The sequence below is a fragment of the Brienomyrus brachyistius genome, chromosome 2 (genome assembly GCF_023856365.1).
Source record: "Brienomyrus brachyistius isolate T26 chromosome 2, BBRACH_0.4, whole genome shotgun sequence".
NCBI lineage: Eukaryota > Metazoa > Chordata > Actinopteri > Osteoglossiformes > Mormyridae > Brienomyrus > Brienomyrus brachyistius.
This window is the reverse complement of record NC_064534.1, coordinates 15,326,921-15,615,278: the sequence shown is the minus strand read 5'-3', so window position 1 is coordinate 15,615,278 and position 288,358 is coordinate 15,326,921. Positions and strand designations below refer to the sequence as shown.

General features: G+C 39.3%; 3 protein-coding genes and 1 long non-coding RNA gene across 9 annotated transcripts; all 4 read left to right on the top strand.

Annotated features, from left to right (window-relative positions):
- The first annotated feature begins 52,024 nt into the window (after positions 1-52,024).
- LOC125717918 (uncharacterized) lies at positions 52,025-54,160 on the top strand. The gene is made up of 3 exons (XR_007384714.1): positions 52,025-52,069; positions 52,731-52,807; positions 53,971-54,160. It is a non-coding gene; the product is annotated as an uncharacterized LOC125717918 (long non-coding RNA).
- A 29,667-nt stretch (positions 54,161-83,827) lies between these two features.
- On the top strand, positions 83,828-247,357 carry unc5db (unc-5 netrin receptor Db). 3 transcript variants are annotated; one of them, XM_048990197.1, is made up of 18 exons: positions 83,828-84,636; positions 187,531-187,746; positions 202,659-202,802; positions 203,131-203,234; positions 211,046-211,226; positions 211,986-212,153; positions 213,251-213,415; positions 213,826-213,858; positions 220,776-220,961; positions 224,648-225,007; positions 228,694-228,778; positions 233,309-233,480; positions 236,037-236,264; positions 238,358-238,507; positions 241,273-241,437; positions 241,759-241,937; positions 242,461-242,574; positions 243,897-247,357. In XM_048990197.1, the coding sequence occupies exons 1-18, from the start codon at positions 84,552-84,554 to the stop codon at positions 244,075-244,077; spliced, it is 2,916 nt and encodes a 971-aa protein (XP_048846154.1). In that variant the 5' UTR covers positions 83,828-84,551; the 3' UTR covers positions 244,078-247,357. The 3 variants fall into 3 exon arrangements, with proteins under 3 accessions (XP_048846154.1, XP_048846156.1, XP_048846155.1); XM_048990199.1 differs by having other exon boundaries at positions 83,829-84,636; positions 242,520-242,574; positions 243,897-244,008; XM_048990198.1 differs by lacking the exon at positions 242,461-242,574 and having other exon boundaries at positions 83,868-84,636.
- Positions 247,358-250,768: 3,411 nt separating this feature from the next.
- hdr (hematopoietic death receptor) lies at positions 250,769-271,692 on the top strand. Of its 3 annotated transcripts, none has more exons than XM_048990786.1 (10): positions 250,769-250,875; positions 258,791-258,917; positions 258,996-259,124; positions 259,489-259,600; positions 262,922-263,025; positions 263,293-263,385; positions 268,931-268,971; positions 269,773-269,826; positions 270,097-270,133; positions 270,317-271,692. In XM_048990786.1, exons 2-10 carry the CDS (start codon positions 258,803-258,805, stop codon positions 270,607-270,609), a joined length of 978 nt encoding a protein of 325 aa, XP_048846743.1. In that variant the 5' UTR covers positions 250,769-250,875; positions 258,791-258,802; the 3' UTR covers positions 270,610-271,692. The 3 variants fall into 3 exon arrangements, with proteins under 3 accessions (XP_048846743.1, XP_048846734.1, XP_048846740.1); XM_048990777.1 differs by lacking the exon at positions 250,769-250,875 and adding an exon at positions 253,413-253,626; XM_048990783.1 differs by lacking the exon at positions 250,769-250,875 and adding an exon at positions 253,414-253,626 and having other exon boundaries at positions 262,922-263,010.
- A 6,668-nt stretch (positions 271,693-278,360) lies between these two features.
- LOC125717773 (lysosomal membrane ascorbate-dependent ferrireductase CYB561A3) lies at positions 278,361-285,712 on the top strand. 2 transcript variants are annotated; one of them, XM_048991029.1, is made up of 6 exons: positions 278,361-278,514; positions 282,873-283,063; positions 283,841-284,049; positions 284,354-284,508; positions 284,994-285,162; positions 285,357-285,712. In XM_048991029.1, exons 2-6 carry the CDS (start codon positions 282,877-282,879, stop codon positions 285,378-285,380), a joined length of 744 nt encoding a protein of 247 aa, XP_048846986.1. In that variant the 5' UTR covers positions 278,361-278,514; positions 282,873-282,876; the 3' UTR covers positions 285,381-285,712. The 2 variants fall into 2 exon arrangements, with proteins under 2 accessions (XP_048846986.1, XP_048846995.1); XM_048991038.1 differs by lacking the exon at positions 278,361-278,514 and adding an exon at positions 282,128-282,278.
- The last annotated feature ends 2,646 nt before the right edge of the window (positions 285,713-288,358 follow it).

Below are 288,358 nucleotides of genomic sequence, written 5' to 3'. Positions count from 1 at the left end.
AACGTCTTAGCCGGAGAATCAGCTTTAAACAACTGCTCAAAGTAGCCGGCCCAGTGGGTCACAACTGCAGCATCATCCGTAAGGACCGTTCCATCATCTGACCTGACTGCAAGTCTCTGAGGATTAATCACTTCCTTCTGGGAACACCAGCAACACTAACACAACCCTCAGCAACCTTCAGGGTCATTTCACAGAAGGTCTCCCACATCACATTAGAGTCGGCATTCGCACCAAAGTCTGCAAGTTCCTCCCACAATCTGCGTGCAAACTCATCAGAAACAGCTTGCTCTTGGAGCCTAAATCTCCATTCATTCTCCTAGATTGTAGACTACTAGATCTAAGCTGAATCTTCAGAGTAGCAACAAGTCTGTGGTCAGAATTCACAAACTGAGCACTTCTGACAACCCTGCAGTTCTGCAGGAGCCTCCAGTCTCTGCCCATTAGGATGTAATTGATCTCCTAAGCAGCACCATCAGTACTGGAACACCAAGTCCAATGATGTGGCTCAGGGCATTAGAACCAGGATCCAGCAACCCGCAACCCCTGACCTTTCGCAAAGTCAAGGAACATGAATCCACTCTCACCCTGTTTTCCAGATCCATGGGAACCAACAGAATCTCATTAGTCTCATAATACGCTAGCTACCACTCTCCAGCTAATGAAACCATTACCAAACAAATTTCCTCAAACAAGTAACACTACATCCCCCCTTAAAATCAAAGCAAAAACTTTAGCCTTTAATTTTGCTTTACGGTAAATATGTACTCTTATGCTTATACATATTCCCAAAAGATGACCATCATTTGCTTTTCTCTGCAATGAATTCTTTTCGAAACTCCAATCTTTGTGGTTTAATCAGCTCCTTTCCATTCCCTGATTGAACTGGAAGTTAATGTAGAGTTTGTTTAGCTCTCTTCATCTATGTTATGGCACTGCTTGTCTTACTGAGCCCTTCAGAATGTTTCATTGAAATAGTTCTGTTCCTCTTTCTGATTGCCATTTATCCGATTAGACAGGTGAGAATATGGTGAAGCATGTGCTGATATTACAGTCCATCGGGATCCCGTATCAGTGATCCACACTTCTGTCCTGATCAAAGAGAACTCAAACTCCATGGGTGGAGTTTCATGTTTCTCTTTCCTTTATCTTCTTCTCCCAAGCAGCCAGCACTGACAGATCGTGTAGTTATGAGAGCAAAGGCACTGGGGTATGAATTCTGTGTTCCATCAGTAGCTGCGCAGGACTGTACCTACTGGCCAGTGGTGTTACTCTGTAAGCTAGGAGTGCTAGGTCTTGTTCTTGTCTTGTTCTTTTTTGAGCATCCTTATGATTGTCTTGACATAGTGCATTGATTCTCCGTGGTGTTGTGGAAACTTTGGGGGTTTTGGACTATTAGCTATGTGTTGAAACCCATAGCTATATGCAAACTATCCTAAACTGCATTGTGAAAACTAAGGTCCATTGTCGGAGAAGAATGTTTCTGAAATGCCATGTCTGGTAAAGATAGATATAAATCTGGTCCAGGTCTTCTGATCTGGTGCAAATCAATTTGATAATTTCCACTAACTTAGAAAAAATGTCTGTCAATAGTTTATAGTCTAGAGATTTCAGTAAAAGGATGTAAATGGCTAGTGTGTGCCTAGCTCTCTTAGGCAGTTCACTAAGTATCAGTCACTCTGCAAATTCAACAAGTTCTTTTAAACAAATCTGTAGTTTTGTACTAGGTCATTTAACTACTGACTCAGCCCAGGCCACCAAATGGTCTCTCCAGACCACTCATGTATCTCACGACTCCCTGGTGTCCTTCACGCAGTTTTTTTAAGATAGTCTTCCGCATGGCAGATGGTACCACTAACCTGGAGCATTTTGGCAGGAGACCTTTGTAGACTGTAAAAGATGTTATTTCTGGCCAGTGTAGCTTCACAACACTATTCAGTCTGTTGTAGTCTGGCAAACTGGTCTGGCATATTGTCATTGCTTGAGAACATGTGCTGTATGTTTAGAGTTTCTCACAGAGATTGTCCAGATATGTTGGCCTGACAGGTTGGCTTAGATTAGCGCACGAGACAAGGTGTCCACCACTGCCAGAGTTTTGACAGAATCTTTGGGTTCCTGGTAAGATCTTGGTTAGGCTTTGAGTACCGAACGGACTCTGAAGGGGTTTGTGGTCTGCTGACCTATGGGTAAATCTTTGAACTGTTCACAAGTTATGCCCAGGGCTCCCTTCTCCTGAATGTACCATCATTCTGTCTGAGTCAATGTTCGCAATGCATATGCGTCCAGACTGCACTGACTGTGATCTTTTTGCAACAAAAGTGCCCTGAGGCCACATGCGGATACATCAGCTGACAGTTTCAGTTCCTTTTTTGGATCATGAAATGTCAGAAAGAAGACAGCACTTCTTTTAGCAGGTTAAATACATTCCCACTGTGCACTACCTCAACACCACTGACTGGGCAGCAGGTCTCTCAGCAGCTGGTCTTTCTCAGCTACACATGAGATAAATTTCCCCAGTTAGTTTACCATCGGCAAGAAGCTCCCTCATATTCTGAATGGTGACTGTCTTGTGTGGGTCTGGCCTCGCACCTTTTTCTGATTAAGCATGACTCGTAAATTTCCCTTCCTATCTGCCTGGCTCTCACTTTACCGTATTAGGTTAAGGCCTACCTTCTGGATCGTTTTGATCACTATGTATGACCTCTCATCATGCTCAGTCTCAGTTCCACCCCTAATGAGAACATCATTCCTGTGGCAGACTGTATCTGGAAGTCCTTCCACCACAAATGATGACCCTTTTTGAAATTGTTCTTCGGACAAGGCAAAGCCAAAGGGTAGCCTGTTAAAACAGAACCTGCCAAAGGCTGTGATAAAAGTGGTGTGTTTAGCTGACTCCTCCTACAGTGGAATTTTCCTTAAGCCCATATTACTGTAGCACCCAGGTTCCTAATTGTGTGCTCTGTAGAGGGTAGGGTCTACTTCTCCCTCAATCTAGCTTGGTTGAATCTGGTGAGGTAAAAAAAAATATGTACCTGTCAGTTGGATCTTGTACTTGAATAACCCCTTAACAAATCTGTACAGTAACAATGTACGTATAATTCCATACCGTACTTATTTTTATTTTCCAGATTTGTACTTGTACGTGAGTATTTTAATTTTGTTGTAACTTTTACTTTCATGTCACTACATTTCTGAGCCGAATAACTTTATACTCAGATACATTCCGCAGGAGACCACAGTATTCACTCATTTGAAAAAAAACCCCAAAAAACTCTTTCATGTAGTGCAGCTGATTTGGGCTGCAGGATTCTGGATAAAATGTAATCTTTCTAAATTAAAAGTGAAATCATGATTTTCTCCTCATGATTCTTGAGCAATATATTTCTCTGATTATTATTATTTCACATTACATATTGTCTTTATGGAGATTGAACAAATAATATTTAGAGTTGCACGATGTTTTGGTTAATATACTCATATTGCCGTCTGATATTTTTCAATATTAAATGTTAGCAGCATTTGAGTGACTGAAATAATGGTGTCGACTGCATTGGAACATCAGTCATTTAACATATGGAGAATGAGGATTTTAGTTGGTTCATTCACCACTTATATGAGCCATCTAAAAGCATCGGCCTACAATATATTTATAATTCATTATTAAATCTGGCCTGTAGATCAATCTTTCGTTTTCCACAGAATAAAAACACCATTCTGCTAATCTGCACAGTCAATCTTCACCGCTTTTTCTGAATAAACAGAAAATATCTGCTTACGAGAACAGAGTACCTTTTGATATTCGCGGAGCATTTTATGCTGTGACCAGTAAAATGGCTGAGGGGTGGGGTGGGGTGTTGGCGGATCGATTGACGATTTGATAAGTATGACCTTTTTTTTATGCAAACGGAGCATACGCACGAGAGGTCGTACAAAAAAAAAAGAAGTAAAACATAGAGTTTATTTTTGGCACTGAAAAAAACCTCCACAAAACCACCAGCAGACCAGTATTGAGAGTTGGGAAGCCATACAGTAGATGGGTTTGATGACGCATGGCTGATGTACCATCCCCAAGTCATTGCCCACCTCAGAGTAAGTTTTGCTAAGCATTTTTGTGACTTCATTGCTATCCTGCCTGAAAATTAATTTCATGTGAATTATCAATTTGTATTTCCAGTAAGGCAGTGTGTATGCCGTTATCTACACAATCATCCTTCTGAACTGGAAGATCGCCACTGCTGAGTGACTCCCTAGCCACCAAAAACCAGAAAGGAGAGGAGGGTTTGGTGTGATTTTTTTAAAAAACAGCTCAACTGACCATGGTTCATCTCCTGTGTTTCCAGTACAAAGAGGCCATCTGTGTTAGTTTCTATAGTGTGAACAGCTTTGATTGTTTCACCGGATTTACTATATCGCCCCTTTTCCTTGCCTTGCGTGACACAATGTATTCTTGGCTGGGCACTGCCATTTTTTTGGTGACCAGATTGCAGAATTTATTACACGCCTGCTGCTCTGGATGTCCCCAGAAAGTTTTTGACTTAGGCTTCTTTACGTTTTCTCTGTTTGATTTCTGGATCTTAAGGAAACAGTGTGCACCTGTGAGGCATTTTTAGCAAAGACTTGGTTGAGAGAATTGACGAAGACTGGCGCATGACAGCAGCGAAGAACTGCAGACAGCACACATAGGAAACCGTATAGAGAAGGTAAATCGATCTACATAAAAGATTATTGTTAAAAAAATTATTGGTCACATTTCAAAATAATAAAGGCATAGTATTAAATAATATTTTACCAATACAAAGAAGTAAGAAATTATGCATTCCAAATTGTATCCACTGCACACTTTTTAATTTGGGCCAACCAAATTGTGAACATTTTTGCCAGTGCACCAATGTAAATCGGTGAATCTTTCTATCCCTACTTTTTGCTAACTTCTGACTGCCTGCCTTATTCAATTCAGTTCAATTCAATTTCATTTACATAGCAGTTTTTCCACAACATTACATTATATTAAAGCACTTTACATTATCCCTTCCCAATGCTCCCAAGCGCAAACCAGAGGACAAAATAGTGGCAAGGAAAGACACCCTAGTACAGGAAGAAACTTTGAGAAGAACCCAAGGGGAACCCAACCTTCTTGGGCTAGCAGTGGAAGTCAAATGAACAAAATCTTGATTTATGCATGCACAAACTTTTAAAATCGCTAAAATCCGGATTTTAATGACAAGGTCCAGAGGAGATATGGATGCTAATGTCTGGCTATGGAGGTGATGTTGCATCTTCCAGTAGCAAAATGAGCAGTAGGTGCTACAGACAGGTGTGACATTACAGGGAAAGGGTGACACCACTGGCAGCAGGGCAAGCAGAGGAGACGTCGCATGTATGTTTTTTGATCCTTTTCACATCAGATACATTCTAAACCTTCAAAACAACCCCGCTTCATCCACTATACTCTATATTAACATATAAACTTGGTTAGAGTTTGAAGTGGTATACAAATTTCTTGGCATTTTAATTCTTTAAAATCTACCATATCGACTTTTCCGACTCAAGGCTTTGAAATGGGGAGCGGTTCCAGAGGCTGTGTACTCAACATTACACTTGGTGGTGCAGTAATTGGAAGCTGCAGTTACCTTGGCTGCCCTGCATATCCTGCCTTGCACCACTTCCTAGCTGCATTGTTAGAGGGTTCCTGCTCAGAAGCAGTGCCTCGATATTTAATTACATGTATATATATTTTTTCCCATGATAGCCAACTAATAAATGCTTTGGTTACAGGTCATCTACTACTATTGCAGACTCTTCTGACACGTGGTTCAATTATAAGGATAGATCTCTAAATATTCCAAAAGCTCTAACTGACAAGCAAATACATAGAAACAAAAAAACAGAAAATGAGTTCAAAGTTTCCAAGCAGCCTAGGGCAACGATCTGGGTACCATTCGTGCTAAAGAATAAGCCACCACAGAACTGGAGGTGACTGTAGCAGCTTTGAAACGATGCCAGAGGCAAGTCATTGGTTAACTAGGTGGCAAATGGGGGCTACAATATGAGACAGATATTTTAAGAAGTGTTTTGGGGGCGGCGTCAAATTGAGAAGAGCACGAGTTAGCTATCATAATTAACTCTGCAGTAGAGGAAGAGCTGGCAGGAATGACAACGGAAAGAGGGGGAACAGCAGGCATGGGAAGAAACAAAGTAGGGAGATGGAGGGGGTTTGGTAGATGGCGTCAGTTTTATTTTGACAATGAAGAAATGAATCATATAGCTCATCAGAGGCAAAGACAGCATTTACAATGGTTAGGAGGAACTTGTTAATAGCAGAAATCAGTGTCTTAGATCTACCGCTAGCATTTTGTATTAAGAGGGAATGGTGGGGATGAGTGGGTGGGATTAAAGCAGTAATGTGTGTCTTCAGGTGTTTAGTATAGGCCAAGGCAGGAACAGTAAGACTAGATTTCTTAATCAGTCTCTCAAGGCATCTTCCAGTAATTTTCATCTCAGATACAAGAATGGATGCAGAGACAGATGCAATATCAATAGACTATTAATTTCAACACATCAGAAGAAATATATATATTATATATATTGACCTTGGGGTGAGAAATGCCAATCTGAGAGACAAAGACATTTTGAGGACCAGAGGAGCACGTAAGTTCAAGACTATGAGCATGGGGTCAATTAGAAAATCAGCATCCTGTACAAAATGAAAGCTTTCTAGCATAGACAGGAATTCATTAGCAGTAGCACAGTTTGTATCAACATGTATATTAAAATCACAAAGCAACATAACAGCAGATGGTACATGGCACTGGCGAGAGTGAGTAAATCATTTAGCTCAGAGACTACACCAGCATGAAGCTTAGGAGGGTGGTTGAAAACTACAATAAGCAGTGAGAACTGGCTAACAATGCCATATATTTAAAAGATGTAATATCCTGCCTGCCAGTGACAATAATTTTTAAGTTATCATGACAGAGAACAGTTAGGCGACCCCCCCCCCCCCCCCCCCCCCCCCCCCCGAGTGTTCATAACTGCAGCCAGAGGGAGGGAGCAAGTTCCGTTGTAAAGAGTTACTGTATATATTCACCAGTTTTCAGTAATCAGAAGAATGCAAAGATTTTTCTGGTCAACTGAGACATTAAGGAATGTAGTTTTGTCCATTAATGAATGTCAACCCGGCTGGAAAGTCAATTAAAGTAGTCTGTGTCTTTAACCAGATATCTCAGGAATTTAAAGTTAACACCTTGGTTAGAAGGCAGATTAGTAGGTAGAGAACAGTAATAAACATTCAAGATGCCTTTGAGGGGAAACATGGCAGTGAACACATAGCAGGCTTCTTACAATTTCAAATATCTTAAACAATTCATGAGACACATGATCCAAGTGGAAATAAAAGTTCAAAGCTCAAAGTTGTAATGACAAATACTAACTGTACCAGATCGGTGCTGGATGACATGGAAAGGGTGAGTGGAAAGAGGCAGCAGGAATCAGCTAATCTGGCAGCAGGTATGGTGTTAAAGACAACCAACCACAGTAATGTTACATAGGATGTTTGGAAGACCAATGTCCAGTACACCAGGCAGACATTTGTAATGAATAAGCCAGCGAGATGTGTGGGCGCAAGGTGGCCCGTCCAACAGATGACGTCAGGCTGCAAAGCCCCAGACTCTAGCAGCAGGCCTGGAAACATAATAATGAAAATTCTCTGCTATAAGTCATAAAATAAGGGCTGTGCCAATCACATTAGAGACAGAAGCATTTTAAGAGCAAGAAAACAGTGTTGTTGAGAAACAGCAACAGCAACCAGCTGTGCACGGTGTTCCCCCCACGGAACAGAAAGTTATAAGCAGAAAAGCAGGACCAAAAACCCTCCAAAATACACAGGTCTGCTCTTTTCTGTTCTTGTTAATCTATATAAGTATACTTTATACTTTGAGAGTATTTATGGTGTTGATATTTAAAATAATTAACACCCCTGTCATCAGGTCTTGTTCCTCACTCTTAAATGGCTGTAAGTGAGTTGTAACAACACTGATTAAAATACCTTGCTGTCAGCTCTTAGCTTTTAAGGCTTCAACTTTTCTTTTGCAGAATCAGCTTTAAACTTAAGGGTCATTCGTTCTTTTATGTTAACTCCTAACCCAGGTTATACTCCCTCCAGGAAAGAAATGTTGCAAGACTAAGGCTATTTTCTCATTTTCTGATACAAAAAAAAATAATATATGCATTTATCTACAGCAGAATAGACTACTGCAATGCCCTCCTTTCACAGACCTCTCGCCTACTGTCTGCCCCGTGTCAAACTGAAAATGCTGCAGGAAAAATGATAAGCAGAGTACAAATATGTTTACATTACACCTCTGCTGTTGCCTCTTCTGTAGCGTCCGCTTAAGTTTAGGATGGACGTCAAAATTCTTCAGCTCAAACAGTAAAATTCAGGTTCCTGCTTATCTTGCAGAGCCTTATGTATGTAATCCAGTTTTCAGGATGCAGGCCTCCATGTAAATACTAAATAAACCAAATAAAGGAACCTCCGGAGGCAAAGCCATTAGCCATAAAGCCCTATAGCTTGTAGAAGAGGATTCCTCTTATTTTTACCATTTAGATTAAAGACCTTCTCCTTCATCCTATAGTTTAGCTTACATTTCATGATACTGCTGTTCTTAATGTCGTATGTATTCACATATATGTGGTATACCATGGTATCAGTCCTAACCCAATGTTTCTTTATTTTTCTGTATGCCGTTCTGTGCCCAAGGCAAGCATCAGCAATGTATGAGGTACAGGGGAGAGGATTCAACCTCAACTCATGGATACATGGACACCACAAGATTACATGCCGACCATCACTGACTGGCTCGACAAAGAGCAGAAGACCACTACAGTACCCCTGACAACATCTTTACACATTTCTGCATTTTTTTAAACTTACAGGACACGGAAGATATTTGGCTGCTAGTTGCCCCTGGACCAATATAGTTCTCAGAATTTCTCCTATTAATGACTGCCTTTGCTGTATTTAGACTTATATTAATGTGTAACATTACATGTACTTAAATTAGACTGAGATTATGTTCACCTCGAATCTCCTTTGCAAGAACTATGTTGGGAAAGATAGACAAAAACACTGAATGGAATTCATTTGAATTGAAGTGAATGAAAAACCTGAGGCAGAAACTAGCACTCAATAAAATCACAAAATTAAGCGTCTCTTATTGGTGGAAAGGAACATGGGAAATGTTATACTCTGTTTCCCCGCTTCAGTCTCTCAAAAGAGTAACTGAAATATCCATGTGTGATACAGAAAAAAAGTAAATTTACAAATGTGATACAGCTTTTGGTGAATTTATAAGCATAATTAATCATGGATTCCATTATGGATAGGGGACTGAATAATTTTTTATCACTTGACAGAAATAATTCTATAACTGCAAGTATGGCAGTAATTACAGTTGTGTAGCCTGTGATACCTAGCACTATTTATTTTGCATTTTTCTCCTGAAACTTTGATCCTTGACTATCTGTATATGATTTTTTGGCTTGGACTCAAGTTTCTTTTCCAAGTGGAGAGACTGGACAGGGTAAGGTGGAAAAACAGGTAGGGCTCAAGACACTGAGATAAATCAAGAACTAGAGAACATCGCACACATATTATGACTGGGAGTTATCTAACAAATCCCAGTCACATAACCAAACAAGTGAACAGAGAGATGAGACACCGAATGAGAAAACAGCCCCTACATGGAGACAGCCAGACAGACCTGAAATACACGGGGTGCAGGTGTGGCTGACTAAGGACTGAAAGATCTGCAGGTGGCTGTGAAGAACAACGCTCTGGTTTTTTATAAATTAAGTGATGAAATTTCAATACATATACAAACTCCTAATCACTGTGCTGTAAGGCTTTTTGGGTAGCCACTCAGCAGCAGAGTACACCTAGATGTGGGATTACTTGCTCATTCCTTTTTACAGACCCAAACAAGGTCAGTCAAACTTCAAGAAGACCACTGCTGGACTGTTGTCCTCCAGCAACTGCACAAGTTTTCCATCTTGTTGAAGTCAGGGCAGTGACTGGTCATTTCATTTGCTTTGGGTCAATGTAGTGCTAAAAGGGAAATCCTCTCTCAATTTAATTTTTCCGACAGAGGTTAACTTTTTTCCCAATAATCTGTCCATTGTCTCTTCTGGCTTTGTTGCCTTATGAAGGAAAAACTCTGTCATAAAAGGATGTTTCTTTCACTATTTTTAATACAGGGATGATATTCTTTTAACAATGAGCTGTGTTCAATTGCCAGAAATCTGTAGTCTTGGATTCATCAAAGCCGAAAAAAACATCCCCACATTTTGTGTATCCTGAGTTCTGTTTTACTTGCCTCCCGAGTCCAAATTGACCATTAGTTGACAAAAAATCCTGGTGCTCCATTGGAGAGACATTTAGATTCATAGTGGCATCTCTGATAAGTTTCCATCTTGGCAGATTGTTTGGGCAATCTAAGTAAGGTCTTGATAACGTGATATACCTTCAACTACTGAATTGTACCCTTGGTAGTGTTTCATGGAATATTTAAACTATCAGAATCTCCTGATCTTTATCTTAATTAATAGCTTCTGAGAGATTCTTGGTCATTGAACTAGTCTCTAGTTTCAAATTCAGTACCTTGCAAAGGCCTACTGCCTTTATTGTGGCCTGTCATAACCATCAATCCATCCATTCATCAGTCCATCTAACATTTAACTGTTTATCCTTGTCAGGGTTTGTAGGGACACCTTGAGCCTATTGCATGCAGCATAGGGCACGTGACTGGAGTACAGAGACCGATTCCAGCTATTCAGCAGAGTCACTTTTCTCCCATCTCCTCTCCAGAAGCTTCCATCAGAACCCATACTTCAAGACTCAGGAACAGCTTCTTCTCAACAGCAATATGAATGTTAAATACACATTGACAATTAGCAGTATAAATTGATATCTTGAAAGAAAATAATTCACCAACATCCATATCACCCATGTGACAAGGAAGTTGTCCGCCACTACTTTTTTGTACAAAATTGTTTTAATTCAGTCACATTGAAGGTTTTCAAATATGGACGGCCCATATAAGGTCCACCATAACATCTCACCAAGGTTAAAGTTAGAACTTTGACTAGATCACTCCAAAACATTAATTTTGTTTGCTCGTTTTTTTTCAGTCATTCAACCATCATTCTCTAACTCCAACTCCATTGTGCTGGAGCTTCAGATCACAGACTGATGAAGGTTGAAAACGAGTTGAGCAGGTACATTCTGGATCAGTTGCAGAGGACGAAAGGCGCTCAGAGGCAGACCTGCTAGGAGTGAGTTACCGTATTATAGTCTTGAGATGACAAGAGATTGAACAAGTATGTGAGTGGCTTGCGTGTAAAGAAATGGATAAACCCTTTTGATGTTGAAGAGAAGAAATTGACATGAGCGGGAAAGATTAGCAACATGAGAGGAAAAGGACCGGTGATTGTACATGGTTAGCCTGAGGTTGCAAGAGGTAACCGAAGGACAAATCAAAGAGTTTCCCAGGGAGTTCACAAGATCCTGGTTGGGTGATGATCAGCTGGACTGTGATGGATCACCATTAAAGTACCTCCTCCATGTTTGACTGTACACATGATGTTAATTCTGTGGAGATCTGTGTTAGCTTTAATCCAGATGTATTATGACCATTGTCATAAATTATAGATGGAGGGGTGAGAGGGTTTTAATCTCCCCAGTAATCAGAACTGGCCGATACCCCCCCCCCCCCCCCCCAATGTTCAATCCAAAGTTACACCCTTGAGCACGACCAAAGTCTTCCAAATGGTTCCACTTTTGAGTCATCAGTGTACATAGGAGTTTCCAAGAAGTGTTGGAGGTAATCAGGGTGTTTTCTGGCAAATGTTAGACAAATTTTCATGTTCCTCCTGTTTAGCAGAGTATGAATGCAGACATTAACTGACCTGAAAAGGCCTGCAGTACCTTAGATGTTTGTCTGGGATCTGCTGTGACTTCCCTGATGAGTTTTCTATGTGGAGTAATTCGGCTAGGCCAGCAGGGTTAAGGAAGCTACTGTTAAGCAGTAGGTTTTCAGGCAACAAGCTACTTATGATTAAAAGCAGCTAAGCTACTGTACAGCCAAGCTACTGTTTTAATACAGTAGTTAGCTACATTACAAGTTACACAGAATAAGTAGCTAACTATTTCAGAGCCAGTAATACTTAATATTTGTGCTATAGAATATTCTTAGGATATGTTTTCTCAGTGTAAGGTCAAACCATAACAAGGATTGAAAACTGTTTCTTTGGTTGGTGTATTCCAAGAGTACTTCACAATTACTGTGTGAAAATTAGAAGAATTACAACAAAAAAAAGATTTTGATAAGCTGTCCAAGAACCTATGCAGAAGTTCTCATATGCATTTTAATGAAAGTATCTAAAATATTGTTTGCTGTAAAGTATTTTTCAACCCTTTAACTAACGTTTTTTACCATCATTTTCATTATTGTTATAACTTTTATATCACCAGTTTGGCTGCTAAAACACAAACGGATACGAATGTACGCTGTACTGTGAGCACTGCGAACAGCAGCCTGACCATGACATGAATGAATGGGCATCTCGTGGGCATGATCGCGCTGCCGGCCGTTGGGGTGGAAACTGTCATACGCTCACATGGGGCGGGTCAGCGCGCGCTCTAATGGAAGGTCTTTTGATCAAGGCATTCCAAGTCCAGTTTCAGTCGACCCATTATCATTTAGATTTGGTTCATTGGTTGATTGAGTGATTACTTGTGAAGATGCAATTACCATGTGACAAGGGTGATATGGGTGTTAACTATGTGTTATGTTTACTTAGGTTGTCCTTTGTATTCTCCTAAATTTGTTTGGAAATCAAAGACAATTAACCAAAAACAGCAGAAAGTACTTTGTCACGTCAATGTATTACACACTGCCACTGTCCTTCTTATTATTTTATATTGCTTATATTCAGTATATATATATATATATATATATATATATATATATATATATATATATATATATATATATATATACATATTGTGTTTGCTATTGTTCACTATTCTGTTATTTGTTATTTATTGTTCTTTATCATCATATGTTGTTTGCAGGGAAGTACCCAAACAATTATTTAATTGTACTTTTAATTGCAGAAATAGCAATAAAGCTTTTGAATCCCTGAGTTTTAGAGATTCGCCTTGGACTTTTGGCATAGTAATAATAGCAAAAATATACAATGCTAAACATTATTGTCTTGTCAAGGCTTAACACGTTTTTTTTTTTTTTATACTGAAAATTTTCAAGTCAAATTAAAACTGTAAAACAGCTTAAAATGCTGGCATAATTCTGGTTTTCTTATTATTTTCATTGATTTTAACACCATTTAAACATTGCTGCTATCTGCATGGATTTCAAAAGTAGTCAACTGAAAGAGAAAGCAAGCTGCCAGTCACTGTGGGCAGTCAGTGGGACATGGGTAAACCAGGCTAATTACTTGTGAAAATGTATTTATTCCATCAGCACCCTACCATCACACTGCCTTTGTGTTAGCCTCTGTCAGAAAGCATGTTGTTTCCTCCAGAGAGTGTCTGTCTAATCCCATCAAAGGTTTGTTCCTTCCCTTTTGGGCTTACAAGCTGAAGCCACCTGTCAAGCATGTTTACCTCTCTCTGGGACTGTTGTCCAGGAATGCTCTGTTTGGCTGTTTCATCAATAATTACTCAAAGAACTGCAGTAATACCTTAGAGCATAACCATACCAATTACATTCACAGATAAATCTTATTGGTCACAGCAAAAACCAATAATGGAATGAGCTTATGAATACCTTATTTGCTTAATTATATATCATTCTAGGCTTTGCAGTACAGGTTGTGCTCTTCTACATCTTTATTAATGTGAGACACGGACCTGAGACTGGGTGTCAGTTCATATTATGCCTTATCCACTGATGACCTGCACGTAGTGTTAACTGGCTGATCTTGACTGATGACGTTATGGTTCATCTGGGCACCAGTGGAGCACATGTCATCATGATGTGACATAGTCATTTTCACCAGAGAGTCTTCCCAAATTCAAGAAATTCTTGTAAATACTAAAAAGAGGCGGTTTTGATTTGATTTTCAATATTATCCCTTTTCATATAAAGGTTTGTCCAAATATCCAGTTGCTGTCCAGTGTTCACACCAGAGTATATTATACAGAAAAGTGTGTGTGTGTGTGTGTGTGTGTGTGTGTGGGGGGGGGGGGGGAGGGGGGGGGGGGTTAAAAACCTAGATTATGGAAATGTGACAATGTATCATTTCTCCAAAGTACTTCAAAACATACATTTGTAAAAGTAAAATAGTATGACGCCCATACTGTACGCTTCATAAACAAAACAACAATATCAAATGTTAAAACATCTTAGTTAGCAGATCATAATGAATTTATTCAATATTTCTAATTTGTAGGTATATTGATTTATTGGTCTGAGCGTTCAGTAGCAGTTAATTGCAGTTTAGCAGTTATCAATTTCCTGACATTTATCTTGTAATTGAAAGGAAGTAGCTACAGTTGATGGTATTATGAGCCACGGTCATTACTATACAGATGTTTACAGGGACAAAGAAAGCGGGGGGGGGGGGGGGGGGGGGGGAATGTAACCCCCATATTAATTTGGCTTCATTCATCCCTGTCGTGTATAAAAAAGCCAAAGAACTCATGGGCAGGCGTCAGGAAAACAAAGTGGGTTTTATTGAACAAAACTGTAGCAGGGAAACAAGACCACGAGGGGTCAAAATGATAAGACACGTACAGGAAAGGGCACAGGCAAGCAAGTAACGTCAATGACCGGACCGGGGAATACAGGATTGGGGAGCACTTATATACAGGACTAATAATGGGGATAACATAATGCAGGTGAGGAGAGCTATCGTAATAGGGTACGGGGTAACAAGAACGGCACACCTGGGTAGAATCAGGAGGGTCCAGTGGACCAGCACTGACCCTGCTGGTCATACTGGGGGATAGACAGGGTGGGTTGTGACTGACTCCCCCCAAAAAGCGTGCACTCAAGGCATGGGAAGCACCACCATGACCAGGACAGATGAGACCAAAGACAGAACAGGGCACGGCCTGAGCAACAGAGGGATACGGAACAGACACAAGGATGGGGCCTGGAGCAGGACGGAGGGGACAGAGACCAAACCACAACAGAACAAAGATACAAGAAATGCAAGATGCAGGACCAGACCGGGAACATGGGGAAAAACTGACCAGAGAGCAGATACCAGGTAAGACACAAAAGGCAGAACTATAGGACAGGACACACAGCATGATTTGGGGCATAGGAAAAGCAGGAAGAGGACCAAGAGGGCAGCAGGAGAGATAAAAAAAAAACAACACACTCCAGGACAGGATGGACAGGTAGACGGCAACAAAGACAAGGACAGAAACATAGGAGGGAGCCACAGGGGACACAGGCAAGGAGAAAACAGAGGAAGGATAGGGTAATGGAGCAGGGATCAAGGTGGGACCGGAGGGAGCAGGGATCATCTGGGGAGTCCTCTGGACCCTTCTGGGCTCAATCACCGGCAGGGGCTTGAAGGGCCAAAGCAGCCAGAGGGCCCTGAGGGATGGCAAGGCTGGAGCAGGAGTGCGTCACAGATCCACTACTCTTGTCCTCACCAGATGTCATTCCTGGGATGGCAAGTGAAACAAAGCAGGCCAAGCAGCCCAGAGCAGTGTCCTGATCGAAGCAGTGGTCTCACCTGGGTCAGACGCAGGCGGTGCAGCGTGTACTAGACACAGGACCAAGTACAGGCGATGCCACCTCTCTTGGACCTGAAGCCTAAAGCGTGGCCTCTAGAGGTGCAGTGGAGGCAAGGACAACCTCTTGGGCCGCCAGAGAGGCGATAATTGTGGGCAGGTTTGGGCTCCATGGGGTCAGATGATACAGCAGCCACGGGCACAGCCAACTTCTGTCTCCTTTCCTAGATAGAGCCAGAAGGTGCGGCGAGCTGCAGGGAGGCAGCGGGCTGAGCTGCAGGGAGCAGCAGCGAGCTGTGGGGAGCCAGCAAGCAGAGTGGCTGCATGCTGCGGATTCACGGCGTGCGGAGCGGCCTCACGTCACAGGGAAGTGGCGAGCAGAGCGGCCTCATGTCGAAGACATGGGGCTCAGGAGGGATCAGCTTAGGCATGTCATCCCCGTCGTGGCAGTGTGCCCAGTGTGGCATCCATACGGGCAGGGTGCCCTGCACGACGGGAGACTCACCGGGCTCCTCATCCTCTTCGGGCTCCTCAAGGTTGCTATCACTCAGCAGGTCAATGAGTGGGTTGTCCACAAACCATCGCTGAGTGTGGACAAGAGGCTTGGACACCGGCATGAGCCTAAGTGCAGGGGAAAGCATGCAAGCAGAGATGCAGAGCAAAAGAGGCTCCTGGGGATAAACACTAGGCAATTGGTTGAGTCCGGTCATTCTGTTGTGACTAAAAACCGACGGATTTAAGGGCAAAGAAAAGGGTCTTTATTGAACTGTAGCAGGGAAGCAAACAAGACTGTAAGGGGTTGAAATGAGAAGACTAGTACAGGGAAGGGCACAGGCAAATAAATGACATCCAAGACCGGACTGGGGAATACAGGATTGGGAAGCACTTATATACAGAACTACAGGACTTAGAAGGGGCTGACACAATGCAGATGAGGATGGTTAGCAGAATAGGTTTGAGGATAACGAAAGAGACACACCTGGGGAGAATCAGAAGGGATCCAGAGGACTAGTAGCGACCCATACTGGTCATACCTGGGGATGGACAGAACGGGTCATGACAATCCCCCCTAGAAATATCCATTTACCTTTAAATTATTAAGCACCCCCCCCCCCCCCAATATCAAATCTGTCCTATACCCTTGTTTATATATTTGTTGTAATAGCATAGTGAAGTGTTCTGTGCAAGGTATCTCCAAAGTTCCTTCCACTAGGGCTAATCAGAGGAATATTTGCTATTTCTGCTAAGAACCAGCGTGGGGAAAAAATGTTAAATTGCTATCAACTCATGATAATACTTAGCAAGAGGCTTTCTTATCACTTCACCACAAAATAAAAATTAGTATAATGTAATAGATAGGTTTAAACCTAAGCACAGGCAATGATCTTTAATCCCTTGTTCTGCAATAATAAAATGTTTTTTTTTGTTGTCTTGGAGCTGGCAATTTTTGTCTGGGCAAAATAAAACAACGAAGACACATGTCATATATGTCCTATATGAAAGTGAGCAGGAGTTGAGAACCTTTCGTATGAGTCAGAAAAGTAAAAAAATTTCATTCACCGCGATAGAGATTATACTATAGCTGATGTGATTGAATGATATGAGGTTTGTGAAGATGCAGATGAATAGCTAAGGACAGATGTTAGCTTAGAAATTGAAACTGTTCCTGTATTCCATTAAGCATGTGCATCTGAATCTTCAACCGAGGGTGGCGTATTCTATAGGTTTTTTTTTTTTTTCTAGGAAGGCAAATGTGACAGAACTAAAAATGCAAACACACAAAAAAATACAAAAAAGTTACGAATGTTCTGATGCTACACACACACATACATACATTGTATATATATATATAAGTCCACATTCTGTCTGTATGAAGGATTACTGCATGTGTTGGAGATATCCACTGTAACTGTGACATCTTCTATGCAGAAGAATTCATAGTGAAGGATGGGTCTCCTTTTGCCTTTGTTATTGACAGCTTCATTAATAGCCTTCTAATTTTGGCCTTTCTACATCCCACCGGGCTTGGCCTCCTCCAACCCCTTGCTTGATTCATATGCTAAAATGAGCACTTTCAAGCTTGTTATTGTTTACATTTTCAAATTTCTCATGTTGATAAAAAAGCTCTTAATTACGCATCTTGACTCCCAGTGTTGCTGCAGGAAATGTTCTCTAATAAGTGTTTCCTTTCTGATTTTAAAAAGAGCTTGATAAAAGCCAGTCGTCTGCTCTTTAAGTATTCATTGCCCCTTAGAAGCTCGGGAGGTCATTGTGGCTTACATTAGTTGTCTTCTGAATCCTGTGGTACATTGTTTTGCCATTAGCGATCAAATTCTATGGCTGACGGCTGACATCACTTCTGACCCACAGGCAATTTTCAGCTAGTGTGTTCTTCACCTGCTCTCTTTGACTTTGTATGCCCATCCTGTGCAGCTTGGAAATTATCCATTGGATTGTAAAAAAAAAAGAAAAATCTTTATGAAGCTTGCAAAATATGAGCAGGAAAACACTGCCAAAAGACCCACGCACACACAGGCACCATCTCGCTATACTTCCCCTGGATCCCAGCATGAGCAAATCAAATGTACCGTGCAGTCGTCCTATTGTCTTGGGCCGGCAGAGATGATCTAAATGAACAGCAGGGGCTGTTCATGACTCCCTGTGGTTCAATTTTTCCCAGTCATCTGTGCGGATGCAGTGCTAAAGGTGAGTTCCTCTTATCCCCCCCCCCCCTCCCCAAGCACGATTTCATATCCTAGGTAACCACATTGTTGGATATAATTAACAGCAATGTAACATTTTTGTCTGTACTCTCAAGCTTCATTTATAATGCTTTCAGACAAATATCAGATACGTTATTGACTAAAGGGAAGGACTTGTTTTTTCCCGCATTTAATAAGGAAAAACAGAGCGTATTTTTTTCACTCTTTCTCTGGGCCGAGTAGCCAGTGCAATGATGCTACATTAAAAAAAATAATGATAATCAAACACAGATCAGAGAGCATAGTTGAGGATAGAGGTGATTTGGAGGAGATGCAGCTGGTGTAAAGATCCATCACAGGCCTGACAGAAATGAGGTCACAGAGAGGGCATGTTGGAGTATAAATGGCAAAACTTATAACTGGTAGAACACACAAACAATTCCATGCAAATACAGGACATCATAGAAAGCATGTGAGGATGAATAACACTCACAATAACGCCTCTATTTCATAGTGCTGCAGGCTGGGTTTCTTTCTCGAAGAAGTGGTTTATTTTGTATATTTGTATGAAGAACAGTTTATATCACTAGTATTAAATGCCAATTCTCAAAGGCTGCAGTACTTGCAGGCTCTTGCTACACCCAGGGACGGATTACGGACCGGGCCAGCAGGGCCGCTGCCCAGGGGCCCTTGGGGTGCAGGGGGCCCGTGGGGCCCCTAGCCCAAAACAATTTGCAACGCTTATCAACAATGTATTTTCGTTTGTCTATTTTAGAGGGTCTACATGCTTTGATCCTCTTGCTACAAGGGCCCCTGACCCTATAGGGAGGGCGTTTGGCTGCCAAGGGCCCTTGAATTATGGTGGTTGTGGTGGTGGTGCTGGTGGTGGTGGTGGTGGGGGGCCCTCGCGAATGTTTTGCCCAGGGGCCCACACAACCCATAATCCATCCCTGGCTACACCTGAGCTCTTCGTTTTATTTGTGATTGGATGAAGCAGTTATCTGGATAGTAAATCTTTAGCAGGTACTTTAGGTGTCAATCGAACACAAATCAGAATGTATTTTAAAGTCTGCAGCCCTCAATGGCTGGAATTTGTCATTCTTGATTTTGATGAATGGGTAAATAATATGCAAATGAGCAATTATTGTAGCATGTTTGAGGATTCCTCATTTGACGTAAATAGTCATACATAGATAATCTGTTGTTCTGTTATAGATTTTATGCAACGTGCATAGCATTTTCGAAGCAGAGTTTACTATATATCCTTACATTTTTCTTATTGAAGTACCAGTTTCACACCACTGTAAAGAACTGCATCACCTTCAATATGTCTTCTGGAGTAGCAAGGTATAGTGATAAATACGGTGACACCGATATTATCTGTGGATTTCCCAACTAGACCAAAGATAAGATTTACAGTTACAGAAGCAGAGCTGATACTGTATTTATCCATACAATCTTCTACATAAATCCTCAGTGATATGAGAGTAAAGTACATCCTAGCCACATATTATATAATATTAATCTGGCACAAATGTTTAATATATTTAGGGATTAATTTGATTGCGAGAGAAGCACCTTACAGCGAAGAACCATCTGTGACACGATACATTTACGTTAAATCATTAATGGCTGAAAATTACAGTTAAAATTGCCTGCTTTACATTGCACTCCATGCAGGAGAAGACGGAGCCTGCAAATGAAAAAGCAGAGAAGTGAACAGGTGCTCAGAACCATAAGGTACAGAAGTCAAGGGGCATGGTAAAGCGTAGCCAAGATTTGATTTACAGTGTTGGATTGAGTTTAGGCTGTAAGCTGCCAAGGTGCAGGTAATTGTGGGAACATAACCAGACCTTAGTGAGGATTAGGTTAAAGAAATTTTGTAATTCAAGCTTCTTGTGGAGATATTTGTCTTGCTGTACGTCCAGGAAGAAAAACCACATTGGATACTTGTTTACAGTATATGTCATTGATCTGGTATATAGAGTGAAAATGAAAGGTTTAAATTCCAGAAAATTACAGGTATAAACAGCAAATTAATAAAAGACTTATAATAACATGGTATATTAATCTGTGTCAAAATATTTTTTGTTAATTTTTAAAGTCTTTTATGAAGAAGGAGAAAAATAATCATGACACATCCATTTATTAATTTACTAATATTCTCATCCAAAGTATTACAATAATATGAAGCAAAACAATCAAACTAGTTTATTACTCATGTTTTGGAAATGAATTTATTTTGCAATATGGCATTAGATTTCATGCAAAAGGTGTAAATATACAGACGCTCCTCTACTTACGAACTTTCAACTTCCGAACTTTCAGACATACGAACGAAGAGGACGTAAAGTACAAATTGTGTTCCTTTGGCTCCCGCAACATCAAATTTTGTTGTGCGCACTAATTCTGCCTAGTACGAATTCTTGCAGCTACTCCCACCGCGCAGCAACGTAGTGTGCGAACTCCCAGCATCTCAGTTCTTTGTACTTACGTATCGGTAACACGTGCTTTCTTGAGATTATTTTTGTTTTATGTATCATTAGTAATGTGTTTTACGAAAAGACAACATGCATGACATTATATCATACTTTTTTTTTAATTGAGTACCCTTAAAATGATGCTGAATAACGACTTACGAACATTTCAAGTCACGAACGGCCATTCAGAAGGTATCTCGTTCTGTCTTTACAGCTGTAAATTCTGAAGGCCCGGACATTAGTTTGCTGATAGGAGAGATCCTATCAGTGCCAACATACAGTAAGCATCTTGGTTCATTCATTTGTGTGTGAATCAAAGAGATTAAAACTTTGGTCAGTTGGCCGGCATGAGATTTTCAATTCGAGACAAATCTGCACATGCATACACATGCGTTTACATGTATGTTACCTTTTTATTACCTTGTTAATATTCTGTAGGGTTTGCAAACTACCCTAACGCTTTTGATGTTGCCTATTTTAGGTTTATACCACTCCCTCATGCCCTTAGCAAGCCATGGGTCTCATAAGGTAGCAAAACAGCAACTAACTGCCTGAACTAGTTCAGCAACATTGCTACACAGGTCAGGTACACATACTAATCTCTACTATTCTGTTTCATTTGCCTTTTATAGTAGCAGATGGTATCTTGGCCCACTTAACTCCTGTGCCGAACCTGAGCAAATCAGATCCTTAACTTCTACAACTTCTACGCTTCTTTGTGTTACTTAGCTGCCAGAAACAGACTTTTTTTTACCTCTTCCTGTGTTCAAGCTGGAAAACATTTCCATTCTTGAACAGAAAACACTATATTTAATATGTGTTATTATCTTTACTTAAACTTAAGATGCTATTATATATCCTATTACCCATTTTTTTCCCTTTCCATCGACGTATTACAAGTTTTTATGGAAGTTTGTGGCATTGAAATTGCAGCATATTGTATTATCATGCACAGGGGCACCATTGCAGTGCAGTAGGGCATTAACTGAAACCATGCTTGAATACATGTGTCAAGGGTGTCGGCTGTGAATAAGTAATGAACTATAGCATCCAGCAACAACCTGAACATAATAAAACTGTGAATCAATGGCCCAAAATCAGACTGCACAAAACCTATTTTATATGTAGATCATTCAAAATACTGCAATGTATTTTACATTTTACTGTGGCATATGTATTTACACACACACATTGCAGTTGGTGAGAGGCAGGAATCATGCCAGCCCATTGCAGAGTGCACACTCACTCACACTGTCATAGTTGCATGTTTTATGGGGGAAAACCAGGGAATCAAGAATAAAATCATACACACATAGGGAGGATATGGGAATTTAACAAAGTCAGAGTGCTGGTGTTCAGCAACAGCAGCACTAGCCACTGTGCCACCGTGGCGCCCTTAATACTAGGCTTGCATGGTCTGTGATGTTAAAATCGACATTGCATTTCATGCACATGCAATTCTCACATCGCAAGGCGTGCTATTGTCAGCTGGGTTGAGACCATCAATAAGTTACTCTAAGTCATTTTTACTCTAACAAAACTTCGCAAGCTGTACAATTTTACAGATGCTTCCTATTCAACATTATCCAGTACGTGTAAAAAAAATCCGTGAAATTTCCCGCTGCTGTTTTGTCATGAGCCCTGCTCGCACTCCCCAAGCCAGTCATAATCATTCTTGTCCTTGCTTCTTTGAATCACTCATAGGCAGTGTGGCGCATTTGTGAGTAATTTAGCAAAAATGAGCGAGGGGGGGGGGAAGCACACAGTAACTGTTCACCAACATTCATCTTCCACTGTATGGAAATATTTTGGATTCCACAGAGACGACATTGAGTAAAAGCAAATTATTCATCAGCATTGGTATGAGTCTGATTGCATAACTCAAGGCAACTCAGCCAACTTATTTGACAGATAGTTAATTTTGGGTAAATTTTCAACTCATTGTTTTGTTTTATAAATATCACCATGTTTGTCAGGGGCTGCATGGTGGTGCAGTGGTTAGCACTGTTGCCTCACACCTCTGGGACCCGCGTTCAAGTCTCCGCCTGGGTTACATATGTGGAGTTTGCATGTTCTCCCCATGTCGTCGTGGGGTTTCCTCCGGGTACTCCGGTTTCCCCCCACAGTCCAAAAACATGCTGAGGCTAATTGGACTTGCTAAATTGCCTGTGTGTATGTGTATGTGAATGGTGTGTGAGTGTGCCCTGCGACGGGTTGGCCCCCCCATCCTGGGTTGTTCCCTGCTTCATGCCCATTGCTTCCGGGATAGGCTCCGGACCCCCGCGACCCAGTAGGATAAGCAGTTTGGAAAATGGATGGATGGGCTATTTTTATCAGAAAAATTAAGTATATCCCAATATGAACTTTTTCTAGTATTGTTCAGTCCTACTCAATCCATAAAATACTCTGCTAACAAATGAATGGTATATGGTATCTACAGTATGGACCATATTACACATTAGGTAAGGTTAGGCTAAGCAATGGGGCTAGCCTTTGTTTGTAGCTGTCATTATCATGAGATACAGGAATCTTAGAAAATAAATTAAACAATTTTAAGTAAAGTAATGACGTATGGCACAGACAAGCTAGGCTACTTGAAGAGGCTAATGAGCACATGTGCATTTAGGGCACATTATTGGGTGAATCCCTAAACACAAATGTCTGCACTTTCTTTCACTTTTAATGTAAAGTTCTTCCACACAACTTAGACTTTTGCTTTTTTATGTAGATGCTTAATTGATATACTCCATCTTCCATCCACCATGTCGCAAAGTAAACAAGAAGGCAAATTTTAATCAATGCTTTTTTTTAAAAAAAAAACTAATCAAGTTCAATGAAGTAAGTGTGACAGTTCTCCTGTACAGTATTGAGACATATACTGCACATTACTATTGCAATAAAAATCCAAATATTATCAACAATGGAACAGATGGCCTTTACAATAATTTTTGTTCAGTGTAGTAATTAAATTACATTATATCCTTCTTAATTCCTTAATCAGGATTTTTTTTTAATGTTTGGAAAGAAGGACAAAAGAGCAAATCATAAATGAAAAGAACTGGTCATGCAAAGCAGTGGTCCCTCAGAGTGTGGTTAATTGGGATTGGACTTCAAAGGATTGCATTATGCGTTCACTGCATCATTATTGGCATTTCAAATGATTAGTAATGGATTATAGTGAAGAAGAATTGCTTTAGTAATGGCAGCCTTTTGGTTTCTGTTCATCCGACCACATGGAGATGAATGATTGTGCACTAAAACAATGACAGGGAAGCTATATAAAAATGCTGGCAGTGCTATCATGTGAAATTGTACACTTACAGTGCCAAGCACAGGAGCTAATGGGCGGGGGGTGGGGGGGGCAGTGATAGTATTAGATCTGCCACTGGAAGAGGCACAACAGATAGCGTCCATGTTCTAGAGGAATAAGACGTCCAACAACTCTTTCTTAATTTCATCAAATCTCTGCTCAGTTTACATGACCTATGTGTTGCCCATTTTTTTACATTTTATATAATTTATCTTTTTGAATAATTATGTTCCTTGAAAACAAGATTGTATCTTAGAACATTTTTATATAGAAATGTTTCTTGATCAATGTCACATGCTTCTCTTATGGGTTCTGAATACTTTAGTTACTTCAATGCCAAAAATTACATGCTAAAATTATCCACTCTGGATACCCGTCAGGCAGCATGGCGAAATGTAAAAGGTTTATGTCGCTCTGTGTGTTTATCATGTATTGAGTTGTTATTGAGCTGTATTGTTGATGTCATGTCCAGTGTTAATGTTGACTGTTGTAAATAGTGGTTGTGCGTGTGCCTACTGTGTGTGGTATGAATAGTCAGGGTGGCCAACATGGTGGGCAGTGCGTGTGAGTTATCAAAGCAACTGGCTTACATGCAGTTAAACCGTCTTGTACGCTTTCCTGCACTTGGCTCCACATCATTTATTTGCTGGCAATCGCCATGTTCAGTACCCGTGCCACAATATCTATGGTTAACATGAACATAACGCGTACAATAAAGCAGTATTGCATAACATTGATTAAGGTGTACCTGTCTTGGTCAAGAATAAATGTTTGTAATCAAAGTCACATGCATTTCTTATCGGTTCCGAATTTTTTAGCTACTTTGACGCTAAAATTACTCGCTAAACTTAGCTACTCTAAGGCTAGTTTTTGTATCACATTAATATTTAATTTCATTCTGTATTTCCATTCTCTTAAGTTATAAATTCTTTTTGTGATTTTTTGGGCATTAAATTTCTGTTCCAGAGTCAACCTTTAATTTAAAAATACTATAGAAATAAAGATATATAATTTACTATAAATAACTGAATAGTTTGATGCATTGTTCACAATTATATCACAGTCCTTGTGAATTTCCGGAAATTATAAATTATTACTGTAGTCTTTGAGACTCCTTCAAGCATGAAAAGTGAATCAGATGAAAATACAGAATCTATTTTGGCATGTGATTTTCAGAAACAGTTTATTTGAACAATAAATCAGTCCATCATTGTTTCCCATTAGAAAAATTGACTGTTTTCATTTAACACATTTTCTCCTATAGGATCCAAATAAACACTGTCAGTTTTAAATGAGCACTCAGTGATAAATCAACACTGCCAACTTTGCTCTGCAAGTCGTGCACAGGTGGACACTGATTGCACAAGTAACAATCAATCAGTATGAAGAGGAATGACAGCCTGTTTTTACTCTTGGGCCTTTCTGAGACTTTTCTATTTGACCCACTACATACTGAAACAGGATGTTTTTTACGAGTGCTCCTTTCTCCAAGTGTCTAGGGAGAGTTTCACCAAGGTCGTCTTTTTTTCATGCACGCCGTGTGATTTTAGAAGCCGCATCTTGTTGTCTAACTAAATATCAGTGGTCCTTAATTATGTAAATGTAGATTTGGCAGCATGTTGGAATGAGCCTGACCACATTATTGGACTAGACACTGTGAAACCCCCATGGTAATTTTATGTTTCATTTTGGTTAGAGAAACACTGCTGTTACACCAGGTGGCCCAGAGGTTAGGAAATTAGCCTGTGACTGGAAGGTTATAGGTTTAATCCCAGGAGAGGTCCTGCTGCTGTGTTCTGGAGCACGGTACTTAACTAGAATGACTTTGGTAAGCTATCAATTTATACATGGGGGTAAAACTATGGAAATTGTAAGCAGCTTCACATTAAACTCCATTCCATGCAAGTCAACAACATAACATAAAAATCGAAGCGACGCTGTACTTTTTTCTTTTATCTAGATTATTAGTAAAAAGGAGCAGAAAAATGCCCAATGTAGTGAATAGACAGAGAGAAATGCATAGACTTACAATTTCAAATCTAATCGCGCCACCACTGTAACTCAGGAAGGCACAAACAAAGCAGCACGGCATACAGTGCATTCATAAATATTTACACTTCTGACAGTTAACCTAAACACTATGCTATGTGCAAAGTGTAGGAGGGAAAACTGCAACAAATGAATGATGACAGAAATCATCACACATTTTATCATGCGGAATGCAATAAATAGTATCCCACAATTTCTTTGGGATGAAATATAACAGTATGTAGCAATAATGTCTCCATCGGAGGTCTAGATTAACAAAAAAAAAATTTACAAGTTACAATATTTGCCCACGGAAGATTGTATGTTGTGATTAGGCACTTATTGAGTTTCTTGTAATTGCGACGGGCCAACAGCGTCGGGTCTGATAAGGGCGAGTAGGCTGTCGATAGCAGTAAGGGATAACACAGGTGGTCTTGGGGGGTGTAGTCACACCTCTGCACTTCTATAAAGATCTGTATCTAAACAGTCAAGATTCATTCAAGAGATGGGCACGGGAAGCCCAGAATTTCAAAAGGCAATATTATGGTGAGATATAGTTTGTTGTTAATGTCATGATCTGTGAGAACGTTTAGGTTGTGGTGAGTTTTCCCCATTTTTACTCCTGGGAGTGAAGTTCTCTTTTTTCCATATGACCAATTAATCACAGTAAACATAGAAGAGGTCATGCTGTTTCTCTAAAGATATGACTAATGGCGAAAATGTGGCGATGTATGCGAATGATTTTTTTACTTAATGGTTTATTGATAGCATTCCACTCTAATATTCCCCAGGCAGTTTTTAAAATATTTTTTCAGTTGCTGAATATTTATAAGATCATCAATGTCCTTCAAACAAAGGTTGTTAATAGCCTCACTAGATTATTCTCCTTTTTTGCCAATACTGTAGGCTTTTGGGGGGCAGCGGCTTCCGGATGTGCTGATTGACCAATGAGAACTAAGTGTGGAGCTTATTACAGGAAGCACACAGCACAAGACAAGGTTGTCATAGGATGCCAGTCCATCACAGTTCCATCGCATTCACACAGGCTATGGGCAATTTAGAGAATCCAATTGACCTACACACATTTTTGCAATATAGGAAATCTCTGGAGCACTCAGAGAAACCGGCTTGAACACAGAAAGGACATAAAAATCCCTTACATACACAGCAGACAGGGACCAAACCCCCAGCCTTTGAACACCATTACTGTATTGTGTTTAAATTTGATAATGGCAAATATTTGTCTAGGAAAGGCATTTCTGAACTTGATTTTTAAATTACAACATCATCCATCCATCCATTCATTTTCTGCAACTATTCAGGGTCATGGAGGGTCTGGAGCCTGTCCTGGAGGCTAAGGGTGCAAGGCAGGGAACAACCCAGGATGGGGCAACCCCGGACACATTCACACACCATTCCATCAACATCATACAACTGCTGTATCATTTCTAATGTATGAAATTTTATTTTTAAATTCAATACAACATGGTGTTTAAATTTTCTTCAAAGCAAACATCAGGTTGATGTTTTAACATGAAGGTTTTATTCTTTAAGGACTGACTACGCAAAATGTGTACCAGATTTTTAAACTGACGAATGCAAAAAACAAAAACTTAGCTGGTTATTTAAATCCTAACATCTAAAACACCATCCACCAAATTTATATTCTTTCCAACACAATGGAAGGAGGCGTAAATCAGTAATCAGTTGGCCCACTACTGTGATGACCACACCTCTCTGCCTACACTGTGTTATTTCAATGTTCAAGCAGTTAGAAAATTAATATACAGGTACATTCATGCACACATAAATCAGTGATTTTAACATGTGTGAATTGCATTCTTATACCTTTTACCAATACAAGTTTTTTGATTATATATTTCCACAAGTCATTATCACAGGTAAAAAAAAAGCCAGTACAGTAGATGCTGATGTTTGCAAGACCTTATTTGAACACAAATGAATATGTCATACAACATGTCTAGGTATTTCCTCCAAATTAAACCCCAAAATGAAGGTTTTTTTAAAAAAACATCTCTTGCTGCATATTGAAAGACATCCTATATGTGTATACAGAAATCGTCCAGGAGCAGTCTGGTCTTGTAAGGTCCTTAACAACTGTTTGAGGGACGTTGACTGGCTGTGAAAATACCTATAAACAGAAATGTTCATCTGCTTGGGAACCAAGTTACCCTTGGTTAGCTGTAGGAGCTGTTAAGCCATCCAAAAATAAATAAATAAAAGACAGAGGAATTGTTCTTAAATTAGAGTTGCATGCAGTTCTGCATTATACATTACATTAGAACAAAATAACCTACATTAGAACAAAATATTTTTACTCTCCCCCCCAGTCCTAATTTTTAAAGCCCTGAGTCCTTATTTTTCAAATCGTTTCTGTCTTCAGTGAAAACCCCTACTGTAAAGGATACAGCATCCCTTCTATGCCCACAGGACTGACTAGACCAAAGGTCAAGTGGGCAAACAGTAACTGCCCGCCTTAAGTGTCAAGTATTTCTTCTGAGATGCTTTAACTCAGAGGATTTTAAGGAAGGTCATAAACATTCCAGTTTAGTCTCCTTATCTTCATGATTTTTTTCTTTCAACAGGGTTTATGTCATTCAGTTGGATGTGGGTGAACAGTACATGTCTAGAAATGATACCGTCAACTCTATTTGAGGATAAGAAGATCACGGTGAAATATGATAATGTCTCAATGTCTAACAGGAGATGGATGGGTGATTTTCATTTCTCCTATGCTACGGTGAGACAATTCACGGTGCAGCAATGGACAAAGGGGGATTTTATTGCAAAACTGACCTACAGTAACACACCAGAAACACAAAGACTCACGTGAGATTAAACAAAAGGCAGATTCATAGAAACTAAACAGGCTATAACCCGCAATCCCAGACATGCAGACTCCTCGCTCAGTCTCTCGAAAGTCCCTATCAGAGCCTCCATTGATTCCGCTAAGATCACAGCATCGTCGGCAAAGTCAAGATCAGTAAACTCCACGACCCTGCCCAACACTCAGTCCATAGAACCATTGAACGGAGCAAGAACACACCCCTGCCGAACCCCAGAATCAACTATAAAGAACGCATGATGCATGAAAGAATCCAGAGGTTCTCCCTCCACTCTGCACAGCACTCACAGTACCATAGGCCAGCCAGTCATGATGTCCAGCAACTTTGGGGGGATCCTGCAAAGTCTCAGGATGTCAAGCTGAGTCGAACACTTTACGACAATGGCTGCAAAGAACATCTGCTGATATCCGCACTTACACTTGATGAGAACCTTCAGTGCAAGGATATGGCCGATGGTAGACTTCTTAGGCGTAAAACCAGACTGCTCCGGTCACTGACAGACAAGCAAGTGAACATGGATGCTGTTAAGGGTAACCCAAGTAAGGACCTTACCCAGCAGCCTTGTAGTTGCCACAATACAAGCGATCACCCTTCCCTTAACAGATAGGGACTACAAGTCCCGTTTTCCATTGAGTTTGGATGATGCCTGACTCCCAAATGGAAGCAAAGATTGCCTGCAATGCCAGGAGGACAGCCATAACACCAGCCTGGAGAAGTTCACCCCAGATACCACTGATCCCTGTGGACTTCCTTACCCTCAGCTGATTCACCACCTGTGCAATCTCAGTGAGATTGGGTGGTTCATAGCTAATTGGAGGGTCAACCATGGACCCAGAGATATCCAACATTCTAGCTGGAGGGTCAGCTTTAAACAGCTGCTCAAAGTAGCTGGCCCAGCGGGTCACAACTGCAGTGTCATTCGTATGGATCATTTCATCACTCACCCTGTCTCCGAAGAACAGATTCAGATGTGCGTAATGCCTCGATTCCTCTGTAAGCAGGTCGTGGGTCCTTAGACCACAAATGGTGTGTCACCTGCTCACAGATTCATCTAACAAATGCCTCCTAACCTGCCCTCAGAGCCCTTACAGCCATCCTTCTCAGTTCCCGGTACAGCCAGGAGTTGCCACCAAGTCGTGCACTGCGACTCCTCTTGATAATATCCAGGGTGCCCGGCGAGATGGAATGCCTCCTTCTGAAAACACCAGCAACGCCAAGACAACCCTTGGCAACCTCCAAGGTCTTATCAAGGAAGGTCCCTCACATCACATTAGAGTCAGCAGTTGCACCCAGGTCTACAAGTTCTTCACACAAATTGCATACAAACTCATCAGAAACAGCATGATTTTGGAGTCCAGCTTCGTTCTTCTAGTAGGTTGTAGCCTACTGGATCTAAGCTGAATCTTCAGAGTAGCAACAACAAGTCTGTGGTCAGAATTCACAAACTGGACACTTCTGTAGACCCTGCAGTTCTGCAAAGTCTCCAGCATCCGCCCATGATGATGTAATCGATCTCCTTCACTGCTCCACCAGTATTGGAGTACCAAGTCCAACAATGCAGCCCAGGGCACTGGAACCAGGATCCAGCGACCCGCAGTCCCTGACCTTTTGCAAAGTCAAGGAACATGGAGCTGCTTTCACCGCGAACTACAGATGCATAGGGACCAACACAATCCTCAAAGCCAGCCCTGTCAGTGCCAGTGATGGCACTGAAGTGGCCCATAACCAGAGGACTGTCACCTTGTGGGCACCCTTCAACCACAGGCAACACAGGCAAGGAAAACACAGGATATAACCGCACACAAGATACAACCACAAATGCAATGACCAACCGAAGAACAGAATAAGAAAGTCACTTAAATACAGATAAGATAACTAGAGGTGGAAAGTTCAGGTCCAGGAAGTAAAACTCCATATTAAGCTTTTATTCCAACCAAGCAGTCAAGTATTCTGTGACTGAGACTTAGACTTTAGATTCACCTAGTTAGTTCAGACAAAATCTTGGTCTTTTTTTACTTTCTGGACCTGAACTTTCCACCTCTTCACATAACAATGGCTAGAGACTCAGGGCAACAAGAAACAGGTGAGTGTAATTCACAGGCACGAAGGAGTGAAATACTAGAAATACAATGGAAAAAAAATTACCACAAAACCAGATACAGGCAGGAATAACCAGAAACAAAGATACGAAGACAAAGATCTATACAGAAATGCAAGATCAAAAAAACTAAAAATGGCCAACAAAATTGAGATAGGCTTATAGCACCGTTCTCAGCTGGATGTTCAACCTGTTAAGCCATACAGCAGCCTAGGGCATGGGGGAACACACTAGGGACTGAGACAGGTACTAAATATAGAAAACAGGATGGCCAGCAACACCTGACATGACAGACATTATGGGACAAGACCGGGAGTGATCCTGACATCCCTTAGTCAATAAATTCCACTCTATGATTTGCGCACATGGCAGGGAATAACCCAGCATTGGATGCCAACTCTTCACAGGACAGAGAGTCCTAATACCTAATAGTACCAATTACAAAGCACCTGATAGGTGCATCACGTTAAAAGCCTTTTAGACCCAGAGTTAATTATTTGTATGATTTAATAGCCATACATTTATTTGATGCTCAAGAAGGAATTCAAATATATATTATATATTATATGACATATTCATTTGAATTCAATATATATTAATAGGTTAAGGAAAATTAGTTTATGAGTTCTAAATATAATTATTCAAAGGAAACAGTCATAAAATGTGACACTAATGTTAAATAGGTATGTCACCAAATGACCTATTACTGTATACTACTGCTAGTGGTCAGGCATATGGTTGTTTATAAATATATTAGGTATTGTTAGTCTCACAGAAGAAAAAGGAATTAAATACTTCATTTAAATAGCAGCATCCCGTACTGCGAGGGCCGTGTACTGAAATGCACTCTGTTTCCTCATTGTGCATTACTGTCTGCTTGATTTTAAAACCCACATTTGTAGGAATAATACAACTGGGAATTGTTACGAATAAAACTGCCTATTTATATGCAGAGGTATTTGTTGGCATCATCTCTGATGATTAAGCCCACCAACAGAAGGGGAGTGATGATTTAAGCTAAGATTTTGCAATTAATTGAATTTTACATACAGCACTGCACAATGGAGATTTGCCAGAACACCAACTGTGATCTTCACAGCTGACAAACTAGCCATGCATATTGTGCTGCCCAGCTTTGATAATCCATTCTTGTGTTTTGGTCAAAAATAGAAATACAATTTTAAAAAATAACATTATCCTGCTGCACAACGAGTGATAATAAACTGTATAATTAGAGCCAGTTTCCAGAATAGCATCATATGGCATTTTTCAATCATGTGATTCTGGATTTTTTGGATTTTTTTGAAAAGTATTAAATCTATAGTTATAGACAAATAGCACGATGAATGGTAATATTACCAAATGCAAGCCCAGCTGCTATTGGGACTTCACCAAACCCCAAGACAAATTATTCACCCCATACAATCCCGTGGAGGAATAAACAATGAAAAATCCAAAGAATGGCAGCATACAGAAGGTTGGCGGCTGGTTCTTGACTGCAGGTTTCTTGTCTGTGCACACAAAATTAGAAGTAATGGAATCCATGCATCGGTGGACCCATACCTATATATAAAATACAGAGACAGTCTTGATAGGAATACACAGCAGGTTATACATTCACCTGTTTTCTTAAGTATTATGTGTATAAATATCTTACAGTACCATCCCTCTAACCAGAGTTGGGTAATTTATGTCCAGAGAGTAAAAGTCCACACCGGGAATTTGTTTCAACCAACCAGATGAGTACTCTGTGACTATGACTCTTTATGCTCAATTGTTTGGTTGAAACAAAATCTTGGCCTGAACCTGAATTACCCAAATCTGCCTCTAACCATCTTCTGACCATTTACTAGGATCAGGGGCGGGGGAAGTTGGATGGAGAGCCTGGACAGGATGCTAGTCAATCACAGGACACGCACACACAGTCATATGGCACAATATCGAAAAGTATAGAGTTGCCAATTAACTCGGCTACATGTCATTGGACTGTCACTGGCACAACCCAGTGAGAACATGCCAATAAACAAACATAGAACAGAAGTGGAGTTTGAATCCCCAGCCCAGGAGATGTGAGCCAGCAGGATCAGAAAATAATGTTTTGCGTAAAATTACCAAAGGAAGACAATGATTGACCTGATGTAAAGGACATGGATGACTGCTTTCAAAGTATGCATACGCATGTTGATTAAATGGCTACTGTCTGCTATCATGTATTCTATATAAAACTTATTATTCCAAGAGAGAGTCTCTAGATATGAGGCCTGGTTGGCTCAGCAAAAGACATTCGATTTTATCATTATAATTAACTTATATGTAACATATTACTCTCTAAAGGATAATAATAATGTTTCCCAGATCCACCATATCTCCAGTGACATTTACTAGCCATTAAAATCCATGACTTGATAGGATATTGGCTTTGCGATAGCTGGCAATTAACAACGAGGGTAAAGCAATCCCTGTTTTATTACACAAATGTGCGATTCAATTTAAATAACATTTTAGAATGGCAGAATTATAATGTCTGCAAATTTTTCTCTATGCAGAATCATATAACAATCTACAGGTGAATAATATGCCGAGTGAATCAAGCTGAAAGACTCTGTAAATCTCTGAAATATCATCCTGCCCCACAATGATAATTCTCCACTCTTCTGGAACTTATCAAATTCAGCAGAGGACAGAGTTCTGCCTTGAATGATAGTGTGAGCAGCAAGCAGATATAAATATAAAAAAAAAAACCTAATCATTTAAAATTTAAACCTTTTTCAATATTTTGTGTTGTGGGTATGTAATGCATTTTATTTAGAAAGAGGTGTAATAACCATCAAAATATGTTTATTTACTGTACTGTATGAAATGAAAAGGTATCACATTCTATCCAGTATTAAAGAAAAACATAATCATTTTAAAAGCAAGACCTCTTTTCAAGACAAACATCTATTGCAGCAGAGTAGTGAAACAGCATATAACTGTTATTGACGAATGAAACTGCTATTGTCATATTCTGTGGTACAATTATAATCATGATGACATCATTTCTGCACCAAAGACATTTGGTCCAATATCCTGTTGTAGGATTATCCTCCACGGTAGGTGATGGAGAAAGTCCCTTGGGTCACATCATGTACTTGCATCAATTCAAAAATGCCAAACAAGAAACCAGTCATCTCTGCATGCATACTACTGAAGCTGTATGCTAAATAATAAAGAACACCAAATGCCGCTCCCTAAATATAAACATAGCTGCGTTGTGTTGATGTATCTGTACATTTGCAATCCCAATTGCCTTTAAACAATGATGAAGAACAAGGAACACTCCCATGGCCTGATGAAGGTTGTGTCCCTTGTTGAAAGCGAGGTAACCTAGAGGTAATCTGCCAACAGCCTCTTTCCAAGCAATCTGTCAATTCACGCAGCACGAATGGGAGCACCCTCTGGATTATCGACACAGTTAAAGCCAAAAACAATCCCCCTTGAGATGTCTAATTAAGATAGGTATCATAATCCATCACACCCTAGTTATAAATCCGCTGAAAGGGTGAGGACAAAAAAAGTAATGCCTTTAGTCAAAATGACATATTTGTATTGTTCTTTTTTACTTGATTGTGTATTTTAAGAACTGGTCTCTTTGCTTTGTCAGTGTTAGTAATGCTGCACTGCGTAGCATTTTCTGTCATTTATTATTTCTGCTGCCTATTTCTACAAAGAATGAATAGGCTTCTATCACGTGACTCAAGGATCAGGAATCTGTCCATTATAAACAACGTCACAGGAAAACATTCACATATCAGAGTCAATTAAAGTCATGAGATGCTTACGTTTGCAAAGATTCATTTAGCAGGCACTGCCAATCAGAGTGGCACTCTTCTGCCATGTCTGGCATGACATCATGTAATTAATACCGTGTAAGATTTTTGTTCTTACAAGAATTCAGTAAAACCTTACATATGTAAGCTGAATGACTGGATCATAATATACCTTATATTTCATAGCCTAACATATCGCCTTCATCGCTCTAATCAGGAAATCGTTCCTGAATTTCACTTCATCTTCTCTTCATCTTTTCAGAAATCAATTGGACATGGAAAATGTTATGGTCCCCCTAAGCCAGACCGCATTTGTACACAGTGACATCATTATTCCACTTCTTAGCTCCTCAGCCAGGCACAGCATTAAATATTTTTAATGAGGCCATTTTGCAGACACTTACAGATGCTCAACAACAAATGCATAAATAAATATTCCAGTATAAAAAATACAGGCGTAATCGATTCCAGTGAAATGCGGTTACTGTACTTGGGCAGGTTGCTGGTCTTTCACTTATGATATTCAGCTGAGACCCGTTCCCGAATTTTGCAGTGGGTGCACAGGTAGACGCGGTTTACCCCTGTCGTCCCCCATCCTCTCATATGGCAAAATATTAACCTCTGCAATTTAATAATGCATCCATATTTTCTTTCTTATGTGGTAAACCAATGAAACATGGAGGAAGACCTTTTTAAGTTAAGCTCCAAAATATGGAAAAGTGTGTCTGCAACAATACAAATATGTTGAGGAAATATACATTCACTCCAGCAATTGCCATATATGCAGACCTACATTAATCAGACAACGCCATCCATATGAAAGTACCGCACCTGTAATGGATCTGTAGTGATCTTCCACAGAAGCACAAGTATTTTAACATCCATCCATCCATCCATTTTCCAAACCGCTTATCCTATTGGGTCGCGGGGGGTCCGGAGCCTATCCCGGAAGCAATGGGCACGAGGCAGGGAACAACCCAGGATGGGGGGCCAGCCCATCGCAGGGCACACTCACACACCAGTCACTCACACATGCACACCTATGGGCAATTTAGCGACTCCAATTAGCCTCAGCATGTTTTTGGACTGTGGGGGGAAACCGGAGTACCCGGAGGAAACCCCACGACGACATGGGGAGAACATGCAAACTCCACACACATGTGACCCAGGCGGAGACTCGAACCCGGGTCCCAGAGGTGTGAGGCAACAGTGCTAACCACTGCACCACCATGCCGCCCAGTATTTTAACATAAATTATTCAATTACTAAATTAATTTAAATTATTAAACTAAATTATTAAATTCAATTATTACTAACCATAATAAATAAAACAAAAACATATGCAATACAAGCCCTATTATGGAAATGTGTTTGGAAATGACTAGTTTGAATTAATTAAACAAAGCTAATGAAACAAAACAAATAATAGAAAAATGCTTATTTATTCATCACAGCATTATTTGACTATTTTTTGTATATAAGCAAGTATAAAGTTCAGAACTGCATGTTATTTAATTATGTAACTTAAATTTATTTGGTTTTGTTTTAATGAATACATAAATGTATTTTGACTTTTGGGTGAAAATTACATCATATAGACGACCTGGCACAGGGACTTAATGAAGCACAGCAGACAGTATACAATAAAATGGGTTCATTTCTGGCTTATTCATATTACTAAAATTGTTTTCTTTTTCTTTTATTATTTTATGTTATTCAAGATATTTTATTATTTTATGTTATTCATTCGGACCCTCTCCGCAGTTTTGTGAAATTATATGTATATATAATTTATATATATGCAGGTATTTTTGTAACATGCTTTATATCCATCCACAAATCCTTCCTTCCATTTTATTATTATTATTGTTATTATTATTATTGTTATTATTGTTGTTGTTATTATTATTATTATTATTATTATTGTTGTTGTTGTTGTTGTTGCTGTTGTTGTTGTCATTGTTATTATCATTAGTAGCAGTGGCAGTAGTCTGCAGATATGCTCCAGTTAATAACCATAATAACATTAATAATAAAGCAGTCGTTTTTCTGATTTCATCCTATGTGTATAAATGCTCAGAAAAAAAATACATGTTTTGCTGTGTCTGCAAGCATTTTTGAATATGTTATGCTTTACATCCTGTAAGCCATTCCACCCGGTGGACAGGTAATATAAAATATAAAACTTCTATTTGCAGTTTCTCTCCCAGCATCTCATATATAAATTTCGCAATTAATTTTTTATTTCATTTACTCTTCCAAACTCTCTCTGCTGATATGTTTAATGTTTCTATAAAAATGACCAGCAAACGTATTTGGAGGCAACCAAGGACAAGGAGACTTATTGAGGGTTTGCCAATAATCAGCACCTTGGAGCATATTGGAATCTACCAGCTGAGAAAGAGGCTGGAGTGCAGATTGGTCTCAATGCGTCAACCTACAACTTTGCATGGTCAGACATCCATACGCAGCTGTTACTAGGAAGTATGCATGGAAAAGGCTGTTCTTACGCCGACAACCTTGCAGGGATAATTTAGCACTATAACAATATGTGCTGCTCAGGTTTGTGACAGTATAACACCCAATCTACGTACTTTTGAAAATTTCAGGCATTTGAGGAAGAAGCATAAAATTTTCTTGGAAGGAGCTTTTCATGAAATGGAAGGGATGTTCTGTGTGAAACAGTCACTGATGAGAATGTGAATGGATATGGATTTGGTATGGGGCCGGACAGAAAATATTAGCTTTGTTTGGGCATTGATGGAACAAGCAGCACACAGCAAGTAAACAGAGGCAGGTAAGCTCTCTGGGTCATTGTTTTTTTTTATTTTGTTTTTTACTTTATCCAGGTTAGTAACAGATATAATGCAAAAGCAAATGAGCTAGGCAGCCTTTTCAACATTTACCAGTATGTTTCTGAGAAATACCTTTGGTCTCATTGGTCATCCCTGAATTTGGGACTTTGGTAATCATTTATTTGTAAGTAATAAAATTCTACACCTTGTTGCTGTTAATTTTAGAAACTAGTAATTTATCATTAATCCAGACTCTTCTATTTGGTTTATTATAGCATCCATATTATAACAGCCATGATTATTATTACTAATGAGTGCATATGGTAGCACTGGCTTGACAGGATGGAGGTGGAAATGATATTCTCAGTAGCGCTATATTAACAAATGCTCCGTAAGAGCAAATGGAACTTGGGCAAACCACACACACGCACACACACACACACACACACACACAGGCTTGTAATTATACCTTTGCGGAGACTCCATTCATTTCTATGAGGAAAACTCTAATCCCAACATGACAATCTTAACCCCTACCCAGCCCTAACCTTAACCATAAGTAGCTAAACAAAATACGAGACTTTTGGCATTTTTACTTTTTTGATTACAAAAAAATAAAAAATGGTCCCCACTACATAAAAAACAGGTTTTAAATACATTGTGGGGGACATTTTGTCATGCCCGGCTCGTCCGCTCCTCGTGTGTGCCACGCCCCCTGATTACCCACATGTACTTCCCCGATTGTACCCAGCTGTGTCTAGTTACTTTGATTAGTCCTGTGTATTTAAATCCTGGTCTCCCCGGTTTCCCTTGTCCGTCATTGATGTTAGTGAATGTTCGTGCTTCGTGTCTCCGAATAAACCCCAGTTTGACCCATTTTCCGCCTGCCTGCTCGTTCCTGATCGCTCGCGCTGCCTGAGCGATCTCCCGACCGGCAATTCGCGTGACACATTTGGTCACATGCACACATACAGACACACACACACACACACACACACACAGGAACACACACACATTCCATAACAGGTAACTCAAATTCTGGTACTGTACATCCCACTAGTAGAAGGTCATACGCAGGTTCAGAAACGCCTTACACGCCACTACAATTCTGCATAATTCATTGCACACCATTGGTCCTAGTACTTACAGCTATCCATTTTGGCGAGGCAGCTAAGTACACTGACTCGTCTTGCTGCACTATATGACACAAGCAAAAATAAGAACAACTGCATACCGTACAATACAACAGACACCTTGCCTTATTAGCCAGCAATTTACAGTGCATTTACAAGCTACCAAGCTGTCTTTATCACATTTAAAACATTTTAATTTGATTCTATAATCCTTTAGATTAGAGCTATGTTTTGTTTTGAAAATGTGCATATATTAATTTTAAATATGTTGTCCTCTGCACCTAGGATAGGCTTCCCTTACAACTCTGTACTAGGCAAGCAGTTATAAGATGGATGGATGGATGGATGGATGGATTCCTCAGTGCTTCTCTTACTGTTGAAGCTAGAGACGTACCAGCCGCGGCTCTCTCACAATTTCCTGAAACACTTCTGTTACAAAAGTAAACAGGAGCTATCTTTAGCTTTTATCATGACCTTATGCTAACAGGCCAGGTATCACGGTAGCAAAATGGCTGCGCTTTACAAACACATAACATGTGTCCATGTAACTTATAGTACTATGTACATAGTACATTTACTGGAACTCACTAAGAATTATTTATATATATATATATATATATATATATATATATATATATATATATATATATATATAGTTTCCTTGAGAAGCAATGTTTAGTTTCCCTGGGTAACAATAAGACAGGGGAAAATTCCTATATATTTTACATTTTCACAAGAAAAATAGCATATGCATATTCATATCCTTTATTATTCAAATAATGCGTAGAGGTTATATTATTGTACAATATATTACCATCAAATGTACAACAAAAATGCACAAAATGAGTTCAGATTTATTGTCATAGGCTATGCTGTTCATAATGTTATCCAGTGTTTAAAATGGGGAAAAAAGTGGCAAAACTGAAACAAATGTGTTTTGCTTGCTAAATGTTAAAAGAGTCTATTAAATTGTAAGGGGGGAATTGCAATCATTTAAATATCTCCATAAATCATGTGGACTGTAATACTTACAGTATGGAAGATTCTTGCTGGTCTCATACAGGAAGTGTTCCTCCCCTATTCTGACACACAATCACAGTGATGGCCTTGCCTGTGAGACAACATTTGCGAAAAAGAATGTCCTGTAATAGCTAAAAAATTATTCACAATTTGCTAAAAAATATCTTAAAATGCAATGCATACTATAGGAATATATATATATATATATTCTAAGGCAGAAAAAACTCATTTTAATTAAAATTTAAACTAGCTGTAGGTTTGTGATTCTATGTCAATTATAGCTAATTATTTAACGGAATCTAATCAAATTTTTATTATGTTTAAATATATATGGAGCTCTAGTATTTTTTGCATGAATTTTGAGAAGAATGGGATTTCTGAAAACATAACTAATAGATAATAGTTATTGCTGCTTCAAATTTGATCTCATTTGCAAAGATTTAAGGAGAGACACTTTCCCACTGAAGTCTGGAACAATGCCTGGTGATAAGAACGTGCTAATTAACTAAAGGATGGCCTTGATACGTACTGAGGGAGTCTTTAAACACTTTCATAGGGATGGGGTATGGATGTTTTCAATCTGTGTCCATCAGCCAAGCGAAACTTAGTCAAACGTATCCAAAGCCTTGTTATCAATTATATTATTAAAGGTGTTTGTTATTGTTTAAAGGATAAGTATAACAGGCAGAGTACAAAGAGCTTTTTTGTGATACACAATACATTCACATCATGCCGACAGGAATAACTGTAATGGTTTAGTTTTTCAATGAACATCTGAAGCATTTTACTTTTGATATTGTTACAAGAGAGTGAGTGCGTCACTTCGTTCGCTTTCACTATAGCTATCTCATCTAAAAGCCTGTCCTAGAACCATTCTCTCATTAATTAATACTTCTCACAAACTAACGTTTGAAGTATTTAGAATATTAATTAGAAAGGGGATCACGTTTTGGAAATCAGCTTCATGATAATTATGTTTAATAAAGGATTATGTAAGTGCCATACTAATTACCAGTCTAGCAGTAACCTATAGATGAAGCAATAAAGAAAACGAAGTAGGCAAGTTTGCTTGCTGTGTTTTGAAACAGGAATACCGTTTTCCTTCTGTGCCCGTTGAGAATGTACGTCTTATTAAATCAAACTCTTATTTAAGACATTTCTCCCTAGGCTACATTTTGGAGGCACTCCTGATTATTAACCAGCAGTTTTTGGGAACGTATCCTAGGTTACATCCTTTATATTTTACATTGGTAAAGGCCAGGCATTATTAAAGTCCCACATTTTCTTTTCTCTTCTTCCTAAATTAAAATTAATCTCCCTAATACTGTGGATTTTGTGGATCTAATAGCTTTCGCTTTAGCGTGAATAACTAAGGTCATTACTGCTGGCAGGGAAGTCTTGATGTCAGAAACCTTAACCCCAGGGAAGCATTTTGTGACTTAGTACATTCTGTCTGGATGATTGGGAGCTGCTGGGACAGGCCTCTCGCTAAAGACAGTGGGCAGAGTTAAGGCCCAGAGCAGAATCTCAAAGAGTCACTTAGTGTTAATGGGCTCATTCTGAACTGAATAGCAGATTGTTTGTACAGCATGCAAATGTCCTCTGACTCCGTGGGAACATTAATAATTTTATCATGTTTTAGGGAAGATCTTGACCGTACTTGCTGCAGGACGGACAGTGTTAGCGCAAAACACAATAAGATAGGATTTATGATTGGAGACAGTAGGCTGTACGTCTGGGGGGTTCAACTGAATAATAGCGCAAGACTCACCCCCAGTGCCACTCTATTAATTTCTATCATTCAGACTTCTGCACTCTTCCCTTTGGAGGACTAGTATGAGATAAATGTATATAAATGCTATACCTGCCGACCCATGTTGTACCTTCCTGAGATCCAGGATCACTTGTACAAGGTACATTGACTTCTCCTTTTTCTGCCCCTTTCCTCGAAGGAGTACGGTGAGGGCATACACTGAATACTGCGGTCTATGCTTATATTTTTACATTTATATATAATTAATTTGAAGAGCAGCATTTCCATATAAGAAACTTTTCTGTGGTCTACCAAAAAAAATGCAATGAAAACTGTACTTTTTATCATCAATACCCAAGCAAACCAAGCTAGACCCAACCATTTTTCAAAAAGCCAAATAATAAAATTCTGTGTAACAGTTATTGTATTTAATGTAGTGGTTGAATTCATCTACATATAGATTATCAAAAAAGTATGACTTTCCAGTAGCGTATTTAAAACTGAATTTCTAATCGTTGCAGAATATGTGAAAATGATCTTATCTGTACTAACAAAATCCAGGCTTTTTTCTAAACTGCAATTCCCCTCTTCGTTGTTAAAATGATTTGACTAAATTGCTCACTTGACGCTTTTTGACCTCCTCTTCTCATTCAATGAAATAAACCATAAATGGAATTGCTGACCAAATGCAAGTATACCCTAAAACCTGCAAGTGCACCCCAGCAACTTAAAATAAAGCAATCTGCTGTTATGAATGTAATAGCTACTTGACCAATGTTGACAAGTTAGTCAAAGCAACACAGGCTCAAAGAATAATATATAAAATATAAAAATGCTCTATGTAAGGCTAAATTGTGTTTTATCATGCTTACCACATAAAAAATAATGAATTAAAATTAATATCTGATTTTAAGCAGTACTGACATTTTGTAATGCAAAAATAGAAATCTACTATGTAAATCTTTCTTTACCTGGACTTTGTGGAGGGCCCAAAAAGGTCCATGAAATCATAGAAAATGCAGCCTTGTGCGCTTTAGGAAGAATTAACCTCAAGCAATCGCTAGTAACTGGGACTGGGAATATATGACCTTGTCCCACGTGTATACGAGCTTCCCTGGCAAAGGATGCTGACGCAAAATAATGTCAAACACACATCAAACAAATGTTGAAATGTCCTTTGATGGCAAATCAAGAAAGGAGGGTACTGCTTGATTGTTACGATCGTAATAAATAGGGCTGGTGGCACCCTGGGCGGGATTCACTTCCAGCTACTGGCAGTTCTAGACCATTTCAATTGGGGGTTTTGACCTTAATTTTCTCAGTGCTTTGCAGTCAAATTTTACAGTTTTTACAAATATGTAACACACCCTGATGTCAGTTTAGACTCTTTTGCTTCACAAGCTTGATACATTTTTTCTGTCGTTAACTTCGCTTTTCACCAACTGAAGCAACTCAACCACCCAGTGAACCCGCATTAAAAATCCGTCAACGAAAAATGTTTGTTTTGTGTTTCGCCTGTTTCCAGCACACAAAATTTGAGGCCACATATATTAATGGTAAATAATAACAGTAATGATAATACATCTATTTCAGACTCAATAAGCATATGCATTTAGTGGGGAGCATGCATGTTGTCATGGGGGCACTGCCCCGCCCCCCCCCCCCCCCCCCCCCCCCCCGCCCATCCGCAGTTGGCCCCCCAAATCACATAGCTTGTTCATCAATGGCTTGTGTGAAATTGGCTGGGTCAGTCGCAGCCCAACCTAAGGTGCCACCTACATTGCTATACTGTACATTGCCTAATGCTTTAACCTGATAAGAAACATCATGTTTTTGCCATTATAATTGCATGATTGTATGATACTTTTGACATTACATTGTTAATCATTTGGTAGATATGTACAGGTGATCACACATAAGTTCAATAAGTGCAGTAATGAAAAAGGTCACCCATTCAAATCATTGAACATAGTACTCCAAGTGAAAATGTTTCATTTGCATTTTGCAGATTTACAAAGGCACACACATCTTGCAACTTGAAAGGGTGGCATTTGAGTCTTTTCTTGATGAGAGCAAATTTGGTACTGAGAGAAAAAGCTACCTGTGAATTTACCATTAAGCCACAAAAGCAAAAAGGTGAAACTTGGTTCTTCAGGCATGCCGTAGTAAGGTTCGCTGGTAAGGCTGAAGATAGTGACCTTAATGGGGTGTAGCGGTAATATGATGTGCTTCCCCTGATAGAACTGTAAACTATTCATCCATTTTCCATAATTGCCTACTAAATGCACGGTTGCAGAGATGGTGGAGCAGGGGACGCATCGGATCCGATGGCAATACATCATAGGGCAGAGACACGTACAGTATGCCTGTATGCAAGTTTGAAGATTTCAACTTACGCCTGTTGGCAGTGGAGAAGAGACCAAAACGAGGGGAAAAAAAACCGTAACTGCATATTGTATGTAGATATTGAACAATATATGATATATTTTAGTTTTTCAGTTTATATAATTATTCCGCTGGTTTCTTAGATGCTCAACAGTATCAAGGTAACCTAGAAAGAACTAAACATCATACAAAGAACATCATTCAGATATCTGCAAGACTGCAGGAAATCCCCAACAGGGATATCCGAATAGAGGAAAATATTGACATCTCCTAAGATTACAGGTAAGTGCTGAGTGTTGGGTGACACCCATTGGTCAGAGAATCAATGGAATGGCTACAAAGCACCAGCCTTTGCTGCTGCATCAGGGAAGTAATGCATTGTTTTACTTACTTTGACAGCATGACAGTCAATCAATAGTGAATATGCTCAAGCAAAACTTTATCTTTAAATTATGCCATTTTTGCTAAGGAATGTGTTTCCCCCCTTTTTCCTTATGATTGTATGGAGTATCATGTGAAAAAAAGGTTTATGTTTACTTGGAAAAACAATATGTATGGCTTGTCTGATGTCTGAACAAACCATGTAAGAATTTGTCTGGTAGTGGAAAAATCAATGCAATCAGAGCTTTGTGAAGTCCTCCCCTGATGTCTCATGTTGTTTCCTTGAATGTCTGAAAAGCTTTGAATAAAAGAAAAAGATTTAAAAGATTTCAGCCATGAAAGTTTATATTAAAAACCTCTACAATCCCCTATGTCTAGAAAATACAATTAAGGACTTTGTAACCTCAGATGTCACTGAATGCTTTAAACAGAGGACAGTATTCATTGTCTGTTTATTTTCTTGTTATTTTTAGTTTTTTTTTACTTCTAAAAAACCACCCTTATAATCGTTATGACTTTCGAAACGAAGGAGTCGAGGGCAGGCATTTTTGACAAACAGAAGGGTTTTACTAAAGTAAAAGTAAACAAACAGAGACTGGAAAGAAACGTGAGGACGACAACTAGGAAGGACACGGGCTGACAAGAGGAGCGACATTAATGGCCAGACTAATGAAGACGAGAAAAATGTACTTTTATACGTAGACTACTAAGGGGCAACAAGCACCAGGTGTGGCCCATCAGGGCTACATGAGGGAGGGGACAGGAGGGTCAGGTGCATGTAGGGGGCAGGACGTGGCAATAATATTTTTAGTCATATGATTCCCAGTATTGAAAACCTCAGACTTAGCATCCTTTCCTTCCCTGCTCAAAGAAAAAACAGGCAGAAAATTCTCATGCCGATAACATTCTTTATTGAAAACATGTCACCAGAGGATTCCATTCATTGTGTCAGTGGTGCATGTTATAGTGCAGAAAGGAAAATTCCATGCGATCTCGATGTACTGTGGGTCCTCTGAAATTCTCTTTCATGCAGAGGCTGAGTCTCCGATCCTGTAAAACTGAAACCAGGTTCTTTTTACAGCAGATATAATACTCCCTCTCCCTGCACCCACAGCAGATAAACAGTCCAAAACCCCCCACAAAAAATTGATATATTTGATAGCTGTTGTAATGGAATGTCAAACCTCGTTACAACCTGGTCATGGGGTCGAGTGCAACAGAGAAGTACAGCATGACCACTCCTTTTATGTCTTTTAATTATTTTTAGCGATGTAGCAATAGAAACTGTAGAAACCGACCAAGCCAAAATAACAAATGAAAATCCCACTAACTGCATAGAGAGACCAACTTCTTGACCTAATCTAATTAAAATTTAAATAAAAAACACAAAACTTCACTAACTCCCTTTCTAGTCATTAGCAGGAAGAAAGAGAATCCAAAACAAAATGGGTCTCACTTCCTAATTTCCTGGTTGCTCACAATGTGTTCAGTATTTACAAATATATGCAAAGTATTTACAGAGACGATCTACTGTAACCAACCAAATCCAATAAGATTAGGTCTGCTCGAGCACAGGACAATCAAAGGGTGAAGTGCACTTATTGTCCATTACAGAGAAGTTTACAATCACAAAATTAGGAAGACAAGTCCAACTATAAGCGACTCCTGCTTGAGTACTTGGCAAGGCTTGCAGCAAACTGGGAATCATCCAGTTGGCACAAGGAATTAAAGGTGGGAGAAAAGACATAGACACACTTACCTAGAGAGGCAGATCACAACAACAAAACAATTATGAAAGGGCAACAACTTCATCATGCGGTTCCCATCATTTCCAAATGGAATGGATGGAACTTCAATTTGATCCCATAAAAGAAATCCAGCAAAAATCAACTATTTTATTATAATTTAGTCTGTTTTATTTAGCTCAGTTTACACTTCCTGTGTACAAGTCCTCAGTATTACACATCTGAAATTATATTTTTACACCTCTTCGAAAGCAACTATTCAAATATCAAATAAGTTTCAACAAGAAGATTTAGGTAATGCGCCTAGAAGGCTGCTGCATTTTACTGATAATATAAAACAGTGTTTCCCAACCCGGTTCTCGGGGACCCACAGACAGTTCACATTTTTGGGAGTTGGGAGGGAACAGAAATGTGGACTGTCTGGCAGACAGCTTGGATGGAGCAAAAACGTGAACCGGCTGTGGATCCCCAAGGATTGGATTGAGAAACACTGATATAAAAGAATATATATATATATATATATATATATATATATATATATATATATATATATATATATATATATATATATATATAGTGGTCCTATGCCTGTGTCAATAACTTTCTAAATATTTATAGTGTCCCCCAGTAGAAATATGGAGTTAGTATATTGTAAATTAGACCAGCTTACCTAACCTAGCATTACTGCTTGGATACTTTCTTGTCAAATCATTGCAATGAGAAGTAACGGGGAGTAAATTGCTGGTAATATTTTTTCAAACTCGTGAATTTGAGGAGTATATTTGTGAAGTACTTTTTACATTGACATCTGAATATTAATAGTTTAATGCTTATATTTTCATATTGCCAGCACATATATATTTTTTTTTCATCAAATGCTTTTAAACATACAAAGTGTATGCCCTTAATATTATTTACCCCCTTTAAAAAACATAAATCAATCAAAAGAATATCATCCAATTTAAAGTTTGCTTGAAATCTGGCTGGGGTTTTCCTTAACACAGGTCTCCCTTTATGCCAGTGTTGATGCGGGTTTTTCCAGTTCCCTCCTACATTTCAAACACTTGCTGTTTAGGTAAACTTGTGACTAAACTGAGCATGGTGATTGACAGTGTGAGGACATGTGTGTCGGTGTATTTGTGTGTATAAACAGATAGACATAGCAGGGTCGCACAATGGGGTCAACAGGATCTACAGTTGTTAACGATAGAGGATTGAAAATGATATTCCTGTAAAATACCATGATGTGTAAAGAGGCAAGTTGACTAAATTTCCAACCATATTTTTGTTTCCTAGGCTCCGGACCCCCCGCGACCCAGTAGGTTAAGCGGTTTGGAAAATGGATGGATGGATGGATGGATTTTTGTTTCCTATCTGATACAGGGTCTCCTTGAAGAGCACAAAATAGCCTTGATATGATGCCAGTTCATTACAGTTGTTGATTAACCAGTAAAGTAATCATAATGTATTATAACTGGACATTAATCATCAAATGAATCATCAATGACTGCTGATCTATAAATAGAGACACATTAATGAATGCAATATGAATATATTTCTCGATTGTGTGATTGAAGCAAACCCACCCAGTAACGGTGTGTGTGCTTTTTTGAAATTTATCAACTATATATACAGTAAACTATATTCATGTTTTTATTAGTAAACCAGGGAACATTTTGACCAAGACTAATTGGTTGTGAAGCACATACTACCTAGTCCAAATGAAATAATGCTGACATTTATAATACTAGACATTGTGAGCTATGGGCTAGTTTGACATACTTAAACACACTTGAAAAGGTAATGACAGTGTTTCCATGTAAAAATGAAAAAAACTGTAAGTGGTTTCAAAAATGTAGTGTTGGTTTGTACCGCACAATGCATTCTACTGTATTGCTCTAATGAAATAATGCAACAATGTATTCAGCTAGTTGCAGATATCACCCAGCCAGTATTCAGCCAATGTATTCATGCAGTAGGAAAGACATGTTTTTAGTGAAATAGCATTGACATCTTCTCTAAATTACTATTGGGCATTATTTAACCCCAATGTATGAAAGCCAGAAATGGGCTTCCATACCCCTGCCATTATATAATGTTATTTTCTTACTAAAGCAAAGTGAGGTAAAACATCTTAATTTTGAATCTATATGATAAACATATTCATCAACTGCTCAGTTCAGAGTATATATATATATATATATATATATATATAATATATATATGTGTGTGTGTGTGTGTGTGTATATATATATATATATATATATATAGAGAGAGAGAGAGAGAGAGAGAGATGCCCATATTCTAACTCAAGTACCAAACATATCTTGGTGACATTAATATATATTTATTATAAGCAATATTATTAAGTCTGAATTAATTTGTTACCCTGAATCGACATGGGACATCATTCTGGCCTCCTTGATGTTTACTTGATTAAGATAAAATGGATAGTTTTCTCTGTGTCTCTACTTTTAGTCAATGTTGACTTTAGCAATGAGACGAATGATACAGTCACTTAATGCTGCCAGTTGTGCCTGACAACTTGTCAATGGCTGCAACTTGATGTGCTGTGTAAATTACTTTCCCTCCCCACAGTTTGGTATCAGCAAGAGAGGCTGCACATCACATTGTGATTAATCTTACTTATTCATGCTATTACAGCACTGTCTGTGGAGTGCTATTGATTGGCTATGCTTATGTGTGGCACACCAAGTACTAGTATCCTGACAGCACCCAAGGTCATTCAACAAAGTCAAGAAAAGACTCACTCTCTGTCATTCTTGATTATATAATTTATGGAAAATAAATAACAGTTCAACAATTAACAGTGTAGCAATTAATGACCAGTAGATTAATCTTCCATCTTTGATATAATTATCTATGTTAATAATGTTCATCAGCAGTTCAAGAAAATTGTCATGTTCTTTTCATTTTTTGTTTTATTAATTCATTAAGTTCCATCCATCCATCCATTTTCCAAACCGCTTATCCTACTGGGTCACGGGGGGGGGGGGGGGGGGGGGGGGGGCGGAGCCTATCCCGGAAGCAATGGGCACGAGGCAGGGAACAACCCAGGATGGGGGACCAGCCCATCGCAGGGCACACTCACACACCATTCACTCTCACACGCACACCTATCGGCAATTTAGCAAGTCCAATTAGCCTCAGCATGTTTTTGGACTGTGGGGGGAAACCGGAGTACCCGGAGGAAACCCCACGACGACATGGGGAGAACATGCAAACTCCACACACATGTGACCCAGGCAGAGACTCGAACCTGGGTCCCAGAGGTGTGAGGCAACAGTGATAACCACTGCACCACCATGCCGCCCCCCTTCATTAAGTTCTTTAATATCAATTATTTTCCCTTAACTGTTTATCAGTTTTGTACATTTTAGGTGCTAGTTATTGACATTTGTAGATCCATCCATTTTCTGTAACCATTTACCCAATTTAGGGTCATGGGGGGGGGGGGGGGGGGGGGGTTGGAACAACCAAGGATGAGGCGCCAACGCATCACAGGACACACTCACACACCTTTCACTCACACATGCACACCTATAGGCAATTTACAGAGATGGAATGTTCAGGGGGGTGGCATGGTGGTGCAGTGGTTAGCACTGTTGCCTCACACCTCTGGGACCTGGGTTCAAATCTCCACCTGGGTCACATGTGTGTGGAGTTTGCATGTTCTCCCCATGTCGTCGTGGGGTTTCCTCCGGGTACTCCGGTTTCCCCCCACAGTCCAAAAACATGCTGAGGCTAATTGGAGTTACTAAATTGTCCGTAGGTGTGCATGTGTGAGTGAATGGTGTGTGAGTGTGCCCTGCGATGGGCTGGCCCCCCGTCCTGGGTTGTTCCCTGCCTCGTGCCCATTGCTTCCGGGATAGGCTCCAGACCCCCCGCAACCCAGTAGGATAAGCGGTTTGGAAAATGGATGGATGGATGGATGGAATGTTCAGGTCCAGAAAGTACAAATCCAGACCAAAATTGTGTTTTAACCAATCAATTGGTTACTCTTTGAATCTTACTACATTCAACTGAAATCTGAGATTTTTTGGACTGTGTGGGGAGACTGAGGTATCTTGAGGAAAACCCACAACATTATGGGGAGAACTAACAAACTCCACACACAGCACCATGGCAGAGACTTGAACCCATATCCCAGAGGTGTGTGACGCAAGAGTGCTAATGACCACCATGCTGCCCCTATTTATAAATGTATTATTTGATATTAATACTATTCAGTACACTGTAGATCAAGCATGGGATGGTTAAATGTAGGAACACACACTTTGTACATCACACACACACACACATTGTTCATCACACACATATACATCCACATACTTAGCCATCATGTAGCCCTATTACATGACATTGATGAGCCAGTATCTTTTAAGAATTTCTGAAAAATTTCCTCATGCTATTTAGGAACCACAGCCAAAGGAGGTTGAAGAAATAAAACAATAAAAAAGCTGGTATTCATGCTGTCAAGTAACATGTCAGCCAACGAGAGAATGAATGGCTCACACTGATGCTATGTAAGTGCTTAAATATTTCACATATTATTTAGATTTAGTAACACAGAGGACACATATGAAAAGAAGCCATTAATTGTGATTAATCTATATTAGGTATAAATTACTCACTTCTGCTTCAATATATCAGGTAACATCGATCCATAAAAAACATCGCTGATAGTTCTTTGTCTTCGTTGACCACACCAGTGCTTTCATCCCTCTGAAAACGAAGTGTTACTGCCTATAAGACTAGAGCAAGAACAGCCCCAGTTCTAGAGACAGCTTTGACTTTTCATTCGTAACCTCAAGCCTGTTGTCTGTGCCGCGCTCAATACGAATTCAGCCCAGAAGTGCAAGCATTAAGACAACCAAACATGTATGCTTTATGTGTGACGCAGTGCGCTATACAACAGCCCCATGCCAAGTCAAAAGGGAAAGAAAGAAATTATTTTATCATAAAAATAACACCGGGTGCAAAACAGCTCTGCTTCTTTTATCGGTGTGATCACTAGTCATGGTCACATGAGAGATTTAATGAATATGGGTGAAAAGAAACTCTTTGAAGAATTATTGCTTGTATTTTCTACATAAGGTCAGTTACTATCGGTACAGCAATAGAGCCAGGCATGTACTGTAATCACCATGACCCTGTACCGGGTAAGCGGTTAAAGAAGATGGATGTATGCACTATAATCAAGACAGCTAATACACACAGCTGCAAAATGATGACTGGGTGAATATATGCCACAATTATTAGAAAATTCCCTCCTTTTTATACAAAATAAAATTCACTTTATCCCCTGAATCTAAATACATCTTGGCAGATTGTAGGGTTGAAAATGGAATTGTGTCAAAACACTGGACCGTAATAAACAAGAGACTCGTACTAAAAATATTAAACAAGATTGAGGCAAAATCCCTTTAAAGCTCAAACATATAATACCTAAAAACAACCAATGATCCACTGGCCTCAAACTACCCTTGGGGCCCAACTGGCTGCAGACCACATACTGTACTACACTCTTCTTAAATCCACCAACCTGAACCTATTATAAAATCCTAATAAGATCAGCCACCTAATCAGGGTCAGCTGGGTTTCATTTCCCGAGCTGCAAGCTCACCATAGGCTGGTGATCAATTGCTATGGAGAACCTTGCCCTTGACATTGCTCTAACATGCTTATAATGTTTATAGATGCAAGTCATGGGAAAAATGCAAACCATGACTATAATAATATCAGCATATTGAATTTCTTGTCTCCACATATTTTAGTAAGTACTAATTTTCCTGCCGGTGTTACCTAACTCACTGTTGCATTAATTCAATTAGATATGCACTTTATCGGATGTGGTGGATTAAATCTTTCATCGACACTGCAGTTTTCCAATGTACAATACAGACTTTGAGGTATTATATCTACGTAGTTTTGATGGTGGAAGATTGTTGTAATAGGTAAAGTGGTGACATCTAAGGGCAAATATGATAAAAGTTTAAATGAGTGAGGCTATTGTATGATGTAAAATGCAGATTATCATTATACAAGCTAATGACGCTAAATTATAAACAGCTGCAATTTATCATTCATCTGTTAATTATCCAGCCAGCCATCCTGAGACCACATATCTTTGACAGGGTTGTGAGAATAGTTGTATAATTATAAGCTATGTGTTTAAATCAGTTAATTTATAGGAAAAATGGGGACATTTTACTTTCAGTGTTCACCCTGTGGTATATTATGTGTATGTTGATCTGTGTGTGTGGGGTGTGGGGGGTCCACCCCACCCTACCTCACCTCCATATCCTCCTGTAACCTCTGCACGTAATAATCATTGCTAAAGTCATTTCTACACAACAATTGGATGAAGCATACATAATATGAAAGCTTTGGGATTACCCAGTAGTATTTTATAAAAAACAGTTTCTGCTTTGCAGCAGAACGGCAACAATGTGGGTTCATGGCAATGGCAGCTGTTCATGAAAGGCAACACATTATGAGAAAACGCCAACAGGTATGTGTGTACTGTTAATATGGAATGCGGCAAACCGCAATTTCTAATTAGGAGAGAGAATGTAAATGAAGGATCGGGAACATCACAAAACAATCTCTTTATGTTGCATACCAGGGATCCTTTTGTTATATGTCCATACCTTGACAAAAATGGACTGCAAAGGCATGTGCTTGAATGTTCACAGCAAAATAGCCTAAAGAAATCATTCAAAATTTATTAAGGAGAAGCCTTTTAAATCAAGGTCGCGGGTGTTGCATGCAAGGATGTTTTTGTTGCGATTGGTGCATGGTCTTGATGTCGTCTGGAGAGATTGCACATGGCCGCTGGGGTGCGATTGTTTATTCACTCCATTAAAACATCATAAACTGGAAATAGAGTTGGAAACAGGGAGGAGGGGAGATACCAGGAGCAACTGATGGAGGCCCTTCATGCTCATGACATGAACTAGTTTGACTAGAGTGAATTGGTCGTGTATGAAAGGCCCAAAAGCATCTGAATTTATGCTGAAAATGCACCATAGATAGCAAGAGACTATACATAAATTTTCAAAATGGTGCCTGTCGATGATTATTACCTTGCAAACAAGCAGTGAAACAGGACGTGACACAAGGCTCATTGTGGAAATGCAAAGGTATTTGCACTTCTGCATTGGTGTGGGGTGCTATGGTATTTATTATACAGAGAAATGAACAACCCATCAAACTGGATATAAGTCAGCACCAGATCTGAGTACAAAAAGATCTGATTGTGAGGAAATGAAATTAGGTTTTAAAATCACAATAATGTGGCCTTAGCGGAAAAAGTCTTGTTTCGGGTCCACACCTTGTCATTGTAGTTCCATCCAGTTCCAACTGAGCGATAACGAAATATGACTTTGTGCTGTTTCCTTCTTTTGGATTTCCTTGGTCATTGTGAGCCAGTCCAGATTAGCCTATAATGCCTGCCTGTCTTGCTAGCGCTAATTTGTGCTGTAGTTATCCGTGAGATGGAAGATGTTCGGTGAGCAAGAATTTGCAAAGAGCTCACCCACGTGTGTATTTTCCTGCGAGCTTAGGAGCATTAGGCAGGCTATGGCTCGCATGACACTCCAGTGCATGGCAAGGAAGTCACAGACAAGAGATGTAGTTTGCATTTCACCTGAACAGCATGTCTTTGGATCGCAGGAGACCAGAGAAACCCACGCAGCCACGGGAAGAAAATTCAAACCCCATACAGATAGCTCTATCCAGATGCGATCCCACAACCCTGGAGCTCAGTTACGCTGCCCACTGAGCCTCTGTGATACCTACCTGAATAATATAATTGGAATTTTGTTTTTTTCTTCCCAGTATAAAAACTGGAAAAAACTGAAGAGTGTACAGATGGCGGACTGTTAAATAAATATTTCTCTGTACAACATCCAGCATATAATCTGTTTTAAAAATGATTTGCAAATTTCACAATCCATTTTTAAAAATGTTTTTGTAAAATGAAATGCTGTTATTACCACCCTAAGACAATTGAACTTTTTTATATATATATATATATATATATATATATATATATATATAAGGAGTCATTATTACATTTCAACCTAATATAAACATAACCCGGTGATTTAATTCAAAATCCCCCATTTCAATTTTTAAGACCCAGATACTTTATCATACCTGATACTCCTTTAAACGTAAAGGATGGGCTTATCTTTTCCTCTAAATGAGTTGTAATTTCTTCTTGCTTCGTATTATTTTTCTTATCATGGTAGCACTAACTATTGCCACTAGATTGGTTGGTATATAATGATATAACAGTATTATAATTTAGTATATGGGACAGAGAATATAAAATAATATTCTAGGTGCGGGAGTGTGTGGGGGATATGTCATAGATATAACATAGGGATTGTTTGTTGAAGTCCTGAGAGAGACCTTTAATATATTCTGTGCCTTACGAAACAGTTTCATCAAGAAATCCAACTGTGTAAATACACCAAAAAAAGTAGGCTGCTTTCGATCTAGTTGTGAAACTGAGGGTCATTCTATAATTGAGGATACATTTCATATCCCATATATACAGTATATAATACAGTAAATATACATATAGATTCATGCACATATGTTCACTGTATTCATATACATACACAGTACATCTAATATATTAGAGCTCCAGACTAACGTTTTACTGTACACTATTAGCACTGGTTTATTGAAAATGTGAAATATGAATTGAAAATTTTAGGAGCAGCAGCACAAAATATTGCTGCACCACTTAAATCGACATGTGACTAAACATATTCATATTTTTTCCAACTGTATTGCTGATAAATGCTTTGACAACAGACATACAATTTACAGAAATTACAACGTTTTATTTTAAAGGATAAAGGCAAAGAGTGAAGTAGTGCTAAAGTTAAATGGTGCTTTTTTTAAGATAAACACTAAAGTGCATTTCATTTTCTCCAAAGGGCCAAACAGCAGGCAGATGAACTACTGAGCAGAATTGTCCCCTACCTGTGTTATGATGATAGTCCCACAGTAACCGTAACCACACAGTAAGTATTCAAACAAAATATGAGACTTTTGGTATTTTTAGTTAAATACTACTTAATTCTGCTGTTTTTACCCATGTTTTACAGAGCCAACATTGAAAACTTTAATTTGTGCATGCAGAGTATCTTGGATGCTAAAGTAGGTCGTTACTTTCAGTTTAGTACAGCAGGCTACCTGATACTCAGCTCTGAGTAGATCCACATCACAAATACAGGGAACTGTGCAAAGCAGTTTGTCCTGAAGTCTGGAACTTGCGGACAATTATGTTAATGATGTTCATAATGAAGTAATCCTTAAGTAAATATAATGACGTACATATGTTGATTGATGGCTAGGCAATGTATGAAAATGTCATGCCTTTACTTGATGGGACACAGAATCATTAACTAAGTGATGAAGTACGTATATGTCATGATTGCATGCTGGCACGGAACGAGGAAACAGGAGCAGGAGTCCTGGGAGTCAGGGAAACGTAGGATTTATTCAGGGTAAACACAACCGGGAACCCAGAACAGGTCGAAGCGACGTCATGATGTTAATGACCAGACTGGGGAGACACTCATAGAAACTCACTTAAATACACCCCAGCAATTGTCATAACTAGAAACAGCTGATAACAAAAGGATTCCACATGAGGTAAACGAGGGGGTGTGGCACACAGGAGGATTGGAACAGACAGGGCATAACATATATAATATGGAGTGAGAAATTGTACCCAATCCAGATCATGCCTGTTTTCTGTGTGACAGTTGCAAAGAGTTGACTACAGTTTATTTGGCTTAAAGAAGAAATTTGTACAACTTAAACCATGGTTATTACACATTTGGCTTACACGTTTGTACATAATGACTGGCCTTTGGGTTTAGTCGAACACAAACAGGCCAGTTGGAGTCTCTGAGGAAACATCCATTGTGTTCTTCAAAACCCCCTTCTCGGTTTAGCAGCTGAATTAATGACTGGTTTACCATCCTAGCAATGGGTTATTTTCAAATTACAGATGGTGACTTGGGTCACATATACTCAAAGTATTTAATAGTAGTAGGCAATGTTTAATTTTTATACTGTCCAGGCAATTCACTCAGGTATACAGTTAAAAAAACAACACTATTCCAATGTTTTGTAATCTCCCAAGATACATTTTCGCCGAAAGTAAATACAGTGGTATGCTATGCTGCTGTTATACCGCCCAAGACTAAATAGTAGTTCTACTAATAAATGCGTTTGTGGTACATAAACATGAAAACATAAAAAATGAAAAGTACAAACATGTAAGCAGAATTGTCGTGCATTAACCATCACATAGTGTCATATGTACTAATTGATAATTGATTAGTGGAGCCACAATAAAAATACGAGTTCTTAAAAATTTAGAACGGTTTCTAATTTGGAACTGGTCCTCCATACATCACCCTACACACAAATTCCCACTCTATCCTGGTCTTTTGTGTAATATACAATGTTTTGTTTTTCTTTAAGACTGGTGGACCTAGTTATAAAATATAGTCACACTTTAGTCGCCAAAAATAAGCGAAAAAATTTAAATGCGGTGTGTCTAATAAGTATTCACTGTGAAATGGTTAGTTTCGTGTGTGTCTGAGGAATCCTTGTCAACTAAGGTACCAATGCAAAAACAAACCACTCCTAAGAAAGAAGGCAGTGCGCCAATGTCACGTGAATCTTTCCGTATTTAGATTTGTTAAGAACTTGAGTCTGGGTCAAGAGTACCTGAAGTAACACTGATAAAAATTGTAGGAAACTTATGTCTGGCTCTAGGCCTCTAGACATGTTCATGCGTCCACCATGTTATCTGTCACCTGCGTTACCCAGTCACGGTAACCTAGTTGATTAACAATAACATTGGTGACACTTACTGTATCGTGCATCCTTATAGATTATAGGAGTTGATTACGCACTTTCTATTTAAAGAATTAAGCAATAAGGGATCATTAATAGTGAGAAACTTATTTGTGTACAAGCGTTATCTCTTACCGATATTGGGCTCGTGAGATTCTGGCATTTTTGATAATCGACCACCAGAAACTGAGATTGTTGAGAGGGCAAAGGTAAATGAATACAGTAGATGACCTAACTGAAAGCCAAAAACATAGGCAACTGAACTACTAGAGAGGTCAATTGCTAGAGCAAGAAAGAAGCTGGTAGATGGTTTTGTTACCCCACCAGTCCTGTGACTAATTGAGAACCAGTTGCATATTACCGCATTGTCAATTATCCATCCATCCATTTTCCAAACCGCTTATCCTACTGGGTCGCGGGGGGGTACGGAGACTATCCCGTAATCAATGGGCACGAGGCAAGGAACAACCCAGGATGGGGGACCAGCCCATCGCAGGGCACACTCACACACCAGCCACACACACATGCACTCCTATGGACAATTTAGTAACTCCAATTAGCCTCAGCATGTCTTTGGACTGTGGGGGGAAACTGGAGTACCCAGAGGAAACCCCACGACGACATGGGGAGAACATGCAAACTCCACACACATGTAACCCAGGTAGAGACTTGAACCTGGGTCCCAGAGGTGTGAGGCAACAGTGCTAACCACTGCACCACCATGCCGCCCCTCTAAAATAAATTCATTCTAAATAAATTAATAAATATATTTCTGTTGATAAATCTTCAAAAAAGCCTGTTTTTGTCCAAAACACTTTTGACAAACACAGCAGTCAGTGTCACTGGTTTTCGGAATTGTATCCAAAACCATTCTCCTTTGTGACTGGCAAATAGTAAATATACTCCACTTCAGAGATGCTATGCATTTTGGGTGAAAATAATAACTTTTTTATAAGTGCCAAAATGTATCCCTAATTATACAATGACCCCTAAGCGTTCATCTTCTGATGAAGTATCCTGGACACGAGGGGTCTGATTCAGTATACAGCACAGAGTAGGAGTACAGTCTGGGATGCCAGTCCCTTTTATGCAATTCAGAACATCATTTAGCCTTATCTTATGTATAAGGACTATAAGAGGAAACCAAGGGTGCCAGACATTGGGAGCACATGCAGACTCCCCACACATAGGATAGACTCTCTTGGAGGTAGGAGGTAACAGTGATATTCCTTAAGTTGCTTGGTAAACATCAGAATTATATTATTTTGTTCAAAGAATAACTTTGATGGATGTTTTGTAATCATATAACATTAATGTGGAGCATTATTAAATGTTATCTGTGGGGAATGACAGAATGTGAAAAAAACGGACAAGACACATGGTTATCAGCAGAAATCCGGGGAGTTTCATTACAATGGATTGAGGAAGGAAATTAAAAAGGAAGCGAAAGTTCTTTCCAAAAATAAAAAAAGTGGATGCCGGTCAGAACTTTTTTTTTTTGCAAAATTAAACAAAAAATAAAGCAAAACAAAACAGAATAACCATAGAATGATAAGCCTGCATTTTCTGTCCGCCTGCATTCCCATTGTACGATGATGATTACTTACTGGTAGCGGAGTCTGGGTAATAGTTCACATGCTGACCTCATGTGGTGTCATCATTAATACATCATGATTTATCTTTTATCTCAAGTAACTGCTAAATTTCTTCATAATTTGCGGGCCAGCAGTAACCGAGTACTGACTACTACTCAGTGTTTGTGTCCCCTTGAGTAAAGTGTTACCTTTTTTGTATTCACCTTCTTAGTCCACAGGAGTTATCCTCCCAGCCCACAATAATAGCACATGAGCTCTAAATGGTGGAGCAGCACAAAATATTTTTATCCTCAAAATGCTATAAAAATGCTGTAGATATTGTAGAATCTCCAGGACTTTGTCTATTAGGTATTGTGGTATGGAATAGTTGTTTTTAACGTGGGAGACTGGGTATGAGTCTTACCTTACCCCGCCCTCATCAGACCTGCTACTTTAATGTGACTGGTTGGATAAGCTATATTTGGAAACCTAAGTCTGGCAAAAACATTGTTGTGTAACTCGTGCGATACGACAGGTCCTATTTTAGACCAGTGTAAAGGTGTTTCGTGGAGTGGTGTAATGATCCTGGAAGACTTGCAAAGTGCCCTTGACCTATCTGTGATGAGGTTCCAAGCAGCACCCTTTGATAGGAGAGACTTGTCTGCGTCTCACCTTAGGTTGTCACTCCAGTAGAGCTATTATAGGTTTATGGATTCTTTGTTGACCAGCACAGACAGTTTTCTCAGAGACCTGCTACTGGCATTCCATGAATTACAAGAAAGCAAACAAGCAACTTCAATATGAACTACAAATTCAGTAATAGAGCTGGAACTTCTGCTCCTCTGCATGCGTAAGTCAAAGAAGATTACGTAGACTAATAATGTAAAAGCCGTTCATTAAAGACCCCAGGCGTGGATATACTACTGTATGGCACTTATCCGGTATTCCTTTATCTGGATCTCATATAATATGTATGTATATACAGTACCAATCAAAAGTTTGGACACACCTATCCATAGGAATATCTTTTTGTACTATTGTCTACATTTGAGAATAAAAACTATAAAATAACATTTATGGAATTAAGCATTGATCAAATAAGTATTAAACAATAAAGCACTAACTTGTACATGCACACCTTAGTATTCATATCTTTGTGGGAACTCTCCATTCTTTTCTATGAGAAAAGCCATATTCCCAACAATGGATAACCCCCTCCCAGTCGCAAACTGAAGCATAAGTAACCAAACAAAGACTTCTGGCATTTTCAGCTTTTTCAGTTCAATTCCACATTTTTATAATCTTGTGGGGATCAAAAATCGAAACATCAAAACAAAAGGTTTTTATCACATGGTGAGGGACATTTGGTCCCCACAATGTAACAATATGCATGACCCCCTGCCCCCCCCCCCCCCCCACACACACACACACACTAGACATGGATAATTCCATCATCATGACACATACACCCATCAAGGGAAACTCACACACATATTAACACTATGATCAGATGTAATTCAGATGGAAAAGGTCCCCTGCAGTTTTCCTTCTGCTGACAACGTGATCCATTAGGGTACCATTGTTGGCCATCGATCTTCATTCCTATCCATACACAAAATAAAAGGTAGATCCCACAACCACAGAAATAATCTTTAAAAAGCATTAAGTAGCTATAGCGCCTCTTTTGAATATTCTCTTTGTGGAAGAGCCTGCGTCATGTAATCTATTTCATTGTCCCATTGTTGTTGTCCTGTTCAGGGATAAAACCTTAGGCTGCCCATGTTATCATAATAGACTGAATAATTATTGACTTGCAGTGTGACAAGTAGCCTCAGGCTGGCCGGCATGCTATCTTCCCTCAATCCTCTCTGGCTTTCTAAGTGATGCCTTTAAGACATTCCTATACAAGAGAGAACTCAAAAAAACTTTTCTCAAATTGCACTTTTTGACACCTCATTAGGGGGGCTGCAGTGAACTGGGCAGCCTCTTAGAATCATTCCGTCCAGATTTCCATAAGCATTTTGAACATCCATAAATAGCAACTAAATGACATTTGGGATAAAACATATTATGCATGCTGCACATGTGGTTGCCAAATCTTAGCAGCAACTTGTCAAACATTGCAGTGTTGTTTGTGGATCTTTAAGCCACCCATATTTTCATTACTACTAGTCTAATGCATATCAAAGGATACCATATGCCCCTTAATTTCTCTCTCCCTTTTTGGAGGCTTTAAACAGACTGTGCTGTCAGGCTTTAACTGGATTAGCAATGGAGGCAGTTCACCGGCTTAGTTCCATACCCAATGGTCAGAACGAAGGCTATGATGGGATATTTAATTGGTTGTATGAGCCTTCCATGGAAAAGCAATTAAATACTTGAGCAGTGTTAACTTTGCTGCCATCCCTCTCTCTCAACCAACCACTCCTTAAATACAACACAAATACATATTTAGCGTTATTCCATTTTGCAAATGATGGCTAAGATAACGAAAAGGATTCAAAAGGATTTAAAATATAGTTCAGATCTTTTGACCAATAAAACAAACAAACAAACATTTTTATTGGTGAAAAATAAAGAAATGGTTAAAGTCAGCTTACATCCTTGTCATGCAAGACAAAGGTATGGGATTTATTGATATCAATAAATGAATAATATGATATTGCAATCTGTGTAGCATAAATATTATAACTTGATAGACTCAGACTATACTATTTTATATAATACTTTTACCTTTCTAAGTTCATTAGCACATACATGTAGCCATACATGCAGTATATGTATAAATGCTACATAGCCATAGATCATGCATACCTGTACATAAAGTGTAGATCACAGAAATGTTTACAGCTACTATTCAATGTATAATTTTAAAAAATGATTAACGAATTAGCCATGTATTTGGGGAAAAAATACACACCCAGCTAGTAATGTCCGTCCATATTGTCTTAAGATCTCAAGGTTTCAATCTGGTAAACAGCATGTGGTACCCAGATGGAAGTCTGGATTCAGCACAGTGACACATAAAACTGTTAAATTTTTATGTTGTAAGAAGGACAGTTGTGGATTCTTTTTTAATTATGTGTATTATAATTGCATTTTTTAGTTATGTATTTTTTTTCAGTCCTGAAACATACTGTAGTGTCATTTTCATCATTATCCACTTTAAATATGTATGTAGCATACTGTGAGCACTTAGCAGACTCAGGCAATGCCTCGCTCTGGGATTGTCCCATTTCTCGCCGTAGAGGTTTTATTCATGCTGTGTAATCACATTACCAAAGAAGCCTGGTACAAGCATACTAGTAACATCTGAATCTATGGATCTCAAAATTTTATGCAATTAACCCACATTAGTCAATTCACCTTTGTCCGAGAATCCTCACCATTAATCCTTCACAGATGAATGGTTATTGGTGTAATTAATTCATCCACATCCACACAGCTTTTTTTAATAGAAATCACATTAGCCTGAAGTAGATACAAAACCATCTGACTGTATACCTTCTTCCAAATGAAGTCACGAATGTCTCCTGATGCAAAAGTATCTTAAGAAATTTGAACATTTACAGTAATTTATAAGCCATGTTTAGTATGTATTTTTATTAGCATTCATCAGTAGCAGTTTAGCATGAAATAGACGCTTGTTCAAGTTTATATAGATCTTATATTTTACAATATAGTGCAATGTTTTGATATGCTACAGTAGGTCTGTATTTTTCAGCTTTTCATGTGTGTGTTTTTTTTATATATATTACATGTACAACATAATTATTTGCCAATGTTAAGGGAAGAATGTTTTTGATGATATGAAGTGAACTTTGTGTAAGTAGTACTTAAGGGTTCATTGGAATATGCCAGCACAGTGTACAGGTGCATTGTGGACTTGGCATAGGCTTGTGACCTAGTGCCCCAGTACAGCATGTTACATGATTATAGGGTTCCAGGGCCACAAAGTGTTTTACATGAATGTAGTAAGAGTTTTGTGCACATACCCACCACAAAGGCAAGTAAAATGGGCGTTGTCCTCTGGTGAGGGTTTGACACTCTTCTTTATGATTTTCATGGGCAAGATATCAGGGTGCAGCATTTGCTTAAATGGAGTCATATATAGAGGGGTTTCAAATACTATCCCTGCTACTTGCAAATCACCTTGTTTTTCTGGCTTCATCCAACCAAGACCTGCAGTACACACTTGAGTAGTTTGATGCCGAGTATGAAGCAGCAGGGATGAGATTCAGCACCTCCAAATCCAAGGCTATGGGGCTGACAATAGAGCACTGCTCCGTACAGGTGAGGCGAATGAGTCTGCCCTTAATAAAGGAGATTAAGTACCTTGTTCGCAAGTGACAGTAAGAGGGAACCTGAAATTTACAGGCAGGTTGGTTCAGTGGCTACAGTTCTACTGGCAGTGGACAGATTCGTACCTGTGAAGATTAGCTAAATCGTCAGGTGAGGCTTGTGGTTTACCAATCCATGTCCCTGGACTCACTGTCCATGACGGTGAGGAGTTTGCAGAACCAAAGGGACCTTAAAATACAGCAGCTACCTCTTCATAATAAGAGGAGTCAGCTGAGGTGATTTGGGCATCTTATAAGGATGCCATCAGGTCAAGAGCTGTTCCAGACCTGCCCCACTGGGCAGAGGGTCCGGGAAAGACCCAGGACATGCTGGAAAGATTACATCTCCCATTTCACTGAGAATGTCTGAGGCCTTGGAAAGAAGGGTCTGTTGTGACCTACTGATATGCTGCCGCCATCACCCTTATCAGGAGAAAAATGAGGACGATAGAGAATCACAGGCTGAAGTTAGAAAATCTTTTTTATACAGTCAGCACAATGCAGGTTGCATGCATGAAGCCTAGAGGTCTTTCCGTGTGCAAAAGAAATGTTTGGGATCCAGCTGAACGAAGAATTATTTGGAGACTTAAATCTCGATGCACCAGTTGAGCAGCTGTGGATAGTTATTACTGAATGACCCATTGTGCCTGATAAAGTAATAAGATAGATCCCATTCCCCTAGGAGCTGTGGCAAATCACTCTTAAATTCATTAATAGCATCATCAATTTAATCTGCAATTATTACAGCAAATAATCATCCAGTTGAGAAAAGTAAAATATGAATGTAAAACACTATACATGTCTTTTATAAGGATACAGCAATATTGTAAAATATATATTTATTATCAAGGGAGTCTGTGACCCAGGATTCTGCAGGCTACATTACCCGCAACCTTTTTCTACAAACTTTTCCCCAGTTTAAGGTAGCTTTCAATATAATGTAAAAGAGCCATCTGTTCACAAAAGTTTGCAGGGTGAAAAAAAATGAAAAAAGCAAGTCGATTTTCAGGCATTTTTCTGGTCATTATTATTTGACTGGATTTTTTATAGAATGCATATTTTGTCATTTTTATAAGTTTCCTATATTAACTTGGATGGGCTGAAAATGGACTAATAGGAACTTCAACTGGTGCCTGTGAAGTCAGGTGCTTCTGTTCTTTCTCTTTTCACAGGGTTTAGGATTTATTGAGCAATATAACACATTTTATTGGATGGCTATTTGTCCATTTCCACCCACTGCCCTGTAAAGGCAGACCTGTCAGCACATGCCTGCTACCCTTCTTAAAGGTTCCCTCCAAGAACTTATGGGGCCCAATTTGACAATTTTCTCGATTTGCTTTGGATCTTTTCTCAAATGACAATTAGCATTTGCAGAACAGCATTTCCCACTGGCTCACACAAATTTCCAAATGTTTTAGTTCACAAAGATCTGGAAAAAATTAAGTGACCACTCTCAGATAAGTTAACGATCATCTTTGGCATCAGAGTGTCACTGCCAGGCTATGCCTGATCGGTTTCTGGTCAGTCTTTCCTGCTTCAGCCAGAGGTGGAAAGTTCAGGTCCAGAAAGCAATAATCCACACCAAGGTTTTGTTTCAACCAACCAGATGAGTACTCTGTGACTGTGACTCTTTATGCTCAACTGGTTGGTTGAAACAAATCCTTGGTCTGGATTTGTACTTTCTGGACCTGAACTTTCCACCTCTGGCTTCAGCTTGTTCTTGTACTGCTGTCTTAGAAATGTTAAACCTGGAAGCAGCCGGCTGCTCAGCGTATCCTCCTGCCAGAAGAACCACAATTAAACCAGAATTTTAAAATGTAGATTTGTTTAAAGGCATAGAGTGCTTTCTTACGTTTTTTCCCGAAACTGTATATGCAAATGGTTTTGTATGATTGTTCTCACTTGGCACAATTTTCACTCAGTCTAGTCTTGTTAGTCAAAATAGATCATGTAGTTTCCCATTGTAATCATTTTACACCCAGAAATATACAGATACTCTATGTGGTCATCATGTTCACCACCACATGCAAAACCATTAATCAAGCTTTCAAAATGATTTAAAAATATATTCCATAAATGGCAGATATATGGCATTGTTGTGTTTTGGGTTGCCAAAGTACATGATTTTGTTTGTGTGAAGTCATTTCATGTTACATAGCGCTGTGTGACGTTTTTGTTTGCTATTGTACTCCGTCTTGAGATCTAAAAAATACGAGTGCTTTCTTTCAACAGTGAACTGTTCATACTGTAATATGGAGCTTAGCAAAGTTGAAATGGGAGTCTTTGACATGAATAAGTATCAGTTTGCTAAAGAAGAATGATCAGTGATAATGAGAAAGTGGGAACCGAGTATCGTTCAGAATTTTGAAGCTCGGGAACATATACTGACATTTTGATAATATATATAAGAATTGACTCTGAAGATTAAAATGATGCTGATTGTACTTTTCATTTGGTGGCAATTCAGTGGTAGAATTGTTTGCTTTTAAGAGATGAGTTAAGTGTCTCGGGTAACTGACAGGCCTTTGCAACTAAGCCATAGTGTTGATCTATATGCATGAACTGTTTTGAGAAATGCTCTTGTAGTCTTGAGAATGTTAAGTATGTTTCATGGAATGTGCCAAGGCAAATTGAGAAAAACTTTTAAATATTTAACACAAACCTAATATTCAGTCTTTCAGTACTGTTGCAGTCAAGCCTCCACTCAAGAAGGTTAACAACTACTGTATAGACTCATCTGTAGTCTCCGTTTTAAGTCTGGATTTATGCACTCCGTAGATGCTGAATTTAGTACATTTGATAATTTACTAAAGCAATCTTAAAAATCTTTGATTTGATCTATACGATTTGATCTATATGTGAAAATATCCAATTTTTACTGGTTCATGGCAGTCAGTATTGTTAAATACAAAAAAAGACATACAGTATTACAGTTTTTTCCAAATGTTTTGGTACATTTCCCAAATCATCCTTAACATACGAAAAACTGTAAATGGATTTTTCAAAACAATTTATACATACAACACCGCAAAATGGATTACCTGCAAAAGCTTATAAGTTGCACAAAATCCCCTCTCAAAAGTTAAAATTTATGCCAATGAACATGTCAGAGTCATCAGAGTATCAAGTCTTTGTGTCCTTGTTTACAAAATGTTTAGTGATGTTGTCAATATGTGTGCTCCATAAGCCTTTTCTGAGTAAACTATGGCTAAGGTTTGGATGATAATGATGCATCAGGCTGTACTTTCTATGTTTGGCATTTATCAGTTACAATATTACAAAGATCTTTACATTTACTTGTATACAGTTTCTGTGCACTGTATGTAGTACAGTATACGCACACCATGTATGTATACATATGTTGATCAATATGACATGAACAATTGGTGATGCAGGAAGCAGCAGACACTTGTACGTAAAAATGTACATGAATATACCAAAGCATTTGCATTTTTTCTAAAAGAATGAGACCTTGCTTTTATGGTGTGCACAAGTGAGTCGATGATGTGGAGGTTGGACCAGTCATTTTGAGTATTTAAGTTCAGATCTGAGAAATGCACCAAAGTGACTGAGAAAACTGTAACTACAAAAACTAATTATCATTGTTGATAATTGAAGATACCCAATTATCTTTTGAGTGCCCAAATGTTTTGCAGCAGAATATTTGTAAAGACTAGTTTTTTAAAAAACCCAAAGTGAACAGTTTGCATGTGAAATTGTTTTTTAAAGCTTATGTAAGGTGCTGTCCTCTGCCATAGATCCCATGGTACTTTAACCTAGGCTAACCTCAGAGAATAAACATGTAAAGAAAATATAGATCTCTTAGTATATTCAAACAACTAGATCAGCAGTAATATGGGTTTAGATGAAGCCCATTGACTTTTGCTGAGTTCCATTTATCAGCATTCTTAGACTCAAGGGTGTTCCTGTGTATTTGTGTGGGTGTGTGTATGTGCGCACAAGCATGCGGGTGTGTGTGTTCTACTTGTCTCTTGTTTATCTTTGATTGCTCCCTCTCCATGATTAATATATGTGGCGGAGCTTTGTAGCCTCCTGCAAAATTACAGATTGCCTGCTTGTTCTTGTGAAGGAACATCCCATAAACGCCGTTATGTCGTAGTTAACATTATACTCATCCTTCCTCTATGTTGCTGGCTGGGTGAGGGTGTGTGTGTGTGGGGGGGGGGTCCATTGTGTGTGTGTGTAAAAGGGTTTTAGAATGCATGTAAAATCTGTTCTGTTTGTAGTAGTTGGGTTGCTGCACCTTTATCACAAGAACAATATGTTGAATATACCTTTAATTTATTTCTTTTATTTTCTGAATTTATGCATTGTCCCTTAAATACTCTGTCACAGAGTGAACCCAAATGTCATGCATTAAAGAACCACTTCACTTCATTTCCAAATTGGTCCAAATTTGCGTATTTTTGTGTTTTTGTGCATTAGTGTGGAAAACTATTTAGAAAGCAGAGTATATGTAATTTTTGTTTGGGTTATTTTTGGAGACAGCCCCCCCCCCCCCCCCCAAAAAAAAGAAAAAAAAAGAAAAAAAAAAGTAGTATATTATAGCTAATTATATTTAGCTACAGTATAACAGTATAATAACAGAAATTCTGACATTATCCCTTTGAGTCATTTCTTTGACCAGTCAGGCAGCTATATGCTATCCATGTGAGTTACTGCCCCCATATACACCCCAAGTAATAAGATCGATCATTTTCTTTGTTGTCTTTTCTTTTTAATTTGTAACACCATGTGCTTTACAAAACACAAATGTGCCAATTCACCAGAAATCTGACATTAACTCAGTCGTTTAAAAGTGTACAAAGGGCATTCAAGACTGTTTTATATAACTCACTGAATGAGAAGATGTGGCTCGACCTGAACATAAAAAGAATGTATCTTTTATGATTTAAAATTCATGGCTTATTATACAATACGCATGTACACAAAATTAGCTGAAAAACATGCCATTATATCCAGCCTTTCAGCTTATTCTTTACTTTCGTCCTAATGATTTGATCTGTAGAAAAATGACTTGGAAATTAACATAAATGTTGGAGGCGAAATATAATAATGATTTCAGCCAAAACCAAACAGTCGCACCACTAGGGAGAGCAGCTGAATGTAAGAAATGACATGGGGTTCCCATGTTTGACAAATATGCAGCACCACAGTTTCGAATGACCATGGAATTGCTGACGTTAGCCTTGTGTAAATCCCTTTATCTGCTCTTTACTAGCCAATACCGTGTTACCCCCCATGCTAAAGTGTTTGATTTTCAAAGTCTCCCTCTTTTGCTGGCTCACTGCTTTTCTCGGATATAGAGCTGCCAGTCGGACTGAGGAATTGTCACTGAGCAGATGTTCGACATCTTGTCTCTGTCAGTTACACCATACTGTGGTAGAATGATGGCAGGTAGCTCTGCGGAAGCCTCACTTTAAAAGTTAAATAGTTGTCAGGATTGTGCATGTAATGCGTGATGGAACTAAATATTTTCAATAAATTTCTTGCTGGCAACAACTTACAAAAGGTCACCTAGAAACGTGTGTGTGTGTGTATAAAGTTTTTTAATCCTCACTGTATCTTTCAGGTATTTATCTACATTTATGCTTTTAATTTCACATAAAATGAGTCATGGCCATATATTAATGCAGGAAACCAACAGAATTAAAGACTCACCAAGACAGACCCTCATAATGGGGTGTGGGGTGACCAGACGCTTCCAAACAGCTGCCGTGTTTTGACATGGATTTCAGTGTCTATTGTAGGGATGTCACACCATTTTCCATGAGGAATTCCATGATTTTGCGTATTATTGACAGTGGTGGAAAGCACTGTTTCTGGATCCATTCCAAAACGTCCCATATGTCCTCATTTGAAATAAGTTCTGGTGACCAGAACAGGCGTATGGTTTACATAATGTTCATCCTCATCAAACCACTTGATGGCTACAATAAACTGACAAGCAAATAGATACATATCTATATAAATAAAGGTTTTAGTAAATCTAAAACTAGCTTATAATATTAAATATTCCAAGTAAGATATTCAGAATGAAATAAACACAATATACAGTATACAGTTCTGAACATATTAAAGTGTACCTGTTCGGCGTGAATTGTCAAAATTATTCAAATCTCCCTGTAGCAACCTAATTGTTAATGCCGGCCGACATGTATAAATCTTGTCTCGTTCAGTTCAGCGACAGGTCACCAGCTTTTCCCACACCGCCTCCAGTTTGCCCAGTCTTGGAAGCAGCAAATAAAAGTATTAAAAAGTGTTTAATTGTAGTTTTGCCTGCTAAATTCCATCTCTTGCTTTGTTTCCTAAGTTTTAGAAGTAATTCCCAGCACACAGCTTTGCTGAGTGGTCACTATCTGCGCTCCAGGAATGACCAGTGCCATGAAAGTGCAGTGTGGGATAGCTATAAAACAAGGTAGGGCTTGTGATATGTTGTTAACTCATCTCATTTTTTTCCAAGCTATTTGTTTCCAAGCTATTTGGTGGTTGAGAGGTCAACAGGAGGGTCGCTAGTCCCCGTGTTACAAGGTGGTTGGATGGAAACCCTTGCATTCAGGGTAGACCGAATAGATTGACCCCTAGGCAGACTTATTTCGTTAAGTATGCCGATAGTTTCGTATTGAATGCTGCAAATCTTGTGTATGCATAGTGTATGTTCTGCAATTCATGGGTATAGAATGGTGATGTCACTGACACTATATTTACAGGGGTTGTTTTTTTGGTTTTTCAGCGAAAGGCGTATGACTGCTGAGATCAGCACAGTTGGTGCATTGAATGTCATGTTATTCATGTAAACAAACAGGAAACGCACCGTTCCCCTAGCAGCCGTACTGAAATGCTAAAAAAAATGTGATTAATATTTTTATGTAAGTGACTTTATATCTCAATGATGTTTTTGAAGGTTGAAAACTTGTATATTAATGCAATTGGGTCATTTTTGGCTAATTCATTTATTTCATGATGTTTCTTAAATCAGTTCCTACATATTTGTAGGGCATACAGGGCAGCCATGTGTTCTGTTCTGTCATTGTACACTTTCTGTCACTAACATGCTTACACACTGCATGGACCAAATGTTGGATTTCTACATCTGACTGTTAAGTTCCTTCAGTGCCTTAAAAGTTTGCCCCCCTGGTACCCCCCCCCCCCCCCCCCCCCCCCAAATACTATGTAACTTACCATTACGAAATAGATTTATGAATTCAGATATGCACTAGCTGTCCTCTTAGTTTTTTGTTTTTATTTTTTTAAAACCAAGGCCATCCCTCGCTTCTTACACAGAATGCAGGAACCAGTGCTTAATTTTGATTCTAAGCAGTGCATTCCCGATAAATGCTAATGTAAGAGGAGGGGCGGAGATCCCTACGGTGGGTCAAAGTCAAGTGTCAGTATTCCCAATCATTATTCATTACTCCAGAAAAGCTGCCCAGATCTCAATATCCATCCCTAAAAGTCCCTGTTCCTCCCCTCCTATATGCCTTTATTTGCCATCTCCTCCACAGCAAGCTTCACAAACAGTTTTTTTTCCCTTCAATCACTTTCTAAAAGTTATACCTGCCTGTTTGTATTACTCTGGCACTGACTCTCCTCCGGAATCAAACTGCTACTGCATTTGTCACAATGTGTCCTCATTATCTGCTCCGTGCAACCAGGACATAAAGGCTTCATATTAAAATGTTATTTGATCTGCCCTTTGCACAGCTCATGCAGGACACTCAGTGAATTGCACAGAACAGTTGCAGTTCTCAGGCGCCCTCTATATTCAATGAATTGTTTATCAAATATCATTGAAATATTAATAATATCATTTTGATCACTTTAATATGTCCGGTCAATAACGCTACTGAAATCAATGAGCTGTTTTGGATACATTTCTTTGATCTTTAATTTATTTCGCTCACTCATTTTCTGTTCAGTGTGAAACAAGTTGGGCCACTAAATGGCTGTCTAACGCTGGGGAATTTATTTTCTGACATGCGGTATCCTTTTTCTCGGTTTATGGGAAGTGGTTATGTTTATGACGTGGGGAGGATGTATGTCACAGGAGCAGCCTGATGCTGTCAGGTGCTGTATATGCACAACCTAATTGCAACACCCTTCTATCCCAGCTGAATGAAGCTACTCTTTTATCAAGGCTGTTTAATGTAAGAGCAAGGCCAGTGGAGAATTTATCAAATTCAATTTAAGTATGATTCCAGGCCACAGCTCTTTGATCTTACTTTCCTCAGCATTCATTCAGCAACATTTTATTTATTTAAGTTAATATACCTTCGTACTTCTCCCTAAAGTGAGACCTCACTTTTGTTGTTCACCAAAAGAGGCACTTATCAGTGTTTCGCCTGTTTCAAGCAGCAGGATCCACACATATCTAAAACATTTTTATTTAAATTTTTTTTTTGATTTTTGGAAGGGATATTTTTGGCAGAGCACAGCTGGAGCCCTCTATAATGAAGGCGATACCAAGCCATTCCACATATTAGCCCAGCGTGCATGAAACGTCTTTGCATAACTCGACATCGTGGCACATATTGGCACTTCGAGCAGCTCTGTTAATCTTTATTAAAAAATAAAGAAAAAAGTGTCATTTAAAACATTACTCTGACTTCCTCATTATGGCACCATGCTATATTTTTCTATGAGATGGTAACTGGCTAAATTCCCAAAATAGGATAAACCACACACAAATACAGGTATTAACTATTGAATCTATTCAGCACATTACACATTGCTGGTAAGCATTACATGTGTCAGTCTTCATTTATAATAATGAAATGGTAATTAAGGGAACCTTTCTTATGTGCTTTTTCCTGTGATGCAAGCAAATTTTCCACTTTTTTTCCATTGAATTAAGGTGTAAATCCTGTTTGTGTGTACTGCATATTCTAAGCGTTGCAGAATGTATTGCAATCTTATTCTCATGCTTCGCTGATTACAGTAGGTGAACAGACATGGGAAAGTTCGAAAATGGAAGATAATTTCCTGTGACCCAGAAGGTCAAAATGAACAAATAAACACATTTAAAAAAAGATACACGCACAATAAAAATGCAAAAAAAGTGGATGCAGACATAAAAGTCGGTACATTTAGCTCATCTTGCTGAAGCCAGCCAGCTCCCGCTAACCTCGGAATCTCACCCTTATTTGTAAAATTAAAGCAGAGATGTAGATTTTTTTTACCCCATGTTGATTTTTAAACATTCTTGCTTTAATAGTTCTCCATTTCAGTTCAATACTGTTGCACAGCAGATCAATACTGATGTATTGTGTATTTTCAAAATAACATTTTGTAAATCGCGTTTCAGTAACATGCTGTTTTTTGTGGCCTGTTGACTGTGAGGGTATAAATAAGTCTGTGAGTCTGTTGCGTGCCCTGCCTTATGCCCAGCCCCCCCCCCCCCCCCCCCCCCGCAACCCAGTAGGATAAGCGGTTTGGAAAATGGATGGATGGATGGAGTCTGTTGCACTGCAAGAAAGCATGTTCAAATGCTGATTCACTTACACAAAAAAGCAGTAAAATGCTGTTATTACTACAACAAGTAAGAAAGAGGGTGTATCAGAATAACTTACAAATGTGCAACCTAACGGTACACTATGCCCAACCAAAGTAGGGCAAAATAAAAGATGAAACAGCTTAGCATGAGACCTTAGCTGCTGCAGGCTTCCTTCCCAGGCCAGAGAAGATGTGCATAAGCTGGAGGCACAGGAAGCTGACTTGGGTCTCAGAGATGGTTGGCAGGGCATTTTCTTCATGATAGATGTGGATGAATGTCCATAATGGTTTGACACCTGCACTTGCATCTCAAGGCTCACTATGTCTTATGTTATTGTCCTATCATTCACGTCAGCCATTCAGTCTTGAGTCATGCACACAGTCCGTAGTATGGGTTCAGAGTATTGCTTCAGATTCTTTGGATCAGTAACAGAGGTCCTCTGCCTCTAAGAAGCTAGTCAAGAAGCTCCATGAGGTAGGATCAGTGTCAGCCTTATATCTTGTAATGCTGTAATCACAATACTATCCTCAAAATTTTATGCAGCAAATGGCTCTTTCAGAAATATAGCAAATGAAACTCAAAGTTCTTAGGTTCCCAAGCTTGATGACATTCCCCGGTATTATAGTACAAGTGTGTCGTGTTGCCCAGCAGTTTGAGAAATACCTGACTTTCAACTCGGAACCTTAAGTTCCTTGTTTGATTTGTCTATGAATGCACCATGTAAAATGTTACAACTTTATGGACTTGAACCGCGAGGAGCCCCTGTGTGGTGAAAAAATGGACTTAAGCTGCAATCTGCATAATAAGATGAGAAATTTAATATAGAAACACATGGCAATAAAGAGAGACTTACGGAGCTGCAGAGGACAGATAATGAGATAACAAGAACGGCTGAATTGTACAGTGTTTACACTTTATATTCTAGTTGGTGGGGGGAGATGTTTTCATCAGTTAAAAGGTAATACTCATGGAGGTATCTCTGAAAATTGGATATAAACAATTTTGTTTTCCCAGAAATCAAATCAGTCGAGTTATTATATGTATTCTTTTTTTCTTGCTTATTGAAGCTACTGTATAGAAATGCTGTCAGTTGTCTGGCAGATATTCAACAATCAAAAGACTGGCCTGCCTACTACAATATGCATAGAAAAAAATCTGAAGGATATGATATTCATTTGGGAAATCTCCACACCATAAGGTTCATTTTCCTAATATAAAAGGATGGACAAACAGCGCCAGATATGAAAATCTTCCCTTAATTTTGATTTTATCACATCCATCAGTTTCTCCTACATTCATGCAGCAGATATAGAAATTGTGGTCAGTATAGAGAGGAGTATAGAACAGCTGTGTCTTTGGACTGCAGAAGGAAACCCACACAATTCAGGTAGCACACGCAAATGTAGCATGTCTGCGCACACAAACACTCTAAGTGGAGGCAAGATTCAAAACCCCAAATGGGAAGGGGTGAGTCACTAGTGTTACCCATGAAGCCACCGTGCATTTCCATTTCATTTGGCTGTATTTTGCATGTAAAGCTCAGGTTGCATAAAACAAGTTCCTTTGCACAGAGAGAACTTGAACGTGGGAGTATGCATACATAGACACATATATTATTACATTTCTGCTAATGACAATGAAAACTATAAATGTGACTCAAACTGGAAAGAGACAAAACTGACAGAAAGTGCAGTCAGAATCTTTACATCAGCGATGCCTTGACAGCTAGGCAGTTGACAAAAGAAAGAGATGCTTAAACGTGAAGTAGGTACGGCGATCGGCCATTAAAACCACCCGCCTAACATTGTGTAGGGTCCCCTCGTGCTGTCAAAACAGCTCCGACCCGTCGAGCATGGACTCCACAAGATCTCTCAAAGAGTCCTGTGGTATCTGGCACCAAGACGTTGGCAGCGGATCCTTTAAATCCTGTAAGTTGTGAGGTGGGGCCTCCATGGATCAGACTTGTTTGTCCAGCACATGCTACAGATTCTCAATCAGACTGAGATCTGGGGAATTTGGAGGCCAAGTCAACACCCTGAAGTCTTTTCTCATGTTCCTCAAACCATTCCTGAATTATTTTCGCTGAGAGGCAGGGCAATTATCCTGGTGAAAGTAGCCACTGTCATCGGGGAATACCATTGCCATGAATGGGGTGCACTTGGTCTGCAACAATATTTAGGGAGGTGGTACGTCTATCAAGTAACATCCAGCTGAATGCCTGGACTCAAGGATTCCCAGAAAAACATTCCCAATACATTGTGTTCTCTGACACCTTTGTACCATAAGCAGCATTAACCTTTCCAGGAATTTGTGCTATAGTAGCTGTCCCTGGGATCGGACCAGATGGGCTAGCCTTCACTCCCTACACACACATCCATGAGCTTTGGGTGTCCCTCACCCTACCTCCAGTTCATTGGTTGGCCTTCGTTGGACCACTTTTGGTAGGTACTGCTTACAGCCTACTAGGAACACCCAAACAGGACCTACTGTTTTGGAGGTGCTCTGACCCAGTCTTCCAGTCATCACAATTTGGTCCGTGTCAGCATCACTCAGATCCTTACATTTACCCATTTTTCCTGCTTCCAACACATCAACTTCAAGAACTGACTATTCTCTGGCCTAATATATAATGGCGTAATTGACAGGTGCCATTCTAACAAGACTATCAATGTTATTCACTTCAGTGGTTTTTATGCTATGGGCGGTGTACAGTATATGCCGTAGTGTTTCAAGAATGTTGCACAGGCAGAGTGCTTAATGTTAGCATCGGTGTTGAAGTCTTTGGCTTGGAGTCTACAACAGGAGATTTACCCCTTTTTTCGTTAATGTCTTTCATCCCCGTGTTTGACATTATAAATGAAGAGAATTTGTTGAGATTTCACAGAGGAAGGATTGCGTTCAGTGGAATTCTGTGTACATTCTTTATAAACAGTAATATTGCAGATATATATCCATACCCAAGTTATAATGTCACAGATTTAAACCCTTATTATTTCTTATTTAATTTTAACCCTTATTTAATTTTAAAGGGGCAGTTCACCCCAACACTGAAAAATATGTTTTATATGGACCTGGAGTGCTACCAGTCCATCTACTGTAGGCTGTTTTGCCCAGTTTTGGAAATATTGGGCTTCTCTCAAGTATAAAGAAGCAAACATATCCATGTACTGGGATGTACCATGTACTGGGATGTACCATGTACAGCAATAATTGATGGGGAAATGATTACCAGTTCCAAAAGAATACAATTATAACAAGCAAAATTGATAGAGGGTGTTTCAAATAAACATTCCTTGATGTAATGTCCATATAACAGCAACCTGCTGTACTCAGAGGTTGGTATGTTACAGTGTTAGCAGAACACTTCACTTGAAGTACAGAGCTTAACGAAGCTATTTATGCTTCCAGATGGCTAATGCACTCATGCAGGATTTCTTGCATATGCCGAATATGACAGTGTTATTAAACTATGTTGCCCCGTTCACTGTATCAGGATAGCAGTGCTGCTGCTGCCAAGGTGTAATATTTGTCAGTAAATTACTTTCCCTGTTTTTAAAGCGATATATCTTGGAAATATAATGACCAACAAAATAAAAAAGATTTTATTATTATTATTATTATTATTATTATTGCTTGTACAAACAAGGAAGGGAAAAACATGTTTCTTTGGATGATGCAAAATGTGACAATCCATCTTCTAGCCAGTTTTCCGATACAGGTCCAGGGTGAGTCTGGTGCTTATCCCAAGAAGCACGGGGCAAGGGAACAGCCTGAATGGAATGTCAGTCCAGCACTCGCAAGAGGCAATTTAGAAACATCAATAAACCTAACTGCACGTCTTCAAAGTGCAGGAGGAAACAGGCACCTGGAAGGAACCAGCAGAAGATGCAGAAGGCCGGATTCAAACCCTCAACCCTGGTGGTGTAAGATGATACTATTCCACTATCATATGTGATGATAATGATAATATGCAAATGTTAACTTATATTATAATAAATGGCTTGATTTGTTACTATATATTATCTATCCAACCATCTTGCAGCTGTTTATCCTCATCAGGGTCACAGAATGTATTAAATTATGAGGATTCATAATTGTTCATAATTGCTTGAGAGAATTCTTTCTGGGTTCAGATCACTCAAATTCTTTGTTTTTGGACCTAAAAATACATTACTGTAAAAATGCAGTATTAACTCGCCTGGAAACTTTGAGGCACCTCTTTGTAACGCATGTAGAACCAAGCAGCTTCTTCTTATTTTCGCAGCTCGCTATACAGGAGTGGAGGCAATGCTGAGGTTCAGGACCCAGTCCTGTACTGGACGACTCCAAGACAACTGAGAAAGAAAGTATTTTGCTGGAAATCTGAGTATTGGTTGTGAGGTGTCCCATGTGAGGTGAGGTGTCCCATGTGAACAAAAACAGCGATAACAGCATTATATATTCTATAGTCCCTGTATATATTACAATGCTTGTAAGTGAAGTGATTTTCTCATATATCTATTGTCCATAAAAATCCTTATTACCCAAAGTCAGAATGAAGATACCATCTCTGAATATTGTGGGATGGGATGAAAAAAAAAGATTACAATTGACTTCACTAATGTTTTCTGATTGGCCAAAAAATGAGTACATTCCATTTGTAAGGGCTGTCTGAGGAAGTTTCAGACACTGGAGAAAGTGAATTTCGAGTATCAACTTTAGCAGGAGGAACCAAGGAAATTTGCAAATATTGACTATTGGTAGTTAATACATAATTAAAGAACAATAATTCCATTCTTCCATCAAACTCCTAAAAATTACATTGTACACATATGTTACAATGGTACAATGACTATGTAATAAATCAGTCAAAAGATTATAGTGCAAAGCAAATCCTGTACAGGGACACTGAAATACCAAAATATAATCCACAATTGTTACCCCAAGGGGCAGGATAGGGTCAGAAAACAGGTCAAATATACAAGATTCCAAGTCCAAAACAACAATGCAAAAGACAGGGTCAATATAACAGGCAAAGGTCAGAATAGTACAAAAGGGAACCACAATTATGCGTGACTCAGGTTCAACCGAACAGACATAATACTTCACAAAGGTTTCACTTTGAAGAAATCCTTGTATTACCCTTGGCCTAATTAGGAAATAGTCAATAGGCGTGGGACTGTCGCGTCCATCCTTCCAACCCTCTCGTGGACCACGCCTACCTCGTTAACCCCGTGTGGAATCCTTCCGTTTGCCAGCTGTTCTACGTTTCCTGCTGTTAGTCTTGTGTATTTCAGTCCACGTTCAAGTCTGTTTCCCCAGGTCTGTCATTAACGTCGTGTAGTCCTGATGTATGTTCTGCTGCCTGTGTTTGTTTCCCCCCTTAATAAACCCTGTCTTTCCCGAATTATGGACTCATGTACCTCCCTGCCTGCTACGCCTGCACCCGAACATGACGGGGACCAGGGTGTGGACTAGCTGAGCGTGACTGCAGTGAGTGCTGATTATCAGCAGGTGTCACAGGTTCGATGTTCACAAAGGTATGTTTTACACAGTAAAAGACATTACCATAATTTCTGCTCTTTGTCTAGTATTAGCATTTGCAAATTTCATGATGCTGCTCAGTTTTTGATTGTATGTAACACATGACAATTCCTTGAATGTAATTTATGAAAAAAGGACAATGAGTAAATCTGAAAAGTAGTGCAAACTGTAAGTCAATATGCAAAAAATAGCATTTACTTTTCTGAAGACCTCCAGGGGAAAGTATATCTGTTGTATTGTATCAACCCAGGGTTCCAAAGCTTAGTTCCTTGATTCCATCCAATATCTTAGAAAATACCTTGGGCGAGGGTCAACACACCATAGCAAATTCGGACGGCCATTGTGATGAAAAAAGCAATTTTTACCAGGTACATGGTATTTACAACAAAGCCTGCAAAGCCTTTAACCATGGACACGGATGAGTCTTGCCATGGACACATTTGTCTGTGTACAATAGGTTGGCGATTCTGATCATGGATGTTATGTGGGATGGTGTATAATGGTGCGCACTGTCAACTTACTTATGTCACATGTGTGCTGTTCAGGGACTTTATAAGTCAACAATTAATAGGCCAGGACAAAAAAAATAAATAGACAAATGTATATGTAATATTGCGAATATGAAAGTTTGTCGCTTTTAATTGCCTTCTGTCTTCAGCAGGGGTTAATAGCTACTGTATGTTAGAACTCAAATATATGTTATTCTTTAAAGACAATTTAACTTCTGTCGGAAAACAACAACAAAAAGGAAATCTTAAAGCATCAAAGTCAAGTATGATGTATTTCTTTTACCTGAACTCTTTCAGATGTTTTGACATGGCAGACATCCTCCATTAAATACCGCGGGCCGCGCTTTATGCGGAGCTGCATGGCAGCACATGAGCTGCATGATCCCTCATTAACAAGCTACACATCAGATTTCATAGCAAATTGGAAAAGGAGAATCCATGCAAGATTTATAACAGTAAAGTACCCAGGGTATATTTAATTAATACCATAATTGCAGGATGTTTAAATACTGTATGTATCTCAAATGTTTTATCTTACATGTTAATTTTGGACTTTAGGACATTGCACAGTCATTGTCACCTATTGTTTTTGGAGAATCCATAAACCCATAAAGGAAGAATATTCAGGCCCATATGTTTGTTTCATGTAATATATTGTATGGAATAAAATTATTACCAAATGTCTCTACAAGACTATGTGTTTTACCATTTGTTTTATACTGTAATTGCTATTGTCGCCTTTGGCTTGCTCACTGGGGGCTTTGGATGCGGATGCTGTAAAGCGCTTTGAGACAATGTAATGTTGTGATAATGTGCTATACAAAAATAAATTTGTTGTTGTTGTATTTTCCTTCTTTGTTCAGTTTTTTTCTACTTTTTCTAATAATATTCTTAAAATAAATAACTGCCTAAAAGCTGAGAGCAATTAAAAGCGGCAAATCATCAGTTTTCAGTCATTTTGCTGTTCATTTTTCAACCTGTATCTATGATTGAGAACTGTAGGTCGTTACTAATCTTGCATTTCCCAATAACCTTTACATCATCCCACATCAAGGCTTCAGGTGAGAAGGTTGATCCCAGCTAGTCACCAGCACACTTTAAAAAGGTCTGCATTGATTGAACTGATCGATGTGCACTCTGCCTGCCATTTCCGCTTAATCTCCTCTGAAGAAGATTGAGCATCTTCTGATTTTAGATAGCAATTACACCCTGATAACAAGGACGTCAAAGCCAGGACTCAATGAAATGTGTGAAAACACTTTGGATATGACATTCCAACCATAACTTGAAATTATCGTGATGGCTGATGATGTTTTAAGTAAGTAAATTCTAATTAGAAGCGTCTAAGTTGATAGTCCATAATTAGCAAAAAAGTCTAATGAAAGTATCGTATTGTAGAATATACAAGTGGGCGGCATGGTGGTGCAGTGGTTAGCACTGTTGCCTCACAGCTCTGGGACCCGGGTTTGAGTCTCCGCCTGTGTCACATGGGTCTGGAGTTTGCATGTTCTCCCCATGTCGGCGTGGGGTTTCCTCCGGATACTCTGGTTTCCCCCCACAGTCCAAAAACATGCTGAGGCTGGTTGGAGTTGCTAAATTGCCCGTAGGAGTGTATGTGTGTGTGACTGGTGTGTGAGTGTGCCCTGAAATGGGCTGGCCCCCCATCCTGGGTTGTTCCCTGCCTCGTGCCCATTGCTTCCGGGATAGGCTCCGGACCCCCCACGACCCCGTAGGATAAGTGGTTTGGAAATTGGATGGATGGATGGATGGAAAATATACCAGTGATTATATTGTAAAATATACAAGTGATGCCAAGAATACAAATGATTTATTTTTAATGATTAAAGCTGCTCTATTGAGTGTTATGCTTGTTTTTGACTCATCTCTGCCTTGACTTGGAGACCTTGAGCTTATGTAGCTAAGGAAAGGTAGAATATCTTTGATATAGCCCTGTAAAAATCATCATCAGAAGGTCATGGCTTTAGGGTGAATATGAAAGTGGGCCAAAGCTGACGCCATAAAAATGCAGAAGGAAAGGCAAAATTGGGCAAAGACCTTCGGTTTCATCTGTCAATCATGTGCTGAAAAATTACATGCAGTACTTTTGGTCACTGCAATAAAATCTGCCCTTCAACAAGACTGCTCTTTCCATGACTGGCTTGAAAGAGGACAAAACTGAGAAGCTATTCATTACAATCACAGATGTCTTTAGAATTCATTTGAGTAGCCTCTTGATCTTATAAAGCAAAGGTGTTCAAAAACCAAGGCCTAGAGTCAACTAAGGCATACACCTTAAATTTAAACTGATTTACCATTAGAGCAGAAAGTCTGGTGACTTTGCGTCCAATCAATTAATCCAATAAGGCAATTAAGATGTTGAGTGAAAAACCAAGCAAAAGCATTGCTAAGTTATTTAAAAGCATCTGACATTTTATAAAGACTGACAGATGACACTGGGAATGATGTATGTTGCACCTTTGCTGTCGCCACTGTTCATTTTTTAATGTCAGATCAAAGATCCTTTCTTCCTATTTGCAGTGGTCTCCAAAATGAGCCTTGACCATCGATCAGTCACAAGGAGTTAGCAAAGCATACTTTTAAATGACAGAGCTTTCACCAAAACTACCAGTGTCATTTCCCCGCAAATCAAAAAATAAGATTGTCAGAAAGCAACAGTTTTTTGCCATCCCCATCACTGTAATAAGCTTTGCAAGTTGAAGCTTTCTTGTGTCAAACTGGGTTGCATAACAACTGATATGATGAGCTCCGGGAAAGTGGACCTTCTCCCTGTCACTATTTAATTTACATTCAGGCTCTTGCTTTAGATCTTTCTTCCACCTTTGGCTATAATTAATTCATTAAAACATCTGCATAGACTGAGAGAGTGTTTAAAGGACATTCTGTAAAGAGACAAGGAAAAGCATTTAAAAAGGCATTCAGTGACTGCTATATATTATAATTTCCACACTTAAATAATTGGATAAGTAAATATACTATGCAAAAAGGCAAGGTTTCGAGTCTAATAAAGCCAATTGCCACTAGCGACTCTAATTGCCAGGCAGCGTTTTTCACTTGCCTGTGTGGAGAGAGACATTCCTGTGCCTTCGTACTGAGGTACTTAGTAATACTTCTGGGAGTTACATATCAGACGGAGGAGCAGGTTTCTTTTTTGGTCGTGCTGTTTCCTCCTTTGTTTCCCAGCATAATGGACCATCATTAAAGTCACAGTAGCCATAAACCTATGTACATAGCATACAGAAGGCGTGCAATTTGCACGGAGGGAAAAATGGATGTGGAGCAATTTCTAGGAATAAAGTTGGATCACATCATCTGTCTTTTATCTGCCAGGTTTTTTTTTTGCACCAAAATAGTCTGTTCACATCTCACGTGACACACATAAAAACAAAATAAGCACACATTTCTTCTGATCCTGATTTGTACTTTATGTTGCGAAATGTATATCTCACGCCAAACATTTCTATACACTTACAGTATTTACAAAGATGAGATATTTTATTTTGTTTTCCAAATTACATTCTGAGCTTTATATTATTCATATGAATGTTGCATTCTATATATTTTTTATGAATTCTTGTAGTGAAGAATACAAAAAAATATGGTACCTCTCGCATATTGTTTGCTGCAAATTGTTGAATTTGCAACACAGATCAGATCTGTTTGCAAGTACCTGTGCCTGTTCACCTGTTACTGTACGCTCATTGGCACGTACGTGTGTGGTTTTCCGCTCATGGACACAGCCGTCAGGCAGCCTGACAATCATATACTCACTGCTGCTTTGTTTATGGATTTTCTCCACATCCGCTGAAGAAATTAGCATTTATCTCTATGGGGTGCATGCATTAAGTTCCACTCAAAAGCTCTGATGTGCCCATGACACTGACTTTCCAGATAGACTATTCCCTGAATGCTGACGTGACGGTTTCATTCAGAAATAAATGAATAAATCACTTAAAGGATGTGATGGCCAAAGTAAACCATCAACACTAAGCCATGCTAAAGAAACCCAGAGAAAATAAGTGTATGGGTTTGACAGGATCAAGATATAGGAACAACAGACAGTGTGATAGTTGTGGCTTGGTTTTTTCTCTCTCATCTCCTGTGACAAAGCTTAGCGTGTTAAATCTCGACTTGCATTAGCAGTGTTCTAGAGTGCAGACATGGTATTAAAGCAGTGAGTTAGTGTCATTCAAACGTTCCCAAGCAGGCAGAACAGAATGCATTTGTTAAAAAGATAATGGGTCACATGTACACATGCTGTCAGAAATTGCTACAGTTGAAGAGCAGCATTCTGACAATGGCCTAACTCCAGGCTAGAGAAAAAAAAGAATAAACTGTGTTTTTTCCCTTTTATTACAGATGCCATTCAGTGCTTAACTCTGTCCTGTAGCCTAACCTCTGACTGCATAAAACATACAAATCCTTACCTGCATAAGGAGCACATTTACTAAGAAATACCAGCAGTCTTAATAGATCCTATAATTAATTATATTGATATTGTATTTATCTCAAAGTTCTATTGAAATTATCTGTGTGCTTCATGGTGGGTAGATGTTCTGGTGTCCAGATCTGTTCAATTCATTTCTGCAGTAGTACAATCCACAGAAGAGTGAACTTGTAGAACAAGGAGGCAGAAGAGTCCAAATGATTCCAGCAGTTTCTGAGGTTCTCTCTAAATTATATACACATAGCATCAAAATCAGACATCTACTCTATTCATTTATTGGTAAATTACTGGGAAAAGGATGATGCAGGTCTTTCTGGATGGTTTCTTTGTCTTTTTTAATGTGTGGAAAGCAAATTAAAAACCAATAAAATTTAAAGTTAAGTTTGTCATGTAACTGAGGAAAACAATATACTTTCCTATCAGGTCACATATTTAAGAGTCGTCCAAAAAATGTAATTCCTATGGTTATTTATAGTTAATATACAAATAGGTTTATACAACTAAATTAATACGCTATTTTTGCAACGTCGATCTTGAATATATGCTTTCACACAACTGCTTTCACAAAGTAATAGTTCTAATTATGCTTTATTGGATTTCAGTCTTCAAGTGCGCTACACAGAAAATGGTAGCTTTAGCAAAACAAAGCTGCGCCGAAAGGTTACCATCTGTACAAAAGAGCCAATAATACGGATTCTGCGCATGCAAGAAACTTTGCCGCAGCGCAAGCTCTCAGCTGAGCCTATTATCCGCGTTCTTTCATTTCTAGTTCTCTCCAAACGCCACTTGAGCACCGGTTCCTGTCAAATGACTTGCCGCCTGTATTTCTGTTGACACCGCTTTACAGACATATGATGCCTACAGAAGCCAGTGTCCAGACTCTTCAAATTCTGCAAAACAATTGCATTTTTACCCCCAGCGATCGATGCATTGTTGCATAAGAGAGCCTCGAACATTTTCTAAAGGGTGTGACCATTTCATTACGGTGAAGCATTTAGATGCCCGTTGTGGTTGGCAAACAACACCCAGCGGCTGAGAGATTTCAGCGGTGGCGAAGATGCTCGGATCGCGAACCGTCGCTCGCCCGGTGAACAGCGAGTCGCCTCCCCGCCCATCGCCGCATCCCATTGGCCTGTCGCGGTGGTGAATTTATTACGCTGTGTTGTTAGTCTGGTACCGGGTTAGTAGTGCAAGTTTAGAATGAGGAGAGGGTCCGTGGCGCTTCGGCGGAGGAGGAGGGCTGTGCCGGGCGCGGACGCGACTGCTGCCCTCCGTTCACTTCTAGTTGTAATACAAGGACGCTCAAAAAGACTTTCCCGTCTTGCCAAGTGATTACTAATGATCTTAAAATTATATTTCGGCGACCATGAAAATAAGGTGAATACAGAAAAAACACCCTCTTATACCTGCTGAAGAAGAAGAGAGAAATATACAGAAATGGGACCGTTTCCGAAGGGACGTTACTTTACTATGGGCATCTTGCTGTTCCTTTTTTCTTCTGCTGCACTTACAACAATTAAAGGTAGGAGCCCTTGGTGCTTGTCGGCGTTTCTAACGTTGTGTGTAATGCAGGTGCTGACTGGGAAACAGTGAAGCGCGTAGCTGCGGAAAGCGACTCGGAGTGAGCAGTGACCCCCCAGCGTGCGCTGTACAGAGGCGGATGTTTAAGGGATAGTCTGCCGCTGAAAGTTACTGCACTGCCATCTCATTAGGTCGATACGGACACTGTCTATATATATGTGTGTATTTAATATATATTTTTTTAAATGGGTAATTTTTTTTCTTCAGATATATGTGAAAGAGGTGCATGGCGGGGCGCTTCAAGATTTCAGATTTGTAGCTTGGCTCGTACTTTTTCCGCGGTGGGGATGTGTAAGATGCGAGCGGCATCACTTTCAGCGCGGCGTGAAAGGCACGTTTGCCGGATGCAACAGGCGCACGCCGGGGCTCCCGCCTGGGCTCCCGCTGGGCAGCCTGCGCTTTGGTCTGCGCTTCTTAGGGCGTCCGAGCTGCCCGTCCCTGGCATATCCTGGGGTTATGAGCAGGAGCAGGAGCTTCGCAAGTGCCGTGGCTTTAAAAATACAATTTATCGCACTTAATGAAAGTTAACGTGTATCGCTGCACTGACCAGGACGCGTCAAGAGTAACGTTGCCGACTCTGCGTTACAAGCTGTTATAGTTTATTAACTACATTTTAACGTGGATGATCATTATAACCATTAAATTAAGATCTTTTTACATTTGGCTTTTTGTTATGTGGTAAGACAACAGTGTTTTGCCTGTAAAATGCAGGACGCCGTGGAAACTAACACAGATATATTTGCTTAAATATACTTTGTTCTGAAGAAACATTTATGTACTAAAGTAGCCGTAAAGTACAATTTGCAGTTATTTCTGGCAAAGGCCAAAGCAGACCCATCATGCATAGCTGTCATGCAGTTTTCTGAGAATTCCTAGAAAACCATCGCTACTACAAAGACTTTTATGGCATAGTTTATTACACACTGCATGTCATTAATTGGCTCTAAATGACTTTATAGATCTCATATATTACCGTGCATTACGAAGGCTGCCACTCTAGATAATTGGCACTTCTTAAATCCAGGAACTCGTTTTTTCCCCCCCTGGATGTGCGATTTTAATCTTAGGATTTACTGAAAGTAATTTTAGCATTTTTAATGGCTTTGATGCACCACAACACTTGTTTTGGTTTTGGCACATGGAAAGATGTGAACCTTGCTTATTTTATGTGCCAGAAAACCAGATTGGAGCAGATGGGAGGAAGTAATACATAAATAAAATACCAAGGTCTGTGTCTAATGGCACATATCTAACCCTTTCATTGTCATTAACACTTGCCTCTCGGTTGGTGACATACAAGTGTGACAATTTATCTCCACAGAAGGCTGAAATTACACATTTCTAGGGTGGTTTAAGGTTTGCCCCTTTTTTAATTAGCTGGTATCTTATATTATTTGACTTGTTTTTTATTATTTATGTTGGGGCTCACCAACAATTACACAGAGTAAATTCTGAACTATCAACAGGGTTGCAGTTGCGGGTGGTCAGTTTTGGGGGGGGTCCTACCTGCAGTACTGCTCTCTGGAAACTCATTGGGGCCCTAAAGGTTACTTGTTAAAGGTTAACCATGTCAGCCCCAGTGGTCTGCCTGCATTCACCAGGCTCACAGCTGTATTTTAGAATGTCGTTTCCGCCGTCCTTTACTTGAAGGCTCAGAGGACGTTCATTTTGTTTGGGGGCCTCACATTACGCATTGTCATCTCCCAGCGCTCGTGATGAGATTACAGTTATTATATTATTACAGTGTCAATAATCACACCTTGACCTTTGCTAATACCTTTAGCAATCAAGCGTGTAGTTCACACTGAGGTTTATTGGGTGGAAACTAACATGAGGTTTTCAGGCTGGAATTGGGGAAAAAAAAATCCCATATTAGGCCTATTTCACTGCTAAACATGATGAAATCTACCACCATGTGAGTTGATGGATGCACTGGTTATAATGGAAACTTCAATGCTGTATATTAATCTTTACTGTGAGGTGTAATGTATTTGACTCTCTGGGGGAGTGTGTATTTATAAACATACACAGGTGTAGACAGTGTCTCAAACATAAGGGAAGAGAATATTTGAACTTACTGGACTTACATAACATGTACAACAGAAGCACTGTGCACTTTAACAAACATTAATGTACAAGGGCTCAGTCACTACAGCTGCTCAGTGTGTTATAATGGAATTAGTATTTATGCGTGACCGATAATCAGCTGTACATGTTGTTTGGTGGGGAAACGATGGCGTGGTAGACGGTGTATGACTATCCACTATAGTATTATTCTTAGTGGTTGTGATCCAAAAATTTCTTTTTCCGCTGAACTGAAAGCATTGAACGGAACCCGCTGCAGAATAACGAGGGGCTTGACTGTCCTGTGTTGCTCTGAGTATTTGCCATGGTAGCATGTCAATCTTCAGACATTTATCTGAAAATTCCCACCTCTGAACATGGTGACTTGTCACCCGCAGAACTGTATTTTATGCAGACTGCTGGTCCTTGTCCCATTGCGTGTTACAGTATGGGGGAGCCAGACCATTCTGTGAATTCCAGCAGGATGTTAAAAATGGCCACAATAGCTAGAAAATTGTTAAAAAAAAAAAAGTCACAATATACCCATAAAAGATAAACGTAATATTTCTGACTGGGCAGCATATCACTATTTATTATTTACAAATATGCAATCTGGGATTATAATGAGTCTGGCAAAGCTACTTTTAAACTACTGTTAAACTCACATTACCATGATAGCCTTGAAGATATGTAACTTACTGCTAGTGTAACGCTGTGACCTCAGACGGCTATCAAGCAAATACACAGGAAATTTTCTTAATTGATTAACACAGTGAACCAGCAAATTGTACAGGATATGTTTTTTTTTTAACGTAATGATTCCTGCCTCTTTTTAAAAACATGTCCTAGTTAAATCAGCATTTCCCAATACATTTTTTCGTATTACAGCAGCTAAATAATTCATCACCAAATAGACTAGAGACTGCAGTTTGGATTTCTCCATATGGTGTCTAAAAACCATTACAATGTTCATGCACATACAAGCACTTTCTTTTACAGTATTTTCTCTTTTTTTTGGGGGGGGGGGGGTTACTGTACCAGGCAAATTATAAAATACCTTAAATTCCAATAATTTGGCTTGTTTTATATTTGAAAAACTGTATAATTCTTATACATCAGAAAAATAGAAGAGTGAAATAATATTGTATATGTAACTTCTTTGGGTGATATGTGGAATTACAGTAATTAGTTTTTTTAGTATGTGGAATTACAGTAATTAGTTTTTTTAGTATGTGGAATTACAGTAATTAGTTTTTTTAGTATGTGGAATTATAGTAATTCCTCCACTTAACTACAATTCTGAAGTGAAGTTTCTGAATGCTGAAGTTTCTGAGAAAAGAAAATAATAACAAATAATAAAAAATGAATAATATAATTTTCTGGTGAGCTTAGGTGTTCCATGAAGCGAATTTTCAAATACAAGATAAGCAATTCTCCTGTCATGTTTTTTTCAAATCATTTCCGGACACTTTTCTTTCAGCACCTTTTGTTGTGTTGCTGTCAGAGTGTTCTGCTTGGTCATCAAAATTATTTTTTTCCAAAACAGTCGCAGTGAGATTTTTCAGGAATCCTCTGTATAGTAAATTGGAAAAAGTCACAGTCTTAGATGACATGCATGTTGTAAGGCACTGTAAGTGCAGTGCGATCTGATAGCGGGTTTCAGTGGGGTAACAGTGGACACGTAGGTGTCTGAATAGTTTGTCTGCTCATTGTCTTGTAATTTGTGGCTATCATGCTGAGAAATGCCTGTGTCACTCTCAGCTGGAGAAATGTGTTAATATACAATCAAAGTTGAAGGGTGAAGGCAGTCCTTCAGGTTCCCATTACATACTATTAACATTATGCATAACATTGGGAAGAATGAATCTAAATCCACAGTCTCATTGACAGTGATGTGTCTACTCGAGCTCGAACGTCGACAGCAGCTTTTCATGAAGATGGATGAACGGTTGTCCAAAAATGAAATAAATAAACACCTTAACATTTGTCATTCCTGCCATGACAGGTCATAATGCTAATCTGAGTGTGGCTGTGTGTCTTTCGGCTGATCATATTTTTATGCAGACGTCCACAATATGTCATGGCAAAACCTGCTCTTAATTACCTGCATATTTTATTTGGCTGTGTTGGTGTAATTAGGATCTAAGATGCCCAGAACTTGTTTATAAATCCAGTCAATGCTCTGTTTTAATGTTATTGGGTAACACTGTTGCCTCACACCTCCAGGGCTGGGAGTTTGAATCCCTCTGTTACTCTCTGCATACTTGAACGTGTGTGATTTGTATGTTCACCCTGTGTGAATATCCTTTATGGTTTAAAAACATGCAGTTGCGGTGATCTGCATTGCCTGTAGTGTACGGTTGTATGTGCATGTGCCCCCAATGATGGACTAACTTCCTATGCAGGGTGCCCCCCCCCCTCTTATGCCCAGTGTTGCTTGGGATAGCCCCCCTGGTTATCCATAGCCCAGATCAAGATAAATGCGTGGAAGATGGATGCTGTCCCCTTTTGGTGATGTTCTAAAAAATATAGTTTGCTCTCAAAATGTTAATATTGCATCTATCATGCAATTGTGACATTCACAAAAAAAAAAGAAAAAAGAAAATCTTCCATATATCAGACGGAAATCATATAAATAAATCTCACAGTTACCCTTTCGCCATGCATTTATGCCATTTGGCATTTTATCTAAGGGACCTGAGCTTCTGTCTGTCCTGTGGCAGTAGTATAGATACAGTTTATGTTAACATGCATGAATCGCTTTTGAAGGTAAATTTTTTTTCTCAAGCATGATACAGTCCGCCTGTCAGTGTAGTAACTAGTGATGTCTTTTTTTCTCTACTTGCTTTCACAGTGGTAGGTAGAAATAACTACTGGGGCCAATTTTGCGCAACAAGACTGACATTCTGACTTTACCTTGAGTTGGAAATGTTAAGATACAGAATCCTTCAGAGTAGCGGGGCTGTGGACATGATGAAAACAAGCTTCGACACGCTGGCAAGTGCTCTGAGGTCAAAGCAGCTATTTTCCGTCACGGAAAGTAGGGGGCTCTGTTTTATGAAATGAATCATCGGATTTAAGCTGCCGTCGGTGTCAACGTAATGCAGTTCATTGCCCCGATTTACATTTAAATGAAACCCAATGACTGTACATTCAAAAAATGAAATACAGTAATAATGATGGTAATAAAACAAAAAAACGGCACTGCCTTATTTTACCCAGAAGTCTTGGTGTTTTAATACGTGGGTTGGGTAAAATATATATACATATATGTGTGTGTGCGTATAAAATACACACACATACATATACATATACATGAATATTTGACTTTTTGTGAAAATACTTTAGCACAGCAGATCCTTGAGGAACTGTCAAACCTGTTTGCCTAACCTTGCATGTGAATTAATAAAAATAGATCCCCTCCTATCTTAACAACACCTCAGATCCTTTTTCTGAGTGACTCATTGCCTTGCAGCAACAAACTGATATTCTTGGCATGACTGACTATAGCGCTTACTATAGTCATACTATAAGCTTGCGCAGTTTGCATTGCTCTGCACTATTTTATTTCTTTAGTCTGTTGTTTTATTTCTACTTACTTATTTTTTGTTAATTACTGTTCTCTGCTCTTCTATGTTATCTGTGAATGCAAGCACCAGTACTCCCAAAACAAATTCCTAATTCAAGCAGTTGTACCTGGCTAATTAAGTGAATTTTGATTATGATTCTGATTATCATTCTTTTTTTATTTTAACTTTTGTGATGCAATTTAATTAGATGCTCTTAGATTAACAATTGTGGTGATACTGATGTATCTGTATTTTACTGACAGACATCACCACAGTGAGTCAAAGAAAAAAAGAAAAGATATATATGTATTTCTTTGAATTTCATTAGCCAGGCCCAGGAATGCGATAGGCCAATCCATCCATGCTAGATACTGTGGGTTTCATTAACTTCTTCCAGGAAGAGTGCAATCAGGACTCCCTGAAGTACCTTCCTCAGTCATGGTGTTAAATCATGTGCAATGCACGGTACCTGAGTTCATCCATCTCAGTCTCTGGATTCAATCAGAGGCCTCTTACAGTAGCACACCTCTTTATTCCAGCACTTTACTCATGTAAGAGATCAGAAGCTTTCTGGAGTGCCGTGTGACAACGTGGTTCATAGCCTGAGTCAACCCCTTTTGTCAGTCAGCGAGACGAGGCTAGGCGATACGTACAATGCCTGCTTGGAACATAAGTGTTTGATCAAAACAGGCCCTGATTGAACCTTAAGAATAAACAGAGCAGAATTTGAGGAATTGAATGGATAGTGGAATGTGTCACCAACATCTGCCTTTCATTTGTACATGGGGGCTTCTTATCATGAGGTTACTGAAGTTTTGTCATGGGTTTAATTAATGTATTGTTTTTGAAATAGGTGTGGCTCTGTAAACCATTAAATGGCTAATTTAATGCATTTTTTTTTAAGATGCGAGGACTGCAAATGGAATTTTATTTAATAAAGGAAATCATAAATGAGTACATAGATTCTGTAATAAAAATTGAAACCAGAAGATGTATCAGTTTTGTCTTTGCCGTTTTAGAAATTTAGCAATGGTAGCACTTGATTTTTATTGTGCATGCATGTGGGCATGTATGAATATTTAGGTACAGAATGGGGTTTGTGATTGTCTAAGTAGAAAACTTAGTGATGGTTATTAAAATGTCTGCATAGGATATTCATGAATATTTAGTTACAGAATGGGGTTTGTGATTGTCTAAGTAGAAAACTTAGTGATGGTTATTAAAATGTCTGCATAGGATATTCATGAATATTTAGTTACAGAATGGGGTTTGTGATTGTCTAAGTAGAAAACTTAGTGATGGTTATTAAAATGTCTGAATAGGATATTTACTGGTCTGCATGCGGTGCCCGTTTGATATATTAAGTGCTTAAAAAGCTTGTTAGTATATGATCCTTTCTATTACATAGAGACAATTAACATAGTGCAGTTATGTTTGGAGCTTTGACAGTTTTGGATTCGAATAATCAAATTTTTTTGAATTTCATGTCACTTTTTACTTTTTACATTTAATAAATTTAAAATGTGGTTTTCTTTTCCGTCACCTCCGTCACCTTTGGGTTTTGGGCCCTGTGTGGAAGTTCCAGGGGACCGTCGGGGTTGAGGGACAGGCAGGCCTACTGTCTTCTAATTAACTGGTAATTATACAGATCAAATTCATTTTGTGTGTGAAAAAGCGACCAGGGGCGATGATCCCCCAAGTCCCATGTCTCCTGCAATACATTATGGCCAAGGAAAGCTAATCGCTAATTCAGTGCATCATCTTGCTGCTTATACTGTATATATGCTTGTCCTCACTTGTACATATATATGTATACATATAATAATCAGGGATAAGCATTTATTAGTTAGCTAATAATTAGTTTTTGTCTGTAAAGTGTTATAATGTTCAGGTATTAGATTCACTATATAATGTATACCCTTTCATCCTTTAATAATTAGTCTGTTGTAACTTGCTGCATATTTTATATCCCTAATCAAGAAACCGATATGAATAATTTATCACAAAATATGCATGTATTCAGACAGGATTTGCCTTGTCAGAGAGTCATCACAGTGAAGCCATTGAAGGGTATTTACCCAAGGTCTACGATTCATTATTATAAACCTGCAGCAAGTTAAAGTTTGTGTGAAAATAGCCATACGGCAATCTGTGGAGATAGTTAATAAGCTAGTAATTTACAGGGTGATCACTGTTTCTCATAGACTGACAGGTCATATACTGACACTTCAGACCAGCAGCTTAATTCGGGGACATGCCAGCACAGGTCTGCTTCTTTGGCTCGTGATATAAAGTCATCTTCAGACACATGTGCTCATCTCCAGACACTTGATGTTTATTAACTAGATAAATTACAAACTACAGCATCCAACAAGGCTGATGTGTTAATACTCATCGTATTAACAACAAATTGATTTCCAACGTGCTGATGGCGTCTGAAGTTAAATTCATAGAAGCACAAATAAGAGTAACTTTGTTTTTAACTACAGTTAGCGGTAAATGTTATTATCATATATCCATCCATCCATCCATATTCCGTAACCACTTGTTCCTCACAGGGTTATAGCTCATTCCAGAAAATATTAATTGGATTTTTTTTTGTAAATCAAGGTGTACCTAATGTAGCTTAGTTTTATAATAATGCTTTACACCCATCCATCCATCCATCCATCCATCTTCTATACCTGCTTGTCCTGTGCAGGGTGGCGTAGTTCTACAGCCTATCTGGAGCTACAGGTGCAAAGCAGGGCAAATCAGTCATTTATAAAGAGTCACAATATTTAATTACTAGCTGTTTTATTTTTATTTGATAAATCACAATGATAACGATAGAGCAGACAAGGCCAAGATACCACCTTCATAACGTTGGAGGACGGCTGACCTTTAAAGCAGTTGGTTGCGTTAGTGATGGTGCATTCTCTTAGTCAAACTGCAGTGACACGATGTAGTGCTTGAAGCCAAGTAGTGTTTATTAAAGTCCTCAAATTATCTCAGTGACCCAGCTAACTGCTGCCATTTGATTTGTTCAATACATTCCCCAGTGTTTAATAACCCAGCAGGTCACTAAAAGGCAGTCTCAGTACTTTCTTGTCTAGTAGATTATTTTCTATGTAATGTGCCCTTTTCTGCCTATGTTTTGGGTTTTTTTTTTTAACATGACAAAATTTTGTTATGAGGTAATTCATGCTAGCGTTTGCTTCATGAAGAAAGACTGTACCTAAAAGGTATGATATTATTGAGACAAAGACATACCTGTGACCACGTAGGGTCCATAGAGAGTAGTTTTTTGATTGGCCCGTTGTCACTAATAAGTACTCGTTTATGCAAAAACAGGTGGGAGATGGCAAGCAGACTCACGTCTCTTTAATTCTGAAGTGATTTAATAGGAGCCACCCCAATTCAGGGGCCTGTGTGATCGGAGGAGAGGGAGGTCTTTTTAATGAGAAAGTAATTGCATGCCATACGTGCTTAAACACACAATTATTTGCAGAAGATTTCCTCTGATGTAGAGACGCGAGCCTTGGTACTGGAGACACAGGAGGTAATTCGTTCTGTCCCCAAAGTCCATTTGAAGGGTTAAACTGTTGAAAAGTATTAAAGTAAAATTTTACTGTTTTTTTCTGTCCCTTCACTGTTATGACAAGGAAAGATACGGTGAATGTTTGTCCAGAAATGAAGTTTGCTGTGCTGGGTCCCTACGGGAGGGACCTTCCCTAGCCAACGAAGGGTGTTCTCCATTCCCTCTTATGTCGTGGGCCTGTGAAAGTAATTTTGAATTATTTTTTTTTTTTATATCCACACATTTTGAGAGTAAATTGCCAATAAGGGGACCACAATAAATGCTCCTGTTTGAAAAATAAATTCATTTTTTTCAGGGTCACGGTGAGAAGTTGTTGTTACTGGTAACATGATGCTGAAGTATATATGTATGAAATATATAGAAACAATTCCAATAACACAATTTGTGTAAGCAGCGGGTCATGTAATTGCTCAAGGCATAAATAAATAAACAGCTTTCAAGGCACGGAATTATTGATCTTTTGCAGATACTTATTTATATACCCTTTGGGGTACAAGTTTGACCAGCTCATTGTTCCTAAATTACAGTAAGTGTCGAATAGTATCAATGCATCCAAAACATTGCGGTTGTTTTCAGTCAACCCCTCTGCCACAGGGATTTTACGAAGATCAGTTTAGCTTCCTGCTGTACTAGCTTTGCAGTGTGTGCTTGAAAAATGTAGCCTACATCTAGACCTAAAGGAGTGCATATCCACTAATTTGTGCAGCATATAATTTGTTGATTTCTATGGCAAAGATGTGTGACTTGGTTGCTAAGAAGATTACTGCAGTTATTTGGCAGTACCATAGACAGTACAGTACCACAGATCTTTTCTCTCACCTCAGAGTACGTCATCCAGTTGAATTTTTAAAGATAAGTTAGGCAACTTTACCGACGTTCTGCATCAGAAGTTTCAAGTAGGCAGTCCACAAGTCAAACTCAGACACAGCTAATCATTCTTGGGGTGTTTGTAAATAGCATCAAAAGCCAAACTGTTGTGTATGCGTGTGTGTGTGTGTGTGAGCGTGTGAGCGGGTAAACCTATCCTTATGGGGACACAATGTCCCCATAACGTGACAAATATCCGTTTTTTTTTTCAATGTATAAAAATCAGTGACTGCTATGAAAAAACTAAAAATGCAAATAAAAATGCTTGGTTACTTATAGTTATGGTTAGGGAAGGGTGGGGGTTAAGGTTGTCATAGTTAGCGTTAGCATTTTTCCCACAGAAGTGAATGAACGGGCCCCATAAGGATTGGTGTACCCTACGCGCGTGTGTGTGTATGTGTGTGTGTGTGCGTGCACTGCAATGGGTTGTTGTCGCATACTGGGTTATTCCTTGCTTTCTGCCTATAAGTTAGGGGATACGCTTCACACCCCTGCGACCCGGCATAGAACAAGCAGGTACAGAAATTTGATAAAAGGATGGACAATCATGAAAGTTTAAGATGCACGGAAAACACAAATGCCACCGTAAGATAAATTGTTTTCACACAGCAGAGAAAGCTTTGTTTAAGGACATGCTTAACATGTTTGATTGTCAGTATGAAGTCCAAGCTGTACTTTGCAAAAACCGCCATCCTGCTGTTACTACAACAGTTTGTTCGTAGATTAAGCAGCTGTCAGGAAGGCAGATTATCTTTTGCTTTTTAGCTGTTTTGAAAAAGGAATATCGCCCGACCGTATTAGCAATGAAATAAATGGAATATTAATTGCACAGAATGCATTCTATACTGATTTACTACTAGTGAATTATACCTGGATAATCATCCAGTTATTATATATTGGGTCAATATTTGTCAGACTCTTGGACTCTGTTCTTAAAAAAAGAAAGAAAAAAAAACTTCTGCAATTACAGCAGGGTACAATTATCTTAAGAGCTGTCTGGGTCTTGCTTTTTGTGGTGCCATTAAGTATCAGTGTGAAACCAAGATTCTTTTCAGGATTTCCTTTGATGTGCTCTAATGCTGACTAATATGCGGGTGATTCTGATATAGTGCTTTGGAAAACTGCAGTGAGAAAGGGGGAAATGGCTGTTGCACCTGGTTCAAGGCCCGGGTGTCCCATTCAGGGCAATTGAGACTCAAGGTTAATGATCAGTCTTTTCCCGTGTGAATCTTTCCTCGAATCACACCCCTGCACTGAACTCGACCCTGGCTGTAACTTGTCGCGATCATATAGATTATTTATAGTCTTAAGAAATATTTAAGGTCAGAGATTTACTGAAGCATCCTCTAAAAGATAAGATGAATGTTTTTTTCCTAATTCAATATTTGACTGAAAACACCTCTGGCAGCAAAGAGAGCTTTCCTGCATAAGTCTCTGTTCTTCTGTGTGTATTTTATGTGTGTAGAATGTAAGGATTATGTTTAAAGATTGCTATAGGAAAAGAATTGTGTGACAGGCCATGTTACTGAACTTAATGGCTTTCTGTGCTATTGTAGCACTTTTTAGCATATTATGTCATGCATTGTTGATATGGGTGATGCTTATGTATGTCATGCAAATATACCAGCAGGCAAATCTGTGGGCTTATTTAGCCCAGAGGCTTCTGTAAAATGTACTATTTGCCATTTATGCAATGGTGTTGATTGCGATATTGAAAATTTGAATGTTGGTTAAATTACATTGTTCTTAACAGTTACTGAGGTTTTCTTTGTGAAAATACAGTTAATACTATGGTGCGCTGACACCACATAGCAAAACAGCTTTTTACGTGTCTCTGCTTTACGGTCCCCTTCTTAGGCGAGCAGTCATGAGCTCTTCATGACTTACCTAGATTAGAGTATTTTGGTGATTTTTATAGCACCGTGACAAACTTGTGCCAGACCCATGTTTATTGTTTTATATGAAGTGAGAGAGAATAAGTGTTTAACGTGAGGCGTTGTTTTTGAATCGCAACCTTACTAAACATTAGCAGTCTTTGTAGAGCTGGCTGTGCAGAAGTTTAAAGTAATGCTAAGTCCTGTAGAGACCTTAGAGAATGTCCTTAAATACCAAGAATGTACTTCAATATCCTAGGATACACAGCTCATTGTATTGTGTCGTTTTCCCTCGTGTGATTTCACTGTCAGTGTTCTGAAATTACCAACTGAAGGAGTCAGGCCAGGCATTTTCTCTGTGTGTCTGTCTTTCTCACAGTGAATTTCAGGCAAAGATAACAGTTTCTGTCTGTCTGTCTGTCTGTCTGTCTGTCTGTCTGTCTGTCTGTCTGTCTGTCTGTCTGTCTGTCTGTCTGTCTGTCTGTCTGTCTGTCTGTGTCTGATAATTTCCTGGGAGAACTGATATCCAACATAAAACATTTTGTTGTGCATATTTTCTCACTATCACTCATATGATGCAAGTACTAATAATAGTCATTAATATTACAGGTAAATGATGCAGAACTGTTACTCGTTGGAAAAAAAAAAACAGCATTTAAGTGAAATTTATTAATGCATGATGTGTAGAGAACATTATAAAATGTCAACCAGTAAATTAATTTTCAGAATGAATTTGTTTAGTGTTTTTAGCATTATCATAGCCTGCTTCCAGATTGGTTTAGCAGCTCGAAAAGCCATGGGAAACCAAACATTTATTATTTATTATTAAGCTATTCAGTGATTGCTGAGCAAGTAACACTCAATTAAGCTGTATGAGATTTATTTTGTATCTGTATTTTGAGAATGTGTGTGTGTGTATTTTACCTGTATTTTATTTGTTTTTCTGTTATGGTTATTTCTTTTTGGCCATATTTTTATTGTTTAGATTAGTGCTTGATAGCTGAATAATACTAACTTTTACCCATTTTTGTGGCATTTTTTTAACATAAATTACTCCAATTTTGGTGGTGCAGTGGTTAGCACTGTTGCCTCACACCTCTGGGACTCGGGTTCGAGTCTCCGCCTGGGTTACATGTGTGGAGTTTGCATGTTCTCCCCATGTCGTCGTGGGGTTTCCTCCGGGTACTCCGGTTTTCCCCCACAGTCCAAAAACATGCTGAGGCTAATTGGAGTTGCTAAATTGCCCGTAGGTGTGCATGTGTGAGTGAATGGTGTGTGAGTGTGCCCTGCGATGGGCTGACCCCCCATCCTGGGTTGTTCCCTGCCTCGTGCCCATTGCTTCCGGGATAGGCTCCGGATCCCCCACGACCCAGTAGGATAAGCGATTTGGAGTTCTCAGGTCTCACATAAAAAGGGGAAAAAACTACCCTGCAGGAGAAGTTTTAAAAAAGGAAAAATATGCACTTTAATAAAAACCAGTATGGTACAAATAGATGATCAGTAAATGATTTAGCTTAGTCTCTTGGTTCATTGCATGAAGGGGTTTTGTGAGCTACCTGTTATTCTCAAGGGTACATGTACATCCAAAGACCTTCACTCTTACAGGGATGCAAGTGGGAAAAAAATGTGTGGCACATAGACATGTAACAAGGTTTAGAAAATACAAAGTACTTGTCTACAATCGCACAACAACTCCTTCCCATTTTAGATGTGTTTTTTTGTGGCATTCAAGCTGAACGCTGACGCTGCCTCTCAGTGGGAGTGAGCGCAGTGACTTCCGCCTGACGTCATCTGCATAGGCTTTGCAGCATGAGGAGGTCGGAATTTGGAATTGCGAATGACGTCACACATGAGTTAAACCGTGTTAAACTCGGTAGCAACATGTCCACGATAACAGTTGGACAGTAATTGTGTGTACGACTGATTTAATGAGCCACAGATAAAACGTACATGCTAATAAATGGTATAAAACAGCTTTAACCTCTGTTGATAAGTGGCACATCCATCTTGGATTCTGAGCTCGGGGTTGTGTGGATTCCTCAGAGTTCACGAGTCGGAGAGGGCGTTCCAGTTAAAATTTCCGAGTTCAAAGTTAAGAAGGTGACGATCTTGGAGCATTTTACATTTTTACAGCAACTAGTAGCACAGCGATTTGCGGTCTTTTGTAAAAAGTTCCGAGAGGTTGGATGTAGCGTTTAATGGAAAATTTCACTTAAAAAGTACACGCAATTGTGCGAGACACCACGTGTAATATGAAAAAACAATGGATGATTTGGGAGTCGCTAACTCGCTACAGCTTATGACGCAGTAGGGGCTGCTGTCGCAATGACGTGTAAGTCACGCTGTTACCGGGGGGAGTAACATTGTAGTGCATTTTCAGCATTCGCCACTTGCATATCCTCGCTGGGAAGATATTCAAACTCAAAAACGCTTAAAATAACATGTACAAGCGAGGTGGAACAGTATGTTATGTATGTTTCTAGTAGCCTTATTAAGGATTTTTTGGCATATGATTTTTCATCTGTATTTACTAGTTTAAAAAAAAATATATAAAAGTGTACATGTGTATTATACATTTATTATATTAAAATATTTAGGTAAAAAGAGCTCATATCGGAATCTGCATCAGTATCGGCAGTTGTGCATTGGATCGGAACTGAAAAAATGTGGATCAGGCCATTCTCTCTATATTATTTCTAAGAGCCCAATATGGGCCTCAAGCTCTAGCAGTAATTAATTAATTGATAATTGATTGTAAAATTAATTGATTAAATATTAATATATGAAATAGTCTCCTGGCAGCATGGGGATACTTTTGGAATGAAAATCATAAACTGTTTGGTCCCAGTGTATGTTTGTCTTCTGGAATCCCAGTGAATTGCACCAATTTATGTTCAGTGTGCTTAACATAAGAAGGTAGAATACAGAACAGTTTGCTGCTATTTTTATATAAACAGAATATAAAATAGTAAGTAATACATATAAAAAAATATCACGTTTTTATGGGCAGCATGTGCAGGAAGATGCAGCTGCCGATTACAAGTCAAAATTCCAGCCCCACAACAACAGCAAGGAGCTGTAACCATGGTGAGAGCACAGTTAAGGAAACCATGAACTGTTTTCAAGAGCAAACTATTACCCACTCACCCGATTGCTTCATTCCAGATCTCAGCGGCGAGTATGCATGAAGTTTAACCATTTCTGATACCAGCGTCGGGGGGGCATCTTGTAAAGTCCTCCTGCTTCATCATTTCCGAAGACCCCGGTAATTGCTAAAACCACAAAAACGCTGAAGAATGGCTTGCGTTTTTCAAACTGCTGGTGGACTTCATCGCTGACTTCGTTGCAGATCTCAAGTTGCCAAATCTCCGTTTACTCCTTGGAAATACCACCATACATAGTGAATTATCCAAAAATTGACTCACCAATAAAATGCTGCAGTCCTTCCATTTAAAAATAATGCCAGTGATTGTCCACACACAGCCTAGTCGGCTCTTCAGCTGGAAAAAGTCACTTCTTGTGGTTTAATTTGACATTATTTGTGTGCTGATTGTATCTTTTGGAAGGATAAACATCTGATATGCAGTACGAATGATGAACTCGAGTTTCAATAGAGATATGCTTATCAAGGAGGTAAACTGTCATTAACATTCTTTAAAAGCATACTAACGGTTGTTCTTGTAATAAGTCACGAAAAGCAAGAAAGATGCAAGAGTAAAATGCGGCTGGTACCCTGGTTTCTGTCTGCTCTACAGGAAGTTGTCATGGAATATGTAGGCATTGCTATGTTTTGTGTTAGGGAATTTATATTGTGAAGTGATATTCTCTCAAAAAAGATATTAAAGGCAAGAAAAAAATCCCAGCTGCCATTTTATTGAATGCAACAATATGTGCACGCAGAATGCCAGGTGACTACGCTCACGATACTCTCTTCACCCTTTGTGGTTATCTCAGTATCTTTACTGCCTTTTCTTGAGTTGGGATCAAATTGATGAATGCTACAAAGCGGGATCGTGGGTTCTGGGTGCGGTGAATTGGAGAGAAATATGAAAACACATTTATAAACTGTCATAAGAGGCAGGGGAAAAAAAGCAGGCTGTAGCTTACAAAGTGGAGAAACAAATTCAGCACCTTTCAGACCAGGGTTTCAGACAAGATAATGAGGCGCACACTTTCAGAAGATTTCAGACAGCTTCGGCACCTCGGCATTCGCCCCGAATAACGATTACATGGCTGCCTTTGGGCCACCTGGTGTACGATTTCAGTCCCGGCCTGGAACTTTTGGGCATTCGCTGTGTGCTTTTTAGCATTTGTTTAACATTCATTCCTGTTCTTCTGTGGATAGGTTATATTACGGTTGACCATAAGGAAGATTTAGCATAGTTGTTCAGGAAGATGTGGATCCTAGACCACACCAGCTTGTAGTCATTTATTCAGATTGAGGTCCCCTATGCACTGCCTGCACTGAATTCATCAGCCCTGCGATGTGCTTATGCTTTTTATTTATTATGCCTCCTGTTTAGAAGGAGTAACTCGCTGTTTTGGTTACCCTGAAGGCATCTTTTCACTGCCTTCCTCAGAGTTTGTCATTTTTTTTCTCCCTTTTTTCCTGTGGTTTACTGTTTGATCCAATGTCAGAGTTCTTGGAAGGCAGCTCTACTGTGGTTTCCACCAACCCTTTATTCAGATGATGTTGTTTTCATCTCTGCCTCCCTGGGAAAGTGCTGCATTTTTGTTGATTTCCCCCACACCCACACCACAGGTCAAACTAATTCTTTCTTTTTTTTGCATTTTGGCTTACAGTGAAAATAAAGATGGTAGACGAAAATGGAGTATATCTTTTATATATTTTGCCTTTCCAGATGTCTTTCTCTGCCTCGGAAACCATGAAAACACCAAAACACTATGACAGATATTGCTATAATCATAACTATCAGTTGTGAGGGGAGTGAACAGGACTCTCCTGATACGTTGTCTTGTGTCAGAAATAATGGGTCATTTAAGTACTTTAAGAGGAATCATTTGCATGCTTTTGCCAGAATATATATAACCCAGAGGGTGTCATCTTTCTGATGCGATGATAAACTGAGGAACTGACGGACTTTGATCATTAGTTCCCATGGTAGTCATTGTCAGAATGTGGTTAATATCCAATTAATACCTTTGTTCATTACATGAAATAAGCTGATGGGTCCTTATTGTTCTAGTGCTAAATGGCTGCCATGCGTCACCCATCACTGGAGTGTGTGCCACCTTAAAAACAAGATCCTGTAAAGGTTTCTGGGATATGTGGATGAACAGCAGTACAAGAATATGATCCGTTATATAAACACAGTTCATTACTAGCTTTAAAGACTTATTTGTATGTTTAGCACTAAATAGAGGGTAGAGGGAAGTTTCTGAGATTTACCGCAGTTTAGTATTTATGTAGCTACTTGGCATACATGTTAGAGTACATGAAGTTGTATGATGACCTGACAAGTGTGATCCACACCTTAAAGATCAAAAGATAAGGAATATAAAAAAAGCTTAGCAGGCGGTCTAGCATAGGATGTGCAGTGTATAAGAAGAGGAACTAATTTTCTGGAATGTGTTAACGTGTATTCGATATATGGTTAAAGTACATTCTTAAATACAAAACAGTTTTGTAATACCTTGAGATTGCATTCCCCTGTGTTTGTGTCTCCCTTCAGTGCTCCGATCTGCTCTCAAAATCCAGAAATATGAATTTTCGATGAATTTCTGTTTCCAAATTACCACTAGTGTGTCATTGTGATTGAGTGTGTTTGTTTGTGATGGACTGGAATCCTGTCCTGGCTGTCCCCTGCCACCTGGTGTCTGTGCTTCCTGGGAATGACTCCAGGCTTGCAAGAACCCTGCATTAAATAAGTAGCTATTTAAAATGGATACTCGCTTTGAGCTGTGTGTTTACTATATTTATAACACTGTATTTTTAATACATTTGAGATAATTCTAAGCTGAATATTGCTTATGATTCTTTTGAATAAATTATTTTCCTTGCGGTGCTACTTTCCTCAGACAGCTTGGAAGGAAAACTTTCTGTCCACTTAATCAATGACCCACTCTTGCGAGTGACTCACTGGTATCAGAGATGCTAAAAGGGCAAACCACCTGGACTCTGTTTTAAATTAATGCTTAGAAAGCAGAGCGAATGTGAAGGTGAACTTAACGTACAAGCAGCCCTGAAGTCATGTCCGCTCGACTGGACAAAGTTATATTCTGGCATTTCCTGCAAGTCCGGCTCAGAAGCAGCGTGCAAAGCACTGCACTACAAATTCCAGACATTAGAATTTAAACTAAACTTCATTAAGCATGACGGCTACGAAGGAATAATTAAAACCATTGCTGAAGGATAAATTTGCACAGGCTTCATCGAAACTGAAGTAATTAAATAAGGGAGAAAATAAACAAAGCTGAATAAAGTGCAGTTGTTTCAGTATGTAGCCAATACACCCAGCTGATTTAAAGCGCCCTTGAATAGTGGTACACATTGACCAAATTTACATGTGATAGTGGGATCCCCAGTGTTGAAGTCACCTGCTTTTGACTGGCTTTTTTTCAGCTGTAGTGATCAGAGATTAGGAAATTACCAGAGTCTAATTGAGTATAGCCAAGGGCTGGTTTCTTCATTTGATATGTTGTATTTAATGTTTACCATTTTGTTAAAACATGCTAAAATGACATGACAGCAGGCGACACCTACAAGACACACAAGAAGAATCATGACTTGGCGTGTGCTTTCTGTCTGACATGGAATAATACATCGCTTTGAATTTACAAACGAATCACCAACAACTGCAGCCTGTTGAGTCCATAAAAACCTTTCAATACATCTTTTACTTATGCCCAAAATCCTGTTACTAATACTGATATATGAACACTGCATACCTTATTCTATATAAATAGTACAGATCAATTGTCTAATTATAATGATTTCTCTAAAGCAAAAGAATACCCTCCATTGCCACACCTCGTTGATTATATTGTGCTGTAAAAATAAACCTAATGAAGATAATGTACCATTTTTCCACTACTCTCACCACTCAGTTAAGATGTACTTTTTACATTCAGTCGTGGTACTGATCAGAAGAACAAAAACATGCATATACCATACTCTGTAATGAATGAGTGTGTCTGCTTATATTTCAGCTACATTTGGGCTTTACAAATGCCATATGGATTAGTGGGGCTACACAAGTGCTGTATCTGCAGGTTCACACCCTTCTCGTCTATCTGTCTGTCCGTCCGTCCGTCCAATCCCTTGTACTTCTTCAATACTGAGTCTCTGTCCAACAGAAAAGGGTCACAGTGCTCAAATATCCCATCCAAATCCACTGTTAACAACCTCAAAACTGGTACTTCGTAAGGAGATCTGGAAGGATTTTTCTGCTAAGCTGTATTTCATTTTGAACTGGTGTTTATTCATGACATTATGTCTAGTACCAGCATGGAACATAATAGGGGTTATGATGTTCAGAAGAGCTTTAGAAATGTTTGAGACCCAAACTTCCACCCAGTAGCCACATATTTACAGATTTTCTTCGTGCTAATCTTGCAGACAGTCGACCTTTGGTTAAAATTAAAATATGATCAAAATAATTGTCTCTCTCTCTCTCTCTCTCTCTCTCTCTCTCTCTCTCTCTATATATATATATATATATATATATATATATATATATATATATATATATTTTTATATTTATTTATTTATTTATTTATTTATTTATTTATTTATTTATTTATTTTATTTTTAGGTGTGTTTAGATGAAATACATAATTAATCCAATCCGAACTTTGGCTAACTTTATCAATAGTGCTTCACGAAGTCACATATAGCCCTCTGACAATGATTTTTGTACACATCGTGAAGCATTTTTGATGTAAATCATAGCATTCCCTATTTTTCTGAGGTGTAATGCATCTCAGCCCACAGTGATTTAATGTCATGTTCTCTGCGAAAAGACATGCAGTAAAATAAGAGTCATCTCTTTGATGGCCGTCATTTTGCCCTCTTATTTCATTCCCGTGGACATGTTTAAAAAAAAACCAACATGACTGTTGTGAGAGCATGTAATGCTAAGCAGGGCAGCAGGACTCATCTGCCTTGTGTTAAAAGCATCGGCATCATCTTCCAGCTTTCTCCTCCTTGCGTCTCTGGTCTTTAATACTCATGGTATTAACACCAGTACCAGTCAAAAGTGACAAGGAAATTCCAGTATACAGTACAGTATGTCTGAGTGTAAGGCTCTGTTTTTTCTTGCAGTGTACTGCAGATATATCAGTACTCTCCCATAATATTGATGTGTTTATCCCAGCCTCAGTCATTTCCACCCCTGAATGAAACTGAAATCTGTACTGTCTTGCCGAAGTGTATGACTTTGTTAGCGTACTTTGTTCACAGATATTGCTTCAGACTGTTTTCATCAGCCATAACTATCCAAAAGAAGCCATTTAATCTAGCAAAATGAACTCCACAAACTTTCGATCTATTCTATTCACTCTCTTTACCTTGTTAATGTTGTGTTGTTGGCCTGGTGCCACCACAAATGGAAGGTACCCTGAGCTAGAGCTTATTAACTCAGCCAGTGTTTCTGCTGGTAGTTTGTGGCTCATTCTGTGTGCTAAACAAGAATATTAATTGTAATAAATCTGGTTTTTACCTGTGAGGTCAAGAGTTCAATGCATGAAGGTAGATTGTGTTTGTGGGGGAAAAAACAGGGTAACAGAAAGATCACCATAGAGATAGTTTGACTACTGTTCCATTTCTATGGGTTTAACGTCCATTCAGTGTAAATGCTTTTAATACAGCCTGACCATAATGAATAATTTATGTGCCTGTATATAACATCTGAAGCCATTGTTAAATGTAATGTGTTATATAAAGAAAATGGTGTTGCAAGCTTTTTTGGACATATAAACCTAGCCCTCTTTTCAATGTGAAACAGCAATGGTGAACAATATACATGAGCAGTCTGAGAAATCCAGTGTTCTAATAGTCCTCGCTGTGAGAGGAATTTAAAATGGTTAAATATTGAAATATTACTAATGTTATATGCCATCCAGGATGTATCCCTGCCTTGTGCCCTGTGATCATGGTCCCCTGTGACCCAGGGCATTTTTGAAATGAGAAAAAAGTAGAACAATATAGGGAGTGTGTGTCACTGATGTTTCTTGTCATCCTAAACAGAAACGCAACAGATGAGTATGAATCTGTGGTTTATTTTTGAAGATCCCAGTACATTGTTATTGTTACATTGTTTTAGTGTTTGGCAGAAGATGGGAGATGGGACACTAGGACTCCTCTGTGCTTCTATGCCACCATCATTTCCCCATTACATTCATTAACATCTATCTATCAGTCAGTCAGTCAGTAAGTCAGTCAGCCTGTCGGCACACAATGTGTACAAATGCATAATAAATAGGGCTACAACACCCACGTTAAAAGTTTCAAAATGTATATTACATTAAACCATTTAGAAACATGTCATCTTAAGCCTAAAAGACGTTACTATAATTTGTAATTTTGTACTCTTGCTAAAGATGGGAATACTTATTCAGTATGTTATTTGTATCATCTTCTAAATACTGTTGGAAAGTTAACAACGTTTGCAAACTGTGTAATGCTTTCTGTAGCGGTATAGTATCACCATAATCATGTGTATATCGACATCATAGTTTAATGAAGTGCGACACTTCGAGAATGTGGGGGGTGGGAATATAGCGATGTCTCTCTGCTGCTAGCACATGTTAAGTGTATGAAGTCTTTCCCCTCCTGCCCCTGTAGGAGGCCAAAGTACACTGTTGGTCATTTTTTTTATTGCTTAGTGTCCTTACCGTTGTAAGCAACTTGCCAGCAGATATGTGTTAAAAGCACTCCAAGCACAGACAAAAACCCCGCAGTAGAACAATGGGAGCATGAAAAGAGTGCTGGAGGAAGTATGGATCAAAACACTTTAACACTGGGAGAAGCTGAGAGTATGTGCTTCAGTGTGGTTCTGTGTGTGTGTGTGTGTGTGTGTGTGTGTGTTACAGCTGTGTTCATAATGCTCATGTGTGGGGGAGAAAAGGGTAGCTGCATGCAGAGTTTATGCTTCTTTTACACTAGTTTTCCTCCACGAGGTTGGTTGCTGTGCCGGGGTAAATCAATATGACGAATTAAGAACCACTATGTTTGCTCTCCTTTGTTCTTGTCAGATGTTAGAGCATACCCATAAAGCGCATGCCAAAATTACCACAATTTCCATTTATTTGAGATCCATTCAAAAGGTTTCAGTAGGTTTCAGTAGGTTTCAGTAGCGTCAATGTGTGTGACCACGTGGAATGAGGTCATAATATCACCTCACTTAGATGATTAACGACTAGTGGCTGAAACATCTACCTAGGGCTCCTGATAATCCAGTTTTTCCACTCCTTTACCTGGGCGACTCTTTAAACAACTTGTTATTCAGTCATGACAGGATAAATATAGAAAATGCATTTGCTTATTTCTTTTAGAAATGAACATGGAAAACATTTGCATTTACGATGTACAAGAATTTAGCTGACAGCTACTTCTGTTACTCATATGTCATCCCATTTGATAATACCCACTCGAGGTGCAATGGGACAATTTTCCCACAGTTTGATATGTGTCATGGTTTTTGGACCAAAGTAACGGTACGGTTTCGGCACCTTTATATATACGAAGAAAATAGAAATATGTCTCCATTTAATTCAACAATAAATTCTTTATTTTTCTATGTAACAATTTCAGGAAAATGGAAAAATTATGAGGCCTAGTTTATGTCTCTACTGCATGAAATCAAAGAGAGAAAAACAAAGAGTAAAGTGCCTCTTAGCTTTGATAACCTGTAGGTGCTTTGTCTTCCATTTCAATTGAACACAGACACACAGACACACACACACATTTTTAACATTATTTCTGGAAGAATACTTTTGGAATACCAAATCTTAGCTGTATGAAGAAAAATGATTTTATTTGACAAGAATATATACGAAACATGTTGCTGTTAAAAAGCAAATATAGGCAACCACAGCACAGTGAGTGTAGATAGACAGACAGATAATCAATATTGCAAACTCCATAACCAGAGAGAGTGAAGAATGTTTTTTAAGCAGCAGACCCACTGAAAGGGGGCAAAAAAACAATGTATTGTGACGAGTGGTCGAGTCATTTTAATAAAGAAAATGACAGCTTATTTAAAATGAAATACTGCCTTTGTTAAGACCCACTATCGTTTTAATACTAGCAGCGGCACAGACAAGGAAACCAACGGTTTACATGACACTCATGGTTACACTCTAACGAAACGCATACATTCTACGGCAGTCAATACACAGTTATCGCATTTACAATTACAAAAAATACACGAATACCCATATAAATTTACACCAATTAAAGATAAGCGTGGTGCAGTACAAATCGTGCTGGCTTCTGACCAACCCTACGGCGTCACATTATGTCAGCCAATTGTCGACAGTGGGTGGGATTATGTCAGGCAATTGTCGACAGTGGGTGGGATTATGTCAGCCAATTGTCGACAGTGGGTGGGATTATGTCAGCCAATTGCCGACAGTGGGTGGGATTATGTCAGCCAATTGTCGACAGTAGGTGGGATTATGTCAGCCAATTGTCGACAGTGGGTGGAATCGCTCTTAGAACATCATATTGTTGAAACGACATTGATTACGTTTGAAGTATGCAGCTACCTTTAGCCAGGAGATTACACCATTTGCTGCTGTATAATAATCTTTAAATTTTAGCCGTCGTAAATAAGAACCCCAGGTTTTTAGATTTAGATTTAGAAAAAGCACCATATTATATTCACACTAATGCATATAGGAAAGGACAGGCATGTCATACAGTAATACCGTGGTTCATGTATACGTATCTGACCGTCAGGGGTGTACTGAACGATTCGATAATACACCATGTACCGTTACACCCCTAGTACCTGCAGGTTGTCAGTAGCCACCGGATACTGCAACATAACTAACCTGGACAATATGGTAATGATATGTTAGGGCAGTGTTTCTCAACCTGGTCCTTGGGAGGCCTCCAGGCGGTCCACGTTTTTGCTCCCTCCCAGCTCCTGACAAAAACATGGACTGTCTAAGGGTCCCCAAGGACTGGTCTGAGAAACACCTGCATGCAAACAGAGGTGACTGGAATGAACAGCAGACCCAAGAAAAGTGTTGCTCTTTTACAGCAGAGAGTCACAATTAACAGTGGCGATGGGGCAAAATGGAACAGAGAGAAACAAATCCTCTGCGCTTTTGAAGTTCAAGCCAAAATTTTTGCGTTTTGATGGAAACTGCTGAGTTGTTCTGTGCAAAGCGTCTCTTTCAGGTGGTGTCGTTCTTGCTTTTTGGCAGCTAAATGTGATTTGAGTAGAACATAAGCTAACTTGATATTCTGATGCTTCCTTTGCCTGGGGGTGTATAAGCTCACAGGGCCTATTCTAGCTTTTTTTTATTTTACTTCTCCTGATGTGCCTTTGATGCAGTTCGCTAAGTGTGCATACTGCATGCTAAAACACAAAAATTGTATGTTAACAAAAAAAATATTTATGACAGGTGTAATATTCAAGGGGAAATGTAATCCTATGAGTTGCCTTTCATTAATATCTCGCTGTCCCCATCTCTTTCTGCTGACGTTTATTCAATCGTGCTTCCTGGTGGCATCCAGGGTGATTCAGCCCTGGCACATGGGAAATTTGTTAGGTATTACTTCTGCTCTTTATTTTTTTTTTTTGGGGGGGGGGGGGGGGCTGGTATACATATTGGTTGATAGATAAGAATATAACTATGAGGAGGCATTTTAAAAAGTAATATCAGGTCATATGAAAATCGGACTCTTCCAACAATTCAACAGGAAATTAATGTTTTATGGTGCACATCACCCTTGGTTGTGTGTGTGTGTGTGTGTGTGTGGGGTCATCTATATATATCACATTATGGGGATCAAAATAAAACATAAACACCTGTTATTTTGATGTTGTGGGGACCCTTTTTTCGAACCCCACAAGGGGAAACTCAGTTTTATAAAATTCTGTGACTGCAACCAGAAAACTAAAAATGCTGAAAGTCTTGTATTCTGTTTGGTTGTTTATGGCTAAGGTTTGGGCTGGATAGAGGTTTAGGTAGGCATTGGCTCTTGGGATTTTTCCCATAGAAATGAATGGAGAGTCCCCAAAAAGACATGAAGAGAAATATGTGTGTGTGTGTGTGTGTGTGTGTGTGTGTGTGTGTGTGTGCGTGTGTGCGTGTGCGCGCGCTTCTGTGAGGGTTCTGTTGATCTATTGCTTATCACTTGCACTCAGGCTTTGCCTTTCAGATGCAGGGAGCTTAATGTTTGTGTGGTCACTTTAAATGTAAGGTTATCGTAGGAACTCCACTGCAGTACAGGGGAAACGTTTGCAAAAGCCCCCTCAATGGCTTCCCTTTGCCATCACCGGAACTGTCATAAAGACAGAGCTTTCGGCCTGCTGGCGGCAGAAATCAGCAGCCTTTTCTTATGAAGTGCTTTGTGATTAATTCCTCCCGGAACTTATTCTGTCATTTAACTGCTCCGGAAAGGAAAAAATAAAACACGCGCAGAATGCTCCAAAACCAAACTGAAATAATGAAAGCATATAAAGGAGCTCACATCTGCTGTGGCAGTTTATTTTTTCTCCTTTTTAGCTCTTGCTTTTTTTTTTTATTTCACTGATCTGGCATTATTGTATTCCCATTATGTCATATGGAACTCAATTATGGAGAATGCATGGTAGCTAGTGAAGAAGACGAGACTCTATTAAAGCGGAAGAACAGATTGTTTGGAAATTAAATTGCTACCTCACATTTCAGTGCTCTGTGGTCGCATTGGGCACATAGAAATCCCTTAATGACTACCAGTTCCTCCTGCCTGCTTTGCACTTAACATTGCAGTTGACACAGATGACAGACTTTTCTGGGGATTAAAAAACATTCTTAGACCTGATCTATATATGTGTAAAACTAAAAGAAGATGATCCAAGGGGGACAGTATATGTCAAGTTGGCCGTTAGCTTGGTTAAAAAAGACATGCAAACTAATTTGAAATTGCAGCCCAGTCTAAGATTGCAAAGTAAGCAATATTCAGGTGTAATTGAAGCCATAGACAATTTTTGGAATCCTGGAAGTTGGAGAACACATATTCCAAATATAATTCCTGTAGTTTATTTTTTAAAAGTAGTCTGTTCAAGTGAAATACTCTAGTTATACTAACCTGATTTTAGAAATGTCTTTATTTCTTTTAATCTCTCTGACTTGTATTATGTAGTTTGTTTTTACAAATTAGTTATTCCTAATTAAAGTAACCATGTTTCTTCCTTTGTACCATGACAGTACAAAATATAAAGAAAAATCAATATCTCTACAAATGTAAATAGCTTAATTTTGTATCATTCTGTATTAAGAATAAGCACGCCAGGAATCAACCATCCGTAATTATAATTGCATTAGTTTGTAATTATTTATGAAGAGTGGATATGTCTAAGTAGTTGGTTGAAGGCGTGCAAGTGGTGAGCTGCTATTTTGGAGTATTCATGGTATTTTGTACATCTGAAAAATTGCTAAGCATCTTTATTGAAACCGTCATGTACTGTTTTATTTTTCTTTTAACATTCAAGTAAGAGGTAAGAGACATCATGTATCCAGTGTATCAAAATACTGTAGTGTACGGCACCTGTGTACTGTCTTTTTTTCAGCACTACATTAGATAACATGTGGTGTTCCTTAGCTATAAAAGTATCTAGAAAGAGACTGCTTTCAGGACAATACAGCCAGACTCTGAATAGAATAGCCCACACAAGAGGAAAGGAAAAATGCTTTGTAGTCTGGCAGGCTGTCCTCCGTAGACATTCATGATTGTATTGGCAAACCCTTGGTTACAACCAACAAATACAGCTAAAACACCATAAATTATACATTCTGCCGTATATTTAATACAAATCTGAGAACAAATGAAAACAATCATAAGTAATAAATTGAACATATGAGTTTATGTTTTTATGTTTACTTACTTCTGCATAATTTTGCTTCATTTCAGTACTTCCATAAATAGAAATAATGTGGGTGTTACTTAGCATAATTTGCAGTGTAGTCTCGGTATGTGGGAGTACCTAGATACCTTTCAGAGTTGTGAAATTGAACCATAAAACCATAGAATTATGTATAGCAAACCATGTATACAAATACATGGTTATAGCGAAAAATTGTATCCAATATAATAATCTTAGCACCAGTTATTTCGACTTTTGTCAGCTTTTTCTGCTGTTTAACTAAAACAATGCTTGAAACATATATACAAGTTACCTAATGTTGTTGGCATTTTTTTTATTATTACAAACTATATGATCTTCTGTCAAAGTAAACTACAAACTTCGGATTGCGAGTAACTTGGTTTGCGAGTGTTTTGCAAGACGAGCAAATTTTTAAAATATATTTTAACTTGATAAATGAGCGAAGTCTTGCAATACGAGTATTACGTATACGCTTTGTCTGCCGAGCGTTATGTGATCACAACTGAGCCGATGGTTCTCTCTTGCTGCGGGTATTGAGGGTAATCGTTTCCCATGGTTGGTCTGAGTCGGCATGTCTCACTTGTATAGTCAAAATTTAATAGAAAAGCACCATCCAAATAAGCGCAATGCAATGTCAAATTACCCTGAAATCCTCAAAAGGGGGCAAAAGTGGCTGTCATTTGATAGGTTCCTTGTTCAAGTCGCACAAAAAGAAAAAGATTACAGTGAACCAACTAATAGCAGTGATTTCGTTAGTTATAGTGAAAGTTGTCCTACAAAATAACCCTCCTCTTCTCTCTCTCTCATCTCCCTCGCACCATCCACGATTCTTTTCAAAGGTGAAGTGCAGGTTAATTTGTTTTTATGTATTTTTACTTAATATTTTGTATTAATAATCTGTATATGAATATTTTTGGGTTGTGGATCGAATCATCTGAGTTTCCATTATTTCTTATGGGAAAATTCACTTTGAAATACGAGTGCTTTGGATTACGAGCACGTTTCTGGAACGAATTATGCTCGCAATCCGAGGTTTTACTGTATTTACAGTGTCTCAAAATGTAAACTATGTATAACATGTACAGTCTTGTTTAGGTTATCCTGGAAAAACCATGAATTTATAAAAAATATATTGCTTTTTAAATTCAAGAGCACGCCATGAGTATCTGAACAGAATCATATGAAATCAGAACATTTTACCTTACGAATGTAAGTCCATAAAAACTCAGTAAAGTGACTGAATGAAGTAACTTTGCATGGATTACTGCTTATGTAATTTTGGGAGTTAATAGTAATAATAATAAGAAGAAGAAGAAGAAGAGGAAGAAGAAGAAATAAAAATGCCAATGCATGCATTTTATCCATGAGCATATATGTCACTGCCAAAACATCCAAACAGAATTAATAAAAATAAAAACACTTCTGCTTATTCTTCTAATGAGATGTCACTGACTGCTTGTAAAATCCTATTTAAAAATAATATCACAAATTAATAAGTACAACGGGCATAAGGTTTGCGCTTGCTTTCTCCATATAATTAGACAAAGCATTGTTTCTTCAGGAGGTGAAAATTTACACTTGGGACAACCATGTTCTTGCCCTTACAGTTCCGCCCTGCTTTAAGGTCTGTCTGCTCCACACCACATCCTCAGTTATATGTTGCCTGTGATCTGCAAATATTATGCCGCGTGTGTAATTATGTTTGTAGTCAAATGCAATAGCAGTTCTTGCTTTCAAGCTTATATTGATCTGTAGTTAGCAATTGCAATATGTATGAGTAACTTTTAGTGCTGAATACTTCTGCATGTATCAATGAATAGCCTAAGTCTGGATGCTTCATCGTTATTCTGATCTGTATTTAAAGGTGCAGTAATTTAATGCTTCCTTCCTATCTTGCAGTATTGATACAGCATATTGAATAATGCAGCACATTAAGATTTGCTCACAGATTCTCATTATCTAATTGATTGGCTGGACCTGCCCAGAGATTCAATTAACCGTTCTGTTCCAGGTGCAGAGGTAACAGTGCATGGCTTATGTGGAAATCTTGGGCAGTACTCATTTAATCTCCAGACCCCGAAGAACTGGCCGAGAACTTAGCATGGCCTTCCACCAAGCGCCAAGTTAATTCCTGGTTATCTGACAAGGCCTGTGCAGAGGGGAGCGTGTCTGTGTCAAAGGATCCGTGGTCTCCAAGCTGGCCACTCCTAATGAACCATACAGTGTTTACTCTGCAGTGTCATTTAAGAAGAAAAAGGAATTGAATCTCTGGCCAGGTCCAGCAAAATCAATTGGATACCGTGATGCACAAGAGTCGGCATGCAACGCTGGAGGCAGTGTCTTACGGCTGGGGCCGCTGGAATAGAAGATGAGCGAGTGAACCAGCTAGATCTCTACATGAAGGCGACAGAGAGAAGCAAAATGGTCGAGCCGTCCAATGCACTTGTGGCTCCAGTGCTCCATTACTACTACATTAGACCTCCATTAAACAGAGTATCATTTTATCATCATTTCCTCACAACTAGAGGTACTTCAAAGAATGATTGGAAAAGTCCCCTATGTGCTAGATGAGTCTCTTAGGTCTTTTTGTGGCTGCATGAACTGTCTGATTAAACTAAAAGTAGTGCACTTTCAATGCCATGTCTGGACACAGAAGTACTCGACGTTGATTAAAGGGAACCTAATTATAACATGAAAAGTTTTAGCACAAGCAGAAGTCTCTGAAGGTCTGTTGGTGTAAACTAATTTTTATTTATATGTAGGAAACTTGCTTCTTCAGCATCGCAGGGAAAATGCCTCATTTGGAATTTCCACGGGAAGGTGTGTTATGAGTAGAAGGTGTTGTGCAGCAGTTATCTTCATCGTTGTCTCATGAGACTACAACGACTGTTTGTCAAGTAAGTCATGCAGTTCCATTAAATGACCTCAGTCTCTTGTTCACTGGCTGAAAAAAATAACACATTCAAAGGAATCTAACCTTTTCCAGATTTTAATTAAAGTTGTTCATAATTGTGCCAGGTATTTTGTGTACATACTGTACTATTTAACACAGATTGTAACAAAAGCTATACAATTCAATATTTCTGTTATGCTTAATTACTAAGGACCTGAATTTCCAATTATATAACACACTAACTGTAAGTTTTTAATTAGTATCTCTTTACATCAACTGCACCTTCACAGTGCCTTTATAAGGCATTTGTAAATCATTCAGTGCACCTTCATAATGCATTAATAAAGTATTCATTAAACATTAATAATAAGCAGCATGTAAGCTTACCTTAACCCTAACATACTGTAACAGCAATAATGAGCTGTAGTACACATTAATAAAAAAACATTATATGATAATAACAAGCTTTATAATTAAATAATCATATAATGTTTCTTATGTATTTTAAAGCTATTAAGGCATGTTAGGATGATAAGGTATACTTACTGCTTAAGGATGTTCTGCGAATGCATAGTAAATGTATTATGAAGGTGTTCTATGAATGCATAATGAATGCAGCATGATGATGCAATTAATGTAAAGCATTACCTACAGTATAAGTTTTAATTACCGGATTAGGAAAGGAGTTTTTTTTTGTATTTGCTCTCACGATCACAGTAACCCACACTTCACAATGTATTTCCACTTATTCCTCATTATTATTTCCATTGTCTATGTACTTTTTTTTTTTTTTTTTTTTTTACTATCTGAGTATATGTTTTTCTTAAAAGTAAATGTTAAAAGTTCAATCCTGCAAAATAAGAAGTTGCATTGTTGATATATGTTCTGTTAGGATTCTGTTATGTTACCATGGTAACACTCTAACAATTCTTCTGTAATGTTTTGTCTAATTCTATATTAGAACGAGAATATAACTCGAAATAGGAAAATATGACCTATCTTTAGTCCCAGCAAGTCATGTAGATATATAACATGAAAACTACTACATTATCTACTCGCCATATAGCTGCAATCCTTTTGCTAAAAGTTAAAGTAATTGCAGTTGTTCTTTACAGTGAGAAATTGTGCCTGTATTTGATAAATGACATATCAAACTGTAGCTGCAATCTTCACTGATTAATGTGACTCCCTACAGCTTGTCTTCAGTCAAATTCTTCTACTGCAGGCCATATTCATCCACATCCTTTTTGGTTCTACCTTTTTAAAGCTTTGTATATATAAAAAAAACAGGATCTCCATTCAATTTGAGTAATAGAACAGTACAAATCTTTTTGTGTATGACTCGATGAACCTCTTTGGCAGAAAGTGAATAAAAAAATAATAATAAAAGAAGTTCAGCTGCTGTATGGCTTGCCAGCGCTGCAAGAGTCACATCCACAGCAAATGTAAAGTAGATGAGATTATGATCTTGGAAGAAAGATGAAATGGGAGAGTGGTAATAGTAATGTGGAGAGATGTGACAGGGAAGAACAAAGTGTGGTGATGATGTCAGTGGGGAGGAGGAGACACCTGGGGGGGCTGCACCCAGTTGCAGGCCACCAGGACAGCTTTCTCTCTTCCTTGTCACACACTGCTTTACTGTTGTGCTTTTGGGTCTTATTACAGATTTTTATTTGTCTTGGTGCATTCCATGTTATAAAGCATGAGAAAGGTTTCTAACTTTCACAGGGTAAAAAGAAAACTTTTATCCATGTTTGACAATAAAATACATCACAAAACATAGTGCAGTACAGGTATACCCGTGAGAGCACAGTCATATGTATGGCCATGAGTCCCATGATTTGGCCAAAACCATTAGCGTGACGCGTGGAGAATGTGTGATACTTCTATGGCTCCATTCTAGAGATCACCTTGGGTAAGCGACTAGCAGGGCAATCTACCATACAGCGTGACATTGCACCGAATTTGAAAGGTGCCTATTTTGTGGGAATTACAACGCCTATTCACCTCCCCTCACACAGATTCACCCTGACATTTTCCCTCCAGTAAGTGTTTTGTCTGTTGCCCACCTTATTACATTTACTAAATCTTGTAAGCGACTCATTGACAGATGGAAGCTAATGTATTGCTGACTGTGAGTATATACCTTTATTCCATTTCAGACAAATTAGTCTGAAAGTGGACTGTAGTCACTTAAAACACTGTTCTCTCTCTAACATCAATGTCAGGACTTTTCTTTCTAAACTTATTCAACATGATTTGCACAAATAATGGTGCATGTCATTTGAAATGGTATCTCACATGCACCTTATGACGCGTAATACATTAAACAACAGCATTAGTCTTACTAAAAATCAGTGCATTTGACAGCATAAATACGAGGAATGGGCACTGCAATGGAAGCATTATGATATCGGCTGTTTTGCTAATTACTCAAACTGCTGGCGCACAATTCATCCAGCTTCTTTCCCCAGACAAGATGTCCAATACAAAATAACTTACTTGTGGTTGCCACAGCAACACTGCTCTCTGTTGTCAGGAGGAAAATAACATAAATACTAATTTATTTACTTGTATAAAAAATGTATAAATGTTTGTTTTTGGATGAATATATTGCATAAATATATTTCCAAATTCTCTTCTGAATTATATTCAACCAGTGTTAGATGTCTGAAGACATGTATCTGGTAAAGCTTTGAGTGTCTTTGTTCATAGTTGCATTAACGGCTGACTCTAATACTAGAGTCCATTAGATTTATGTCGTTTAACTTATTATTGTATTAATTTTTTCAGTAGTTATGTTGTGTGGATTGTTATATAATGGAATCTGTGATTTGACAGAGTTAAAGCCTATAGGAGAAAATAATCCCTCTGTGACCTCCGATAGTTGTATCGTTTAAGTTACAGAATAAGCCTGCTGTGAATATACAATGGTAGCTATACATGGCATTACTGCTACATTGTTTACTCCATTACCTGCTTTTGTTCTTTGATTTTGTAAAAACTGAGCACTGTATAGAAATTTCAGGATTCCAGAACAGTCATTACTCATATTTCTTTCACACCAGTCGCCCTAGGGATACAATTAAGGTTAATATTCTCCTTGAAATGCTACTCTGTGGCCTCCCTCAATCTGTTGGCAGCGCACTTGTGAGCAGCTATGGGATTTAAATCAATTTCAGTGTTTGACGTAACCTTATATTTACAAATGCAGGCCGATTTTCACGAATTTCACAAACTTTTGAGAATAATATTGACAACAGCAGTAAGACCAGATGACCCGGTGACTTTTGCATGGCAGAAATGATAAGACACAAACAGAAAAAAATATGTTTTGAAAGGTGCTGGATTTGGCTGGAAAGGATATCGTCAGTTTTTGTTTTTTTTTTCTGTGTGGCAGCATCACGATTGCCAGGAGTCAGACATTCATGGCAAGTTTGACTTAACATGAAAATGACTTCTTGTATAGCAGTATGATGCTCCAGTATTCTTCTGCTGACAGTCATTTCTATGGGCACTTTTCCACCGCACAAAGTACGGTATTTTCGAAACGGTACTTTCACTTTTCCATTGACTTTCGGTCGAGTACTGGTACCGAAAGTTCCAGTACCGAAAGTGCCAAACCAGCTGGGGTACTTCTTTGGTACTTCGGTACTTTGGGGTGGGACTGGCAAACGTATTTGGTGTCGATTGGTTATGCAAATAGCCTGCTGCTGAAACACAAAATACAACCGGCATCTTTTGAAACACACAGCGAACAGCGAGGAACAAAATAAAAAGCAGTAGAGACAAAAATATAAAAAAGTAAAATGGAAAGATGGACAAATGAGGAAACACAGGCTTTAATCGCCATATGGTCGGATGAACAGATCCAGCGGGATTTGGATGGCACGACTCGAAATAAAAAGTATTTTCCGTAATAGCAAGCTGCTTGGAAGAAATGGGGCACACACAAAACACCGAACAATGCTGCTTGAAAATAAAAAAAACTTAAGCAGGACTACAGGAAAGTGAAGGATCATAATAACATGTTTGAATTCAGCAAAAGAAATACCGCGCTGCGCTTTGTGATGATGTCAGTCAGGGGCGGTCACTGATGATGTCATTTGGCGCCGGTACCAGTTTTTACGCCCTATGAATGCAACCCTATCAAACCAAAGGGACAACAGTTGATCGTCTAATCATACCTAACAGTGATGGATACCTCTCAGCCATCAGGCCTGCTTGTCCAGCTCTACGTCCACTAGGAAAGACCCATGCATGACATATTTTAATAGCCAGAGAGCAGTAACCTTGCTGTTTGTCTTGATGCATGTCCATAAATAGCTTCACTCAACAAGTTCTCCTCTCTGTAGATTGGGAAGAAGCAGAGTAGGCGTGTGGCCTTTTTTATTTGAAAATGAAAGCCATAATAAAAATCATGGGCTGGTACGACAAGCAGAAGCCTGACCTTGCTATTCTACCTCCCAACATCTATTTTTAAGAACTGTCCTCCTGCTAACTTTCTCAACAGCCTCGCACCAACCTTCATCCCTTATTTCTACTGAAAACTAAAGGTTATTCTAAAATGAGGAGTGAAATGGGAAATGTAGCATATCGATGATCTGGACTCTTATAGAGATGATTGGATGAATTGGCTTTGGCCTACCTGCTTCTGGAAACCCTGACTCTCGTCACGATCGCTTGAACCTGCTTCCTCCAACCTGTCCACCGTTTTGCTCAGCATGCCAGTTTTCGGCTGTCACTCCAGTGCCCGGTACATCGCTCCACATGATAATGATGGCCCAGGTGGTTTCTCTTCTCTTTTTTTGCATTTAATGAAGCACTATCAAGCCTGAATTAATCTATTTGGCCACTACACTTCAACACCATAGAACCCTAAACTGTGGGGTAAACTGGAAATTTCTGTGGTCATTTGTGTAGCAGATGATGATCATGATCTCAGAGGATCACAGTTCCGCCATGCTTGTCTCTTCAGGATATCCACTCTTGGAGGATATTGGGTTGTATCAATTATGTAATTTATTTCATTGACTGAATCGAACATGTTTATATAATAAGTTAAGGAAGGTTTTAAAATGGCTGCAAAGTTTATTTGCCATTCGGATTTGATAACACCTTTCCTGAAGACATTTAAATGGAGATATCGGCAGTTCTGATAGGACACTTTATCAGTTGCCAATCTAGTTTCAATTCAGAAGCCCGCAAGGAGAGATGGGAGAGCGATAGACGGGCCAGCAGCCAAGTAGGTAGAGTGCTTTTCATTAGTCTAATATCACTCTGGAGCCTTCTACCATCCATTATCAAAATTTTTCTCATAACTGCACAGAGAAAGGGCCACACAGCGACCTGAGACATAAATTATTAAAAATCTGTTCATAGCTGAAGGAGCGATGCAAACAAATTAAACATGCCCTCTTACTGCCTTTTTTGTTTACTTGAAAAAGGGCTTCATTAAGACGTTACTGTAATAGGCCATCTCTGTTTGTGAAGAGGCTGTGAACCTGGGCCCTGAGTCTAGGACACAAAGAAGCGGTTACTAGAGAACGAAGCAAACAGTTCAAATCTGGACAATATTTTTCCCTCCAGATTTTTCTTATTTATTTATTATTACTCATCAGTAAGGCATTGACTGTTGAGGGATATATTGTACTAATGCCAAATTAGAAGCACAGTTGTTCCAGTGCTTGAGTTTTTCCCCTCTTTTAAACTGAAAAATACTGATTAAAATATTTCACACAGGCCACTGTTCGGAAATGAGTGTTTCTGAAGCAGATTATTTTAGCCGGGGCTTTGGACTAATGGGGCCACCAGGGCAACAAAAGAATTACAAATAACCTGAAAGGCTGCCTGGATCAGGGAAGCTAATTGAAACTTTATTCTTTATTATCCTTACTCATTAAATATTCTGTATTCGTAATTCATCTGTTACAGAATATAATCGGTTGTCATTATTCTGCTTTTCTATACCAGGGCAAGGCTGCTGATCGCAAATCACCCGGATGGATCTTTTTATTTGCTTGCTTAACTAATACATGGTGGGCGAGAAAACTTGACCTTGGTCCTCAACCCACATCAAAACTGCATTTCATTCCTGTTTAGCACGTAGAAATGAAACTTTTTTTTAACCAGAATTTTTCAATTGTAAGTCTAAAGGCTAGAGGTGTTGGAGGAGATTCAAATTAACATAAGTCTGATAATAAGGTGTGAGGGCTGCAGATTCCGGTTTTGCCGAGTATTTACTTTGATTATGTAAATCAGCACAGGCACAAATTTCACTTCTGAATATTGTCTCTGCAGATTAAATCTGTGGAGTTGCATTTGTTATTCAGGCAGCAGTAGGCACAGCGTGGCCAGTGTGGATTCCTTCCATCAACAAGCTAAGCAAATGCTTAGACCCTTGTGGTTATACATGCCAATAGACTAGTTCCTCCAAACTTTATTCTTGCAGTGTTTTGCAGAAAACCAGAATTCTATCACTTTAAAAATTAGGAGTAAGGTTCTATCACTTTAAAAATTAGGAGTATGGTCTCCCTTTTTATTGTTCCTGCAGTGTATACTGTATCACTTATTTCGTTTTTATAAGCATTTTGCACTGGCTTATAAATCACAGGCAGTAATTAGCTGCTGTCCATTAAGCGCTGTTTACCCTTTCATTGCGGCAAAGGTTTATGGGAAACAGAAATTTAAAATACCATAAATGAGTACGGGGCACACTATGCTCATGCAAGTATGCCAATATTATGTTGAAATATAAATCAGTGACAGTCATAAATGTATGCAGTCTTTGCTGGTACTGCGGTTCAGTTACTGATTTTACTGAGTTTATAAATTCTGTTCTCTGGATCCTAATCATATTGCAACGGATATTTTTTCAGGGTAAAATATTCTCTAAGACAAAAGCCTGATTCTTCTTCTCACGGTTTATGTAATGCTGGCATTTTTCAGGATGTTAGAGATTTTAAGATGCGAAGGAAATTTCAATGAGGGAGGGATTGGTGGGTGGATGGATGGAAAGGCAACATACCTTTAATGAAATATAAGACCCATATAACTGTTACCATCTGCTCCTAGAAGCCATTAAAGGCCTCATTAAAAGATACACATACATTTCCGTTCTTGAATCATGCAAATGTATGCATGATTTCTAGATGTTTTGTGTCAGAACTTAAAAATGGAAAAAAGCATGTCATCCTTCAAGACAAACATGCTAAAATAACATTCAAATTTCTTCATACACATGATGCAGTTAGTAGACACTAGTATCAATGCAAAGATCTGGTAATTATGTATTGTTGAAAATTTGCAGCATTATATAGTTCAGTATATACATATACAGTATTTCCAGTATTATTTTTGACTTAGTGTGTTTTGATCTACCTAGAATACTCCATCCTTTTACCCATTTCCCATATCCAATTGTCCTGTGCAAGGCTGCAAGGTTCTGGAGCCTATCCCGCTGTCACATTACTGGCAATGACGGAGGCGAAGGCAGGCGTGGGGATGCACCAAAAGGGGCTTTACTAAAGCATACTACCATTCAGGCAGGGCAAGGGAAATGGACCACGTGGGGTCAAAACGGGATAGGGAGGATGAAACAGAAACACTAGGCACAGGGCACGTTGTGGAGCACATGCAGGTAGTGACATCAATGACGAGATTGGGGAGCACAGGACTGGGAGGCACTTTTATTCACCACTAACGAGGGAGCAGACGAGGGGCAGCTGGAGTGAGTCACATGAGGCCTGAAATGAGAGGTAAGACAGATTAGTAGCAGAGAACAAGAGGGGCAGGGATGCAGGGATGTGACACCCGCAAACAATGGGTGCAAGTCAGGGAATAACCCAGGACGGGGCATCAATCCATCACATGACACGTCTAAGAATACTCAGTTTTTCAGATAGCTAAAAATTTTATGTGGGTGGTGTTCTGTCTGAAGCATGCACAAATAATGAGTATTACAATTTATGATCAAGTTCCCACAGCTTCAGTGTACATAATTATGACATTAGCTAAAATACCATATTTTAAAAATACATTTTATATATGAATAACACTAATCATAAGCTAATTCCATGTGTGAATTTAGTTAGGCAGTATCTGCTGGTTCTATTTAATAGTAGCAAGTAATTATCTTGCATTTTTTTTTAATTCTTCCTATTCTGTACATGAAAGAATGAGCTTTTTGGCTATCACTGTTTTATCGTCCTGCTTTCATTATGATGTTAAATGCTGTTGGCTTCAACTGTTAAAACCCATTACCCTCTTTTCTGACCCAAGGAATGTGCATTTCTGCTCCACTCAATGGGTCCAAATTACTCTCCCCATGTCTTCCAAATTGGGAGTGTATTTTCTATTGTAGTTTGCTTTCCCATTATAGGTAAATGTGTACTGGGGCATGATGCAGTGTAGCAGTATACACAACGACTCTCCTGCGCACTTTTATACAGGCAGGCAACTGGCAGATTCAGAGGCTTCATTTGTTGATTTTGCAGATTTTTCTGAAATGCAAGTAAGGCAATGTAATTCAACTTATCTTTTTGTAGTTTCTGCTTAAAAATAAGGCTCTTTACCTTTAACCCTTAACAACATACAGAGCAAAAAAAAAAAAAGAATCAGGTAATCTTCTTTATACAGCTGGCATCAGTCTAACCTGTTTTCACAATCGTCTGCCTGTGTCGTGTTACTTTAAGTTTCAAATTGAAACTTGATTGTGGATCTTCAGCTGTTGCACACTGTAGGCTGTGTGTCAGGGTAGATTGGAAGGCTAGAAAATGTGAATGTTCTATTCTGCAATGAAGCTCCAAGCATTGACCCCAAAGGTCTAACAAAATCCTACCACTCTCCCTTTTCCCCATGCCTCTGTTCTGATGCACGCCTACAGCATTCTCTACAAAGCCGATGCTCCCTCCTCCTCTCTTACAGTCATCTCGTCTCCAGGGTTTTTTTTCACCTGCCTTCTATTTGGGCATGTGTGTGTGGATTAGATTTATATTACATTCTTGGGGGACCAAATGTCCAAATGTCCCCCACAATGTAATAGTAGTCTATTATTTTTGACTTTGTGGGGACCATCTTTCAGGTCCCCACAAAGATCTGTGAATGCGATCAAAAAAGTAAAAATGCCAAAAGTCTTGTATTTTGTTTGGATACTTACGGTTAAGGTTAGGGCTGGGTAGGGGTTAAGGTCGTCATGTTGGGATTAGAGTTTTCCCCATAGAAATGAATGGAGAGTCCCCACAATGATATAATTACAAACCTGTGTGTGTGTACAGTATTTGTGAAGGAGTGGGGGGGGGGGGTGGGGTGACTATATGTTAATGAGTACCTCTAAGTTTTTCCACTCGCTTCGGTTATGCGAGGCTACGCAGTCATTAGGAGCTAGTAAGCTCTTGCTGTCAAGCTTTTTAGTTAACTCGATTTGTAGCATCCTTAATTATTTCCTCTCTGATAATCCCTGGCCCTCTCAAAGGGAGGGACAGGGCATGCCCATCAGGGAGCGGTCCGCCTGAAGGAGGCGACGATGAGTACAGTGCACACATCGTTTAACATCTCCTTCCATCCCACTGCTCCGAGTGTCCTCTGATAAGGCTCTCAGTCAGGTGCATACAATCGCAGCTACAGAGTCATTCAAATCTACTCGCGCCGAGGAACCGCGTGCAGTGGGCTGTTATTTTATCCCCATCCGTTCCCAGTAGTTTCTGTCTATTTTAAGTTTTGTGTCCGGCCTGTCAGCCCTGGGCTATAAATGATGTTTCTGCCTTGACTCGTCAGCGCTCTTTGAAAACTGGGCAGAGTAGTCAGTGCTGCAGTAGCCCCCACTTTAGAAAAAAATAAAGGCTTCTTCAGATGAATGGGATTTTGCCAATGCCCATGATGCCACCTACTGTTTGTGTTGGTGATTACATTCCGTAGTGAAATAGAGTGAGTTCAAAAAACAGGGGTTGATTAAAAATACAGAGCTATCATCATTAAATGTCTTCATTACTGGACAAGTGGGGGTGGGGGGGGTAAGTGGGTAATATTTTGCTGAATAATCTGGAAACCCATAATGAATACAAGCCAGGCCTGATCCCAACTCTGTAATAGGGAATGTAATACTTTCAGTTTCCCTTTTTCTCTGGTACGTTCCTTTGTTCCTACCATAGTATGTGAGTTTGGCAAGGGATTTGTCGGGATACAAATGGTTTGGGTGATGTGCATTTTCTCCTCACTCTTAGCCGCTAGCTGCAGGCATCCTGTCTGGTCCACTGCCATTCCTCTGTAGAAGAGATGAAGAAGGGAAAAGCTCAGTAGCCAAAATGTGAATCCAGACCTTGGCGGAGGTTCAAGGAGAAAAGCTTTTGTTTGTGTCTGTGTGAGTTTGCAGCAAAGGGCTTTATTTTCACATTCGCAGCAGCAATAATCTGAGTAGTTGACCTTCGCTTTTATTGTAGAATAAAACTGTTATGACCTTTTTATTATGAATCTCTTTCCTCCTACACCAAAAAAAAAAACAAACAAAGAACAACCGTCACGATTTCCATATTATGTATATCTCTTGCGCTCTCACAGACGTCCTTGTGTGCATGCTTGCCTGTTTTTGTGTGACTAACAGATCGGTGTTGTTTTCGGTACGGGCTCCCTTTCTGCCTACCTCATTTAGTTGTTTTCGCTGGATTGTCATCTTATATAGTTCAGCGAAAGGTTGCTGTTGGGTCTCGTGACCTTTTAAAATGGACTGGAGCTGCAAATGTGAATATCAAGTGCTATGTTTATTCCTCCCCCGCTCTCCACACCCGATTGGCCAAAAAAAAACAAACAAAAAAACAAAATCACTGGAGCATGAGAAATTTAATTTAGTTAATACCTGAATGCCATCAAAACAGCAAGTCAGAAATGTTCAGTTTGGTTGGTCCAATAACTGAGTTTATCCATGTGAAAAAACCTTGTCCTGTTATAAGATTATTTCTCTGGTGAGTTGTTTTGTGCATAGTAAGAACATATATTCCTAATAAAATATGTGTTCAAAAATATGTTAAGGCAACAATCCATTTATATTCACTTATTCTTAGTAATAGTTGGAAAACAATTTGGAACCTTTCTGCCACTGATATCACAATCCAGTTTAACGATCTGAGACATTCCAAACTACCTGCATGGAGATGGTTTTTGCTCCCTCTATGACCTGCTCACAAACCATTATACCCATGAATACAGAAATCAGATTCATTGACATTTATGGTCAATCTGTAATTAAGGGTGGCTTCCCTGGTGTTCCCCATGTCTATTTGCATTATTTTTTGCTTGGTTGGCATTTTTATTCAGAGTGACTTTCATAGCTGAAAACTGTAAAAAAAGAAACCACAGACAATGGAGGTGGCAGTGATTGCGTCTTGTCATTGTCAAAACTCCCTCGTACAACCAAAGGAGAAGAGTTTCGGGCTTTTGTAGGTTACATTTCCAAATGGATTTGAAATTTAAAAATGTAATATGCGTCAGAGGGGACGCAACAGTCACACGAACGTGTGAAATCAAGAAAGGATCGGCTCTGAAAAGTATTCAGTTAAGTAATTTTCATGCGCAGTAAGTACTGTTGTGCATGTTTTTGTTGGCAGTGTATGAGGTGATTGACTACGAACGTGAAATTGTGATTCCTAACTTCGTCCAAATTTTTTTCTTTCGCCTTTCATATTACGCACATACCCGTGCCTTTAAAAAGCGGGACCGGCTGCTGTAGCTAACGGCCACCTTTTATGCACTTCCCGTCCTAAAACCCCGTCTGCTGCAGAAACACCTGGTGAAGTTACAGCATGTGACAGTAGCCCTTGAAGCCTGAGTCTGGCCTAACATATGGAGCCTTATCTTTCTGTTCCTTCCGCGTCACTTGTGGTTACCCTTACAAGTCATTCTCTGTAATCTAAAATTGATAGCATCCATTTCTATGAAGTTAGACAGTGTGAAATGCAGCTTCTACCCTGGCTGGCATTAATGTTTGCCACCCGAGTTAGATTTTTTTCCCCCCTCCCGTTGTTTGCCAGCGGATACTTTGGATGGAAACGCACTGGATCGAAGCACAGGAGCCCCTCGGTTATGTTTTAACGGGCTGTCGATATGAGCCTCCTGAAAGGGTGGGTGAAGTGAAATCGTAAATGGCTGAAAGAACATTATTAATATTTATTTGCTTGGTAAAAGCCCTTATCCAAGGAGACAGAGCAGCAAACAGTCTACATGTGCACATAATGCACAAAATTGCAGCAACCATAACACCAAACAAAGTCACTTTCAGGGTGAGGAATGAAAAAAACAAGAAAAAAATCTCAATATAAAGGAAATCAGGCAGGCTAGATAAGTGCTGCTATGAATAGAGGAAAGTTAAATGGACTCAAAAAATGCCTTCAGATCCAGACACTATATTGTGTTACCTGTTATTAATTTCTAAGCAGATTTGGACTAAATTATTTAATTTATTTGTGTTTTTTGTTTGTTTGTGATTTTGTTTTCAAAAACTTTATTACAGCCTGCTGATATAATTGAATGATATGTGCTCATTTTCACCTTAATTCCCCTCCTGTTAAGAGGTTTCATCACAGTTAATGGAACTGAACAACCAGGTAACGCATGAGTGTTAAAATATGGTTGTAATTGCAGTTTTATTTGCCTTAATTGCTTGATAATTCTGTTTTGATGAATTGATTCCTAGTTGTGTTTAAATAAATAAAAAAGATAATATCAACCAGTCTGTAACATTTTTTCTGACCAAAATGAGCAGTGGGAAGATGGATGGATGGATGGATGAATAGATGGATGAAAAGTCTCTGTGCTGAATTCATTCTACGCTGTTGTCAGCTTGCTGTTGCACCGACCATGATCAAAATGAGAAAAAATTTAAACTTTGTTTTTTTTTTCATAGTCATATTGTATGTTAGATAAAGTGGCTCATAAAATCACTAGCCCAGCACCCTGGGAAATCAAGTTTTGTTGCTGGGCTACCAAAATGTAACGCCATACCCGACTGTCTACCAGAATTTATAATAGTGACACGTTAATTCTCCTTTTGCCTACTTCATCTTACTCTCTATGACACACATGTGGAGGAGAGCAAACCTGGCAGTGAAGGGCAGCCACCTGCAGGGGCGCCGATGAAGTCGGGGTTTAAGGGCTTTGCTCAAAGAGCCACAGGCGCGACTGTTCTGCCGAGGCTGGGCTCAAACTAGCGACCTTCTGATCACAGGCACAGATTATTATTTGGAGGAAAAATTGTGACCACTAACTTGATTATAAGTGATGGTTTGTGTGCTCGGAAGCGTATGCTTAAAGCCTTGATTTATAGGAGGGTTTATTTATTGCGCAGTCATCTCACGCTGCCATCTTGGTGCATGGTCAGTCTGTTAAAGCAAGTAAGTTAAGTATGGCTTTACAAACACACCGGTCATATTCAGTACACTGCACATGGTGATGGAAAATAACATTATATAAAAGCAAATTGAAAGCAAACGATATAAAGAGAAAACAGATATTACGGGCTGGGACCCATGCACAACAAAAGCAAAATGGTTGTGAAATGCTGGCTATCCATTATGAGGATACTGCTAATTTTGTGGGTTTATAAACATCGTGGGTAACACTGAACCAAATGAAATCAAATGAAAGTCGGGAGGTTTAATTTCTTCATTTCTGCCTGTGCACAAAAACTGTGGACGAAATATTTTGGTGTATTCATGCGTAAGTACAAGAATAAATCTTATGTTTATTATTTTGCATTTATTATTATAGATTGTTTATCATTATATTATTTTCATCATGTAATGGTAACGCTAAGCAATTACATTGTTTTGTGCTGTAATGTTAACGTTACTGTTCTGCGCCTTATTACAATAAATCTGCTGTGATTGCACGTAAGTGAATGCATTACAGAATTGTAGATCGATTTATTTTACCCCTGGATGTGCGGCTGCAGGGACTGTCTGAGGAGTTTGTTTCTTTTTGCTTTTCTCTCTGGATGTCAGTGATGCTGACAAACTGCTGTGTTCCAAATTCGCCGTTGGTGCCAGTTAATGTTGCCTTTGTCTTACATAGTGGCTGGTTTGCCAAACTTGAAATGATAAGAACGGCCTTTAGGATATGTTCCCACATTGAATTTTTAAGCGTTTATATCTATTATTGTTATTATCATTATTATTATTATTATTATTGCTCTTGTGAGTATATATACATTAAAAATAGCATTTCTTCCATGTGGGCTTGGCAAAATTCATTTCCAGCTACCAAAATCTGAATAATGCCTGCATGAAACGCTACCAGTGATTTAGAAACTTTGTGAACCCCTTAACTTAACACATGACCCTATTTCATAGAAGACGTTTATAAAAAATAATGCTTTCACTTTAATTTTTAATGTGCTTTATTCAACTGGATTTGTATTGAAGAAGTTCAGCTTAAATCCTCGTAAACAAATGCAATAACATTGCCTCCACAGATTTTTACTTTATGTCTACTGTATAAGGTACCCTTCTTAAGTATTATACCACGCGATGCCCTTTCTGAGGAACGAGAACGGTGAGGCAAAGGTGACAGTGAGTCCCCAACGTTCAGTCAGACTCTGCCTCAGATGCTCGGGCTTTTTTGTCTGCCTACACAATCTGTAAGTCTGCACATCGGACTCCAGACACATGACACTGATAGAGGGTCATGAATAAATAAAAAGCAGTGCACAGTTAACTCCAAGCCTCACAGCTAGGGAACACATTAACATGACCAGGACCATTAGTGTGAACACACCAGGTAATGGATTATGGTAGCAATAGCTGGGTCACCAGGGTTTAACTCTACTGTAGCTTAGGCAGGAAAGGGAAACCATGTGACCTACACAGGCTTCTGTCACCCTAATGGCTTTTGCTCTGTCTGCTGTGCTTAAACGTACCTCATCTTTCATAAATGTGTTCGCAGTACTCAACTCATTGCTCATGTGCCCCTTATTATTTTCCTGCATCGATGGTTAAAATAGTGTAATATATTATACTTATATGCTTTGTCTGGATGAAAGAGAATTCCAGGTAACTTGGAAAATATCTGTTAATTTCTCTTAAATTGCAAGAAACCAGTTGCAGTTAGTTTCATGCAATGCTGTACATTGCTTGTTCCACAGTCAGAATGTTAAAAATTTCCATAGCCATCGTAACTAATACAATGACAGATCAGATGCGTGATTAACTCATTTTGTGATAATGGAAAATGGCGGTTCTCAGTTTTGTCCATAATAAGTAAATGAACTGATATCTGTGCACGCCTGTGTGCAAGTGTGACTGAGCATTATGTCATAATAGATAAATTGTGGAAGAAGAGGACCTTTGATGAGGCAGCTGAAGCTACATCCTGTGTGTACTCTCGTTGAGCCCTTTTGCAATAGATGTTTAAAAATCTAACTTTTTTTGTGGAAAAACCAGTTACACAGAGTAAATGACTTTATAGAAAATACCACATTTGGAGTACCGTACTCGATTTCACATTTTAAGATAACAAATGAACATAGATTGCAATCCACCAAAGACTGGTGCCAGCTTTAATACTTTCAAGTGTTAAGTCGATTTTTGGAAACATTTATTCCAAACTATTTAATCCTCTTTGGTGTCTCATAGCTCTTCGTGATGCAGTTTTAGGCATCTGACAGGGGAAAAAAAAAGTTGTACTGGTTATACTTTAGCAGATTAGTTTTCCCTCCACATCTATTTTTTTCAGCATTTTGTCATTTAGAATCCAGCAAGCCCTCGCAACAGCTCAAACTACACAGGCAATGCAGTTTGTTTACATCCATAGCAGGACATTTAATATTAAACTACTGTTTAATAATAACAACAACAACAAAAATCAATACACAACTGAAGCTTTGTATAGAAAATTGCACTGCAATTGGATATGATTCTTTTTTGTGCATTTTACCAAAATGTTTCGCGCCATTCTGTTTGTGACTTAGATAACTGCTTTTGCTCTCATACTGCTATCATTTCTTTACCAATTACATTTCAAAGTGAAAGGATTAATTGAAGTTTTAATTATTAGAAAAAGGAAATAACGTTTTCCAAAAGTAAAACACTGATTATTTCTAGGCATCCTGAATACTGTTTGAGAGATAAGTTCACTGTTTGAGGACAGCAACAGATTAAAGTGAAAGTCTGATAAAGGAACAAAAGTTAACCCTTGTTGAGTAATTATCTTCTTTTATGATTAGTATAATATTCTCCACTGCTTTCACTTTAGAACATAACAACTTCAACGGTGGTTTAGATGTAAAGTCACCCAAGGTTCCTGATTTAACTGGAAGGATGTAGAGTACATTGTCGAAAACCAAGAGGGCAGGATACGGTGATTAATGAAGTATCAGTCTTAAACGAGGGTACAGTAATTGAGCTGTGCACTGTACACATAAGTCTACTGCGTGGATTTGCATTATTTACTGGGATTCAGTGTCAATACTTGGTGTCAGTGGTTCTGACCTATGTTCTCACACACAATTTTATATCTAATAATACCGTGGAGTCCACAAGTTACATTTCTGTGGACAGAAAAATGTAAACAATTAAACGATGAAAGTCACATTCATATTCTGAGCAGGACGAGGCCAATACAAAGTCATTATAGAGTTCATCTTGAAAGTGTCAGCGTCAACCCACTTTCATTTATGTTATTCCCAAAGAGAATTTGGACTTACACTGTTAACTAGTGAGCAGCCTCTGGCACCAAAGATGCACACAGTCATACTTTTTTATGTCTAGAAAATGCATTTTGAGACTGAACTATTAGCAATTAGAAACTGGTCCATTAATCTGACTGATGGGATTATTTATAAACTTATGATATTATGACAGAGCTACTGGAAAGAAACAAGATGTTCATTGAAAATGTTACTTTTTGCTTTAGCACAATGAAGCAGTAAACAGTATTTGATCAAAAATATAGTGAGCATTTCTCTTGTAGTTATTATTAATAATGATGGATTGAAAAATCTTGTACTCAGGAATGTCAGAGTATGTGCATATAGCTTTTTTTGTGTATTTTGAAATGTCCAGCAGATTTTCAAGGAAAAAAAAAACCTTTTATATGACTTATAAATAATATTATTAAATTCAGTAGATGCTTTCAAGCATAGCAGAGATTGAACACTATTACATATAAGCATTCAAAGTCTGTTTTTATTTTATTTGTGTTCCATATTTTGGGTGTTCTTTACGAATCAATAAATTCCTGTGGGAGAGTCTTCGACTGGGGCAGTGAAATGGGGTGCAGTGCAGTGTTCAAGAGGCTTATTAAAGGTGTTATTATTCCAAGGATAGACAGCACAGGGATGGGCCCAGCCCTGATAAAATCCAGAAGACTGTTAGTTGGATAAAAAAAAAAGCAAAGCATCCATCTTCCCACTGCTTATCCAGGTCAGGGTCACCTGAAGCCAGTCTTAGGCAGTGCAGGGCACACACTGGGTGAAATACTGGATTGTCACAGGATATGCATGATAACCCACTACAGACAATCTGAAGATGCCAATTAGCTTAAGTGTGTTACTGTGGGAGGTAGGCAGAGTAATTGCAGTGCAAACACACATAGAGCAGAGGCAGGGTTTTGAATCCACAGGTGCTAACCAATCAAGTTACTATTTCAACTAAGAAGAAAGAGGAAAAAGTGATGCAGAACACTGCAATATACTGAAATAGCTGGATGAGGGATAGACAGCATGCATAATCCTTTTCACTTCCTCCTGAGACGGCCAGTGGCCACATCTTCCTTGCGATTCCATATCTTAGTAAGCTGTTCATTAACACGTCTTTGAGTGCAAATCGTCATCATTTTAAACAGGACAGATTCAATGTTATATTCATGATCGATTCTAAAAATCCATCTTTTAAAAATAATAATTAAAAACTGGACAGGAAATCACCCTTTATTTTTGCATTTGCCAGTAGGAAAAATTCTTTTAAGCTCCGAAGTCCGTGCATTTCCCATGAGTTACTGAAACTTCAGATTCTAAATTAGCTGAAAACACAGATGGTGAGCAGCCAGCAGGGCTACCGAGGGGAACAACTTCGAAATGATTTTTGCTGTTTCCTTTGTTGCACAGCACAATAAACTGTTTGATTAAGAGTAATTTGATTTCACTGTTTGATCCTTTGCTAAACCTGGAGATCTAGTATGCCTTCCTAGAGAAATGGATTGCAGTTTCTGTTTCTTTGCTATTTCTTTGTATCTTCATATGTTCTTTAACGTAATCATATTGTTCAAGCGAAATCTCACCATGACATTTCATGTAGCAAGCAAAACTCCTTACATATTCCATCCAAACATGCATTCCAAATCCCCTGGGATTTTATAATGTGTATTCATAATTAACTGTCACTTGAAAAGAAAATGTTATTGATTCCCTGGAGTGTACATTTTTTTTGTCCAGTAGCAGGAGATTCATAAATACAGTCAGTCCTGCTTAAAAACCTCGCTTGCACTAAAATTAAATAAGTAAAATACACATATCCAATGGGAAAAACAGGGTTGGGGAATGAGACCCCAAAACGTAGTATCTTATGCCAAAATTAAATAAATAAAGAACTGCGATACCAGTGGACAAAAATGTAATTATATGTATTTAACCTGTGTAATATGTACAGTAGGTGTACGAAAAGTTCAGTAATTTTAGATTTGAAAACTGGTTCAATTGATTCACTGAAAAGAACTGGTTCAAAAAAGTGGACATCACTGTTGTTGGCATGGATAGCTATTTGCATGTGCAAATAGTGCTGCTCACTTAAATAATGTGTTTTTCTCAAAACGCATACTTGACCATACTTGTGTTCTCCTGTACCCAGTTTATGCCATCTTCCATTGCTGAAGACCACCCAATACTTACTGTAAGAACAGAAGTACAAAGGGCAGTAAAAATTCCCAGTTGTCATTCTTGCAACACCCCAAATATCAGATTATGAGACCAATCCCATGATTCATTGCACCCCAAGTTTGTTCTTGGAAGGCAAGTTAACATGACTGGTCTTGACAAGACCACTTCGTATTGAGAAACACCCCATATCACTTTGCAAATACAGATTCAAGTTTGCATCGTATTGGACTTGGGTACTAATATATCAATCTTGTTGGAACAGAATCTTTGTGTGATATCACACGTTGTAGCAGAACTGACTGTACTAGCAAAATTAGATAGATAGACAGACAGACAGACAGACAGACAGACAGACAGACAGACAGACAGACAGACAGATAGATAGATAGATAGATAGATAGATAGATAGATAGATAGATAAAGTATATAGTACAATGCAAGTTATATACTGTAATTAAGGTAGAAACATACGGTAGAAGTTGCAGGTAGAACAGGAGTAAAGAGTCTAAAAGAGTTCTATTAGTGTCCTCTGAGCTGGGTTGGGTTAGGAACGTGGAAACCAGAGGCACTGAACAAAAGATGAGCAGACACAAAGAAGTATCCGAAGAGCTCAATTGTTTAATGTCTAGGAGATGAGCCTGTGAATGAAGATGCTTCTCAACCGTACTAGCTCTATTGAGAAGACATGGCTCATTATTTAGAACAGAGTACAGCTTGAACCCCATTCTCCCCTCCCCTTCTAAGGAACTCAGACTTAATGACATATACAGTACTGTAATGGTGAGCTATCAGTTACCTTGACTCTCTTATATTGATGTAAATAATGAGGTGGGGAGTCTTGCCTTCATGAGCCCCTTGTGTATAGTGTGGTGATTATATTTACCTGTACTGTAGGTGAAAGATAGTTCCCATGTATTGTCAAGGTCAAACTACATAGCTGAGTGGGGGAAAAACAGGTCCCTTAACAGTTCCCTTCACTTTTGAGGTGTAATCGATTGGATCTCACATGGTTTCCTGTTGACTGACCAACAGTGACACAGCTAGATCTTTCAAGCTTTTTTTTTTGCGTAGTCAGTCTCCTAGCAAGGGCTCCATGGGGAGGCTCTCTGGCCCTTAGCAAGGCTGATCTAGGTCAAAGCAAAATGAAGGTTTCACTAGCTGAGGTTTCTGATGCATCTTCATTCCTTGTTAAGGACGTCTGCCTCAAAGACCTAGCGGCAACATTTTTACCTAAAAAAAAACCTTCTGCCCCACAATTATGTCTCGTAATTATATTGTGGATTTTAAGGGGTTTTTTTGGCATTAGGAGCTGGACAACATTTATAGAGGTTAATTTTGCTCTTATGCATTTTTAAGCACGTGTCATGTGCTATGTCCTACTTTCTCCTGGTGACACGTGCAGGAAGTCCTGGGCTGCTCAGTGGTTTTGAGAGCTAAGGGATTTGTAAAGGGCCACATGCTCACCCAGGCTCCTTAAGAGGAAATGGGACAAAGACATAGCATCATACGCTATATGAGTCAATTAAAATCCCCATTTGTGAAGAATGCTTTGAAGGAACTCTTCATCTCTTCTTCTCCTTGGTCATAGGCTTCATTTGATGTACTTGTAAACATGTTAACCCTAACGCTTAATTGGAAAGATGAGTGTGGTCCTTGATGTCTGATGCTTGATAAATTAAAATTTGCTAAATGGAAATATTCAAATTTCTTCAGCCTTAAGAAGTTATGAAGGGTTTGTTGTTTTTATTTACTTCTTGTTCTGTGTCTCTTAGAATATTGCACCTCTCTGTTTCTTGTCATATTTTTGAGGTGAATATGGAAATACTGTGAAAGAGGCCGGAGGTCCCTTTATCTGGAGAGTCTAGGTTTTTCTCTTACTTCTTCGTCAGAAGAAAAGAAATTCCTTTCTTCTAAAGTGCAATTTTGTCATGTTTTACCAATTTTCTCGCTGTGTTTACTTAGCAAATCAATGCATTCTATTAAAACAAGATAAATTACTCTCTTTATCTTCTAGGTAGGAAGGTATGGATTGAAGCAATAAATAACATTGCTTTTTTCTGTAAGCATTTCTGTTAGATGGGGGAGGGCTTAGGTGACCATATTTTCATATAACTTCACCCTGTCTTTCATTTTCTGTATATGCCAGCTTGTTTTCCATGGTAACTTTGACAGCTACTTGCTGTTTTATCCTCATTGAAACAGCAGAAAGCTTTTCTGTGCTCTTATTCCTGTCTGCCATCCCAAAATACGTGGCGTTTCATTCACCAAAACTGTGCAGTTGACTCTTGCACGGACAGTTTTTATTTCAAGTTTTATGTTCAGTTCTCTTATCGCTGGGTTATGGTTCAACGCTGGCAAATTGAGCTTCGTTTACCAGCGATGACATGTGAGTGCTTGTTTTGAGTGCAGGGGCAGGGTTTCTCTGTCTCGCAGGGGCCTGGTTGTGTCAATAACCCTTTATGTCTGTGCTGCAGTGTCATCCCATTGATCTAGGTTTTAATGTACTCTTTTGCCATCTATCTTTAAGAAGCTGTTCTCAGATCAGCTGCCGGTTTCAATTCACAGAGTAGGGGACAACAATGGCAGACAACATGGGCATTTGGAGGTTGTCAGTATCGCTGATTTTGGCATGATAGTAATTTGATCGGCTACTAAACTACTGCCACTTGTGTTGCCTCTTTGAAATCAAAGCGCTGTGTGATTTAGTGGCCACTGCATCTGTAGTGAAGTTATGTTCTGTCTGAGATACAAATGCATTTCATTACTTTTTTTGTTAATTTTACATCAAGATTCCACAACATACATCCTTCTTCTAACGGCTTATCCTGATCAGGATGGTAGGGGGCGTAAATCCTATCCTTGGTAGCATATGGTACGAGGCAGGGATATACCCTGAATAGCATGTCAGTCCTTCACCGGGAGAACACACACATGCTTATGCAGTCATGCACTATAGGCAAATCAGTGCTGCCACTTAACCTAACGTCTTGTCCGTGGACTGGAGTACTCACAGGAAACCCACACAATATGGGGAAGACAGGCAAACTCCTCACATACAGAGCGGGGGAAGGATTCAAACCTCCAGTTGTCAAGCAACTGTGCTATCCACTGAGTCACCATGCTGCCTTCATGACATACTAAGTGTGCATAATGTTTTGTCCTAGTAAGTGCAGCTGTATTCTTCAAAATATATTTTCTCTTGGTTTTCATTGACACACCACACTTGTAAAGATCTCAAAAAAGAGAAGAAATCACATTAATGGTACCGGCAAATGCTGGCAGATACTGTAAGCTAATCGCTGTACCTGCTGCGCCGTTACGTTTATAGAAAGAAGCAAGGATCTTTCTGCAGCCGCCCGAGTACAATGCACTCTTCTCAGATGCTTTTTATGGGTTGCTGAGATCATACACTCTGGTGAAGCATTTCTCACATGCATTGAGTTCAGCTCAACTTTCATACACAGTTTTGGGAAACTGTGAATATAGCAGATCTCACATCACTGATTCAGTTGATAGTTAAATGAAGCTGCATTTTAAGGGAACCGTTGTTCCATAACATTTCTATTCTTAGGATGTATATGTTGCTTGGGGAGTTTTGTCATTTTCCCTCAAATTGTGTGAAGTGTTAAATATCCTGCATTGCTGTACTGTAGGAAGGAATATATTCTGAACATGCCCTCTTGTTACTGAAGAAGGTTGCACCTTTCTAGGTAGAGATGCACCGATCCGATATTCAGATTGGTATCGGCACTGATCCAGACCTATTAGACAGATCGGGTATCGACCGTATGTGACCGATACATGTCCCATACTTATTTAGTTTTATGCAGTCTGTGAAAAGATCCTTAGCTCCTATTTCTTGTTAAATTAATTTGCATAATCAGTCACAGAAGCTCTTTCCCATTTTTGATACGTCTTTTGCAGCATTCAAGCTGAACGCCAACGCTTCCTCTCAGTTTCTCTGCCACTCTCTGCTGTGGCGTCACTTGCAGGGTGACGATCTGGAAGTATTTTGCGCTTTTAACAATAACTAGTAGCACAGCGATTTGAAATCTTTGTAAAAACAAAGTTACTATATGAGAGGTGGCAGTGGCATTTAGTGGAAAATCCCACTCAAAAAGTGCACGTAGCTGAAAGCGATGGATGATTTGGGAGTCGCTAACTCGCTACAGCTTATGACGCAGTAGGGGCTGCTGTTGCAATGACGTGTAAGTGACGCTGTTACCGGGGGGAGTAACATTGTAGCGCATTTTCAGCATTCGCCACTTGCCCTTGCACTTTCCCTCGGTGGGAAGATATTCAAACTCAAAAACGCTTAAAATAACATGTACAAGCGAGGTGGAACAGTATGTTATGTATGTTTCTAGTAGCCTTATTAAGGATTTTTTGGCATATGATTTTTCATCTGTATTTACTAGTTTTAAAAATGCTACAGTAATAATATATAAAGTATAAATCTATATTACATACACTTATTAGCATATTAAAGTAAAAAGAGCTGTTGTATCGGAATCTGTATCAGTATCGGCCATTTTGTATCGGAATCGGATCGGAACTGGAAAGTTTTTTTTTCCTTCATGTGTCATCGATTTTTTTTTTTGGCTTGAAATTTATCATAAGGATCCTGCTTTTAAACTTTTATCTGCTTGGTTCGGCTGTGACAGCGATGACGGCAGCCCTAACCAGTTCACCCTTCTTTCACCCCATCTTTTTATTTATAAATAGCTACACGTATTTTTTATTTCTCTGATCTGTAATGATTCTTGAAAATATGTAGAAAAGGGAATTTGTATTAGTCAATACACTCACCGGCCACTTTATTAGGCACACCTGTCCAACTGCTCGTTGACGCAAATTACTGATCAGCCAATCACATGGTGGCAACTCAATCCATTTAGGCATGTTGACATGGTTAAGACGAACCACTGCAGTTCAAACTGAGCTTCAGAAAGGGAAAGAAAGGTGATTTAAGTGACTTTTAACGTGGCATGGTTCTTGGTGCCAGACGGGCTGGCCTGAGTATTGCAGAAACTGTTGATCTTCTGGGATTGTCACGCACAACCATCTCTAGGGTTTACAAAGAATGGTCCGAAAAAGGGAAAACATCCAGTGAGCGGCAGTTCTGTGGGCGAAAATGCCTTGTTGATGCCAGAGGTCAGAGGAGAATGGCCAGAGTGGTTCGAGCTGATAGAAAGGCAACAGTAACTCAAATAACCCTCGTTACAACCAAGGTATGCAGAAGAGCATCTCCGAACGCACAACATGTCGAACCTTGAGGAAGATGGGCTACAGCAGCAGAAGACCACACCGGGTGCCACTCCTGTCAGCAAAGAACAGGAAACTCAGGCTACAATTCGCACAGGCTCACCGAAATTGGACAATAGAAGATTGGAAAAATGTTGCCTGCTCTGATGAGTCTCGATTTCTGCTGCATTCAGATGGTAGGGTCAGAATTTGGCGTCAACAACATGAAAGCATGGATCCATCCTGCCTTGTATCAATGGTTCAGGCTGGTGGTGGTGGTGTAATGGTGTGGGGGACATTTTCTTGGCACACTTTGGGCCCCTTAGTACTAATTGATCATCGTTGCAATGCCACAGCCTACCAGAGTATTGTTGCTGACCATGTCCATCCCTTTATGACCACAGTGTACAAATCTTCTGATGGCTACTTCTAGCAGGATAATGCACCATGTCATAAAGCTCGAATCATCTCAGACTGGTTTCTTGAACATGACAATGAGTTCACTGTAGTGAAATGGCCTCCACAGTCACCAGATCTCAATCCAATAGAGCACCTTTGGGATGAGGTGGAACGGTAGATTCACATCATGGATGTGCAGCTGACAAATCTGCAGCAACTGCATGATGCTATCATGTCCATATGGACCAATATCTCTGAGGAACGTTTCCAGTACCTTGTTAAATCTATGCCACGAAGGATTAAGGCAGTTCAGAAGGCAAAAGGGGGTACAACCCGGTACTAGCAAGGTGTGCCTAATAAAGTGGCCGGTGAGTGTATAGTGACTCAAACTACATTTTTAAAGTGCAAATCTTGGCAGAAAAACCAAAGTATAAGACCATATACTGATTAGCACAATGTTCTGTTGACCTTCTCATCAGTTTAATGTGAAATTATGCTGATAAGTAAACAGTTAAGCTTGTTTTAATCAGAATGTGTGTATCAGTGAGCATGCTGAGTATATAGTGAGTATAGTTAGTATTCATTACTTAATTGCTGGTGTTTTCTGTATAGAAAAAACCACAGACAAAAATATGTTCCAAAATTCAAAAGATGTGAAAAATGTAAAAATAAAGAGAATTCATTTTAAAATGCGTTTGTGCAAAGCAGAATAATGTTTTAATTGGATCAAAAATTAAGGGGGGGGTGGGGTGCAAATATGACCCATGGCCTGTTTACCTGCGATCTCTTTGCATATCAGATGGTTTTCATCAGTCGTGGCACAGCAGGAAGTCATTAAGTACGCTGGAGGGCTGCATGCTTAAGAGGGAGCAGATCCAGTCCTTTCTCCCCATCTGAGCACAGTGGGTGACTGATGTGGCTGATTGATGGATTGATGGGTTAATTGAAACAAAGCTGCACTCTGTCGTGTGCTTGATGAAGTGTTGAAAAATAACGCCACCTTTATTCCCGTGACAGCCCCACCAATGAGCATCTCCCATTATGTGACTGGACGTAGCAGTCTGTGACAGTGTCCTCATCAATGTCTCAAAAGACTCCCGTTTCCAGAGAGGATGCCTGTATCATTCAGTCTGCCATGCCCCAGAGGACTCCTGAACAAGATGTGCATGCATTTTAATGCACTCTTAGACCGTTCACTGCTCCATATTGTTAATGTGACAGTGCTAGACCAGAAAAGAATCTTTGAAATTTCACAAATCGGCTGGTGACATAAAGCAATAAAACAAACAAACAAACAGAAGAATTCTGTTTCTTAAAACCAGCAATGCATTATCCTCGCTCTCCCTTTTCTGAGTACCTTGGTTAAACAAGCCCAGCTGGGCATCGGCAGCTTGTCACTGGGCAGGATGAATTCTATATTGGAGAAATAAAAAAACCCTACACATATATTTTAATCTTATGTTACGGGTTTTCTGTCAGATATAAAATGCTGAGCTCTGCACTAGGTCTGTACAACAGTTTGACAATCGATTGTTCCATTGGGCTTCCTGTACTCTTTTGGTTCTTTCTTAGTGCAGTCGATCCTTTTCATTGGTTCAAAATATGTGTTATTCTTGAAGGTATAAACAAGGAAAGGACTTCATAATGGCATTAATGACATGTATGTCTAATGCTGATTCAGCGTCGCGGAGCTTGAAAAGCGGTCCTTTCAAATGCCGAGAGAGGCTGAAAAATATATTTCCTGTGTTTTGATTTATTTTGGCTAATATTTCTGCAGATGGTCATAAATAACAACATTGTCATTAGATTGAGGCACATGCCGCAAATTCCCAACTGAATATTAGCTGTTAGCAGCTGTTACCAGAAGCCTATAGGGTCCAACCCTGGGGAAGACTGGACCCTTCAGCACTTCACCTAAATTTATATAACAATATAATGACAGTGTAATACATGGTAATCTATGATATTTTCAACATGACAAATTCTTTATGCCAATGTATTTATGCCAAAAAATAATAAACAATGAAATTGATTTGGTATAAAATAATATGTCATATGCTCTTTGATGCCTTTCAGACATCATTGAATACATTACTTGTGTATAGTATTACAGTAAGCATAGTGTTTGAGCTTACTTATTCTCACTACACTTTATGTTCCTAGACTATGACGAGGCCATAAAAAGGAGGCAGAAGTTTGTAGCCTTTACTGGAATTCTGCAAGGCCTGTCTTTTCGGGCTAAGACATCCATCCATCTATTTTCCAAACCACTTATCCTACTTGGTCACGGGGGGTCCAGAGCCTATCCCGGAAGCAATGGGCACGAGGCAGGGAACAACCCAGGATGGGGGGCCAGCCCATCGCAGGGCTCACTCACACATGCATTCCTACGGGCAATTAGCCTCAGCATGTCTTTGGACTGTGGGGGGAAACCGGAGTACCCGGAGGAAACCCCACGACGGCATGGGGAGAACATGCAAACTCCACACACATGTAACCCAGGCGGACACTCGAACCCGGGTCCCAGAGGTGTGAGGCAACAGTGCTAACCACTGCACCACCATGCCATGGCTAAAACTTTACCAGCTTTATTCTAGTTCATTTTCCTTAACTTCTGATATATTATTGGTGCTTGAATGTACTGAGATATGACATGATCAGAGCCCATCTTGCTGTCCTGCACTATTCATTGTGCGGTTCAGCCTCGTCTGTTTTATAGCTGTATGCAGCACAATGTAACTGGCTGAAAATCAGGAGGTGATTCTAGGATTGTTTCCTGTCAATCACTGGCTAATGTGAGCAATATCAGCGTTTGGCACATTCAGAGCTACCATCACATAAATATTAAAAAAGCAAACCAGCTGAAGATGACTAAATGCTGTTAGATCACTTATAGCAAACAAAACAGAGCATTAGCCTATAAATTACTCTATACCCACATTTGCATTTACCAGTCAGCTAATTTTTATATGCTCAGTAATGAGATTACTTACAAGCTTAAAAGGAGGAATTGAAGAAGGCATCAATCTACTTCAGTTTACACTGCAGAAATTGCTTAGAAAATACACAAAAATATGAGAATATTTAAATAGCTTGCGTTAATAGCCATTTTGCATTTTACAACCTGTTTTTACCATCATCTGCATTCATGCAACTTTCATACTTAATCAGTGATTGATTTTTGGTTAAAATGATATTTGTTTGGTTTATAATATTGTGAATTACTTTTGGCAGACACTCAACAGTTCGTCACTTCTGCAAATGCTGAGCATCATCTCTTTGCAAAGCTAAGTGGGAAGAGCAAAGCAATCTAGTAAATTTAATAGTCAAAATAATAAATAGTGAAATATCATTTCGTTGTTATTATGTTTTTTTTTCCCTGACAATTTCTTCATGCCTTCTTGATCAAGATATCCTTAGGGCTTCCATACTGCAGAATACATCCTCTTAGTGGAAAAGGGATTTGATGCTCCAACATCCAGGAACATTTAATTGATATTGCAGTAGCATGGAAAGAGAAAAGGAGGAATGGACTGGGCCTAAGGAAGTATGTAATTGAAATTCTTCTAATTATTTCAGGCATTTGGGGATTTTTCTCCTTGAGCAAATCTTAAGAAAGCCCTAATTCTTCTTCTGGCGGAGGAATATGGAAGTATTTCGCATGGGGAGACTGTCAAATATGTAGGACTTTACATCAGGGGGAGAGTGTGTTGAAACTCATTCCCCAGATCACCCTTACTGTTAGAGAATCCGTGATGTGATCAGTTCCAAGGTTGCTTTTCTGATGTCAACATCTTGGGCTGCTGGAAATGATGGACATTTTTAGCCTTTGGCTTCAAGGAAGTCACTTTAAATTCTCTTTCAGGTTGAGCGGAGTTAATCTGTTCCCAGAAACGCTAGCTCTGCAGGTATCAAGGGGAAGCCAAAGTAGAGCACCAACTCATCGTCTCAGCGAGAAATCTCCCAGGTTCTTTTAATCAGGCTCCACATTTAGACCAAGCCGGACTTGGCTTGGACTCCTGTGTGGAATGGATTATTATGACCCTGAGCTTTCATTGACACAGTGGCCTTTCAACATGACATTGTTCCAGAATTTTAAGGTGCCTATGCTTCTTTAATGTGCAAAACACACAACTCACTACTGTATGCTATGTGAAGTTACAGTATGTTTTGAACTAATACACATATGTTAATGGTTATTGCGAGAACTCTTCACAGATATCTAACGGCAGTAACACGTTTGGAAATCATAGTATCTCAAAGCAGAAATGGCAACATCATTCAGACATTGAAAGAAACGCAGAAACAGGGAGCCTAAGTGGAGAAAGAAATTCTGCAGTTCGAGTAAGCGAGTCCAGTTCGGATTGATTCTCTGCGCGGTGATGGTATTTATTAATCCCAGTTAATCCCTGCAAAGTTACTGAGGTGTGAATTCCATTTTGAAATTTCTCATTAGATACTCTGTATGGATTAAATACTGGTGTTCACAAGTGAATGCATGAACACTGCTGCTGCCTGATGAATGTAATTGGGTTTTGATTGCTGTTTTGATCCAAGCAGAAGCGAGCAGTCCTGCACTGGGGTTCACATTTTTATTTTCACACTCTGTAACCACTTAAATTTTCCTCAATCCCATATGCCTTATCATTATTATGTGTCCATACAGCACACAAAAGCACTTCCTGAAGGCCGTGAGGGACTCTGGGGCTATTGTAGATTATAGTATCAGCTCTTATAAATCCTCAAGGCCTTTGTCACAAAGCTAGCTAAGCCAATCATTGCCATGCTGCCACCGCTCTTCAGGCTCAAAATACATACAGAGCCCGAACTCTTTCAGTCTTCTTGTAATCTGCATGCTAAATTGTAATGGGAGAACTGAAATTGTCAACAACGCTGACCTTATTTTATTAACGCGAAGATGTCATGGTAGAAATGTGCGTTATAGTTGGAATTACACTGTTTAATTCATCCCTTTGAGGCACATCCCACAAAGGAAGATAAAAAAAAAAATAGACATCTGAAGGTCTCAGATGGAGTCCTGCAGACCCTGATTCATGATCGCCACCCATGTGCAATGAAGCTGAAAAAATGTAACAACAAAAGCTAGAAAAGGCTGTGGGGAAAAACAAAAACAACGATAGAGTTATCGCACGCCATCCACCGCCGATGCAGGTATGGAAGGTCTTCTGCAGCTGGGGTTCTCTGCTCACGCTACGACTTGCATGGAGTCAGTCACAGTGCTTTCTGTGTTCACAGTAATCAGAGGTCCATGCAATCTCAAAATTATGCTCTTACTTCTCAGATATTTGAACCTTAGCCTGCACTATGTGCAGCTCAAAATCAAATGTCAAAAGTCTTTTTCCTTTTTACTTGGGAAATAGTAGTGATCCTTAATGCAATGTCTGCATCTAAGTCCATTTTTCAGTGCATAACCATTGTTGTTACTGGAATTTTTCCTATACTTAGAACAAAAATTACTTTTAGATACAAGCTGGACCAACCACCGCAAACTAGCATCGGCTAAATTTACTTGTATGTCCAGAGTCCTAAATGCACTGCAATGTCCATGTAGCCCACAATCATAGTCCCCAACTAGTCTATACAAATGATGTAATACAAAAATGCTAATTAAAATACAGAGTGATTCTTCTTTACTACCTCTGAAGTTGATTGCCTATAGCTAATTATTGCAAGGCTAATGAACAAGTAAATTGGGGAAAGATAATGCGAGCACTTGTTTGTACTCTGCAAGCTACTTATGTAGGTCGTTCCTATTAAGAGATGTTTGCAAAGACTTGATACTCAAATTGCTTTTAACTGCTATTCCATTCAGTTTTACTTGGTTGCTAACCCAACCAGACACTTCAGCATTCACTGTTGAAACAACTCTGCAATCGGTGGGGCATTGCCTCAAGGAAAACATGGAGTTTCGTGTCCGTTCAAAACAAAGCCTGAGCCCATCGCAGAGCTTAGTAGCTCCCTGTGCGAGTGTCACTGAACCGTGACACAGCAACCGTATTGGATACATGTTACGGGGGCAGTTCAATCCCAAAAGCAACACACGGGTTTGTTTATAGTCAGCCGTCCTATTTTCAGGGACATTGATCCGGCACTGAACCAATATGTAGAGTGTCCAAAAGTCAACAAATGTTTTCTTTTACTTAATGTTGTCTCTGTGCTCATTGTGCAGGATAGTAGGGTGATCCAAGGACAAAAAAGTTTTAATTCAGAAAGAGTAATCGTGGTTTGTGCTATAGGGTGGGAGAGACCATTCGGTTCTTAGTAGCTTAACTGGTTGGGAACTTTTAGAATTGTTTTTCACAGCCAATAAAGCAGTAGTTAAGGCTGTGGCATAGTGAGATGTATTCCCATTTCTGTTCTTCATTATCTTTAATCATTTCAGTATCTCAAAATGGAAAGGAAAGCTGAGAAAGCAGCATGTGGAAATAAGCATTCAGCTAATATGCCGTGATACCTTCTCTTACCTGGTTTCTTAATAAAGGCTGTGGCTAATGGCTCTGAGATGGAAAACAGAATTTTAATGTGCTTCAATGTCATCGTCTTGGTTTCCTTCATCTACATTTAATTTAACAGTCTCTTACCCTCAAACGGTCATATGATACTCTCCCATTTACAACCCATTTCTGTAAATTGCTTAACTGTGGCTCAGCGTGTATCACAAATAAAGCCCATCCGGTCTGTAATCCTTGGCTGATGGAGTTGCATTTCTTGATGAGCTTATGAAGGATGTTGTATCCCTAATATGTAAACCAAAGCTGAATTCTCGCGTTGGCAGCCACAATGATTCAGTGGGCGGCATGGTTGCCTCCTACCTCCACGCTTGGGGGTTTGGGTCTGGCCCTCACTTTGTATGTGTAGTTTGCACATCCGTCCCATGTTGTACAGGTTCCTGCTTGGTACTCCAGTTTCCACCCAAAGTCCAAAGACATACTTGGTTTGGTATCAGGTTTGCTCAAGTGTGGGGGTGTTCGCGAGTACCTACTCGGTTTTCTGCCAAGGGCTGCCTGAGAGAGGCTTCAGGCCGTCCCCATAACCCTGTCATGGACGGATGTATTCTTACATAAAATGTGGATATTATTCAAAATTCAAGATGATTTACCTCTGCAGTCCTACTGGGTTTTTTTTCCTATTTTTTGTATCTACACTATGTGAATTACTTGTGGATGCCTACATGCTTAAATGCATTTGACTAGATTTCAGTAACATTGCATTTATCTTGAACGGGGACGATGGCGATGCAGGAGGTAGTGCTATTGTCCGGCAAATGGAGGGTTGCAGGTTCGAGCCTCGGTTCCTCCTGACCCCATCGAAGTGTCCTTGAGCAAGACACTGAACCCCAAATTGCTCCCGGTGAGCAGGTTGGCACCTTGCATGGCAGCCTCCGCCATCGGTGTGTGAATGAGTGTGTGGATGGGTGAATGTGAGGCATGAAATGTAAAGCGCTTTGAGTACTCGTAGGAGTAGAAGCGCTATATAAATGCAGTCCATTTAACTGTGAGAGGTACATGACCTACCTAAACTGCTCAAATATTGGTCATTGTAAATATGTAGGGCAAAATATTATTGCAAGGCTGACATCCTAAGTTTTGTTTAATCAACCCATTAACAGTGCTCTTGGAACATATATATGGATGGAGTGGTGGCTCTGAAGCTAGGGGTGTGTGTTTGTGATTGGAAGGTTGGGGGCTTAAATGCTGGGGGTGTTTTTACTCTGCTGGGCCCTTAATTAACCTGTGATTGCTTTGTCCTGGGTATGACATTACTCTAAATCCAGTCCTTCAAGCAGGTTCTCCAACTATCAGGGAACGTTTGGGGATAGTGGCAGGATTGGCACTCCAGCCACTGGTGGGTGTGGCAGTGTTTTCTATCAGCATGTGTTTCTTCCTACTCCTCCTTGACACATGCAATCCCTTAAGAGTATACTGCAGTTTTCTTTTGAAATAAACTATTGCACGTGTTCACATGTATCACTGAAAGTTATGTATGTGATAAATATTAAATATTTTGTAGGATGTCATCACGCATAGCTGTTCTTCGTAATTGATTAATTGACAAAACTAAGGTTTGCTGCATCTGTGCCTTTAAATGTGGGTGATTAAAATGCATACAAAACAAGTTACTAAAACAAATGTAGATCTCATTTTCTGTCGACCTGACGCATTTTAATGATTTCACTAAGGCTTTTTTTTCTCCTGCTGTGACATTTTAGTCACCAAGTAGTAATATTCAAAAGGTAAAAAATTCCTTGTGAATTAGAAGTGTGAAAAGCATGGGAGGCTTTCACTGAGAGGGGTTTTAATAGCTGCTCCTTTTACATCACACCCTCAGAGTGGTGGCAAGGCATCGATGCGTTTTTATAGTGCTGCCTATTGAAAGTTGTCAACCAAAGCCTCAGAAGGCCAAGAGAAAAATATCCCCAAAATAATGTGGATAAATAAAGATACAATATTATGATTAATGAATCAGTGGGTGGTAGACACATTTAAATGAACATTAGCTATGATTGCATTGTTGAGTGGTTAATTCATTGATACAAGTTGATATCGCTGTTGTTTTGTAGTCATCGATATTATAGATTTATCCCTGCAAAAATTAACATGTAAACTCGTTAGGTATAGCAGATGATGATTAGTTATGGGCGATTGACTTCCTAGCTTGTTTCACTAAAAAAATACCACACTGGGACCTCATTACCAAACTAATGTAGGGGTTTCTGTGAGACCTGGGCAGCTTTTTTGAGTTATGAGTTAAGATGGAACAAGAGCATCCTGATGTCACATGTCCTTTGGTTTTTCGCACCTGTGGCAACCAGATGAATTTGCTAGAGAAGTGATTTTACTTGAAATCAGTTTCCAATATGAGAATTTTATCAGAGAGAATTTTAGCTTCCGAAAAGGGTTGTTAAGCAATCATCCTCTAAGAAGACTTACAAAGAAAATGACATCATGTGATTGAAGTTGGGTCCTCGTTCGTCAGATCATAATTTATTTGCTGCAATAATGAATTTTAAAAAGCCTGTCTGCTTCTTTTATTTCATGGACTTGCAAGAACAATCCTCTTACCTTACATACAACAAGAATCATTTTGTAGAAAATTTAACGAGATTCATTCTAGAGCAAATTTTGCATTTTATAATTTCTAAGGTTAGTGTAGTACTGTCTCCTTTTCCTTCCTCAAGGTCCGATGAAGGACAGAATATCTTCTCGAGGCACTTCTTGGTCAGATTATTTCTACTTAAGCGTTCTGGTTCCTCAGACCCTTCTGACAGCCTGAAGCTGTCCAGGTTTAATGGTCTGTTAGTGGACAATATGGCTGTGCAAATCAGGTTGCACAAGCTGACCCAGTGACTCCATCTCCCATATAAGAATGGTTTTTAGCCACTGTAGCGGGAAACCATTCTCACGCAATCGACATCCCTCGGGATCTCCTATTGGCTGTACATGCATCTCGCGTAACCTCTTACATTCTAGCAGAGAAGCGGCGCGTGTAGATGGATTGAAATGAACTGTCCGTAACCTGCAGAAAGAGAGGCTGGAGGGAGAAGAATAAAATGAACTTGTGAGACAGTGCTGGCGGCTCGCTAACAAGATTTTCTTCATAATAGAAAGGGGAGTTTAGCGGCTGAATGAATTATTGATACCGGTTTGATAGAGACCTGCCAAAGACAGGGGCACAAACTTCATTTCAGCAAATCTCAGCGCACACACACTGATAGAAAGAGCTAACCAAGTACAATAATTGACTCTCTATATGTAGCTGTTTTCTTTTTCAGGATGTTGCTTTATTCTTTCTCTTTAATATATTTTCAGTGCCTCAGTACTTTTTCATATAAAAAAAAAAATACGATGACTTCCACTTGCTGATTTGGCCCTAAAATTACTAATGAGGGTGTGTCAGATCTAATGTGAAACAAATAGTAATTAACATTATTTGTTTGCTTGCTTGCTTTTGGCTTTTTTTTTTTTTTGTGAATGTAGGCGAAATTAAAATCTACGTAAACATTTGGCTTGAATTTCGTCAGTTTTTGCTCGTGTATTGTAGCAGCGCAACATAAATATGCCGCGTGTGCTTTCCAGACCAATTTATAATGAAAGTGTCATTCGGGTTGCACCTGTTGTCTAGGCAATTGAATATCTTGGACATCAAGGAAAGCAGCCCTGGCAGTAAATAGCCTTGTCATTTTCGACCATTTATGCGTTTTCATCACATTCTGTGCACCTGCCTGTAGTGTATTAAAGCCCTGCAGTGCAGCCATCAACCCCAAGTGGAAAAGCATATTTACCATAGAAAATAGCACCTCTGGCTGTTAATACCCTTGTTTTCCTTTAACCATTAACACAGGCTTGAAAGACAGATTCAATTTACAACACATTCGGCATAATTGCATATTTAGCACCGATTTGAGAGGATCTCATATGAAAAAAATGAAAAGCAGAAATAACGTCATGCTTTGTTATAACCCCCTTTAATTATTAAACTCTTAAGACTATAACTGTCTTCTCAGTGTTAATTAGCTGCAGGCCTTTTGTTTCGTACACCATGCTTGTTTTAGCGGGACCAAGTGAACACAGAATGCAAGGCTTGACAAAAATGTGAAAAATTATTTTATAACACATTCAATGCAAAATTTAATAGCAAATGATAATAGCTTCCCATCTATTTACATTGAATACTAACTGTGAATGAATTCTTTACAAATGTATAATATAATTTAAAATTATAATTAGGGTAACCCTGATTATATCGTTCTGTATCATGGTTAAGTTCCGTCATGCCTGCCTTTTTTATACGCATGAGGAAAGGTGCTCCATGTGTTACAGCTCAGTTGTAAGGTATGATAACCTCTCTAAAGAACCTGCTATTGACAGAACTTGCTTACACCTTTGGGCAAATCATTTTATTCTCAACAGACTACCAGTCATTTGAAGGTAGAGATGCAATGGCTAAAAAAATCCCAATATATCCTTAATGATCAGCCCAAATACACTGACTGAAGTAAGTAAATGACATTTTTTGCTTAGCTATTAGAACCAAGATCCTTCATTTATTGGCAGCTCCAAAAAATCCGTTTGTTCATATTGAATGAGGAATGCTTTGTGGCTACCTGAACCTGCATTGGGACCTGACTATCTGTAGGACTACTGCAGCTAGGTGTAAGGCTGCATCGCAAGGGCAGAGCCTGGCAGAGAACGCAGGGCATCCCCCCCAACAATCCCAAAAGAAGCTAATGTCTCCATTAATCCTGATCACTACTTAGATGTCACAGTTTCCCTCCAATCTTTCGGGTGCTAGAAATTCTTACATTCTAGCCCAATAGATAGATTCAGTTTAAGATTACACAAGAAGTCACTAATCAATAAAGCCTATTGACTGGACTGTGGCAATGCCTGTCACATACCATCAATGGTAAGCCTTGCAATAAAAGCCAGTTGAATGCTTTCTGCCTTTCTGCCTTAAATGGGACAAAATGTGCAATTACAGTGCCGTGACAAAATATCTGCCCCCTTCCTGATTCTCTTTGTTTTTTTTTTTGTTCATAATACTTAATTTTTTCTGATATCCAAACAAATTTAGGATAATACAAAGGACAACCTGAGTAAACACAACAGCATTTATTTGCATTTGATTCATTGGCCGAATTCTTTGTTACATTACTGTATGTGTGAAACGGAAATGAGAAACTCATAATCATTCTGAAATGGACGAGTAATAGTTATTGTTATTGTTTAACAAAACCTATCCTAAAAGTGGCATGTTTCAGAACCAAAAATATCCCCACAACTGTCCCATAGATTTCAAGCCAGTGTTGTATCTTCCGGAGTAGATACTTTTCATTGTCTACAAATGAGGATATTTTGTCTTTTCATTGAATAATCCAAATAAACTTTGTAACTCCTTTTTATTACAGTTTTATGTCAACCTATATGGTCTGTCTCAGTTCCTTGCTACATGTCTTTATTACTAGTTTAAGACCATTATGTATAACATTAACATCACTGTATATAATGTTAATATAGAGGAAGAACTATGTATTAAAGAATCTCAACTGATTAGGAATTATTCCTTTTAGTGTATGTTATTGACGATGAATAGGTTTTGTAAATTTAACTAAAAATTAAAGTGGGATTTTTATATCATCTTGCCTGCTTGTCAGATGTACAAGTGAATTGTTTTAAAACACACTCTCCTACCATATGATTTCAACATGAACTAATGTTTCACTGGATTGAATATTTAAATGTTTGCCATCTTGAGAATTGGTGTATCACATTTGTCAGCATGAAATATTTATATGTGTTATTATTATTGCCACAGGCTGAATTACACAGCTGATTCTGTGTGATGGCTAATTAAGTCATTGACAATGATGGCTTTTGTTATCTTGCATTAACCTTTGCTGTAAATGTCAGCGAGAGGCAAACCGAATTAATTTACAATTAGATACCAGACTGTGACTTGCTGGAACCAGTAACACAGCCCTGGTCTTTGTTCTGTCTTTCATTGTGCAGTGTTAACATTCGGTTAGTTATTAGGGCCAGTTCATGCAGGCTTGCTTGTCCATTTGGAAATACATGCAACAAGTCTGCATAACCTTACAGTATATTAGCAGCCCATGGGTGTTTCCCAAAGCCTTCTTAACACTCTGTCGTTTGTAAATTCTATGTTAAAAGACAGAACTTAGAAACAATGTAGCATTAACAAGGTTAGAGAACTTCACCCCTGAATAATTGTGAAAAATACAGCCTGCATCAGTTTTGTTCAATTTCTATTTTTTTTTCCAGTTTCGATACATTTCATATTTTCATCCATCCATCCATTTTCCAAACCGCTTATCCTACTGGGTCACAGGGGGTCCGGAGCCTATCCCGGAAGTAACGGGCACGAGGCTGGGAACAACCCAGGATGGGGGGCCAGCCCATCGCAGGGCACACTCACACACCATTCACTCTCACATGCATTCCTATGGGTAATTTAGCAAGTCCAATTAGCCTCAGCATGTTTTTGGAGTGTGGGGGGAAACTGGAGTACCTGGAGAAAACCCCACGACGACATGGGGAGAACATGCAAACTCCACACACGTGTAACCCAGGCGGAGATTCGAACCCAGGTCCCAGAGGTGTGAGGCACCACATTTTGAATAAAATATGGTGGCGGGCTAGCAAGCAGTAAATGTATGCTATGTATTTTATTACAAATAGAACATTGTTGGCTTCGTTAGCTACTCCTTTTGCTAGTGTGCAAAGATCTTGTCACTCATAGGAAATATGCCACAGGTAACTGGAGTTGCAAGAAAAATATTACATGAAGACATCAGGATTGAAAGGAGAAAAAAATTAATAGAACGGCTTCAGAAGATGAATGGATATATATATATATATATATATATATATATATATATCCTTCAGAATTGAAAGACAATTTAATTGAAACAAGGGGTTTCACTGTAGTTATGGGTAGAAGTTCAAAAGTGCTGGCTATGTCTTACAACTAAAAGTTTAATAAATAAATGTAAATAATTTTTTTGTTTGTTTTTACTTCATGTAGAATGGCAGAGTTCTCGTTCAAGAATTTAGTGTCTGTTTTAAATCTCAAAATGTAATGAGAGGCGCCTGGGATCATCCACACAAGGGCTGAAACGAGAGGCAGGGTTAAACGAGGAACAGCTGCGGCTCGTTAGCACCACCCCACTGGGAACACTGGGAAAAAAGTCACGCAAGGCGTGACACTAGGTTCCAGGCTAACTGAGGTTAATCTCTCTTCTGTATCTCTAAGCTCTTCTAGAGCTTAGACTTTTCTTGGATCTGAAAAAATGTATAAGGTTTTTTTTCTGAAAGTTTCATTAATTCTCATGGGATATGACTGAAAGGCCTCTAATTGCGGAAAGCACTTGTTACAGGTTATTGTTTTTCAGGCTTTTTAACGTGAAATTCTATAAATATTTATGGAAGATAATGAGAATGAATGATTTTCAATAATTAGAGGAGGATTGTTAAAAAGTAAAGACATACTTTGTCCATTCTTTCTTCAATAACAAAAGGATGGTAAATTAGACTCTAGGTGAGATAATGTTTAGAATTATTTCTTGTTGGATGAAGAGCTGAAAGCAGTCTTAATTAATGGCCATTCAAGATTGAGGGCAGATATGTGGTGATAAGTGCAGAACTGGCAGGCTATCTCTTATCGGGATGAATTAATGCAAGTGTCGGCAAAGCATTGTGTTAAAAAATTGGACTGGATCTGTTTGAATACTAACCTTCTTCTCTTTCACACTGTGGATGGAGCTGATAGCATGATCCCTAACCATTGAGGTAGAAGAAATAGGATGAAAGACATGTTAGCTTTGTTGATACATTTTAGCTCCTGGAGATACAGGGTCTTAGTTGCTCTCGGGGATTTGAACTGAAGGCAGCACAGCAGGTTTCACAGAAAAAAAAGGCATAGAATTCATTTGATGAATCTTCTTCGACAAATCCACAAATCTCCGTTTTCACCACCTATGGTAAGCTTCTTACACATAAACATATGTTTCTGCAGTTCTAATTTAATATACCCTATTTGGCTAAAAGCATGCGGACACCATTATTAATTAAAGGAGTTATCCAGTTAAGTCACACCCAGTGCCAACGCGTGTGTAAAATTAAGCAAGCAACCTTGTAATCTCCCACAGCAAACACTGGCAACAGAATGGGTGGCCAGAGGAGGTTAGTGACTTTCAACCCCAAGTAAAGTGATTGTGTAAGCGGAAACATCTGGAATGCCACACAAACTCACAGAAAGGGACCTCAGTAATCCATCATCAGTTCCAAACCTGAACTGCAGCAATGTTCCAAGACCTAATGGTCAGCCTTTGAAGAAGAATAGAGGCTGTTATGGCAAAAAAGGGAGGGACAGCTTTATCTCAATACCGCAGGGTTTGGAATGACATGTTTGATTAATTTGATGTTCATATACTTTTGCACTGAATGTGTATCATAATACATTTAGTTTTGTTGAAGATGTTAATATTGGGTCACCAACCAAGAAGAAATTTCTTCTTAAAATCCACTTGCACAGTTTTCATGATTCTGATCTTCATTGATGTTTTCTTCTTTGGGATTTGTTCTCAGGTAAGCACACTCAATGGCACACTTATGCACAAGTTTGTGCAAAATAATTGCTTATTGCATTTTCTTAGTTCTACTGTTGTACAATACTATAGGATTTAAACTACAATAATATAATCATTTATAATAATGTAAAATTATTAATAGTGATAATTTTAATGATCAATAATCACTTTAATAGTTTAGATAGTTATTAAAATACTAAGAAAAAGTAGTAGCATCACATGCACTATCCACTATTGATGCCAGTAAATATAAAAGCCGATTTGCTGGTCACTTCCTATAGCAGTACCTCTACTTCACAGGTACATGTCATCAGTTTATGAGCACAGTGGGAGTCACCATTATAAGAAAACATTTGCAGACAATTCTCTAGCTAAAGAACACATTGTGAATCTGATATAGACTTAAAATTTCTTAGGGCGTTTCTCAATAACAAATTTAAAGAAAATTTAAGAAGTCTATTGTTCTTAATCAGTAATGAATATAATTTTGACTTATGAAAAGCAAACAGTGGCTCCTTCCCCAATACTACCCTTCTCATCCACTCTGTAAATTTGACATAATATTGGAGGCGATGTCCCTCTTTGCTCTTTTGACCTGCAGTTGGAGGTTAAATTCATAACTCACAAATGGAGTGCCAACCCCACCCCCCCTAGCATTATTGATTTTTTTTATATGAATCCTGACCGGGTCATACTATAGATGAACATGAGCTATGCAGGAGTAAGATTTGGGTATGGATGGCAGGAACACGTCCCTAATGCTATTGTGGGAGTACCGTTTGTTTTTAGGGGGACGGGGGCTGGAGGCTAAATTTGGCCCTACCGATGTTGAAAACAAAGCAACACCCTTGGATTCCTGGTCCCTTTTCAGCTGGCAAGACATTTGATATTTGGACAGCAGGCAAATGTTTTATTGAAATGTGTGTATATAGATGTATATGTATGTATATGTAGTTTTTTCTTTTTCACTGAAGTTATTAGGAAATTATGTGGAAAAATAACAATACTGCATTGTGAATCCAATATGACTCCTAAAAGACATGTGTCATTGAAGGTTGCCTTCGAAAGATTATGCAAATTGTGACGAGTCAGACACACACAATCCGTTTTTGAGCTAATAAACACATGCTAATAAACAGAAGGATTTAAGTTGCCTTCCCTTGACACAATGTGTACAATTAAATATTATTGACTACAGGTGCTGCATCTGTAATGTGTACGTGTTTGAGATCAGCACAACCAGTTTGACAAAAGGGACAGTGAGGAAAGTGACAATGACAGTGTGGGTAACTTCAATGAATGAAAATTAAATTTGTAGCACATTTATGCACATGTGAGTTTTATTTACTAGTAGTCATCACAAAGCATATGGTCTTATAGTGCAAGAAATGTCGTCACTAAGAAATTCACACATTTTATGATATCCCCAAGTGTTACAAGACATAAGCTCAAGTGGCTAAGATTGATTCTTCTCTGATAGCTATAATGGGACAGTTTATTCAAATTACAGTGGGGCCAGGAGAATGTGTTACCTAATAAGATGTGTCTACTTTTACCACTTCATTTTGTACAAATGACAAAGTTAGGCATTAAGTGTATCATGTGAAAATTAAATATAAATAGCTAATTGGAAGTGATACGTAGCTAATTTAGTTGCTTTTAATAGGTCATTAGATCTTGGCATTATTTGAACTCATGATATTAATATTGTAGGCTTCTTTGAGATCTGCTAAACTGCAGTGATTACATAACAAAGGCCCAGCTATGAATACACAATAAAGTCTTGCACAAACAACTGTGATGTAACAATCCTCAGCCTCCTCCTCAGTGAATGCATTCCGCTTGGAGCAAAGCCTTATAGTCAAGCAAACAAGAAAGTAATTATGTGAGAAGCTGTGTGGTGGAAGAGCTGTCTGCTAATGATAGGTTAGCTGTAGAAGACCAGCTTCATCACAGCTAAGCCAACTGACACTATGCGTAATCCAGTACAATCCACACAGAGGAAAGTTGCACTGCAAGTTAGTTTTTTTGTCCTCTAGCTGTACGAATGTAATTTTGTAGAGCATCTTCCACAGCAGCCATAGCTTAGGTACGTTTATTTTTAGTGCCGCCGCCAATAAATACGAAGGAAAACAGTAGAATCGCTGCAATCTTGGGGGAACTTTTTTTTTGACGTTAATTGTTGTAATTGCTGCATCTCCAGCACTAACAGAGGTTTCGCAATGAGGAAGACATCCACTTCCTTTAGAGCTCATCAGCCCAACATTTGGTGCTGTATACCACCGACTGATTCAGCATGGTTGATATGCATTCCTAAAGTCAAGGGGAAGGAGCCAAAAGGGAGAACACAGAGATCTCATGCATCTTTTTGTCAGTTAACAGAATGGGCCATCTCTCTGGGGTGTTCTAAACCCTGAAGCTTGCCCCTAGTCTCCTGTCACAATCTGTGTTCGAATATACGCAGCGCGGATTAATCTGTTAAATATGCCTGAAGTGTCTTTAAGGCAGATCTTTAATTATAATACCGTGGTGTCTTCCTGTCTGACATTTATGGATGTACCGCTTTTAATCCTGTTAAAGTGTTGATCTGGAAATGACTGTCTCATAGGTTCATGTTTTGAAGGAAAATAGAAAGAAAGAGATAAATGTTGCAAAGTGGTTTTGTCACATGGCGAGTGAGTGGGAGGTTGCATGTAGAATAAAGTGGGGGGGGGGGGGGGTTTGTATAAATGGTTTGAGAGGTTTATCAAAATGCAAGGCTTTTAGGGCCTATGTGAGGCCTTTCATTCAGCCATTTATGAGTGTTGATAACACAAAGGCCTTTAGTCTGTCAACGACGGCTCTGCAATACAAGCAGGTGAAGCCCTTTAATTGGAGCTCCGCTGACAGTCGGTCCGCTTGTAGCAGCGGCTAAGGCCCAGTGATGTTTGCATAGGCTTCATGTCCCAATGCTCCGGCATTAAATGGAAAAGTACATAACCTTGCACTCAGCGTTCCACCTTGAGAAAGGGAGAACATTTATATGTTTACTTTAGGAAACGTAGTACTGTATGCGCTTTACTCAGTGTTTCCTGTGGATCAAGAGGTTTGGTGTGGGGGCAATGTAACCGGCATGGGGGGAGGGTATACTACTGCAAAAAATGCAGAGATCAGACCATAGTTGTACCTATGGTTCATTATTATTGTTGTTTTTGTCTGGCTATGAAGGTAGGCAATCACTTCATAATTATATGAACTAATATAGACTGGTTATTTTTCAGTGACAGTTAAAACTATATATATATATATTTTTAAAACAATTGCTAAATTAAGTTCTCAAGACTTAGCCCATAAATAGCGATATTAGCAGGTGCGTGTAAATGGGCCATAAGAGAGCGAGGAGAGAGATCTCTCATCGCCCCCCCCCCCCCCCCCCCCCCCCCAACTAAGCGCCTGCTCTGTTTGCCCACCTTTTCTGTTTTTCTTTCCTTTGAAAAATACCTAAGTAAGCTTATTTCATGAAAGCTTGAAAGTGTGTCTACTTAATGACAAATTAATATAGTCTATTGGTGCCGTTAACCAACTGAATTCTGTAATATGGGGGGGGGCAGGAATCGGGCTAGCAAGTCACCAGGGCTTCGGATTAGATGATTCATTGGTTGGACAGACCATGCTGTGACAGGCCACCATGGAGAAATGTTACCAGTGGAAACACTGATTCGCTGCATTTATAACATTCTCACCTTAAAATGTTACGCACAGTTTATCAGTGGCAAAAAGTATTTTCTTGTCTAATGATTAGTCCTGTAAAAGTAGAGACAGTATGCCAGGGCCATTATAAATGCACCTGAAATGCATGTACATTTTGAAAAAATATACATTAGCTGCTTTTAAGTTATAAAGTAATAAATGTTCTCTTGTTAGCAAAATGTCATCATACAAAGTGCCACCTGCAGAAGGCTCTGGAAATATCTCTCTTTGTCTTTGAATAGCAAAAAATTAATTAATTGATTTCCTTCTTTTTGCAACATTTGACATATCGATTTGATGGTGTTTTTTTAAGCAGTGATTTAAATCTATAATGTCTTTTCTTTACTTCAGAGAACTGGCTCATGTGTATCAGCTGCTCACAGCAGCCCACTGTGACAGTAGATGGGCCAGGAGACAGTGTGGTGCACAGTGGCAGATGCCGCAGGGTGCTGCTGCAAGCGACGCACTCCGAGCCTTCCAGTGTGCCACTGCTGTTGGTTTCACTCGCCCCATCACATTGTAGCTTCACTTGTTTTACTTCCACTTATAAAGCTTGTGGAGGGCAGAGATAAAAGGGTTCCTACAGCCGTGCTAAATCCCTCTATTTCCAAAGACATACTGCCCAAATATTGTGTGTGTTTGCTTTCGGCAATGCACGAAGATTCATGGGAAGGGGGCCTTGGGAGAGCCTTAAGGTGTTTTATGATGGAGGACTTGTGGTGTACTCTTTCAGAAACCTCTTCTAGGTGCTGCCATCTTAAAGACTGTGTTATGGAAATGGGCCTTCAAGAACATATATGTATAATGAATATTTCACATTCTGAAATCATCACAGTGAATGTGGCGTATACTTTAAGAAACTAACAAGCGTAACATAAAAGGAGACCACTGAGGGACTGTCATCATGATGGACTGATATAATAGTGGTGGAATATGGCAGTTGTGGGTATATATTAATAACAATAATTGTAAAAATAAATAAGTAAATGATATTGTTGAATATGGTTGCTATGTGCCTAATTAATAATTATTAATGTGTGATATTTCATCTATATGTATTATACTTGTCCTTGTTGAATGCCTTGATTAGTTTCCTACCATGAATAGCAAATCATATTGTACACTACTATATACTGTCTTTAATAAGATGGCTGATTTATCTAATTACTTATCTACATGTGGTGTCTCTTGGACCGTAAAAGTTCACATTACAGGAGGGAGGTTTGGTAAACATGTCACCTTTTCTTTGTTTGTATGGAACAAGTTTTGCCTATTATTATATTGCATGAAATATGGCACGTTCCATATTTGATTAGGATCTGATTAGTTGACTTTTCTCAAAATACCAATAGCTGATCATTGGGTTAAAACTATTGGTTATATTCTCATTTACATCAGCTTGCAACAATATGCAGTACATAACTTCATGCCATTGTAGTCTATAAAATGTGTTTCTTTTAATGTAATGTGGAGTGGAAGAAAAAAGTAAACATCAGGCATTTGCATATGACAGCCAATAAATTCATTTAGCTCATGTACCTCTGGCAATGGGCCCTGAGTTTAAGCAAAGATGGGTGTGCTTAACATTTCTCTATAAAAGTTTATGAAAGAACAGCACATTCTGTCTGTTTTATGACTGGTTTGAAGACAAGGTACAGTTCCTTCTGAGTTACCCCTGACTGATACCAGAAGAGTTCATTTCGAAACAAGTCAAGCAATCCAGCCCTCTTCTGAATTGTTGCTTGCATACATTATCAATTAGAATAACCTTCATTACATTAATTGAAAAAAAGTTGAAATAATAACTCTACAAGAACCCTGGATTACTTAAATGTGAACCAGAGTATGAAATGGACAGTATATCAATTATTAAGGACAAACTGACAGGCCTCAAAAACCAGATTAAATAAACATGTGGGATCATGAGCTGGTCACGCCAAGCCATTGTGTCCTGCATAGTAAACCAGCATATGTGTGTTAGAGATGTAGTTAGTCACTTATAAAATACCTGAACTCAGCTATTTCAGATGTTGGCATAAATACAAAAAATATTCACAGACTGATTCACATACTGTATGATATAACATTAATATCAGATTATCTAAACATACTCTGTATGCCTAAATTATAATATAGTGACTGGCACACTTATTTACAGATTATTGTTATCGGAATGTCAGGACAGGACAAAATACCCTGCTTTTTAGTCAACTGCTGTAAAGCTTAGAAATACTCTGTATGCAAACTGAGCTTCTCTTTTGCTCTTGCCTGTAGAGTACAGCAGACAATAAGCTCTGGTATTTTAATTACCAAGACATACATGCATGCTTGTGAACATAAAACAGCAATTCTAATGAAGCCTAAAAAAGTTCCGTAAACGAAACATTGCATTAAATCGAAATATATCAACTTCCAAGTATGCTTAAATATACTCTTATAGCATATTTACTCAAGAGACAAGAGCATTTTATTGTCGCCCATGGAATATAGCAGAAAATAAGCTCAGAAATTTCAGTTGTTGAGAGATTCAAATTTTCTTTTATACTCCTCATCTGTCCTGACTTGTCTAAAATATCCCTTATTGAACACTGGTCAAGCAGTGTAAATAAATCAAACAAAATAACACTAATAATAATAATTAATGTCAACAGAATATATATAACAGTATTACATTTACAAATACCTTGGATTTCCCAGGCAACATAAATTAAAACTCCTGCACGCAGGAAAAACAGTGTTCTGAAGAAGGGATTTCAGTTCTTCACTTCTGCTGCTCACACTCCATTTCCTCCCAGCATCTGGGATTCTCGTGTTTCCTTAGTCAACAGACAGCAGGCGAGACAGGTATCATGGTGACTCAGGGTGCCATTGAATTTTCTGTACAAATTGATTCTTATCTTGACAGTATCACTTTGACTGACGTCTGGGAGAAATACCACGCAGAGGTCATCTTTCATTAGAGGTCATCACTCGCTTCAGCTGGCCAGGTTAATTTGGCAGTCTTACTCATCTATCCATCCATCCCAACTATATTAACAAAATTACAGAAACATAATAAAAGAAATCAATGACACTCTGGCAGTAATTGTCACATATTATTGCTTACATATTATTGCTTACATAGCATATATAACATATAAGAGCATATCTGTAGTGACTGTATTACATGCGATTCCCTTTCTTTTTCATACACTGATGTTGTTGGTTCACATACTACAGTATAGCTTATACATGTTTATACTATGATTATGCAGTATACTCTGTTTTATACTCTGTTCCATACTCTGCTTTGTTGGCAATGATATTTATTACAGCACTTTCATCAAAGATGTTTTCAAGATTAATTTTCACAATTGTTCTGTTTTGAAAAGACTTAATAAGTATATTATATTTGCTTTTTAGGATACGACCAGTCGCACGTTTTTATTTATTCAATTGTACATTCGTTTTTATTGAGAAATCAATGTGGACAAATTATCATAATTTGTATAATATAATAAAAATACAGAGGGCTAATAGAGTAATTATGGATTATGCTATAATTTTGATAGCACATCTTTTGTGTCCATTTGCCTGTTATTTAAATTCGTTGCATTTTCCTTTGCCTCATCAATAATAACTAAGGGTGAAAGAAGCTAAAGGACTTGCTGCAGCGGGGGAGCGTATCTCTGCTTCTCTCCGGAACTCCGGGAAGTCCCGGTGCCCATGCGTTGTCCGGCCTTCCCCACCTTTGCTGGCTAATGAGGCCATTGTCAGGTAGGCCTGGTGTAGCTTCCCCTATGTGGATGAAGGGGATAGCTGAGCTTGTCAACATAATTGGCAACTGATGTGTCAGGAGACGACGCCACTGTGACACTCATTGAAAATAATAATATGCTGCCAGCTCCCTCAGTCCCAATCGTCTATGAAAAAGGTGAAACCCTCTTGGCATTTGGCACCTCAAATCTACTGGGTCAGTTCTGCTCCGCACCCTGCATTTAGGAGTAGTTATACAAGATATTTTACCGAATAACGTGTAGGATGTGCCGATTGAACATCAGCATTGATATCAGAGTAGCATTTACCCAACCTCACTTACCATACGCTCTCTGGGAAATCACATAGGAGACTCTGACTGTACGGGAACATCTGGGCTGATTTAAGTTTAACAAATATACACAGTGACACCTCTACACAAGAGTCCGCTTGGTCATGTTAATTACCTGGCATTGAATTTCTCTCCCAAGTGAAGAGAGATGTGAGATATTGAGTCGGGCTAGATGTGGACGACAGAATACGACCTGACAGGCGATTTAGCACTTAGATATTAGTTTTTGGACATTACTGTTCAGATGTAAAAAGCCATCATAAGCTGGTCATGCATTATAATTGCTATTTTTTCCAGGTGGGCCAAACTGCTTACGTAGCTTTGGCTTCCTTTTCAGGCTCTTCGGACCTGACCGCTTAGGAGTCCATATTCATATTCTGCACAGAGGCGCTCCAAGCCAATATCCCACAGCTAATGTTCGGGTTACCAGCAGGGCTCTACCTGCGTGGCACCTGAAGTACGGGGTGGTCTTTGTAAGATTTGTGTCTATTGAATATTTTATCTTGTGTAGTACAGTGAAATTGAGAATGGATATTGGTTGTAAATGGTATTATGGTAAGGTTCTGAAATATTTTTATACTTATCGCAGTTTATAACGATAGAATTGAATTCTAAGTATGTGTTTGCAGTCATTTAATGGAACAGATTCCCTTAAAATTACCAGAAGATATTTTCACTCGACATCTTATTTATTAATGGTGTGTGAGTGTGCCTTGTGATGGGTCGGCAGCCCACGTTCATGTATTCTGTAGCCTCCAGACCCCCACAACACTGCTTAGGAGCTTAGAACAAGTGTGTATAGAAAATAGATGGATGGGTGAATGGATTTTATTCATAATTTTTTATATTGATTATTCAGCTATTAAGCATTTTTGGTAAACTGTATACTTAATAATCAATAATGTATTTCCCGGTTGCTTCCATGTTTAGACTCTTTGTGCAATATTTGTTGTTTTAAATAACTTTAAATATATCAAGCATATTATAAAGTATATTTTCTCTACTCATTATCCATCCATTTTCCAAATGGCTTATCCTACTGGGTCGCGGGTGGTCCGGAGCCTATCCCGGAAGCAATGGGCACGAGGCAGGGAACAACCCAGGATGGGGGGGGCACACCATTCACTCTCACACCTATGGGCAATTTTGCACAAATAGCCTCAGCATGTTTTTGGACTGTGGGGGAAAACCGGAGTACCCGGAGGAAACCCCACAACGACATGGGGAGAACATGCAAACTCCGCACACATGTGACCCAGGTGGAGACTCGAACCTGGGTTCCAGAGGTGTGAGGCAACAGTTCTAACCACTGCACCACCATGCCACCCCTCTAATCCTTATGTGTAAATTAAAAAATAAGTAAATTAAATGTCTATAACTGTGCTTTTCTTCAAAAGAATACTAATTGAATGTTTTTTAAAAACGTAGTTTTTATTATAATGTAGTGTGTATTTAATTTTCCTTATCAACGGGAATAAATCACCCTCATTCTTTAGTTATTTAATTATACATTTATAGTTTCTTTAATCATTAACCTTTTATTCTAAGACAGGCCAGTTTTTTTTTTTTTTTAATGAAAACCACCACGTATGAAAGACATGAAAGTGTCTTTCCTATAAATCCATAAATGGTGCATTACAGCAGAGTGTGGATGTAGCTCAGGGGATTATCACCTCAGCATGTAGTTTCAGAGTCATCCTCTCAGTATAAAGGCACATTGCTTCTTAGACATTCCTTCATGGTTGGCTAGAGGGACATTGAGCCCTAGCACTGCTGACCAATCAATCTTCAGTGTGTGGATCCACAAATGTCCTCCATATGGGATGTGGAAGCGACATGATTCATTGGTTCTATATGATTGATTCTTAGACTAGTATTAAAACAACTTCTCATATTCCTGTCCCCACTTTGTATGTATGGAGTTTGAATACTTTTTTATTGCTTCTGGAAGGCTCCCCACCCCCCCAAAACAAAATGTTTTTGAAATGGTATCTTGTGAGTGTGTGTGTGTGTGTGTGAGAGAGAGAGAGACCAAATGTCCTCCAAAATGTAATAGAAACCTCTTATTTTAACGTTGTGGGGGGTCCCCACAAAGATCTGTGAATGCAATGAAAAAACTAAAAATGCCAAAAGTCTCATATTTTGTTTGGTTACTTATGGTTAAGATTAGGGCTGGGTAGGGGTTAAGGTCGTCATGTTGGGATTAGAGTTTTCCCCATAGAAATGAATGGAGAGTCCCCACAAAGATATAGATACCTAATCTCTCTGTGTGTGTGTGTGTGTGTGTGTGTGTGTGTGTGTGTTTGAATGAGTGTGAAGCCTGCAAAGTCTGGTATTAACAATAATATAAGATGATGCAAAAGATTAAATGAATGCAATCCTGTACTGAATGGCAAATTTTCAAGATGAATAGATACAGTACGTGAAAAGTAAAAAGTCAGTGAAAAGCTTATAAGGTATATATTACATGCAAATACATCAGTTTCAGAAATGGCTCGAGCCTCAGCCCTGCTTATGAATCTGTGTCCTTTGCAGCATAAGGGAGTAACCGCTGCTCCATGCTGAAGCAACGAACCAAATATCCCATCAAACGAGACACTGTCTGGCCCTCTGTGTCTTTGGACCCTAACTATGTAAAAATCAATTGCATGACGCAACATCTCTTAGAGCGTGACCAGCCCACTTTTGCTAGTTTGGCTGAAAAACAGTCGCAGCGCCAAGCGTGTGGTTGAAAAGGGTTGTACTTGGTCGTGTAATGCCCACGGGCACTCAGATGGGCACAAGCACATTTACTATTTAAATGACGTGGCTGCTAGACCAGAAACTGCGTCAGGCTCATGCTAGCAGGGACACTTGTGTTGCGTTTAGCGTTGCCTATTTGCATATACAGTATTGCATATATAATTATCACATTCATCACATAGACTTCATACACGATTGATAGATTTTTTTTGTGACTTCTTGTGATTACCTTTAAAAATGATTTGTTTACCAGTTGTGTGTAGCTGACAGTAATTGAGGTACAGTATGTTTTTGTGACATTAAGCATGATCTTCTTAAAGAAATGGTACATTTCTGTTTTGATTCCTAACTTTATCACAATGTTGGACCATCTTGGATTTTTATGCAGTACAGTATATATGGTTATTTTATTGTGCCTAAAACCTGTCACAGAACAAGGTGCCTTAAGGAGCTCAGCTCCCATTTTCAGTAGGAAGCACCCTGTGGGATTCAAACACTCCCCAGGAGATTCCGACGTATCCCTGCTCTTCCTCGCTAATGGATTCCAATGTGCTTCTGCGACAAACCTTATAGTCACAATGAGAATAGCAGCCTAATCTGTAGTTAACTTGCGTTTGTATCATTGATACTAAGCCTGGGTTGTGACTGTTTTCACTCACTTTCAGTGAAACCAACATTCCATCCATCTTATTCGATTCCCATGGAGATTCTAACCTTCTTCCAGCTGTCCTGGAAGCTTGTATTTATTTATTTATTTATCATCTTGATTTAAGTTTATTTTTTTAAGGTTTTACAATATTCATCTTGGATTTTATTAAACTGTGGCTAATTATTACTTATTATTTGCTATATACATACAATCAATATGCAATATAATGATGTTAAAAATAAACAATTAGCTTTCGTTTTCTATTTCTGTAGGTAATTGATGATAAATGATGTTACTGTCATATTTTCAAATGCTCTGCACGTTATGGATTTGAAATGGTTGTTTAAATTGTGTAAAGTTTAAGCTCTTATACAAGCCTGGGGAATTCTCTGTACTGGATGCCTGCAGTATCATTCACGTTCTTCTTTTGATTTGTTTACTCAACAGAAACAATAAAAAAAAAAAACGTCGATACTGATGCTAGTGCGTGTTGGCAGTTTGACGATTTCTTTCGGTATGCAAACCTCACTCAGTCAGTTGTGAGAATTTTGCGTCATGTTTGATGTGAAAGTTTTCGATCCATCAAATTAGTATCCCAATATTTAGCAAATTTGTGATTCTTCGTGTGTCGCAGTTGGTGTGAAATATTAATTGCAAAATTTAAGCAAGCAATCTACAGCTAAATCAACTTTAATTATGTAAGCTCAGCTGGGCTAAAACCCAGCGCACACTGTCTGTTACAAGACTCTAGTTTGGGAAGTGTGGGGGTGAGTACTTTCATTCTTATAAACAGTACCAGTAAACATTTCAGGTAACATCGATGTATGAAACCTGATAAGACCTAAACACTCCCAAACGTTTATGTAATTTCTTTCTGCTCTCCTAGTTAACACAAAAGCATATGGCAAATGTATTTTTTTATATCCAAGCCATATAAATGTGCTGAAATTCAGTATTTGACCTGTTCCTAACGTACCTCATGTCTGTATAGATTCTGTGGAACTGTGTATCTATACAGGCTGCATGTCTTCTCGGCCACAGCATAAAGCTCAAAGAACACCAGGAGTGTGTGAATCATATTTTCCACTCTAGCTGATGGTTGCAGATTTGTGTCTTGCCTGAAGGCTAAGGAAGGCACCCTCTGAAAGAACTTGATTGACTTTGCCATCTGCCTGTGTGGCCTGAGGTGGTGGTGTCATGGTCAGGTGGAGAAAGGGAGGTGCGGAAGGAGGGGAGGGGTGAACCTGACGGATGGACACCCTCCCCAAAAAGTCTTATTCAGCATTAATGGCTGACTGCCTGGTCGATGCTGCATGCAAAAGATTATCAGTGCCGATGGTTATGTTTTCATGGCTGCAGGAAAGGTGAGCTAAAATGACCTTGGGAAAGGATTCAAGAGTCTAATAGGCACTGAGTGGATAAGACATAACATATGTAAGCTTTTACCTTTGAATGTGCTTTGATTCAAGTAAGTTTTATCATTTAAAGCAAAATGGGTAAACAGAGGCTACACCTATGATTTGTAGATAGACCTTCACAGTATTATTATCAATATATTCATCCTGTCCATTCATTCATCATCCCAGGGCTTAGGTTTCCAGTAGAATGGGGGGTAGCAGCTATTCCTAAGGTGCCATTATATTATTGTTATTATTATTATTATTATTATTATTATTATACAAAGCAAAACAGATGAAAATAGTAAAAACAGGTAACTGGATTAATGTAGAGAAATAATACATGCAGGACCAATGTTCAAAACTGCTTGTGGGCAGACTGTGGGTCTTGGTGTCAAACGATCAACTGATTAAAGGGGCAGCAGCAGAGCCGAACAGACAATATACAAATGAGGCTGACAACTTTCATAGTTAAAACCTCTCAACTTCATGAATTTTATGTGACAAAACATTTTCTGTGTTAAGCTAATTAGAGTGTTTAATTTATTTCCATCCAACTTAGACACCATCTCCAAAAGGTGGATTGTACCGTGAGCAACTGATCAATCAATCATACAAAAATATAAAAAAGCTGTATCTCATTCAGGAAGGAGGCACAAATTGATTCCATAGATGAATGAACTTCGGTTCAAAAGGTTCAACAAAACCCCAAGATAACAACTAAGGACCTGGTGAAGGAGTTCGAGGCAAGAGGAAGAAAAGTTTCATCGTGCATCATTAAGCACTTTATCGCTATGGTCTGAAAGGCAGTCGACTAAGGAAGAAGCCGTCAAAATAAACATAAAAATACAGTTTGTGACTGATCAAAATTTGTGGATTGAATCAAAATTAGTTTGAGCAAGGAGGCCTACAAACTTAACATAATTACAAAATTTCTCTCAAAAGGATTTGGCAAAAATTCCAGCAAAATATGAGAAGCTTGTGGAAGGCCATCCGAAGTGTTTGATGCAAGTTACGTAAGCAATTAAAACGCAATCCCACCAAACTAACAAAATGCATGTAAACTTTTGACCCACCATAAATCTGACAGTGACTAAAAACAGAAATAAGTCTGTCTCTTTAATATTATTTTAAATCAAACCCTTATGTAAATAGAAATTCTAATTGACTTAACACATGAATTGTTTGGTAACATAAAATGTGTGAATTTGGAAAGATTTGAGTCTGAAAGTTGTTAACCAAGGTGTATGTAAACTTGTGGCCTCAACTGTATTTGCAATGTCGAGAACAAGGGCCCAGTGTATCAAATTAATACAAACTTACCTCCACTGTCACCTCCCATAACCCTGTCCTGTCACCCGACTCTTTTTCTTAAAATGACTGGTGGCCTCACCCCTCTCAAATGTGATGCATATATATATATATATATATATATATATATATATATATATATATATATATATATATTATATCTATAACTGTGATGTTATCCACCAGAAATATCTGCGAAATTCGAGAAGCGTGATTCATAAAAAGAACTGAACAAAGACCACTGGAAGAAAATTGTAGATCTCCATAAGTCGGGTTCCACCTTAGACACCATCTCCAAAAGGTGGATGGTACCATGAGCGACTGTACAGTCAATCTTTGCTGGAGTAACTTCTTGTGATTTCTGACTTTGCATGTCTGGTCAAACATGCATCAGAATTAAGCTAATAAGCATATATTTAAAAGTGCTCTGTTGTTTGTTGTTAATTTGTTTAAAAAACGTTTTTAAAAAAAAATGTGTTGTTATTGCAAGCTTAATTCTTACACTACCCTGTTCATAATGCCAGTCATTCTGTCTCTTTAGATTTAATTAAATCCATGACCAACTTCTACTAGGATTACTGACTTATTCGCAATCAGGAAAAAAGGGAAGCGATGAAAGATGAGTTCCGCTCAATAAACAATTTCCTGCAATGCTCTCAGCCCCCCCTTAGAGTAACCAGCATTCCACTGAGTCAAAGAACATATTACTCTCCCATTCCAGCGCTAAGTGCGGTTTGTCTGCCAGCACACTCCCGTTTTCTGATATCTCTGTATATGCTCTGGCTATTGATTCGTACCATCTGATGAAAATGCTCTCAGCATCAATTGATTTGCAATTCTTCTTTAACATTTAGAAATGGTTTACTGGTCCATTTTCAGGTGTATGTTAAGAACCCTGTTTATTATGAGGTGATTTGTCTCCATAATACCGCCAGTGAAATGCCTCAATTTTATAAAAACAATATGCAAAATACCATATCATCTCTTTTTAAGCACAGCATGCTTATACATTAACATAATTGGTCTGTTACTTTTACATTGTTTAAACCTAGCGTGTAAAATGTAGGTGCTCTATTTCATCATTTACTCCATGTTCTTAGAATATATTTCACAAACAAGGGTAATAATACTGAAGAACTTTTTTGTTTGTTTGTTTGTTTCTAGAGGACATACAGTTACTTGCTATCTAGAATCACTAAGCGCTGTCTGAGGAATAGTCATTGCGGTTTTGTAATGAGATGAGCAAATATCTAGTTTAATTTTAATCTCAAAATGAAATACGGAATACCTGACTGGAGGATTTGTACTGTATATCCAGTGGATTCAGAAAATATTCAGACCCCTCCACTTTTTTCACATTTATTAATGTTGCAGATTTCCCTAATCAATCTAATCTCAGTACTCCATAATGACTAAATCAAAACAGGATTTTAGTCATTTTGACTTTTTTAAATAATGAACTAAAACATCACATTGACATATATGTTCAGATATTTTACCCACTGCTTAGTTGCAGCTCCTTTGGCAGCCAGATATTGTGATTGAGGTTTCTCAGTAACAGCCGCCACCCTGAGATTCTTCAGAATACAGTGTTGACAGAGAAAGGTAGCAGGAAGGCCACACGTGCAAAAATGACAACTCAGTACAGCAGAGGAACACAAAACTTGTTAACCGTTGAAGCACCTCTACCCAGTACTAGCTACATGGACTTAATAAAGTGGTCAATAAGTGTATATATCATAAACAGAAATATATACAGTATAGTGCTTGAAGTGGGGAAAACCAGGTGCCAGTACTGCCCTGTACCAGCAGATATTTAGATGTGCCAGTACTGCCCTGTACCAGCAGATATTTGGAAGTGCCAGTACTGCCCTGTGCCAGCAGATATTTAGAGGTGCCAGTACTGCCCTGTAGCAGCAGATATTTTGATGTTCCAGTACTGCCCTGTACCAGCAGATATTTAGTTGTGCCAGTACTGCCCTGTACCAGCAGATATTTAGATGTGCCAGTACTGCCCTGTACCAGCAGATATTTAGATGTGCCAGTACTGCCCTGTACCAGCAGATATTTAGATGTGCCAGTACTGCCCTGTACCAGCAGATATTTAGATGTGCCAGTACTCCCCTGTACCAGCAGATATTTAGATGTGCCAGTACTGCCCTGTACCAGCAGATATTTAGTTGTGCCAGTACTGCCCTGTACCAGCAGATATTTAGATGTGCCAGTACTGCCCTGTATGAGCAGATATTTAGAGGTGCCAGTACTGCCCTGTACCAGCAGATATTTGGAAGTGCCAGTACTGCCCTGTACCAGCAGATATTTAGTTGTGCCAGTACTGCCCTGTACCAGCAGATATTTAGATGTGCCAGTACTGCCCTTTATGAGCAGATATTTAGAGGTGCCAGTACTGCCCTGTACCAGCAGATATTTGGAAGTGCCAGTACTGCCCTGTACCAGCAGATATTTAGTTGTGCCAGTACTGCCCTGTACCAGCAGATATTTAGATGTGCCAGTACTGCCCTGTACCAGCAGATATTTAGATGTGCCAGTACTCCCCTGTACCAGCAGATATTTAGATGTACCAGTACTGCCCTGTACCAGCAGATATTTAGAGGTGCCAGTACTGCCCTGTACCAGCAGATATTTTGATGTGCCAGTACTGCCCTGTACCAGCAGATATTTAGAGGTGCCAGTACTCCCCTGTACCAGCAGATATTTAGATGTGCCAGTACTCCCATGTACCAGCAGATATTTAGAGGTGCCAGTACTGCCCTGTACCAGCAGATATTTATTGGTGCCAGTACTGCCCTGTACCAGCAGATATATATAGGTGCCAGTACTCTGAAGAGAAGAACAAAGAGGTGCCGGTACTGCATGCCGCTGGGTATCAGCCCACTTTAAATACTGAATATAGATATCCGATAGTTACATAATTTACATAACATGTACATTCTGTATATAGCACATTTTCTAGACTTGGTGCTGTTCTGTTTTGTTCGTCGCCTTGTTCTTTACTAAAGGCATTTGGACAATTTGCATCGCTTGGCCTTTTTAAGAAGTGATCCTAAGAAATGTTGGATTGTATTTCTTTTTTTTTTTGCTGGCCAGGTCTCAGTGTCCAACAAAGCGTGACCAGATGTTCATCAATTAAATTGGGACCCTTGTCGCCAAACTGACTTCATTTAATTTTATCATGCTTGAATAGATTTACAACAGCGGGGGATTGCGTGTGTGCCTTGGATGCAGAAGGACTTCCATGGGCAAGAACCACAGCCAGTTTCCTTGTATTCCAGTCAGATCCAGCCCAGGGGCCTTTCGCTCCTATTTTTCCCAGAGTGACGCTCAAGTTGACAGCAGAACTCAATTAAAAGCTTGGGAAGACCATTTAGCTATGTTACTCATTACAGCGTTAGAGGGACTATGGAGCATAGTGAGTGAGCTCAAGACATTTATTTATTTGTTTTTCCCTTTTTAACTGCAAGCCATTCTTTATGCTTCCCATTTACCCCTGCAGCCTCAAATCGCTGCAAGCATTAGCAAGTTGTTTTATAGCTCTACATTAGTCTTTCTTTGTGGAAAAGTAAGTAAAATAAAAAAGAATAGTCAAATAAAAACCCACATGCCCACTGAATATACTCTAGCTGTCATCCAAGCCTAGAAGCCTGACATGGTGATGCTACATTTCTTTCACCGGAGATGGAACTGACGTATTGCATAGTGTTCGTTCATTATAAACACTTCCCTCTTGTCTTAAATGTTTTCGCACATAGAGGGATGTGAGAGCCGCTACAAAGTAATGTGATTGAAATGAATTTTAGAATTTGCACATTGTCAATTATTGTAGCACAATTTCCATTATAATGCCTCAGTTTAATTTAAAAATTTTTAATGGTTGTATTTTTTTTTTTTTTCAAAAATATTTATTAACGGAAAGGTTTTAAAATAAGGAAACCAATGAAATAGAATTCCTTACATCTTGTTGCTGCTCCCACTGTAATGCAGTGTCCTTTATATAGTGTTATTTTTTATTGGTAATTATTTTTACTTCATTCTTGGATCATTAGATTTTTTTTTTTTGATCAAAATAATTACGGTCAAAGACTGTCACCAAACTAAATTTATCCTAATCGAAACTCCAGCCTGTTTTAGAAGTTTAACATATGTCATTGTTTTTTGTTATGAATATGTTTTAAAATCAATGTGCAATTTAACAATCAGTTGGGTTAAATAACTGAGTGTTACTGAAGTTAATATCCATGTCTCTACATTGCTTTTAGTTAACTCATCTTACACATTTGTTCATTTTGCAGTAATAGTTGCAGTACACTGTGTTTTTCTATACATTTTTCAGGTATATATACAGTATATATATAGTAAGGTAATTGTACAAGTCTACTTTCTTCTGCTCAGCTGGTGAGAATTCAGGATTTGTCTTCCAATCCTAGTGACTAAAATAGCAATTTAAACATTTTGAGGCTGCCTTGCCACTCTGCAGTGGGGTATTAAATAAGATTTATCTGAGTGGGCCTCAACTATGGTTTATAGGTCATTTCCCTTGGATCTTACTCTGCGCCCCCAATATCCCCCATCACCCACCCCGTAAATAAATCAGCCACAACGGCAAGGTTTCTATCTTTGGGGATTTAATTTACCCGACAAGCACTGAGCCAATGTACGTTATTTTCGAACCTACAGATTATAAAAGGGTCCTAGGAAAAGTGTGTGCCTAAAAATGGAAAAGAAGAGAGAGACAGAGGGAGGTAATATACAAGCTTAAAAGGTAACATTCCATTTTATGTCTGTTCAATGGTAGACATTGTTATGATTGTAGTTTTTTCCTGCCTTATTACAAATATTTTTGCACTTTTAAGTTTCACAAAATTTCAAATAGGTTGAAGAATTACTAGAATTATGAAATATTAATGCGAAAAGTCGGGTGTGCTATAGGAGTGTATGGATGACAGAATGTTCGTAGGAGTTTGGCTCCTAACCGTCCCGTGGGTCCCTCAGCTCTTAATGTTCAGGTTTAAGAGAAATGAAGACTACAGCGTTTGTTTTGTTTGAGCATCGAAAAATATCACAGTGTGATTCATTTGCAATCTCCTGGAAACGAATTTCAGTTTTTCAGATTTTACAGACTTGTTAAGGTCTGATAATAATATCAGTTATTATTTTTGTTATTGATTAAGCACAAATTTACAGTGGGTACAGCATATTATTTACAAATGGGACAAAAACAATAACCCTGGTATCTGAAGACAGGGCTGCTTCGCTGAGTGTTGTTACGATAGACTTTTCCATCCTATGCTTTTAGTCGAAGTGAATGTGACTATCGCATTCTGTGGTAGGAACGAATCAAGCTATGCTATTTGATATTTATTGTATATCCCCCACAATTTTCCCATATCTTATTCATTTATTTGTTTGCTTGTTTGCGTATTTGAATTTCATCACAGAATCAACCAAGAGAGGATAGATGGTTTTACTCTAAATGAGCTATTGTCACAGTGGTTCCTGCTTAAGATCCCGTTTCATATGGAAACGTCTGCAGTAGATTGCTGTATTATTTCTCAATAGGGATGCTAACAAAACCAATGAACATTTCATTGCTTATAAAAGTTGCTCACAAATGTAAGCGCCTCACCTTCCCATTAAGTCAATTAAAACCTGTTAGCGGGGCAAATTGGGGCAGGCATATGTTAGAGCCGTTCCCACAGATCTGCAGTCAAGGGATAATAGGTGTTTAAATTTGACTTGTCATGCTCGGCACTCGCCTCCCTTGTTCCACAATGAGATTTTAGCCAGCATGTGTAAGATTTGAGTTTGGGTGGGTATGATCCCTCGGGCGGCTCATTTCAGAGACCACAATCCCACGTCCTGGACACGTGTTCTGCTAAACAAAGAGCGACATGGATAAATGATTTCCTCAGGGAGACTGCTGTTTGTCTGTGTTCCTTTCTCCATTTCAGGAGACACCAAAGGGGGATCCTTTAAAATGATGGTTATTCCAATAAAAAATACACCTAAACATACATGGTACACGTTGAAATAAACTGTAAAAAAGAAATTGCTCGATCAATAACACTCTGGAGCAGGAGAGTCAAAAAATAAAGAAATTTGAGAATGAAGAAAAATACTCCAAATTAATAATAGAGAATAAAGTCAAATAACAATTAACACAATGTTAGCAAAATGCAGATCTTAAAACCATTTTAGCCAAAACAAGCATATAGTTCTTCAAGATAATGATTTGCTTTTATGTGTTATGTTCTGCTTGTTCTTGGGGAATATTTGAAAACGTCCTTCTACGGTTTCTGTTAATACACTGATTTTTATTTGAAATATTACAGCTCTAACTTTTTTGCAGAGGCTCAAACTGAAAAAGTGATTTTCCCCACGGGGATTAATAAAGTCATCATCCTCATCATTATTATTATACATCCATCCATCCATCCATTTTCCAAACCGCTTATCCTACTGGGTCACGGGGGGTCAGGAGCCTATCCTGGAAGCAATGGGCACGAGGCAGGGAACAACCCAGGATGGGGGGCCAGCCCATCGCAGGGCACACTCACACATACACTCCTACAGGCAATTTAGGAAGTCCAATTAGCCTCAGCATGTTTTTGGACTGTGGGGGGTAACCGGACCCGGAGGAAACCCCACGACAACATGGGGAGAACATGCAAACTCCACACACATGTGACCCAGGCGGAGACTCGAACCCGGGTCCCAGAGGTGTGAGGCAACAGTGCTAACCACTGCACCACCATGCCGCCCCTATTATTATTATTATTATTATTATTATTATTATTATTATTATTATTATTATTATTATTATTATTATTATTATTATTATTATTATTATTATTATTATTTCAAATGTCATAGTTATGAAGAAGATAATTCTTTAAACCTTCTTAATGGAAAGTAGAAATACAACACTTACTGTAACGATAAGGTTAGTTTTTTGTTCAGGGAGGGAACAGGTATGAGCCATTTTAATTACAAGTGAAAAAGTGCTGGTTTGCTGCTTGACTGAATGTCACGACGCCACCTTTTCACCATGATAAGGAGGAAACATGGCAAATGTCCAGCTTTATAGAAAATCTCACCTCTGTCAGATGACTACAATGAATCTGCAAATGACTTTTTGTTTTCTGCAAGAATATTTCTGAAATAGAGATAAGCAGCCAATTATTTATTTGACATTTTCATAAAGTTATTCTTCCCTGCCCAAAGCTACATTTTACAGAGAGTGCTGTCCATTTGAACCGTACTTCAGTTTTTAGGGAATTTATTAAAATGACAAAATTAGAAAGATTTTTCATTTTTCTAGTACCTTGCAAACAAGGTTTAAAATTTAACCACCATATATACTTCCATGTAAATAGACATTTTTCTCTCTATTAGCTTGTTTGTTTGTGTATTGGATTGACTCTTTTATTAATTTCTTTTTGTCGTTTTGGCAATCTGTAGTGCTATGATGCAACCTAAAGGTTCATTTACTTTTTTCATATGTTTTTTTTTACATTTTTTTTAAATGTCTTTCTCCCAGCCCTGCTTTGGAATGCATTGTTTTAACCAACCTGTCACCTCTACAGCACAATGCTTCAAGATCTATCTATAACTGTGAGGGAAAACTATGTGTAAAAGTGTTAGGAAAAGCCTCGGTAACAGCATCGTCATTGACGATGGTGCCAAAGAGTCACGCCAATGGATTTCAGCTGAGATATTTCATCCCGCGCTGAAAAGTTGGATAATACATCCTTACTGGCTTCTTACAGTATGTCATATGTATATAAGGAACAGTCTGTAGTACAGACGTCGAGCTGAATGATTCAATCAGATATGATTTGTCTAATCTGTTGCTGAAATTACATATTCCTTTATAAGCAGTGTGGAATTTAATTCTCTGCTTCATTAAGTACGCAGTGCAGGAAGCTCAGGCATCAATTCACAGTGGGTGGTACACAGAAGAGCAGCTCAAAGCCAATGAGAAAGGGCTGAGTTTGGCATCACTACGGGATTAGAGCAATGATCCCTTTTAGACATGTTTCAGGCATGCTTCTTTTTGCAAAGACACGCTCCTCCAACAAATATCTGCAATTTCAGGTGCGATCCTCAAAGCCTGCTGGCTTAATTCCAGTTCCGATTGGCCCTTGTTCTTGTGTGTGTGTGTGTATATTTCTTCAGTCCCTGCTACTGACTGCCATGCTGCAATGATTATATGCTTATTAAATCGCTTCACCAAATTTACTAATGTTTCATGTGTCAGTCAAATCCTAATTAAAATATCTCCTCTTAGACCTGCAGGACTCCGTGAGTTACCCCCACTCCTCCATTTTTTATTGCTTGTGTTCTGAGGGACGTATGTATTCCTGGCTGCTGCTGGAGTTCACCCAGAGGTCCTAGAGAGAGAGATGCAGATCATAGGCTCTCCCACTCCTAGCTGCCTCCTTCGCCCCAGTTATGAGAATTAGCCTTCCATTTCTGACATCCCCTCTTTCATGTGGACTTAAGGCCTGTTGAAATTTATGGTGCCTCTTGACACAACTGTAAAATATTCATCTAGTTTACGCAACTCTTTGGGGCTCACGCTCTCCGTCACTGCTACAAACATCTGTTTGTAGAACTGTTAAATTATTCTAAAATTAAACCTCAAGGACTGTTGATAGGAGTGTCAGGCACAGAATGTTCAGAATACAGAAGCAAGGCATACAGTAGAGGGAGGAGGTGGGTTGGGTGGCATCAGGAGGAAATCTGGGTAACTAACTTTTAATTCTGTCCTTTAGGATCTCCGAAGGCCGATGAATCGCCTTGAATGACATATGAGCTGCCACATGGAGGCTAGCCTCATTCAATAATTAAAATTGAAAAGTCTTTGGCTTGAACCCAGGTTTCACAAACCTATTAAAGCAAATGCCTTTCGGGTCAAAATGTAGCAAAGTGGTAAATTAACCGGACCTAGAATTGTCATTTGAGCAAACTTATTCATTTGATTAATGAGCTTGATTTAGAGAAATATCCCAAGCAGAGTTTCACTTGGACTGGAGATATTCTGCCCTCACGTCTTCATTTCAGCTGCCCTTTACCCACACAGACCGATAGCTTGTACACACACTTCCGTATTAGAAGAAATTTATTGTTCTTTCAATCAATCGAGAGAGCACAAGAAACAGAGTAAAACTATAATGTAGAAATATGCACAATTACGTGAATATTAAACTAATACTGTACATACCTAAACACAACCTAAATGCTGTTTCAAATGATTAGCAAAGATCACTGGCACATTAAATGTTAATTCAGTAAATTCTGTAAAATCACGGAAACCTGAAAATCGTCTCACACTCGAGTCACAGAGTCTTGTTCTTGTTTTTCTTATTCCTCTTACAAAGCTCTAAACAGATTTTTAGTTCCTACCGATACATATTTGAAAAGCAGAGCATTCAGGGTTTCTGGGTTTTTTTTTTATGTTTCTCCAACAAAAACTCGCAGAGTTTTTTGGCAAGATTTCTGTTTGATCCTGCGGGTGGCATCACCGACTCCAGAGGGTCATGCAAAAGAATGGACCACGATTCACTTGTCTTCCTCAAAGATGGCCGTGGCTGGGTCCCAGTACATGGACTGCATCTTTCAAAGGCTGCAGTTGAAAGGCGAAATGCGTCACAGTGGTGGGACACTGGCTGTCCCACTTCGAATGCTCCATCAAATGCAGCCTAGAAATGCGTCCTTGCTTTCCTGTGCCGCGACGTACCCTAAGATTCATTGTGTTGAGGTAAAGTGGGTTTGTCCCAGCAAGGTGATAGCAGTGGCGCTTTGTGACAAAAGGGTAAAGGCGGGAACAGCTGATGACATAAATAGGAAAATATCCATAGGTCAGACCATCCTCTTTCACCACACTTTCAGTTTGACTTTTGAAGGACGCCATCTACACAGAAAGGCTACACCTTTGTAGACCGTGTCATTCGAACTTAGCAGCCCATGAATTGGGACACAGCTCATGTGAGTCTCTCACTGAACACTAACAAATCTGATTCTACATACTGGGACACCTTCCCCCTGCTTTACTAAATGGCTAATTGAACTCTTCTTGGCACTGATCAGTTAGAGCCCAACCTTAAGGAAAGCAGTGCTCACTACCCACTCATCAGCATCAGCTCTTCGAACGCCAAACTCAGTATTAACCTTGGCAAAGGCTTGGTTTTTGGGGCTGTTAGTGTAGGTCTGTTTTCTCTCTTTGTCAGTAGCCTGCGGGTACTGGCTTGGTGGTGTAGGTAACCCCTGGGGCTCATGGTCCTTACTGACTAGCATTTGTCTTTGGGCTTCTGGTGGCTGGTTTCTGTGTTGGGGGGCTTCATAATGTCTTGGCTTATGTTCTTGCCCCTTTATAGGCTCCTGGTTTGGGGTTTTCCAGGCCTCTGCAAATGAATCAGTCTTCAGTTTTACCTCATACTGACCATCCATCCAGTCAGCAGCTCACACTTAGATCCCTGTTACTGGCAGTGTTGAGGATGGTTAGTCTCTGGGGGCAGAAGACCTGGCATGATGGGCCCAGGTAGAGGTTCTGACACAGACCTTATTTTATGAAGGCTAGTAAAACATTTTAACCTGTATCTTGAGTCCAAGCCGTCACACCATACACACACAAGGTGGCACAGAATAACCTTAAAGGAACTTCTCCCCCTACAGGACAGGAGTTGGTATTACATACAATTCAAGTCAAAGTGTTTAAATTGGAAGCTGGAATAGCACTTGATTTAATAAACAATAAACACAAGTTCTTTGAGCACACAGAATTTCTGGAGCCTGATCCCCTATTGCCTTGTGTAAGGAATAACACCAGACTCGCTGTGTTCCCTGCAAGTCAAGCAGTCATCGCTTGATCACAGAGTAATACACGGCCTACTCTACCACTCGCTCTGGACCCGGATGCCATTTCATCAGCCTTATGAGCTAATGCATGCCTTATTTTCGTATCACGCATTGTTTTTGCATTTTTGCTGTTCACTCGGGGGGGAAAGCTGACTGATTAGCAGCAGATAGGAGGACACTAAAAGGCTCTGTAAAATTTAACTGGCATAATGAGGAAATAAGTGATTTATTGGCTGTATGCTCATTGCCTTCATTAGGACTCTTATTTATGAGTATCTATCATCAGAGTGCAGTGATAAGCGACGTAGGGTTTATGGAGCATGGACAGTCCCCCTGTTACAGTTATTATTACCTTTGACAGCTGTGAGTACATGGGCATTGCATAGAGCACAGGGTTTATCAAGTTGAAAACATGTTATATTTCGAAAACTGAAGTCTGATCTGAATATAATCTGTTTTTGAAGAAGAAACCAGTGCCTTTGTTAAATTGAAATTAATTTTTATTTGTCAAATTACCCCAAAAATATCAGATTGTGCTTATTTTAGTGAAATGAACAAAGCATTCCATACTTGAAATGATATTTTTCAATGTATTACATATATTATATAAATACATGCCATGGCAGAAACTTTGTCTGATTCAAAATCTGTAATTGTCACTTACATACATAATCTTTCATTTAAAATGCATTAATTACATTTGATCTCAGCCACATCATGCCCTACACTGTTCCAGTCTTATGTCCTGTGTTTTATCAAATCTGGCTACAGGTCCAAAGCAACCTACTCGACAAGTTGTTATGGAAGATAGATGCAATTAATATCTATTTTTCTTTGAAGAATACTAATATTTTTTGCATTGCTTCATGGGTTGGCATTTAAGATGGATTGAAATCACATTAAACAAACTTTTCTATTGATTATGATCATTATGCATTACAAGCAGAAGAAACTATCTGCATTGTAAATAAGATCATCAGTGTTTCGATGCAAAATCCCAATGTCATTAAAATTCAAGTTGATTCCTGCATAACATTTAATAAGCTCATATAACAGATGCAAATTTAATTCATCTTGTAAAAACATATAGGTGTACAGTACTCTCTGTCCTCATAAAATGTTTTTGCTTTAGAAAAAAACTAATTTAAATATTCAACCCTGTTAACTATTGTCATAATCTTTTTTTTTTGTGGTTGACTTTTCGAGGAACAGTAGCATATCACGAGAAAGACAAAAAGTCATGTTTTATTCAAAGGCACTGTTAAAGGACTCTCTCCTCAGAGAACCTAGGCTGTAGCATTCAGAGTTATAACAGGTTATTTCTCTGGGACACCGTGTTTATCCACATATGACAGATGCATCAAGGCATGAACAAAGAAAGCAGGCTTTGTTGTCCGTCTCCTGCTGTTGTTTTGGATAGTGGATTTAGAAATCAAGCAGGTTGTTAAGTGTGAGAGGAGCCATACAAGACAGGCAAATCAAAGGAGGTGCTTTGAATAGTTCATCCAGGAAAGAAGAAAAGATCGGTTTAGTATGTTCCCAATTGAACATAACAATCTTTATTGTAGCAGAACACAGAGTATTGTTGGGGCGGAGCAAATAAATAGCACATGAAAGCCATCATCAACCCACAGAAATGAAATTATAAGGTTTCTTCATCAAAGCTTTGTGTGGTTAGATATGAATACCACTCAAATGAGGACTTAATGTTTGTCTGCTTAAGCAGATAACTTGTCACCATGTATGGCCCTAACCCACTGAGAGGATTTCATAAACAGGTCTCCCGCCGTTAACCACGCAGCGTCAGATGGCCACCAGCAGTCCCCTTAAGTCATTTGCATATTTGCCTGATAATTCTAGAACTCTGTTTTAAAATAGAAAATTTGGTGATAATTCATTTATAGTTATTTCAGAAGAAATGGGTTTAATTTCTTTTTCAGTAATACCTTGTTTCTAATACAACAATTATGATTTTCCAAGTAGCTGATACCAGCATTTATGCTTCCTCTCATTTCTTTATTTATACTTTAAGGCATTAAGTGTAATTACTGGATTGTTTTCTGCTGTCTTTGAGTAAGGCAGCATAAAGTGGAATTCCCTTTTTGGTTTATCTAATCGCTATTCCACTTTCACTAAATATTTCTAGCTTTACGCTTTGTACAAAAAGCCTTGCCTCGCGGCTGTTATCTGTACTACTTTTTTTTTCAGCCTTATCCAACATTGCATTGCATACAGACACTTTACAAAGTTTGAGCCAAAACTGAATATGCAGAAAACAATGACTTTTTTGGGCATGGTTGTTATGAACTATAACATTAAAGTTACTGGAAAATGAAACAGATTCACGCTTACATAAATAATTATTGTAATGTCCTGACACCACACCCCTCTCATTCATCTCTGCAGGAAGAAATTTAATTTGATTCTGGCTGTGAAACAGTTCTCTCTTTGTGTATGTAGAACTGCTACAAGACAGCCGTGTGGCTCTATTTCACTCCCTTCCCCCAACGCTCCCTCTTATACTGATCAACTGGTCACATGACACCCAAGTGTATCATATGCATACAGCTTACCTTGTTTAAAATGCAAAGCCAAACCCCATTATATTAATTTTAGTTTAAGACCTCATGGAATATAAAAACTAAACCATCTTGGTATAAATGTTGAAGAGTTGAGACAATTTGTGGACTGTGTTTGAAAAACCAGTGGTTCAATTTCTAATCAACAGTGTAGATTACAGTTTGTGCAGGTTTCCCTCCATTCCGTGGTTGTTCCATTTTAAACAACTAACAACTCCAATACTGAGAGATAAGGGTAAATAACTATTCCTTTTCTGTCACAACCTGGTTGATTGAGTGTCCTTTTTGAGATAAAATGTACAAGGTAGTTAAGCACCTTCATAAAACAAGCTTTCTGGACTGCAATACTTTGCCATTTTAGTCTATTTAGGTATTATTGCAATATAGACTGATGTTATCGAGCTCTGACAATTAGTTTTGATAATAGCACTTAATAAAAAATGTATACTTCGGCCAGAGGAAAATATGTCCATGATAAATAAACATAAATAGTAAAATTGCAATTGCTTAGAAAAAAAAGTTAACCTGCAATTTGTAATATGGTCGGTTATGCTATATTGCTCTGAAAAAAAATAAAAAAACTATTTGTTGTTGAGGAAAACATGTTGTCGATATCATATGATCTGTTTGAGGTGGGGATGTTCATAAGATATTAAGTTGACTTTTCATTGCAAATGATACTATTTTCCCTGGCTGGAGTCACAATAAACTGCTTTTATTTTTTTCTAATTCACTGTTTGTTGCAGCTTGGTGTTTGTGTTGATGTCATACATTGATTCTTTACTATTGGCTGAGCTTCTGTTTATCCTGACACACCTTGATTGTTCAGCCCTGGGAATCATGCAGCTGACAAACCACATGTGCTTTCAAATTATTTGCGTGAATAAAAGACACAATTACATCCATCCTCTTCAGTAACCTTCCAAATGAGGGCCGCAAGTCATCGGTCAAGTGCACTAATCATTTTTGTCTGCCGAAATAAAGGTGATTTTAAATAACCCATCAATTGGACGCTGGAGACTTTTTCTGTACCATTTTCACCTACAATAGATATGGATCATTTAAATTGCATTTCATCACAGGCTGTTGATTTGTTTCTTTCGTTCTGGAATAGTGTTATGTAACATTTCCCATACTAGCAATGCAGCACATGGGTTTAAATGGTAGACCACTGTATGAGATTTATTTAAAATTATAATGCAGCTTCTTCCTAGATGTTCGTTTTTCAAATGCCGGCTGTTCGTGTTAGCGGTCTGTATTTTATATTTATTTAAACATTTCGATTTTACAGTTATTCGTAACGCATATACTTTCTGCATTTGACATTTACATCCGTCCGGTCATCCATTTTCTGAAGCTGCTTGTCCTCTTCAGAGTCGTGGGTGGTCCGGATCCTATCCTGGAAGTTATGGGCGCAAGGCAGTGAGCAATCCAGGATTTCACATTTCATGCGGTAGCAATATTGCTTCACGCCTCCAACGCTGACGGCTCCAATCCCGTTTCTGCTGTCTGTAGTGTGTTTGGAGTTGTGCAGGTCGTACAGCCCAAAGATGTGCTGCTGGTTGAATAGCCGTATCTAACTTGCTCAACAGACTGCCATTCCATGTAGGATTTTCACTGCATTGAACCTTATGCTAGAAATGTTGTACTGCCTCTGCAGTTCTGCTCAGGATAAGCAAATGGATGATTAATGGCTGGCTGGACGATTCAATGTTTTAGTAGTTCAGTAGAATGGTACATTGCATGCTGTTTTTCTCATTGCTTGATATTATTGTAAAACACATACAGTAGATACGTGTATTTCTGATGTTTTGCTTCCTCCTGGCTTGGGCATGAGAAATGTGTGGCATCATAAATATTCATCATTCCTGATAGACCTTCCCCACGGAAGACATAGTGCGTTAAAGCAAGAATCTATACTACTAACATCATTAATGCAGTGCTTTAAATTTCGTGTGCTGTATAGGATGCTAAAGTGACTTCACATATCCATAATTTCAGGCAAAAATATGACACTTCTTGCTTAAATATTATTTATTTTTCTACATCAGTGGCCAAGTGTTTTGATCTTGAAAGTCGCAAATATTCCAACAGGGATAAACACTCACATTTAATGAGGGCATCTATACCAGTGATGGCCGATCAGCTGCAGTTTGTTTGTCATTCTTACTCTAATTTCTACTCCACAAGGGGGATGCACCTATACACAGTCATATAGAAAAGTGACCCAAAGAATATAACATGACAGCAAGAACGCAAATATTCCTGGTGAGCTGACTCAACAATTACTCATGACCTATGAGAGTAAAATTTTGCACATATTCAAATGATTATATGTGCATTACTGGGGGGCACTGCCGATCATAAATGACACTGTCCTCTATATGGGATTAAGGATTGACTGCAATGCCTACCTTTACTATTCCTTGATAGAGTAAAAACAGACAGATGGTGCCATTTTCTGATAATGCAGATGGAGCATAAATGGGTAATACACCCACGATAAAAGCAAGATGAAATACTGTAAGGTGCTTAAAGGGGTAGTTCACCCCAAAACTGACAGAGATACTTCGCAGTGAAGAGTTTAATGTAGGAACTATTTTCTTCTGCCGAACACTCCAATCGTATAACTGCAGAAGATACAAGCACGAGTACACTGGTGGATCTTATGAGCAGTGGTATGTGTGTAGTTCGGTGGAAGAAAATAGTTCAGAAGTTTAACTTCTCACTACAAAGTCTGTGGATTATCTTCAATAACCGGATCATGATTTCTGGTAAAAGACATTTCTGTTGAATTTTTCAAATGTATTTTTCTGGCTTTAATCAGCACAGAAAGAATGCTATTCACTCCCCTTATATACGAGAGAAGCCTGACATTTCTAAGGCCGATATCTCCCAAACTAGGTGACTCCCAGTAGAACAACCTAGATGGATAGACAGCACTAAAGGCCCTTTAAAGTGTATCTTTTTTTTTTTTAGTTTTGGGCTGAACTAATCCTTTAACTACACCCACTTCTAACTAAGTCAGGAGTCGGGGGCTTGCTTGGAAGCTTGACATTGTCTGTGGCGGTACTGCAAGTGATTAATTTGTGGTTAATTTTTATTAGAAGCCAGTGGAAAAGGAACAGGCAATGAGTACTTGAACAAACCAAACTGTGTATTGGATTGTAATGGATTGGAATGAGGTATGGATTATGTTCCCGTCTCTGGGATTTTGGGATCAAATTATTTATTAATGAGCCACCTACTCTTCCTCTTTTAAACATGACGCTGCTCATTTCTTCATGATACCACAGGCTGCCTCTTTTAATCCACCCTTTACTTTGTTTCCTCATGACAAGGGTTGGCAAGAAAATATATGTATGGTTGTGAAAACATACAGTAAGAACTTATTCAGCATGTCTGTGTCACTAGCAACCTTGATCCATCTCCCAGGAATGACACACATGCATCCGTCGTCCTGTTACAAAAAGCAGGTGGCAATGGAAAGATGAGGATAGGAAATGCTATCACCATGATAATTACCCACCGTTTTTAGGAGACTTAACATGAATGATTAGGCAAAGCCCCACAATCACCCCTGTAGATATAAATGGTTCCAAACACCACATTTGTTGTTAGACTCACTGTTCTTATTTCACATATTTAAATGGCCGAAGTGCTAAAACTCATTGGAAATTTTGCATATTTGATCATCTGCATGTTCCAAAACACACTGGTCCAAATTTATTTTACTGTTTTTAAACTGTGCAACAAAGTTGAAGGCTTTATCTCTGATTAGAATACTACTTTTGCAACTCCTGAATGTTAACGTCTAAATATCTCCTATTTTACGTTAGATATTTAAAGAAAGCGACACAAAAGTACAACATGTTTGAATGCCATGCAGTGTTTTTATTGAGGTAATAAAATATGGTCAGACTTTATTTGGAACAATAAAAATGGATGATTTAAGTAGACCTTTTTTTGCAGCGTAAATAATGGCTGGATTAGATAAGCTGATCTCTTTACAATAGGCTGAATATACTTACAAATACTGTTTCGCGACATCCAGTGATTACTTGGCAGACCGTAAACATTTTTTTTTTTCAAGTTTCATATGTATTGATGTCATTTTTTGTGCTGATGTCATTGACAGCCCTGTCTGTACTTACAGTACTTTAGTGTAGCAAGAGGTTATACTCTTTAATAAAAAGGAATAGGACGAAAAGAAGCATTTAAAAACTTTCAAATGATATATTCACCGATTTCACTCCCATATGCCCCCATACGTTTGCTTTATCTGTAACTTGAGTCATGCCTTCTGGTCTGTAGGTCATGCCTCATGACATGTATGTCAGTTATGATGAGGTAGCATTCACCTGAGAGCATCATGTAGGTAAGGATGTCCTCCAAATGTTTCAAAGGGCAACGATATTTGGGAAAAAAATGTTGGCACAGTCTTGCCCCTCCAGAAACTTCAAGAGGTTCTAAAGGTTGAAAGACAAAGTGGTGCTAATGATTAATCAACCCCCATTTTTATACCATATGTACTTAAGTACATATTAAACACTGTTAATTAATGTTTATTAACTTGTGTTTAGACATTGAGGCATTTCAGACATTGAGTGTTTCTTTTGAGTGTTTTTATTGTTGTTAAATTATGGTTTGTGTTTTTTTAAATACATTTTTAAAGCCTTTCTAAGATTTGTTTTTGAACAGAATGACAAAAAGGTAAAGGCTGGGTAACGTAGCTGTCTTTTATTTATACATTCTTATGGGATGCCTGATTTGACCTCATTCCAGGTTGTCAGGTCAGCAGAAAAATGGCTCTTGGGATTTTGTATATTCTTTAGATCACTGGGTTAGCTTTGCTTTCCCTGACTACTCTGTCAGCTAAAAATGATTGGCGTAGGATAAAAGCAGGAGAGAAAGGAGCATCGTGCAGTTTCATACCGAGACCCAAATGCAGGATGTTTTGTGCAAACAGGTTTTATTATGTATAAATGTCCACATTGGTTAACTCTTCCAGATCAAATACTCTTTTCCTCCTAATATATTTTTACCAAATAGGGCTCTTGTGCTGCATTCAGAACATGAGCTTTGACAGTGTAACACATATAAACAACAATTAAAGAAGAAAGAAAATTTATTGATTTACTATATTTATCGGAGTGCTGCGTTATTTATGTTATAGAGATTGATGAGGCCCAGGTCCAATCTGAATATCTTGATGTTTGAGTGCTTTTTCGGACGTCGCAAACACATTTCCCATTACGGAGAGTCCATATGTAGGCCAGATTTCCCCCATGATCTTATCATGAGGTATCATCGGGATAAACCATCCATTTGTCAGCCTCAACATTCCTTTGTAATAGCTATACCTCGGATGGCCTATTTCTTAGCAACAAATTTCCTGCGAATGTTATTCATCTGGGGAGGAGGATTGGGCATGAAAGTGTGTTTGAACCTACAACAAAATTGAAGAAATTTTTGATACATTTTTAATGCATATATATAATTTTGTATTTGTACTTTTTTTTGTTTATAAACATATTATATGTGATAAATAATGAATGTCACAGCACCAAAACAGCATTCTAATGCATATCTGTCTAAAGTGTCTATTGCCATGTTGACTTCTTGCCAATTTTTTCGATACTTTACAATGTTACCAGTGAATAACTTTAAATATTGTTATATTTGGTTTAAATACAGATCTTTATAAGCCCAATAAAACCCATCACCCAGGTCTAAAATGGCCAATAGGCCAACACCATGTCTATTGTGAAGCACTTTGGTGGCAGAATGTTTTGATGGGTTTGGTTCAATGCCAGGGGATAATAAGCTTACCATACATCAAAATGTCACTTTGTCTAAGAGGATAAATACTTGCTTTTGTTTATAAAAGCCCCAGTGCATTCACCCGCTGCCTTTTCGCAGGAGCTGGCAGTGAGGCACTTCCAGAGTCCCTCCCTTCCGTGGCGGGGACACTCCCTCACTTCGTGCAGGAGCCAGAGGACGCCTACATCATCAAGAGCAACCCCATCAAGCTACGCTGCCGGGCTGCCCCCGCCCTGCAGATCTTCTTCAAGTGTAACGGGGAATGGGTGCACCAGAACCAGCACGAGTCCCGGGAGCGCGTAGACGAGGGCACAGGTAAGGAGCAATGTGCAAATCGCATTCAGCCCAGAGAAATCTCTGCCATGTTATCCAAAGTGAAACAGACTGCATATTCCGTTTGAACGGTCACGGTCTGTGCAGGTGAACATATGTTTTGCTTACAACTGGAAACCCAGCCATGTTTACACCAGAATGCCATGATGTACTTTAATCAAATAAAGCGAAATAGGCGATTCACGACCTGCCTGCTAATCACATATAGGATGCATGTGCCAGTAGTGAAAAAAATAATCCAGCCACTATAAACATATAAAAAGATTTAGCCTAGTAGTTTAGTTTGTAACTTGGCTTTTTATCTTTTATCGGGTCGCAGAGAACCATCTCCTCCTGCATTTATAGGCAAGTCACGTTTCAGATTTGAAATTCCTAAGAGAACAGCAATTCTTTCTTGCGAAACAGTTGAATTTACACTGATCTGTTTGGAGCCGACTTCCCCGTAGCCCCCTCTGTTTTTTGAGTAGCGTTCATTGCTTGATTTGAGATTCAGTCCAGTTTCTGACTTCATGTTTAAACCTGGCAAACGCTCTACTTTAGGGTACAAGATATAGTACTTGCCTTGTTCTCAGAATAATGAATATATAGGTATTTTTAAGAGTTGTCTTTACCTGTAGTACATAAAAGTACATAATTTTAATGTTGACCTAATGTTAACAATGTCAGAAATAGGTGTCTTAATATCGTTGCTGTTTATTTATCATTGAATATCTTCTACTATTTACAGAGAAAACGGATTTAAAATGTGTTGGGATTATTATGTTGGAAAAACACCGGGCTTCTATCCACTGGAGATGTTTAGGTAGAGATTCTTTTTAAACAGTTTTTGAAAGTTTGGTGGTGTCCATTTGAGTTTTGCGAAGTCACTGTGCAACTGAAAATGAGGACATCTCTCCAAGATTTTTTTTTTCCTATTCTCTTCATTGTTTGACGCCAACTTTTGTATTTCACTTTGTCAAAATGCACTGTATCCAGTAAGTATGAAAAAGAATTGGTTTGACAAATAAGGAACAACATTAGCTAGTTACACGTGGTGACTCACAGAAATGCACATATTATTAAAAAGTCATATCCTTAAAAAGGGGAATATCGCAGTTAAAATGAGGAAGCCAGTAAACGTCAAAATAGAAAGTAAATTCTAGGCATATAAAGAACTGAGCACTGCATCTCTTTCATTTATACTGTATCTTCATATATATGTATTCTTTTTATGTGTGTCTGTTTAAATTAAATGACATAATTATCAGCCAACAAGCTGTTAGTCACTTGCAGTTCCTTCATGTCCTGAGATACAGTTACCTGGTTTCATGATCAGCTTGAGCCAAACCTGCGTATTGAAACCTGATTGGTCAATGCTGGCTAGTTATGGCATGTCCCCCCCCCCCCCCCCCCCCTAACAAGATGGGCTGTATGACTTGTTGTCTCTCACAGATGTAAACCACAAATAAAAAGCAGCAATAGTCTATGTGGCTACTTAGAAAACACGTCAAAAATTCCACAGAAACCAAACAGTGTTCTTACCGTTTATGAATCTGTTTTTCCATCCTAAAAAGATGCCAACTGAAATTGATTGGAAGCTGGGGACCGTACTCTTTGGACAATTAAGCAGCTTTATAACTAATCCAAAGGACTGTACCAAATTTAGTGACATTTAGATCAAAAGTGTAGGAGAAGATGCCTTTTAAAGGTTTTGGGAAAAAAATCAAAATGGCAGAAAATCCAACATGGCAGAAATGGGCTATGGGGCATCTTTTCGTCTGAAGCCAAGTGATCTAAATTGGAAAGAATTTCACATCTAGGCCAAACAAAAAATGTGTTTATGAGCCTTAGCGCCACCATATGGCCAATCTTAGTACATTGACTAACCTGTAGTAAAGAAATGATTTTAATAATGCCTGTCATGGTTTGTCATGTGTTGACTTCTGGGGTTTAATTCCTGATGATCTTCAGTGAACAGAGAATTCTTGCCACGTAATACAGAACCCTACTATTACAGCCATTCAATGAGGCCTTAAGTTTATGTCAGCGTTACTGATTTATTATTATTGTGTTATTGTTGTGTTTTTAAATTATTGTCATGTTATATAAATTAAAGTTCCTATCAATTTCATCACCCACCACTCCAAGTGTAGGTGAGGCTTCCTAGAATTAAAAAAGTTCTTCGGGGTCCAGGTCTAAGGTTTTCCTTCAGGATTTGTTTGCACCATCCTCTATCCAGGGACGGATTATGGGTTGTGTGGGCCCTTTATTCAATTCAAGGGCCCTTGGCAGCCAAACGCCCTCCCTATAGGGTCAGGGGCCCTTGTAGGCAGAGGATTAAAGAATGTAGGCCCTCTAAAATAGACAAACGAAAATACATTGTTGATAAGCGTTGCAAATTGTTTTGGGCTAGGGGCCCCACGAGCCCCCTGCACCCCAAGGGCCCCTGGGCAGCGGCCCCGCTGGCCCAGTCCGTAATCCGTCCCTGCCTCTATCCATTTTGTCTCCTTTACAAGCTTTCAGATTCCTGTAGCACAGCAGGTTCCCCTGCTTACACTGCCACCACCATGTTTTATGGTAAGGATAGTGTTCTTCGGATGATGCACTCAGACTTACAACAACCAGAGCTGGGGCAGAAAGTGCAATTCTGGTCTTAGCTCTCCGAATTTCCCGGATGCCTTCTGGCAAACTAGCTGAAAGCTAATGTGAGTTTTTCTTTCATGGATTTCTATTTGCTGTCCTCTTGGATTTATAAAGTACCCAGGCTATTGTTGCCTCATTAACACTGAGTCCATGGAAGCCTGTCACTTCTTTAACATTGCCAAATGCCAATTGGTGGCTCTCCTGAAAAGTGTCTTATTGGAACTGCCTTTTCTCAGCTGAGTAACGCATTCACCATTTTTTTTATTATGGAAGAAATTATTATTTAGTGGATATGTGTGTCACACATGAGCAGACAGGGAAGACAGGAGACCCAAATGCAGGAGACTAGGGTTTTACTGATGGGATCAGGCATCAAATCAGCAGGCATAAATCCCGGTCGGGGTCATGGTTCCAGGCAGGTCGAAGGTCGCTGAAGTCAGTCCTACAGCAATACGGAGGACAAGAGACAGGAACACGAGGCAACACAGATGTACAGGATCGGGCAGGGCAGGATCACGCAGGACGGAATCGGGCAGGGCAGCATCACGTAGGATGGGATTGGGCAGGACAGCATCACGCAGGATGGGATTGGGCAGGACAGCATCACGCAGGATGGGATCGGGCAGGGCAGGATCACGCAGGATGGGATTGGGCAGGACAGCATCACGCAGGATGGGATCGGGCAGGACAGCATCACGCAGGATGGGATCGGGCAGGGCAGCATCACGCAGGATGGGATTGGGCAGGGCAGCATCACACAGGACAGGATCGGGCAGGATGGGATCAGGCAGGGCAGGATCATGCAGGATGGGATCATGCAGGGCAAGATCACACAGGATGGGATCAGGAAGGGCAGGATCACGCAGGATGGGATCGAGCAGGGCAGCATCACGCAGGATGGGATCGGGCAGGGCAGCATCACGCAGGACAGGATCGGGCAGGATGGGATCAGGCAGGGCAGGATCACGCAGGATGGGATCAGGCAGGGCAGGATCACACAGGATGGGATCAGGCAGGGCAGGATCACGCAGGATGGGATCAGGCAGGGCAGGATCACACAGGATGGGATCAGGAAGGGCAGGATCATGCAGGATGGGATCGAGCAGGGCAGAGTTATGCAGGACAGGATCATGCAGGATGGGATCGGGCAGGGCAGGATCACTCAGGATGGGATCAGGCAGGGCAGGATCACACAGGATGGGATCAAGCAGGACAGGATCACGCAGGATGGGATCGGGCAGGGCAGGATCACTCAGGATGGGATCGGGCAGGGCAGGATCACGCAGGATGGGATCAGGCAGGGCAGGATCACACAGGATGGGATCGAGCAGGGCAGAATTATGCAGGACAGGATCTGACAGGGCAGGATCATGCAGGATGGGATCAGGCAGGGCAGGATCACACAGGATGGGATCAGGAAGGGCAGGATCACGCAGGATGGGATCGAGCAGGGCAGAATTATGCAGGACAGGATCATGCAGGATGGGATCGGGCAGGGCAGGATCACTCAGGATGGGATCGGGCAGGGCAGGATCACGCAGGATGGGATCAGGCAGGGCAGGATCACGCAGGATGGGATCATGCAGGATGGGATCAGACAGGGCAAGATGCAGCAGAGCAGTATTACACAGGACAGGATCAAGACCAGGGAGACGAGAGACAGGATTATCAGAACGCTCAATAAGGTACATTGGAATGCAACAATACTATGCATCAGGCGTTCGGGTGAGCAAGGTTTTAAAGACTGATGTGAACGGGATCGCTGATTGGCTAGTCCCGCCTCACAGGGCACAAGTCAAGTCAAATAGGTTTTTACTGTCATTTCAACCATACACACGTTCCTCCAACACCATGGTCCAACAATTTACTGTGTTTGGTTTTTCTTTTGATACACCTCGATTTTGTTTAAGAACTGTATTCCACATTTTCTTTCGCTGCTCCTAGTTCATCACTGTATAGGAGTGTATCTAGTTATCTTTGATACTGCATTAATGTTACTGAAATATGTAATATTTTTTCTAGTCAGTCTGCTAGTGTTTAGCTTTCTGCGCTTGTACTTTGTCTAAATTTCTCACCTCAGCCAAGTGGGCAAGCTTAATTTTCAGCCCGGAATGTGACTTCTAACTGTATATAGCCATACCCGAGATTATTTTAGCCATAGGTGAGCATGATCTATAGCAGATTTAAATATGAAGAGCCGTCAGTTTCAGCCTGAAAGTTTCTGGGAGCATTGCCATGGTGTGGTAATGGGGAAACAAATATTTTTGTCCCAGGAGTGGAAAACAATGTAAAATTGAAAAGTTTGCAGTTAATTATGTCAGCAGAATACCAAAATATTAATCACTTATTCAATTTCTCTTGGCAAAAAGATAATTTAAATTATTCTGTTTAAAAAATATTTAAACAAATGTATGAGTGGTGAAATTCCTGCCCAGGGATAAGACAGAGGTATTCTCTGACTACAGTTATCCATCAAACCACCCATCCCCAACTGTCCTAACCAGGGTCACAGGGGTCCAGTGCCTGTCCTGGAAGCAACAGGTACAAGGCAGGGAATAGCCCAGGATGGGGCACCAACCCATCACCAGCTACAGGTACAAGGCAGGGAATAACCCAGGATGGGGCACCAACCCATCACCAGCTACAGGTACAAGGCAGGGAATAACCCAGGATGGGGCACCAACCCATCACCAGCTACAGGTACAAGGCAGGGAATAGCCCAGGATGGGGCACCAACCCATCACCAGCTACAGGTACAAGGCAGGGAATAACCCAGCATGGGGCACCAACCCATCACCAGCTACAGGTACAAGGCAGGGAATAACCCAGGGTGGGGCACCAACCCATCACCAACTACAGGTACAAGACAGGGAATAACCCAGGATGGGGCACCAACCCATCACCAGCTACAGGCACAAGACAGGGAATAACCCAGCATGGGGCACCAACCCATCACCAGCTACAGGTACAAGACAGGGAATAACCCAGCATGGGGCACCAACCCATCACCAGCTACAGGTACAAGGCAGGGAATAACCCAGGATGGGGCACCAACCCATCACCAGCTACAGGTACAAGGCAGGGAGTAACCCAGGATGGGGCACCAACCCATCACCAGCTACAGGTACAAGACAGGGAATAACCCAGCATGGGGCACCAACCCATCACCAGCTACAGGTATTTAATCATGTAACATTTTACCTGGTTTCAGGAAACGCTAAAAGTTTGACTGATATTTGCAAACACTGTCAACATGTTTATGAAAATGCTTACGGTGCCTCCTGAAATACCTCCCAGGTGACAGCCTGACAGCCAATCAAAAACAGCCTGTGGCTGCTCGGGGTTTGTTTAATTGGACCTGCATCACTGCTGATCACAGCATAGGCCACTCACGCTGCTCTTCTGTTGCTTCACATCCTTTCCGCCAAATCAGCGTAATATTGAAACAAAACGAACAGCACAAAATTGAGATTTTCCTTAATCCCTAATAGTCTGTATGTAAACCTGCTGCTGGGTAAGAAAGATAATGAAAACGATCAGTCAGCCCAAGTGGTTTGCCATTAAAAATGCCTGGGTGGGTCCTTGCTCTTGCCTGCTGTACACCAGAGTTTATATCGGTATTAAACTCATAACCAGTGATAATGACATCCTTTACAGTGTGGTATGGTGGCCGTAATGGCCGGCAAAATTGTATTATGGATTAGGCAGGTTAATCAGCCCTACAGATCTAGGGAGAATTGGGTTTTATTGATTAGGACATGGGCCCTCAATGCCACATGGGACCAATGATAGGATCTCTTATTTACCGGCCAGGCAGATGAATCACTCTCCGATAAGCGCAACAATGTCCTTCAGCTGGCTACCACACATGACTCCCATCATGAAGTACAGAGCAAGGACGGCTACGGAGGTGAAGTCAAGGTCACGGATTTCAGATCCATTTACAGAAAAGCATAATTTATTAAATCAAAGTAATTTTACTTATTTTCTTGCTATGGTGGGAAAATAAGAATTATTTTTGGGCTATATGACCCCCCCCTCCCCCCCCCCCCGGAATAAAATTTCCTTCTTCAATTCTGAAAAGTAAAAGAGAAGTTTGAAAAAGAAGCAGGCGAGCACACTGATTGATTTGCTTTCATCACTCGACAATGTGGGTCAGCTTCGTAGCCAGTGTGTCGGTCTGCTTTATCCACTTTCTTTGATAGTAAAAATGGTTAAAGGTTTCCTCTGGAAATCCCACTGCTCGCTCATATGCAGTGGGCTACGTTTTTTTTCTTTTCTTTTTGTTCCCAAGTTCATGTGGGATGTGTGGCACAATGAGAAGATGAGTGCACAATAAGGTCTGTCATGTTGTTTGCTCGCCCTCATTAATTCAGTCTTGCACATTCAGCCTCAGATGAACCCCCACAGTGGTAGCAGTCAGCCTGCGAAGGGCATCTGATGAAGCAGGGAATAAATAAATAAACAAATACATAAATAAAAGGCACCATGAACGAGCTGTCAGACTATCAGAGCAGCCACCTTTTCTGATCTGGGATTTGTCTCCTAGCTCTTTGATTGCAAACTCACTGGAGCCCACTGGAGACCGAAAACTCAAAACATTTTTAAGTGGGATCCAGAATTTAAAGACACTTCACAGATGAACTGGAGTTTGCGGAATCTTCCATTGATTTTATATAAGGGTTAGCACTCTGGCTCGGAGCATATTCAGGATTAAGCCTAGAAATATCTTTGTAAAAGTACTCACTAGCACAGCTGTCAGAAATTCCGTTCTTTTAAGCTGCCTGGATTTTTTTTTGTTTAAGTACTTAAAGAGGGATTCTGATTGGCATAATATAATAACTTCAGATATTTTTTGAGAGCACAAAAGCTGTTTATCTCAGCATATTTATCTTAACTGCATCACCAGTGACCCACATAGTGCCTTTGGAATCACCTAGCAAATGCAGCAAGACTATGACCCAGTGCTTGGCCTATGCACGGATGTATGTAAATTTATGTAAAACATTATTTGTGATTACCATGCAGGCCTATGTGCCACCCCCCCCCTCCCCCCGCCATGTTTGCTGTTTTAAATGACAGGCAGAGCTTCACAACACACTGCCCATGGCTACCCAAGCCACTTAAGCTCACAAGCTTGGCTCGCCTCTCTCACATGGTGGATTAACGCGATCGCGCTAAGCGCTAAGCGCCAGCTCTGCTCCACTCTGAGCCACGGTACCGCTTGCAGGTTCACGCCGTCCTGAATCAGCCTTCGGGTTCACGGCTATCATAAGCAGGAGACCTTCAGCTCCAAGGACGCCTCACACGCTACATCATTCAGATTTACAAGAATAGTTACTGAGGCGTGCTTGACAGAATGTCATGCTGAGCCCTCCCTGCTAAGTCACTGCAATGTTAATAGCTTGTATTTTTCTTTAATGTCGAAATCTGAGATTGAAGCCAAAGCACAAGCTGTTTTTGCTTTTTATGTTAGTCCTGCCTCTTTGCAGTCTAGTTAAATTTTTACATTTTAGCAAGTGTTAACTTGTGTGCGGCTTTACTTCTGTACAAGACAGTAAAGTTCAGAGTAGCCGGGCTGATTGGAAATTGATTTAAAGTGTGAATGATATTTTCCATCGTGACCCATTTAGCTCAATTCCTTTTATGTCTCCCAGTCCTGAAAGCAGTTCCCAGTATTACTAAAAAATAAAGAAAAATATATTCAGTTTTAATCTAAACAGTCCTGCGATTAAAAAATGAAAAGATCTGACCTACATTGGAGCGATAAACATTTTGCTTGAAGTTTGTTTAGTGCCAGAATTTTTCCGTCCAGCACACAGACCTCCTGCTTGTGAATGTGAGCAGGCAAACTCAGCTGTGCTTGACTGTTCTTTCTCTTTAGATCAATTTTAGTTCAAGACTCGCCGATCCAGGCTCGCCCTGAAGTGCAATCTACACCCTGCTGATAAACTGACCTCCCCACCAGTGGCCAGGGGTCTTCAGGTCTATTGGGGACACATGTGACAGGATAATAGTTGTCATATGATGACTTGCTGTAAGATGCTTTTCTGTCTTTTATTGCTATTTAAGACAAGATTTACAGTTGTTTAGTTGTTGAAGGTTAGATATTGAATCAGTAGGTGAACAAAGGCTGTGAACTGTATCAAATGGTCATGGAATACAATGCTAGCATGACTACCAAACTGTCGGCAGTGTGAAGTTCATTTTGTTTTGATGGAAATTTTATGATGATTTTATGTGTCATAAAAAATATAATGGTATTGGAATAAGACATTCAACCTGCCGCATTTTTAAATTTAGATACAGTGTCTAGTTGCTAGGTTTTTTCCAGAAGGTTTTCACTAATGATCTATTGCAACACAATCTCCTAATACTGGACCCATCAAGTTGGCTTGAGAATGTTGGAATGTTTACCGTGTTATTTTCTTAGTATATATTTTTATAGCTACCTTTTTCTAACTCTCCCCAGGTCCATTGTTTATAACGTTGGAGCTCCAGGCTAATATGGGCTCAGATGGCAGAATCCAGTACGCTGTCAGAGACCAAACAGATCATAGCATGGAGAATTCTGACATCTGTCAGTACCAGTGTCTGACATGCTGTTGACATCTGTTATCGGTAGTCTCCTTGCACATCCATTGCTTCCTGAAAGCTCCAGTGATGGGCCGCTGGCCTTTTGATCTAGCTGTGTGTTGAATACAGAGTGTGCAGTGCATCTTCATGGCTGCTGGTCTTACGTTACGTGGCCATAATTTTGCAAAAGCGTTTTGTTTCTGGGATTTCAGAGGTACTTTAATTGTGAGTGGGAAAAAAATGACCCAACTTACCGTTTATAATTTAGAATCTCTAAAGATGCTGCAGTCGGGTCTCAGGTTGTGGTTCCTGCACTGGTGACTAGGGTAGCAAATTTCATTCCTTGTGCTGAAATTTGTCATCTCAGAATATCTCCCCTCATCAATAATAATGCTGCCACGCTGTTTCAAAGACAGTTCCAGAAGACTCCCTTCCGTCAATCAGTTTGGCATCACAGTGGAAACATCTCTATTAAATCAAAGGAGGTATTGTGTTTTCTGCCGCAGAAGACATATATCCCCTGCACTCATATCCTACAGAATTACCGAGAATAGCATATCTCTGTACTTCATGTACCTGCACTATAATTTGTGCATATCATCCAACAGCAATTCTACTTTACATATGCTCTGCAATAATTACTAAGTCACCTAAGGACAGCTTTCATTAAGAAGGTGTCTGCGTTATAAAAGACTCAAGTGGAAAAGGAGCACGTGGGGAAAAACCAGCAGATATGGCAGTTCCTAATTGCTCTCTCTTGAAAATAAATTAACGAGATGATTTTTTTTTCATTATAAATTCATCCCCGCTTTAATCAATTTAATCTCAGTAGTGCAACCAGCAGTGATTTAGGTTACAGAACAGGGCAAAATTAAATTTCATCCTCTAGGTTTAAAAGGATATTACGTCCCTCTTTATTCTCTCTACTTAAATTATTATTTATAAACTCAATCAAGGGCACCAAAATATAACTATTGTGGTATTTTCTCATGTTTTTTTTCTCTTCATTGAAAGCATTAATGTTTTGTGATCAGTTTATGATTGTAAGTTTGACTCAAGGTGAAATTCACACTTTTGTTCATAATACCGTTCAAATAATAAAAGGAAATGACATCGGGTGTGCAGCTTAAAGGCCGTTAGCATTGTTCTGATGTATTCAGTCATATCATGGTCCTGATGGTGTGACTGCGTATCCCAGTGGAATCATTAGCATGAGATTCAAACAAAGAATTGTGCTTGTGTTACTCTTCAGCAGTACATGTGCAAAAAAATGGGGTAAACTTATTTCTAAATCCTTTGAAAGCAATTTACAATGGGGCCCAAATTCTAGATTTTATCAGAATTGTGTTTTAACACAGTGCCTTTTATGCGAGTTATTATATCCTCATTTTCTCGTTTCCTCTGATTTAGCATGAGGTTCCCACTGCAGGAGACTGGATGAGGAGAAGTAGAACCTAAGCAGAGTGAGCCAGTAATGTGCTGACATGTATTTATTTGCCAATTTCAAAGTGCTTCGGTGAGTGGATTTGAAACATGCTCCCTTTTAGGGTAAGCTAAGGGATTACCTAAGATTTTCTCTGGATGGTCCTGGGAAATTTGATCAGTAGGGGCCGTAGACTAAAAAGAGTGCGAAGTGTATTGAAATTGAGGAGAATGAGGAAAAACACACGTTAAAGCTGCACATTCAGGTCTTTATTCTTACACAAGAGATACAGCGAAAAAGGGGAAATAAGAACCATTTCCAGGAATGAAGTGTCTTCTGGCACTAACTTCGTGTTGTATGGCTTTGCCACGGATTCCTTCACCTTCCTCCTTCTTTGGCTATGAGCAGAACAAGGCTTCCTGCTACATCCATCCATTCATCCATCCATTTTCCAAACCGCTTATCCTACTGAGTTGGGGGGGGGGGGGGGGGGGGGGTCCAGAGCCTATCCCGGAAGCAATGTGCATGAGGCAGGGAACAACCCAGGATGGGGGGCCAGCCCATCGCAGGGCACACTCACACACCAGTCACACACACATGCACTCCTATGGGCAATTTAGTAACTCCAATTAGCCTCAGCATGTTTTTGGACTGTGGGGGGAAACCGAAGTAACTGGAATAAACCCCACGACGACATGGGGAGAACATGCAAACTCCATACACATGTAACCCAGGCGGAGACTTGAACCTGGGTCCCAGAGGTGTGAGGCAACAGTGCTAACCACTGCACCACCATGCCGCCCCGCTTCCCGCTACATATAATTTAAAATGCCAGTTCATAATTACTAAGGCAAGATAGCTACAGTGACTGCAGTGCCCTGCCTGACAACAGTTTGGAAAACATTCCGATCTGTGACCTCCTTCTGTGCTGCATTTTTTTGTTATTGACAGCAAATCATGGGAATAGGTAAACAAACAAGATAGCATGTTTGGGAAGGGTTAAACCGCACTGCGCATATCAGGAACGATTGGATTTTGGCGTAATCGAATCACTTATCGTGAGAACAGCAAGATGTCTCGGATAGGAAATAGAAAGCACAGCTTCCTGCCAGCAGAGTGCACAAGCAAACTCGGAAAAGCCATTCAGGAGTCCCTGAAAGAACAGGTAATCTCAGCTGTGAGGAGAGTGGTTAAGCACCATGGGGTGGCTCAATGAAAGTGACTCTTCAAACTGCTCTTCCGCGGTGCCATCCCACCCTCACTTTATTTCACCACCATACTGTATATTACATCTGCAAAGGGGGCTATTGCAGCCATTCATGAATTCAGTGCCTCTGCATAGCCCCATGCTCGTCAGTGTCATGTTCCCCAAGCAGGCTGCCACCAGATCTGGGATCCAGCACAGATCTTCAACCCAACCCTCCGATGACCCTCCTCACCTGTTTCTTGAACCCGCCTGGAATATATTTCCCATGCAGTCTTTCAGATACAAATTCCGGTCAGTCGCTCATTGTGAGGCATTGCGAGTTTTATCGCTATATTTTTGCTGATATAGTACATCTGCTTGTTTTTTATAGGTTTGCCAACCTATTGGCTGTTTTCTCTGCTCTGTATTTTGCATGGGGTGGCATGGTGGTGCAGTGGTTAGCACTGTTGCCTCACACCTCTGGGACCCGGGTTCGAGTCTCCGCCAGGGTCACATGTGTGTGGAGTTTGCATGTTCTCCCCATGTCGTCGTGGGGTTTCCTCCGGGTACTCCGGTTTCCTCCCACAGTCCAAAAACATGCTGAGGCTAATTGGAGTTGCTAAATTGCCCATAGGAATGCAGGTGAGAGTGAATGGTGTGTGAGTGCGCCCTGCGATGGGCTGGCCCCCCATCCTGGGTTGTTCCCAGCCTCGTGCCCATTGCTTCCGGGATAGGCTCCGGACCCCCCCACGACACATTAGGATAAGTGGTTTGGAGGATGGATGGATGGATGGATGGATTTTGCATTTTGATTTCCATTTTGTTCTGCGCTATTATGGTGTTTTTTTATTTGATAAATTTCTGGCGTTTACAAGTTTTGGATTCTGGTTCTTGTTTTTGTAAAGACAACTACCATTAGCTGCACTGCACATGGACCTCTGCATAACTCATCAGCCATAGGTTCTTCAGATACAGTATAAGACATTTTTGATTGATTTACGAAATACCCTTCAGCCAAATGGTTGCATGCACATACATATTTTGCTTTGTCAGTTTTAATTATTTTGTTTAAATGCAGGTACATGTCCCAGCAGAGTTATCTTTGGGTAGAACGCTTTGCAGTTCCTGCATACTTTGTAGCTTAATACCTTCAAAGAATCCCTCTGGCCCTCTCTGTATCCCGCTTGACATGCCGTGGAACCTGGGAAAAGCAAGAAGAAGAAAAGATTAGCTTCACATATCCTCTCCTGCTGGCTTCTTTTGTGAATCCATGCTTGTTCCTCCACTGCGTAAGCACTGCTTTTGGAAGGCAGTGAGCAAGAGGCTCGGCAAACCGCTCACTGCTAGAGGAATGGCGTAGCACTGGGTGAAGAGGGAAGGCTGGAATCTGGAGGATTCCTTTAATAGGGCCTGTCGATGGAGCTCTGCCTTTAAACAAATGGGGAAGACATACGACAAAGCTGCTAAGTCCAGATCTGCCTCTCCATTACACCACCTGTCGAAGGCGTCTCATCCTTGGGGATTCTGCCTTTCAGCCTAAGGGGAAGGCTGACTTTCACTCAGATTCAGTTTCCATTTTCATTCTGGCCCATTAAATGCAGCCATTAGTCATTTTCCTCCCCAGTCTTGTCTCCTTTGGCTCTTCCTTGACGCAAACTCGCAGAGAAGCTATGGGTGATGTCAAGATTGCATTTTCCTGTTGTATTTGCTCAAAACACTGACTACAGAAATGCCTCTTACATTTCTGAACAGCTGCTGCGCCAGCGCCAGTCTTTTAGAGCGACGCCTGTCATGTTTCAGGTTTATCGTGCAAACTTTTTTATTGCTTGCATTCACTGTTTTCCACTGAGCGGCAGAAAAGATTGCGTGAGAAAATGTCTGGATAGCAGAGGTTTTGTTGACTTGTTAACATAATTTTAATGCATACAAATTCCCTTCGAATTTTCCCTTTTTATCTCCACGATAGCAATAGAATTAAACATATATTCAGCTGTCTGCTGATTTTGAGTCACATAAGATTAATGGTTATTTATTTCACATACTGGAATGATTTTACCACAAAAAGTCGAGCCTGCTATTTGAATTGGAAAAACATGTCAGATTAATAAAAAAAAAAGTAATTGAGTCTATGAAAACAGCATCAAATCTGATTAAACCCTATAGATTAATCTTTTTTTCAGAGAAACTTAGTCTTTTCTTTAATCCAGTATTTTGTGAGGCCAGGCTATGAAGCTTCAGAAAGGGTGGTTCAAACACACATGTCAGGTCTTAAGCTGATGACTCAGATTAAAAACTGAAGAATCTTCCAGTCTAAAAGCATGTGAAAGTGCTTCTAAGACTTAAGAAGTTTTGGTTTCCACTGCTGCTCCAGAGAGATATCTGTACATAAGCTTGTTTCTTCCAAGGATTCTGGAGTAGATGAATCTCTGTTCTCTTACTGTGTATAGCATCTGTCAGCTGTGGTGCATCTTCCTTTACTTTATTTTAGAAACTGGTCAAGACTCTAGCATTTTTCAAATGTTTTGGGTTAAATGTAAATGTATTTTCACCTAATTACTGCTCAGTATTCCTAATGGTCTGTGACATGCACCAACAACTTCAAAACATTGACTAATAAATGAACATTGGCTAATATGGGACAGCATTTGAAATACTGTAAAAATCACAACCCTATATAGACCTTTGGAATATCTGAACATGATCATCTCTCCACAAGGGTCTTTATATTTTATGTCTGTATTGATTGTACCCATTATAATTCAGTTCGTCAAAGTCATAGTGTTAATTATGGAAATGCCAGATATTTGTTTGTGGACGTATTTTTTTGAATTAGAACCGCCAACAGTGAGAGAACTTATTCATGAGCTTAATCAGTAAGCTGATGCCACATGCCCTCAATTTATACAATGGTTGTTTTGTGGAAATATAATATTTCTGATCTGCTCTACATCACTTTTTGCAACCTTTCAGGGGGGTAGGCTGTCTGCTTCCGACATTATTATAATTTTTTTTAACACGGGTGTGCAGCTCAGTGGGTAGGATGGGATGTAACTAGTGCCTAAAGCTGCCAGTCTTTTTTGTTGGTAGGTTTGAAGATCCGGGAGGTGATGATCAATGTGTCCCGCCAGCAAGTGGAAGATTTCCATGGTCCAGAAGACTACTGGTGCCTCTGTGTAGCTTGGAGCCATCTGGGCACCTCTAAAAGCCGAAAGGCCACCGTCCGTATAGCATGTGAGTAGGAGAACCTCTCCAAAGAACTGATTTTTCAAGACAGAAACTCCCATTCAATCACAAAACTAGAACATAGAGATGATTGGATCTTGTATTTGCAGAAGATCCTATGTTGTCTTTTCCTTAAAACATACTTGCCAAACACATAAAACTCGACTGGTTATTTTAGCAGCTGAGGGAACATGTTTTATTGCCTGTTCTGGATGTTCTAGAATAGCTTAATCTAGGTGGAGGGCAGGTTGAGTGGCAAGTGGTGTCAGGGGCAGGTAGGCGAGGGCTGCCCAGACTTGGTTCTGCAATGACAGCTGCTGCTTATCTCCCCAAACAGACCTGCGGAAGAACTTTGAACAGGATCCCCAGGGAAGAGAGGTGCCAATCAAGGGTATGATCGTGCTGCACTGCCGGCCCCCTGAGGGGGTGCCAGCCGCAGAGGTATGGCCCAGCCGCCTATCCTATGGGGGTCACTGTGAAAAGTGCTGACCTTCAGGGCTACACCAGCCTGTTTATTGATGCAATGTTTGTATCTAGCTTAGAAAGCAAAAAAAAAAAAACAGACTGTTCTTCTGCATACGTGTTGTTTGACTAATTTCACTACATGCTAATTAAATACTTTGAATAATTAGGCATGGCTTTGTCCCTCGGTTACATTTCGTAGAATGCGGTAAAGAGATCTTGTTGGATTGTTGGCTTTGAGAGAGGAAACCCCCCCCCCCCCATCCAAAATAAAACACAGAGTAGATTATAAAGAGCACCAGGCAGACGCCCGAGACCTAAGGCGTCCCTACATACATCAGCCGTGCGGTATTGAGATGGAGGTGTGAGTGCCAGGCTTTAGGATGGAATCACGCTGCCTAATCGAACTGCCTGCAAGCGGGTGGCTTTGATGTGCTGTAAACACCCTCTGAGGAGTCCAGTTTAAAATTCAGTCAGTCAGCAGTGAGGTTGAGCCAAGATAATGAGACTTATTTTACATTGTTGTGACTGAAAATACTCATACATGCCAGAGCCAAGAGCTGTGGGACCGTTTCATTTGCATAAAGAGAACTGTAGAGTCGAAGCCTGCGCTGTTTCACCAGCTCGTTCCTGCGAGCAGCATTTGAGACCTGCTGACTTCCAAGGACAGCTGCATTATTCCTTCCAGTAAACTTTCTTTAAATTTGCAAAGGCTTTTTTTGAAGTAGATTCTAAATTTTTTTAACTAAGCAGAACTCATAGTGCCTTCCCTTACAGAACATCCAACCCAATTTTTTTACCTAATTCAATGTCATAAGGTTTCAGTACTTTTTAAGATAATGTGAGAAATTTTATGTCATCTATCTATGTGTAAAATGCTCTCGCCATCCCTCTTACTCAAAAAGGAGTGAAACAGCATTTGAGGCAACTTATCAAGGGGATGTCTTGGGCAAAAGTAATAAAAGAAATTTATTTATTAAAAGAAATTTTAATGACTGCCAGCTGGTGTTTCTAGTTTGAATAACCACAAGGGAACCTGGTGTTTGTAGGAGCCATAAGGGTGTCCTTAGTCCGCTTACACTCTTACGGACAAAAAAAGTTTTACCAAGTGTCTCTTTCACTGTGAGCCCTTTATCTTCCTGTGTCCATTTGGTTTCTTATCAGCTGGTTTAGAGCAGCAGGCCAAGCCAAACGTCCCCTGCCCTCCCACCCACGGGGCTTTTACCCCAGCCTCCCACCCACGTGGCTGTTACCCCAGCTTCCCACCCAAATGCCTGTTACCCCAGCCTCCCACCCAAATGCCTGTTACCTCAGCCTCCCACCCACGTGGCTGTTACCCCAGCCTCCCACCCACGTGGCTGTTACCCCAGCCTCCCACCCACGTGGCTGTTACCCCAGCCTCCCACCCAAATGCCTGTTACCTCAGCCTCCCACCCACGTGGCTGTTACCCCAGCCTCCCACCCACGTGGCTGTTACCCCAGCCTCCCACCCACGGGGCTGTTACCCCAGCCTCCCACCCACGGGGCTGTTACCCCAGCCTCCCACCCACATGTCTGTTACCCCAGCCTCCCACCCACATGTCTGTTACCCACCCCAGATAGTAATTTGATTCTTTAGGGCTGCATATGATTCCTTGGAAAAAGATACTTGACAGAGTTACAGTTGGCGCTACTGAGGAGGGTCATCAGCACTTATACCATAACTCAAGTGCATGTAATTACAAAACTCTCACTGACTGAACATAGTGTATATGGTAACGGGTAGAGAAAGAACAGAAGAGTTAAGTACTTTTATATTGCTATGTATTTATGTCATATATATATAATATAATTATATATTATAATTATAGGGTGACACGGTGGGGCACCTGTTGCGTTGTTGTGGGACACTATTGCCTCACACGTCTGGGACCAGGGTTCGAGTCTTTGCCATGGCTCCATGTGTGGAGTTTGTATCTTCCCCCTGTGTCAACATGGGGTTTCCTTCAGGTACTCTTGTACTCTGGCTGAAATCAACAAAATATTCTGGAACACATGTGTGAGCAGTCACCGTTAATCAATGTTCATTTCCAGTTCTTAATCCTTCTCGGGCATCTCTGTGCGTGTTACTGTGTAAACGAGTGTTTATCTGCTGAAAAAGTTTAGCTGTTAGCAACGGTATATAAAACAGAAAATAGCAAATGTTCTCACATGACTACCAGCAGTAGTGGGAGCTGTTGTTTTGTAGTGATGAGAAATGGTATTGTACTGCTATGGACTGTAGCAAATATACATAAGGCCGACAGATTGTCTTGTATTGCATATAGCATCATTTTGTTTTTGGACTATAATTTACTTTCGCAATCCTTAATGATACTTATACATGTATGTTAAAATGTGGAAACATCACCTCACAATGGAGGATTTATATGGGATACAAAAATGTGAAATTACCGGTAACGATTCAGCTTCACTCGTTGCAGCTGTACATTTACGATGCAAGATAAACAGCCTGAAATTGGTTCCAAACAACCCAAGTGCTACTAGGCAAATATTAATAAGTGGCTCCATCTTGTATTATGTAATGATTCATTTATTATTATTCATGTCTTGCAATAAAGTTATTTACAAGCACTTAAAATGTAATAAATATATTATTGAAGACACTGCAATCATCACGGAAAGACAGGGAGGGCTTTGTGGGTGCCATGTTTTAAATGCCACTCTTAAACTTGAGAGAAGTTTCATATAATATGATTTCTTGAAAGCCATTATTGCTGAGAAATAATTGACACAATAGAGGAAGTGTAAATTTGAGGCATTAATATTGGTATATTACACTTCACGTGTAATTGCCTTCTTGTCACTTGCATTTCTTTGAAAATGAATGCAAATTATAATTATGCTTTTGTTACAGAGAACCGTTGTAATAAGCAATTGTACATGATTGCCATTGATTAGAATGACCTCATCGAAACAGTGTTTTTTCACCCATGTAGCTGTAACATATGCCACTGCATTTAAATGAAGCAATCTTTATTATGTTTTACCGCAATTTCCTACACTGTCCTTAGCTCAAAGTCAATGCTGGTCTCTTACATGACAGCCGATCATGGACCACAATACCATTAATGGTACCTCATCGGTTTATCTCAAAAATTTTGTCTTGTGTCTGGTATCCACGAAATCTGACATTCTCCACTGAAGATGACACAATATTCTCCTTCAAGTTGCAGCTGCTACATTATCCATAATTTCTATCAGCTGAGCTCAGCTAACCCTGTTATTTTCATCTCAGATCACTGCGTCGTCTCCAAGAGAGCAAATGATGAGATCCATTATAGTGCCAAGCAATTACTTCCTGATCCCACGTTGAGCAGCAGGCCCCTTCCATTTATTTATCTAAGATAAGCTGTAGTTGGTTGGAATAGCAGTGTGTAAGTTTTTCTCCGGGAAGGGGGCGGGGACAGGTGGAAGGTAGAGGGTGACGACTGTGATGCAGCAGGGAGGTAAGCCAGTGACAATGAGGTAAGCCAGTGGCAAGGAGGGAAACCAGTGACAGGGAGGTAAGCCAGTGGCAAGGAGGGAAGCCAGTGACAGGGAGGTAAGCCAGTGGCAAGGAGGGAAACCAGTGACAGAATTCATTGCATTTACTGGTATTTCTGTTGCCAGCCTCCAGTACTGATTACACTTTTGCTGGTGGAGGGAGGCTGACTTCTTCCAGTGGCTTCCCCTCTGACATGAAATGCAAAAACAGGCTTCTGAGGACCGTGTCTCCCAGTTTTACAGGGGGTGTAACTGCAACCCCTACTGGTCAGGTGAAAAAGCCATTTGAACATTAAACTAAAATTTAATAAATCAAATTATCTTGCAAAATTACATTTGAATCTGTGGCTTATTTTACTCATATCCTGTCCTTAATTTCATGTTGCGTTCCAGGAACTCTCTGTTTTTCACTGTCTCCATTCCGGCACCTATTTGCTCGGATCCGGTAGCTCTTCAGTAACAATAACATAAAAAAAATGTGTTTTTAATTTCCAGACCAATTTTCATGCAGTTTCATAATGTTTTTTAGTTAAAATGTCGTCAGCAGCATGTTCCGTAGACGTTCTGTGAGCTGTGCCCATCTCCTCGCCCCTCTGCTCTCACATGAATGATTTACAAATTAAGCACTGGTCACATCCATGTGATATAAGTTATTTTAAATGTATCTACTTGTTTATAAATCCATTTATCTGGATGAATGACTGGTTGGCTTCTTTCGCCATGCATTCCTTGGGAGAAAAGTGTAGTTGCCTATACAGTATTGTCTGCGTTTGGGTGAATAGGAGTCAAAGGCTATAGCATTACTGCATGGTGAACGGTTGTATGAGTATAACCTTCAGATGGTTTAGCACCATGCTTTGCTATCACTTTAGACACCGTGGACTTTTAAAAGGGCACAGTGGGCTGATTTGAGGCCTGAGGGGTGCCTTGTGTTAGTGTCGCTTATTACTAGCTTTGATGAGATCCATAGAGATCCCAGCCGCTATTTCCCAATCCACAATTTATCGTCACACTCTCATCTATGCCACACACACAAATATGCTGTATCCGCAGACAGTGGGAAAAGGAAGATAAGACGTACTGTGTAATTTAGACACCAAGCCATCAACTTAATGTGATGTGATTACTCAGATTTTTGTTCCATAGCCTGAGAAATAATCTCGAAGTAATTATATCGCCGTAGGAATAAATTATCTGATGCTATGAGTCTACAGCATTTTAAAAGCAATAAAGTAAATGGCTGTATTGTAAAAGAAAAGATTATCTCTTTTCTTGTTGTTCTCTGGTAAAGATCTGAACTACACTGCAGATGCATTTTATCTGAACTTTAAACTGACGCATTCTTTTTAGAAATGTGAAATTTTCCAGGAATTATACACTGGAGTAAACACCTACATTTGGATGTATATACACACAAAGGAACTGGTTTACAAAAATGGAAAAAGAACAGCAAACTTCCATCAATCTACATGGGGAGGTTGAGACTATTTCAGGCAGCTGGGGTATTTCCTGCTTGGGAAGCCAGTCAGCAATTACATGTGCAGATGCAAAATGCAGCTCTTGCAGATGTTGTTTACGAATGCAAAATGTAATTTAAAAGAAATAATAAAAAGCGCAAGGTAATGTAACATCAGAAACACCTCTAAGGCATCAAGGAATCTAATTTAAATGTGTCAAGTAGAAGTACTGCAACTGTAACCCGGCTTGCTGTTCGTGCTGCATGAAGAAAATCATGTTCTAATTTTTATAGCTATATATTGTCCAGAAGCAATACGTGTGATGTTTACGTGTGTGAATTTAACATGTGATGTTAAATTATGAAAATGACTGCAAAATACACAAAAGGATTTTTAGCACAGACCACAGTCCCTCAGTGCATGGCAGAAAGACAGATATTGATTTTTTTTCTCCAAAAAATTATGTGTTCCACAGAAAAGATAATTATGATTAACGAAAATACTGTGATGAATACTGAAATATTGTCTTGATTATAATGCAGCCTTGAATAGCGAATAAATAGGAATAGGAAGGCCAAGCTGTTTGTACTATAAAGCAAATATCTCCTTGACATTTTAATTCCTAATTCTGTTGTTGAATTTTGTCATTTTTTTTCTCTTTGGAGTATTGTAATTTGGATATTTTAGATCTCTTTTTTCGTAAAGGCATGCATGTTGTTTAAATGGAAACTTGGAAGCTGGTTCTATAAGGAATATCTAATGTGATTTCTATGACAGCACTGCTCAGGTTATATGTTCTGTTTGATTTATTAGAGTTATAAAAACTTAAGACTCATTGGTTTGACTCTCATTTCTCAGACCCTTTGAGTAAAGCTCATCTGAGTTTCCCCGAGTTATAATGTTGGCTTAATCTAGACTCTGCGTATCTCCAGGCATCTTGAAAATTATGCTGCTATTAGATTGAAGCTACTCCATCTCCTATGATCATATATCTTGCCGCAGTTGAAATTTCCATGTGTTTTCATATCCATAATCTATCTGAAATTTCTTACTTTACTGAGTTATTAGATATATTTAGTCATTTCTTTGATGCTATTTGTCAAATACTAATTCATATACATCACATGTTTCAAATGTTTCAAAATCTGGGTGAACAAAAAATTACCAGTTATAGAGATGAGAATATGCTCAGTAACAAATCCTGTTTCATGCCTGTGACATCACACTTCCTGGCCTGGGCTTTGGATTCCCAGCACTGTATTTACCTTCTTGTTCTGTGGCTGCTCTGTTTTCTCCTACAGTACAAAGACGTCCAATTTAAGCGAATAGGTGTCTCTAAACTGTGACTGAGTATGTGCCCTGTGATGGATTGTTGTGTCCTGCCATGTGCTTCCTGAGATGAGCTCCAGGCTCACCGACACCCTGCCCTGGCTGGTCGGCCATGGAGAAATCTGAAGTGAAATATAAATATAATAATTGCCTGTGATTCCCAAATGCTAAATTGAACATTCTGTTATGTACTGTACTCTTAATATGTCTTTAACATTATTTCCATCTAATTGCCATGTATTTGAATGCTGGAGCCTTTGGGTATGTTCTTTAACATAATTTTTAATTAAAGCCCACAAAAAAAACTTCAAGTGCTCGTTCATGGTGCCTGTTGCACTTGCTTAATCCCATTGCAGGCCGACTATTACCCATGCTAACAGTTTTACACATACTACCCATTGGTGCCAAATAATAGTAAATGCCCCCCTCCCAGTTTCCAGAGTAGGGTCATATTTCTGAAGATCATGTCATGTCCCTAACTGCATTTCTCTTCGTTTAGTGTTTCTTTTGCCCTTTTCAGGGGTCTCTTGAAAGACGAGTGCGAGATCTTGCCCATATACATTGAGAAGGAACAAGACTCCTAACAGAGAAATGTTATTTTATTGAAATGAGGGGACGTTGTTTGCACTTGAAAACTTACCTCCAAGTGTAAAGCCGATGTCTAGATTCTAATTGAAACAAATGTGTTCCCACATCCTCTGCCGCACAGTTGCGGGGCTAATTTGTATCTGTCTGTGCATTTTTTTTCCTTCTGCACTGCAATTCTTTTCATTATTACCCCTATGGCTGCGTACAGAGACAACTGCTGAATGCCAAATGGATCCAATATCCCAACATAGGACTGTAAATTAATTCCTTATTTCCGAGATTAAATTAGTACATTAAAAAAGCCTGTCATCCTGTCATCATTGCATTACTTGATGAGAGCGTATCTAATGACAAATGAATTCCATCCTGAGATGTTCAATTGAATTTTTTTCCCTCTTTGGACATCAGGCTCTCTTTGGGCTCAGTTAATGTCTTCTCTGTCCTCCATTTTCATCCAGCACAACATTAGGCAAGGTCAGGTCGGGCTTTGCCTACTTGTGAGTCAATGTACAACAGTGATCGGACAAAGGAATGCTTAAATTTTCCCTGCTCCTAGAATTCTTTATTTTTTTCTTTCTGGCAAAAAAGGGAGGGCAGAAATCATGGTCGCCATAGATTTTTACTTTCGGTTGAGAATTCCCAGATTGAGATCTCTACCTTTCTATGGACTCTTTGTATGATGTTTTGCAAATCTTTAGCACTAATCTTCCAGCAAATAACAGCAATTTACCAAATCGCAATTTGTTCCTGGCACAGGGTCACTAAGCAGTATCTAGGTTTATAATTAATAGTTCCTGGTGTTTTAGTGGTAATAGCTGACAGCCTTCTGCTTAGTGACCGCAGGTGTGACGTGTCCCAGTGTCATTCCTGCCCGTGTCTCTGTGCACGCAGGTAGAGTGGCTGAAGAATGAGGAGCCGGTGAGCTCCCTCAACGACGACAACATCGACACACGGGCCGACCACAACCTCATCATCAGTGAGGCCCGCCTTTCCGACTCCGGAAACTACACCTGCCTGGCCAGCAATATCGTAGCCAAACGCCGGAGCTCCTCGGCCAACGTGGTGGTGTTTGGTAAGGCGCCTGCCGTATGGGCGTCACGTAACAGCGCAGATCGATTCCTTACGTGTCATATTTGATAACACTCATTTTAACTCTCACCTTTCAAGATGTGTGTGGCTCTGCAGGGTTGCACTCTGTGCCCCCGATTGGAAGGTCAGTGGTGCAAATCAGGGTCTTTCGACACTGGGCCCTTGAGCAAGGCCTGTAACCCCAATTGCCTCAGAGACTGTCTGACCCTGCTCCCTGATCCTTGCTTGTATGTCGCTTTGGATAAAAGCGTCTGCTAAAAATAAGTAAATGGTTTTAGACGAAACAAATCCTAGCGTCTGCATGAAAATGTTTTGTCTGATGTAATCTGGTGCCTGTTACTCCAGTGACAGCCACCTTCCGTTTTTACTTTCGTTTTTTCGACACGTTGGTATAATGTAAGTAACCCCCAAGAAGGCCTGATTGCTCCAGGGAACTCGCTGGCCCTGCCTGCTGGATTGTGTGTCACTTTGGGTGAAAGTGTCTTATACATATATAGAATGTAAATGTAAAATGTAAACAGAAGTTGTAGTGCACAGTATAATACTGCAAACAAAGGCTGCACAGACAATGATGCGGACTGGAGCGACAATAAGGAGTGGCATATGCGTAACGGGCTGCCAAAATCCAGGCTGTTCCCAGCTGGCAGAGCCGTTTGCATGTCGCCGTATGTGAAGGGCTGCCCTTTGCCGCTCCCTGATTGAGAAACGCCCCCCCCCCGTCCGTTCTCATTTCTCCCCTAAGTGAACGGCGGCTGGTCGCTGTGGACAGAGTGGTCAGCGTGCAGCGTGCCGTGTGGTAGGGGGGTCCAGAAACGTTCCCGCACATGCACCAACCCCGCCCCACTCAACGGGGGCGCCTTCTGTGAGGGCATGTCCATGCAGAAAATCACCTGCAAAGCAGACTGTCCAGGTAAGCTGGCTTCTTCTATGCGACTAAGAAATCGACTAAAGAAACATTGTTTCACAGAATGAACTACATCAATGGACTGAATAACCTTGAAGCATCACGGACCACAAAAAGGGACTAAATGACTTTAATGCATAATACACATTACTGCTTAGTATATCATTATTTAAAAAGAAAACACTGCAGTTTGATTAATACTAAGAAAGTACAATAGATTAATTTCTTTTTTTTTTACTATTATTATTTATTTAATGCAAAAAGCCCATCAATACAACATTCCTTTTTTGTGAATGCAGGCACCAATTACTGGCTGGCATTTCTAGAGTTGATGGATGATTTCTCTGTTGTTGTCATGGTAATAAGACCCTTGCAGAAGTGCGAGCACGTCCTTTTAGGTTGCTTCTTTCGCTTGAACGCTAATATTATTCCCTCGGAGTAATTCCCACCATCGTCAGATCAACCATTTAATCTTGGATGCTTGTGTGTGCCTTTAAGTAGGGGCTACAGGCTGCATGGTAGCTAAAGATGCCAACTAAATGTCCCTTATTTAAATCCCGTTACTGTCCTCAGTGCTATACATAATTTGAATCGTTTCAGTGAAACAATTTGTAATATAAATCAATGAAGGAATAAATCGCTTTGTATAAAAATGTCTACCAAGCAGTGGAGTAATAATAAATCGGTTAAATGTACAGTGTATCACTCACAAATGTATCACCATTAGGATCTGGGCCAGTCAGCTGGAAAAAAAGGCAATTTAGACAAAATCATATATTTGGTGCAGTAGGTTGAGCTCTTTTCTGCCATAAGATAATACACCTTTGCATAAAAATCAGGGATTTTTTTTTACATGATATCACTGTAAGAGGCATGGATGGACAAGGAATGGCTTTGAAAGGATTCTTTGAAGCAATGAGCTCCAAAGTTTAGCTGGGTTTGCCTCTTCTTCTATGCAGGCCCTGGAAGATCTCAGTGTCTGAAAAACCTGAGGTTTGTGTTCACTGTCATGTCCAGGATAACGGACAGAGGCATCCACTGCGCTATAACTGTATCCAGACTGAACTTGCACTGTGAAAGGTGCTCTGCCTTGTGCTCTGCAGTGGACGGTGGTTGGGGGGAGTGGAGTGAGTGGACAGCCTGCAGCCCAGAGTGTGACAGACAGCGTAGCCGGGAATGTTCATCTCCGGCACCCAGGCATGGGGGCAAGCTCTGCGAGGGCACAGGCCAGGCCACGGAGAACTGCACTGGGGGACAGTGCACCCAGAGTAAGTCCCTATCATGTTCACTTCTGTAATCATCTCATCATTGGCACGACATATGCATCATCATCATTGTAATCCACGGTCCTTTACCAACATGTCAAAAACGAGAATAACATCCACTGGTCAGTGGAGACAGATTTCAAATAAATAGTGCAATAGAATACAAAAGGAATAAAATGGTGCCCGTAGTGTGTGTTTTTCCCCCAAAGTATATCTCCGAACATCATTTTATTTCTCAATCTCTTATTTTCTGGTGCCGCCTCAGCTGTGTCAGGTTTCTTTTGGCTGTGGTGTGTCCTGTCATGCGGTACTCTGAGCTTTTTCGGCACGCTCTGACTTGAAAACAGCATGACTTTCCTGATATGGGAATGGAGTTTAATTGCCTCTTTCATTCCGTGTTTCTGTCTTTGCAGATCGCAGGTTGCTGCATGACGTGAAACCTCAAAGTGAGTCTGCTCTCTGCCTTCCTGCTTTGCGTTCGTCGTGTGCTCTTAATTACATCGCAGCTCTAAATAGAACGAGGAAGAACTGAGATGTTACATTGAAAAGCTTCACTTCATAGTTAGTCTAAGTTAAATTCAGTTCTAAATAGGATTAGGTGATCTGGATAAATAATTATTCACTGTAATTTTTTTTAATACATATCATTCGAAGTCGGTAATTATCACAATATAATTCTAGTCGTTATTTCTTTACTGGAAGGCTCCATTTTTCATTAAAATTCCCTCAGGATTCCCCCTAAACAGATTCAGATCATGAAAACACAACAAAGTGAATGGACTATAAACTGAAATCTCATTCTAATAAATAAATAATACAAAAATAAACTTTTGTTGATGTCGGGCGTAACGCTAGAAAACCCGACTGTACAACTGGGTACTGGGGTTGTTCTCTGCCTGCCTGGCAGCTCATTCCAGGGGGCGGGTTTGACATTGCTGGTAGAGTTGCCACCCATTTCCTTACTTTACGTGATCGTTCCGTATCAAAAAAAGAAAAAGTGTGTACCAATACCGGACTCTATTTGACCCATATTTTATGTGTGTCATCTGGGTCTGGGGGTGCCATCCTATTGGATGTAGAAACCCTGCTGATTTCTGTGACAGTAATCGCTTGTGTTATGTATTCTGTGAAGCAGTGCTTTGAGTGGTAAAATAGGTTCACAGTATTTCCAGATTTAGTTGGCACAATTTTTTGGCAAAGCTTACAAGACACAGAACCAGGATGCTGCATGCAGCCAAACCACCAACGTCTTTCTGCTTTTTTATCCACAATATCTCATTTTATTTTTAAAGATGCGTTGTTGCTGATGAGCTGTCGCTTTCTTCCCTGGCACTTGAAATTTCCTCTGAGGGGGCTTCCATATCTCACGTGTATTGGCAAAACAATAGCATGTGGTATGCTCCATTTACTCAGTCAGCCTTGGAGTGTGTTTACATGTTGTCTGTTCTTAAAAGGCTACCAGATAATTGGTCGTAATTTCATTCATCTGCCATGTGATAGACTGATGTGTTCTATCAAGCAATTTTCCTTATTGACTTTTCATCAGTTACTCATTATCTTATCGTTTGAATTTTCTATGACAATAAGATGATATTTCGTTTATACACTGTATAGCCCAGCCGTATCACAAAATATTTTTTATATAGTGCCTTTCCCGACCAATCTGCCCTGATAGTTTAAGATTAACTCGAACTGTATCGTAAATAAACATATTGAAAGTTAATAGCAATAATCTGTAGTAATAATCTCATTGGAGAGAGCCAGAAAACTGTGCACTCATATGAAAGTTATTTTAGAAAACAACTCTTGGGTTCAACTAACTGCCTAACCACTGTGTTATAAGGCATAGTAGCCTTAAGCAATTCAGCAACAAGTGTGTAGGCATAGTTCAGCCTGAAGTTCAGAGTGGAATGGTAGTGTCCTCTTCAGCGCTATGATTTGAGTCAAGGGTGCCAGATATATCAATGCACTCCTTAACCCTGGATGCTAGAAGCATCCAGACATGGAGCAGAGACAACAGTATAGTGACTTGGACATAGTCTAAAATCAGTCAGAATAAAATACTGTTGAGTAAGCTCAACATAAATGATATGTAATAAGTATTTGACTTCTATTGAAATATTGAGAACAATGAGGTTTCCCATATTTTAGGTCACATCCCCCTTATTTGTGGAAAGGAATCTGGTAGCTGAAGTCTTTACCTCTGACAGTTCTTGTATTTATTCGAGGAATTACAAGCCGGTAAAAGTCCTGCAATCAGATCTGGACTGTACACATAAATCTCTGCAGTTATATTAGGAGCAACCTGACATTACAGTGTGTTAAATGAGATTTTTGATGTGGCTCCAGAAGTTCCAGGAAAACTGGTGAATAGACATCAGAACAGCTGTAATGGGGCCAAATTATTCTTTTGGTTCCAGTTCCTGCTGTAGCATTTTGAAGACAGCCTGTTCTCTGAAAGTGGTAGCCTGATCGCCAGTAGACATTTACATGTATTAATTTTTCAGGATGCTGGAGAGTAACAAATTTCCTTGGTCTTCTGAGTTTAAAATACACAGAAGAAGTTTAAAACGACTATTAAAAGACAAACCTGTTTTGAAAATTAAGATTTATGCTGACTCTGCAAAACAAAAATTTAAGGCCTCAGAACTTAAAGGTGACAAGACATTTATACTGGGGTTGTAAAAGTCCAAGTAATTCAACCTCACTGTTTTCATGGTTTAAAGTATGATAAATTGTACTTATCTAGTGTTTTATTGTACTGCAGCAGTAAGGAGGCTGGTAAGATCTGCTCCAGGTGCAATGCTTAAGAGAAACACTTTAAATATATTGTTAGATATACTCTATTGATCCCAGGGGAAGTTCATTAGCACAGGGTTGGCAGAAGGGGGGTGTGGTAACATAGTCATTAACACTGTCGGCTCATACTTGTGGGAGCAGGGTTCGAGGCTCCATGTGTGTTGAGTTTGCAGGTTCTTTCCATGTCATCATGGGGTTTCCTTTAGGTAGTCTCATTCCCCCCACAGTCCCAAAACATGCTGAGGTTAACTGGAGTTTTTAAGTTGCCCGTAGGTCTATATGTGAGAGTGTGCCATGTAATGGGTTGGCACCCTGCCCTAGGTTATTCCCTGCCTTTCACCCATAAGCTCCAGACTCCCCATGACCGTGAATAAGTTACAGAAAGTGGATGGATCACAGGGATGAATGGGGACTTCGTTTCAGTGTAAGACTGGAGATGGGTTTAACAAAGGATGTGGAGGAAGACTAACAAAAAACATCCTGGCATCAGCAAGATGCAAGAAATCAAACTGGGTTTCTCTTTGCTGTGTATGTTTAAGGCAGAACAACTGTAATGAAAAATTATCTGACAAAACTGCCTGGGTCACACTTTGGCATCAGTTCCATGTGTGTTAACCATGGTGGAATCTTTACGACAACAAGGGAAGCAGATTTTCACCACAAAAACAGAATATTCAAATAACATTAAATATGTGTTTTCTCAACACAAAGATGATTTACTCATGTTTAGCCTGCATTTAAAACATGAGTTCACCCATCAAGTACGTCAGTGTTCCTTTTTGGTTTGTGGACAAGGAATTGATGTACTCTAAGTGAAAGAGCCAAGTATTATTATAATATTCTTCTTGTTGACTGTAGCTAATTCTGTGTATATACTGTAAATAAGAATAGTCAGTTTTTTAATGTGCAAAAGGAACATGTCAAAGCAGTCAGGCAATTTAATCTTTTGCAAAATGAGTGGAATTGAGCTTGCATCTGCCCTGTTATTTGTGCAATCGCTTCGTATTCAAAAATAAAACCTGTGTCCGGTTTGTCCCATATTTTTCAACCGTGCAATCGATCCCTCCCACCTACAAATTTTATCGTTGTGGACCCACAGAGGTGGGGGTAGACTCCGTTATTTCTTCAGATCGAAAGCGCCAACCCTGGTGAGGACTGGTAGTTTGATTAGTGGTGATTCTAGACCATTTCATACTGGGGGGGACACTGAGGCGGGGGGGGGCAGATGCATTTGACCTAAATGTCCTCCAAAAATTAATTACTTTAGATTTCCAGCATTAAGAAGCAACAGACAATTTTGAAAACCAATGTTATTTATGCAGTGATTTGCAGTTACATTTTACAGTTTTTGGAAATATGCAGCTCACTCTGATTTCTTGTTTAGATTGTCTTACTTGACCAAGCTATTTTTTCTGTCGTTAATTTCACTTTTCACCAACTGAAGTGACTCAACCACCTGGCACACCCGCGTTAAGAGTCTGTCATGAAAATGTGTATACGTTTGTATTTCACCTGTTCCCAGCGCACAACATTTTAGCCCACATATATAAATTTAAATAATAATAATAATAATACATTAATTTTAGACCCAAGTAGTATACATATTTAGGGGGGGCACAGTGCCCCCGTGACAACATGGATGCTCCCCCCACCCCAGAACTGCCCCTGAGTTTGATGGACAAAGGTGTGCATCTCTAGTTGGCTAAACACAAAGACACGATGAGGAAAAACCATGAGATTCTGAAAAGGCTGATTGGTGTGTTTTACTTCTTAGGTTGACAGAAGCTGGCATTTAGTGGACATGCTGAAAGTGAAAACCAGGATTTCTTGATTTGTTGATATTGTGGAGGGCGCCTAGTTGAATATTTGAAATTTCCAATAGGTAAAGTCACAGTTGATATTTTTTTGGTGGTATTTAAGTTTTTTTAATACTTGATGAGTATCACAGTGATCTGATGTTTGCCCCAGAAATAAAACTAGAATATGAAAGTAATCCACAATTTTAGATTTCACAGCCGGGACTTGGGTGGAGCTATATGGTAATAATAGTTATTTCCTCCAATTATGATGGATAATTACCCTCTTATAAAAGATTAGTCATTCAGAATAATCATTGCAGTTTTTAACAAGTGTTAGCCAATGTTCATTCCTGTACCATGGCACTCATTGCTATGGATAAAATGTAATGTATTATAGACAGACTTTCGAGGATTTGTTTGCCAATTTAGCCTTCAGTCTGCCTTCTGTCTTATCCTTACTTTTCTTCACCAACCAGCGATCCATTGTGTTCTTAGAAGTTGTCCGCGGGCTAGTAGCTGCAGGCTTCGCTTTCAGCTTTTCATTTTCTAGCAGATCTCTGTCTAAGGAGAAATTCCATCACGATCAGGAAAATGACATGAACTGTGTTTCTCAAGGGCAGGGCCTTTGTGAAAGATTCTCCGCACGGCATTCAATTACAAAGAGTATTTCAGGCCCAGCAAAGTTCAAACAAAGAAAAAACTTTCAAAATCAATCAAATCTAAAGCAAAACGTGTCACATATCTGAGTGTTTTATCCTTAACCTCAAAAGTTTCTACAGTCTACACTTAGTGCTATACAACCGTTTGAGTAATTCACACATTCATCTGATCAGTACACCTCCTTTTGACTTTTAAGCCTCTGTATAACATTATTATCGTCTTAGTCTTTCCAGTAAAAGAACATATTTCATATTAGGATTTTTTTCAAATATGCAATTTTCAAGCATTCCATTAAAAAGAAAGACTCTACATACCGGAAATGTAGGGAAATTAATGAGGTGTAATTATTGCAAATGAACTAATTTCATAAAATTGCGTTAGGTGTCCCCATAATTCCCAGTGACAATGGCAAGCTATTGTCCTGACACCTTTGAAATCATATGCTGCAGCAACCACTGTTTCATTGGTTCCTGGTACTTCATTAGCACTTTGCTTACACCTCTGATCTGTGCAGCGAGGTTGCTTCAATAAACAGGGACCATTCTGACTGAAGGAAACTGTTCTCACAAGACGTTAGGCTGCGAGCGCGCTTGTCAGTCAATAAGAGAGCTTTACATAATCTCTATGTGTTGTTCTTTGTACCATAAAGTGCACTGTTTCTGTGAGTAAATGTGCAGAGAGGAGTAGGGTGATGTACTTGATAACCAAGCTATTTTTTGCAGCTCAGCTACGCAACATCATAATTTAACTTGCCTGATTAAAACCCCATATATAGCTATAGAAAATACTTTTAAAGAGGGAGTATTCAGCATTAAACCATATGCAGTAGGTCTTTCTGCTAATTTAATGAGCTTTATAAAGTATTGATCTCAAAGATTATCACACATCCCGGAGGCACTGCTTGCCGATAAAATGTTTTCACAGGTTTGTATTTGTTAGGGAGTCGGCCTGTGTGCCCTGGTGGCTGGTTTGTGTGCATAACCCTCTTTGGGCTACAGTTTACTGGGGAACTAGAGGGAGATGTGCCAGCTCAACAGATGCACTTGGTGTGAAAATCTGGCACATCATCGCGTCAGTAATTAAAGTTTTCAAGGGAGAACTTGTCTTGGTGTTCACAGGCATGTTGGTGTTGATGCATCAGTTTCCCACCGTGACGCTTGTCAGGGGAAACAGCACAGTGGAGAATTTTCAAAGATTGATTAACATGTTTGTTACTTGTTGGATGGGGGGAGCACGGTGTGACTGTGTTGTGTCTTAGTGGCACCCTTAGCCAGAAAAGATTACGAGCCTTCAAAGCTGGATTTAAATAATGTTGGAAAATTATATCTGAGGAAAGTGTAACAAATAACCAGGAAGAGGTACTGGTTTACAAAATGAAATATCCATTCATCCATCTATCCATCCATCCATTCATTCATCCATCTATCCATCCACCCATGTCCTACCTATCATCCTGTATGCTTTTGTGGGGGAACCTGAGGGCTATCCCAAGGCACAAGTCAAGGACAAACCCTCGATGGGATGTTAGTCCATGGAAGATCACACACACACACACACACACCACAGGCAATTTAGAGATCCCAGTTCACCTGACTTCATGTCTTAGGACTGAGGGAGGATAGATAACAGAGGAGCCTGAGGAACCCCTTCTAACGCACAGGGACGACGTTCTGATCTCCAACAATGGTACAGCGGTGCTACAAATTGAAACTTTGTCCCAAAATTAAATGTGGAAAAACAAAAAAAAATACACTGGAACTGGAAGGCAGTCGCTCGAAATGTGCCACGCACACTCCCCCTCACTCTTCTGCAGATCTTCAAATCAAATGTGTCTATCTTCTGAGCTACACTCTTACTTCATATAACATACATTCATTATACACACATACTGTACTATATATTAATTAAATTTGCTTTGATGAAATAAAGTAAACAATAAAATGAGAAAGGTACTTTTTCATATAAATGCCGCACAGACGACTTCTGTTCATCTACCCCTCATTTCATTTTTTTCGTCTGCCGTCCTGCATACCTTGAGAAAAGTTCACCACGGCGCCGCGAATGTACAGCGCGACGGATAACTATGAATGCGTTCTGTCTTTTAGGTATGGAGGGAACTAACGACGTAGCGCTTTACTCAGGGCTGGCTGCTGGGGTCTTCGCCGTCTGCATCCTTGTGGTCGCCGTCACACTGTACAGGAAGAACCAGAGCGAGTACGGAGTAGATGTCATCGATTCTTCAGCGCTCACAGGAGGTTTCCAGTCATTTAACTTCAAAACCGCCAGGCAGGGTGAGAGCATTGCTTTATGTAGTGGTAACACAACACGTGACACTGTACGTATGAATGTGTACATTTTTCCTTATAATTAGTTGTAATATATACATACCTGTTATTTGCACACAGTGTCAGAGTCCGGATGTGTTATAAAGTTACCCATAATACCACTGCCCATCCTTCTTTGTCTGTGGATCAGGCCCTCTGTTACAGCCTGGACAGAAGATCAATCCATGACGAGGACTTTCTCCATCTTCCTTTAGACCACACGTTAGATACACATGCACACGATCCCCTTGTGTGGAGCTGACTGATGTTGATGGATAAATGTGAGGGAGCGAGAGCATCACTTTCGTTTTTGTCATGCACTTTAATAGCTCCCGTCGCTGCGGAGTCTGTGGCCTTGCGTTCCGGCCTTTCTCCGCTATGGGCATCCATATTTCTGCGCGTGACACTTCTGGGTTAGCAGAAGTGATTCCCATCGCAGCACAGGGTGATAAATCCTGCCCATTTTTCCCGACAGCACTGTAAAAGGGCTGTGCCAGTGGAGTTCTGCTGTGCTTCCTGTTCACCTTGTCTCTCGCTCCCAAGGCCTGGGAAGTCACTCAAACCCACGCTCTGCCGCATGGGCAGGGACCACAAGCCCAGCCATGATCCACCTGTCAGGCTATCAATTCTATTTAAATAGGCCAGTTTTTCAGGAGACTCCCCCCCCTCACACACACACACACAACCACCACCTACAATGAATTAGGTTCCACAATCTATCAGGCAGCTGCAAGACCCCTTATAACAATGCAGGGAGCTCATCTCATGTTGACAAGGACACAGAGGTCACGGAGTTTCCTTGCTCTCATAAATAATAGGGCCGTTTTGTGGTTTTGTTTATCAGGAATGTTTAGCTGTCTGGAAAATACAGTGAAGTATTTGCACGAGACACTGGAAACCATAACGGAAACCTGGAAAAGTAGCATTTTAGATTTACTTATTTGTTTGTTTTTACTGCAGAAGTGGCTTTTCGTAAATTGAGCATCCCCTAACAAAATATCCTTAATTCAAAATATTTTTGAACAAGCAATAGATGCATCATTCTCTAGTTTATTCATACATGGATTAATTAATCCAAAGCAATTTTCGAACGCTCATGGTAAAGCAAAAATAAATAATGGTGCATGTGATATTCTTTCAGCGTGGGCTAGATGGAACCCTGTGTACTGATCAGCATTCACCAAGCACTATGCAATCTCTATAAAATAAGCATATAAGTAATATCCTTGTCATAGCTTGCTACATGAATACTGTAGAAGGCAGGGACCAGGATTCTTAATCAAGCTGCGGGCTTTTTCTCTATCTTTCTGCATTAGTGTCAGCTCCAATATCCTCGTCTTGAGTGATTTCTAATCAGATGTCTAATTTCAAAAGAATCCCTGAAGGTGTCTAATGTGAGGTCCATTTCATTAACTTTTGTCTTTCCAATTTTGTACAGCCCCATTACATAATTCTCTGCCAGCTACTTATGGCCATGTCCTTAGATCTTCCTCTAAGGATAAAGATTAACCCGTGTGTTCGCTTTTCTTTGAGGTGATTTTATGTCTGCGATTTAAATACCTTAAGGTTTTATGCTTTCATTTTAACTGCATGTAATATAAAGAAGCATCTCAGAGTTATATCCTTCCTCAGTGGTATTAAAAGTACCTAAAGTCATTTGCTTAACAACCTAATTTATAAACAGCTATGTTTGCTGATATATGTACACCAGCACTCCATCAGTCTGTATGGTTTTATGCATTGGTGATACAATACACTCCGTCTAAGCTGCTCATCGTATCTTAATAAGACGGGTAAAAGGTCTGCCAGTGACAACTGATTACTGTACAAGTCTTTTTTTGTGGAAAGCAACCTTGCTCATGTATGGGGGTGGACATCAGAGATAAGCAGTGAAGTTAAATGGAAAAAGAAAGCATGTCATGATGAGTGAGTCTCTACGATAGAGATGCTGAGATACTTGAAAAGACAATATTGAATCCTGATACTTTTAGAATAAAACGCTTGCATGTACACATGAACACTTAAAATCATAAAGGCAAGAGATTATAGCAATATTACTCTAACCGCTTAAAGCAAAAAAACAAAGTACCTAAGTATGCATCGTAAAATGCGGTTTCATGCTGTTTTTCAGGGAGAGCGCATTGCAAATTGTACATAATTCTTTTGCGAGATAGAAAGATCCATTTTTACACTGTCATTTAAGATACAATAGCTTATGCATCAGCCTGTATTTTTCTCCTCACATGTATAACTTTAATATCACATTTCAGCATATTGTCATTTCATAATTTGGTAACACTTTACTTCAGGGGGTGTAAGTAACTTAGTAACTCAGGTACTACTAAAGTACAAATCATGAACAAATATAGTAACTGCATGAAATACATGAACTGTTAGGATGGTTTAATGAACATGGGATCGGTACGAAATTAACAGTTAGTTTTTGGTTAATTAATACATTAAGTAAGAGTGTACTGCTACATTTGTGTCCCCTCATTAAAGTGTTGCCCATTATTTTGCATCAGTTACCACAAACTTGACATTCCGTTGCTCAATAGGCACTTTTATCTAATTTTTATTTTTTATAATTTTTTTTTATGTCCCATATACTGTATAAAGACATTTTTACAGAATTACTGTAGTACCTTTCTTAAGGGTATAACATAGCTGGAACTTGAACTGGAAATTTGGTCTGATCTGTTACTGCCTGCTGCCCTCAGTTTAAGCAAATAACGTACTAGTACAGTTATTACATTACTCAACAGTTTACTCTTTCTACTCTAGCATGTAAACACCCTGTATGTTAAGGAGGGGCAGGTATTATGGTGATGAACAAGTTTCTTATATTAAAAACAGCGCTGGCCTGCTACAACCCAGCCTTCACCAGGCAACAGCTGGGCAGCAAGGACTCTGTGACACCAGTGTTATCTTGGCAAGAGGTTTTCTGGGCACTGCCAGATGGGCACAGTGCAGAGAGTCCCTGGGGACCCCCTCTATGACCAGCCTGGCTCTGTGCCAGTAGTTGGCCAAAGCTTTCCATTTAAAGAGGGGTTACTGAATTCCCAGCCCCCCATATTCGTCTATTCGTCTCCAGCTACAGAGAAACACACCTGGTGGTCCTGATGGCCCATTTGTGTTTGTCGAACAGTGTAGTTACACTGAAATGACCGTGACTCCAAAATCTTAAGCTGGTTCAGCTGCAAGTAATTAACCTCATAAGCCTTTTTTATGACTGTTGCTGATGCTGGATGTTCTTAATGGTTGTTCTGTGATCTCTTAATATATATATATATATATATATATATATATATATATATATATATATATATATATATATATATGAGGTCTATATTTTTTTTTTTCTTAGAAAATTATTCACATAATTTGTAATCTGTTTACTATCATGCTAAGTTTGCTCTATTGATGGTTAAAAATGGATATTTTAGATTATATTTTCTGGGTATTATTTCTAATGTTATTCAATCCATAATTTTCTCTATTTTTTTTGATGAAATTATGACTGCTATATAACGGACTTATAATGCATGTTGTGATATATACAGTTCCCAGTATTTATACAGGCATATATTTCTTGATGTATATTATATAGGAGGCAATGGTGAATAAGTCAGGCTGTGACTTTTTGCCTCCAGGAAACCCACTACTGCTCAACTCCTCCATGCAGCCAGATCTGACAGTGGGCCGTACCTACAGCAGCCCCATATGTTTCCAGGACTTGATGGACAAGGAGCTCTTTGACCCCCTACCTGACATCAAGGTCAAGGTTCAGAGCTCCTTCATGGTGTCGCTGGGAGTGGCCGATCGTGCCGAGTACCATGTCAAAGCGCATCCTGAGACCTTCCCTCGAGGGCTGAACCGAGACTACAGCAGCATGGAAAGCCAGAAGCCAGGCCTTCTCACCCCTAATGCCCCAGTGACCCCTGCCAAGACACAACTGAGGACCACGGGCATGTTTGGGCATCTGGGCGGGCGACTGGTAGTGCCAAATACAGGTAAGAGGCTGTTTGAGGAATACAAAGAGACAGAGAGAGATGCAGAGGGCATTGAGAACCTGTGCTGTTGCTTAGCAGCAAAACTTTTTAATGGACACCACATAGCAAAAGGTCAACAACCGCGGGTCTTCGTATCAACTTACGTTGGAATGCTTCCCGTATCATGAGCCTATTATAATTTTTACCAGTAAACTGTAATGTAGTGAACTAACATTCTTAGTAAAAAGGATAATGTCATGGAAAATGCCATTTGCAAATCCACATTCCACGATGAATTGACCGAGCTGGACCTGGCTGGCGAAGAGAGCCGTCTGTAGTTCCAAACTCACCCACAGAACTCTGGGGTCAGCCCTCAGATATCCTGCCACCACTGCTGGCAGGACCCACAAATCCATCAGAGAAGCTCGGCTACTATCTCCTCGGAGTACTTGTGATTGAAGTCTCCTCTGCCCCACATGAAAACAGCTCCTCCAGCCCCATAAATGTGAAGATGTTTTCACTGTCACAACTGAGGAGTAGAAATGGGTATTACGCCTATCTAACATCATTAAGTAACAAACAACTGCTGTGTATGACCTAAGCAAGGTTCCTTCTCTGCCTTGTCAATTCAGTTTCGGTTGTCTAGTTTCCCTACTTGAATAACACAGGTCATACTGTACGTCTATCTTCCATTACCACTTGTTCAGTGCAGGGTCACAATGAAGGCTCATAATAGTGATCCAAAATGTTCTCAGATTTCTTTAAAGGTTCACAGTGACATCCAAACATCTGCAGACACTCACACAGGCACAGAAAATACAGGCTTAGTAGTAAGAAATACAAGATCTCCAACAGCCTTTGTGACTTGTGGCCTTTTCCAATGCAGGAATAAGTCGTCCTTTGGAGCATCATCACAGGCAATGATGTCACAGTGACAATTTAATGGGTCCTGGAAGGGTTCTCCCACTGTTATATGCCATATGCAATTTTACAGAGTATATTTTAATGAATTTTCTAGCCAGCTGTATAGAGATTACAACTTTAACTCCACCTCCCCCTGATATATTTATTTCAAAGAATTGTCAGACGGTAATATTGGCTGGGCTGTCAGGGCAGGTAGGCTGAGTATGTGGTCAGGATTTGGTGAAAGAAAACAAGTTTTTCAATTGTTTAATAAATTAATACATGAAAGAGGCTTGTAGGCCTGATTCCTCCACCCCGCCCCCCTGTATATCTACGATATCCCATCTTAAATTCCTCTATTGTCAGTCCCCAGTCAACGATGGTCCTAATCAGCACTCATTCCTCTTTGAGAGAGGAAATCAACAGAGACTTGGTCGCTCCCCTGCCTATGGATCTCCTGGAAGTGATCCAGGCATCAGAATCCTTCATGCAGGGGAGTCAGTGGGGGGTGTGTGGTCTGTACAGAAGTCGGTGTACCATTGTAGGAGGCAGAAGCAGCTATGCAGGAAGTAGAAGGATCTATCTTTAGCCTTGCAGGCTGATGGCTTCCTGCTGATATGAAGAACTGGCTACTTTCCTTCTACCACCTTCTCTCTATTCCCAAGCATCATCCTGTAAAATAATAAAAGGCCAAGAGAAACCAGGAAACATCAACAGGGGACTAACCTAGAGTGTAGCTTTAATGGCCAAGAAGATGGCCTGACAGACCTCTGTTTATTGAACTGGACCTCGGGCACTCTTTGTGGTGAGAGCGTGAGTGGACAGGCTAAGGTGGAGAAAGTTGGCGAAAAAGCACCAATAGTAGTTTGCCAGCCCCTGAAATGACCTCACCTACTTCATAACCTTGGGTTGCCAACAGGTGGCAATAGCAGTGGTCTTGTTGACTTGTCTGCTCTCCATGACGAACCCCTCCTATTTCCAACAGTATACTTTACCAAGGCTGCAGTGAGGCTCTTCTTCTACAGTGAGTGCAAGATGGCTCTCAAATGTCGTGAATGCTGTGGCCAGTCATTGCTGTAAATAAAGATTTTCTGCAGCATGAACAACACTGGGACAATGGCCAATGGTATGGGTCTGTGGCCCATACAGTTACTGAAAACCGGCCCGGCCAACCACCCCTGGAATGTCAACAGAAGCTTGCAAAATTGATGCAAGTTTCTGAAAATCGGGGAATCAGCCAGTAGACCTTGGTGAAATGCAGTGTTGAATTAAAATAAGTCATTTCCAGCTAATCCAGCAAGTCTTCAATATGGGGCAAGGTACAGTATACGCATCAGATGAACTGATCCACTGGGGACCAGCATAATGAGGATGGTAATGAGTTACTGTAGGACTCCTTGGTTATGCCCATACTCAGGATTTTAGCTAGTTCATTCGAAACTTGTCTTCTGCTTAAGCACACAATACCACATGGGTCTTAACTACTCTACCCAGCGAGGACTGCATGTGGTGTTGTATGTGACTAAGTAAGACTGAAAACCCACACCAAGAATCCTGCTGTGGTGTTATAGCTGAAGCTGTGTGCTTCAGAGTCAGCTGGGCCCCATAGGGAACCGGAACGGTTTACTGCTTGAAGTAGGTCCGGTCTTCTCTAATAACTTCCACCGCAGCTACCGTGCCATAGCAGTTCCAGCTCTCTCCAAGGTTTAAGGAGATTAATGCGATAAATCTGGAGTGCACCCCCCCCCCCCCCCCCCCGATCAGTCCACCACATCTCACAGTGTAAGCCCCCAATTCTCCATGTGGCCACGAGCGGCCCTTGCCACTAGGCTAGCAATTTAGATGCAGACACGGGCAGTAATATGAGCAGTTTTTCTCCCGGGTTTCTGCACCACGGCAAACAGATCCATGTGACATGGGGATTGGGGAAAGAATGGTGACTTTTTTTTGGCGTAATGGATTTTACAGCGTAGAAAGGGAGGGAGGTAGAAAGAAGCAACAGGGAAAGGGCAAGGAAAGCAAAAAGTGATGTTGGCCTCAGGGAAGGATAAAAGCAGTATGTGCTTTTACAGCAGCCGCTGTATGTGGCACTGTCCTGTGCTGAGCATGTGGTCAGGGGCCTGGTGAGAGAGAACAAGGGTTTGTAACTCATTATGGGTGAACGGAGTTTGTCATCTGACGTCACCCCAGCCCTGTACATTCACCCTCCTCTCCTCGGTCTTAAATATAACAAAATGGTAACCTGGTATCAGGGTGACAAGCAGAGAATTCTGAGGACAGAGAAGTATTTAAGCTGCAACAGACTATAAAAAATAATATAAGGGACTATGCAGCCCAGGACAGTTGCTGGAAGTTTGTATAAAAGGATAAAATGACTTTAATAATGCTACACCAAGTAGTCTATGATCATTGTCTTTCAATCTGTTTTTTTTTTTTTACTGTGTAGCGCTTCTGAGCGAAAATTAAAATTAAATTAATAAAAATAGGAAATTCAAATGAAAACATTTATAGGAAAAGCTTTCATGGAACAATTTTTGCTTATGTTGTTTGTGCCTAAATGCTAATTTTATACCAGGAGCTGCAGAAGTTACTAATAATTATTTAATGATAGCAGCAGTAGATCTTGTGGATTATAACTATAGTAGATCTCTTTGTCTTTATGGTATGAGGTGACGTAACTGACACTTCATACTAAGAGTATAAAAGGTGGACGCTGCTCTTAAAGTTACTTCTTGTCTTTCCTGTGTGTCTCATGCTGATTTCTGTTGCTCCCCTGTTTGTTTGCTTTATTGTTTCTTTCCCAGGAGTCAGCCTACTGGTGCCCCATGGAGCCGTCGCAGAAGACACCTCTTGGGAAATGTACATGATGGTGAATACAGAGGAGTCAAGGTGGGTCTGCGTCATGAGTCCAGCTCTGCCAGGCAGCCCACACTGCCATCTCTCTCTCTCTTGCTCTCTCTCTCTCTCTCTCTCTCTCTCTCCTTTTTCCTTATTTCTGACAGACGGGGCCCAGCAGGTTTCTGGGCCCATCTCGGACTCCCCACAGGAGTCTTTGACGTGTCATGAACTGAGTGCCCATTACTCAGATAGCCTTGCAGGTGGCAGCTAAGGTTGCAAAGTGCTTGCGTGTAGCACTCAAAGCCAGCTGACATTAGTCTGTGTTATACTTTCACTCACTCCTTTGGATGGAATGAACCTACTGTAATAAATATATATTTTCTCCTTCGGGATTGTTAAGCATGTTTTTAGTTTATGAAATGTGTGATTAAGGAAAACACCTTGATCAAAACTGCTAAACCGTATATATCAAAAACTGAGCAACTACTAAACATTATGTGATTTTAATATATACTTTTAAAGTGAGAATGATAGGTAATAATTCAAATGTAGCAGATGTCAAATAATCTGGTTTAAAAATCAAATATTTTAACTGCTTGACTATTTTTCTAACCAAGGCAACAATTTAACAATGCACGTAGTTGGACATTTTCACTAGGTCAGATTAATGTTAAGTACTTTCTCTAAAATACTTCAGATTGTATCATTTGGGAACTTGAATAAGAAACAATTAGGTTGCAAGTCATTGTCCTTAGCTATTGATTTATATTTGACTTTGATTTATAAGGGACATTTTTAATACCCTTTTCAGATATATTCCGAATCTGGTATCTAATATCTCTTTGTTCAGACAGCCAGAATTGTCTGTTGTTTATGTTATGGTAACAGCCCAGGCATTGGCTTGGTGTCTGCCAGAGGGATGTAAAGTTGATTTAACTCAGCAGAGGCTGAACTGACTGCAGTAAAACAAGCTGTTTTAATGGAGTCTGGTCCAATATATTTGATGTTTTGTTCAAAGCTTATAGTCACTTCCTCCAAAGTTAAAGTTTCAAGTAGATCAATGAGGAGGCAACAAAATGTATAACTGCATTTAATTTTCATTTAAACTTTTACTTAAAAGTAAAACAAATCAATTTACAATTATACCCTATACAGTTCTCATCCAACTTTCACTTGATGCATGAAATCTGACAGTTCAGTCTACTTACAAATAATGACTGCAGATGATTTAGAATTTCTTGCCAAGCCCAGCATATTTTGAAATGGCCAGTCGGTTTGATGGCCACACAGCCTATCAGCCTATCCTTCTGAATGCCTGCTTCTCCTAGATAAGCGCGGTGCATTTGCCTCCTGACTTCCATCTTCCTTGGCTTCTTGGGCTGTCGGCTTGAGCGCTGTCACTCACAGCCTATTCAAAGCACAGGTGCCTGCTGGAAATTGAGTTCTTTCTTCTCTTTCAGCTAGACCATCTGTACTGAAGAACTTTCTCTGTTGCAGTTGTAATATATTATAGATCTTCCACAATCAGTCAGACCAACACCCCTAAAGCATTTTGGAATGGCTAGATTACATGCTGAGGGTCCTTCCAAATATTTAAGGTCAATTTATCATTACAATAGTTGCAGGAGACTATTGGAAATGTTGTACCATTGATAACCTTTCAACACCAAAATCATCAATTCAGCCACCAGCCTAGTAATATCGTTTTGTCTCCCAGTGAACCATAAGCTTCATCTGTTATTTCAATAAATCCAGCTTTTAAGACACTAGGCTACAATCGATTGATCGGATGCATGTTGCTGGGCCAAAAAAAACATGTCCTTCTTCAAGCCTGGTTCATCACTGTTTTTTTTTCCTAACGACTTTTCATCTCAGAAAAACAGCTAAAACCTGTGTAGAAAGACTGTGTGTGGCAGCTGTTTCCCTGAAGGCTCTACACTGGTCATTGCAAAGTGAGAGCACGAGCAGAACGTTTTGCACTCTGTGAATCAATGAAACAGCTCCGTAGCAGCACCTGCGGCCTGCTTTACCGTGCACATATGCACCCCTCCCCCCCGGGACAATCCTTACACTCTACCAGATACAATGAGTGAGCTGTCGAGATTACAGGCTTCCAAATTAATCTGACTTTATGTTGCCCTTTTGAAATGCAATAAAATAATCTCCAGATCTGTTTATAGAGAGACACTGCATGGCGGAGAATGTTTCTTTTTCGTGGACATTAATGACTTTATGTAACGCTCTGTGTATACTAATTTTGTGCAAATGTCATTAAGAGAATGAGAGATGCGGGTTGGGCCGTACTGTGTAAAAATCAGGCCATGTAAACATGGGATATTATGAAGTTCAGCTGCCACTCAGAACATTCAAACATGCCCTGAGATCCATATGGGTGAGTCAGCACTAGACGGTTTAAATAGGTAAGGAACCTATCAGAAGAGCACAATACACATGACTTGAGACAAAAGAAGCTACAACTAAAATACAGACAATGGAAATGAAGGATGTGCATGTATTCATTTGATAACTTTCAAGCGCTTTTGTAGAAAAAGAAGAGCGTACATCTGGAGGAGAGTAAGTTCAGTAAACGTAAATACCAATAAAATAATGTGGCAGTTACGGAAATGTAAATTTGAGGGTTTTTCATGGCATACAGTTAATCGACATCCCATTTTCAGCTGTATATACAGTAGCACTCGTCCTCTACAGTTTCACCGATGCCCATTTTTATAGCCCTATGGGGAGGTTTGTCAGTAACAGACTAATGACTGGCTCATTCGCTATAAAGACTTCATACCAAAGAAAGTACCATGGTTCATGTGAGCATTGCCATGCCATGCACTGCAGGGTAATATGAGTGTTTCTTAGTTTCAACATGTTAATATATTAATATTGTTTTATATTGTGCATTATTTCCATTTCAGTCAATACCTGTATTACAGTCATCCGCTGTGTGTCAGTGATATGAAATAGATATTTTTTCTGGTTTTTAAACCTGAAGGAATGGTTTCTTTATATAGCTTTTTATAGATGTACTACACACGTAACCATCTATTCAATGCTAGCAGATTAACTCCCTTATACCTCATTTGCACTCTTTCTCCTTTAAAAAAAAAAAATCTTGAAAGATATGTTTTTTAGATTCCCCCAACATATAGGCTCAAGTTTGCTTTTAAATATCACACTGGTTAGAGAAAATGGTTGCCTTATAGGTAGCTACAATAAAGTCCAGATCACCGTTTACTGACATTACATTTAAATAGGCAGTTTCTGTGTATCTTAAAACGTCACGTTCTCTCTACAATCCTTGATGCTCCTCCTTTTAACACATGCAGCAACCTCTATTTATCATTGGCCTGTTTGTAACGAATGCATTTGTGTTTCCAGGTGAGCGTCTTTCATTCTGCCTCTGTAATGACTGCAGAAACGGAACAGCTGTGGGCTTTTGTTTTGCTGTTTTGATTTTCATGACAGAACACCACCTTTGTTAATTTCCCTCATTAATTGCTCCTATTTCATTCCACACCATCATCAGAAGCGATGGAAATTAAAGATAACGGCTGGAAGTTAGTGAGCATAAACTGCTCAATATGCAAAGCAAACAATAGCTTAGGAGACAGAGTGCCCCAAACTTCAGATTGTAAACCATGTGGCTCTTTGTGAACCTCCTTGGAGAGTATTAGACATTGAAGAATTTCCATTTCCTGTTGTATCTTTGAATGTTCTTTACTCTGAAAAACATTATGATGTGGTAGCGTCAAAAGTCAAAATGTAATTTATGTCAGTTTCAGATATATGATGTGTGGAGTCGTACACTGAGCTATAATATCATTCTGGTTGATCGTAGTGCAAATTAAAAAAAATATGTAATCAAATTTAAATGCTGAGACATACAAACGTAATATAGACATGACATTAAGATGAAGACAGCTATAATTGTATGTATGTGTTAGCTACTACTTATTTTGAATATATAAATGTTAATGCACTTGCTTTTAACTCCCTCACAGCTGCATGCATGTATTATCTGTGTTTGAATTTTCAATGGAAATAAAAAAAAATAATTGTACCAGCAGTGATACATTGTAATATGTATTTGTAAGTGCTGCTTCAGACAGGAAGGAAAGCATGAATAGGAGGGAGGAAATTGGACTTTATTTGTGATGAAAGTACTGTTTTATCAAAAAAAAATGACTTGGAGGTGCAAAACCAGAATTCAGCCGTTTTAGTATTAGCAGAAAATGGATAGGTGATGTTGGCTGGTAGGCCAGGCTTTAGCTGGCTGTGTGGTCAGGCCTCTGGGCCTGGCAGGAAAAAATAAAAGGAACCTCATATAATGATTTTGTGGTTAAAAAGGCATAGGTGAAGTGAAAAAGAAATGTTTATTACCTGACTCCATTGCTCAGGTCTTTTAGATTATTTAGATTAGTTGTTATTGATTTCCTTTCATTCTATTTGTGCCTGGTTTAATTACTGTAAGTACTTCCAACTGAGGCTGCATCCCCTATATAAAATGTGACAATGGTCCTGGTTGCTATTGTTGATCGTTTGTAATTTCTTATCATCACAAATGTGTTGCAGTGCCCATTTGGAGGAGGGGAATGAAATTCTATTGGGCCCAGAGGTGACATACGGACCTCCTGGTCTCAGCCTGTCCTGTCCTGTAGCAATGACAATAGCCCACTGCGCTGAAGTCAGCGAGGAAAACTGGAACATTCGGCTCAAAAGGAAAACCCAGGATAACAAGTGGGAGGTAAAATAACTAAATGAATAAATAAATCACTGCTTATTGTCACTAGCCTGGAATGTACAGCACGTGTGTCAAACATTATTCAGGAAGGTCACTAAGTATTAAAGTATTAAATTATAATTCATTCTATTTAAAAAGTCTGCATTTCTTTTACCATTTCATTCAAAAAAGGTGTGGTTTGGTATGTGCGCAGATGTCAGAATGTTTATCTGTCCTCTGGGCAATGCCAACAGAGTCCCTCCTAACCGCACTTTCTGTGCACTAGCTGCACCACTTGCCTCATGTGTGAAGAGATGAGGCCGGAAAATGTGTCCCAGTTTCATTAAAGTCCGCAATAAGGCACAGGTGGGGGCTGTTTGAGGAAAAACAATCTCTGCATAAAATAGCGGGAATGACACACGACCCGAGTCAGTCACCCCGGGGTAACAACAGCATAGGAGCCACATGGACATGGGAGGTATCGATCGGCTGGGTCTGCTAAGGACAGGATGAAATGGGAGCCATCGTAATGCAATCATGAAATTGGTTACTCAGCCTCTTAACCTGGCCTACATCTTCACTAGGCATTTAGAGGGACAAAAACGGCACTGAGACACAGATTGGCTGCCCAAAAGGCCATTGAAATGCTCACCACAGACATACATTAATATTGTATTAGTATGGTCATTAGCACACCTCTATTCAGCTAAAGTCGAGCTTATTCTTAGCATGTTTGCTACACTGACACTTTAACATAAGATTGTTAAATGAATCCTTTTTACTTTGTATTGTATATAACATTATGTTTGTGTGTGTGTGTGTGTGTGTGTGTGTGTGTGTGTACGTATGTATACTGAGCCCTGGAAAAAATTAAATCTTCAATCCTGCTTCTAGGAGCCTGATACAAACTGTCCTAGCAGTGCACTTCACACCCGCACTTAATGTTTCCCATTCCTTTTGAAGGTCACTCGATGTCATCCTCCAATTTATGAGAAACTGTCAGATAAGTTAACAGTCATCTCTCCCGTTAGAATGTAGCTTCCGCCCTTTACCTGGCTGGTTACTGGTCGTTCCCAGTGTCTCCTGCCTCACCTTTTTCTTGTGTACTGCCGTCTTAGAAATTTCTAACCTGGAAGCAGCCTGCTGCTTAGCGTGGGAAATCAGTTAATATTTATTCAGTGTGGGTGTGGAGTTTGCATGTTCTCCCTGTTAGACGTTTTAGAGGTTCTCTGGTTTCCCTTGACAGTCCAATGACATGCAGTTAGGCGAATTTGCATTTGGCCCCTGCCTTGTGTTCTTTCATTCAAGGGATAGGCTCCCCCTACTCTGTACCACCCCATGGTTTGAAAGGAGGATAGACTGATGAGATGCACCTTTATTTATGACTTTGTATAAAGTGCAGTTTTTCACTATATTTCACTATATTATTTCACTATAAGTTGTTTAGTTGGGCCTATTTCCAAAAAATTCTACTGTCCGCTTGGTTATAATTGATGGTGTTCAAGCATATTTATCTACATTGAACTTTTGGTAGGTAAATGATGCTTGGAATGCAGAGTTTTGTGTATATTGCACATTTAAGCCCGAGTTAGGAATACACAAAAGGAAACAAAAGGAAGATATTTTTTTCCCTGAAACGTTGTTTTACTGTGGTACCAAGTACTGGTGTTTCTCCTTCCGATCTTATTCTTAAACTGGGCTCTGCTCTGACATATGTGTACAGTCTAATGAAAAAAGTCTCTAGGAGACCTAACTTTGTTTTCATTCATTCATTGGAATAGACCGTTTTCTCAGTTCATATGGGGAAAAAAGGTCAAAAAGCCATATTTGCTGTATTTCCATTCTGCTTCATTTTTGCCTCAATTTTTTTTGCCCAATTCCTGTGTTTTTCTTTAGGTTACCAAGACATTTTCAGATCGAACCCAATAATCTGTTGCTTGAGTGCTACTAAGGATAACAAAATGCAGGCTTTTAACTGTAACTGACATTTGCACAAGAAGTAATTCCCCCAAAAGGGAAGAGACTACAAAAGAACTTCCAGGCATGAATCACTCATGAATAGAGTTTGAATGACGTCTCTTCCGGGCATCTCTCTGCCTGGAAAAAAACGCATGTCTTCCTCAGGTAGTTTAAAATGGTGAGCCATTTTAGCAGAATAAAAGGCAAAGGACATCGTGGTAATCTGATCAAAAAGAAGAAGTGTAAAGGATCATTTTAAGGAAATGTAGTTCTCTACTGTTCCTCTCAGTGTGGCACTAGGACATTTGCACCAGTGAGAATTTTATACCAATTTTTCCCATGGAGAATGTATGAATAACTTTTAACTTTTGTTTTGTTCCTTTCTTAACATTTTACTTGCAGTTTCACTTTAAATATATTACCCCCCCCCCCCCCCCACACACACACACACACACACACACACACACACACACACACGCTCACACACAGATTAGGTATCTGAATCTTTTGGGGAGACTCTATTCATTTCTATGGGGATAACCCTTATCCTAACTATGACAACCCTAACCTTTAACCACAAGTAACCAAATGAAAAACAAGATTTTTGGCGATGTGTTTCAGGAAGTGATGTCAATGGAGGATGAAACAACATCTTGCTACTGCCTATTGGACTCCCATAGCTGCCATCTTCTGCTGGAGCAGCCGGGCTCTTATGCATTGGTTGGTGAGCCCCTCACTGAAACCGCTGTCAAGAGGCTGAAGATGGCTGTGTTTGGCAGCACGGGTGGGAGCTCATTGGACTATAGTTTGCGCGTGTACTGTGTTGATGATACTCCGCATGCCTTTCAGGTGAGTGAGGCGCTACTATGCAACGAATTGACTTTGATCTCACAATTAGCTAGACTGTCCAATTACAATTCAAGGCTTCATGATTTATACAAGTAGTGCAACAGATAATCATGTTTACCATTACACTGCATACCTTTTGTCAAAGAAATGTACTGCGGTAGACTGCAATTAGATGGATATATTGTTACCTCTCAAAGATAACTTGCCAAAATAGATGTTGAGGTGTAGCAGCTGCATTCTGTTTATATATGACAATCATGCAAATTATCCTGCTAGATTGTTAAAGATTTTTAGTATAATCAGAAAGACGCTGTGTGCATCTGAACACATGGAATGTGATCATGAGAACTTTGCAGCATTTGGAAGATATAAGCATTTTGCCTGTGGTTCCGTTCCCCAAGCCACCCCCCCACGCCAATACTCCCTGACGAGGCATAGGACCATAAGGCAGGCAGAAGCTCTCAGACACACACCTCACAATGTTTTTTGGGTGCACTACCCTACAAAGGCAAACCACTGTAACTGCGTATTGAGTGATGACTGAGTGAAATTGAGTGATGACTGAAATCAGGCTTTTTTATCTCGAGGCAAAATTTCTTACTTCAGCTATGCTTGAATTTGATGAAAACAGTATAATTTAACTGCCTACTACACACACGGGTGAGCAGTCAAAACTTTCTGAAGCCTGTTTTCTCAATTTAGGTGTCAGCATAGTTGCTGTGCTTTGCCTTTGTTCAATACAGTAATACCGCTGAGAAGCAGATGATGTTGTTTATTGAAGAGAGCTATTTGATTGGAGCACCAGCAATGTCAAGTCAATTTTTTAAGGTTTTATTTCTTACTTTTCGAATAGCCTCTGCTTCACTACAGCCTCACAAGGACACACAGAAACCTCTATTATACTCCATCAATTAGGTCCAGCATGTGCTGTCTTCTCTGTATGTGATGAAACAGGCAAAGGGGGGCCTGTGTGTTTGAACCTCCCTGGGATCACAAAATAGGCATAATTGATGAATATCTTAAGGTGTAAAATCAGAAAGGTCTTTCATCCATAACACGTTAGTTTGGGAAATGCGCTGGACTCTTATTTAAACCCACATACGTATTTGTAAGGTTATAAATTGAAATTTCTATTTGTTCTGTTTTGCCTGCTTGTTTAATGTGTCGGAAAGTCGTGCTCTTTTATGTGCCCAGATGAAAAGGGGAATAATACAAGACAAGAAAATTGTTTGATGTGTTGTTTTTCTCCTTCTTACTTTTAAAACTCTATTTAAATGTAATAGTATTTAAATTGTGCGGCATGGTGATGCAGTGGTTAGCACTGTTGCCTCACACCTCCGAGTCCCAGGTTCTAGTTTCCGCCTGGGTCACATGTGTGCGGAGTTTGCATGTTCTCCCCATGTCATCGTGGGGTTTTCTCCGGGTACTCCGGTTTCCCCCCACAGTCCAAAAACATGCTGAGGCTAATTGGAGTTACTAACTTACCCGTAGGAGTGCATGTGTGAGTGAATGGTGTGTGAGTGTGCCCTGCGATGGGCTGGCCCCTCATCCTGGGTTATTCCCTGGCTTGTGCCCATAGCTTCCGGGATAGGCTCCGGTTCCCCCCGCAACCCAGTAGGATAAGCGGTTTGGAAAATGGATGAATGGATAAATCCTAGGAACAGTACTACATGAGTACAATGCTTAGATTATATATAAATATATATATATATATAAATTTTCTTTATATATAAATCTGTATGCCACTGTATATTTCTAATGTACAGTCTCATAAGAATGATGGCAAGAAACGCGATCGGTTTAATTAAAAGACGCCCTTACCCTCCATAATGTTGTGACTATATGATAGTCAATAATAAAATAGATTCTTTCTGTGTCCTTACATGTCACAGTTTCTAAAGGCTGCAGGTCAGAGTGCAGTTGTGTTTGTTTTGAGCTATGTACAAAAAATGCTACTGATAAACAAAAATATCATTCACACCTGTCAAATCGCGCCCTCGTTTATTGGATGCCCTGCCATTAATTCCTTGGCGTCCCACTGTTCAAGCTTCGTCTTGCATCATGCTCCAGTTTGACTCTGTCTCTCACTGCAGGCGGCAGTTGCTGCAGAAACAGGTAGAGGTGGGCAGCTGCTCGAGGAACCTAAAACACTGCGCTTCAGGGGAAATGCATTCAACCTCCAGGTGTCCATTCAGGATGTCCCACAGTTCCTGTGGAATATCAAGCCCTTCACCACTTGTCAGGTACAAAAATGGCAGCATGTTTCTAAGTATGTTATTATATTATCTCACAACGTTTATATTTAGACTTAAGCAGACACTAATAACTATAATCACTGCAAAGAATTAGCTACAGCTCTGGAGCATAACTAATTTAGTAGTTCTGTAAGCTGATAAGGAACCTGATTTATGCCATTGTTTTAAGTGTCTCAGCTAAATGAATAGTGAGGATAAATGCTACCTTGCATTTATTTATAAATGCAGTGGACAAAACAAAAAAAATTACAGCCAGCAGAATGTATGTATAATATCACCTTTTCTCGATGCAGGTATGCTTCTAGCATAAATTTTAGCTTGCATACTTTATTATATACATCATAATTAATTTGACCTTTTTTAGTAGCAGGTCTGATTTGTCCAGCAACTCAGATATTTTATAAATAACTTTTCGGTACATTGCTGGAGCAGATTCAGGTCAGACATAATGGTCAATGTCACAAAAGGAGATCCCCTCCTGAGATTTGATCCACCAACCTTTACTCGCAGGCGTATCCCTATCCACAAGACCAGATGCTTCAGGTCCCGTTGCCCCGTCCGCCATGTCCTCTGCAAGGCCTATTTCTGATCATCATGAATATACAGTATATCTTTACTCTATATCCCATTGCCAGCATGAAGGGAAGACAGTGAGGTAGGGTGGGGCATCAGGCAAGGTGGTGGCTCCTTGATGTGGAGGTTGAAGGTTGTAATTTGGCCACAAGGCTTCCTTATGAAATGATTAGGATCAAAACGGCTTCATAAACACCTCTCTGGGAACTGGGGTGTGCAGCTCAGTGGGTTAAGGATCTGTGCCCATATCCAGAAGGCTGTGGGGTTGAATGCCGTGGTTGGCAGAGTAAGCGTAACACTGTTGGGTCCTTGAGCAAGATCCTGTGTGGATACTGGCTGATCCTGCTGTCTGACCCCAAGCTTTGCTCACTCTTACGTTGCTTTGGAGAAAGGTGTCTATTATAATGCATCTATTATATAAGGGTTGAAGGAGCTGTGCCCGATTTCTGAATGAGAAAGAAAAATATCAAGACTGGCTTCACACAGCTTTGGAAAAGTTTAAGAGACCACAGCAACCTTTCTCTTACTTTATGAGAATATGTATGTGTAAAATACAGATGCTCCTCTACTTACAAACTTTCAACTTACAAACTTTCAGACAGACGAACGAAGAGGACTGTAAGTACAAATTGTGTTCATTGGGCTCCCGTTTCCTGTCCGCAATATCATTTTTTTTTCTGTGCGCCAATTCCATGTAGTAAAACTTCTGGCCGCTACTCCTGCCATGCAGCAGCGTAGCGTGCGTACTTCCGGCATCCTAGCTCTTTGTATTTGCGTATACCCTTAAAATGATGTTGAATAACAACTTATGAACATTTGAAATTATGAACGGCTGTAGAGGAGCGTCTGTATACATTTTTTGCAAACTCCACTCCTCCCTGCTTCTCATTGATAAAATAAGATAAGATAAGATTGCCTTTATTAGTCTCACGGGTGGGAAATTTGCGTTATACAGCAGCAAAGTGGACAGTGCAGCAGAAATAAGCAGAATGCAGAAAAAATAAATAAATAAATGAATGCATGGGCTTCTTCCTTGCTTTCCAAATCTTTAAGGGCTTCTAGGAGTTGTAGCAGTCCTAACTATCCCAGCAGTGCATTTCACACCAATTAATGTTTCCCTTTATATTTATTTTAAAAAAATTTAACGACCACTATCCCTCACTTTGGAGGACGGCTTATGCCCTACCACAATTGGGGTATGATTGCATTGAAGAATTGTGCAGTAGTGACAGTATGTTTGTCTGTGCAAGTGCGAGTGTGATTATGTGTCTCCAAGTGGACAGATAGGTGGAGATAGTGGGATGCAAGGTCACCTGAGGTCATCCTTCGATTTATGAGGCACTGTCGGATAAGTTGACAGTCATCTCTGGCATTAGAAACTTGCTTTTGCCCTTTATCTGGCTGGTCTTTGGTCATTGCCAGTGCCTCCCGCTTCACTTTGTTCCTGTGTACTGCTCTCTTAGAAACTTTGAACATTGACGCAGCCTGTCTGTCAGTGTAGCCTTCTGCCATTAGAACCAGGATTAAACCAGGATTTAACAATTATGATTTAAATATATATAGAGTGGTATCTTGTTTTTCTCCAGAGCTGTATATCTAGTCAGCTTTTACTGCTAAGAAACACCTTATTTCCCATTTTAATCCTGCGCTACTTGGTAAAGCTTGGCGCCCAGTCCTGTAATGGCACACAGAAAGCTCTGTTTTAATCTAATGTCCCCCTCACCTCCACTGGGCTTTCTGTACAGGTCACCGTGGAGATAGGAAAGATGATGGAGGGTGTCACGGCCTCTTTCTGCTGCCTAAATTAATTACACATCAAAGGAAATCATTTTCCTTGCACCTGTTTCTCCAGCTATGTAGTTCTTACTCCATTATCAGAATTACCTTGGATTTTGCATTGGTTTTCATGTACCCCAGGAAGGGTCCCAGAAACAGAAAAGGTTAATGAACCTCAGGAAGACCTAGTCCTGATTGCAGTCCTGAGTGTTATGGTGGGCAAAAAAACTTCCCCACATCTCTTATGTGCATTAGGCCTTTAAAGATCGGACTCCACTTCGCGGTGTTATTTTGCGATACACTCTGCACCATATCTATGACAGGGAGGCGATTCTTTTGTCACATGGAGACGTGAAAGGCCCACCGGTTCAACAAGTCTCTGTGTTCCTTGTACTCCGCTACAGGAATTTTCCTTCTCGCATGTATGGTGCAGCAACCAGCAGCCCTTGCACTGTGCCTTCTCCCTGGAGCGATACAGCCCTAGCACCACGCAGCTGTCCTGCAAGATCAGCGTGCGTCAGGTCAAAGGGGACGAGCAGATCCTCCAGGTTTACACGTTGGTGGCAGAGGTGAGGCTCTCCCTGGAACTTGGCCAGGCCTGTGTTGGCTAAATTCTTTGCTGTCGAGTGGGCTATTCTAAGATGCTTTATTTTCGTCTCTGGCACATAAAGTGTCTGTGCTCCTCATGCATACTTGATTCACTGAAATTTTTAGCATGGGAAAACTACAAAAGACTCTGATAACTGCAGCAAAAGATGGGAAAGACCCTGTACAGAGACCACAAAAATGTTGTGTGAAATGAACTGTGCTTGCAAATACTTGATTCGGTTGCAAAAATTTTTTGCATTTCTCTCCTCTATCGCTACTCCACATTGTCTTCGGCTTCCCAGGCAGAAAAGGAGCAAGTACCCTTCTTCACACACTCTGACTGCACAGTCACCTCCCAGACTGGCCCCAAAGCTTTCAAAATCCCTTACTCCATCCGGCAGAGAATCTGCGCCACCTTCGATACTGCCAACGCCAAAGGCAAAGACTGGCAGCTCTTAGCCCGGAAGCTCCACATTGAGAGGTAAGAGCACCTGGTCCAGCCTTGAGACGTTTATTTCCAAGGCAACCAAGATGTTAAAAGCCCAATTATAGTCACTCTGCTTGTTCCCTAGTGATTGTTCAGCCCACTCACTTCATTCAGTGCAAGATGGAAAATATGTGGAAATGCCACTAAAAGTATTCTTACTTGTTTACGAGACGGTGGAATCGGTGACAGTTGATCAGCGTTTGATAGGCAGATACTCTTGCAAATAAATAAAAATCATTCAGTATTTAGGTGGGTGTTAAGCTGCCATACATTTCTTCTTCGGAACAGCATGACTAGTAGTTTGCCAGAAAAAGTGGAAAAATACATCTTGAAGTGCTATTCAAAAATTAATAGATTTTTCTTTCCCTTCCCTTTTAAAGCCTTATGCTTGCACTAACCCTCTTACATTACCTGTAATATGGTCTATTCTATAGTCTCAGAGTAAAATGAAGTTCACTGTATTAAACATATGAAAGGTAAATTAAAACACAAAAGTCACGGTGTGAATTTTGAAAAGGGCAGGAACACCATGGCTGAGCTACTTCCTTGCAGGGATATATGAGTCTCCCCTGATAGGTTTGTTTGTAAGGAGGCCAGCCGTGGGCCAGCTGGTGAGCATCAATAATCACAGGTATGAGTTTGACCTTTTTGTTAGCTATTTGTCCCTAATCTGAGTCAAACTCTAACACAAAGAAGCCACCAACGACCTGCATTATAAATCGCATGCATATGCTTATGCTGTCCTTTGCAACAATGTTGCAAATTTAATTATATCAAAACCCTGAGTGTGTGACAGAAAACACTTAATTCCTACCTTAATGATTCTAGATATTTGTGTATTCTGTGCAACTGGAAGTCATAGCACATGCTGTGGTTATTAAATACACTGTTGTGTTTTGCTTCGTAGAGAATAACATCGTAACTTTGGCTGTAATGAAGGTTCTGTGCTGCAGTGGAGTAGAACACAGTACTACTGCTTTTAGCAAAAATTAAGTAGATCATTTCCATAATAGAATAAAAGGCTAATTAAGGCCAAAAGCAAGCCAATGTGTTACTTATTTCGGCAGCATTTTACTTGAGGTGCACAAATAATGCAGTTGTACACTCTTACTTAATGCATAAATTACCCAGTAACTAAGTGTTACGTACTGATCCTATGTTCATTCATCATTTATTAATTATGACAATTCATGTATTTCATGCAGGAACTATATTAGTTCATTATTTGCTAAACATTGAGTTACTAAGTTATTTGTGTGCCCTTAAGTAAAATGTTACACTTATCTTTTTATAACTCTATGTGTCCCGTGACATTTAGTATAATAGTGTATATCTGTAAGATTTACCTGTTACATTCTGTATATTTTTGATTTCAAGAATTTTTGGTGTTGTTATGCAGTATCTTAGAACTCTCTGTTCTCCAGTTCCGTGAATAAACAGTCAAAAGAAATTTCAGGTTTTGAATGTGTCTGCAGACATTTGTGAGAGATAAGGGAAGACATTGGGGAATTCTGTCGCTTTGTGATTAGCGATGAATGCCATGTTCACTATATCATTTGCTATATGCGTGTGGGGAAACAAGCAGCAGTAATTGAGGGATTTTTGAGGATTTTGAACCTTGTGCTGCAGCTCATCCAGACCTGCTGCTTCTACATAATGAGAGTGTCTGAACGTTTGTTAAGCTGATTTTTAATTCATTGACTTGGGTCTGAGGGTGTCTCACCATGTAGAATAAGCCTCTTAATGTGATAAAACACTCTGGTGCCCTCCAATGGCTATAAGTGAAATGAACAGCTTTTGATATGGCAGTAATGTACATTGTTTCATTTAAGATTCAAGTCTTTTGTATTTACCTATATTTTGTGTGGTTTACCTATATTAGAATTCAAAAGTTAAATGAATTATTCACAATATGACCACTGATGTTTTTTTCTTCTTTGTGTTGCATTACAGAAATCTGTCCTATTTTGCCAAACAGCAGAGCCCTTCTGCAGTTATTCTGAACCTGTGGGAAGCACAGCACCAGGATAACAGTGATCTGGACTCACTAGCCAGTGCACTGGAGGAAATTGGCAAGATTCACTCCAAAAGCCCAGTGAAAACCCCAGAGGAACCAAAGTCAGACTTTTCGTAGTAGCAACTGGGAAAGCCAGTCCTGGGAAGACAGACGGATGACAGGCGGTCTGTAAACTGCTAACAGAAGACACGCCACCCGCCCTTTCTAGCTGAATTCGAGCTGGGGCTAAAAGAAAAACATCATCATTGAAGAAACCTAATGCATTACCAATGCGAATGAAATGTGAAACAATTTGAATTATTATCGGATGAGTTTCACGAAATTGAACAGATGTTCGTTTCTTTCCCCGTATGGGAAAATAAGGATTGTACCGACATGCAGCCGTGCTTCTGCCTTTGTTGGACTTCCTAACCATGCTCTCATGTCTCCCTTCATACATGTGAAATATTTTCTTTTCTGTTCTTTAATTTTCTTTGGCTTTGTCTGATTGTGTTTCTGTTTCCTTTTTCACTTTTATTATCTTCTAAACTACATTGTGCAACATGCTTTGCCATAAATCTTTTCGAACTGAATCGCTCTTCCCTCCACGGGGGTTCATTTGCACCAGACAACATTGAGACACAAGGGTTGCCTTTTAAGAAAATCTTTATGCTTTTAGATGTGACTGACCTGAACAATCTGAAGTGGGTATGGAATGTTTTTTTTTTTTTTGGCTCTCTGTGGCTTGCAAACGACTGTATCCTCTAGTGTGCTGCTGTTGCGAGGCCTTCACAGAACCCTCTGTGCTATTAGGCCTTCACAGAACCCTCTGTGCTATTAGGCCTTCACAGAACCCTCTGTGCTATTAGGCCTTCACAGAAACCTCTGTGCTATTAGGCCTTCACAGAAACCTCTGTTATATTAGGCCTTTTTTGCATAGCAGTTTAACGTCGAAAAATCTGTCTGCCAAGGGGATCATTTAAAATGGCACGATGGGAATTGTGTCAAATAAAATATGTGACACGTTTCATTCTAGCATATAAGTTTGTAGAAGGGAGCATTGTGATAATGGTAATTGAGCAAATGTTAGCCTTTTTTTCAGCAAAGATTCCAGTTGAGCCTGTAAACAGAAGATGTTTATTTACGTTTGCAGTCTACAGTGTGATAGCACTGATCTTTTCCTACCCCAAGAAGTATGAGGATGTGAAAAAATACTCTGTACAAGTCTATGGCATTGTGCACTTTTTGTTCCATGTCGTCTCATTTACCCATTAATATCTTAGGACACATCTATTGTGTTTTCTAAGGTGTCCCAGACTTTCCCACTTAAAGCTCCCCATTGAAGTACAATGAGCAGCACATGTATCACTTAGAGAAAAGAGCTCGACCTCCGACGTGTCAAAGGCTTGAATGGTGTACACCAGGCTAGCTGGTTCTGTGGGAATCATTAGGGATTCACAGTCATGTTTCCAGGTGTGGCAGTGGCCCTTTGTTAACGAAAAGAAGACTGCCCGGCCATTTCACCTGACACTGAAAAGGAAAAGCCTCCTGCCACCTGTACGGAATCAACCTCTGTTTCCCAAACAATACAAGAACAACAGGCTAGCTGTCAAAACCACGAGTAATTAACAACAGACAAAACTGAAAAGACTGGTGACAAAGGTCCATCCATAGGGATACAGCAAGGTACTTTTGCCCATGTAAACTAAAGTGTTCCCATAATCCATGTCAATGGACCATGCTGTGTATGCTTCTGACTGGAATCAGTAATAGCTATTTCCAGTGGTTTGGGGAAGGCTTTCAAAAAAGAAAGGGTAATGATTAATCAACAGGTGGTCTCTGTAGTGGTTATTCACAGTGGATGTTGCTTTCAAAGCACTAAACATTTTGAAAGACTTGGTATTGTAGAAAACCTTTCAGACTATTATTTTTGAAGATAAGTTGGTGGGAAAGGCTGCTGGACGATAATGTTTTTGGGTTATGACTGCTACAAATATTGTTCATATTGTGACTTAACTTTTAAAGAATATATTAAACTTTGATATATATATATATTTTTTTTTTCTGCAGTTTATAGGATTAAATTACAAGAGTTTTAATCACATGAACTGCTCCGGACCTAAATAGTTTCTGTCATATAACCAGGAATGAATTTAATTTAACTTGGTCATTATGTGTCCATTAAGGTCTAACAAAGACCATATAGACTTGATATGTTACTATTCGAAAGCTGCTGTTTTTTCCAAGTTACTGAAGTGATTAAAAACTGTGACTGCCTACATGTTGAGTACCATTAAATGTTTTGCTTATTTAAACTGCCAGCGAGATGCTGTGTTCTGACCATCTCCCTTTAATCAGTCCTCCCACTTAATCTTCTCTTAAGGCACCATTAAATATTCAGCAGTGAGTCTCGGGTAGGTTTCTGCATAATTCCTGTAAAAATGGATTGCTGTATAAAAAGAAAAAATTATTGACAGCTAAAAATATGTGTGATTTTCTTTTGCATTCTTTTATTTTTCTCTCATTCTCACACACATGCATGTCCACACGTCACAGATTTAAACTTAGGTTGATTATATTCTCATATGTTGTATTTTAACAAAGGTTAATTAGAACAGTTCACATAGTCATTTTATGAACCAGCACTGGGGTACAAGGATTGGTGGCTTGTGAACTTGCTATTTTTGTTTCTGCTTCATGCAAGTTATTTTTTTTCTTGTTTAATAATTACTGTAATTTCACAGTGAAGAATCATTTTATCCAAAGCGTATTTTGCCCATTTATGTAGCTACATATTAACATTCAGGTTAATGTACATTGTGTAATACATCACTCTAGTCCAGGTTTCAATAGCAGTTCCCTAAAGCATAAATTTAATGTCACTGTGCTACACACTGTCCCTCACTGTGCTACACACTGTCCCTCACTGTGCTACACACTGTCCCTCACTGTGCTGTATCTATGCATCTGTGTCTGTGTTTGATGACATTGATGACGTGATTTGCAAACCAGTTTCTGTTTCATTTTCTGTGTGTCTGAGTCTATTAAATATACCAATGTGTATGCATATACAGCTCTGGAAAAAAACTGAGACCACAGCACAATTATTTGTTTCACTCATTTCCCAAATTATAGGGCTTCAGTCCTGCTTCTAGGAGCCCGATATGAACTGTCCTAGCAGTGCACTTCACACCTGCACTTAATGTTTCCCATTCCTTTTGAAGGTCACTTGATATCATCCTGAAAATCATGAGAAACTGTGAGGTAACTTGACAATCATCTCTCCCGTTAGAATGTCGCTTCCCCCTTTACCTGACTGCTTTCTGGTCGTACCCAGTGTCTCCTGCTTCACCTTATTCTGCTGCCTTAGAAATTTTAAGACTGAGAGCAACCTACCTTGTGGCCATTTGCCCACAGAACTGAGATTAAACCAGAATTTACAGATGCAGATTTTTATTTAGTTTTCCTTAAATATGGAGTGGTCTCTTTATTTATTCCAGCACTATATATATATATATATATATATATATATATATATATATATATATATATGTGTGTGTGTACACACACACACACACCTACACACACACATGTACAACTACATATGCAGTGCCAGTCAAGTTTGGACACACCTACCCATAAAAAGGATTATTTGTACTCTGCTCTTCATTTTATAATAATAACAACACTATAATATAACATATAAGGACAAAAGTATGGGTGGGGGAGAGGGGGGGGGGCTCTGTTGTTTGGGACCAGGTTGCTGGTTCCAATCCTGGGTCTGCAGAGTAATCTGACCATTGGGCCCTTGAGCGAGGCCCTTAACCCCAGTAGCTCCAGGTACTGGCTGACCCTACATTCTCCTCTAAGCCATTTTTATCAGGCGGCCTCCTGGGATGATCTCCAGCTGGCTTGAAGGAGGTCCCACATATACATGTGCTGACCACTCATTGACTGCGTTTCCTTCCCTAACTGGTCAAAGTGGCGCATCATCATTTCTACTGCATTTAGGTCAGGTGCCTGGGTCATGTGATGCAACACTAGTGCTCTCTTTTGTAGGTGCGTTGGCGTGTCTAAAATTTTGACTAGTACTGTATGTGTGTGTGTGTGTGTGTGTGTGTGTGTGTGTGTGTGTGTGTGTGTGTGTGTGCATATAGTTACACACACACACACACATATTACAATTTGCTTCTACATTTACAAACACCTATCTACCCACATCTTGCATGGCCTTTGCTTTACGTCACTATTGTTGTGCCTTGTACTACTGTAAATATTGAACATTGTACAGTATACATGGGTCTGGGAACAAAAGGACAACATTAAACCATATTTACAAATATATAACTGAAGATGTTGCTAGAGCATCTTTAGTGCTGAACATAAATATTTGATATTGCCAAGGCAGCTGTGTGGTGTATTGAATTTAAGCTTATGGACATGTTCAATATTTTCTGTACAGTTAAAGTTCATATTTTAGAAATAAATGTACAGTTGAACAACATTTGCCATTACTTGTGACTATCATAATAAAATACACTGTTTTATTTAAACTTTACATTCAAAACTGACCACGCTACATTCTGGGCTGTTCAGGATGGCTGTTCTGCCAGTTTTCCAGTGTTATTTTACCACTGGTCCTGTTTCATGTTCCTACTTAAATGCATTCAGATCATTTTCAGTGTTTAGTTTTAGTTATTGTCAGTGTGTCTTGTGATGTGTGTGTTTTTTCCCCGGTAGCTGGAAGAATGCGTGCTTCTTTTTTCAGTTTTCATGACCATATTCAAGGCTTCACAGGTCTGCCACTTACACGGGGATTTTCTGTATTTAACAGCAATGAATTAGTATTAGTTATTAAAGCTTAAAATACATTATACATAAAAACATTTTGTATTGAAAGTTTACACATGATGGCGCTAATGAGCCATCAAATATTATGACAATAACAGTACCAAAAATGTCCTTATCTTCTGAAGTCAGAACGGATATTGGCCCCGTCGCCATGTGTTCTAGTTTATTTTAGAGTGTGCAACGTACCCTTTAAAACAGCCTTTTATATATTAATTTAAATACTAAATTATACAGTAGAGGGTATTGTATGACATTATGTACAGTTTATGAAACGTTTCAACTTTGGGGTTACTGCTGAAAGGACATCATCATGTCTTAATGTGTGCCACCCTGTACAACAGATACATTATCAAAGTTCCCTAGTAACTTAAGTTCCTTCATAGCCTTTAAATTCAATATTTAAACTTATTACATTTTTAAGTATATCTCAGATTTTGGATCATCTACAATTTGAAACTACTTTTTTTAAATATGTTGGCCTGTTGTAAGATTTGTTGAATGTCACTGATTTTGCTACACCATTGACTGATAGTCCCTCCAGTAATAGTATTGCAGTCATTGGTAAGTTATCATCCAGTGAGATGAGAGGTTGGCCAGCCTCCCACTTTTTACATGTTATTCAGTCCATGACAAAATAAACAGGAAGCTCATGTGCTGAAGAGATACACACGGCCAATTGTGGTTGCGAACGATAAGACAAGCTCCCAGGGACAGTTAGAGCTCGCCCTCCGCTTTAGAAAAAGTTGTTTTGCTTCTCAGTGGCGAAAGGTGAAGTCAATCTCTTCAGCTTATTGTGTCTTTTAAAGGTTGTGTGTTGAAGTCATGCTATAGAAATGACCATTTTCCACATATAACGGGGATAAATGCTCTCACAGACTGTTGACTTGTCCTTCACCTACCAAAGGGTGACATGAACATTCCCAATGACGTTTTCTATGCCTAAAGATCAGAAATTGACATCATTTTATACAGTTTATTTGTATGCTTGTTTTTATTTGAAGTCATCCAAATAGTTTGCGAAAGAGCCGGTAAATAATAATGTAAACATTGATGCCAAGCAGCATGCCGCTGTGCTATTCCAGCTATCCCAAACTCCCACAGGAAGAAGTGTGCCAAGAAATGACATGGCAGGAAAGAATGTGCACAGTAGGGTGTACACAGTAAGTCTTCAGATGCAGCCCTACACCAGCCTTTTCAAACTGTGGCCTCGGTTGTAATGTAATGATCCAATTAGCATGATAAACCATTTAGCTTATGTCCTGAAATTTACACCCACTGAAATAACTTATTCTTGGTTCAGTTGTGCTGGACCTTCGTCTTGCATGAAAAATCAGTTGATCACAAGACTTTATCATTATTGAAACATCTTGTAAATCATCACATCCTGTCAAGAAAAATAGCACGGAACTAAAATTAAACGTTCCTTTACAGAATCTTTGTTAGCTATTGTTAATAACTAGGGGTCTTTAATGCATCATATTTGAAAGAGTCCTGCTTTATCAGTGTTTTATTGCGGCAGCATCAGCATGGATAAAAGGAACGAAAGGCCTTAACATTTCTCAAAAGTTTTTACTTCATTCTGAAACATGAATGTCTTTCCAGATTCAGTCAAACTGCCCTGGGGTCATAAGAACATCTATGCCTTTCTCAAACTGAACATAGTTTCATTAGCTGCAAAAAAGTGGAATAAGTAAGGACAGAGCAAGAATGTCCATAAACTAGCTGAATATGAGGTGCCCATGGCAGTGCTGTTATTCTTGACACTAAAGGGTATTGCAAGAGGGGCAAGAAGCAGGTCAGTGATATTACTGCTTAAATGAAATGAGAAATAACAAGCCAGTGAATAATATCAGGAATCCTCCTTCCTATTTTTAACTGTTCATGAACAGTGACTCAGCAGCAATGCAACACTGGATATCGCAAGCCTGCAGACAACTGCTTTGTTAGATAGACTCTAACCGAAACTCACTGCGAAGGGCTTTCAAACTCTGATAAGTATTGCATTCCGTGTGATAGGGATTTTTTTCCACAAGTGTTGCAAGAAGTTGCCATAAGGAAACATAAATCAATTTACAACTGAAAAACGTAAGTTCCTTATTTCGGTTCTTTAAAATGTTGCAGTATTACGCTATATTAGTATTGAGAAAATTTAACAAAAAGCCGTGACCCTGACTAAAATGAGGAGTTGGAAAATAGATGGATGGATGGATGGATGGATGGATGTTCCAAAATCTATCGAAAAATCTATCCATTCATCCACCCATCAATGTATATCCATCCATCCATTTTCCATACCAGCTTAAAATAGACTGAAATATTGTATAATTAAATATCAAGCACTATCACAAAAGCCAGTAAAATATTTATAGGTGCCGTAAAACAATGTGGATCACAGCACATGAAAATTCACAAAATTTATAAAACTTTTAAGACAAACTTTTAAAACTTGTAAGAAATTCATTTGAGAGTGTACAGACATTTGTTAATTTTATTTTAATGCATTTGTTAATTTATTTGTAGTTTTTATTTGCACGCTATATTATTCTTGTAACAATTTATCTTTACATCCGTTTTTAAAAACTACACACTTGACTACAGCAATTCATTTGACCTCATTATAACAGTATTAAGTACAATGAGCAGATAAAAAATTTATGACACCTGTTTTTTCCATGAGAATCCAGGCAAAAGCTATTATCACTCTTTCAAAAGTTATCACTTAGAATGTTAAATTCTCTTCAGTCAGTAGTTGCTAGTGAAAGTAAGAACATAGGTTAAAGAATTGTGTCTCTTAAAGTAATACTCTAAGCTCACCCATGTCCCACGTGTATCTGGAACAGTCCTCCAGCCAACTTAACACCAGAGTGAGAAGCACTGGAGTCAAAACAAACTGGAATCTCAAAGGAGTATCTGCCTCACTTTCTGGAGTCCATCACCCAGAACAATTAAAGGTTTTCCTGAAGGAAAAGTGAGATGCAATTCAATATTAGGAAGTTTTTCCTAATGTTATTTACACTCAATGTACATGTACTGTGATTTGGACAAACACATACCCATCATACTTTTAATATGATACAATTATCAATTGTAGTATCAATTAAAAAGTATCAATATAAAAAAGGGGGGGGCAGCACAGGGCTCAGTGGGCTAAGCCTGTGTGCCTGTGATCAGAAGGTCCCCTCTCAAAGCCAGCTTCAGTACGTCTGTGTGCCCTTCAGCAAGGCCTTAACCCTCAGCTCCCTGGGCAGCACAGCAGGTGGCAGCCCTTCGCAGCCAGCTTACTCTAGCCTACAAAGAGCAAGTTAGGGGAACCATAAAAATAATTTCCCCACAGGAATCAATAAGAAAAGTATCAACTGAAACCATCAGGCAATAAAACCAGGTTCTAAATGATTAATGTGGAGGAAGTACCTAAATATAATGAATGCAATTCTAGTGGCAAAGAGTATTGTCAGGATACTAGTCTGTTTAACCTGAATTTCTCTGACCAAATATTCAACTGCATTGAATACTTTTAGAATTTCTTTCTAAAGCTAAGCACATAATATGCATCTTTTACAAATGAAAAAAAAATGTAAATATTTGTCAGGCTATACCAGTACAGGTATATTTTCATTTAATTCTGCTGCTCTGAAGCCTGATTGGTGGTTTAATTCTGATCTGCTTTTATTAACCACGCATCCACATTCAGGCCAGAATATGCCAGAGCTTGTGCCCTGATGTTCCCTCGTACCATGATATCAGCCCATCACAAAGCAATTGCATATTCAGTTAATTTAGTCAGAGCCATCAAGTCATCAGAAGCAGGTGTTCTAGAGAGGGGACAAGCATTTAAGCAGTTTCGATCTAGTAAGTTGGACATTAAAAGCATTAAGTAATTAAGTGAAGTACTTGCTGGTATTTGCATGTGCCTCTGACTCCAAGCGGTTTTTTCTCCCTCTAATTGCCAGGCCTTAGGTTTTTTTTTTCCTTTAATTCTGTTGTTCTATTATGTTCTGGGTTTTTTGGCTTGTGTGGTGTGCTGGGCATGTTTGCACCTGTAAATGTAAGGTACTCTAGGGCAACCATGTTGGGAAACACATTTTATAAAGTAGATTTATTTGAATTTGATTAAAATTAAGTGAAGGAATACCTTATTTGAAAACATTTCTTTCTGTTAAACAACTATATCACTCGTTTGCCACTGAATATGTTATTTCATACAATGCTAACCTGTGTTGTAGACAGAAAAAATATGTCCAGACACACACACACACAAACACGCAAACACCATCTAATGAAACGGGATAATTTCAGTCAATGATTCAGTATGACACCGGGATTTCGCCAACTGGGCAATTGTAGTCTTACTACTTTATACAAGTAGCCCACTTCTGATCTTTACAAGTATTATTATTATTATTATTATAGTTATATATAATAATATATATATATATATATATATATATATATATATATATATATATATATATATATATATATATATATTACTAAAACATGCAAGCAAATATATAAATAGATAAATGGGTGAAGTTCCCGCCGGCTGTCCAGCACCAGGCTTGTTATCTGCTCAGGAATGCCAACCTACGTCAGAGGGTGTAGTTAAAGGCAGGACCCGGAATTGTAAAAAGTCTTTTCTTCCCGGCTTTTAGTCCTGAAAGGCGTAATCGTCTGTTGTATTATTTTGAGATTGGTGATAATATTTAGGCAACTACTAGACAGTTGTTTCTAGTTAATGGCATATCCAGATATTTGTTGTGTTTTTTAAAGATGTTTTTGCATATATGCACTTTTGATTTTTACGGCTATTGATTTATAATGAGGGACAAATATATGGTAAGTAGGCTTTAGCTCATTTTAAAAGGCATTATGTAATGCAGTTTAAATGTATTATTTGATACGTATTCGATTAAATGCATTGAATTAGTAACATGATCCATTTAATTATAATCAGGGTAGGGAGACTTCAGTGAGTCGCCGTTGTTGATAGTTCCTACAAAACTGTCGGCAACTTTTCCGTTTTAGTTACATTGATTTATGTTGGTTAATATTTACATACGATTTAAGTTTTGTTTTGCTAATAATATTCTGCGTATTATTTCTACGTTACGTGAGTCTACTACCCCGCTGTACGTCTTGCGAAACATGTTTTTAAGATATTTTAGGTTTTGTCCATGCTTAAAGAATAGTAAACATGTACCCTGGAGAATATGAAATATACGATACCAATATATGAATTACGACAGTTTCCGGCTATGCAAAGCTGTCTCGTGTTTAATTAAAATGCCACCATGATTGAACAAAAATACAAAAATTGTAACAGTTGAATTCAGACTAATTTGAGCTTGAATTGGTGCATGTAAAAAGGTATACAATCTTATAATGTGTCCATAATGGGTCATTCCATTTTAATTCAACTAAAAGTTTTTTGGGGGCTCCATCGCAAGTAATGGTTGTGTTCAGAGAAGTGGCGTTAATTCTTGGTAGGTGGTTATACTGTTATACCGTATAATTGCGTATACGGGCATCTCCTCTTACTGATTTCAGACAAGTTTAGGTGGGTATACGGGGAAAAACGTTTTTTCAGAGGTGGGTATATGCGTATGACTGCATATACCCACCACTACACATCTGGGTCTGCGGCGTGCATATAAAAAGGTATGACCTTTTGCGCTTAATATACAATTACGTTTTAATGCAGCAGATTTCCAAAAAAGGTTTCTCTATTTTTGATTTTGATTAAATTTGATATATGAATTGCACATATCTCCCAAAGGTCAGAAATGTCTTTTTGTTTATTATTCTTTTTTTAATTTCCCTTTGAGCAAAAAATTTAAGTGTGGTTATATACTGCAAGTAGCCAAAAATTACGTCAATTTTTAAATAACTGAATAAATGTCTATTAGTTATATATAAGTTGACCTTTTACTTCATGAGAAGTAATCATAGACATTTTTAAGAGGTTTTTAAAAATGCTCTTTTTGAACCTCAGAAGGCATGTATGGAGAGGTATTTCCTTTCACGGAACTGGACAGGACTTTTACTTGTCTTTCGTAAAAGGATTGTGGGAGGTACGACACTGGAAAAAGATCACTAAAATGACACACTAATCTCGGTCCTACTTTCTTTGAAATAGCTTAAAGTGTACCTGAAGTGCACCTAAAATATGTAATGTGTTTTGATGGACTTTTCAGAGAATTTCCCCTTTGTCTTACAAGATGAAGTCCAGGGTGAAGTTTTGCAGCCCACTTTACATGGGACTTTTACTGCTGTTGGCATACAAGTATTACTCTGATCACATGTATGGAATATCAATTTACATGTGGTCTTCTGAGCCAAATATCTATTTTTTTTGCTGTGTGTGTGCGTGCGTGTGTTTGTGATTAATTAAGCTTCACTAAAATTCATCAAAACCAAAAAAGGTGAGGGAAAAGGCCATTTGTTGAATTAAAATGGAGTGACCTTAACAACAACATGGCATGACCTTAATAACAGTTGCCATAGATCAAGTACAATAAGGGTTTAGTGACTGGGAATTTTGTGTTTTGCGCATATTTTGGCATAATTTCTTAATGGGTAAAATCCCTAAATATACTGGTAGAAATGCGCATCATCTCCAGACAGTGGTGGTCTGTCGATATCCAAGACTTAAGTGATGGTCGTTTATGACTGTTGCATAGTGATGAATGGAAAAATTAAGCAGAAAGGGTTAGAGAAGGATTCACTGTTCAACTCCTTAAGAAATAATGTATTCCTTGTATATTAGTGTTGACTTCTGTCATTGAAGTGCATATCTCTGTCGGTTTCTAAAGGTAATTAAGCTACGAATAAGAAAACAAAGCAGTTCGTGGCTTAATTAAATCATATAACATGCCTTTCCCTGTGAAGAAGAAAGTCCTCGCGTGCATTTAATGTCCTGTTAACTCTCTAGAATTAATAACATCCCTTCACTGAGAAGGATCAGTGTTCAACAATATGGAGAAAATCTCTCCTATTGTCACGGCTTTGCAATTATTCATCAGAAAAGTATGTCAGTTATTGCGTGAACTCCGCCTAAAAATTTGATCCATAGTTTTCCTGGCTTAAAAATGTGAAATTATATTATGTATTGGCCTTATAATACCCAAGTTAACCATCTTACTGAAAAGTTTGACTGCACCAGACAATAAAAAAGACAAATAACATAAAATACTAATTTCATGTTCTAATCTTCTTCATGCACATACATGTCAGATTTAAAAGAGAACAAAAGAAGGTATAAATAGACCATGGCAAGTGAGAACAAATATTTAATCTTTTTTTTTTGTCAAGTGTGTGTTAACATTCTGATAAAAGGCTGTGTTCATTTTGTTAGTTATTTGATAGTACTGGTGCATTAAGATAAAGTTTGGGCAGTTATTGCCTTATATTGTAAAACTAGTTAAAGGGTTGCATTTCAGCCTGAGGATGAGGATGTTCATTCCATTTATAATGTCATCCATCCATCTATTTGCCACTTATCCGGGTCATGGGAGCATCAGATGCCCAGACCTCCCTTTCCCCAGCAACCTCCTCCAGCCCCTCGGGGGGATACCTAGTGGCTCTCAGCCCAGAGCTATAATCCTGGGTTTGCCCTGAGGTCTCCGCCTGGTTGGACGTGTACAAATCACCTTCCCAGGAAGGCATCCAGGGGGTTTCTGGACAGGTGCCTGAACCACCTTAGTTGGCTGTTTTTGATTATCAGCTCTCTCTCTCTTCTGACTGGTGTCCACATAATTGCTGACGCTGCACCAATCCACCTGTCAATCTCCAGCTCCATTCTTCCCTCACATGTGAACAAGAGCCTGAGGTTTTTGAACTCCTCTGCTTGAGGCAGTAACTCGGCCCCAGCCTGGAGGGGCCAATCCACCTTTTTCTGGTTGAGAACCATAGCCTCAGACTTGTTTGAGGTTATCCTCATCCCAGCAACTTCACACTTGGCTACAAACTGCCCCAGTGCACACAGGAGGTGACAGTTCAATGAAACCAACAGGAACGCATCATCTGCAAAAAATTATGTTCCTGCTCCCAACCTCACATCCCAAACCTCTGTCTGATAGGCTGATTTGCATTTTATCATTTCCTGTAAAATGCCTGTCCAGACAGTAAAGAAAGTAGGGCATTACTGTTACTTTGTTTTGCTTCGTATGATTGCTAAATACTCTGTGCTTAACTTTCGTTACTTTTTTGATGCTCGATTTTGCTTTGCCCCTTTTGAATTTCATTGCCTTTCGATTACTATCGTACAACAGTATCTCCTGAGTACAAGTACCAGTGCTCAGCCTCTAGTACTCGCCAATATGGCTGGTAGATCTCTTTAAAAAAAAAAAAAAGTAATATTTGAATTGAAAAATACTGGGATAAATTTATAATATTGATAAATGATTTCCCATGCACACACACAGACAAGCAAACACGCAGTGTCACGGGTAGCTCGCGATCGCTCGGTGAGCGTGCAGGCGGGCGAGCGAGCAGGAACAGGCAAGCAGGCTGAAGACGGGGTAAACGGGGTTTTAATAAAGAAATCCGAGGCAGGGAACACAGGACGGCAACAGACATCAATGACAGACAAGGGGTTAATGCAAAACAGGAACAGGGCAGCAGAAAACAAGACACGACTGGGCACAATCAGGAAATCAGACGTGGGTAATTAGGGGGCGTGGCACACGAGGAGCGGACGGGCCGGGCGTCACACGCAGCACTTAATTTTTTTTTTTAGCTGGGGAAAAAAATAGTACATGGATAATGTACTTTGGTTTATTTGTAAACTTTGAAGTACTTCCATACTGCAAATATTTTGTTTTATTTTGTTTGACAGTGGTACTGCAGATACATTAATTTTACATTAATGCAGTTATACTCATTGGCCCATTGTTGCGAGGACATATTCGAGTGCTTGAGCACGGCATATTGCTGCGTCCCTAGTTTTGTCTGTAGTTTGAACAGGTTAGTAAATATTGTGTCCATTGGGAGGGGGGTTGAGAAAGTATGGCATTGGATGGGTCATGTTATAAAACATGCTTTTTAGGTAGTGGTGTTTATGTTCGTTATATAGGCCTCCATGGGGGGTGTACAGTGGTACAGTGGTTAGCAGTGTTGCATTGGAAGCAGAGTTTAAGCCTCTATACTAGCTCCATGTGTGGAGTTTGTATGTCTTCCCCATGTCTTCTTGAGGAATACAACTTCAGGGGTCCATTTCCTGTACCCACTTTTCCTATTCAGGGTCACACAGGGGGTCTTGAGCCTATTCCGGAAGCTACAGTCACAAGACGGGGAATTACTCTGGTTGGGGCCCTAACCCCATTGCAGGGAAAACACAGACACACCATTCATACCTATGGACAATTTTGCAACTCCGGTTCACCTTAGCATTTTTTAGGGGGGTGTGGATAGGAGACTGGTGACCTGTGACCTGCGTAGGAAAAGCAGGTCTAATAAATTGATAGCTTGATATTGGCCTGGTTGGCTCCTGAGATTGTTCTCTGATACCGATAAATTAAATAGTGGTCTGCTCCACTTTTGTGCATGACTGTAGAGTTATGTTGTGAAAATTGTCAGGTCGTGACCTCTGTTGAACTATTGCAGTGAGTAAAATTTTGGGATGATATGTTCAGATACACATGTGAAGTCTCAAATCACTTTGAAATTCTGTTTTGCATTTATATCATTTATGCTTCTGTGTAAGCCACCATATGGCTGAGGCTAATGCATGTTAAGGAAATAAAAATTGTGTTGGGACACCTAATTTAGAAAAAGTGATCTATGTATATACATGTATTTTTGCATGCATGTGAATTTTATTACAACCTGTGAATTCTTCCCATTGAAAAGAAATTCCATGATTTTTTTTTTTTTTTGTGCCGTGTAGTTTATATGTAGTATCGATTAGTTCATATCACAATGAAGATTAAAATGATTTTTTTTTGTGCTCTCTCCCCTGTCTCCATACTATCTACATGTCCTTAAATATCCCATGACTTAGGTGTTCTTGTTTATGCTGGTTTTTGGGGCGTCTGCATCACCAAGGAAACGAACAGTCCGACATGTCTCTTGCCAAGAAAACCTAGAGTACAAACATGAAAATCACTGCTGCTTGAACTGCCCTGCTGGTATGTAAACACCGCTTGTTTATTGGTAATCTACCTGGAATCTTAAAGAAAGAGATTCAAGTTCACATATTTTTACAGGAGAATATGTTAAGGAGCAATGCGCAGCTGATTTGACACGAGGGACCTGTGAGCCGTGCCCACACGAGACCTACACCGAGCACGCCAATGGCCTGACACAGTGCCTCCCTTGTAAGAAGTGTCATATAGGTAATGCCCCCGTCCTGTGCCCTCCGTATTGTACCGTCAAAAGAAATGATTGCATCCCTTGGGTAAAGGGTTTTCAAGAAGATTAGCTGTGAGATGGAGTGTAACGACCCCCAGCCTGCTTCTTTTTAAAACTATACCATATTTCAGACTAAATCTTTTGCTGTTGGCCATACAGGTCAATCCTTAATGTGTTATCTGTGCATTACTGTGACGGCTTCGCAGCTTTCACAGTAATGATTGAGGTCGTACCCTGTGAACTTCTGAAAAGCCACCATGCCATCGAGGGAGCTTTTCCATGGTTGTCTTTCTCTCTTCCCGGTGGATGTGAGACGAACTGCACACACATGCTTGTGTTCTTCTACAGACGAAGATATGATCAAGAGCTGCATCTCGACCCAGGACACAGAGTGCCAGTGTAAATCAGGTTTATTTTGTGTTCCTGACCAAGCCTGTGAGGTTTGCATGAAATGTTTAAAGTAAGTCCCTGATACACTCAATATTCACATTCACGTACGTGTTCAGTGACAGTTTTTTGTTGTTGTAAGCATGCATATGCTTTTAGCAGTCAAAGGTTTTTGCACCTACTGTGATGTTTTACATATACATGCTACTCACTTTACATTTATGAAATGTTCAATTTTCTTTGCTAACAAATATATTTACAGTATGTTCACATTTTGAGTACCATTACTGACAAGAAATTGTCATTTCTATGATTCATCAAAGTTATCTCTAGCAGTTATAACAGCAGAGAAAATTCTAGGCATTCTTTCTACAAGGGACATTAAATACTGCTCTGTTTCATGGGATGAAATGGTTACCTAGTGCATTTAAATTTAAAGGACAGCCTAGAATTTGACTGTGCCATCACCACATAACTAGCTAATAGGATGTCAGACATGCACTGTTGCATACTCTTTTCATGCTATAAAAGAAATTGTTGTGCTATAAATTTGTTGTATTTTCATTTACAGCTGTTCACTCAACTTTGCAATGTTTAACTAGAATAAAAAAAAAAGTCTGAATTTATGAAACATGGAAAAGAGGCAAAAACCTTTGGTGTGCAAAAACACCTAGAATATTGTGTGCAGGTTTGGTCGCCATACCCTAAAAAAGACATTGCTGCCTTGGAAAAGGTGCAACGTAGGGCTACGAGAATGATTCCTGGTCTTAGAGGAATATCTTATGAGGAGAGGTTAGCTGAGCTGAATCTGTTTAGCCTCGAGCAAAGGAGACTAAGGGGGGACATGAGGTATATAAGATTCTAACAGCTCTGGATGCTGTTCAGCCAAACGGCAATTTCAATATTTGGTCCACGAGTTCTAGTATTTAAACTAAGTGGAAATTAGCAGGAGAACATTTTAAAATGAATCTGAGGAAGCACTTCTTTACACAGCGTGTAGTTAGACTATGGAATAGTCTTCCTGTTAGTGTAGCGCAAGCTAACACCCTGGGTTCCTTTAAATCAGAGCTACATAAGATTTTAACAACTCTGAGCTATTACAGTCCTCCCCAAACGAGCTTGATGGGCCGAATGGCCTCCTCTCGTTTGTAAATTTCTTATGTTCTTATGTTTTGACTGGTAGTGTAAGAACCATTTAGGTATGTGATTAAGAATTTGCTAGGAATGACAGTCTGCTACAGTACTCTGTCACTTTATGGCACACATTGATGTCTCGCAATGTGACTCAGGGGCTGGCACTCTGGTTATACTGTAGGTTAGAATGCTGGCACAGATACAGCACTGTGGAAAAACCTTAGGCAGAATGTTTAAGGATAGTTATCTGGGTAGTAAGTATATGTTTTCTCGGGGAGGGGGGGAGACCACGATTTACTATTAGAAAATATAGTAACACAATAGAAATTTCTTCTGTTCTCCAAAAAATTAGTGAGATCTTGTTGGACCATTCCTTAGGGGCACCCAGCCATTCTATGTGTATGTGAAATATCACCACCAGCTCACTAGATAAATTAAATTAGTTAAATAACTCAATGAGTTATTGATTAGCCAAACAAGGTGGAGTAGTGGTCAAAAAAAAAAGACATTAGTGTATTGGATGGTTTCTGCAAATACTTCGTGATTTTAGGAGAAGGTTTTGAAATGGCTTAACTGTCGCATTTTGCGAAAGTGTGCAGGAGATACACGCCATTCCCATAGTCCATAGCTTGCATGGTGTGTGCGCCTTGCCTTGTGCCCTGTGCTTTTGGGGCAGACTTCAGGCTCACAATGACTTTGCATTGGATTAGTGGTCATAGGAAATGGATGGACAAATTCAACAGGATATTTGTTTTTAGACGTTCTATTGTGGAAGCAGCAATTCTGTGTGGAAGCAGCAATTCTGTCTGCAAGCGGGTTATTTTGGGAGAGCACAAAGCTAAGATTGTCCAGCAATGATTCGTGATATTTTTCCTTCTAGTCACTAGGTCTTAATTCAATTAAGTATTTGTGTGATGAGATGTAATAGACTATTCAGGCTGCAGGTCATCTCCAATTGATTTTCCCCAGCAATGGGCAGTATGGTTTTCACAATTAGGCTCCATTACTTTATAATACTTATTTGTTCATTAGGCAAAAGACATAGTAAGTAATGGCAGTGAGACCGTTGTATCTGTGGCTTCAATAACTGAGATTTTAGTTGTATGTGGTTTACAGTGGTCAGTAAAAGAAAATCTGAAAATTCCAGAATTAGCAGTTTGTAACTTTCAAACTGTGAGCCAAGTGAGTACAGGCAGTAATTTAGTGAAATCTGCCAGGCCAGTTGTGCAGCACATGACTCATCTCACCATATTCATGGTTCCCTGCAGAACTCTCGTCCAGTCTGCCTCTAGTGTTCTCGTGATTACATTCATTGCTACATTATCACAGTGTCTTTTTTTTTTTTTTTTTTTTTTTTAAATCACACTTACAAAAAGCATAATTTTCCTTGCTCCATCATCACTTGATACATTATATTTTTTTTCATTGCTCTATCATCCCTTGAGAATTGGGCTAAAACAGAATTCCTTTCCTTCGAGTATTGTGCTGTATAATATTGTACAATATATTTTATTATCAAGGTATTTAATGTTAAATTACGCACAGAAAGTCATTATTATCAAATAAACTTGATATGTATGTACAGGAAAATTTCATTATATATGGGGTCTATGGATGGTGTGCCATTATCCAGTTTCAGTCACCAGTGGTAGGTCTTAGAACATATCACCCCATGGAAACGGAGGGGTTCCTATATAGGAGTAGCTTGTCGAGTGGCCACTCATTGTCTATTAACAAGTTGCGTGTTTATGAAATACATTTTAGATGTTCACATAACTTGCATTAACGATATCAGGAAAAACAATACCAGTGTAGCAGTCTTGACAGATTGACGTTCTGCATAAATTCATTGGCCTGTAGTTGCTGCTTTTATTCATAGAAAATAGTTTTTAGCTATTTTACTTGAGCAGTTTGGACTAAGTCCCTTGATGAACGGAAGTATAGCAGCAATCCACCTACGGTTGGTAGCATTGACCTTAAGATTTCAAGTCTCTATAACTTCTATTACGTTTTATGCCTGAACAGAAATAATCTAATTTATTTTTTAACTGTTTTGTAACTGCTTGTGGATGGAACTTGCTTAGCAACTTTTCGGTACTGATGTTGTGTTGGCTGTAGTTGATGATTGGCTGAAAAAGATTGCGTACCATCATCATTAATAATGTGTTTTTAAGTGCTGGGGTTAACTTGACACTTTGGTTTGGTAACTTCTAAATCCCATCTAATATTAACCTTTTTATGTACTGATGTACTGTTTCAGATGCAAACCAGATGAAGAGGAGGTGAAAAACTGTACCGCCACCTCCAATACTGTCTGCAAAATGAAGTCCTCTTCATTCGCTGTCTCAGGTAGATCTTACCCAGGTACAAAAGACACTGTATTTGCATAATGTGCTCCTTACCTTTTCTTATAATGGGTTTTGAATTCCCTGTTAATTCAATGACGTCATGCATTTAAAAGCTTGACACTTTAAAATGTGCATCAGACGTTTTAGATTAGAGTGTAGCCTTCCATACTGTGCATTAAGATTTTGAAGCATTTTGTCAACTTTTATTTTTGTGCTTTCTGAAATTGTGGAGTGTTGGAAAATTCTTTTTATTTATTTATTTTTTTCCCCCTCTGTTTAATAGGGGTGATTGCTTTTGTCATAGTATTATGCATCTTTGTCACCCTGCCCATCTGTTTCATCTGTTGGAGAAAAGGAGTTTTCAAGAAAGAAACAGGTGAGTTGAAGTGAACTGTATGTAAGGGTTAATGCATGACAAGTTGCGCATTATACATTTTTAAAGGCATGGCTGCAGAGTATTAACAGAGTATTAACAGAGTATTAACTTGTTTGTACCACAGTTACCACACATTTGGCTTATTTGTTGGTACTTATTTTTTTTTCAAATTAGGGCTGTCACTAACGATTTATATCAATAAATGAATAATCTACTAATTAATCTGACAATTCATAGAGTAATTGTTTATATAATATAATATTACTGCAGTGTGCCATTTGCAGTTGCGCCATTTGCAGTTGTCACATTGCAAAGATCACACAATAGTCTGCTGAGTTCACACCAGCAACAAGTTGACTTAAACATTTTTACTCTGTCATTGGAAACAGAGCTTGGCAAGCTTAGCAATTTTAGTGATGGTTCCTTTTCAACATTTTCTACTATGTGTTAAAAAAAAATCAGTCTGAAGTTTACTGCCGCCACTTTTACATGAGCTCTGCATGCTCCTCTGCATGAGAATTATAATCATTCGCATCCTTGCTGTTGGACTCTGTGATTGACCGTGTGCCGCGTTTGTGAGAAATTAAACAAAAGGTTAATGAAGAGGAGAAAAGGAAACGAAACCTGGTCATGGAAAGACATTCTTCTGCTCTATGGAAATAGTTTGTATCTCACAGACACAATATTGTGCAAAACCATGTGATTTTTCAGCACTGTTTTGTGTCTGTTGGCACAACTCATGGCAACACCATGGACTTATTTCACAGTCTCTACTGGCACGTAATAAGTTACTCATATAAGTGTCTTTATAGTTCAATTTCAACCCTTAAATACCTCAGAAACTTCTAATATCACAATGTAAACTTTTTCCAATATCAGTCAGCCCAAATGTTCACAAATGATTAATATTGTATGGTTATTATGTATTGTAAGATGATGCGGCTAAGTGACGGAGCTAGACTTTGTTTTAGCAGAGATTATTTTGACAAGCAAGAATCATAGAAAGTAAATAAAGCGAAATATTTTAAGTCAAGGTGGTGACAAACAGGTTAGGCCACTCCGAGAGGCTAAATGGCACCTATCTATGACTATCCTCACATTATTGGGTCAGTCTGTCAAACCACAGTGTCTTCTGTTAAGATGCATTTGCATTGCAGTTGTGCTATGGTAATATTTAAGTTCTGCTTTGCACAATGCCGACATCCCACTGCCTTTTCATTCATCTTAATGTGAAGTGCCTCCACACAGCTTTTGCCCTTGATTTGGACTCTCATCTGCTATGCGCCATCTTCCTTTCACCATATTGGCGAGTTATCGAGAAGGAAAATTTTAATTAATGCTTTTAAATAATCGAGTAATCAAATTTAATTGAGTAATCCTGACAACTCCTATTATGAATTGAAAATGCATTAATAAGTAGATTACAAGTCTATTTCAGTATAATGGCAACACAGCTTATCAAAATACTGAAATAGCATTGACTTTTAAAATACAGTCAAAGTACCTTATACTGCGGTGTAGCGTTTGCACGGTATGGAATATTAATCTACTATTAAACATTTTTCTTGTATATATACTGTATGATCCAAGCCACCATTGTTAAGTACGAAATTGTCCATTGCTAAGACCAAGAGTCATTAGCCAGTCATTAGTTCAAATTTGCCTACTACAAAGGTTAGTCTTTATGTGCAAACCCCATTTTCAGAAAAGTTAGGATATTTTCTAAAATGCAAAAAAATAAAAATCTTTGATTTCATTAATTCATGTGAACCTTTATGTAACTGACAAAAGTACAAAGAAAAGATTTTCTGCAGTTTCACTGGCCAACTGAATTGTATTTTGGAAATACACGCAAAGTTAGAATTTGATGACTGTAACAAGTTACATCACCTTTCATTTTAATATTTTTTAATGATTTTGGAACTGAGGATACTAACTAATAATTTTGCAATAGAAAATTTTGTCCATTCTTACATGATGTAAGACTTGAGCTGATCAACAGTCCATGGTCGGCATTGTCTGATTCTCCTCTTCATGATGCATTGATACATTTTCAATAGGAGATCAATCTAAACTGCCAGCAGGCCAGTCAAGCACATGCACTCTGTCTACAAAGCCATGCTGTTTTAGCCCTTGCAGAATGTGGTCTGACATTATCCTACTGAAATAAGTGTGGACATTCCGGGAAGAGTTGTTGCCTTAATATTAACATATGTCTCTAAAATCCTAGTATATGCCTCTGAGTCAATTGTACCTTCACATCTATGCAACTCATCCATGCCGTGGCACTGATGCACGCCCGTACCATCACAGATGTTGGCTTTTATACCTTTCGCTGATGGCAATCTGGATGGTCGGTTTCATCTTTGGTGCAGAGTGTAACAGACTTTTGGTCCATCTGAGATGAACTCATGCCCAGAGAACTCTCTGGCATTTCTGCATTGAGTTGATGTATGGCTTTCTGTTTGTGTAATACAGTTTTAAGTTGTATTTCTGGATGCAGCGATAGACTGTGTTGACAATGGTTTTCTGAAGTACTTCCAAGTGGCTATAATTGTCACAGTAGCTTGACAGTTTCTTAGCCAGTACTGCCTGAGGGCTAGAAGATCATGCGCATTCAACATTGGTGTCCAACCCTGCCTTTAATGCACTGAGATCTCTCTGCGTTCTCTGAATCTTTTCACAATACGATGTACTATACATTTTGCAAGACCTAATTCTCTGCAAGCTTGTGTTGAGGAATGTTCCTTTTGAACTGACTAACAATTCTCACGAATTTTGGCACAAAGGGATGAGCCAGGACCCATCCTTACTTGCAAAGACAGAGCCTTTGATGAATGCTATTTGTATACCTAATTATGACACCTCACCTGCTACCAGTTAGCCTGGTTAGTGTGGAGTCATCTAAACCGGTATTACTGGAATATTCTGTGCACTTTTAAATCTTAATTAATTTTGGTATAGTTTTTCTTTGTACGTTTGTCAGTCAAGTAAAGGTTCACGTGAATTTACATATCACAGATTTTTGTTTTTATTGCATTTTAAAAAATATCCCAACGTTTCTGGAAATGGGATTAGGACAAACTTGTAAGCCAAATGTGTAGTAACCATGGTATAAGCCGGTTAATGTACTCCAAACAGTGCATCATGCAATGTTACATGCATGCCTGTGAAGGCGTGTAAATGTATATAATATACACACAGCCACGGGAAAAATGAGACCACTCTATATTTTTAAATAAATGTGCATTCTTAAATCCCAGTTTAATCCTGGTTCTGCTGGCAGAACGCTATGCTGAGCAACAGGGTGCTTCAAGGTTCAAAATTTCTGAGAGAGCAGGACACAAAAATAAGGTGAAGCAGGGGACACTGGGAACAACCAGAAGCCAGACAGGTGAAGGGCAGAAGTGACATTCTAATATCAGAGATGACCGTTAGCTTGTCCAACAAGTTCTCATGAATCATAGGATGGCATCGAGTGACCTTTAAAAGGAAGGGGAAACATTAAGTGCAGGTGTGAAGTGCACTGCTAGGACAGTTCATATGAGACTCCGAGAAGCAGGACTGAAGTTCCGTAAAGTAAGGATGTAGCCCTTTATCAATGAGAAGCCGGGAAGAACCAGGCTGCAGTTCGAAAAAAACATAATTCAGATGCACACCCATAAATTGAGAAATGAGAGAAATTGTGCTGTGGTCTCAATTTTTTCCGTGGCTGTATATATTCAGACATTTTTTTATTAATGTAGCTTTCTGTACCTCCTGGCATTCAGCTGTATTATGGATAAAACATGACTTATTTAGTGTTTTACTAATTAGTAAAACCAGACTTGCATACCATCTTGTTTAGGCAAGACTGTAAAGTTTGGTTGGACTGCAAATGCATGGCATCAGTAAATCATCCTAAAATAATGCTGCTTTCTAAGTGATTGGTAGCAGTCTCTTTGCTTTTCTGAACCAAGTCTAGTTTCCATTAAATAAATTTAGTTAAAATTAAATCGGGATTATAATCACACTTCAAGTTACTACTGTGACTCTCCTGGCCAGCACATCTTGTGTGGTTAATGAAAATTAATCAACACCCTTCAGATTTGAGAATTCAACAGTTTTGTATTACGAGTGTAAATAATCATCGGTGGAACTGTCTCAGCATCCATGTAACTACCATATACTTCGGTTTGCAGTTTGCATTCCCTAAGGGGCATAAATGTTGTCCTTATATCTTGCCATTGTATAACTAAAAAAAGCACGTATGTTTCATTTTTGTTGTTTTTATTGAGAAGTGTAAATTATGAGTTGTTAAAAATAAATATACCTGTATAGTGCTCTCCAAAATTACTGGCAATTTTAGAGAAATTGAACCTTAACTAAAGTAAGCTTTATTTGTTTTCCTTTTTGTCCTTTACAAAGGCACATGTGCTACAATTATTGGCACCCCTGCATTTAGTACTTTGGAAAAACCTACCATTGCAAACACAGCACTGATTCCCCTCCTATAATGCTTAATAAAATTGGAGAGTATAGAGAGAGGGAAGTGAGGCCACTTCTCAATACAGAATCACACCAGATCTTTGAGGGTCATAGGTCCTGACCTTTGCACACTCCACATGTATTCGGTGGGGTTTAGGTCAGGGGTCTGGGATAGCCGCACAGTTTTGTGTGTTTTTGGATCATTGACACACCGGAAACTTGGACATGATTGGATATTCATCTTCTTGATAGAGGCAGCTAGATTTCGATTCAGAATCTTTTGATACTTGTCCATGATACCATGTATCCTACAAAGGTTCCCAGAGCCTCTGGAGGAAAAGAACCACCTGATGACATCTCAGATTCACCACTGTATTCAGGTCCAGGTTGTAATCTGAATAACCATCAACCCACCAACCCAAATGTTTCAACCCTATCCTTTTCAGTGTGCATGGGGGGCAAGTACACTGGTCGTCTTTCAGACCAGATCATTAACATTGTGGTCGTTTCATACTTATTAACCTAATAATGGATTTTGGTTTTTTGGGGTATGTAGCTATTATTTTATTTTTTATATAGCCATTGGCTGATTTTTTGCGAAGGCGCGCACACTTGTCTCATTTCAGTTGTATTTTCTTTACTTTCTCATCGTGATGAATGACATAAATGAGTCACAGAGGCCCAATTTTATGAGATGAATGAAGCGGGAAGCTATGGATGGTCACCTAAGAGTTGCGAAACACTAAGGTGAACTTAGTAAAGTAAAACACAAGTGGGAATGTTCTTCAGTAACATTTTGTTCATAACAATTTCTAGGGGTTGCCAATAATGTAAAATACATGTAAAATAAAGTAGTGTTTTATGTGGTTTAATTATTTTTTTTATCAGAAGTTAAATTCAATTAAAAGTTGGGTTTATTGACCAAAAACATTTGTCTTAACATCTTCACCTTATTGTTGCCAAGAGTGCCGATGATTCTGCAGGGCAATGTACATTAAAACAGTTGAATGTTGGTTACAAGTACAAGTTTCTCTGACCATTATTAGAATCTGACTGTACTTCCTGTCCTTTATTACAGAGATTTCATGTAAAACGAGTGAGATTTTCAAGTCCAACACGGTGAGTTATAATCAGAAGGGATTTCGTCCTTTTTTATGAAGATATTAGAAGTGACATGGTGAAACATTAGAAATCACAAGACACCTTTTTACTCTGAACAAACCAAAATACAGGACTCTTTTGAATAGAAGACTTGTGCATTTTTTACTGCATGAAATAAATGTTTTTTGAGGATATGGAATATTTTTCCAGGGCAGCATGGTGGTGCAGTGGTTAGCACTGTTGCCTCACACCTCTGGGGCCCGGGTTCGAGTCTCCGCCTGGGTTACATGTGTGTGGAGTTTGCATGTTCTCCCCATGTCGTCGTGGGGTTTCCTCCGGGTACTCCGGTTTCCCCCCACAGTCCAAAAACATGCTGAGACTAATTGTACTTGCTAAAATTGCCCGTAGGTGTGCATGTGTGAGTAACTGGTGTGTGAGTGTGCCCTGCGATGGGCTGGCCCCCCGTCCTGGGTTGTTCCCTGCCTCGTGCCCATTGCTTCCGGGATAGGCTCCGGACCCCCTGCGACCCAGTAGGATAAGCGATTTGGAAAATGGATGGATGGATAGAATATTTTTCCCCTTCTCCAATGCCCTTCATATAAAAATGTATAAGAATACCGACTAAGCATCTAAATGTAAATACATGATCCATCTCAAAATGCATAATAAGACAATCCAAGTCAGAGGTCATACATGTCAGAGGTCATATAATATATATGTTATTATATTACAGAGGATGACAAGTACACATGCATTTAACGTAAATGGTATTTAAGCAATTGAGGTGTTTCTGGTTGATTTTGAATATATATCTTCCAGGGTGACCTGCAGGGTGCAGATGAGCTGGCTCCTTTCCAGGCAGACCCGTTGCAGGTACCTATAGGATGCTTGTCTGATGAGGGCTAATATAAAGGGCTGGTCTTTGCTAAACACTCTGTGCCCATAACTCTGTCTGTTCAACTCGTATGTTTTAAAATGCTTTTATGATCAAATTATGATTTTTTTTTTCCACAAAAGTTTGAATATAAAATTCAAATTTAAAAAATGGTTAATTGGTCAATTAGCAAATTAAGTAAGTGTGTACTGCTAAATTATTTGTGCCTCCTCAAGTAAAGTGTTAAGACATCATCTGTATATTTTCAGGGACATGTCCAGTACAGACAGCTTATTCCATTTGATGGTAAGAATCCAGGAAAAAGAATTTAATAATAATATTAATAATAATGATGATGATGATGATAATACACATTGGTAATTGACAGTCATAGTAGAGTATGTTTACCACCATAATGTACTTGGGGTCATTTACAGTATAAGTATTGAAGTGATAAATTGCATAATTTATAACCTTTTTTTATTTTAGGGCAAGAATCACTGAAGAGAAGTCTTGACCTTTTTGGAGAACTGGATAGTAGCTATCATAAGAGGTTCTTCAGAAGAATTGGGTTAAGTGATAATCAGATCCAAAGTGTGGACCACTTACCTCATGCGGACAGGGTGTATGATCTGCTTCGTATATGGATGGAAAAAGAGGGTCTGAAAGCAGATATCAATCACCTTCTTGAAGTATTACTCAATTTGGATCAAAAACTCACTGCTGAAAATATCACTGATAAAGCCATTAAGAATGGGGATTTTATGTATGTAGACGATTGATTTGTTTGCTATTGATCTTTCCGACCTTTATGACACCATAAAGAGCGGATGGACTTTAATTATTGCAGCATATTGTGTGATGACAACATTATGCACTCACTGCTATTTCTCCTGAGTATACTTGATTTACTTCTAGGTGTTTACAAAGATTAAAAGTATTTTTATTAAATATTTCCTTTTGTCACACTGTATTGGATATGCAGTATGAAAGATTGGTTTATTTTTCAAGTTGTATGTGTTTATACAAAATGCACTAAAAAATAAAATCTGCAGGAATGTATTTTATTATGGTAAATTAAATTTATATAAACTCAAAATTCTGAGTTTTTTAATGGATTTATTTATGCTAGTCTGTGTTTTACCTTGGAAAATTCTTGCCATTGAATTGCGCATGGTTGCTTCAAATTGGTTATCATCCAATAACCTGGCATAGGTTATTTTCTCTCTTGTATATCAGTATGGAGTCTTTCATGAATATGTTGAAGTGAACAGCTCCACCCAGTGCATACCATGCTTCATGAACTCCATGCGTCATGAAGCAATGTATTAAAACGTAACTAATTAAGGTTTTGTGTTTTTTGAAAGCCTCTATAAAGATGTACATCAGTGGTCAGCAACCAGTCGATCGCAAAGACATTTTTTAGTCTATTGGCAAAACATACTGGAGGGGCACACCCCAGTCACAATTCAGCAGCTCACCATCGTCTTTTCTTTGTAAAAGTGGCTCTCACTCTGAATAAAGGTTGGACACCAGTGATGTATATCGATATTTAAAACAAACATGAAAGTATATTTTATTTGTAATTTTTGTAATACAAAATGTCCATGTGAAGAGTTTTGTTTTATTTGATCAGAGATCTACTATTTTTTTTTCTTTGTATAATGTATTTTATATTTATGGCGTCATTTAGTTATTGTATATTTCTAGCAGAATAAAATTGTAACGCATTTGTAAATTGGTATTTGAGTACATATTGAAGTCAACTGCAGAAGTAATATATGGACAAGCTGTATGAAATACAATGGCTGCTGTTTCATATGTGTTTCTGTGTGTGTATTAAATATAACTGCTGTTACTCCACACTCTCCTTTTGAGTAAATCTTTGGAGATTTTCTTGAGTGTTTTTAGAGCCATTGGCATGTTGTAAAATCCATTTATGGATCAGCCTCTGCTTTTTTGACAAATAGCCTCACATTCTCCCAAAGTATTCTCTTATCCAACGTGAAATTTTTGGATGATTTTGTAATGGCAAGTTAGCTAGACCCTTTGGCAGCAAAGCAGCCGCAAACCACCATGCTTCCAACACCATGCTTTACAGGCAGTATAAGGTTCTTTTGTTTGTATTTGGGTTTTGCTCAGCATGATGCTAGGAAGAATGACATCCAAGGATTTTGGCCATCCTCTGTACTTCTGTTGTTGAGTAATGGAACTAGTCTTTGGCAATGGAAGATGATATAAAACAGGTACAAGAGAACACAAGTACGCTCATGTGTGCGTATTGAGAAACACCTTGTGATGCATATGGTCTTCGAATGCAACCTTAAGGATGCAGTCCCTAAATTCAGCACAGCTTTTGTGAAACTTAGACATTCCTCTAAGACCAGGAATCCTTGTAGCCCTACGTTGAAGCCTTTCTAAGGCAGCAATGTCCTTTTTAAGGTGAAGTGACCAAACCTGCCAAGGTTACCAAGGAATTGTGTAATGTTGGCATTCCCTCCCTTGACTTACACTCAACACACCTAGAGATGCAACCCAACATCCTATTGACCTTTTTAATTGCTTCCCCACACTGGCGAGAGTGGCACATGGAAGCATCAACATACACACCGAGATCTTTCTCGTAATCGGCTACCTTTATTTCAGTGGAACCCATAAAATATCAGTACTTTATATTTCTGCTCCCTGCATGGATTACCTTACATTTGTCTACACTAAATTTAATCTGCCAGGTTTCAGCCCAGTCACTAATTAAATCAAGATCCCGCTGAAGCATCTGTGTCGCTAGTTCAGTATCTTCTACCCCACCCACTTTGGTGTCGTCTGCAAATGTAACCAGCTTACTGTATATATTGGTGTCAATATCATTAATATAAATTAAGAATAACAGTGGCCCTAAAATTGAACCCTGCAGTACCCCACTATGAATGCAGGCCCACTGTGACATTGTGCCTCTAATAACTACCCATTGCTTTCTGTCTGTTAACCAGTTTTCAATCCAAGCTGCTACAGTTCCTAAAATCCCTGCAGCATTGAGCTTTAAGCAGCTTCAGTTCCATACCATTAAAGTTAGCCTTCCTAAGTTATAACTAGGAACTACACAATAGTTTGCAAAGAGATTTAGTGTTTTTCTTGTAGTGCTCAAAACAATAAGTAATGCAATAATTTCCGTTTTATTATGCACAGAATTCTGTCCCACCTTTTTCCTGAAGACTGGAAAGTCGGTCTTCAGGAAATTTTAAAATTTCACCCAAACAAAAGCTGGATTTTCTGGTTCTGAATTTCTTACTTTTTCATCTAAACATCAATTTAGTGAAAATGACTTTTCGTTTTCAAAATATTTTTTAAAGTCCATATCATTACTGTTATCTTTATTTGTAACAACATTATTATTTTGATGTTTTGGAGACTTCATCAAGGGTGGTAGCTCATCAGCTCTTTTCATCTTACCATCAATGAAATAAAAATCCCTCATCTTTTCTTCTTCATCGAAAGACTTGGAAGGAGATGGGAGATCCAGGGTGAGGTGTTTTGGTTCAGCTTCACTCGTTGTCACATCACCCTCTCTTTCCCCAGAAGGCAATGTTGTTTCATTATGGAGCTTTTCTTCAGCTCCCACTTTGATAGATGTGTCATTCTCTTCACACTGCTCATTCTGTTCCTCCTCTTTACCTTCAGCAGGTGGATTTTGTCTGTTTCGGTTGGAGTCTCACTCCAGCAGCTGGAATTTGATGTTTCACCTTCAGGTTGCTCCTCAGGTGCCCTAGCTTCATCCTCAGGATTTTCTTTCTTCTTTACCTTCCTGGAGTACAAGGGGATTCAGGTTCCATTTGGTTTGTGTAGCTACATCCTCAGTCTCACCACCAGATGATGCTGTTTCATCTTGGGGTTTCTCTTCACTTTCCCAGAGCATTTTCTTCTCTGTTATTTCTGCTCCTCCTCTTTACCACCAGTGGATTTTCTTTTTCTGCTTTGGGTGGAGTCACCTCACTTTCTGCACCATTTTCAGGTTTGCCTTCGGGTGCCGTCATTGACGCTTCTTCTCTTTAATTCTCTCTTTTTCTGTTATTGTTTGCCTGTATTGTATGCATGTTTCTCAATGTAATCTTTTGTCCTTTTTCTCTTCTCTGTGTTTTCATTTATATCATATAATGTCATTTGTTTTTCTATTGTCTTTTCATTGTACTGTTTACTTATTTGAAGCATTTTCTTTGCATACTCATTACTGACTTGGGACTTTTCTGAATATGATTTTTTAAATTTTCAAATCCAGTTGGCATTGCAAATAAATTCTTTCCTGATTTTTGGTGATATTTTAGTTTCTCTTTTGCATTCTTTAAATTGCTCATGTGTTTCTTCTCTAATTTTGCAAATATATACAGTATATATTGCTGCTTGAATAATAACTTCTCATGTTTTTGCTTTAGTTTTTCATTTTCAGCTTCATATTTTAATATCATTATTTGTTTCTCTTTTTGCAGGTTATTTCTGTTTGTTTTATTGCTTGTGTTATCTATTTTTAACACTGCAATGAAATCTTAATTTGTAACCGTTTTTTATTATTTCTTCTTCTGCTTAACATATACAGTATAAAGTTGCCTTTTCTTTATGGTTTCCATAAAGTAACTTTACAGTATAAAGTTGCCTTTCTAAATTTATGGTTTCCACCTGGTTATCAGTATTTATTTGCTTTTCATTACATGTATTTTCAGCTGATTCATTCATGTTAACATTTCTCACTGATGTTTTTAATTCAGATTTTAAATATGTTTCAGATTCAAAATACAATTTATGTGCTTCTTCCTTAATTGTTTTTGATTCTGCTATTTCTTTGTACAGTACTAGTTCTTTGGTCTTGAATAATTTCACGTATATTTCTTTTTACTGTTTTGTTGGTACTATTTTTTAGTTTTTTGGTTTAACCTCGATTACTATGCCTTTTTCGTGTCAGTGTTTCAAAGTTTGTGTCGACATCGTTACAGATACATACCGGTACAGAAGCATCAAACACTCACCGAGCATCATTCCCAGATCTTCAAGTGGTATTACATCGAGCCTCTGAAGGGACCTGTGCAAAAAATGCTGTTACTCTCGCGTACACACGAGATAATTTTGCGTGTGCACAGCATGTCACATGCCACTTGAAGATCTGGGAAAGATGCTCACTGAGGTGTTTGACATGTGTGAATGGTAATATGAGCTTTGCGACATGGCATGTTGTCCTGCTGGAAACAGCCATTAGAAGTTGGGAACACTGTGCTCATAAAGGGGTGGATATGATAAGCAACAATACTCAGGAAGGCTGGGGCATTTAAACAATGGTCAGTTGGTACTAAGGGGCTCAAAGTGTGCCAAGAAATATGCTCCACACTATTATGCCACCAGCACCAGTCTGAGTTGTTGATACTAGGCAGGATGTATCCATGCTTTTACCCCGTTTACGTCAAATTCTGACCCTTCCGTCTGAACGTTGCAGCAGAGATTGAGACTCATTTGACCAGGTTTTTCAAATCTTCTACTGTCCAATTTTGGTGAGTCTGTGCCCAGCGGTGGCGCAGTGGTTAGCGCTGCTACCTCACAGCACAGGTCCTGGGTTCGGTCCTGGGTTCTTTCTGTGTCGAGTTTGCACGCTCTCCCCGTGTTTTCGCTGGGGGCTCCTCCCACGGTCCAAAAGCGTGCAGGATAGGTGGATCGATGAATCTAAATTGGCCCTGTAGTTGTGTTGGCGGCTGCCCAGGGTTGGTTCTTGCCTGTGCCCATTGTTCCCAGTATAGACTCTGGCCCCCCCTGTGACCCCAATTGGGATTCAGGGGTTTCAGAAAATGGATGGATGTGCCCAATGTCTGTGAAAAGAAAGAAAGTGATTAGTTGTCATTGTTAACACACCACAACAACAAAACATGTTCACTGCATTTAACGCGTATGTCACATAGCGGACAGTAGCTAATTTAGCACCTGGGGAACAGTGCTTGAGGGCAGCATCTTGCTGGTCAAGGATTCAATCTTTCAATCACACACGCACTTCCCTAACCATTAGGCCACCACTGCCCCATAGCCTCAGTTTCTGGATCTTTTTTACCAAGAGAACCTCACAGGATGTTTTTTCTTTTCAGGTTAATTTTTTGTAAACCCTGGAGATGTGCATGAAAATCTCAGTAGAACAGCAGTTTCTGAAATACTCATACCAGCCTGTCTGGCACCAGAACCCTGCCATGTTCAAAGTCACTTAAGTCACCTTTCTTCCACATTCTGCTATTTGATGTCAACATTAACTGAAGCTCCTGACCTATATCTGCATGATTTTATACACTGTGCTGCTTGACATATGATTGGCTGATCAGATATTTGCTTCAATAAGCAGCCAATCAGGTGTACCTAAGAAATTGGCCAGTTGGTGTGTATTCCACCACGGCGTCTGTGCACTAGTTTGAAATGCAAGACAAAAAAGGTAGAAATTGAATCACCTGATTAAGGTACAAGCACGCACCATATGTAATCCCAAGGACATTATGGTCAAGGTTAATTACTACATAAACATAACACTGTAACTAAAGTGTTGCAATGGATATACAGAGAAACAATTCAATGGTCTGTATGTGTCAAGGGTTAAGACACTTCATTATGCATAACAATTAACTATTAAAATTGTAAATAAATGCGTGAGAAGCTAAAATATTAATATGCAAATATTGTGTGTCACGTGTTTACTCTCAAGCGGCTCTCTATTTTCTCATGCTGAATGGTCTGCAAACTCACATGCATTGTACAGCTTTGGTTCACTTAAGCACGTCAATGGGGAATTCCAGCAAATACAGAAAGACTGCCATGATCAACCTGCGGTGTAGTATGTCTCCCCTTATGATTGTAAATCGCCAAAGGAGACAATGCCTATATTCACGAGGCTTAAACAGAAACTTGGGGATTCGAAAAAAAAAAAAAACTGTCATATGCCATTGTTCTCCTGTTCACTATATCTCAACTAACAGAGCAATTACTGACAATTGTGTAGACAGTGGTCTCCACCAAATTATGGAATTTCTTCTGAGAGCGTAGTGACCTCCCACTAGTCTGGTTACTGTACAAACTCTGATAGAATTGATGTCAAGGTGCATCAAAGTCATTGTTCTAGCAGTTTGTGGTGAACCAATATCCTAATAAAGGATCTTGTTGGTCTTCTTTTTTTAAGCAGTACTAATGTTTTCCTTTGGAACTGGGCAAAAGAAATTGCTTTCTAAAATATGTAAATTATTGAGCCAATATGTTAAACATGTTAAACAGAATCCAAGAGAGTACTTTCTAGATAAGTAAAATTAGCATTTAAATATAAAGATAACATAAATTACCCTTCTTATTTTTGAGAACAGCATACATGTAATAACAGCTGTAGGCTAAAACTGTCTTCTGTAAAAAAAAAAAAAAAAGAAAAAGAAAAAAACTGGAGAAAATATCTCTCTAATCGATGGATCTGTGCACCAGCTGCTCATTCTGCTGAGATAGAAGCATTTAATGACCACTCTTTTTCTACAGTATAAGCCCAGTATATCAGAATATTTCTGTTCATCATAGCTACAAAAATGCAGTCACTGCCAAAGCACTGGCAGATATGGTCTGGGGTGAACTGAAGTTTGTTCTAAGCCGTGTGGTTTTTGGCCATTGAGGAAGAGTCTTCTGTGTGGACCCCTTCCTAAAGGGTCATGGGATCATTTTGTTATGCTTTTGCTGGTAGATATTGGGAAAAGTACAGTAAGATACCCAGTTAGACACCAAAAACACATCGTATAATAGAATGGATAGATTATAAAGTTCTCCTGCTGATACAGACAGGAGAAATGAGGCACTTATTTTTTATAGATAAGCTCTCAAGCTTTTAATATTGAAATCCAAGACAAGGCTTCTGTATCATTCAGTCAACCCGGAATTCTTAAGCAGTATAAGATACACTTCAATGGCACATCATGGTGTTACCTTTGTACATACGTATTTCGTTTCAAAAAAGGTCTTTGAAGGTCTTGTGTCACATATGAAGATATTCTGGTCAATACAAAATGTATGTCACGTGGGACCAAACGCGTAACGGGAATTTTGAGAACTCTCAGTTGTTCAATGCTGCCTCCTGGCGTGAATTCTGAAATGATTATTAAGACAACATTATGTAAAGTTACAAAATGAAGCATTATGAACTTGTTTTGTTTCCGAGAAAACGTCGCATTGAGTCCGCAAAATGACAATGCACGATGTAAATAATGCTAAAGATACAGGTTTTTATTTTCCTTGTTTCGTGCAACCAAATCAAAGTGGAATTAAATGTAACCAAAGAATAACAGACAGACATAACTCGCAAAATACCTTGAGCAGACAGAAGTACAAATTCTTTCAAAACGGTCCAACATAGAAGCACCTGAGGTAGGATAGAACTTTAAGAAATAAATGGTACGAATAGCAAATGTTTATATGTGAAGTGTCGATAAAGATAAATAATGGGAAAGACTGCATAAAGCGGCACTAGCAAGTGCCAGAAGGCGAAAATGTGATACGACCGTGAGGGGTTTGGAATGAGACGCCACGGCTGAGGATTACGGAACCAGCCATGTTGTTCGGCCATAAAGAGCATGGAGAAGAGGGTCTGACCCAAGTGCTTTCGCTTTACTGATCGATGGGCTGACAGATCTGTGGGCTCCCAGCGAAAGGTGAATATACATCCGGACGCTTTCATTTAATTTATTCTTTTTAATGTCTGTGCGCACGTCGGAAATATTTCACTTGCATAAAGATGAAGATATAAGGAGTGATTGTCATTGTCCCGTCTGATGCACTCAGTCTAGTTAGCAGTGTTTCCGTCAACTCGGTTTGCTGGCTGAGATGATATGGCAGGCGTAAACTTCTTTACTAGCTAGCTGGTAATGAACTAGTGTATGATCACGTCTATGGACGGGAATTAATGTCAGAGAGGGCAAACTCTGTAGGTGGATAAAGTCTATAGATTTTTTAGGACGACTAGCATTTGCAACTAGCTAATTTTTTTCGCTGACGTTATCCCCTCCCCCCTGCCGAAAGCACAACATACGTAAAATTGCATTCATCTGTAGTGTTGTATGACTATATATTTGTACTTAATGTGATTAAACTATGCAGTCTGTAAGTTTGAGTTGGTATTTAATTTATCCTGGTTATGGTTGTAAATATTGATACCAACACAAAAACTTGGTAGTAAAATTGGCACATAAAAAGCTTACGTTTTTAAATAACTGAAAAAGGAAGTATAAAAGTATTTAAAACGGAAGAAAAGGTTTTCTGGTTGATGTCAGGAGGAAGTACTGTACAGGTGTGATAAATTCAAATTGATGTGTACCTAATCGGATTCCAGCCACAAAACCTGAGAAACAGAGCAGAACTTTGAATTTGCAAGACAAGAATTTAGAATAATGTAAACATTACATGCAAGACAAAAAAGGGGAGTGGGGGGGAAGGTATTGAAAAAAGTCATCACTTAGTAGAATCTTGTATGGTCCAGTCAGTAAAATCTTTTATGGTTAACCACATAGATCGATTCTGCTTTGTGGGTTGATGGTTAAATACTATGAGGGCCAGTGTTTTTCTGTTATATTGATAAATCAAGAGAGCCTATTTTGTGGCAAAAATAACTATATCTACACATTTAAAAATATATATGTCAACTACATTAAGAAATTGTTGCAAAGGGATGTGAAATGTATTCAATAGGACTTTGCTACAGTTCTGTGTAGGAGAGCTACTCTTACAATACACACGTTGTGACTGGTGGATGCAATTCCCCTGCGTTTCATGGGCCTACAGTATTCTGAATAATCAGTGACTTGTATTTCCTATTTTTCTTCGATCCCCATATTGTTAGGAACAATGCTTTAGATTATTGTTTGTGAGCACAACGGTTCTGTATTGACTCACTTTTGATAAAAATCAGCTCTCAAACAAAAGTGGAGGAATTACATTCCCATAAAACATGCAATGTCACGCTTTAAACAGTGCTGACTGAAAGCCTTGGTATCATGGGTTTAGGAAAGGAGGACACCGAAGCGATTTTTATTAATCAAATGATGCTGTATGACCTTCCAGACAAAGTGTTTTGTCATGTTTGCTGGAGAAGATCTTGGGGTAGAGAATTTAATAAATATATCTCTGTTTCTATTTCTAATAGAAAATTAAGCTTGATATCCAATTTCAGAGTTTCTTGCTCCAAAACAGCACTTAATGCTGACATTCCCTCTGTCAACCACGCTGTATGATCCCCAGTAATAACATTTTTCGGATTAGATACGGAGTTATGGTGTGATTGAGGATGATGGATGCAAGCTGTTACTGGGTCATTCCATTTTAATTTAACAAATGACCTTTGAATCGCTTTGATTTTGCTGAAATTTAGCATGTGAATTACACAAACCTTCCAGAGCTCAAAAATAGTTTTTATTAATATACACACACACATGCTTCCCTTTGAGATACCTCACCTTTTCTACATAGTGGGTAGCAAAAAGAAACAAAAGATCATTCAAAGGTCATTTTCTTACGGGCTGTAATTTTTTATTATAATGGATATATGGCTGAATTGAACTTCATCTTGGACGACAATGGATGGATTTTCTGAAAAGTCCCTCAAAACACTTTACAGGTTTTAGGCGACACCTTAAGTACACTTCGGGCTATTTTAAGGAAAGACGCGGATTAAAATAGAATGAAATGAAGGTGTAGTTCTCATTCCTCAGTTTGAAAAGTAGAAGTTGCTTGGTCCTGTGCCAGGGCTGCAGCAAACTTTCCATAGTTAAAGAACTTTTGAAACTGCTTTTCTTCTCTCTCCATCATTGGACCTTATATTTGGCAGATTCTGTCCCCTGGGAAATCGGAACCATGTGGAGAGCAAGGTTGGTGGAGCTGATATCTCCTACGGGATGAAAAAAAAATGTAAAAATCAGACTTCCCTCCTTCTACATTTACTATTGTCTTCCTGCTGAAAAGCAGTCTGCACTAAAGCAGAACAAAGCAAACTAAAAATTGCACCAGTAAAGCTGAAATGCTATTCCAGCAAACTAAACAAATACATTTTAACATTGTGTAGTTTTAAATGCATAACTGACTATGGCAAGTGTGTTCACTCTTACATAAGCATATTGTACCTACTTACAGGTCCTTCAGTTTCATGAATGCTGAAATGTACAGATAAATGCAGACTTGCTATCTTGCCTAAAGCTTCTATACTAGGGCCCCAGGTCGAATGTACGAAACAGCCTCTGAGTTACAGGTTAATGTCCTTTATCTCTAGCCTGCTCTGAAACCCTAAAACTGTACTTTTTACAGCCTGTTGCATGACTTTGCACAAAATCATCAGCTTGCTTTATGGAATTTACTTGTCATAGCTTAACCATTTCTCAAAAGCTTGTGAATAAAGTATAAATAAGCTGACTAGATGTTTAAAATGTTCATAGTATAAGGCTTTGTAAATATAGTATAGGGTATAATTTGAAAATATGACTTTATCTAGTTTCCATGACCTCTTGTACAAGGTCAGAGTGAGTCAGGATCTTATCTAATCGTGGCACAGGGCACATCTTGGATGTAGTTCCGGTCAAGTGTAGCACATGTGATGGACAATACAGAAACATTGATGACACTTTACAATAAGGCTACCCATATAAAGGGGTTTATGAATGGTTTTTAATCTGGTTATTAATTATTTTACAGAGTGTTAGAATCTATTAATAGAAAATAACTTTTTTCTTTTTATTAATGTGTTACTACCATTTACAGGTGGCAAAAGAGAGCCTTATTGTGAAGTGGTACCGATTGTGAGAATATTTTGGTACCGAAATTGTCATCGAAGTGCCTGTTTTTTGCCTGTGGGAGGAAACTCACACAGATGCAAAGAGAATATGCAAACTCACATACAGAACTGAAGGCAGGAAGTCAACCCACAAAATATGTGCAGAACAGATTGTTTGATGTTTCATTTGTCATTTATAAATTGTTTCATAAAGTTTTGTGCTTAGTATGTGCAGCTCATTATTTTAGACAGTGATAAAATGTCATTTCGTATTATCCTACATTTGGAATTCTTTGTAATTCAGGCTACTCCTAGGTAATCTATCAAGCAGCCATATTTTACTATTTGTGCTGTAGTGACTGCAGTGTTAACATGCAATTCTCAAACGGTGCTTCTAGAATTTCAGGACAATAAATCACAGGACTCACAATCAGTTTGAGGTGGAACCCCCTGTAGTCACCTGACTTCCTCTGCGCACCAGTAATGAAATGAAGAAGTGAAAGAAACAGGTTAAAAGGGACGGGAACTGGTTACAGAAACCAGTGCAGGCACTGAAAGGAGAAGGGGTTATTAATATCGGTGAAGTTTTGTCGAAGGAAGCTTTTCAGTACTAAGGGCAGCTATCTAAAGACGTTGTGACATTGGAACAAAAGTTACTGAGTGAGTAGTCTTTGTTTCATTTTTTTTCCCATTCCAGTCTCATTTTTCTATGATTACATGACATTTGTATCAATTCACACTCTGATATCATGCAAAATGACACATTTTTGGGCAATGTTTCACCTGAGCCGTGAAATAAATGAGCTTCTACAAAGATTTATAGCTACTGATGACCAGTATTACTTCTTAGGATTATGTATTGAAAAAATATACTCAACATGAAGTGTTCGGAATTGTGAGGGAGAAAAAAAACTGTGAAAAGATCACAAAATTGCTGCTGCCAACTATAATTCCAAAAGGAAAAAAAAAAAATCTCGCTCTTCAACTTTCAATGTATGTTCATGTGTTTGTTTTGCTGCTGCATGTTTGCAGTGGTTGGAGAAGTATTAGAAACACTTGATCAATCTGTAGTATTCACTGCGGATTGCTAAAGAATATCCATGCAGGATATCTAAAGTTTGGTGCCTGGTAGAAAATTTTTAATAATTTATTTTAAATCTCCCTGAATGATGTTATTTTTGATCATCCATCTTTTGTCATTTCTCTTTCACGTGACCAATGTGATGTTTTATGAAACATATTGTATTTCCCCAGGGCCATGATGCCATCTCAGCTGTTCTATCTGAGCTACCTGCTTTGCCTGTGCCTTGGAATTCTCTCTGTGGTGTTTGTGTCTTACTGGAATTACAAATGGCGTGGGGGATTTGCCTGGGATGGCTCAGCAATGCAGTTCAACTGGCATCCGGTTCTGATGGTGACCGGCCTCGTGGTGTTGTACGGGAATGGTAAGTAATGGAATTATTGCACATGAGGTCATGTATTGTTTTCACTTCCCTACTTTATTTCTGAAACTGTTTCCGAACAGATGTGACACATATTTTTTTCTTTAAATCCTAAATGCTCTGTAGTTCATTCCTTTCGTATATATGAATTTAATTGATACATTGTGTTTATGGCATATTTACACCGATGAACCAAAACATTTTGCCCACCCACACATGAAGTGAATACTGTTGACTGTCTTGTAAACTTTCTTGTAAAAACTTTCCTCCTTAGGGGTTAGCCTTGGCACTCTGATGTGCCTCTAGCTACTCCTGATGCACCGTGTGTCATGACACGCTACTCCCATGACCCTCATCAAAATTTGTGCCATGGTATCCCTTCGGTTGATTTGTACCAGATGTGATAGCCTTCGTTCACAACTTGCCTGGCTCATGATTTTCCCTCCTTAGACCACTCTCAGTAGGTACTCACTATGGCTCACCTTGAGCACCTCATAGGTCTGGCTGTTTCGAAGTTGCTCAGATGCAATTGCATGGTCATAATTTGGTCCTTTTCAAAGTCTCTCAGAACATCATCCCTGCTCATTTCCTCTGCACACAACATGTCGACCATGAGTACTGAATTTAACATCTACTATATCCCACACCTTAGCACGTACCGTTTTTACGAGATGGTAAACATTAGTCGCTTCATGTGGGGGTGGTCACAATGTTTTGGCTCATCGGACTATACACATTATCGATTTATGAATGTTTATTTTTTCTTTGGCCGTGTTTTAGCCGCAGTTGTGTATCGTGTCCCACTGACCTGGAGGCAAAGCAAACAGCCTTGGAAACTCCTGCATGCTGGCTTGCTGTTCCTTGCCTTTGTCCTGTCTGTCCTGGGTCTTTGTGCAGTCTTTGACTACCACAATGCGGGCTCCACCCCCAACCTATACTCACTGCACAGTTGGCTGGGCATCTGTACTACAGCCCTCTTCACTGCTCAGGTACATCTGCATTATAAGATTTCTGCTTTTGTACTACATTAGCTTAAAAGCTAATCGGTAATACTGTTAAGACAGCCTTTGTAAAAATCCAGGCTTCAAGTATAGCGGTCTGTAGTGGTCCATAATTTTTCTTAAGACTATAGAAAGATTTGGTTTCCTTCATTGAATTCTCAGTGCATATTACATTGAAACACCATGCGGAATGTAACACACCACCTGTTGCACTTCTTTCTTTATCATTTATAGTGAATCAATTGCTGTAAATAGTTTGATGTGATTCTCTTTGTACATTGTCTGTTCTCAGTGGGTGCTGGGTCTAGCTGCCTTTCTACTCCCATGGTCTCCACTAGCGTTCCGCAAGCTCCTCAAGCCCATACATGTTTGGATGGGCAGCGTCATCTTTTTCCTGGCCATCGCATCCTGCATTTCTGGCATTAATGAGAAGCTTTTCTTCGCACTGTGAGTCCTCAGTTTTTTATATTAATATTTGATAAACAACCACCTACATTAGTGCATCCATCCATCTCGATAATGCTATAGAAAATGCTCTCTGTAGAGATACCAGGCCATTTCAGGACATTGTGGGTAATTTAAAGGTGCTAGTTGACATAATTATGTCTTTGGACTCTGGGAGGAGACTGGAATACATACAGTAGTAAAGGTGGGATTCAAATCCCCCAGGCCTTAGGTGTGAGTGCTACCTACTGAACCACCGTGCTGCTTGCTTACACTAAAACCTTTTTCAGTTTTTAATTGACCAACATGCAGTTACTATATTTTTGGCAGCTGTAATTATCACATTGTTTTATGCTGCTTTATTGTCGTCTCATTTTACGTTATTTCACTTTGAATAGCTTCATGTTGAGTTATCACAGATAAGAAATCCCCATGTGAAGCCTTCATCAGGTTGGTATTGAATTGAATACTATTGGTTCCCTTTCCAGTAAAGGAAACACCAATCAGACGCAGCCCTATTCCAAGCTGCCACCAGAGGCCGTGTTTGCCAACTCATTAGGAATCATGATTGTAGCCTTTGGATTAGTTGTCTATAAAATACTGTCCAATCCAGACTGGCAACGACCAGACCTAGTGAGTGAAGTGGACAGTTTTAGGGTAAGTATAATAACACCAAAATATTCTCACAATGATTTACTGTATTTTAGCATGTGTATGTGTGACAAAAAACACTTATGCATTTTTAACATTATATAACAGCTCCCATATAGAATTTAGGTATACCTCTAGCCCTATCATTTGTACAATCAATCAGAAAACATTTCTAACTTTTTGTTTAACTTTTAACTCAGCCGTTGCTTCAAGAAGAAAGCTGATGCAACTACATGGAATGAAACATCCATTCTCCTTGCTGAATTCTGGGAACACTGTTTTTCACCAAAGAAAATATTTTTCTAAGCACTGCTGGAACAGTGTGTAGAGTACATCATCGCCAAAATGGATATTTTCCAGCCTTATCTACTTTGTTTTAGTAGCCTTCGTTCATGTTGAAGTTCTATATCAAAGGAAATCATACCAATCAATTGTATTCCATTGAAGCAGCGGTGTATATTATAATTTCAATTTTAGATATGCATATATTATAGTCTATAAATTTCTCTTTGAGTCAGTGATATTTTGTGCCTCAATAAATGATAAATGATCCATTCATTTGTTTCATTTCCCTATTTGAGAAATGCTACAATTTGAATCACCTATAGCTAGCTTGTGATATTTGGGAAATGCCCAGAAGACAAGCCTTCCTGTGATAACTATTAAAGAAAGAAAAGAGACTGATTCATTCTACAGACCAATAAAACAACTGTTTGTGCATGAAGAAAAGTAGACTCATCGCCATTAGAATTGCTAACGTGGAAAGTATTATTGAGGGATGCTACGCCTACAATAATTTTATTAAATAACGATACCCATATGAGAAACTTTTATTTAGTGATTATACACGTGGGACAAAATAAAGTGTTAATTCAACTAGGCCTACTACCAAAACAATACACATAGGTATAATCTTGTTACAAAAATGGGCCCTTTCTAACACACACACGTATATTTTTTTCTTGATAAAAGAATTTTCGTGGGCTTCTGCTCAAGTGATGTGATAACATTCCGACGACGATACTTGTAAATTACAATCGATACCAAATGAGTAACGTTTGAGTATCCAGCTATGGATATTTACGTATGAATCTGCCCATTCATACTGAAAAGTTAATTTACGTATGAACTGCCCTATACTACAGCAAACTACTAAAAGTCATCGGAATGAATGTACTGAAAGATCAGCTAGGAAACGAGTTATGCGAGCGACGTGTCCTTTGAATACATTACGAGCAAGTTACCTATCACTTCATGGGAGAGTCAGCAACCATTATTACCTGGAGACCTTGTAACATATGATAGTTTAATAAATACAGTATCATGATTTTATTTTCAAAAGTTCTAAAACATAAATTAAATTTCTTGATAAAACATGCGTTATAAACCGTAAGGAATACAGATCATCAAAGAGTGTTTAGCAAGACTCTATTGCTCTTTGAAAACGCCGCAAGAGATTCCACATCCTACCAAAATATTATAAGAGAATTCAGTCAGAGAGTTTTATTGTCAATTCCTTTACATGTACTAGCCATATAAAGATATCGAGATTACGTTTCCAAATTCGTTCAGAGCACGGAAAAATACTTTCACAGTTCAAAGTAAACCTGGAGATATTTAAATATCACGGAACATAGGGTAAATCTGCTTTCGCTAGGAAGATTTTTCGGAAGAGGAGACTAATCACATAGTTTTAAAGCTTCTAATAAACAGATCATACCGATTGTCATCCTTATATAATTCAATATAAATAAACTATACATATACAACATGCATTTCGAGGGGAATAACATCGCTTTGGTATACGTGAAATACAGGGTTAATTATGCAGTAGTCAAACCAGCCAATCACGCTCAAAAGAATCCTTGCCAAAAAAAAATCTGGTTGCTTTCAATTAGGTCCGCGTCCACTCCATAACACGCTACTGTTTACCCTTATGTGTACAACAATGTTATGTAGTAGTAACGTAGATAGTGTGGTGTCGTAATGCGTTGGAATATACGGGTCATTATCGGGCGAGCTATCACCCACCTCTTATGAGGAACTGCGGGTGTTCTTGAAGTTTTCCTGGAAATTATCCGTGATCTCGTCACCTACACTAAACACGCTAAACGAAAAACAGTTAAGGTAGTGTCCTATATGTAACGGCGTAGTTGTGATTGCTCGGGGATATAGCCCCGAGTATTTTACCCCAATGATATCTTCAAATAAAAAGTCAAGCCCCAGGTAAACTTTTTTTCCTCAAGCCTCTGATTTTTTTTTCAATAGCTAGAAACGCCCCTGCATATATGCCATGAAACATCAAGCGCGCACACTACGCATTCTGAAGTTATACTCTGATCGACTCAAGCAGATTTTTTCAGAGCCTTCCATACGTGAAACGAAAACGCAAGCATACATTAAAAATGTCGAGATCGTCGGTGGTGTGAGAATAGAAAAATACGGTGACCATTCATAACTACAACCATCATTATAAGATAGATTAATGTGCAATTTCTTATATGATATTATAAGACCACATTAAAGTCGTTTTATTAATAAAATGGCTGAAAATTATACGATGATACTGGAATTTTAAATCTGCGAATGATGATAGTACGTGACAGTAAAGGAAATACAATTCAGTTGGTCGCTTAATGAAAACGTCGTCATATGAGATCGTCCTATACAGGGTTTTTGTTGAAAGGTTCATTCAGTATAATGGTATTTTGTATTAGGATAATACATTTTATGCACTTTCATTATCGATTAATTAACTTTAATATCAACGATATAACTGAATTACTAACAAGTGTTACTAATGCACACGATATAGAAAACGCTATAATATTTTTGTAACAACATCTTTGGACTCGTTGAATGACATTCAGCAGACTTAAGTTTCACATTATAACAACTGTTTCATGTCTAGCCTATATGAACATATGTATCTAATAAGTGGTACAATGTAATTGCCAGGAAAGTGTCACCGCTGTGTAGTATTATAACAGTTAGGTTCATAAGTACAAGTTACAGAAACTGAATTTTCTTTCAATTAAACGTTTCGCCACAAATCATTATATATGCGTCACTACTGAGGCAAGTATATTCCTAGTGTATATTTTATTAAGTATTCACTTATTTAAAATAATCAAGTAAGGAATGCGTCATTCTGATTAGGAAAGGATGGAATGGCGACCTATGATGAACTGTGTTAACTGTT

What these genes read in the sequence shown, in the direction of transcription:
- unc5db (XM_048990197.1), top strand. Translation starts at nt 84,552, where the DNA reads ATGGGACCGTTTCCGAAGGGACGTTACTTTACTATGGGCATCTTGCTG. An exon ending in GGCCACCGTCCGTATAGCAT is followed by an intron (nt 202,803 to 203,130) that starts GTGAGTAGGAGA and finishes CTCCCCAAACAG; the next exon opens with ACCTGCGGAAGAACTTTGAA. An exon ending in CCCAGGATAACAAGTGGGAG is followed by an intron (nt 233,481 to 236,036) that starts GTAAAATAACTA and finishes GATGTGTTTCAG; the next exon opens with GAAGTGATGTCAATGGAGGA.
- hdr (XM_048990777.1), top strand. An exon ending in CTCAGGTAGATCTTACCCAG is followed by an intron (nt 263,026 to 263,292) that starts GTACAAAAGACA and finishes TCTGTTTAATAG; the next exon opens with GGGTGATTGCTTTTGTCATA. An exon ending in AGTTTTCAAGAAAGAAACAG is followed by an intron (nt 263,386 to 268,930) that starts GTGAGTTGAAGT and finishes CCTTTATTACAG; the next exon opens with AGATTTCATGTAAAACGAGT.
- LOC125717773 (XM_048991029.1), top strand. Translation starts at nt 282,877, where the DNA reads ATGATGCCATCTCAGCTGTTCTATCTGAGCTACCTGCTTTGCCTGTGC. An exon ending in CGTGGTGTTGTACGGGAATG is followed by an intron (nt 283,064 to 283,840) that starts GTAAGTAATGGA and finishes GCCGTGTTTTAG; the next exon opens with CCGCAGTTGTGTATCGTGTC. An exon ending in CAGCCCTCTTCACTGCTCAG is followed by an intron (nt 284,050 to 284,353) that starts GTACATCTGCAT and finishes GTCTGTTCTCAG; the next exon opens with TGGGTGCTGGGTCTAGCTGC.